Here is a 288,358-nt window from a genome sequence, read left to right on the forward strand (position 1 = left end):
CAGCCTCCTTGCCGCATACCTCTTATAATCCCCTCTTCCTCTTTTCTCCAGATTCTCCATTAGAAAGGCCAAGAACTGGTATGGCAAGTAGAACCCTGCTCCACAGTGTAGAAGACAACAAGTGGGAGTGTTCATACTATAATAGATGTATCTCATCACAGCAAGTAGTGTAGTGTTACGCAGTTTGGCCAATGGGTGGGGGCAGTAGCCATCTTGAATAGCAGTTCTTAGCACAGCAGAAACTATGGAACAGGAACGCTTACGTGTCACTTGGAGTTGCCTAGTTGAGAGAGTAGGGTTTCATGTTGCCCATCAACGTGATACTCACTTTCCACTTCCTTCTTGGACCGCAATTCAGGAGGGAGGACAGAGGGCTGTGGAAGTGATGGGAAGCAGGGAGGCTGAAGCAGGCTGGGGGTGCCCAGCAAAGCCACGCAGATGACTGCTTTGGTGGTAACTTACCCCTAGCTAGTGTGTTTATTGTGTCAATCCTCGAAAGTCTTTTTTCTTTTCCCTCTGCAGACAAAGAGGTTGGAATTTTAGTTTATTTCTGAGAACCATAATGGAAGAGGACTAACGGGTCTAGGCAGGGATGGGAGAGTAAGTCTTTTGAATAGTGGTCCTCCAAATAGGCGACACAAAATCGCGTATACAGCCACTTAAAATGGTGTTTTGAAGACTACTGAATGACATGGGGAAACAAACTAAGCAGGATGCAAATTGTCTAGAATGTGGCAGCATAATCCTGCTTGTTTAGAGAGAAAGAACATTCACCTGGAAAAAAAACTAGCCATGTTTATCTCTGGAGCCCAGTGATTTTTTAATTTTTATTTGTTCCTTTCTGTACTTCCTAACATATTACTATTTTGAGTAAAAGTTTCTAAAATTAAGAAAAAATCAGTAAAACATAACCCAGATAGTGAGCGGCCCTCCAGTGGCTCACAGGTACCCCAGGACATCACCATTCAGGCTCACCTGTGCCCTGAGCTGTTCCTTTGGTTCCTGAAACTTCACCGTGGGGTCCTCATGCATGAGGCCCATCCTCCTTTCTAGCCCACACCTGTTCCCACAGTTAACTCGGACTACACACTGCACCTGTGGTGAGGTGGTTGAGGTGAGCAGCGGCTATGTGGAGGACAAGGGAAGGAAAGTGAGAAAAAGCAAGTGACTGCATTCATTTTAGGTAGAAAATGACAGCAAGATGTTCTAGGTCACATCTCCCTCTTGAAGGAGGTGGAACAGAGCATCTGGAGAAGCCTCCTCAGACATAAACTCAAGGGCATCTCTGTACAAATCTAAATCTGGCCGCTGTATCTCCATGGGAACAAATATAGTCCTTATCTTAAAGCCTTTTTTAATGATGGGCAATTTGTGGGCAATGTGATCATCTTCAGTATGTCTGTGAAAGTTTTCAGAAAACAAGGCTGGTGGCCAGGAGAACTTGGTGACTCTAGTCTTACAGGTTTCCAGCGTGATTTTGTCAGCTCACCAGATAGCACCATCTCTCTGGTAGGAACTCATACAAGTAAGCTCATAAGAGACTGATAGCTAATGAGAATGTCAATTCATTCATTGAAAAGTAAAATGACATTAGAGATAGGACCATATGACCCAGCAATTCTACTCCTAGGTATATTACCCAAGAGGACTGGAAACATATGTCCACACTAAAATTTGTACATGAAATTTCATAGCAGCATTATTCAGAACAATCAGAAAGCAAACACAACTCAAATGTCCATCAACCAGTGAATGGATAAATAAATGTGATATGTCCATACAATGGGAAATTATTAGGCAATAAAAAAAAGAATGGAGTACTGATCTGTGCTACAGCATGGATGAACCTTGAAAACTTTATGCAAAGTGAAAGTAGCCAGACACAGAAGGCCACATATTGTATGACTGCATCTATGTGAAATGTCCAGAATAGACAAATTCATAGAGACAGAAAGTAGATGTGTGGTTGTCAGAGGCTGGGAGAAAGGAGGAGTTGGGTGTGGCAGCTAACAGGTACAAGGTGGCTTTGTGAGTTGATAGAAATGTGCTGGAATTAGTGGTGATGTCTGCACAGCCTTGTGAATAAAAACTCCTGAACTATACACTTTAAAATGGTGATTTTTTCTGTTATCTGAAAATTTATGCTCTGTGCATTTTATCACAATTTTTTTTTTCTTTTGCCACACGGCATGTGGGATCTTAGTTCCCCCAACCAGGGATCGAACGCGTGCCCCCTGCAGTGGAAGTGCGGAGTCCTTACCACTGGGCCGCCAGGGAAGGCCCTCCATTTTTTTTTTTTAATTTAAATGATGGCTGCTTAGTGGACAAGATCATTTGACCAGTTCACCCTCCAGATGTGACCTGAATCATAGCCAGAATAACTGACAAGCGTGGATTTTGAGCAAGGGGGAATTTGTATGGTTTAACTGTTTTGTGGTAACTGATCTGATGCCCGTCACGTGGAGAGAAGTACTTGGTGAGCGCAGAGGTGCCCATGGCTCCCCCCACCAGCCACCTGGATAGGTACCAGCTTGAGCAGAATGACCAGTTCTAGACCTTCCCTGCTTCTATTTGGTGAGGATTTAATGTGCTAGAGCGTGGGCTGGGGTTGTTCAGGCCTTGAGCATGGCAGAACCTGCAGGTAATGTCATTCTTCTCTGTATCAGACAGGAACGGGGGAGCAGGACTAAGAGAAAGGTAGTGGTAAAATATGGTCATTCTTACAGCCATCCAGCAGGAGACTGATGGCCGGTCTGTGGCCTGATAGTCCCAGCCAGTGTACTCAACATTCTGTGGACACCTGGGCCCCATCTGGAACTATTCCAAGCCCTGGAATGTCATCATGAACAGCCAGAACTTGTGAGTGAGCATCTGGCTGAGTCGGGGGCAGCCCTCGGGGGGAGGGGGAGTAAGGAAACAACCGTCCTGTTGCCTGGTGCACTCATTGCACAGCTGGCCCCAGTGAGCCATTTATTTGTTGACCTTGGACTAGTTGCTGAAGAATGATGGATGGAGAAGGATGCACTGGGGTGGCTAGGAAGGCAGTTTTCTCTCCTGAGTGATGATCTGTCCTTTCAACACAGCTGTGTGCTTTCAAGCCAGGTCTCTGACCCAAGTAGAAGCATCAGCAGCAATAAATACATTAAGAAGCTAAGCCAAGGCCAGGTGTGTGACCTTCTCCATGCGATATCCCTTCCCACTTGATGAAAGCCATCTTCTCATTTTTCTCTCCTTTTAAAAACTTTAATACTTATGGAAATGGTATCTGTCCATTTAGATGCCCCTCTTACAGAGTGCTTTCGTATTAATTTGGTTTATATCATCTGGCTTAATTCACGTTCCCCATCCTGTATCTGCACTCTCACCTGGCTGCAGCTCTCCATCTTCTCGACCTCTTCTAGGCCTCTTTCAACAAAGGATGCCTATAAGATTAACTGCATCTACATGGTCTTGAGGGCTTTTAAAATTTTCACTTTGTTTGCTTATCAAATAAGGAAATAGATTTCTTAAACTATAAGAAGAAATATTTTTAAATTCTTCATTTTAAAATATTGGTGAGGGACTTCCCTGGGGGCACAGTGGTTAAGAATCCACCTGCCAATGCAGGGGAGACAGGTTCAATGCCTGGTCCAGGAAGATTCCACATGCTGTGGAGCAACTAAGCCAGCACACCACAACTCCTGAGCATGTGCTCTAGAGCCCAAAAGCCACAACTACTGAGCCCGCATGACACAACTACTGAAGCCCACACACCTAGAGCCCGTGCTCCACAAGAGAAGCCACCACAGTGAGAAGCCCATGCACCACAACCAAGAGTAGCCCCCGCTCACCACAACTAGAGAAAGCCTGTGCACAGCAACGAAGACCCAGCTCAGCCAAAAAATAAAATAAAATAAATAATAAAAATAAACAAATAAATAAATAAAATATTGGTGAAACTTAATACTGCCTCCAGAGCCAATTGCAAGTAGAGATAAAAAAATTTTAAATATGTCATTGTTTTCCCCCACCCACTGCTATGCCTCTGTTTCCATCTCTGTTCAATGGTGATTTAAGTCAAGAAATTTTATTTTGCTCTACAAAAATCAACAGCCACCTTGGAGTAGTCATGGTGCCATTTTAGGCCAGTTATAGAGAATTAAAACATCGTATATATTTCATAATTGAATCCCTATCCACATTAAAGTATTTTCGGCAGTCCCTTCTTAATTCAGACACATCTTGCATCACTAGTAACAATTTATATCCCATAATAGTCAAAATCATTAGATGAATGACAGGAGAGGCCAGTTTCCCTTTTGGGGGATTGAGGGGTGAAGGGGGTGGAAATCAGTTAAATACATACCTTCTTCTCATTTCAAGACCCTCATCCTGCTCATTCAGGCTCAGAAATTTCAGAGCAATCTACCCATTCTCACCTTCCAGTCACTGACATGACACTTGAAGATCAAGTCCCCCTTATCCAATCACCTAGCATTTCTCCATCAAAGATCATGGAAGGGGTAACATTTCTTATTTTAATCAGCACAGCCTTCCCTGGCACTCTACATATGTTCTGACAGCAGCTTGAACATTTTTCTGTGTTCTACTTCACTATATTCTAATGATCTGTTTACTTAATTACCTCTCCTCCTAGACTGAAATACTGGGAGGACAGGAACCATATCTTATTTCTTGCTTTAGTCCCTGTGCTTAGAAGAGAGCAGGTGCACAATAAATAACTACTGCCTGGAACAGAGGAATTACTGGAGTTAGAAGGCATAAGTTCTTAGAGTATCAGAGGTAACTCAAGTTAAAAATAACTGTGAACTGGTCACATCCTTTGTTGTTTGTTTGTTTTTACTGAAGTATAGTTGATATATATTATATAAGTTACAGGTGTACAATACAATGATTCACAATTTTTAAAGTTTATACTCCATTTATAGTTACCATAAAATACTGGCTATATTCCCTGTGTTGAACAATATATTCCCCCTTTTTTTTTTTTTTTTTTAAGATACTGGCTAAGTCTTTTTTTTAAATAAATAAATAAATTTATTTATTTATTTATTTATTTATTTATTTATTTATGGCTGTGTTGGGTCTTCGTTTCTGTGCGAGGGCTTTCTCTAGTTGCGGCAAGTGGGGGCCACTCTTCATCGCGGTGCGCGGGCCTCTCATTATCGCGGCCTCTCTTGTTGCAGAGCACAGGCTCCAGACACGCAGGCTCAGTAATTGTGGCTCACGGACCCAGTTGCTCTGCGGCATGTGGGATCTTCCCAGACCAGGGCTCGAACCCGTGTCCCCTGCATTGGCAGGCAGATTCTCAACCACTGCGCCACCAGGGAAGCCCTGAACAATATATTCTTGTAGCTTATTTTGTACCTAATAGTTTGTACTTCTTAATCCCCTACCTCTATATTGCCCTTCCCCACTTCCCTCTCCTACTGATAACCAGTAGTTGGTTCTCTGTGAGTCTGTTTCTTTTTTGCTATATTCACTAGTTTGTTGCATGTTTTAGATTCCACATATACATCACACAGTATTTGTCTTTTTATCTCTGACTTATTTCACTTAGAATAGTACCCTCCAAGTCCATCCATGTTGTTGCAAAGGGCAAAATTTCATTCTTTTTTATGGCTGAGTAGTACTCTAGTGTGTGTGTGTGTGTGTGTGTGTGTGTGTGTGTGTGTGTGTATCACATTTTCTTATTCCATTCCTCTGTTGCTGGACACTTAGTTTGCTTCCATATCTTGGCAATTGTAAATAATGCTGCTATGAACACTGGGGAGCATGTATCTTTTCAAGTTAGTGTTTTTGGTTTTTTTGGATATATACCCAGGAGTAGAATTGCAGGATCGTATGGTAGTTCTATTTTTAGTTTTTTGAGAAACCTCTGTACTGTTTTCCATAGTGGCTGTACCAATTTTCATTCTCACTGACAGTTTTCTCCACATCCTTGCCAACATTTGTTATTTGTGTTCTTTTTGATGATAGCCATTCTGACAGGTGTAAGGTGATAGCTCGTACTTTTGATTTGCATTTCCCTGATGATTCGTGATGTTGAACATCTTTCCGTGTGCCTGTTTGGACACATTATTTGTAAAAATTAGGCACAGAGTACCTGTGCGTTGACTGGCTAACTGGCCCAAGCAATCCAAGGGCATGGCAGAGCAACAACAGTCATTTTTTTCCCTAAACCTTTTTATTATAAAAAAAATTCTTACATTAAGAAATCGTACACCAAAATAGTATAATGAACATCTGTATACCTATGAGCTAACAAAATGTTGACAGTTGTTAATATTTAGCCATATTTTCTTTATCTATATCTGTAAAGATTTGTAGACTTTTTAAATAGGTGTCATGTTTAATAAAAAAGACAATCTTTTATAAAGAGAGCATCTAAAGAAAGGCCATTAAAAGGTCATTCCATTGCCTAGGGAATGAAGACCAGATCCCTTATGGAAGCTTTCAAGGCCTTTCATGATCTGGATCTTGTTAACTTTCTTCCTGGATTCATCTATTGCTGCCCCTTGACTTCATCATCTTCTCCAGCCAGGCTGAACTGCTTTAAATTCAGCATCTAGCTTTCTCTATCCTTCCTCTAGGTCTTTTCACATGCTCTTGCCTTTGCCTGGTACATCTTACCTCCATCCACCTTCATCTGGCTAATTCTTACTTTGCCTCTAAACTTAAATGTCTTCTCCCTCCTCCTTCCCAACACATTCAGGCTGCCTAGGAGCTTCTGTCACATGCTTTCCTAGTACCCCTATCAGAGCTCTTAAAACATGGTGTGACATAATAAGAAATATATATTTGGCCTCTGTGCAACCCCCCGCCCCTTAACCTGGTGCACAGCTCCTAAAACCCTTGGAATCTCTGTAGTGACAAGTGTCTTTTTTGTATACAAATGAGATGGCTGTGATTGGGGCTCCTGTATGGAAGCTGGTTGCCAGGAAAATGGACCATGTCATTAGAGGATTGGAACTTTTAGCTTCACCCCCCAACCTCCAGGGTGGGGAGAAGGTCTGGGAGTTGTGTCAGTTACTGATGGCCAATGATGTAATCAGTCATGCCTCTGTAATGAAGCCTCCATAAAAAAACCCTAACTGAAGGGGTTCAGAATGCTTCCAGGGTTGAGGAACACATGAATGTGCTGGGAGGGTGGTGCGCCTAGAGAGAGTATGGAAGCTCCACACCCCTTTCCACGTCCCTTGCCCACTGCATCTCTTCCATCTGGCTGTTCCTGTTCCTTTTATAATAAACTGGTAATCTAGTAAGTAAACTGTTTTTCTGAGTTTTATGAGCTGTGCTAGCAAATTATCAAACCTGAGGGGGGGTCATGGGGACTTGCAATTTATAGCCAGTCGGTCAGAAGTACAGGTAAAACTTTAGGACTTGCAACTGGTGTCTGAAGTTGGGGGTGGGTTCGGGGGCACGGCCTTGTAGGACTGAGCCCTTAACCTGTGGGATCTAATGCTACCTACAGGGAGATAGTATCAGAATGGAGGTAAATTGTAGGACATGCAATCAGTGTCCACGGAGAACTGGAGAACTGCTTGGTGTGAAAAATCTGCACATCTGATGTCAGAGTGTTGAGAGTAGTAGAAGAAAACACTGTTTTCCTTTAGTTGGTGAATAGAAGAAACAAGGGAGTTTTTTCCTTTGTATGCCATATGTTTCTCTCCACCATTAGACCTGACCTAGATGATAAGGATCTTCTTTCATTTACCTCTGCAGCCTCCATTCTTAACCAGGTCTTTCCACATAGTAAGTGCTCAACGAATATTTATTGAAAGAATAAATTCGTGAAGAGGCACTAGACTAGGTAGGCATTATAGAACTTGAGGAACTGAATGTCCTTGGCCAACCTTTCCCTCTTTTGGCCTTAGTTTCCCCATTTGTGCTCAATGTGCTCCAGACCTCAAACTCCATTATTCCATTGTGCTGAAAGGAATAGCTTTTAGAGCTACTAAATGCCAAGCAGTTCCTATGGCAACCACAGGTTTTATTGGCCCAGACCTGCAGCATTTCAATCTGACTGCACCAGGCACTAGGAGACTCTGGAGGCCCTCCCTTCTCCCAGAGGGCACCCAGAGGCAGATTATCTGATCTGTCTTCTCTGTTTTTGCCAATTCCTCTAGCCCTGGCCTGTTTCTGAGGTCCCAGAGATTTAACAGATGGTTGCTATAGAAACAGCATCCTCCTGAAAGCCCTTTCCCTCTCTGTGCAGACTACTCCTGACTATGCAAGTTAACTCCCAGTGAATGCATGACAGGGTCCTAATAAAAGCTGACTTGAGGGGAAATCAGGAAATAACATTAAGTATAACATATGGCATTTGTAGTGAGATTTCACTTAAATACCAGCTCATCTAATTCTCATGTCAACTGGAGAAGTGATTGTTACTATCCCTATTTCATAGGTGGGGAAACTGAAGCTCTGCTCAGAGAATTAAGAGGCTTTCCTGTGGTCACAAAGTTAGAATGTGAAAGCAACTATTTAAAGCCAAGTCCGATTTCAAAGCCTGTGTTCTTAACCATTAGGTGTTATTGCCTGATAATTCAAGCAGGTGACGGTGAGACCTTAGCACTATGTTTGGAGAAAATGAGATCCCTGGAACTGACCAGGTACCAGGGCCTCACCAGCAGTCCAATCTCCCAAATCTGGAAGATAATTTAAGACTGTCTGGAGCTGGTGCCAATGTTCAGTTGGATGGATAAGGCAGGATATACCAGGCACTGGCAGAATTCAAGGTCACACGATTGTGAGGGAAGCCATACCCTCCCAAAGCCTTACTTCTCACCTTTCGTTTATTTAATTCTCATAAAAGACTCATGAAAAGCACGTTGTCATGCCCATTTTACAGATATGGACACTGAGGCTCAAAAAGGTGACTTGTCCAAAGCTAAGTAGCAAGTAAACAGCTGCAGAGGGGATATTCTAGATCTTCTGATTATAATTCCAGTGCTCCAAGTACTAAAAATTTAATCATCTCTTGTCACAGAAGGCATGGCCACAATAGATGATAATGATAATGGACAACATTTATTCAAACTTATGTGTCCAAGAGGCTGGAAAGTTAAGGGACTTGCCTAAGGTTTAATATTCTCTGCCATCCTCACAACAACCCCATAGAGTAGATATTACTATCCCATTTTATAGGTTAGGAAACTGAACTCAGACAGGTAAAGTGTGAAATATAATAAGAATTACATATTTGGTCTTCACCCTAGCTTCTGGCACAAAGCTAAAACAAGTTTCCTAAGAGATGATAATAATAATGGTGTTTTGTTATGTTAATGAGGTAACTTTTGGACTAGACCTAAAGGTGGGGGCCGGCTGCCAGGGGAGCCAACCATGTGCTTAGAGTTGGAACTTTCAGTTCCACCCCTGACCTCCAGGGAGGGCAGAGGGGCTTGAGATGGAGTTCAATCCCCAATGGTTTATGACTTAATCAGTTATGCCTATGTAATGAAGCCTCCTAAAAACCCAAAAGGAGAGGGTTCATGGACCTTCGAGGTTGGTGAACATGTGAAGATTTGGGAGAAGATGGTGTGCTTGGAGAGGGCTTGGAAGTTCCGGACCTCTTCCCATACCTTGCCCTATGTATCTCTTCATCTCCCTGTTGATTTGTATCCTTTAATATCCTCTATAATAAATCAGTAATCTGTGGAGTAAACCATCTTCCTGAGTTCTGTGAGCCACTCTAACAAATGAATCAAACTCAAGGAGGAGATGGTGGGAACTTGTGATTTATAGCTAGTTGGTCAGAAGTACAGGTAAAAACCTGAGCTTGTGACTGGCATCAGAAGTGCAGGGTGGTTGTCTGGGATTGAGTTCTCAACTTGTGGAATCTGATGCTATCTCCAGGTACATAGCATCAGAATTGAGGTGAATTGTAGGACACCCAATTGGTGTCAAAAAAATTGCTTGTTGGTGTGGGAAAACCTGCCCCCCACCCTGCCCCGCCAACACACACACATTAGCATGGGTGCACAGGACTTTTATGAAGGGACTTTCCCAAGTTCATCAAGTAAGTATCTTGGTAGAAGCTGAATTTCAGCTCAGGTATATCTGATTATAATCTCCTCCACAATTAAAGCAGATCTAGAAGGACCTGGCAAAAATTTAGTTTCTCTTTACCTTGCTCACATTCTGATAGATTCCTCAGCTTAGTAAGCCCTCACCTATCAAATCCAAGCTCTCCCATCTGTATCTGTGTTTTGGCTGCATGTAACCCAAAATAACAATAGTTTAATGATTGGACATTATTTTTCTTTCACATAAGAAAGCCCCAGAGGTAGGTAGCCTCAGGCTGGACTGGCGATTTCAGAATGATCAGGAAGCCAGGTCCCCACCAGCTCTCTCCTCTGCCATTCTTATGGTATGGCCCTCATCCTCAAGGTCCAAGTGGTTGCTAGAATTCCAGCCTTCATGCCCAACTTCCAAGCAACAAGATGGAGGAAGGGATAAAAAGTAATGTACTTCCTTCCATTAAGAGACTTCCTGGAGTTACTATATAACATGTTCATTTACATATCCCTGGCCAAACTTAGCCACATCTAGCTGCCACACCTAGCTGCAAGGGAGGCTGTAACCATATCATTCAAGAGGACATTCTGTTACTGAGGAGCAAGGGAAGAATGGATGATAGAGTGAGCAATCAACAGTGCTGGTCACACCATCCTTCAAGGCTCAGCTTTAGTTTCATCTCTTTCTTGAAGCACTGCTGACCACCAAAGTCCAATGTGATCTCCCTCCTCTGAACTCTTATCACATTTACCAATGTGGCTTTTGGCATGCACTGTACTAGCTTCTGTATGACTTATGTGGCAGATATGATAGGTAGACAGATAATGTGAGACAGATATATCTGAGACGTAAAAATGGATATAAGTATCTATACAATAGATGTAGATGTAAACAAAGATATAAACTTTCAGATGGATATAGCACAGTGGTTCAGAAAAAGTACAGAGTTTGGAGTTAAACAGATCCATGTTCAAGCCCTATCTCCAACCATAATTTCTGTGCAAATTTGTAGGTTAAGTAACCTAAGCCTCAATTTCTTAATCTGTAAAATGAAGACCATAATTGAACCCACCTAATAAGGTGTGGTGATAGCTAAATAAGATGATGTATGTAAAGGACTCAGCGTATTGCCAGGCATGTAGTAAGTGCTCATTAAATATTAGCCACTCTTATTTCTCTTTCATTCCTCACAATGGCCCTGTGAGATTGATGACATAATTCTCACTTTTAAAAAGAGGAAACTGAAACTCAAAGAAGTTAAAGAATTTGCCTAAGGTAACAATGCTAATGGTGGTACTACTGAGGCAGGAACTCAAACCTGTCCTCAAATCCTGAGCTTTTAGTTCAAGACTCCTGTCTCCTGTCTCTTTTCACCCCTGGCATGTCAAATACATAACCTGCTCTAACCAATTCAAATGAATCAGCTGTCACTCTGTCTTTTGCTTTAAGGCCTTCTAGGTGTTATCTCTACCGCACATTGAAATACAGGGGAAAATATTTTTAATTTTCAGGATAAGGATCATTTTCATATGAAATCCATATAGGGTGGAAAATCTGATTAGAAAGATTTTATTTAGAAAGAAATTAGCTCAAGGCAGCCTTTTTGACTAGCAGAGGAATAATGAGGAAAAGCAGATGCATATAAGTAAAACATGAAGCTGCTCTCCCTCGGAGATGAAATTTAGCATTCCAAGCTGTGTACTTCATTTGCTTCAAGTACGAAACCATTTGAGTCTCTTTCTCACTAAGAATCAAGATATTTTCATAAGCAATAACTCGATTTAGAGATAATTGTCCTTGGGAAGGGAGGATTTGGTACACTCATATACATTTCTAGAAACTAAGAGCTATGCATCGTGCATTGTAGCCGACAACCAAAGCAGAGGACATTCCTGCAGTATGTCTTAAGCTGTGATAGTGAGCAGATCAGCTTCTTTTTACAGTCCTCTGAGGTGAATCCTTCTTAACGTGAAGAGGCTCAGATTCAGTGTCAAAACTCCTGGGCTCTGGTTCTGGACACTACTGTGAGGTAGCTGCCTTTACACACAAGCACGCCTTCTCTCTGCCTTTGCATTTCAGCTTCAATAAAATAAGAGCGTTTGGCTATCTGACCCTTTAGGAACCATCTAGCTGAAACAATATTTTATAGGTCTGGGATTAATTCTGGACATTTGCACAGAATTAAGTAAAGCATATTAAATGTTACAGGCCTCATTCTAATTTGCTTTGTCTGCTGATTTTGTTTTTTATGAGGCACCTTTTCCTCTTCAGTTTTTGTTGTTGTTGTTGCCTTTGAGGTGGTGATCCGCCTTAGGATTTGAACTCTGTACAGAATGTTGCATATTGCTGACATGTTGATGAATAATTTTTAAGAATCTAACATCTGTATAGCATTTCACACACTCCAAAGCAATTTCGCTGTCATTATCTCACCCAGTTTTTTTACAATTAACCCCTGAGACTGGAAGAGTATTGTTGATGCACTGGCAAAAGCATGGATTTGGGTCTCAAAGAGCCTGAGTCTAAATTTCAGCTCAACCCTTTATAAGTCAAAAGAACTTGGGAAACTTTCTGAACTTTTCTGAACTTTTCAGTTTCCTTATCTTCGAAACTGGGAAGATGGTAACAATAAAATGAGGTTTTTGTGGAAAACACCTAGCAGCCTAATAGCTGGTCTCTCCTTTTATCTTGGGAAAGAAAGCTAGGAAGCTAGATTGTTGAGACTCTCCTAAGGTTAAGAGTTGCCCAAGGCAACATCTAACAAGAAGGAGTCAAGAGATTAACCAAATTTAAGACTCCTGCAAAAAGTGTACTTTGGTTTTCTCATATTTTGTTAGAAAGATAAGGAGTGGGTGAGTATAATAAGTGGGTATAATAAGTCTGAGGAAGTGTTGGTCTGCATTGGGAGTTCAGGCATTCTGGGACCTCCAGGCAGCCCAATCATTCATCCTTGCATCCAAGAAACATTGATTGAGCATTACTGTTTGCAAAAAGACCTCTCAAGTGGGAAAAAAGGAAGGGGTTTGGAGGTTAGTGTGAGACTCTGAAGGCACAGGGTTTTTTGGTTTTGTTTTTTGGTTTTGTACCTTATTGAGGTGATGGAATCCCAGGGCTGATGGTGGCCTCTGGGAGGGTTCTTAAGTCACTGGTTTATTCTAACACTAGGCTGGGTACTGGAGACCCCAGTGCTTCTCTTCTTCAAGTTGCTTATGGTCTAGTGGGGACACAGCAATGACCCCAGGAAAGGTATGAGCACTCAAATAGGTGTCACAGAAGGGAAGGTGCTTCTGTGTGGGAAGGTCATGTAGGCTTCCCAGAGAAGGTAGTTTTAGAGCTGAATATTTGAGGTAAGGCTTAAGAAGAGTTTACCAGACTGACTGACAAGAAGAAGAAATCTTTCCAGGCAGAGGTGAGACAAAGCCTAGAGCATTTTGGAAACCACAGATAGTTAGGGATTTATAGACGAGCAGAAGAGGCAAGACTAGAGAGATAGGTGGTCAGGGGAGACCCTAAAGCCTGTTAAGGAACAAAATTCAACTGAGTACATTTTCAAGATCTTATTGGCTTTATTCAGCAATTTATGAATCAGGGAGCATCCAATCTAGTTGACAGAAGGAGGGAGCTCGGAAGAGCGTTTTAAGGCAAGAGATTTTTATAGACCAAAGTGAGCAGGAAAAAGGAAGTTATACGAGGCATTTGCTGATTGGTTAAAGCAGGGTAACTTTCCTTATGTGGAGCACAGGGAAGTCTTGGAGTCTGGCTAGGTAACTTGTGCTGAGCAGGCAAGCATTGATTGGCTGACCTAGACCTTTCTTCCTTTTCTGGGAACACTGAGCATAGACACTTAAGTCTTGTTTGCTGGCATGGGGCTAAGTATGAGTGACACTATCTTGGGCCTAATGTGGTTACTTAACAAGGCTTTGACTAGAATCAAAAGTGACAAGATCCTATAGACAGTGAGAAACCAATAAGGATAAGTGTGCAAGTAATACCTCCACTTGGTCTCTGACAGATCCTGCAGGCCCACATTCAGAGATGCACTCAGGTGGGTGGAAGAGAGAGTAAGGTTGAGGTGGACTGACTGGAAGGAAAGTCATGGGAAATTCCTAGTCACCAGAATGGTGCCAAAACTTTAGTTATTTTCTGTAAAAATTTAGAGGAAAATTATTTACTTTTCAAAAATATTCTCATTTCAAGGCAGCTGTAGTTTAGTAGACTGGACTTAAAGCCAGTTTAAATTCTGTTTTATCACTTACTGTCTCTGTGACAATGGACAAGTTTCTTACACTCTTTGTTTCCATTTCATCATCTGTAAAACAGAAATCATATTTCCTATCCTGCGGGGTTATTGCAAGATTAGGATAACGTATACAAAGGATCTCAGTTTCAGTAGTTAACTTGATAAATGCAATCTATTATTATACAAATGTTTCTATTTTAATTTGCCGAAGAGTCAGCTCTCTGAGTATATTTAAATATGACTTACTTTAGAGTGTTCAATCTATAAAAATGGAATTACACATGATATACCAGGAACACATTTATTTTTTAAAAGGAGGTCTGCCAGCATCTTCTTTGTAGTTCTCCCTCTGTCCCTGAAGGTCAGATTCTTAAAATATTGGGTGGGAGAAGAGAATAGAGGGAAAATAGGCAGCAAACTGTTAAATCATTAAATTATATATGTTTCACCTAAATCTTTTGAATCCTATGATGACATAGGATTCATCCTATGTCAGTTTTCCGTTGGTTTTTTCTCTCTATAGCTTTAGTCACCTCAGACAAACCAGTTAAATTTCAGAAACCCTTGAAGGATTGTGTGTTCCCAGCTCAGCCTCACTTAGAATTTCAAATGAGATGCCACCTTCTCTGAGAACACTCAATTATTCTTTTATCAACTCCGGTGATTTCCTAATGTCAGTCATTCAGCCAGCCTTTTTTAGGTAATTTCTATTCTTGGTGGGTAGTACAAAAAAGAGAAAAAGACAAATCATTCCGATGCAGAATTAATGGTTTGGGCCTTCTGCAAAACTTGCAGCAAAAAGGGCTTTGTGTACTTTGCAGTTTACAAGGCACTTCATAGTTTTTAGGATACTCTCATGGGCACTATAGTTTTTAATCCTCCCAAGAACGTTCATGTGTATTATAATCAGCATTTTGCAAATGAGGACCTGTCGCTCAGAAAAGATTTGTAATCTACTCAGAAAATTCACAATTAGTCCGAGGGTAGCATTGGTGCTTCAACCCAGGTCTCTCTGACTCCAGGTCCAGGTCTGCTAAGACACAGAGCCCTGACAGGTAAGCCTGAGGAATCTTAATGAAAAGGTAAATTATCCTAAGCTTGGGTGATGCATGTATATTGTTCAGATTCTTTTCCCTTGTAGGTTATTCAAAATATTGAGCATAGTTCCCTCTGCTATACAGTAGTTCCTTGTTGGTTATCTATTTTATATATAGTAGTGTGTATATGTTAATCCCAAACTCCTAATTTATCCCTCCCTCCGCTCCACCTTTCCCCTTTGGCAGCCATAAATTTATTTTCTATGTCTGTGAGTCTATTTCTGTTTTATAAATAAGTTCATTTGTATTATTTTTTTAGATTCCACACATAAGTGATATCATATGATATTTGTCTTTTCTCTGTCTGCCTTACTTAGTATGACAACTTCTAGGTCCATCCATGTTGCTGCAAATGGCATTATTTCATTCTTTTTAATGGCTGAGTAGTATTCCTGTATCTACCACATCTTGGACATTTAGGATGCTTCCATGTCTTGGCTATTGTAAATAGTGCTGCAATAAACATTGCGGTGCATGTGTATTTTCCAATTATGGTTTTCTACGGGTATATGCCCAGGAGTGGGGTTACAGGATCATATGGTAGCTCTATTTTTAGGATTTTAAGGAACCTCCATACTGTTTTCCATAGTAGCTATACCAATTTACAGTCCCACCAACAGTGTAGGAGGGTTCCCTTTTCTCCACACACTCTCCAGCATTTATTATTTGTAGACTTTTTGAGGATGACCATTCTGACTGGTGTGAAGTGATACCTCATTGTAGTTTTGATTTGCATTTCTCTAATAATTAATGATGTTAAGCATCTTTTCATGTGCCTTTTGGCCATCGGTTTGTTTTCTCTGGAGAAATGTCTATTCAGATCTTCTGCCCATTTTTTGATTGGTTTTTTTTTTTTTATATTGAACTGTATGAGCTGTTTGTATATTTTGGAGATTAATCCCTTTAGAAATCAATTTTTCTTTCAAAAGTGCTTGATTCTCAAAACTAGTCTCCTCCTAAGGATTCATCAAAGAATTCCGGTCTGAAACTGAAAGCCAAATAATAGGTAATTTGCTCTAGGTGGTATCTGCCCTCTCAGTGCTTTTGCCCTGGGTCCCGGTGAGTGCAAGATCTTGTGTGCGCCCTCCAAGAGTGGAGTCTCTGTTTTCCCCCAGTGCTGTGGGGCTCCTGCAATCAAGCCCCTCTGGCCTTCAAAGCCAAATGCTCTGGGTCCTCCTCCTCCCAGACCCCAGAGCTCTCACTCCTGTAGGAGAACTTCTGCAATATAATTATTCTCCAGTTTGTGGGTGGTCCACCTGCGTGGTATGGGACTTGATTATATCTTGAGTATGGCCCTCCTACCATCTCATGGTTCTTTTCTTTATGTCTTTTAATGTAGAATGTCTATTTTTGGTAGATTCCAGTCTTTATCGATGGCTGTTAGGCAGTCAGTTGTGATTTTGGTGTGCTCATGAGATGAGGTGAGTTCAAGGTCATTTTGCTCTGCCATGTTGTCTCCTTCCTCCAAGAGCATAATTTTAACCCATTTTACTGTAGGTAAACTCCCTCTAACAGGTGAGTTTGAAATATCTTAAGAAGTCATTTATAGTGGGTGATGCTCACTGCAATGAAATTCAATGTCAGGAAAAAATGATTCTGCATTCAGAAAGAGACAGAAAACATGGGGGAAAGTCATTAGTAAGACATTAGCTAATAAAGCAAAGACTTTAAAATGCTAGTGATATTCCTTTATGATTTTATATTTTCTTTTCCATGTTTTAAAACATTAAATAAATTAAATCAATTAATTTATTTTAACTTTATTGCAGTATAGTTGATTTACAATGCTGTGTTAGTTTCAGGCATACAGCAAAGTGATTTAGTTATACATATACATATATTCATTCTTTTTCAGATTCTTTTCTCATATAGGTTATCCGAGATTACTGAGTAGAATTCCCTGTGCTATACAGTAGGTCCTTGCTGGTTATATATCTTATATATAGATTAGTGTGTGTATGTTAATCCAAAACTCCTGATTTATCCCTCCCCGCCATGTTTCCCCTTTGGTAACCATAAATTTGTTTTTGATAATCTGTAAGTCTGTTTCTGTTTTGTAAATAAGTTCATTTGTATCATTTTTAAAAATTAGATTCCACACATGAGTGATATCATATTTGTCTTTCTCTGACTTCACTTAGTATGATAATCTCTAAGTCCATCCATGTTGCTGCAAATGGCATTATTTCATTTTTTTATGGCTGAGTAATATTCCATTGTATATATGTACCACATCTTCTTTATCCATTCCTCTGTCGATGGACATTTGGTTGCTTCCATGTCTTGGCTATTGTAAAGAGTGCTGCAATGAACATTGGGGTGCGTGTATCTTTTTGAATCATGGTTTTCTCCAGATATAGGTCCAGCAGTGGGATTGCTGGATCATATGGTAGTTCTATTTTTAGTTTTGAATAGATCAGGTTTTTATCTTATATCCTTATCTCTTTCTTAGGGAAAAGACCCAGATCTCTGAAAGTAAAGACATTTCTTAGATTTGCTTAGCTTGAAATTTCCTCCATTTAAAAAATAGATACAATAGAATTGGGCAAAATAGATGGGGTTAACAAGAAAAAAACATGGAAAATTTAAAATAAAAGTCAAGTTGGTGCCATGGGCACTGGTGCTAGACCCTGGCTGCTAAGGCTGACACTGAGGTTGCTAAACACTATATAATTCGGATGCCCCTGCCTCCACCACCCCAGGCTGAACTCAACTACCTGCTTCTTTCTATCACTTACTTCAGACTGACAGTCCCCAGGCCACATCCTCTCTCTGGCTGCCAGGGAGCTGAGAGCAGAAAACCTGCCACTTCAGCTTCTAGTCTAGGGATTAAAGAAAGGAGGGTTTGGATGTGAGACAGCATAAATGTCAGAAATATGCACTGCAAGGACTTAACCTACACATTTTTAGCGATGGTCACAGGACCACAGACCACATATTGCTTCTCTAGGCACTCCACAAAGGAAGAAGAATGCCAGGTTTGATCTTGGTAAATGACACCAGGTAAGTTGCCGGAAATCAGCATGAACACGTGGGCTACAACCCTGAGAGGAGAATGTGATGTGGAGGCCAGTGTGCCTGTATATGGAATCTATATTCTCCAGTCTATACACCTATCTGATCTAACACTCCAGAAATGTTTGTTTTGGAAGCTATGTATAATACCATGAAAAGTGCAATTTGTCTTAAAGAAGCAGAAACTCATTCATCAATTGACAAGCATTTATTCAACGTGCAGTCTAGGCACCAGGAATAAAAATATCAGCATAACATAGCCTTTGATCAGGAATTGGCCACAGTCTGATGAGGGAGGGGACTGTGATTAGAGGTGAAGGTTACAGATGAGGTCCTGTGAAAGGGTGGAAAGGTCACCAGGGGGAGAGGACTTATGAGTGGCACGGGGTTACAGAAGGCGGTTACTGAACTGGTTCTGTCACTCTGGTATGTAGAGCGGACCCTTGAACAACAAGGGTTTGAACTGCCCATGGCCACTTACACACAGATTCTTTTCACGAAATACATCCTACGTTACTACACGATCTGTGGTTGGTTGTATCTGTGAATGTGGGACCAGGGTTATGGAGGGCTGACTGTAAAGTTACACGTGGATCTTTGCATGGGGGTCAGCACCGCTAACCCTCACATTGTTCAAGGGTCAACTGTACTGGCAAGAGGGCCAGTTTGCCTCTCTTCCTTCATGAAAATTTTTAGAATATTTCCCCTCACTCTTCTATGATACTTTGGACAGTGAATCATGGACTGTCGGTTCTCTGAAGGCTGGAAACAGATCTAACCCAAACACCTCCAAGCAGCTAGCACATAATTGGTGCTCAGAAAACATTTTTCCAACCAAATGAAACTACAGTTACAAGTTAAACCTCTTCCCAGCTTTGGAGCTCAGTTTTCTTCACTATAAAATACAAGGTAGGGGCTTCCCTGGTGGTTCAGCGGTTGAGAATCTGCCTGCCAATGCAGGGGACACGGGTTCGAGCCCTGGTCTGGGAAGATCCCACATGCCGCGGAGCAACTAGGCCCGTGAGCCACAACTACTGAGCCTACGTGTCTGGAGCCTGTTATCCGCAACAAGAGAGGCTGCGATAGTTAGAGGCCCACGCACTGTGATGAAGAGTGGCCCGCGCTTGCCGCAACTGGAGAAAGCCCTCACACAGAAACGAAGACCCAACACAGCCATAAATAAATAAATAAATAAATAATTTTTTAAAATATAAAATAAAATACAAGGTATAGACTAGACCAGGTGATTTCTGAGGTCCCTGCTAGTGTAAACGGTCTAGGACTCCACCTTGCATACTTCTTCAGAATATTCAATTTCCCAGTTCAATTCAAGCCATTATTATTTATTTATTTATTTATTTATATTTATTTTTGGCTGCGATGGGTCTTTGTTGCTGCATGCAGGCTTCCTCTAGTTGCGGCGAGCAGGGGCTACTCTTCGTTGTGGTGCGCAGGCTTTTCATTGCGGTGGCTTCTCTTGTTGCGGAGCACAGGCTCTAGGCGCGCAGGCTTCAGTAGTTGTGGCACATGGGCTCAGTAGTTGTGGCTAGCGGGCTCTAGAGCATAGGCTCAGTAGTTGTGGCGCACGGGCTTAGTTGCTCCGCAGCATGTGGGATCTTCCCGGCCCAGGGCTCGAACCCGTGTCCCCTGCATTGGCAGGAGTATTCTTAACCACTGCGCCACCAGGGAAGCCCAATTCAAGCCGTTTAAATCTTTGCAAATTAATTTATTAAAATCCTGTGGATCCCAGCTGTTGAGCATTTGGTAGATGGCTGACTTCCTTCTGTCTGCAGTGGCTGAGGCTGTGCCTATGAAATGTCAGAACAACCACTGAGCTCTGTCAGACAGCTCAACAGGGCTGATTGAAGAGAGGGCAGCCACTCCCCACTCTGAAGGGAGCAGTCAGTTCGGTTAAAATGTTCACTCCTATGACCTCAGGCAGATGCAAATCTCATTCACCAGATCCTGAGCGTCCTCAGTGGCTCAAGCTCAGCATCCACTCTAATCACAGGAAAAGGAAATTATGATACACATGTGTGCCTTGAGATCATTTCTGTAAATGGACTTTGCAGCGATAGCATGCTATCACAATGTGACTTACTACATTATTGTTAGTAGTGATGATGCTATTAAAAAGTCTGGAAAAATATATGGCAATCTGTCAGCAGCATTTGTATCTGAAAGGTGAGATTAAAAGATACGTTTTCAGATTTGTGTTTCTAACGAGTTTGAATTTAAAACAATCAACTCACATTAATTTTGTACCAGAAAAACCAATTAAGAGAAAAAGATAAATAATGTGACCTCCTCTGTGTGCAGTATTGTTTTGTAATAATTTTAACCCCGTGTCCCTGGGCAGGGAGTCACTTGGAATCCTGATGTTGCCATGTACTTACTAGCTGGGTGGCAATAGCCCAGCCCCCTAACATCTCAAAGCTAATTCCTTTATGTGTTAAATGGGGATAAAACTATCCTCCTCCCAGAATCAGTGAGAGGACTTCAGAGGTGAATCTTAAAAATACAACAGTGTAAATAAAATAAAGGAAGTATTATTATCTCACTGGATCTTTCCTGTAACCATGTTGTTTCGGCCAGATTTCTCATCTCCCAGTTTATGAAGGATGCAACAAAGGCCCAGACAGGTTAAGTAAATGGTTTTGGACAAGAAGGCTAGTTAGCTCTAAGGTTTATTTCCTATTTGCATATTTTTATGCATATGTTTTTAATGTATCTGTTTGTTTGCCTAGGGCTAGGGTATCACTTGCATATCATTTTCTTATACAACCCAAAAAGAATACAAGTATAAAAGAAGAATATCGCAGTTAACAAATCTACCGTTAACAAAATAGTTGTCGCCATCTTGGGCAGCCGTGAAGAAAGAAACACGAAACCAAGCCCAATTGAAGGCTGCCAAATGTAATTTTCTCCAGCTTTATTTATCTCTATAAAGCAATTAAACAAAAGGCAGAAAAGATGAGAGAGGAAAAAATAGCTCATTTCAAACTAAGGCAACCTAATATTCTTTGTGCTGTCTCTTTCCTTCCCCCAAGCCCCACTTCAGCTGCAGCCTCTAGAAACGCCTGTGAATTCTTAACACATTGAGGCTCTGTCTCATATTTCACAGTTCCTGAAACAACTGATAGGGCACAGGTGTCACTGTGAATGGCAGATCCAAAGACTGGGGGCTCAGCTGCCTCCATCGTTCAGAAGGGAATTGCTGAGAGTTACTTCTTTACCATTCCAGGCAGGCATGGTTGGCTCTGCCACCGGCCAGCGGTTTGACCTCAGACATAGCATTTAACTTTTTCAAGCCTCTATTTTTTTCATCTGTAGAATAGGTATATTTATATCTACTTCACAGAGTTGTTGCAATAATTAAATGTGACACACATAGGATTAAATGAAATTAATAGTAAAGTGCCTAGCATGGGGCTTGGCATTTGATCGGCGCTCAAAAACTGCTTACTATCTCTAAGAGGCATTGTGGTATAGGGGCTAAGTCCCTGGACCCTGATGCAGGCAGCCTGGGTTTGAATCCTGGCTCTGACATTTACTAGTGTGTACTGGACAGTCGTTTATCCTGTCTGCTCCTCCTCTATAGAATGGGGATAACGACAGTGCCTAGTATGAGGATTCTAAAATGCTTAGGACAGTAAGTGTTTGTCAAGTAAATTGCAAAGGGCTCATACATTACCTAAACTGCCACGTGGGAGGTAAGGAAGCAGAGGGAACCATCTCAGCCATAGGCACTCATGGCACCACAACTGTCCTAGCGATCCAAGGGCACCCGCTCACTTCTCCCTCAATCTGTTTCTGTTGCTCCTGACAACTTCTCGCTCTCCCCTCTCTCCTCCGTCAGTGGCTTCTGTCCTTGAGCTTCTCCACCTGCTGCACCCTGCATCCAGATTCCTCATTTGACCGGTGTAGTTACTCACCCACGATTCCCCTCCCCTAAGGCACAGATCTCAGGCCAGGCCACCTCAGAGGCCACTGGCCTCCTTCACATCCATCCAGCCTCCAGTCTTCAGTTGTGACCACAGTTGCAAAGTGATTCAAAGACCAGCAACTTCTGTTCTAGGAAGGCGGCTGTAAGAGGGGTGAACATTTTAAATGATGGTTTCATAACCATCACGGCAATTAACAAAATCCAATCCTCCTTTATACATGGGGAACTGAGCTTCAAACTGAGAAAGTGAGCTGTCCAATGGCACGCGCTAGGTTAAAAGGTAGAGCCGAAAGTGAGCTGTCCAATGGCATGCGCTAGGTTAAAAGGTAGAGCCGAAACAAGACTTCTGACTGCCAGTGCAGTGCTGATTCTACTCCTCCAAATTCCTGAATCTTCCTCAAACATTGCTGAGCCCCTACTAAAGACTCTGCACTTGGGTAAGTGCACATCGTGCACAACAATAAAGCACATGACGGCCCCCGAGGGGCTCTCATTCTGCTGGGGGAGACAGACAAGCAAATGAAACAGTAAGACAGGCAATATTCTAGAGGCATCTATAAAGTGCTAGGAAAACCCAAAGGCAAGAGAGGTTACCCCTGTGGGCAGAGTCAGGGGAACATGCCCAGAGGGAGGCTTATTTGAGCCGGACCTGGCAGGATGAGTAGAAGACAGTCAGCATGATAAGACGGGGAAAGCAATCTAGACAGGGGAACAAGGGTGGGCAGAGGCATGGAAAGTAAGGGAGCATGTCAGAAGACGGTGTGGCAAGGCTGTAAGGAAGCCAAACTGCACCTGGGGAAGGGGACAGGGGAGGAAGCAGGGGCCAGTGAGTGCTAACTTCCAAATTAGTGTTCGGCATGATCACAGCCATAATATTCCTTCATCTCACTGCCTCCTCATTCCCACCAGTCACCTAACTGACACCTCCAGGGAGTTTTCCCTAAAACCCTTATCCCCTTCGGTGTGTTCTTACAGGACTCTGTACACGCCCCTGCCATAGCACTTGCACAGCGCCCCTGAGCCCTGTCTCCCCGACTAGGCAGGGACACTGCGTCCCTTGCCTGTCACGGTTTCCTCAGTGCTGATGTCTTGCACAACAGTAAACATCTACGGACTAAATAAACAGATGCATGAAAGAAACAGTGAATGAACAAAGGCTGAATAGGACTTAGGCAGGGGGAGAGTATGGTGAGAGAGTCCCAAGAAAGTAAGTTATACTGTAAGTGTCCTCTTATTTGAGGATAGCTGGTCCAAGAATCTGTCAGTTACCCGCCCTCCCCCAAAAACAGATTGGTTAAGTCAGAGAATTATAGAAAAACAAAAGCCTTATATATACTGTGGCAGAGATTACCAGTTATCCCCAATAACCCTTCTCCTAATTTCTCTTGAAGTGCTAGAAACCCAGATTTTAGCTGGGTATGTGGCTTTCTAGAATAAAGACTACATTCCCCAACCTGCATCAGCCAGGCCTGGCCATGTGACCAAGTTCTGGCCAGTGACACGTGAGCAGAAGTGACATGTGCAATGACCATCACATCAACATCCAGTCATTTCACCTATACCTTTGACAGTATTTTTGTAAACTCCTTCAACTCTATGGAAGCTTTCCAAAAAAATACAACTCAGCTTTTATGGAAGTAAGTTCTATTTCATCAATCTATGAAATATTTTATTGAACCACAGCAGGTATAAACAGCTGAGGATCACACTGAACTGACTCTTGATAAGTAGGGACTAATAACCAGGAATTCAGTTAGTGGGAGTGAAAGTCTGCACGCAAACCAGAGAGTAGCCTCTTAGCTATAAGGACTCTTCCTCTCACGGGCATCCATCAGAACACTTACAGAGGAAACAGCCCCAGTTTACTGGGCAAGGCCATAACATGAAGGTAGTTAAGAGAGCTTCTGCTACAAAAGCCAAAGGCACAGGGATACTTGGGGTCTCTGGGGGGAAAGGTGAGTAGATTAGATGCAGCAGCGCTGCCAGAAGTGGCCAGGGCTGGACAAAGAAGTACTTCTGCGGGGGGTGGTTGGTCTCCTCTGGACACCTTCTTGGACCACTGGTGGTCAGTGGGCAGTCTCACTGCTTGTCACCACCAGTCTGGCCTTTCCCAGAAGCTCAAGTGTTCTTAAAGAGGCAGTTCCTCTGATCTCCTGCAGGCCTGCTTCCTGCCATCTGGCAGGAGCCACCAGGCTGAGCCAGTGCATAGCTCTTTATATACCTGGCAGATAGAAGGGAGCTTTGCAGTTCATGGTGGGAGAGGGAGAGATGAGATCTCTGGGCTCCTTTGCCATGCATGCCATGCCATCAACAATCATATATACGCAAAGAAGCATGTGAGGCTTGGAAGACCTCTGGTCCCTGAGGCCGTGTGCACACAAGAACAGCCTGTACTTCCTGGGAAGCTGGCCCTACTCCCTCTATGGGATGTTTGCCCAAGAAAGAACAGCAGACCTGGTCTGTTCTGTGGCTTGGAAAGAAGGGCATGCCAAAACAGTTCAGGCAACAGGAGACAGAGAGAACAATGACATAGGAGCCAGGAAGGCTCATGCCTGAACCAGGAGAGAGACACACATGTACTGAGCAGGAATTCTAGAAATGTTTGGTGACTGGATAAATGTATCAGTTTCCTGTTAGGTGTACGCATCAGTGTGTGTGTCGACCTGCCCTTGGGCACCACCAAGTCTTCTGTGTTCTCATAGTGTGGTAACCTGTAATTGCTGTTAGGATGAGTCACAGTAGCTTAATTATGTGCTTACTTGTTGATACCCACATCAAACTGAAAGCCCCACAAGGGCAGGGACTCTATCTTATCCTGATATTCTCAGGAACCAACACAGACATAGATGCTTATCATCAGTTGATGAATGAATGACGTGCTATACAGTTTATAGAACATTTTTACAGTCATTATCCCATTGATCTTCTCCCTAAAGCCCTGTGAGTTAGCAAGAGCAGCTGTATTATCCTCACTTTAGAGATGAGTGGACAGACTCAGAGAGGCCAAAGCAGCAGCTGCAGTAAGTGACAAAGCCTTTTCTCAAAGTAGATCTTCAATCTCAGATCTCCTTTCCAGGGAAAAATAAAATGAGAAAGCATCACCTCCCGATGTGAAAGAGGAAGCAGAGATCTCTGGTCTGACTGCCTGACTTTGGGGACAAGGACAGAGAGGCTTAGAGAGCCAGTCAGTGGGAGAACGGAGGCTTGAACGCAGGTCCCCCACCTCCCAGCCCAATGCACTCTCCTGCTCAGCAGGCGGAGCCCCTCTCTGCCTAGGGGCTGTCGGTCCAGTTGTTGTGGATGCTGGGATTGACAGAGTGACAGGGACGAAATTCTGATAAAAGACCGGAGAAGAGACAGCATGGCGCCTAAGTTGCTGTCAGCTGTGCCCTGAGCAGGGAGGCCAAGCACCACCCAGCCAGCTGTGCTGGTGAGCGTTTTGGCCCCGGCAGCAGAGGGATATACATCGAATCCAAAGGAACCAGATTCCTCCATCTTGCTTTTTCCTTTGGGGTCTTAGCAGCCTTTCCTTCCCTTAAGAAAGAGATTCAAGTTTATCCTCCCACCACCCAACCCATGTAATGGCAGCAGATACGTGTCTCAACAGTAGGAAAACCATGCCCGTCATCAGTGCTTTGGCAGGAGTAGCTCTCATCTCCTCTTTTCTAATGGGCTTCCCCATGGATATCCGTCCATCTGTACGGGACACCATTGCTTGACACGAAGTTGCCATTGGTGAAGGGCTCATCTCAGCTGGAAAGTTTCCTGCAGCCTGAAGCGCCCAGCTGGACACCTAGGGATGTGGACTGAGGAGCTCACACCCAGAACCGCTCACAGGCCTCACAGAGCAAGTGGGCTCTGGGCACAGGCATGGGGGGTGGGGGGAGCTGCTGTCAGCCCTGGCTCAAGAGCCACTGTCCAGAGTTTGGGGGGGGGGTCCCAATTCTAGTGGGAGGAAACTCACCCATTCCCTCATCACCCCTTCCAGTGCCTGAAGAGGCCACAGAAGCGCTGTGTATGGAAGCCAGATGCCCAATAGGACCTAGTCGCCCCGCCCGTGGAAGCAGATGAGGCTCCCCTCTGGGTCTGGCCTATTCCTGACGCCTGTGCTCTCATGATCCAGCGCCAGGGACTGTGCAACTGCCTCTGTTTTGCCCCGCGTCACCCCAGATGCATGCCTCAATCCCTTCACTTGTTTCTCCAAAAAGATTTTGTGAGTTTCAGAGAGGTGAGAGGGAGAGGGAGACAGCCCGACACAGAGTGCTGACTTCTGCCATCTCCCTGGCTCCAATATGGACCATGCCCGGTAACAGACCCCAGCCTGCATACCCTTCACCCACTTCTGAGTCCCCCGACAGCTACAGTACATCGTTTCCGCCACGCTGCAGCTTTCCACCTGTGTCTGCTCCTCCAGCTGTGGGCTTTCTCCAGCACCTAAAATTTATTCAACCCATCCAGGGCAGCCCCGAGGTGCCGGCCAGGAATAATCTTCAACCAAGGAGGGACAAGAGCCCGGAGAAATACTCCAGCCTCCTTGACCCCAGATGGGACCACTCTGAGGGACATTCAATCCAGTCCTTGAGTCTCTTTGGGACTGAGCCCCCGTTGCCCACATGGAACCTCCTCAGTAAAGTACCTCTCGGGCTCTCTTCCTTCCCTGCCCCTCCCCTCCTTCCCTCACCTGTGTTCCCTGGGATCACTTCTCAGATAAACAGCCTGCACCCTACCCCTTGTCTCAGGCTTGCGTTTGGGGGAACCCAAGTCAGACACTGCCTTTGGCGCTCCAGCAGTTCCCTTCTCGGCTACTCAGATGGTTCATCCCCCTTCTCTGCTCAGCACATACTCGTGAGGACTCAGCCCTCCTAAAGAGCCCAGTGCGGTTTCTTCCCACAACAGTTGCTCTCTCGCTGAGGGGAATTCTGTACCTACTTGTAGAAAAATTTTCTCTCTCTCTCTCTTCTCTCTCATACGTCTGGTTGCTTCATTTGTGTTTCCTCTGTGAGAAACATGTGCTTAAGCTAAACAGGGTAACAACAGGGCAGTAGAAAAGCCCATTTTGGCCTCACCCAGCTAATAATCAACTGCTGAAACTGGGAGCTAGAAGGCCTGGCCTCTGGTCCATTTATATCACTCACTTGTTGGCCTTGGGCAAGTCACATACCTTTCTGGCATCTCTTTCATTACCTCTTAAAAGAAGGAGGTGGTGTAACTTGAGATTATCATACTAAGTGAAGTAAGTCAGAAAGACAAAGACAAATACCATATGATATCACTTATATGTGGAATCTAAAATATGACACAAATGAACCTATCTATGAAACAGAAACAGAATCACAGACATAGAGAATAGGTGGTTGCCAAGGGGGAGAGGGGTGGAGAGGGATGGATTAGGAGTTTGGGATTAGCAGGTGAAAACTGGTATATATAGGATGGATAAACAACAAGGTCCTACTGTATAGAACAAGGAACTATATTCAGTATCCTGCAACAAACTATAATGAAAAGGAATATGAAAAAGAATGTATATATATGTATAACTGAGTCACTTTGCTATACAGCAGTAATTAACACGACGTTGTAAATAAATTGAACTTCAATTTAAAAAAAAGAACAAAGAGGTGGACTAGGAGAGTTACTGAACACAAGTTCCCATGCCCGACGCACAGTGAGGCCAAACAAACTGAAACATCAGAGTTGGGAGCAGAGAAAAGTCTATTGCAGGGCGGAGCAAGAAGAGGTGGCTTATGCTCAAAAAACCTTGAACTCCCTGAAGGGTTTCAGCAAAGCATTTTTTTTTAATGTATTTTCTTTTTTTTTTTTGATTATTAGCACCTTTAATTATTATTTATTTTATTATTATTATTTTTTTGGCTGTGTTGGGTCTTCGTTTCTGTGCTAGGGCTTTCTCTAGTTGTGGCAAGAGGGGGTCACTCTTCATCGCGGTGCGCTGGCCTCTCACTATCGTGGCCTCTCCTGTTGCAGAGCACAGGCTCCAGACTCGCAGGCTCAGTAGTTGTGGCTCACGGGCCTAGTTGCTCCGTGGCATGTGGGATCCTCCCAGACCAGGGCTCGAACCCGTGTCCCCTGCATTAGCAGGCAGATTCTCAACCACTGCGCCACCAGGGAAGCCCCAGCAAAGCATTTTTAAAGGCTCGGTGAGGGAGGGGCATCCCAGGGTATGTGATCAGCTCATGCACAATTCTCTGGTTGGTTGATGTTGAGGTAACAGGGTGGTAAACATTATCCCTCCTTAGGCCCCAGCAGGTCTGGGGGCTACGTGCTCATGGTCATCAAGTAGTTAATTTCTTCCATTTGGTGGTGGTTTTTAGCATCCAAAAAACTCAGGAAAAATGCATGAGATACTATTATCTGGGTACGTCAGAGAGGAGCTACATCAGAGGATACGGGGGTGGAGGTCTGTCCCGGGAAGGCCCAATAGGTTCCTGCTTGCGTACAGGAGAGCTGTGAGGTGTGTAGGTAGCAAAAAGAGAGCCAAGAGGTGACACTACTCACCAGAGGAGCAAATCATGTCATCTCCCGCAGTCCCTCAGTATCCCCAGTTTCCCCTCCAACAAAGGAGTTGGTCCAGATGGCCTCTGACCTCCTCCAGCTCTCTAAGCCACAGAATCAAGTCCCTGCTGCTGGTAACATTCAGAGATAATTAGCAAACTGCAGAAAGAGAAAAAAGTGAGTGATTGGGTCCACTTGATGTTGTTTTCAAATAGAGCAACCTGCCCTAGGATGAGTGGATATTTGAGAAGGAAAAGTACATTCCACCTCTGAGATTCCCACAAACCCCCCAGGCACACAGAAGGAAAGGCATCCGAGAGTGACCCCTGACTAGAAATGCTGGGATGGTTCTTGATGCCGCTAGCAGCACAATTCACACAAAGTCTGAACTTGTTAATGAGAAAAATGAAAGAGTCCCTGTTCCCCCAGATGACACGATCACAAGTGCCCTGGATGCCGCATCCTAAATACACGTTGCCCTCACGGCTCAGAGCTAACCACGGGAAACGCGAAGGAGGAAAAGCCACTTTCTCTGCTTCAGTACTGTTTTTATGGTCGTGAAAGAATACCTGTTCACCGCAAGGAAATTTTCAAATACACACAAAGGAGATGCTAAGCCTCGGTCCTGCGGTGGGTGCCAGGCCAGGCTCTGGACTCTACCCTGCTGGGCAAATGCCTTCATCTCCCCAAGTCACAGATCCCTCACTCGTAAAATGGTGGTGACAACACACGCCTCGTAGAACTACTGTGAGTCTCAAATGGGGCAGCGTGTGTGCGAGGACTTTACGCACCGCAGCCAGCTCTTCGGACTCCAGAAGGGCGGTGCTTAGCAGCTGAGCCCGCAGGTGCTGCAGGCTGAAGGCGCAGGGCCAGCTCCCAGATGCCACTGATGGATCCTAAAGCCTGAGGACGTTCTTTACGCCTGTGCCCGTCTTCTTGCCTGCGAAATGAAGATCATAATAATAATAGCTGCCTCCTAGAAGGTATTGGGGGAATTAAATGTGATCATTTACATGGCATTCTCAGATCAGTACCTGGCCAAGATAAGCCCTCAAAAAAAAAAGCAAGTTATTATAGTATTTCTCATTTAGCATAGGCTCCTTGAGGGCAAGAACGTAACTCTTTTCCCAGACCCTCATACAGTGCCTGACACGTATGAATAGGAAATCAATATTTATTTTCACCACCTCCTTCCTCATCCACCCATGTGTTCTCTTCTCCAGGCAAAACCTCCCTGGTATCAATTATATCTCAGCCAACATGGACTCAGATGTGTCCCCACTCTGTTGGTTTCTGTTCATTTGTGCCTCTCTTCAAACATGGTGCCCATCCCTGGAGAAGGACTGTGGGTTGAATGAAGGACCCCCAAATTATGGTCCTAATAGCTGAGCTTATTTTCTACGCCATAAATGTGGATGCAAGTTGAGTTGGATTAGCGGCGTGTCCAAAATGGTGTGAACTTGATGAGAGGCAGTGACAGCTGAGCCCTTTACCACTGTGTGGGTTATGAGGCACCAGCCCAGAAGCTCTGTCTACAACCTGGAAACAGCCAGAGTGGGCCTCAGCCCAGGAACATCTCAGTCAGACCTGCCTGTGCCTACAAAGGGCGGAGGAAAATGAAGACTGCCATTGAAGCTACTTGGCATCGCACAGAAAAACAAGCGAACAAAAGAATTATTAGCTGAATTCAACACTAATTATGCTTTCCTACTGAACGCAGGAGGCTGCCTTGTGTAATATAAGAGCATCCGACATGGCCTGGGAAGACTCAAGTTTTGCAACGTGTCTTTCTGAGCCTCAGTTTCCTTATCTGGGAGATGGGGATAATACCATCTGCACTGTTTCCTCTCTCTCTCATTGTGAAGATCAAAAAAAGGTAAGGAACCTGAAGAGCCTGGAAATGGTAACGGCTGTGTCAATTTAAGAAAGATCAAAATCTATTTTTGCATTTCTTCTTTAGCCACGAAGAAGAGCAGTAACAATAATGCCTTCAATCTTTGTAGGATGGTTAGTCACATGAATGTTCCCACTGTATTCCTACCTCCTAGCACAGGGTCGGCAACTGTAGGTGCTTAATAAATATCTGAAAAATGACAGAATTAATGACGACCACCAGCATTTCCATTTTCCTAACCGTTAGGACCCAAGGAATATTTTCTTTAAGTGAAGAAAGCATGACTTAGTGACTCCTACACATCTGGGTTCAAATCCAGATTGGACCACTTAATAGCTGTCTAAGGCTTATCAGCTAATGACTTTGAACCTCTGTGTCCTCTTCAGGAAAGTGTGGACGATGGGCCCTTATCGTAACAAGTTGCTGTGAAGAGAAAGAATGATATAACCTACGTAAAGCTCTTAGTTATCATTATTCTGCCTCTGATGTCCTTATCAATTCAAGAAAGATTAGGTTCATATTAACTCAGAACCATGAGAATTCTTAAAAATTCTTTATTCCAATTTCATCAGCGAAAACCTAAGGCCCAGGAGTTAAGGTGACTCCCAAGGTCACAAAGCTCTCGTATGTGCTCCTTTAAGTTGCCTTGCATCTGGGCACCTCGGTGTTTTAGGAGCACACACAGGGACCCTAGACAGTGCAAAGAGCCCCATCTTCCTGCTGCCTCCCTCTGTGAGGGCATAGAAAAGCATCATTTGGGATGATAGCTGAGGTTTTGGTGTAGTTTTTCTTACTTGAGCTCCTCTGATCTGTAAATTTCTACATAGATATTTGTATCTGATAAAAGAAATTTCAAAGGTTTAGGATTGAGCATAAAACCAGAAAGTATGACCATTGTCCTTGGTGTTTTTTTTTTTTTTTTGGCTTTGTTTTTTTAATGATTCTACATTTTAATTACCATAATCTCCATCTGCTTTTTTTTTTTTTTTTTTTTTTAATTAGAGAGACAGTACTGGAGCACATATCTTACAACACTTTTCTAAAGCCGCCAAGCACTCGGGTTCTGCATAGTTTATTCCGTTTTCCTTAGGAATGCACTAATTACGTTTACCCAAGCCATGTGCTCCCGTTCCAGTTGGGAACATCTATACTGTAAAGCTTCTGCTGCAGAGAAGAACAGATGGAGAAATGGCTGATAAAAGAAGCGTTCTTTTGGGGAAAGGAGCTTGGGTGCCAACCAGCAAAATGCCTTCTTTTCCTGTCACTGCAGAGAAATATGCCAATGACAGAATTTGAGATCAATCAAGGTGGCAACTTATCTAAATTATTGCACAAGCATCTCTGGGCAGGATGTATACAACTTCCTGATTCTGGGAGCTATGCGAGACATTTTAAGTGGTTCCTCATTTAAGTGGTTTTTCATCTCTGTAGGTCCAAGCAGAACCTAATGACTATTGGGGGAACATTGTAATCCTAATGATGTAATCCTATTATATGCCAGGTATTCTTCTGCATTTCACATCTCTAAGTCTCACAATAGCCCTGTAATAAAGATACTATCATTCTTCCATATTATAAATTGAAAACTGAGATTTGGAGAAGTTAAATTCACTTAAAATTAACTCGTCCAAGGTCCTGCAGCTGATAAGCAGTAGAGCCAGAATATAAACTTGTGTCTGCCTGGCTTTGAATGAAGTCTGTGTGTTCTGTCTCTTAGGGCCTAGATCATGTTCCTTCCCACTCTGCATTCCACAGAGAAAGGCAGGTGCAAATAGGAACAGGGAGTTCAGCTTCAATTAAAGAGTGTGGTCAGCAATGTCTAAGGATCCTTCCTATTCTGATGTTCAAAGACTACAAGAGGACATTTCCATGTATGTGCTTGCAACCATAAAAGTTCTCTACAGGGCTTCCCTGGTGGCGCAGTGGTTGAGAATCTGCCTGCTAATGCAGGGCACACGGGTTCGAGCCCTGGTCTGGGAAGATCCCACATGCCGCGGAGCAACTAGGCCCGTGAGCCACAATTACTGAGCCTGCGCATCTGGAGCCTGTGCTCCGCAACAGAGGCCACGATAGTGAGAGGCCCACGCACCGCGATGAAGAGTGGCCCCCGCTCGCCGCAACTGGAGAAAGCCCTTGCACAGAGACAAAGACCCAACACAGCCAAAAATAAATAAATTAAAAAAAAAAAGTCCTCTACAAAGACAACTTGCTATTAAACCTTGAAAGCTTCTCTGGTTCTCAGCTTGTAGTGGCCTCCGATAGTCTGTTCCTATATTTTTGCTCCCTCCTAACCCCTCTGTACCTAATCTCCAATGAAAAGAAGAGGCAAAATGTTCAATCATCATAAACTTTCTAAAAGAGGTGACTGGGTATTCTCTGCTTTGTTGGAGGAAGGGGAGGATAAAGCTTCCTAGCCTGGAGAAATGGAGCAATAGGTGATTCCTGCCTGGACCTGACTGTAGTAACATTTGCTTAAGAAAAGGTAATGTATGGGGGCTTCCCTGGTGGCGCAGTGGTTAAGAATCTGCCTGCCAATGCAGGGGACACGGGTTCGATCCCTGGTCTGGGAAGATCCCACATGCCGTGGATCAACTAAGCCCACGAGCCACAACTACTGAGCCCACATGCCACTGCTACTGAAGCCCGTGCGCCTAGAGCCCACGCTCTGCAGCAAGAGAAGCCACCGCAATGAGAAGCCTGCTCACCGCAACTGTAGAAAGGCTGTGTGCAGCAACAAAGACCCAACGCAGCCAAAAGTAAATAAATAAATTTCTTTCTTTTAAAAAGTTAATGTGGGGGCCTCGGGAAGATGGCGGAAGAGTAAGACGCGGAGATCACCTTCCTTCCCACAGATACAGTAGAAATATATCTACACGTGGAACTGCTCCTACAGAACACCCACTGAACGCTGGCAGAAAACGTCCGACCTCCAAAAAGGCAAGAAACTCCCCCCGTACTTGGGTAGGGCAAAAGAAAAAAGAAATAACAGAGACAAAAGAATAGGGACGGCACCTGCACTAGTGGGAGGGAGCCGTGAAGGAGGAAAGATTTCCACGCACTAGGAAGCCCCTTCGCGGGCAGAGACTGCGGGTGGCAGAGGGGGGAAGCTTCGGAGCCACGGAGGAGAGCGCAGCCACAGGGGTGCGGAGGGCAAAGCGGAGAGGTTCCCGCACGGAGGCTCGGCGCCGAGCAGCACTCACCAGCCCGAGAGGCTTGTCTGCTCCCCCGCCGGGGCGGGCGGGGCTGGGAGCTGAGGCTCGGGCTTCGGTCGGATCGCAGGGAGAGGACTGGGGTTGGCGGCGTGAACACAGCCTGAAGGGGTTAGTGCACCACAGCTAGCCGAGAGGGAGTCCGGGAAAAAGTCTGCAGCTGCCGAAGAGGCAAGAGACTTTTTCTTCCCTCTTTGTTTCCTGGTGCGCGAGGAGAGGGGATTCAGAGCGCTGCCTAAACGAACTTCAGAGACGGGCGCGAGCCGCAGCTACCAGCGCGGATCCCACAGCAACAGGGGCGCAGAGGGAAAAACGGAGAGATTCCCGCACAGAGGCTCGGCGCCGAGCAGCACTCTCCAGCCCGAGAGGCTTGTCTGCTCCCCCGCCGGGGCGGGCGGGGCTGGGAGCTGAGGCTCGGCTTCGGTCGGATCGCAGGGAGAGGACTGGGGCTGGCGGCGTGAACACAGCCTGAAGGGGTTAGCGCACCACAGCTGGCTGGGAGGGAGACCGGGAAAAAGTCTGCAGCTGCCGAAGAGGCAAGAGGCTTTTTCTTGCCTCTTTGTTTCGCTGAGCGCAAGGAGAGGGGATTCAGAGTGCCGCCTAAACGAACTCCAGAGAAAGGCGCGAGCCGCGGCGATCAGCACGGACCCCAGAGACGGGCGTGAGACGCTGGGGCTGCTGCTGCCGCCTCCAAAAAGCCTGTGTGTGAGCACAGGTCACTCTCCACATCGCCCCTCCGGGAGCCTGTGCAGCCCGCCACTGCCAGGGTCCCGTGATCCGGGGACAAGTTCCCCGGGAGAACGCACTGCCCGCCTCAGGCTGGTGCAACGTCACGCCGGCCTCGGCCGCCGCAGGCTCACCCCGCCTCCTCTGTACACCTCCCTCCCCGCGGCCTGAGGGAGCCAGAGCCCCCGAAGCAGCTGCTCCTTTAACCCCGTCCTGTCTGTGCGGGGAATAGACGCCCTCAGGCGACCTACACGCAGAGGCGGGTCCAAATCCAAAGCTGAACCCCAGGAGCTGTGCAAACAGGGAAGATAAGGGGAAATCTCTCCCAGCAGCCTTAGAAGCAGCAGATTAAAACTCCACAAACAACTTGATGTGCCTGCATCTGGTGAATACCTGAATAGACAACGAATCATCCCAAATTCAGGAGGTGGACTTTGGGAGCAGGATATATTAATTTTTCCCCTTTTCCTTTTATTTGTGAGTGTATATGTATATGCTTCTGGGTGCGATTTTGTCTGTATAGCTTTGCTTTACAATAGCTTTATTTTACTTCACTATATTATAGCCTCTTTCTTTCTTTCTTTCTTTCTTTCTATTTTTTCTCCCTTTTACTCTGAGCCGTGTGGACGAAAGGCTCTTGGTGCTCCAGCCAGGCATCAGGGCCGTGCCTCTGAGGTGGGAGAGCCAACTTCAGGACACTGGTCCACAAGAGACCTCCCAGCTCCACGTAATACCAAACGGCAAAAATCTCTCAGAGATCTCCATCTCAACATCAAGACCCAGCTTCACTCAACGACCAGCAAGCTACAGTGCTGGACACCCTATGCCAAACAACTAGCAAGACAGGAACACAGCCCCATCCATTAGCAGAGAGGCTGCCTAAAATCATAATAAGGCCACAGACACCCCAAAATACACCACCAGACGTGGACGTGCCCACCAGAAAGACAAGATCCAACCTCATCCACCAGAGCTCAGGCACTAGTTCCCTCCACCAGGAAGCCTACACAACCCACTGAACCAACCTTAGCCACTGGGGACAGATACCAAAAACAACAGGAACTACGAACCTGCAGCCTGTGAAAAGGAGACCCCAAACACAGTAAGATAAGCAAAATGAGACGACAGAAAAACACACAGCAGATGAAGGAGCAGGGTCAGAACATACCAGACTTAACAAATGAAGAGGAAATAGGTAGTCTACCTGAAAAAGAATTCAGAATAATGATAGTAAGGATGATCCAAAATCTTGGAAATAGAATAGACAAAATGCAAGAAACATTTAACAAGGACGTAGAAGAACTAAAGAGGAACCAAGCAATGATGAAAACCACAATAAATGAAATTAAAAATACTCTAGATGGGATCAATAGCAGAATAACTGAGGCAGAAGAAAGGATAAGTGACCTGGAAGATAAAATGGTGGAAATAACTACTGCAGAGCAGAATAAAGAAAAAAGAATGAAAAGAACTGAGGACAGTCTCAGAGACCTCTGGGACAACATTAAATGCGCCAACATTCGAATTATAGGGGTCCCAGAAGAAGAAGAGAAAAAGAAAGGGACTGAGAAGATATTTGAAGAGATTATAGTTGAAAACTTCCCTAATATGGGAAAGGAAATAGTTAATCAAGTCCTGGAAGCACAGAGAGTCCCATACAGGATAAACCCAAGGAGAAACACACCAAGACACATATTAATCAAACTGTCAAAAATTAAATATAAGGAAAACATATTAAAGGCAGCAAGGGAAAAAAAACAAATAACACACAAGGGAATCCCCATAAGGTTAACATCTGATCTTTCAGCAGAAACTCTGCAAGCCAGAAGGGAGTGGCAGGATATGCTTAAAGTGATGAAGGAGAAAAACCTGCAACCAAGATTACACTACCCAGCAAGGATCTCATTCAGATTCGATGGAGAAATTAAAACCTTTACAGACAAGCAAAAGCTGAGAGAGTTCAGCACCACCAAACCAGCTTTACAACAAATGCTAAAGGAACTTCTCTAGGCAAGAAACACAAGAGAAGGAAAACACCTACAATAACAAACCCAAAACATTTAAGAAAATGGGAATAGGAACATACATATCGATAATTACCTTGAATGTAAATGGATTAAATGCTCCCACCAAAAGACACAGGCTGGCTGAATGGATACAAAAACAAGACCCATATATATGCTGTCTACAAGAGACCCACTTCAGACCTAGAGACACATATAGACTGAAAGTGAGGGGATGGAAAAAGATATTCCATGCAAATGGAAATCAAAAGAAAGCTGGAGTAGCAATTCTCATATCAGACAAAATAGACTTTAAAATAAAGACTATTACAAGAGACAAAGAAGGACACTATATAATGATCAAGGGATCGATACAAGAGGAAGGTATAACAATTGTAAATATTTATGCACCCAACATAGGAGCACCTCAATACATAAGGCAAATACTAACAGCCATAAAAGGGGAAATCGACAGCAACACAATCATAGTAGGGGACTTTAACACCCCACTCTCACCAATGGACAGATCATCCAAAATGAAAATAAATAAGGAAACACAAGCTTTAAATGATACATTAAACAAGATGGACTTAATTGATATTTATAGGACATTTCATCCAAAAACAACAGAATACACATTTTTCTCAAGTGCTCATGGAACATTCTCCAGGATAGATCATATCTTGGGTCACAAATCAAGCCTTGGTAAATTTAAGAAAATTGAAATCGTATCAAGTATCTTTTCCGACCACAACGCTATGAGACTAGATATCAATTACAGGAAAAGATCTGTAAAAAATACAAACACATGGAGGCTACACAATACATTACTTAATAACGAAGTGATCACTGAAGAAATCAAAGGGGAAATCAAAAAATACCTAGAAACAAATGACAATGGAGATACGACGACCCAAAACCTATGGGACGCAGCAAAAGCAGTGCTAAGAGGGAAGTTTATAGCAATACAAGCCTACCTCAAGAAACAGGAAACATCTCGAATAAACAACCTAACCTTGCACCTAAAGCAATTAGAGAAAGAAGAACAAAAAAACCCCAAAGCCAGCAGAAGGAAAGAAATTATAAAGATCAGGTCAGAAATAAATGAAAAAGAAATGAAGGAAACAATAGCAAAAATCAATGAAACTAAAAGCTGATTCTTTGAGAAGATAAACAAAATTGATAAACCATTAGCCAGACTCATCAAGAGAAAAAGGGAGAAGACTCAGATCAATAGAATTAGAAATGAAAGAGGAGAAGTAACCACTGACACTGCAGAAATACAAAAGATCATGAGAGATTACTACAAGCAACTCTATGCCAATAAAATGGACAACCTGGAAGAAATGGACAGATTCTTAGAAATGCACAAACTGCCGAGACTGAACCAGGAAGAAATAGAAAATATGAACAGACCAATCACAAGCACTGAAATTGAAACTGTGATTAAAAACCTTCCAACAAACAAAAGTCCAGGACCAGATGGCTTCACAGGTGAATTCTATCAAACATTTAGAGAAGAGCTAACATCTATCCTTCTCAAACTCTTCCAAAATATTGCAGAGGGAGGGACACTCCCAAACTCATTCTACGAGGCCACCATCACCCTGATACCAAAACCAGACAAAGATGTCACAAAGAAAGAAAACTACAGGCCAATATCACTGATGAACATAGATGCAAAAATCCTCAACAAAATACTAGCAAACAGAATCCAACAGCACATTAAAAGGATCATACACCATGATCAAGTGGGGTTTATTCCAGGAATGCAAGGATTCTTCAATATATGCAAATCAATCAATGTGATACATCATATTAACAAACTGAAGGAGAAAAACCATATGATCATCTCAATAGATGCAGAGAAAGCTTTCGACAAAATTCAACACCCATTTATGATAAAAGCCCTGCAGAAAGTAGGCATAGAGGGAACTTTCCTCAACATAATAAAGGCCATATATGACAAACCCACAGCCAACATTGTCCTCAATGGTGAAAAACTGAAACCATTTCCACTAAGATCAGGAACAAGACAAGGTTGCCCACTCTCACCACTATTATTCAACATAGTTTTGGAAGTGTTAGCCACAGCAATCAGAGAAGACAAAGAAATAAAAGGAATCCAAATCGGAAAAGAAGAAGTAAAGCTGTCACTGTCTGCAGATGACATGATACTATACATAGAGAATCCTAAAGATGCTACCAGAAAACTCCTAGAGCTAATCAATGAATTTGGTAAAGTAGCAGGATACAAAATTAATGCACAGAAATCTCTTGCATTTCTATACACTAATGACGAAAAATCGGAAAGTGAAATTAAGAAAACACTCCCATTTACCATTGCAACAAAAAGAATAAAATATCTAGGAATAAACCTACCTAAGGAGACAAAAGACCTGTATGCAGAAAATTATAAGACACTGATGAAAGAAATTAAAGATGATACAAATAGATGGAGAGATATACCATGTTCCTGGATTGGAAGAATCAACATTGTGAAAATGACTCTACTACCCAAAGCAATCTACAGATTCAATGCAATCCCTATCAAACTACCACTGGCATTTTTCACAGAACTAGAACAAAAAATTTCACAATTTGTATGGAAACACAAAAGACCCCGAATAGCCAAAGCAATCTTGAGAACAAAAAATGGAGCTGGGGGAATCAGGCTCCCTGACTTCAGACTATATTACAAAGCTTCAGTAATCAAGACAGTTTGGTACTGGCACAAAAACAGAAATATAGATCAATGGAACAGGATAGAAAGCCCAGAGATAAACCCACACACATATGGGCACCTTATTTTTGATAAAGGAGGCAAGCATATACAGTGGAGAAAAGACAGCCTCTTCAATAAGTGGTGCTGGGAAAATTGGACAGGTACATGTAAAAGTATGAAAATAGAACACTCCCTGACACCATGCACAAAAATAAACTCAAAATGGATTAAAGACCTAAGTGTAAGGGCAGACACTATCAAACTCTTAGAGGAAAACATAGGCAGAACACTCTATGACATACATCACAGCAAGATTCTTTTTGACCCAGCTCCCAGAGAAATGGAAATAAGAACACAAATAAACAAATGGGACCTAATGAAACTTAAAAGCTTTTGCACAGCAAAGGAAACCATAAACAAGACCAAAAGACAACCCTCAGAATGGGAGAAAATATTTGCAAATGAAGCAACTGACAAAGGATTAATCTCCAAGATTTACAAGCAGCTCATGCAGCTCAATAACAAAAAAACGAACAACCCAATCCAAAAATGGGCCGAAGACCTAAATAGACATTTCTCCAAAGAAGATATACAGATGGCCTACAGACACATGAAAGAATGCTCAACATCATTAATCATTAGAGAAATGCAAATCAAAACTACAATGAGATATCATCTCACACCAGTCAGAATGGCCATCATCAAAAAATCTAGAAACAATAAATGCTGGAGAGGGTGTGGAGGAAAGGGAACACTCTTGCACTGTTGGTGGGAATGTAAATTGATACAGCCACTATGGAGAACAGTATGGAGGTTCCTTAAAAAACTACAAATAGAACTACCATACGACCCAGCAATCCCACTACTGGGCATATACCCTGAGAAAACCATAGGTCAAAAAGAGTCATGTACCAAAATGTTCATTGCAGCTCTATTTACAATAGCCAGGACATGGAAGCAATCTAAATGTCCATGGACAGATGAATGGATAAAGAAGATGTGGCACATATATACAATGGAATATTACTCAGCCATAAAAAGAAATGAAATGGAGGTATTTGTAATGAGGTGGATGGAGTTAGAGTCTGTCATACAGAGTGAAGTAAGTCAGAAAGAGAAAAACAAATACAGTATGCTAACACATATATACGGAATCTAAGGGAAAAAAAAAAAAAAAAAAAAGGCCATGAAGAACCTAGTGGCAAGATGGGAATAAAGACACAGACCTACTAGAGAATGGACTTGAGGATATGGGGAGGGGGTGGGGTGAGATGTGACAGGGTAAGAGAGTGTCATGGACATATATACACTACCAAATGTAAAATGGATAACTAGTGGGAAGCAGCCGCATAGCACAGGGAGATCAGCTCGGTGCTTTGTGACCACCTAGAGGGATGGGATGGGGAGGGTGGGAGGGAGGGAGATGCAAGAGGGAAGAGAAATGGGAACATATTGTATATGTATAACTGATTCACTTTGTTATAAAGCAGAAGCTAACACACCATTGTAAGGCAATTATACTTCAATAAAGATGTTAAAAAAAAAAAAAAAAAGTTAATGTATGTATTCCTCACAAAATCCTATAAGGAAAGTACTATTACTAACCCCCTTTTTACAAACCTCCATCTATAAATGAGGGAATATCAGGTACAAAGAGATGAAATAAATTGTCTGAGCTGGTAAGCTGGTGGAGAAAAAAATATATATATATACAGTCTTAGTCCATCTGGGCTGCTATAAAAAAATTACCATAGGCTGGGTGGTTTACAAACAACAGAAATTTATTTCTCATCGTTTTGGAGGCTGGGATGTGCAAGATCTATGCATCTGGTGAGAACCTGCTTCCTGGTTCATAAATGGTCGTCTTCTTACTGTATCCTCACATGGCAGGAGGGACAAGGGTCTTCTCTGGGGTCTCTCTTAAAAGGGCATTCATCCCATTCAGGAGGGTTCTACCCTCATAACTTAATCACATCCCAAAGGCCCACCTCCAAATATCATCACTTTGGGGATTAAGTTTCAACATACGAATTTTGGGAAACACAAACATTCAGTCTATAGCACATATATATATTATATTTATTTATAAAATACAGGAGAATGTCTTATTTTTATGACCTTGGGGTAGGGAAGGATTTCTCTTTTCTTTTAATTTATGTTATTGAAGTATAGTGGATTTATAATATTGTGTTAATTTCTGCTGTACAGCAAAGCGATTCAGTTATACATGTATATACATTCTTTTCCATATTCTTTTCCATTATGGTTTATTACAGGATACTGAATATACTGTAGTTCCCTGTGCTATACAGTAGGACTTTGTTGTTCATCCATTCTATATAAATATAATGGTTTACATCTTCTAATTCCAGACTCCCAATCCTTCCCTCTCCCACCATCCCTCCCCTTTGGCAACCACAAGTCTGTTCTCTATGTCTGTGAGTTTGTTTCTGTTTCATAGATAAGCTCATTTGTGTCATATTTTAGATTCCACATACAAATGATATCATATGGTACATGTCTTTCTCTTTCTGACTTACTTCACTGTATGATAATCTCTAGTTGCATCCATGTTGCTGCAAATGGCATTATTTCATTCTTTTTTATGGTGAGTGGTATTCCATTTTATATATACATACCACATCTTCTTCATCCATTCATCTGTCTGTCAATGGGCATTTAGGTTGTTTCTATGTCTTGGCTATTGTGAATAGTGCAGGGCAGGGAAGGATTTCTTAATCAAGACATACACACAAAGAAGAAAGACTGATAATTTCAACAACCTAAAATTTTTTCATGATTATTTCTCAAAAGTTACTATTTAAAAAAAAATTAAGATAAAGCCACAGACTTGGAGAACATGATTTGCGACACATATAATCTCTGTAGAATGGACAAATGTTTTCAGTTTAAGAGATGTAGTCATGATTTAGTAAACAGGAAAAGTCCCATTTTAATATCCCTTCCCATAATATCCATAAATAATAATATTCATAAACAATATCTGCATGCTTTAAAATTTATATAAATGGTATTATATTTATTATTCTAGCGCTTGCTTTTCTCATTATTTTTTTTTAAAGTATTTGTTTTTATTTATTTATTTATGGCTGTGTTGGGTCTTTGTTTCTGTGCGAGGGCTTTCTCCAGTTGTGGCAAGCGGGGGCCACTCCTCATCGCGGTGCGCGGGCCTCTCACCACTGCGGCCTCTCTTGTTGCGGCCTCTCTTGTTGCGGAGCACAGGCTCCAGACGCGCAGGCTCAGCAGCTGTGGCTCACGGGCCCAGCCGCTCCGCGGCACGTGGGATCCTCCCAGACCAGGGCCCGAACCCGTATCCCCTGCATTGGCAGGCAGACTCTCAACCACTGCACCACCAGGGAAGCCCTCATTAGTTTTTTGATCCATTTAAATTCACACCAGTTATTTTACCTGTTGTATAATATCCCATTGTATGACTATATCATAATTTTCCTTTTCTATCCATTCTTCTATTGATGGGCATTTAAGTTTTCCTAAAATCTTTTGCTACTACGAATTATGCTGTTAAAACAGAGTAGTGTGACAGTTCTGTTTAGGAGTACATTTCAAAATATATTTTTATACTCGTATTGTTTATTTCTAATTTAATTATATTGAGATCAGAGAAATAGTCATTGGTTATTGACTCTGAAATTTGATGAAGCTTTCTTTGTTTCTCTTGTATGATTATTTTTTTAAATGGCCCAGGGGTACTTGATTAAAATGTATATTCTTTATTGTTGGGTAAAAGACTTTATCAATTAGGTCAGAGAGTCTGGAAGTTATAGTCTTACGGCCAGATCTGGCCTGCACCCTGTTTTTGTAAAGTTTAATTTGAACATAGTCACCTTCTTTCATTTAGCTACTATCTATGGTTGCTTCTATGCTACAAAGGTGAGGGAACCATATGTGGCCATAAAATATTTACTATTATCTGATCCTTTACAGAAAAAGTTTGCCACTCTCGCATTAGGTAAAGCTTTTAATTGTGTTGTTCAAAATGTTCAGCTCCTACTAATTTTATATCCATTTAATCTGCTAGTTCCTGATAGTGGTGTGTTAAAATCTCCTACTATAATTGTAGATTTGTCAATTTCTTTTTGTAATTCTATCAGATTTTATTTTATGTTTTTGACACAGAGGAAAGCCCTGGAGGTCCAGGACCTTCACACTCTCCATCCTGCTGGCCCCCAGCCACACTCTTGCACTTAAAATTATTTTTGGACTTAAGTCAGGTATCAGCCTCTGTGGCCACAATCTCTATGAGACAAATGTTGTTTTCAGAAAGTTTCTCTTTTATTTGACTTGAGGAAGATGTTCAGTAAATGACAGCTGTCAAAGAAAGGCAAAATAGAACATTTCTATGTCCTGAGGGCAAGCTATTAATTTCACTCTGCAAGTCCAGCCTTTTTCTCTGGCCCCAAACAAAAATCTCCCTGTCCTCTAAAAAAATGTCTAGCAAAGCTAGTTGTAAGCACAGTTGTGGGGAGAGGCCCAAAGCCGAGAAATGTCAACAATGGGTCCCACAAGGTGTAGAGCAAGCACATTTGGAGAGGACTGACAGGATTTATTGGAGGGAAGATAATTTACCAGCCAGAGAGACTTACTGCCTTTGGTACACTGCTTGACTTTCCACAGCTGCCAGAGACAAACCAGAGATTAGGGGACAAGTCCTACCACAGATGTTGCAGCATTACTGAGGACATCAGCTGTGACCCAGATAACATGGTGAATAATATGACCTCTTGCCCAGCACTGCTCATGTAGAAAAGTATAGATTTGTATCTGAAAGAAGCAGGTTAAAATGGAATTTTTAAAATTTTAAATCAGGTCACCATGTGTGTATAATCTAATCACTATATGCCAGGCAATGAGCAAGGCTCTTACATACCTTACTTAATTTAAACCTTACAAAAGTTCCAATTTCCAGATGAGTAAACTGAGGCTACAGAGCTGGTAACTGAGTGCCATGATGTGAACCAGTTTTGTCCGGCTTCGAATCCCATGCTCTCTTCCCTTGGGAAGTAAGTACACTCATACCTGGTTGAGGGTCACACCAGGTCACATAGACCCATGATGCAAAACAGCGTGGGGCAAATGCCTCAGGAAGGGGGGGAGGGTAGCAATGCTGCTTGTACAAAGACTAGAGAGGAGAGAGCCAACACTCACTGCACGCTAACTCAGTGTTACTCAGGGTCGACTGTGTTCTACTAAGAGCCTCAGGGGTGCATCAGTGTTCTGATTCTACAGATAAGGAGACCAAGCCACCTAACTTGACTAGGTCACAAAGCTATTAAGGTTAGAACCAGGATTTGCGCTCAGCTCTTTCTAATTCTAATTCCTTCCCATTATGAAATGTTTTGAGCCATCATATCAGACTTAGGGAGGCAGGGAGGGACTTTCATAAATCTTCAGTGAGAATATGTTACTTAAGAGGGTCCATGGAGTATATATGTATAACTGAATCACTTTGCTGTATACCTGAAACTAACACACCACTGTAAATCAACTTCAATAAAAAATAAATTTAAAAAGGGAAAAAAAAAAGAGGATCCGTGGAAATATTGGTGGGATTTCAACTGGTGGAGCTAGAATGAGGGTCTGGAATGGCAGGGAGACTGCGGGAGCAAAAGTAAATTAGCTCTGGAGGTGGCCGTGGAACTTGAGCCATGGGGTCTGGCATGAGCTTGAGGCGTAGGTAGTGGAGAGGAGGAGGGGAACGTGGGCTAACTCTTCCCAGGGAAGGCCTGACCACGCAGGGTCCTGTCCACAGCAGCACAGCTTCTCCACTGAGGAGAGCAGCTACTGGGTTTGCGGAGAGAACTCCAGAAGCAACAAAGCTGTAGTTAGGTTAGCAGAATTTGGCTTTGCAATCTGTGTACAGGGGAAGGAGGACAGGAAATCTAGAGCCATGAGTCACTTGGAAGTTTAAGTAGGAAGAAACAAAGCTGTCAGTATCCACAGATGATATGTGTGTCTACATAAAAATCCCAAGAGAACCTAAAATCTAATCATTTGAATTATAGAAATGTTGGTAGGTAAAACAAATGTGAAATATACACACAATGAAATATTATTTAGCCTTAAAAAGTAAGAAAATTCTGCCACATGCTACAACATGGATGAAACTTGAAGACATTAGGCTAAGTGAAATAAGCCAGTCACAAAAGGTCAAATATCCACTTGTACACGGTACTAGAATAGTCAGAGTCACAAAGACAGAAAGTAGAGTGGTGGTTGCCAGGGGCTAGGGAGGGGTGAATGGGGAGTTAGTATTTAATGGCTATGAAGTTTCAGTTTGAGAAGATCAGTTCTGTAGATGGAGAGGGGCAAAGGTGGTACAGAATTGTGAATATAGTTAATTACACTTAAAATATGGCTAAAATGGTGTTTTATGTTATTCTATTTATTTTTAAAATAGGGTTAAAGAAAGTATGTGTATAGACAAGAAACCTGGAAACACTAAAACATTTGCTATCTTATTGGAATAGTAAGGTTGTGGGTGACTTTCTTCTATATGTTTGTTGCTACAAAGTGTTTACAAAGAATAAAAACTTTAAAGAAAAAAATGGATGTAGGACTTGAATAGATTTTTCTCCCAAAAAATGATATACAAATGCACATAAAAAGATGCTCAACATTATTGGTCATTAGGGAAATGCAAATCAAAATCACAGTGAGATACCAGTTCACGCTAACATAGCTATTATAAAAACAATTTTTTTATTTTTATTTTATTTTTTATAATTAATTAATTAATTAATTTTTGGCTGCACCAGGTCTTCATTGCTATTTGCAGGCTTTCTCTAGTTGCAGTGAGCAGGGGCTACTCTTCATTGTGGTGCACGGGCTTCTCATTACAGTGGTTTCTCCTGTTGTGGAGCATGGGCTCTAGGCATGCAGGCTTCAGTAGTTGTGGCTCATGGGCTCTAGAGCGCAGGCTCAGTAGTTGTGGCGCACAGGCTTCATTGCTCCATGGCATGTGGCATCTTCCTGGACCAGGGCTGGAACCCGTGTCCTCTGCATTGGCAGGAGAATTCTTAACCACTGTGCCACCAGGGAAGTCCCAAAACAATTTTTTTAAAACAGAAAATGACAAGTGTTACGAAGGGTATGAAAAATTGGAACTTTCATATACTGCTGGTGGGAGTATAATATGGTGCAACTGTTTTGGAAAACGGACTAACAGTTCCCCAAAAAGTTAAACATGAGTTACCATATAATCCAGCAATTTCCTTGCTAAGTACATACACAAGAGAAATGAAAACACATGTCCACACAAAAACTAGTACATGAATATTCGTAGCAGCATTATTCATAATAGCCACAGGTAGAAACAGCCCAAATGTCAATCAGCTGATGAATGGATAAACAAAACATGGTATATCCACATAATGGAACTTTTTTTTACCATAATGGAATGAAGGGAAGTATGTGGGAATACTCAATACTTTCCACTCAAGTTTGCTAAGAACCTAAAACAGCTCTAAAAAATAAAGTCTATTAATTTTTTTTTTAAAGAGTGAGGGAAGCAGGTGACTCTTCCTGCGGTGGTGCGGGTTTGAGGAGGAGGCTCGCGGGGGTGAGGCGTTTAGGTGTGAGGCTTCCCGACCCTCATTGGGTGACGTAACACAGACCTTGGAGCCAGATTTGCTGGGTTTGTACCCCAGCCCCAAAATTAAGTGCTCTATGGCTTTGGACAACTCAGGTAGCATGAATCTCAACAGCACAGAGAGAAAACTTCACTGAAAACTCATTGCAGAGTGCCGGGGGAAGCCAGATTCCACGACGGCAGCAGCAGGGGTCGTGGCAAGAATCATGGCTTGCAGACCGCCCTGGGCGTTCTCGTCTTCCTGCAGCTTGTAGACCCTCAGGCGTAGGAGTTGTTTCAAGCACACAATCTTGAGAGAGTAAGGTGTTCTTGAGACCATCTGTACCAAATCTGTGACTGAACCCAGTGAAGACGTCTATATAAACGTTCAAGATTCTGGCAGCACATATGGAGACCTACTCTTTCAGCCACGAGCTGCTGGAGATAGCTTTGTAGACAAATTGCTCCCAAGTCAACCTGTTCTAGCTGAACAGCTACTGTAGACCCTCATAATCTGACTTCAGAATGGAGACCACCACATTCACTGCCACGCGGCTGACAGGGTCTTGGTGCTCCGGCCGGGTATCAGGCCTGAGCCTCTGAGGTGGGAGAGCCAAGTTCAGGACATTGGACCACCAGAAACCTCCTGGCTCCACGTAATATCAGTCGGCGAGAGCTCTCACAGATCTCCATCTCAACACTAAGACCCAGCTCCACTCAACGACCAGCAAGCTCCAGTGCTGGACACCCCATGCCAAACAACCAGCAAGACAGGAACACAAACCCACCTGTTAGCAGAGAGGCTGCCTAAAATAATAATAAGTTCACAGACACCCCCAAAACACACCACCAGATGTGGTCCTGCCCACCAGAAAGACAAGATCCAGCCTCATCCACCAGAACACAGGCACCAGTCCCCTCCACCAGGAAGCGTACATAACTCACTGAACCAACCTTACCCACTGGGGGCAGACACCGAAAACAACGGGAACTACGAACATGCACCCTGCGAAAAGGAGACCCCAAACACAGTAAGTTAAGCAAAATGAGAAGACAAAGAAACACACAGTAGACGAAGGAGCAAGGTAAAAACCCACCAGACCTAACAAATGAAGAGGAAATAGGCAGTCTACCTGAAAAAGAATTCAGAGTAATGATAGTAAAGATGATCCAAAATCTTGGAAATAAAATGGAGAAAATACAAGAAACGTTTAACAAGGACCTAGAAGAACTAAAGAGCAAACAAACAATCATGAACAACACAATAAATGAAATTAAAAATTCTCTAGAAGGAGTCAATAGCAGAATAACTGAGGCAGAAGAACGGATAAGTGACCTGGAAGATAAAATAGTGGAAATAACTCCTGCAGAGCAGAATAAAGAAAAAAGAATGAAAAGAATTGAGGCCAGTCTCAGAGACCTCTGGGACGATATTAAATGCACCAACATTCGAATTATAGGGGTCCCAGAAGAAGAAGAGAAAAAGAAAGGGACTGAGAAAATATTTGAAGAGATTATAGTTGAAAACTTCCCTAATATGGGAAAGGAAATAATCAATCAAGTTCAGGAGGCACAGAGAGTCCCATACAGGAGAAACATGCCAAGACATATATTAATCAAACTATCAAAAATTAAATACAAAGAACAAATATTAAAAGCAGCAAGGGAAAAGCAACAAATAACGTAAAAGGGAACTCCCATAAGGTTAACAGCTGATCTTTCAGCAGAAACTCTGCAAGCCAGAAGGGAGTGGCAGGAAATATTTAAAGTAACAAAAGGGGAAAACCTACAACGAAGATTACTCTACCCAGCAAGGATCTCATTCAGATTCGATGGAGAAATTAAAACCTTTACAGACAAGCAAAAGCTAAGAGAATTCAGCACCACCAAACCAGCTTTACAACAAATGCTAAAGAAACTTCTCTAGGCAGGAAATGCAAGAGAAGGAAAATACCTACAATAACAAACCCAAAACAATTAAGAAAATGGTAATAGGAACATACATATCGATAATTACCTTAAATGTAAATGGATCAAATGCTCCAACCAAAAGACATACACTGGCTGAATGGATAGAAAAACAACACCCATATATATGCTGTCTACAAAAGACCCACTTCAGACCTAGGGACATATACAAACTGAAAGTGAGGGGATGGAAAAAGATATTCCATGCAAATGGAAATCAAAAGAAACCTGGAGTAGCAATTCTCATATCAGACAAAATAAACTTTAAAATAAAGACTATTACAAGGGACAAAGAAGGACACTACATAATGATCAAGGGATCAATCCAAGAAGAAGATATAACAATTGTAAATATTTATGCACCCAACATAGGAGTACCTCAAAACATAAGGCAAATGCTAACAGCCATAAAAGGGGAAATTGACAGTAACACAATCATGGTAGGGAACTTTAACACCCCCCTTTCATCAATGGGCAGATCAACCAAAATGAAAATATATAAGGAAACACAAGCTTTAAATGATACATTAAACAAGATGGACTTACTTGATATTTATAGGACATTCCATCCAAAAACAACAGAATACACTTTCTTCTCAAGTGCTCATGGAACATTCTCCAGGATAGGTCATATCTTGGGTCACAAATCAAGCCTTGGTAAATTTACAAAAATTGAAATCATATCAAGTATCTTTTCTGACCACAATGCTATGAGACTAGATATCCATTACAGGGAAAAAAATGTGAAAAATACAAACACACGGAGGCTAAACAATACACTACTAAGTAACCAAGAGATCACTGAAGAAATCAAAGAGGAAATCAAAAAGTACCTGGAAACAAATGACAATGAAAACACGACGACCCAAAACCTATGGGATTCAGCAAAAGCAGTTCTAAGAGAGACGTTTATAGCAATAAAATCCTACCTCAAGAAACAAGAAAAATCTCAAATAAACAACCTAACCTTACACCTAAAGGAATTAGAGAAAGAGGAACAAAAAAACCCGGCAAAGTTAACAGAAGGAAAGAAGTCATAAAGATCGGATCAGAAATAAATGAAAAAGACATGAAGGAAACAATACCAAAGATCAATAACACTAAAAGCTGGTTCTTTGAGAAGGTAAACAAAATTGAAAAACCATTAGCCATACTCATCAAGAAAAAAAGGGAGAAGATTCAAATCAACAGAATTAGAGGGACTTCCCTGGTGGCACAGTGCTTAAAGAATCCGCCTGCCAGTGTGGGGGGACACAAGTTCAATCCCTGGTGCAGGAAGATCCCACATGCCATGGAGCAAATAAGCCCATGCGCCACAACTACTGAGCCTGCACTCTAGAGCCCGTGAGCCACAACTATGGAGCCCATATGCCACAGTTACTGAAGTCCACACACCTAGAGCCCGTTCTCCACAAGAAGAGAAGCCACTGCAATGAGAATCCTGTGCACAGCAACAAAGACTAGTCCTTGCTCGCTGCAATTAGAGAAACCCCACATGCAGCAACAAAGACCCAACGCAGCTAAAAATAAATAAATAAAATAATTAATTAAAAAATAATAATTTAAAAAATAAAATGGTAAATTAAAAACAAACAGAATTAGAAATGAAAAAGGAGAAGTAACAACTGACACTGCAGAAATACGAAGGATCATGAAAGATTACTACAAGCAACTATATGCCAATAAAATGGACAACCTGGGAGAAATTGACAAATTCTTAGAAAAGCACAAACTACCGAGACTGAACCAGGAAGAAATAGAAAATGTAAACAGACCAATCACAAGCACTGAAATTGAAATGGTGATGAAAAATCTTCCAACAAACAAAAACCCAGAACCAGATGGCTTCACAGGCAAGTTCTATCAAACATTTAGAGAAGAGCTAACACCTATCCTTCTCAAACTCTTCCAAAATATAGCAGAGGGAGGAACACTGCCAAACTCATTCTATGAGACCACCATCACCCTGATACCAAAACCAGACAAAGATGTCACAAAGAAAGAAAACTACAGGCCAATATCACTGATGAACATAGATGCAAAAATCCTCAACAAAATACTAGCAAACAGAATCCAACAGCACATTAAAAGGATCATACACCATGATCAAGTGGGGTTTATCCCAGGAATGCAAGGATTCTTCAATATACGCAAATCAATCAATGTGATACACCATATTTACAAACTGAAGGATAAAAACCATATGATCATCTCAATAGATGCAGAAAAAGCTTTCAGCAAAATTCAACACCCATTTATGATAAAAACCCTCCAGAAAATGTTGAGAACTTACCTCAACATAATAAAGGCCATATACAACAAACCCACAGCCAACATCGTACTCAATGGTGAAAAACTGAAACCATTTCCACTAAGATCAGGAACAAGACAGGGTTGCCCACTCTCACTGCTATTATTCAACATAGTTTTGGAAGTTTTAGCCACAGCAATCAGAGAAGAAAAAGAAATAAAAGAATCCAAATAGGAAAAGAAGAAATAAAGCTCTCAGTGTTTGCAGATGACATGATACTATACATAGAGAATCCTAAAGACTCCACCAGAAAACTACTAGAGCTAAACAATGAATTTGGTAAAGTATCAGGATAAAAAGTTAATGCACAGAAATCTTTTGCATTCCTATACACTAATGATGAAAAATCTGAAAGAGAAATTAAGGAAACACTCCCATTTACCACTGCAAGAAAAAGAATAAAATACCTAGGAATAAACCTACCTAAGGAGACAAAAGACCTGTATGCAGAAAACTATAAGACACTGATGAAAGAAATTAAAGAGATACAAACAGATGGAGAGATAGTCCATGTTCTTGGATTGGAAGAATCAATATTGTGAAAATGACTATACTACCCAAAGCAATCTACAGATTCAATGCAATCCCTGTCAAACTACCAATGACATTTTTCACAGAGCTAGAACAAAAAATTTCAAAATTTGTATGGAAACACAAAAATCCCTGAATAGCCAAAGCAATCTTGAGAAAGAAAAACAGAGCTGGAGGAATCAGGCTCCCTGGACTTCAGACTATACTACAAAACTACAGTAATCCAGACAGTGTGGTACTGGCACAAAACCAGAAATATAGATCAATGGAACAAGATAGAAGCCTTGAGATAAACCCACACACATATGGTCACCTTATCTTTGATAAAGGAGGCAAGAATATACAATGGAGAAAAGACAGCCTCTTCAATAAGTGGTGCTGGGAAAACTGGACAGCTACATGTAAAAGAATGAAATTAGAACACTCCCTAACACCATACACAAAAATAAACTCAAAATGGATAAAAGATCTAAATGTAAGGCCAGACACTATAAAACTCTTAGAGGAAAACATAGAACACTCTATGACATAAATCACAGCAATATCCTTTTTGACCCACCTCCTAGAGAAATGGAAATAAAAATGAAAATAAACAAATGGAACCTAATGAAACTTAAAAGCTTTTGCACAGCAAAGGAAACCCTAAACAAGACGAAAAGACAACCCTCAGAATGGGAGAAAATATTTGCAAAGGAAGCAACTGACAAAGGATTAATCTCCAAAATATACAAGCAGCTCAACATCAAAAAAACAAACAACCCAATCGAAAAATGGGCATAAGACCTAAATAGACATTTCTCCAAAGAAGATATACAGATTACCAACAAACACATGAAAGGATGCTCCACGTCACTAATCATTAGAGAAATGCAAATCAAAACTACAATGAGGTATCACCTCACACCAGTCAGAATGGCCATATCAAAAATCTACAAACAATAAATGCTGGAGAGGGTGTGGAGAAAAGGGAACCCTCTTGCACTGTTGGTGGGAATGTAAATTGATACAGCCACTATGGAGAACAGTATGGAGATTCCTCAAAAAACTAAAAATAGAACTACCATATGACCCAGCAATCCCACTACTGGGCATATACCCTGAGAAAACCATAATTCAAAAAGAGTCATGTATCACAATGTTCATTGCAGCACATGGAAGCAACCTAAGTGTTCATTGACAGATGAATGGATAAAGAAGATGTGGCACATATATACAATGGAATATTACTTAGCCAAAAAAAGAAACGAAATTGAGTTATTTGTAGTGAGGTGGACGGACCTAGAGTCTGTCATACAGAGTGAAGTAAGTCAGAAAGAGAAAAACAAAGCCAGTGTGCTAACACATATATATGGAACCAAAAAATATATATATATGGTTCTGAAGAACATAGGGGCAGGACAGGAATAAAGATGTAGACGTAGAGAATGGACTTGAGGACACAGGGAGAGGGAAGTGTAAGCTGGGGTGAAGTGAGAGAGTGGCATTGACATATATACACTACCAAATATCAAATAGATAGCTAGTGGAAGCAGCTGCATAGCACAGGAAGATCACCTTGGTGCTTTGTGACCACCTAGAGGGGTTGGATAGGGAGGGTGGGAGGGAGACGCAAGAGGGAAGGGATAAGGGGATATATGTATACGTATAGTTGATTCACTTTGTTATACAGCAACAACTAACACAACAATGTAAAGCAGTTATACCCCAATAAAGATGCTAAAAAAAAAATAAAACAAAAAAGAGTGACGGAAAAAAGGAATGAAGTATTACTACCACATTAGTTACTATCGTAGCTCAGGCTGCTATAACAAAATACCATAGGTTGGGTGGCTTAAACCTTGGGCATTTATTTCTCACAGTTCTGGATGCTGGGAAATCTGAGATCATCAAGGTGCTAGCAAATTTGACTCCTGGTGAGAGCCCTCTTTCTGTCTTGCAGATGGCCTCCTTTTTACTATATTCTAGAATGGTGGAGAGAGAAAGCTCTGGTATCTCTTTCTCTCCCTGTAAGGGCACTAATCCCATCATGGGGGCTCCACCCCCATGACTTCATCTAAACTGAATACCCAAAGGCCTCACCTTCTAATGCCATTACATTGGGGGTTAGAGTTTCAACATAACGAATTTTGGGGGGACAGAAACTTTCCATCCATAATAGTTACTACATTAGAAGTAACATGCTACAATATGATTGAGTCTTGAAAACATTATAAGTGAAAGAAGCCAGACACAAAAGGCTGCAATATTGTATGATTCCATTTCTATGAAATGTCCAGAATAGGCAAATCCAAAGAGACAGAAAGCAGATTAGTGATTGTCAGAGGCTGGAAAGAAATTAAGGGATACAGGGTTTTCTTTTGAGGTGATGAAAACATTCTTGAAATAGAGAGTGGAGATGATTGCACAACATTATGAGTGCATTAAACATCACTGGATTATATACTTTAAAATTGTTAAAATGGTAAATTTTATGCTATGTGTATTTTATCACAGTAAAAAATACTATTATTCATTTTTTAAAAGGTGACTATGTACTGTAGAGAAAATTTTTGCAAGCGTGCACAAGAGGACATGTTTATAATTGCAGACTTTAGTTAGCTGGGGGAAAGGGGAAATTTATGTGTCCCTCAGTAGTGTAATAGATAAACTGTCATTCATTCATATCCTGGAATACTAAGCAACAATACATGAAGGTTCGTAGCAGCATTATTCATAACAGGCGCAGGTGGAAACAGCTCAAACACCTATCAACTTATGACTGGATAAACAAAAAGTGGTCCACCCCTATATCCCTCCTGCTCCTGCTCCCACCACCAAGCCAACCCTCCTCATCTTCCCAACCCCAGCTCCAGTCAGCACTTTGAGGGGCTTCTCACAAGAGTATGGACATCTCCATTGCTTGTCCAAGCTCTGTGCATCCTCTACTCCCTGAAAACGGCCTGCCTTAGCCAGTCCTCAGGCCTGGGGGAGGACACAGTCTTGTGCGGTCCTCCAGAGAAAGGGTCTGGGAACACGCCTGCGCAGGCTCTGAAGACAGGAGTGGGGCCATTTGGACAGGAAATTCTGGGATCCTGGGTTTCCAAAAATGGGTCTAGAAAAATATTCTCCCTGTGAAGAGGGACTTGGCCAGAGGAGAACTAGAGTGGGGTACTCTAAATCATGGGGTCCAGGGCAGACCCTTGTAACCTTTGGTTACTCAGGTCTTTAGGTGATACTAGATTTAGATAGCCATGGTCCATTGCTTCCAGAATCTGACAATTAAGGCAATATTATAACACTTTGGAATCAGCATTTCAGCCCTGCAAACATTAGTGAACTTAACACACTCCCTCTGAAATACTTTGTAAGTTGATTTGGGGCACAAGAATGACAAAGATTTTTTTTTACTTGAAGTATAGTTGATTTACAATGTTATGTTAGTTTCAGGTGTACAGCAAAGTGATTCAGTTATATATATATATATATTCTTTTTCAGATTCTTTTCCATTATAGGTTATTATAAGATATTGAATATAGTTCCCTGTGCTATACAGTAAATCCTTGTTGTTTATCTATTTTATATATAGTAGTGTGTGTATGTTAATCCCATACTCCTAATTTATCCCTCCCCCACCCCTTCACCCTTTGGTAACTATAAGTTTGTTTTCTATGTCTGTGAGCCTGTTTCTGTTTTGTAAATTAAGTTCATTTGTATCACTTTTTTAGATTCCACATATAAGTGGTATCATGTAATATTTGTCTTTCTCTGTCTGACTTACTTCACTTAGTATGATTATTTCTAGGTCCATCCATGTTGCTGCAAATGGCATTATTTCATTCTTTTTTATGGCTGAGTAATATTCCATTGTATATATCAATATATACCACATCTTTATCCATTCATCTGGCGATGGACACTTAGGTTGCTTCCATGTTTGGCTATTGTAAATAGTGCTTCTATGGACATTGGGGTGCATATATCTTTTCGAATTAGAGTTTTCATCTTTTCCGGATACATGCCCGGGAGTGGAACTGCTGGATCATATGGTACAAAGATGGTTTTTTAACAGCTGCCAGCCAGTGCCACCAGTTGTTTTGCTGCTGCAGTGGCCCATGAGCAGAATTCTGAAAGCTGGACTTCCATGTGAGTCCTGGTGGGTAAAGTGGCTCTTTTTCTGGAAGCAGCCACACCACTTCTGCCACCACCCAGGCCACCAATCTGCTACCCTCTCATACTCCTGGATGAAGCCGACTTTGCAGGAACCATGATGTTATTTCTCAGCTCCTCAGCTTTCTGGGAGTCCTTTTCCTATTCACAGAATGGCTTTTGAGCTGCAGTTTTCCATCAACAAGGACTAGCCATGACCTTGTGCATCAAAAGAAGTTACAGTTGGTCAACTTTTCCATCAGCACTCAGCTCACCCCATTTCAAAAGAGAAGTTCCTAGAAAAGCACATTGCAAATATCCTCTTTTCATTGTTGATGTAATGAACTTTATTATCTCCTTTCTGTTAATGGTGTGGGGACCTAAACATTTAATCTGAGGTCCTCATTTTGAACTCTCTACCATTTCTAGTACATTGGGTTCCTGGGGCTTTTGTGAAAAGGCTGGGGATGAAAGGCAGTGTCTCCATCTGAATGGAAATTAAGCATGAGAAGGTATTACAGACCCAGGTGAACTGGAAATAAAATAAACAGTCACTATACCCCAAACAGGAAACCACTAATTAGATTTATTTTTTTTAATTTTTATTTATTTATTTATTTATTTTCTTATGGCTGTGTTGGGTCTTCGTTTCTGTGCGAGGGCTTTCTCTAGTTGTGGCAAGTGGGGGCCACTCTTCATCGCGGTGCGCGGGCCTCTCATTATCGCGGCCTCTCTTGTTGTGGAGCACAGGCTCCAGACGCGCAGGCTCAGTAATTGTGGCTCACGGGCCTAGTTGCTCCACGGCACGCGGGATCCTCCCAGACCAGGGCTCGAACCCGTGTCCCCTGCATTGGCAGGCAGACTCTCAACCACTGCGCCACCAGGGAAGCCCCACTAATTAGATTTTTGAGCTCAGCATAAATGCCTCCTAAGCTGCATGTTAATACAGGAACTCACTGTATATTGATTCAACTTGCTTGAATCAACGGAAGCACTGGCTGGATGTGTCTCCAGCGGTTTAATTGTGCTAAGCATCCCACAGCAACGGTTGTATTGAAATGTAAATAACACCATGAGCCATCATTTGTGTCTACAGTGTTTGGAAACTGGTCATTCTAAATTATTATGTTTATCTTTTTCTTGTCTTGGCCTTGGGAAAATGTCACAAATGGCCAGAACTTATTCCCAGGTCAGACAAACACATACATCTAACATTAATTATACACAAAGCAAGCCCATCAGGGACTTCCCTGGTGGCACAGTGGTTAAGAATCTGTCTGCCAATGCAGGGGACATGGGTTCAAGCCCTGGTCCTGGAAGATCCCAAGATCCCACATGCTGCGGAGCAACTAAGCCCGTGCATCACAACTACTGAGCCTGTGCTCTAGAGTCTGCGAGCCACAACTACTGAGCCAGTGCGCCTAGAGCCTGTGATCCGCAACAAGAGAAGCCACCGCAACAAGAAGCCCGCGCACCACGGCAAAGAGTAGCCCCTGCTCGCCGCAACTAGAGAAAGCCTGCACACAGCAACAAAAGACCCAACGCAGCCAAAAATAAATAAATTTATTTAAAAAAAAAGAAAAAGAAACTTCAGCCATCAAACAGTCCCCAGTAAAGATGTGGGGTTGACAAGCCTGAGGGATGGCGTCAGGTGACTGAAAGCTCTAAGAGTGTGACCTGCTTTTCACAATTGCATTATTTCAGGAGAGAAGCAGGAAGGAACAGAAGAGAGCTCAACAAGGGCGTGGATAAAGAAAAAGGGACAGAGGAAAGTAAATGCAAAGTGGGGAACTATTTGCTTGGTAGAATGCAACAGAGGACATTTATAGCCCTTGAAGACAGAAGCATAACTTTTCATTCTGACACAGGGGAACTCATTCCACCACCAGCATAAACTGAGAGCCAATTAGACATACACTCAGAGTTCAGAAGGCAGGGCAACTATTTATATACAGTTCTTCTTGGGTTAGCCTTCTCTCAGAACAGTCTGCCTCCCAGGATCTTCTGGGTTGGGAGAACAGTGGTGGCTGCCCGATTTTGACTTTCTTCCACCCTGCCTCCCCCCAAAAGAAAACAAAATCAACAATGAAAGCAAAATCAACAATGGAACAAGGAGGAGACCCTGAAATGAATAAGAGGCTGAGAGTAGGGAGAAGGAAGAAAGAAATCTACCCAAAATGAATGAAGTCAATCAAGCTTCTCCTCAATCAATGATTCTAAAGAGTGGTCCCTGGATCTCAGCATTAACATCACCTGGGAACTTGTTAGAGATGCAAATTCTCAGGCCCACCACAGATTTACTAAATTGAGAACTCTGGGGGTTGGTCCAGCAATCTGTTTTTACAAGCCTTCCAGGTGATTCTGAGGCAAGCCAGAGATGGAGAACCAAACTGTCTTAAATCATTATCTCCCCAAGGCCGTGCACCTTCCGTAGCCTAGCCAAGGAAGCCCCAGCAGCTTTCAAGTCAGCTGCTTCCATTTCTAACAGAATATTGTGAAAATAATGCTTATCTGACACTGAACACCACACCAGGAGCTTCAGGAAAGAAAATCAAATAGACATCCCCCAGCAACCCTCACCCTGTGACATCTACCCCTTTCCTCAGTTTGTTTGTGAGCCCTGTTCTTCCTCTAAGCTTGAGGTTTCTAATTTCATTTGTCTTCCTAATTTTATTGTCTTGCCTTAGAGCAAGGATCTGCAAAGGATCCTTCCAGGGAATAACCAGGTTAACTCCATGCAGATTTCAAGTTTGAATTAAGAAGCATATTGATGTGGCTGCCAGAAAATTAAATTATCACTGTGTCATCCCATATTCATAGCCATGGACACCATTCTTTCATAATTTATAAACATCATTTTCTTAAATCTCTTAAAATCTGCTTCTCATAACTATTTTTCCAGAGGATTCCTGGTAATGCATATATAATTTTATATGTATATAAATGTAACTTTTCCCCAGGATTCCTGGCTATTATAAAGACCCTTAGTTTCCTCACCTTTAAAACTAACCAGTAATACTAAACTTTCAAGGTCATTGTGAAGACCAGATACAATGTAGTGTTTGTCAGCAGTATATGCTTAATAAATGGCATCTAATTTTACTGATATTTTCTGCTTAGTCTATTGTATCTAAACTTCCTAAAGGGTCCAAAATAAAATTCTTCACTCTAATAAGACTATGAATAACCTGGGAGAATAATGGGAACTTAAATTTTTAATTTTAAGAAACTTTAAATTCTGGAGAGAATAAACACAGTAAAAGGAACTTTCTGTTTCTCTTTTTCTTATCCATAATACACCAAGTAGGAAGGTTCTTAAGGGCCTGTAGATTGTCACTACCTAAGTGGGCTTGGACGAGAGGAAATCGCTAACAGAATGGCCCAAGTAGATGGTGCTCATAGAGTGAGGGACTTGAGGAGTAATAGGAAGTGATTTCCACCTTACCTCTTCTCTACCAAGCAGATGGCGAAGAGCGTGTGTGGTCTGTGAGCTCAGGCTGCCTGCTTTGGAATCTGGCTCCATCATTTCCTAGCTGTGTGTTCGTGTGCAAGTCACTTAATATCTCTGCACCTCTGTTTCCTCATCTGTAAAATGGAGACAAAAATAGCACTCGAATTGCCTGGCATATAAGTCAAAAGTCAAAATGTTTTCAAGTGTTTAGTGTGAGCCCAGTACCACTCTACATTCTTTATAGGTACTAGTTGATTTGGTGCTTATAACAGTTCTAGGAACTATCATCACTTTACAGCTAAAGAAACCAAGGGAAAGAGAGGTTGAGTGATTCCTCCCACAGCTAGTCAATTGCAGGCCCAGCATACAAACCCAGGTAGTCAGGATCCAGAATTTTCTCTCCATCTACTACCCTGCATGGCCCCCTTACAACAAACCGGAGCAATTATTATTACCACCACAACTGCTTCTACAGATGAAGATGTAATTTACTTGTTCAAACTCTGCAGAGCTGACAACATTGATGAAGCACCCACTGTATTCAGAACACAACTTCTAATCTATTTGTGGAGACAAGATATACAGAATTTGCTCACTACTTATCATATGTGCAAAGGAAGAAGGGGAGGAAGGGAGGAGGGAGAGAGAAAAAAAACCTTAACTCTCATCTCCTATAACCTATCTCACCTTGCTTTCAAGCACTCGTCCTACTAAGGTAATGGGGAGATGTGGGAGAGAAAGAGTTGGAAAACTTAAAACCTAGGGGAAGCTATGCTTCTTCCCCTTGTTTCCTTCCATTTCCTGCTGCCTCTGCTGTTGATGGGTCTGTGACTGGCCTCCTCTGGGTCTTTCTCTCACTAAAGTTTAAGACTAATGTCTTGCTCACTAGTGTAGCCGTACCCTGGATCTCACTGGAACCACTGGTCCTCTAAGGCATCTGCAACTGCTTTGAGGTCCCCAGCGTGGGTGGCCTGCCCCACCCTCTGCCGTAGTATCTCTTCACTTCTATTATGAACAACCTCCTTGGCCTTCTGAGCTCAATAGCCAGCATCTTCCAAGTGCCCCAGTGCCTGAGGACCACATATAACAACTGCATCCCCTTAGTAGAGAACTAAGGACCATCTCTTAGGCAATTCTTTTAGCAATTCTTACCCTACCATCTGGATACCTCACAGGCCGAGGTGCCATGCCAAATTCTGGGCTGCTCCATGGGGTTTACAGTGTCTTTGTGGCATGTGTGAGGAAAGCAGGACACCGGCTCATGTATTTTCTATCTTTATGCTTCTATCATCCTGTCCACTGGTCCACGACCATCCTCAATATCTGATCCCAGAGAGAGGAAGGGAAAGTCATTTGCATCTGAACTCTCTCACCTCTTCTACCCGGTACCAGAAGGTCTTCCAATTTTCTCTTCCCTCCAGGAAGGGACATTCCTTAGGTCATAGCCTCCTCCTTTCTTCATTTTAGCCTTTTGGTCTTATCCTGTTAGAGAAAACATTATGGAAAAATACACAGGATTAACAAGAAGTGAAATTGCAACAGAAGTTATTTTTAAAATATCTATGTTATAGGCACAAAACATTAAGCTGTCTGAGTGGGTTGTATTAAACACTTGATAAGAGGCTACAGGAGTTCAGAGGAGTTCAAGGGAGCAGCAATCATCAAAGCTAAGATAGTGTAGGAAGGCTTCATGAAAACGATGGGATTCAGGCTGAGTTTGAAAGCTTTGTACTCCTTGGACAAGCAGAAAAAAACTGGAGTTGACATTGTGGGAAGGGAAAACCAAGTGAGCAGGACACGGCGTGTGTAAGATCTCCTGGGCACACCAGTTTAGATGGAGCAAAGGGTTTGTTTTGAGAAATGATGCAAGACAAGAGAGGCCACTAATGGTTGGATTATGATGGACTTTGAATGCCTCAAAACAACCCCATTAGGTAGACAATTCCTGTAACCCTGTTTTACAGATGAGGACCCAGAAGCCCCAAGAAATTAAGTGGCTTGTCTAAGACCAAACAGCCAGTTAGTTGCAAAACCTTCAGTCATCAAGTCTTAATCTTCACATGGATAAAATAAAGTTATATTTGATGATCTATACTTTCATCTTCCTCCATGATGCCTTGATGAGGAGAGGTTGGTATCCATATACCAGAGTCATTTTCAACCTCACCAGCACACACACAGTTACTCTAAGGTCAGCGTGGATTCTTTGTGCAGCTTGAGCTTTCAAATGTGCGCTGTGGGCATGATAGATACCGTGGGCGCTGACAACTGAAGGCAAATTGAATTTTCTCCTTGACATCTCCACAGGATGTAGTTTACCAAGTAAAGCCCTTTTCTATACGCCCTGGGCTCTGAAAACATGACCACAAAAGGTACAATCATGTAATGTTGCTGTTACAAGCTCCGTTCAATTTACTTCGAAATGTCATTAAAAATTGCTTCTGTCAGAGCGCAGGCCTTGGAAGGGAGAAAGGTCTGTTGGGGTGTTACTGGAGGTGATGGGCGATGACTGCTGTAGACCATGGATGGAAACCAGGCAAGGCAGAGAGTCCAGCACAGGGAGGGCCTTTGCACAGGGGATAAATATAAGGATTGGGGGGAGCTAACGGGAGCAGGAGTGGTGCATAAGGTGCTCAGAAGGGACCGTGCTAAGACAAAACACTCCTCCCAGGCTCTCAATTATCCTCATGATGAATAAGGCTCTCAAAGCAGCGCTCACTCTCTGCTTAACATCTCCACTTGGAAACTGATACAAGTCTAGGTATCCTTGAAATGCTTACACTCTAAACTTCCCTTAACCTAATTACAGTCACTGCATCACAACTGGGTTAAGTGACTCTACTTTCAATCCTAACCGAGCTCTAGCCTAGAGCTCTGGGTCTTCTGATTCGCATTTCTATCATTTCCTTCTCAGTATCTATTTTCAGCTTTTTCTCCTCAGCTTCCCTCAGAAAACGGGGCAGCATTGTCAACTGGCTCTATAGCTTAATAGTCTGCAGTTTCCCTCTCCTTTTCTTCTTTTTTTTTAAAGCCTATTTACTTACATTACATAATCACAGCTGGAAGAATAAGCCCTTGTTTCACTAAACCATGCACCAATGGCTTTGAGACAATGAGCAAAGTGTATTAAATGTCAGTGCTTCTTAACAAATATTCGCGGTGAGATTCTGCCCCAGAGTGTCACACAGAGAAGGCCACTCTAGTCATAGGTGCTTTTGGCAGGGCCACTGCGTATACTCATTGCTCCCTCCAGCTCTGGAATTCTATAAGGCGGGCCAGTTTCCTCTGGGTCTGACAGGAGTGATGTCTTGACATTTGTTTGCCTGGTTTTTGGCATGGGACTCTACTGCAGAGTGAGCTCCTTTCCCGTCCTTGTCCCCAAGGAGCATCTGTGTGTCCACAGATGTGCATAGGCATGTTAGTGCTTTTTCTTAACTTTTGAGCATTTTGCTCAGTTGCCACACCTTGGATTTCTATTTTGCACCACTTGCTCCAGCATAGACGGTCCTCAGAACACAGTGTTTTCCCACCCCTTTGGACTTTACATATTGATCTCTCTGTCTCAGATATTGCTCTCCTAGAAAATATCCACTAGAAAGCTTTCCCAAAGCATCCCTAGAGAAATGCAAACACTTCTTTGCCTGTACTCTCATTACTCTTTGTACATGCGACCAACCTTTAAGGCAGTCTTCACACCAGATTAGAATTACTTGTTTGCATGTCTGTTGCAAGAGACAGAGAGGTATTTAAGAACAGCTGCTGTGTTAGGGTCTCCAAAGGAACAGGACCAATAGTGTGTGCATACAGAGAGAGAAAGTGATTTATTTAAAGGAATTGGCTCATGTGATGGTGGAAGCTTGGTGAATCCAAATCTAATAGGGGAGGCTATAGGCTGGAGACTCAAGAAAGAGTTGCAGTTTGAGGCAGTCTGCTACAGAACCAGAAAGAGTCACTGTTGCAGATGAAGTCTGAAGGTGGTGTGCTAGCAAATTCCCCTTGCTTTGGGGAGGAGGTCAGTCTTTTTTTCAATTCAGGCCTTCAACTGATTGCATGAAGCCCACCCATATTATGGGGGGCAATCTGCTTCACTAAAAGTCCATTGATTTAAACATAAATCTCATTCAGAAACACTCTTATAAAAATATCTAGAATAATGTTTGACCAAATATCTGGGCACAGTGGCCCAGACTGGTTGACACAAAAAATTAACCATCACAGGGACTTGGTCTCATTTGTCTTTGACATTCTTAGCACCCAGCAAAAGCTTAATATACAGGGTGTTTGCTGAATAAATGATGTCCAATGAAGAGAGAACAAATGTTCTTGAAACACCCAGTTCAGTATGACCTGACATTTTCTTTTTGGCTTATCTGTATAATTACAAAACCCCTTAAAACAGTGTCAGTGTTCCATTTAGAGACTGATAGACAATCTGGCCTTATAGGCAAAAATGCTAGGAGCAAATCCTGGGAAGAGAAAAATAAGCCTGTGTCCAGAAATGAGAAAGGCTATGTCATGCCCATTCTTAAAGCTGAGACCATGTAATGTTTCCATTTATGGCTCTTCTCTTTTACTGGGCCCCTGAGTTGGAATGGAAATACATCCAACAAGGACTTTCAGACTAATCCCTGGGCACACCCTGCACCTTCTCTTCCATCCCTGTTGCTCTTAAGCCACATGAGTCACAGGTAGAGATTGTAATAGATGGAATGCAAGGTTTCATCTCATAAATTCAGAGAGACCACTTCCCTACTTTCCCATCCTTTGGTCTGTATTTGTCTCTTCAAACTTTCTATATGCCCCCTGAAGCCAGGGTGAGAAAAGAAGGGTGTTGGAGGTGCCATTATAAATTGTACTAAGATTATTTTTTAAAGTAATAGAATGTCCTTGAAAGACCTGTAACTATAATGATATAACAGAGAGACACATGAGGGCATTCTATCTAACCAGCAATAGAGGAAAATGAACCTGCAGTTGCCTGGGGATTTTATTTGTTTGATTTATTGCAGCCCGTTTTAAATGACACGGGTGAATTTAGCTCCTACCTTGGGACTCATTTTTGTGGTTTTGATAGGCTCCATAATTTTCAAGAAGAGCAAAGTGTCCGAGCACTTATTCATTCATTCAGAGCGCATTTATTGAGGCCTCGTGCTAAGTAAGCCATGAAGATGACTAAGACCCAGCCCCTGCCTCAAAGAGCCCAGTGGGGGAAGGCAGCCATATACAGACGGTTTAAGTAGCATTATTTTCTATGCTTTCTTTGATGGAGACATTTGGTTGGTTTCCAGTCTTTTGGGGATAAAAATAAAGGCTGGCGTTGTATGGGGACCTCTGATGAGAAAGGATGCAATTAAAAATCTCCAGTCAACAGGAAGTCAAGGTATAAGTGATTCATTCTAAATTTGCAATCCTGACTTTATGAGCATTTCAAACAATTTATGAGAATTGCTAATGAGAATACAAACCAACTTGATATTCAGAACGGTTATCCTCATTAAAAGCTAATCACAATTTTTACTCATGGTCCCCCTACCTCATCCTACTTTTGCACACAGAAGCTGCCTTATTGAATCTGACTGTGATGGGAGGAGCCTGAAGTCAGAATTGCAGAATTCTTAAGTGTCATAAATTTTACAGTCAGACGGCAGTGCCCTCAGTAGTACTTGGGGGAGATATAGACACAATTGGACAGTCAGTGGTGGGAAATTATATTTATCACATGGTCCTGATTGTAACTCAGTGCATATTTTCATGCATCCATCCATCCACTCACTCTTTCCTTAGACAGTGTTCTAAGTACTGTGCCAGACACTGGAGGTAGGAAGTTGAATATGGTCCATGCCCTTAAAAGAGCTCCCTGTTAGAAAGAGATACAGAAAAGAGAATAGGTGATTATAAGCAAGGTAATAAGTGTTGTTATAGAGTAAACACAAGGGTCACCCGTTGTTATTTATTTATAGAATAAAATTTCACTGCTACTCCCTAGAGATGTGCGTTAGGAAGACCTAGGAGGCTGCTGAAATACAAGAGCTAGGCAAGGACAGAAAAGGCTCCATTAGAAGGTGGTATTGGGCTTCCCTGGTGGCACAGTGGTTAAGAATCGCCTGCCAATGCAGGGGACACAGGTTCCAGCCCTGGTCTGGGAAGATCCCACATGCCTTGGGGCAACTAAGCCCATGCACCACAACTACTGAGCCTGTGCCCTAGAGCCCATGAGCCACAACTACTGAGCCCTCGCGCCACAACTACTGAAGCCTGCGCCCCTAAAGCCTGTGCTCCGCAACAAGAGAAGCCACCACAGTGAGAAGCTTGCACACCGCAATGAAGAGTAGCCCCCGCTCGCTGCAACTAGGGAAAGCCCACATGCAGCAACGAAGGCCCAGCACAGCAAAAATTAATTAATTAATTAATTAATTAAATTTTATAAAGAAGGTGGTATTGACCTGAGTCTTGAAGAATGAGTAGAAGCTGGCCATGTGAAAGAGGGAAAAGGGAGATATGCATGACGGTTCAGTTTTGTTCCTCATGAAATAAGATTTATTCTTCAGCTTGAATCATTTAACCATGAAGATGACATGTCTACTTCCTGTCAGGTCTGTTCATTCTTGAGAAATTTTTAGGTGTTGAGAATCTACTAATTCCATTTGGACAGGAGAAAATTCCACAAAGTCCAACAGATCAAGTACATGTAACTATCCTGGAGAATCTGGAATTTGAAAGCCTATGAGGGAACAAATAAATTTAAAGAATAATAAAAACAGTTTCTATTACTTGAGTGCAACTCTGCACCAGGCCCTGGACAGGGTACTTAGTAAATAACGTCTCAGTGAATCCTTGCAAAAACCATAAGTGGTATGTTTTATAGACATTGCAACTGAGGCTTGAAACAATAAATTTATCTGCCCAAAGTCACAAAGATAGTAAGTGGAGGACCTAGTTTTGTTTGAACCCAAAGCTTTGCTCTTGAGAAAATAAAATGAATTAAGAAATAGTAAAGATTTAAGAAGTCATATAAAGTTCTCCCTGTCCCAGATCTCTCCAATTATAGTTTTGTAGGAGAATCTAATCTACTCTCCCACCTCCCATAACCCACTGAAGGACCCACTTCTCCCCGCCAGAGAGGTAATAAGAGTAAAGTAATAGTCTTGAACTTGTATCCTTTTCGACACAATTCAAGTGATACACATTTTGGAGAAGCATTTCCAACCTTTTATTACAGATAAAAATCATCTGTATAACTTCCAAAGAAACCATCAGACAACTCTGGCTTCACTAAAATCATTAGAAGTTATTGTGTGTAGTGGATTTTATTACTGGTGAGAATTACATAAGTATATCCCACTTTCTCTAATATAAAACAGCCTAGAAGGAACATATTGTCCAACAACTCAAAGGAAGAAATAACAACATTGATATTGAACCATAATATCCCCTGGCAGAAACAACAAAAATAAGCATTTCACTTTCTCTTTCAAAAAGCCTGAACCATTGTTTCAGTAAAGCATTTCTGAGTCACAGACTTGCATAAAAAGACATCCTCCTGTATTAGTCAAGGTTCTCCAGAGAAATAGAACCAACAGGATGTATATATAGGGAAAGAGGGACTTATTTTAAGGAATTGGCTCATGAAGTTGTGGAGGCTGAAAGGCCAAAATCTGTAGGACAGGCTGGTGGGCTGGAGTCTGAGGGAAGTTTAGGTTGCAATCTTGAGTCTGAAGGCCATCTGGAGGTCTCCTTCCTCATGGGGTCTGTCTCCTTCCTTAAGGTCTTTAGTTGATTGAATGAGGCCCATCCACCTCAGTCATGGAGAGTAATCTTCTGTACTCAAAGTCTACTGATTTAAATGTTAATCATATCTAAAAAATACATTCACAGCAGCATCCAGATTGGTGTTTGACCAAAAAAATGAGTACCACAGCCTAGCCAAGTTGCCACATAAAATTAACCATCACATCTTCCATACTCCAAATCTCAGAAAATGGCAGCACCATGCACCTGACTGACCAAGTGAGAAGCATGGAATCATCTAGATTCTTTCTCTTCCTTCACCCCACAACCCAAGTCCTGAAAATACTAACTCCCAAATATTTCTAGACTTAGTGCCTTCCTCTTCAACCCCATGCCTACTGCCAAACCATTGTCTCTTATCTGATTTATTAAAATTGTCCACTAATCTCCTTGCCTCAAGTCCATCCTCCTCTTGCATTTCAAAACCATTAAACTCATGTTCCATCTTAAGATGCTTCAGTGATTCTTCATTGTGATCTAGATAAAATCCAAGCTCCCTAACACATGGCCTTCGGGGCCTTCATGACCTGGCCCCTGCCTCTCTGCTTTCATGTCCCTCCACTCATCCTTACCCCAAACCTGGACAGTTACTTGCAGGGGCCAAACACCCCATAAATTTTTCATATTGTGATAGTCCACACACTGCTCCCTCTGTAAATAATGTCTTGTCCATCTGGAAAATGCTTACTCATCCATCTTCACATCCCAAATTTCCCTTCTTCCCAATCAGGCTCACTTTTGCTACAGACGCTTTATACAATACAAGGTTACATTTTCCTTTTTCTGAGTTCCCATGGTATTCAGTTCATACTTCTGTCAATCACATTTCATATACACATGAAAAATATATCTATTTACATGCTTTTCATCACCATTAGTATGTGACCTGGTTAAAGGATTAGATTTTTGTCTTTATCCATCTTGGTAGCCTCAGTTCAAAAGACAAAACCCCGTTTAGTGCCCATCACTTAGCAAACATCCAGTAAATGTTTGCAATGGTCTTTTTACTTACTTGTAAACATCTCCTTCTAGATATATGCTCTTCAAGGAAAATAATTGCATGTTTGGTTTACCAGTGCCTGCCATAGTGCCTGGCATAGAGTAGACATCTAGTAAAGATTTGTCCAATGAATGAGTACTTTAGCCATTAAGTTTGATCATATCAACCTCAAATATTTTCTCTGTTTTTCTTGTCCTGAAGTCTTCAGCTAGGTAGCAAGGCTCTCGTTGGCATGGACTAGTCTTCTACATTTTTGTTGTCCTTTCTCCTCTCTGCCCCCACCCATCCTAGGGCCTAGCACAGGACCGGCTACATGATGGAGACTCAATATTTGCTGATTAAATAATGAATAGGTTTTACACCTGTGTATTCATTTCTCTGAATCAGAGCTTCCTCATATCAAAATTTATCCCTGAACCTGTTATAATGAACTGGGGAAAATCAGGCTGAGTATCAAAGGTCCACTCTGCCCAGGAGAGATGGAATGCATGTCTCTTGTGATTAATCTATACACACCTCAGGAAGGCACACACCCATACTCTCCAAGAGCATTGTATTTCATCCTGATGCTCAGATGAAGGATGAGGGAAGGAACAGTCACAGGGAGGAAAGCTGCTGACAGAAGAGAGCCCCATGTAGGTACCTTGGGACTAAAATGAAGCCAGAGCCAACTGGAGTCAGTTAAGTCAAGGGAAGTTGTGGCTTCATCTAGAACCAAAAAGCAACAAGCTCACCCTGAGCCAAGCAACTCACCTGTACCTCTTAGGCAAGCAGCATCTGGAAGGTGACAATCTCTTTATACACCAGTCTTTGATCACAGTTCTGGGCATCCTCCCAACCACATTCATAGCCAAAGCCCTGGACTCCAACATCTCATTCCCACCTTGACTCCTCACTTCTTCTCTGTTCCTTCTGACTGTGTCTTCTGTTTCTAGGTCTGAGGCCAAACCTCCAGGACCTAAAAACAAATATGACTTCTCCAACGTGACCCTCCTGAACATGGTTTTACAGGATAAGCAGTGTATCAGAATGGAAAGAGCAGGTGCTTTGGCATTATCAGACTTGGGGCGTTATCAGACTTGGATTTGAATCCCACTCACAAGCCGAGGTACCTTAACCCCCACCCCGAGCCTCTATTTCTTAATGGGTTAAAGCAGATTTAATAATACCTACCCTGTAGAGAGTGTCTTAGTCCATTTGGGCTGCTATAACAAAACACCATAAATGGAGTGGTTTATAAACAGCATTTATTTCTTATAGTTCTGGAGGTTAGGAAGTACAAGATCAAAGCACTGATAGATTCAATGTCTGGTGAAGGTCCACTTCCTGGTTCACAGACGGTGCCTCCCTTCTCTGTCCTCACATGGTAGAAGAGTTAGAGAGCTGTCTGAGGTCTCTATAAGTCAGAAGGGCTCCACCCTTATGACTTAAGCACCTCCCAAAGGCCTCACCTCCAAATACCGTCACACTGGGCATTAGGTTTCAACATATGAATTTTGGGGGACACAAACATTCAGACCATAACAGGGTAGTTTTGTATATTAAAGGAGATAAACAAGAGTAGCTATTATCACCACCATTCACCCACCCCCTTTCTCTATCTGCATCTGTTGGTCCTCCAACCTAGGGGCAGATGGACATATAACCAGACCCAGCCAATTGTTCCATTCTTTCCTTCTGGCCACGGTAATTACTTGACAAATGGGCATGTGGCCCAAACATAACGAATTAGCTCAATGTCTATGAGGTTTGAAAATGGAAGATGGGAGATGAGATCTCACTTTTCTTCAGAATCATAGCTCTAAGAATGACATAAGACTCTAAGAGCAAACTGTATTGCCATCTTTACCACCACATAGAAAGACCCTGCCTGAACAAATATCCAGAGAAAACTCTAATTTGAAAAGATACGTGCACCCCAATATTCATAGCAACACTGTTTACAATAGCCAAGACATGGAAGCAACCTAAATGTCCATTGACAGATGAATGTATAAAGAAGATGTGGTGTGTATGTATACACAATGGAATACTACTCAGCCATAAAAATAGAATGAAATAATGCCATTTGAGGCAACATGGATGGACCTAGAGATTATCATACTAAGTGAAGTAAGTCAGACAGAGAAAGACAAATGCCATATGACATGACTTATATGTGAAATCTAAAGTATGATACAAATGAACTTATTTACAAACTATAAACAGACTCAGACATGGAAAACAAACTTATGGTTATCAAAGGGGAAAAGGGGTGGGGAGGGATAAATTAGGAGTTTGGGATTAGCAGATACAAACTACTATATATAAAATAGACAAACATCAAAGTCCTACTGTATAGCACAGGGAACTATATTCAATATCTTGTAATAAACCATAATGGAAAAGAATATAAAATATATATATATAATTGAATCACTTTGCTGTGATTGAATCACACCGGAAACTAATACAATATTGTAAATCAACTATACTTGTAAACCAACTATACTTCATTTTAAAAAAAAGAAAAAGAAAGAAAGAAAGACCCTGACTAAAAATTAAGCCAATAGAGGAAATCTAACCCAGACATGCAAAAACTATGTCTTAATATGTCTGAATGCCAGAATCCAGCAGTACCTGGAACTAGCTCTGTTCTCAGATTTTCCAGTACATGAACAATACATTGCTCTTTTTTGCTTACTCTAATTTGAATTGGGTTTTCATTCACATGCAACAGAGTATAGAACTATATAGAAGGAACACATTCCCTCAGATTCCAGTGGCCAGATTCCAAAGGTGAGCAGTAAGGGAAAGGGGTCAATATCCCTCCTTATTACTGTTTTTTCTCAGACCAGGTACCATCTGGCCTTTCTGAAAAACTATATATTCTAAAAGTTACTAAATCATGTGTTATATATCAGAAGTGAGAGAAGGATAAGAAGTTTATCCAGAAGGATCACAGCACTTCTCAGCTATCTGATAAGAAGACCAGATCGTGTCTACAGATCCATTTTTACTTCAGTCTATGTATCTGTCAGGAAAACAGAAACCACTCTAAGCATTTCAACAGAGGGAACTCAATATAAGGAATTGGTTAGACAGATGTTGGGGGGTTGAAAGAGCAAAAAGGGAACTTTGAGGTACCCAGAGATTGTAACTGCAATTAGAAGCTACCACCCCTAAGGCTGAGGGAACAAAGAGAGAGACTAAAGGAGGCGCTTCATGGAGCTAGGTTCAGACCTCCGGGAGAGGTAAACCTGGCTGCTGCTGATAACACTGATGGAATAAGATGAGGTTAGGGCAGGGAGTTCCAAAAGAAGCTGGAGGCTAGAACCAACTACTCCCACTGGGGCAAAGAGCTGTGACTGGGATGACAGTTACAAAAGAACCACAAGCAAACGGAAGTCACTTCTCCTCTCCTCTTGCCTTCCAACTTCCTTCTAGTGCCCCCTAGTGGCGGAACCTAGAAAGATGCCAACCTACAAAGGAGAAAAATGTTTAGCCGAGATCCAGCCCCAGCATCACAAAGCAGAGGATAGAAATTTGGATTTGGAGCTGAGTGACAATAATTGAATAACCAACACAGCCCGCACTCTTAAATCATATTTCTGCTTGATGTATCTCCCTTCTCTTATCAAGGGAATCTTGATAAGACAGTAAGACAATTCTCTTATTAAGGGAAACTTCCCAGCTCCATTTGTCTTGGCTGTCAAAGATAGAGCTCAAATAATCCCTAAAAGTTTTTGCCTGTTTGTTTGTTTTTGTTTGTTTTTTAAGACTGAACTACATCTTTGCAAGTCATTTCTCAAGTAGAATTCCAAATAGAGATCCTGGGCTTGTTTAGCCTGACAGAATCTTATAAGGATAGTTATGAGTGTCCCAGGATCTTCTCTTCAGACAGTATCCCAGTAACCACTGTAAGATAGAGAGCAAGAGAATAAAAATCAATCCAAGGAAAACTGCTATGCCCACTTTGCTCTGTACAGGACAAGGAAGTAGGGTGTATTACTACTCACTCCTAAAAACTTGACACATCATTATAAACCCTTTAAGTCCAACTTTCAATGATGTATGCAGGTGTCATGGTACTTATTACAGTCCATATGTCCCTTCCAGCCAATGGACTGTTATGAATATTCATATTTTAATATCTTCATTCTTGTGCATTTATCCCACAGTGCACATAAATGTGACCTACAGATAGGGTCCTGACTACTCTGCTTAACTTGGCTAATTGCCAGAGTACAGTGAATCCAGAGAACAGTGGAATAGAAAATAAATGGGCCCCCAAAATTGACCTCTTACAATTGGAGTTCTGAAATTCCATGATAAAATGCCTGGGGTAAGGGTTTTTAAATTCATTTTTCTGAGCACTCATTGAATTATTTATATCTACAAACTCATCCTTCAATTTTAGAATTTTTATTTTATCTCTTGAATAATTTTCTTCCCTCTCCTTCTCATTTCTTACAGAAACATCAATTACTCAGCTATTGGACCTGTTGACTGATCCTCTAATTTCATCTCTTTTCTCCTCTACACTCCATCTTTGTCTGACAGTCTGCTTTCTAGTAGCCCAGTGGGAGTAAGAGGGTTTGTGCCTCATTTTCCAACATGTAGACTTTCACTTAATTCTACTGCTTTCAGTAAGATGCCTGTCCTCTACTGCCCTTGGTGTCTTGAGTGCAGAACCAGTATGATTCAACTTCTCCAAAGAATAAACTGCTTCCACTTGCCTGCTGGGATGTGAGAGGTGATTGCCTAGTTGATTAAGGTGCAGAAGAGAATATGGTGGTTTTCCTTGTTCTCATATAATCCTATCTTTAGCCTCATCCCTCACTTCTACCTTGTGAGGCCTCTGGTACTTCCAATTCCTGAGCCTTTCTGGAGTTATTGAAAGAGCTTTCCTTATTGTCATCTCCCTCTGCAGGATTCCAAAAGTTGTCTAAATAATATAGTAAAGCATTTAAGAGCACAGGACCTGTGTCCAGATTGCCAAGGTTTGAATCCTAACCCCTCCACCTACTAGCCATTTCACCATGGGCAAGTTAAAACCTGTGCTTTAGTATTCTCATTTATAAATGGAGATTGTAACAGTCCTACCTCTTTAGGGTGTTATAAAGATTAAGTAATACCTTTAAAATATTTAGACAGGTGAAAGAGTTGTACATTGAAAACAACAAAACATTGCTTAAACAAATTAAAAAGGACACAAATGAATTGAAAGACATCCTGTGTTCATGGATTGGAAGACTTAATGTTGTTAAGATGTGAATACTACAAAGTGAGCTACAGATTTAATGCAAACCCTATCAAAATCCCAATGGCATTTTTTTAAAGAAATAGAAAACTCCACCATAAAATTTATTTGATATATCAAGGGGCCCCAAATAGCCAAAGCAACCTTGAAAAAGAACAAAGTTGGAGGTCTCATACTTCCTGATTTCAAAACTTATTACAAAGTTACAGTAATCAAAACAGTGTGGTACTGACATAAAGACAGACATACAGGCCAATTGAACAGAATAGAGAGTCCAGAAATTTTCAACAAAGGTGCCAAACCATTCAGGTAGAGAAAGGGCAGATTTTTCAGTACATGGTAGTGGGATAACTGATACAAACATGCAAAAGAATGGCATTAATTCAAAATGGACCAAAGATCTAGACCTATAAAACTTTATGATATTGGGTTTGGCAATGATTTTTTTTTTTTTTGGATATGACACCAAAAGTATAGGCAACAAAAGTAAAAAGAGATAAATTGGACTATATTAGAATTAAAAATCTCCGTGCATCAAAGGACACAGTCAGCAGAGTAAAAAAGCAACCCATGAAATGGGAGAAAATATTTGCCAATCATATATCTGAAAAGTTGTTAATACCCAGAATATGTAAAGAACTCTTACAATTCAAAATAACCCAACTGAAAAATGGGGAAAACACTTAGACATTTCTCCAAAGAAGATATGCAAATGGCCTCTCCCCATCTGGCTCCAGTCCCAGAGAGTCAAACCTGCCCTCCCAAGGATCCCTAATGAGGAATAAATCACACAGGAAATTTCTCTGTTTGGGTCATTTTCAGTTCCTTAAACACACTCTCTAGCTCTCCACAAGAGAGTTTTGAAAACTTGAGCATTTGCTGTATACCTCAGTGAGCAGAGCCTAGGGCTCCTGGATGTAAGATGAGGCACCCTGCCCTCAGATGGTAGGAGAAGGAAATCTCCACATCCCCAGGTAGGAATGAAAACCCAGGACAGCCTGCAGGCCACACAGATTGACAGAGATCCAGCAGCTTCTCCCTCCCTACTGTTTAAATGACATCCTGGAGAGTCTGACCTTCCAGCTCCCCAGGTTTCTGGTACTAAATCACAGTCACTTAGAAAATCAGCACACTGAGAGGCATTAATCATTTCTCTTTCTCACAGATAAAATGTTTTTTCTACTGATCCTGAGTAGGAAGCTTGCTCAGAAATGGTGTGTATTCTAAAGTGATTCCTTTCAATCTTCCCATCTTAGGGAAAGATCTTTCCACCCAGGGTTCCAGCCTGCACCCCAGGCACTTCTCTTCATGATTCGCCCTGGTACTCAGAGAGCTTAGAAGTCATGTAATTCACCGTTAACTCTGTACAGAGAGAGAAACTGAGGTTCAGAGGGGAGATAGGCATGACCAAGAGGCCTGAGCTGTCAGAGCCAGATTCAAGTCTAGATGTCTGTCTAGCCTCCTGTCCCACCAGACAAAGGGCAACCATGTCTTTTCAATACTACCAATACCATACCTTCGAAGCCACCAGAGAGTGTTAAGAGACTAGGCTTTAAGGATTTCCTTCTTTTGTGCAATGTCATCATGAGCAGGTTACCTACCTTGCTCCTCAAGGTGTGGTCCCCTGACCAGCAACCTCGGCAATACCTGGGAGCTTTTTGAAAATGCAGAATCTCAAGCTGCAAGCCAGACCTACTGAATCAGAATCCGATTTTAACAAGATCCCCATGTGATTTATATATACATTGAAGTTTGAGAAACACTGACTTAAATTGCCTGACCCTCAATTTCTTTATCTGTTAAATGGGATAATAGTACCTACCTTGTGAGATTGTTCCAAAAATTAGCAGCAAGTTTATCTTGCAAGCAATAAGATTCCTTGATTTGAAAGCTCAGAGATTCTCTTCAGGGAGGTTTAAAACTCAGTCATCTGGCAGCATTAAAAGAAAGGAAATCTCCATACACTGCTTCAATTTAATTCAAATATCTTATAACTTACAGTGATGATTAGAGCAGGAGCTAGGATGTAATTCAAATTAAGAAACAACATATTTAGTTGTTGGCTCTTGGGTGAGACTGCCTGGGTTTGCTCGTTTCCTACAAGGGCATCCTTGAGCAACGTATTTACCTTCACTAACCTCAGTTTCTGAACCTGTAAAATGAGGCTAAGAATGCATCATGTGGTGATAAGAATTCAGTGAGTCCCTCCATGTGAAGCACTTAGCACAGGGCCTGGCACATGGTACATTTCCAGAGAAGGTCAGCTCCCATCACCACCATCATCGTCTGCGTCATTATCAATCACAACTGTGTTCTCTGTGATATCACTCAATGACTGTGACTTGGGAAGGTCTCAGCACCAATGCTCCTGATGAGAGAGACAAGACAGGAGCCTCTCCCTCTTTGATGTGAATAATCAATGGAAACCGGCAATAGACACGCTTTCTCATATTTAAGCATACTTCTCTAAGCTCTTACTAGTTCCCTTTGTCCTGAAGGATTAAGTAAAATTTTCCTTTTACCAAACATTTTGTGGGGAAAAGCTCAAGATGGTTATATGCAGCGTTTTAAAAGTCGTTTTTATGTCCTCCAACCGAGCACAAATGAGAGCATTTCAGCAGTTCAACAGTTATATTCAGTTCAGAATCACTAACTAGTTCTTTACCAAGTTTTTGTACTATCTGCAATGTGAATTCTCCAGAGGGGCTTTGCAGGGTACTAGGATTCTAGTTACCTAACTTATCTCCTACCCCACAATTAAATTAAACAAAAAGAGCTGCCACCATCTTTCATATCAGAACAAGTGTCTGAAAAGGAGATTCAATTCAGCCCACATTTTGGCCTTAGGAAGTAACTGAGGCCCAGAGACCCCTGGTAATTTAGTAAATGGCAACTTACCCAAAGTCACACAGTAGGTCAGAAGGGGAAATACCTAGGTCTTAGAAAGTTCGAAGGTTGCAGAGTCCAGTGTCTCCCAACCCTTAAAACCAGTTTATTTGTCCCAGTGTTTGAGCTAATCTCTCCTGCTATAGCTCAAGTGTAATTACTCTTATCCTGCCATCTACATAGAAATCTTGAGGGATTCCTTTTTAAGTCCCACTCAACTTGCCCTTCACACAGGTATCTTCTAGGGAGAAATTAATTCAACCCCATTAGCCTCAGATCTCACCATCTTTGAATGGGAGGAGGTGAACCAAAGTGTGGTATGTCCACTCCCTTGAGAGTTGGGGTAAAGAACGGGGCGGCCTGTGAATTGTGAGCCCCCTGCAGTAACAATCTAGGTCTCTGTCGCTGAGCAACAGAGAGCACAGGGAGTCATCACAGGCTTTTGCTTTTGTATCGCACTCAACAATTTTCAAAGCACATTCACATCCTACTAAGCCTTCCAACCATCCCATGAGGAGAGCAGAGCAGGAATTATGAAGCTTCATACTTTCAGGTAAATAAAATGAGCCTCAGAAAAGCTAAACGATTTTTCCAAAGTCACAAGGCTAATGAGCAGTCAGGCCGGGACCAGCCAGAACAAAGATTAGCTATTTTTCCCAAGGTTTCTCTCACACACATTGGAAAAGAAAGCTCAGGATGGATCCTGCCTTAAGCTATAATTAGAAATGCTCTGATCATCATTTGATGCACTAATGAGCACGAGCTGGCAGTCAACCAAGAACAAGGATGGTACAGACCCACCACCATGGGGAAGCCTGGGGCGGGGGGGGTTGGATGGAGAAAAGGAGAAGAGAGAAGGGTTCCCAGGACAAACATCTCAAACTCCATTGTCTTACTGAAGATGAGATCTGACCAGGCCAGACCAACCCATTCATAAGCACTTTGGGCTCTGGTCCTAGACCAAGTCCCTGGGGGACAGAGATTTTCTGTCTCCAATGGCCAGCACTCTACTGGGCACAGAGTAAATTCTTATACAGGTTGATAATGAATGAATGAGTCCATGTTAACTCCTGGTTTTGTCTTTCACAAGGTCATTGCCCTCACCTTTGGTTTTCTCCCCTTGCATCCTCTCCAATCTCTGTAGCCTGGGTCAGTGTCAGGGCTCGTAATCAAGAAGGGAATTATAGACCAATAAAGGCCTCACCTTGGCCCATCACAGAATGCAAGCAGCTCTGGGCCTGAGACAGCAGTTTTCAGTTGAACCAAGCTAGCAGTTTTATTGCTCATTCCACTCGGACACATCAGATTTGACATTTCTCCCAGCAGAGGGATTGCTTGCTGTAGAACAAAATGAAATCAATACAGTTTTATTAGCCATCCAGTGTAATAAATTTGCCCCAGATGACAGCCTCCAGGCCCAATTCTTACTAATCCAGGCTGAGTCTGAGATCGGAGGAATATGTCCAAACATTCGCCATTCCTCCTGCTCTCTCCTCTCTGTCCTGTGTTCAATCACCCTGATCCCCGCCTCAGTCAGTCTCAGTCTCTTAATCACTCTTTCTGACTCCAGGCTCTCTGCCCTCTAGCCTTTCTCCACCTGATCTGAACATTCTCTCCTTCCTGTGGCAACATGGCTCACCTCTCTCAATTGATTTCTCACTGCTGCTCCCAAACATCCCACAGGTCAATGGAACCATTCCCCAGTCAGCACATGAGCACCTTTGCTCATACTATTCCCTCTGCCTAGAATGCCCTTCCCTACTTCTGTACCAGGAGAACTCCTACTCATCTTTCAAGACCAACTTCCTCTGGGAAGCCTTCCCCAAAGGCCCTCCCAGAAAGAGGCAGTTACTCATTTCTCCACACTCTCTCAGTATTTATTCATATCCTGATACCTGGCACATTATCTTTTAATTTTCATTTACTTGTCTCTTCTCCTACTTGTAAAATCCTCTAAGATTGGTATGGAGTGTGATTCAATGTTCAGACAACGTTGAATACCCATGCCTATCATAGCACCCATACCAGGCACACAAAAAAGTGTGTTGACATGCACTGAAAGAGTTACTGAGAATTGTCCAAATCTCTGGAGAACTCAAGAGCTATTGATTCAGGCAATTCACAGATTGCATGCTGGTAAGAGCTGTTGAAAGTGAAGGAAGACCCTCTTAAAAGTATGCAAATTAATGAAATTTTTTAGAGTGCAATATCGTGATATAGTTCAACATTTTAAACATGTAAACTCTTTGACTTGGCCATCTCACTTCTAGGAATTCTTCCTATAGGTATTCTCACATATGTGCACTAAGAAATATCTACAGGAATGGTTGGTGCAGCTTTGTTTATCACAACAATAACAACAACAAAAGGATGCAACTCAAGTATCCATTAATAGGAACACCAGCTGAAAGGAGAATGTTTTACCTAAACTATGTAGTACTATTCAGTTATTAAGAAGAATGAAATAGACCTATATGTACTGATTTGGAAAGATGTCTGAGGTATAACCATAAGTGAGAAAAGCATTGCAGCACAATGAAAAAAAAATACACCAAACAGTTAACAGTGGTTATCTTCAGGACATGGCATTAGAGAATAATTTCATTCTGAACTCTAGAGATTCCCATACTTTTTTTTTTTTTTTAACTTTGGGTTTATTTTTTTATTTTTTTATTTATGGCTGTGTTGGGTCTTCGTTTCTGTGCGAGGGCTTTCTCCAGTTGCGGCAAGTGGGGGCCACTCTTCATCGCGGTGCGCGGGCCTCTCACTATCGTGGCCTCTCTTGTTGCGGAGCACAGACTCCAGACGCGCAGGCTCAGCGATTGTGGCTCACGGGCCCAGTTGCTCCGCGGCATGTGGGATCTTCCCAGACCAGGGCTCGAACCCGTGTCCCCTGCATTGGCAGGCAGATTCTCAACCACTGCGCCACCAGGGAAGCCCCTCCCATACTTTTTTATCTCCAAACAAGCAATGCATTTATAATAAAATGCATGCTTTTTTTTTTTTTTTAAACAGAAGGCTCCCCTCGTCTCCTCCCTAGCTTCCCAACTGAGTGCTCTAGAGAATAAGCCCAGCACTGTTCACAGGCTAGAAAAGCTAGAACCTGCTTCTCTGCAGGTGCTCCATGAGGGAGACACAGCTCTGAGTGCTGCTCCCTCCCAGCTGCCAATCACGCCCCCCTCTTCTTCTGCTTATGCTGGGGGTGTGGGGAGGGCTCAGCAGGATGGGTGGGGTGGGAGGCAGGTAGGTGGGAGAACTCTGACATCAAAAGCTGCCTCTGCCTCTCTCTCTTAGCCCTCAAAGCTGCCTTGTTGAGACCAAGAGAACAGAAATAAACTGCAGGTACATCAGTTAACTGCAGAAACAGCCCTCCACCTTGACTTCCAATGGCATCCTAGGTGCTGGGCAGGGTCTCCCACAGCAGGAAGTTCTGCAGACAGGAAGGCTGGCCTGCCCAGACACTGTCTGCAGAAGGCAGATGGGGACATATCTCATTGGAAAGGAAAAGGACAGAACAGTTGATGAATTCCATGAATTGGTAAATTGCCTAATCTAATCTTTCTCTTTGGGTGAGTGTCCTTTGTCTCTGCTTTAAAGGATGGAAAATGTCACAGGGGTGAGACTGCTGCCAGCTTTCTTCCTATTAAATGACAGGATCCAGGTCTGGCCTCACCAATATTCCAGAAGCCTAGGAAAGGCCATTAAGTCAAATGAGCCTCTCCCACCCTCCCTCTGTGTAAGCTCTAGGATCTGACCTGGGCTGGGAGGGCCCAAAAGATGCATATATAGTAAATAAAAATAATTCTAGTCATACTATATTATTAGTTCTAATAATGCTAGTATTATTATTATTAGCTATATAACAGCTCAATAAATATTACTTTTTTACTTTGTGTCAAGCACTGTGCAAATGCTTTATATGCATTTATTTCACTTTAAAACAGTCCTATAGAAAATACTATTATTATGCCCATTTTACAAAAAAGAACACTGATACTGTATTAAGTAACTTTCACAGCTAGGAAGTAGCAATACTAGGACTGGTTTAGCCCCATTCTCAACCACTATACTACAGTGGTTTGTACAGAAGAATCTTAGCACTCATGAGAGATACACCAAGATGAGCCCAAAATTTAAAACTAAGCACACATATTTACCTCCCCCTTAAAATTCTATAATACTGCAGGGGAAAAAAATAATAAACCAATTAACATGAGAGTCACTATAGCATCTTGGTCAGGCACACAAGCACTAGAGTCAGACTACCTAGGTTCATATCTCAGCTCTACCATCTATCAGCTGTGTGACCTTGGGCAAATAGTTTAACCTCTCTGAGCCTACTTATTATAAACCTTACCTTCTGTGTGAATGCATACCGTATATATTATCTCATGTAATTCACAAAACCCTGTATAAGAAATCTTCAGTTATAAGAAGTACTATTGATTTATGGACCACTAAGAAAGAAAAATCCCCACCATTTAATCTATACATCCCAATTTCAGAGCCGATAAAATTAAAAAGAAAATGTGTCTTAGAATCAATGAAGGATGGTATTATCCCCAAGGTAGAGATAAGAAAACTGAAGCTCACTCAGATGTAAACAACTTCTCAGTTAGTTTCCTCTGTGCTCTGCTTGGATTGTGTTTCTGCTCTCCGTCCCACACTTAGAGCTGGTTTTGTTTGTTCGTTTGTTTTTAATTAAGCATGGCATAAAAACCACACCACACTTTTCCTGCTAGAAGCATCCAATTTACTTGAACAACTCCAGAAAGGCCATGACAGTTTGGAGGATTGGGTTCTCTGTGTTTAAAGGCAATTCTGATGTTTCATATGACCTAAAGACAGGACCCCTCACTCAGACTATTTCATGTACAAAATAGGGCTTTCCCTTGTTCCCTTTTATGGCAAACGTCTCAGGGTTTGTAGGAAGCTGAATGGGAACACTTGAAAAGAAAAGCAGCATTTCTTAGTAGAAAGAGCATTTAAGGGGCTTCCCCGGTGGCACAGTGGTTAAGAATCCGCCTGCCAATGCAGGGGACACGGGTTCGAGCCCTGGTCCAGGAAGATCCCACATGTCGCAGAGCAACTAAGCCCGTGCGCCACAACTACTGAGCCCGCGTGCTACAACTACTGAAGCTCGCACACCTAGAGCCCGTGCTCTGCAACAAGAGAAGCCACCGCGATGAGAAGCCCGTGCACCGCAACAAAGAGTAGCCCCCGCTCGCCGCAACTAGAGAAATCCCGCACGCAGAAACAAAGACCCAATGCAGCCAAATAAATAAATAAAATAATAATAATTAAAAAAAGAAAGAGAGAGCATTTAATAGAAATCCAGACGCCTTGTTTCCTTAGTAGAAAGCACTTAAAAGAGATCTCGTTCTCTTTCTGACCTTCTCTTTGGTCCATCAGGATTGGGGAGAGCCGGTGAGGAGCAGCCGCTACAGACCCCCAGCATTTCCTCCTTCCCCAACTCAAGTTGGAAAGGATCCTGGAGGACATCTGCTCCAACCCTCATGTTATAATGAGGAAAGTGAGGCCCTCCTGGAGGAAGGGACCAGCCTCCATCACACAGTCCGTGGAAAGAGCATGGGCTCTGGGCTCCATCTCCGACCTGGACTCGAGCCCGGCTCTGCCACTGGTGTCCATATGACCTTGGGCAGGTCTCATAAGCTCCCTGGAAAAGAGCTGTACTAGTTCTTCCCTTAAAGTGGTGAGGATTAATGGATACCTGACACAAAGTCTGGCATAAGGAACACAGTCAATATCACTTATTATTTACTACCTACAACTTCCCATCATTTACTCTGCTTATACCTTCTCCAACTGTGCAGAGTAAGTTTGATTCCTCTTTAATACAGCAGCCCTTCACATAAGTGAAGAACGCGGTCCTGTTCCCCGGGTCTTATCCAAGTTATGCTACATAGTCTCCTCAATCCTATTTTTTGTGACATGATTTTTTGATACCTCATGGACCCAGCTATCCTTGTTGAAAAATTCCATTTGTAGTTGTTTCTTTTAAAATAATACACACTATTAAAGAGTCAACATGGAAAGAAAAAATGACAGATCATGAAAAACTATTCACAGCCTATATTAGAGGAAGGATTACTATTTCTCTAGTAGATAAATGAAAAAATCCTATACAATATACTACATACATAATTGTTTTTTTAATTTGAGCCCAGTTAATAATTGGACAAAGTGCATGAGCCCAAAATTCACAAAAAAAGATTTACAACTAGTAAACAAACACTTAGGAAAATAACCAACCTCATTAATAATCAAAGAAATAAAGACTAAAAATGATTGTGAGGTGCAATTTTACATGTAAAATTAGTGAAGAAGAAAAGGTTTTTGTCATGATAATATCTGGTGTATGTGAGGGTACAGAGAAACTGTGCTTTCAAAAGTACAACTGCCAAAATAAATTTATACAGCTTATTTATAAAACAATTTGGCAATATATCTAAAGAGTAATAATAAGTGTTTATACTCTCATCCAATAAAGTCAATTCTGGAAGTTTATCTTTAAAAAAATGAAAATATTTTATAGTGTTTATAAAACAAGACTCGAATGGCCAACAATAAGAAATTGGTTTAAACAATTCAGTCTACATTGTCTAACATAATGGTTTAAAAGTCTCGTACCCACATGAGAAAATGTTGATCATGAACCATTTATATTAAAGAGTTAATAAATAGTTAATATTACATTTTTTTAAAGTAGGCTATAAGATGGTATATACACTGTTATTTATGGCAACTATGCGTTAAAGAAAGACTTCATAAGAAAAAATTGCAAATAAGTACACCAAGATGTAAATAATTGTTTTCTTGAGATAGTGGAATTATTTTGACTTTTTTTTCACCTCAGCTGGGAAAATACATGGTGATTGTACTCTGAGAGGCTGCAACTGCAGAAATATCTAACACCTCTGCAGGAAAATTCAGTTAAGTAAATCTCTGACTAAGGACTTTTATCAAAAGGATTTTAAAAATAACAATAATGCATTTATTTCAAAAGCAAGTACTGCCAAAAACAATTTTCCTAAAACCACTTCACTCCAGTATCTGCAGGCTGGTAAAAACATATCAGTTCATGAGGGATGCATATATATTTGTATAAAAAGATGTCATGGCTATTTCCATTTGGGAACAGATCTTGCAGTTGAAATTATAAATCTGTGCTGTTTTTACCCGAAGAAGATAAAAATATTAAAAGGACAACCAGGGTAATATCTTGTTAGGAATAACTTCCCAACCAGCTCCTTGAAAACACTTTGCTTTACTTATTTCATTTGCTGGTTATGGTGGAGAGGGTCTGAGAAACCAGTTGGGACTCTGATTCTAACTATGACAGTAATTAGCTATAAAACCTTGAGCAAGTTATTTAACTTCATCATGCCTCAGTTCTCTCATCTGTAAAATGGGAATGAGAATACTTAGTTATAGAAGTATTATAAGGAATAAATGAAAAGGGGTGTGTATTTTCAACAACCTATCAAAGCAGATGGTTGGACATAGTATCCCATCCTCCTACCAGCCCACGAGGTTCCTGAGGGAAATACAAGTGTGGGTCAAGGTCTGGCTAAAGAACACCCTTTACTGCTATGAGGCCATGAACACTAATGCAGACTGGGCCATGCGGAGCACTCCTTTGTCTACGTGACCTGGATCCTGGGTTCAAAGTGAAACCAAGCAGGACCTCATGGAGCTTTCCCAGGGGCAGAACTCCCATGTTCCCGCCTCTTGTTTGTAGAAAAGCTTTAGCCTCCTAGGCCTTCCCCAAGTTCCAAAGAGCAAATTTAATCAGAGAAGTGAGAAAAAGCAGAAACAAAACAGTCAAGCAAGACAAAATAATAAGAGTTTAGCCATAAAGCAAAGTCAAGGACTTTTAGTTCCTCCTCAAGGGCTATAGATAATGTCCTGAGCCACATCCTTGAGTCGTTTTGCAGATACTAAAACCCCCACCAGGAGGAAGAAGTTAACTGCATGCAGACCACCAGCATGTAGACCCCAGACCCGTTGGAACCAGAAGATTGATGACGTTGACTACGGAAATATACCCAGTTACCTCACCACCAACCAATAAGAAGAATGTCCATGAGCTGATCAAGCACCCTGCATCCCTCTCCCTCACTTTGTCTTTAAAAACCCTTCCCTGAAAGCCATCAGGGAGTTTGGGTCTTTTGAGCCTGAGCTGCCTGTTCTCTTTGCTTGGACCCACGCTGAATGCCTTGCAATAAATACTGCACTTTCCTTTGCCACAACCTGGTATTGGTAGATTGGCTCTACTGCACATCAGGTGAGCAGACCCAAGTTTGGCTTGGTAACAAAAGCTGACTGAGTGGCCTCCTTTGCCCCTTCCTTGTCAGCCCAGCTGAGAATCCCAGATCTTACATCTCAGGTAGGGAGGAAAGACCAATGCAGAAAGAAGCCAGGCAAACAAAAGAGCCCACGTGCTCAGGAGCAGAGCAGGAGGGCCTCTGCAGGCCTGCCCATGGTAGAGCTGGTCTGGGCTTCACAGACGTGGGCAGTAAAAACAGCCCATGGCCTGTCTCACCTTTACACAGCAAGGAATAAGATGCTGAAGGAGCATAAGAGAGGAAGAGAGAGATGGCTGCAGTGTTCCCTTAACAAGAGAAACCCAACCCTGTGGAAGGAAGGCGATCTCAATAGACCAGCTGTCTGTCAGCTCTGACCCATAAATGGTTCAACCCAGTGGATTCTCCTCTCCCTGTCCAATGAAATGTGCTCAGACACCAGTGATCTGTAGCAGTGCTCTCCCTACATGAGGTGGAGAGAATGAGGCAGCCTCGACGAGTGGGTGAGTCTCCCCTGGGACTTACACAAAGGACCAGTGCATGATCCATCACACCAATGACATTTCCCTTCCCCTTCTGGGCTCCTGGCATTGTTGATGTGGAAGGGACAGTAGAGCTGATTCATTCCAGAAAGGAGGGCTGGGTTTCAGCTACTTAGGAATAGAGAGGGGATCAGAAGCTAGCCCTCACCAGCTGTCAGCTGGAACCAGCTCCTAACAGCCTGATAGCTAATCTCTCCCCCTGATCGTGTTCCCCTCATCATCATTGTCTACACTGTAGTCACAGAAATCTCTCCAAATCACTCATCTGACCAGGCAACTCCTCTGCTGAAAGTGCGTCAGCATCCTCACTGCGTACAGAATAAAGTTCAAGTTCCTTGGTATGGCATTCAAGGCCCTTGCCTTCCTTGTCATGCTGTGCTACTGACCAGCTCAGAGACCTTCAGTGAGTTCATTAACTATTCTGTTTTTGCTTCCTCTTTGTAAAATTAAAATAATGTAGTTCCTATCTTATAGGGATTTTGCAAGGATTAAATGACATAATACATGTGTAGTTCTCAGAACAAAGCCTGGTACATGGGAAGCCCTCAAGACATTTAGCTCCTATTACCATCATCATCATCATCACTGTCTATTATTTATACCTCTGTTCATGTTTTCCCCTTTGCCTAGAATACCCTGCCTGACCTTTTACACCTGCCAGCTCCTACTCATCCATCAAGATTCAGTCCATCATTGCCTTCCCCAGCAAGCCTTCTCTGAATCCCTAGGCTTTTCTGTGATGCAGAGCTCCCATTGCGTGGCTCCATCATAGCCCTTAGCACACTGTGCTTGTCTATGCTCTGTCTCCCTCTGCAGACTGAGAGCTCCTCAAGGACGGGGAGGAGAGCTCCAAGAGCACATAAATGATACTCAGTCAGTAGTCAGTAAATTGTTTACATTGAAATGACCCTGAAGGTATCATGCATCCAACATTACATGAGAAACTGTGAGGAAGACAAAAGGTGAAAGGGATAAATCCTTGGACTTGAGGAGTATATGTGCTGATTGACTAATTCCAAACAGTACGTGGATTGGGTTATATGTGAAAGAGCCCCAAGGGAGTTCTGATATGAGGTGAATTCTTGAGGTCCTTGGATACGCACTCTGGGTCAGACACCAGGTCAGCCCATCCAGCCCAGGTTCTGGCCTTTACAGCCAAAAACATTTCCAAGAGGGCCCTGAAATGGGCCAGCTGTAACCACACGAACTTGGAACCTTCTGGGAGGGCTGCGTGGATGTAAGTCTGGCCCTCATGCACTGCTGGTGGCTGTGCAGAGTTGGCACAGCGAGTGGACAAGTCCAGTTTACTGCAGCCAGTTCTGAGGGGAACTGCCCTGACCACACTCCCCACTGAGGGAAAAGGTCATGCTCTGAGCCGCCAGACCTGTCCTTCCTCCTCTGGCCAGAACTGTTTGGAAGCCAGGGTCCAAATACTCAAAGGCAGCCAACCCAAGGCTGGCCAGCAACCCACAGAAAAAAGTGTTACCCAAGCAGGGCCAACAGTAATTAACTGAGTCAGCCTCACTCTCTGGAACTTGGTTAGAGAGTTAAGGAAGGAATCGGATATCTGTTAGAGGAAGAAGCAGCAAGAACGCTGGGCTGGTTATTCTCTCCTTGCCCTCATCCCACCCTGGATGCATTCTCTACTCCTCTCTGCCCTGGTCTCCTGGGGGCTGATCTCCATGAGTACATTACCAGGTTCCTTTTCCCTCTGGCTTCTAGCTGGGTTCAAGTTCAGCCAATGGGGCAACTGGCAGGAGATTGGAGACTGGAGGAGAGAGAGGTCACAGTATTTAATCATCCAACTCCCTCCCTCCCACACCCCAGGTCTGGCGATGTCTGCCTTCGCTTGTGGCCACAGTTCCCACCAGGCAGTCCTTAGAAGGCAGCAACTTCTAACCAGGCTCCAAGACCACCATCTCCTCTCCTTGCTCCTGTGGCCCCGGGAGTGATAATGGCTTCCTGCTCTTGCTAGTTTCTGGGGTCTTCTTGTGGGTTCCTTATCTCTGCCCACATTTTTTTTTTTTTTTAATCAGGATTTTTTTGGTTTCAATTTTTTTGCTTTGAATCTCTTTTCGTTTCTCCTGCTCTCTCTCTCTTTTTTTTTAAACATCTTTATTGAAGTATAATTGCTTCACAATGGTGTGTTAGTTTCTGCTTTATAACAAAGTGAATCAGCTACACATATACACACGTTCCCATATCTCCTCCCTCCTGCATCTCCCTCCCTCCCACCCTCCCCATCCCACCCCCCCAGGCGGTCACAAAGCACTGAGCTGATCTCCCTGTGCTATGCGGCTGCTTCCCACTAGCTATCTATTTTACATTTGGTAGTGTATATATGTCCATGACACTCTCTCACCCTGTCACATCTCACCTCTCCCCCTCCCCATATCCTCAAGTCCATTCTCTAGTAGGTCTGTGTCTTTATTCCCGTCTTGCCACTAGGTTCTTCATGACCTTTTTTTTTTTTTCCCTTAGATTCCATATATACGTGTTAGCATACTGTATTTGCTTTTCTCTTTCTGACTTACTTCACTCTGTATGACAGACTCTAACTCCATCCACCTCATTACAAATACCTCCATTTCATTTCTTTTTATGGCTGAGTAATATTCCATTGTATATATGTGCCACATCTTCTTTATCCATTCATCCGATGATGGACACTTAGGTTGCTTCCATGTCCTGGCTATTGTAAATAGAGCTGCAATGAACATTTTGGTACATGACTCTTTATGAATTATGGTTTTCTCAGGGTATATGCCCAGTAGTGGGATTGCTGGGTCATATGGTAGTTCTATTTTTAGTTTTTTAAGGAACCTCCATACTGTTCTCCATAGTGGCTGTATCAATTTACATTCCCACCAACAGTGCAAGAGTGTTCCCTTTTCTCCACACCCTCTCCAGCATTTATTTTATTTTATTTTTTTTTAAAGTTAATTTATTTATTTATTTTTATATTTATTTTTGACTGTGTTGGGTCTTCGTTTCTGTGCGAGGGCTTTCTCTAGTTGCGGCAAGCGGGGGCCACTCTTCATTGCGGTGCGCGGGCCTCTCCCTATCGTGGCCTCTCTTGCTGCGGAGCACAGGCTCCAGACGCGCAGGCTCAGTAGTTGTGGCTCACGGGCCTAGTTGCTCCGTGGCATGTGGGATCTTCCCAGACCAGGGCTTGAACCCGTGTCCCCTGCATTGGCAGGCAGATTTTCAACCACTGCACCACCAGGGAAGCCCCCAGCATTTATTGTTTGTAGATTTTTTGATGATGGCCATTCTGACCGGTGTGAGATGATACCTCATTGTAGTTTTGATTTGCATTTCTCTAATGATTAATGATGTTGAGCATTCTTTCATGTGTCTGTTGGCCATCTGTATATCTTCTTTGGAGAAATGTCTATTTAGGTCTTCTGCCCATTTTTGGATTGGGTTGTTTGTTTTTTTGTTATTGAGCTGCATGAGCTGCTTGTAGATCTTGGAGATTAATCCTTTGTCAGTTGCTTCATTTGCAAATATTTTCTCCCATTCTGAGGGTTGTCTTTTGGTCTTGTTTATGGTTTCCTTTGCTGTGCAAAAGCTTTTAAGTTTCATTAGGTCCCATTTGTTTATTTGTGTTTTTATTTCCATTTCTCTAGGAGCTGGGTCAAAAAGGATCTTGCTGTGATTTATGTCATACAGTGTTCTGCCTATGTTTTCCTCTAAGAGTTTGATAGTGTCTGCCCTTACACTTAGGTCTTTAATCCATTTTGAGTTTATTTTTGTGTATGGTGTCAGGGAGTGTTCTAATTTCATACTTTTACATGTACCTGTCCAATTTTCCCAGCACCACTTATTGAAGAGGCTGTCTTTTCTCCACTGTATATGCTTGCCTCCTTTATCAAAGATAAGGTGACCATATGTGCGTGGGTTTATCTCTGGGCTTTCTATCCTGTTCCATTGATCTATATTTCTGTTTTTGTGCCAGTACCAAACTGTCTTGATTACTGTAGCTTTGTAATATAGTCTGAAGTCAGGGAGCCTGATTCCTCCAGCTCCATTTTTCGTTCTCAAGATTGCTTTGGCTATTCGGGGTCTTTTGTGTCTCCATACAAATTGTGAAATTTTTTGTTCTAGTTCTGTGAAAAATGCCAGTGGTAGTTTGATAGGGATTGCATTGAATCTGTAGATTGCTTTGGGTAGTAGAGTCATTTTCACAGTGTTGATTCTTCCAATCCAAGAACATGGTATATCTCTCCATCTATTTGTATCATCTTTAATTTCTTTCATCAGTGTCCTATAATTTTCTGCATACAGGTCTTTTGTCTCCTTAGGTAGGTTTATTCCTAGATATTTTATTCTCTTTGTTGCAATGGTAAACGGGAGTGTTTTCTTAATTTCACTTTCAGATTTTTCATCATTAGTGTATAGGAATGCAAGAGATTTCTGTGCATTAATTTTGTATCCTGCTACTTTACCAAATTCATTGATTAGCTCTAGTAGTTTTCTGGTGGCAGTTTTAGGATTCTCTATGTATAGTATCATGTCATCTGCAAACAGTGACAGCTTTACTCCTTCTTTTCCGATTTGGATTCCTTTTCTTTCTTTTTCTTCTCTGATTGCTGTGGCTAACACTTCCAAAACTATGTTGAATAATAGTGGTGAGAGTGGGCAACCTTGTCTTGTTTCTGATCTTAGTGGAAATGGTTTCAGTTTTTCACCATTGAGGACAATGTTGGCTGTGGGATTGTCATATATGGCCTTTATTATGTTGAGGAAAGTTCCCTCTATGCCTACTTTCTGCAGGGCTTTTATCATAAATGGGTGTTGAATTTTGTCGAAAGCTTTCTCTGCATCTATTGAGATGATCATATGGTTTTTCTCCTTCAATTTGTTAATATGATGTATCACGTTGATTGATTTGCGTATATTGAAGAATCCTTGCATTCCTGGAATAAACCCCACTTGATCATGGTGTATAATCCTTTTAATGTGCTGTTGGATTCTGTTTGCTAGTATTTTGTTGAGGATTTTTGCATCTATGTTCATCAGTGATATTTGCCTGTAGTTTTCTTTCTTTGTGACATCTTTGTCTGGTTTTGGTATCAGGGTGATGGTGGCCTCGTAGAATGAGTTGGGGAGTGTTCCTCCCTCTGCAATATTTTGGAAGACTTTGAGAAGGATAGGTGTTAGCTCTTCTCTAAATGTTTGATAGAATTCGCCTGTGAAGCCATCTGGTCCTGGGCTTTTGTTTGTTGGAAGATTTTTAATCACAGTTTCAATTTCAGTGCTTGTGATTGGTCTGTTCATATTTTCTATTTCTTCCTGGTTCAGTCTCGGTAGGTTGTGCATTTCTAAGAATCTGTCCATTTCTTCCAGGTTGTCCATTTTATTGGCATAGAGTTGCTTGTAGTAATCTCTCATGGTCCTTTGTATTTCTGCAGTGTCAGTGGTTACTTCTCCTTTTTCATTTCTAATTCTATTGATTTGAGTCTTCTCCCTTTTTCTCTTGATGAGTCTGGCTAATGGTTTATCAATTTTGTTTATCTTCTTGAAGAACCAGCTTTTAGTTTCATTGATTTTTGCTATTGTTTCCTTCATTTCTTTTTCATTTATTTCTGATCTGATCTTTATAATTTCTTTCCTTCTGCTAGCTTTGGGGTTTTTTTTGCTCTTCTTTCTCTAATTGCTTTAGGTGCAAGGTTAGGTTGTTTATTCGAGATGTTTCCTGTTTCTTGATGTAGGCTTGTATTGCTATAAACTTCCCTCTTAGCACTGCTTTTGCTGCATCCCATAGGTTTTGGGTCGTCGTATCTCCATTGTCATTTGTTTCTAGGTATTTTTTGATTTCCCCTTTGATTTCTTCAGTGATCACTTCGTTATTAAGTAGTGTATTGTGTAGCCTCCATGTGTTTGTATTTTTTACAGATCTTTTCCTGTAATTGATATCTAGTCTCATAGCGTTGTGGTCGGAAAAGATACTTGATACGATTTCAATTTTCTTAAATTTACCAAGGCTTGATTTGTGACCCAAGATATGATCTATCCTGGAGAATGTTCCATGAGCACTTGAGAAAAATGTGTATTCTGTTGTTTTTGGGTGGAATGTCCTATAAATATCAATTAAGTCCATCTTGTTTAATGTATCATTTAAAGCTTGTGTTTCCTTATTTATTCTCTGCCCACATTTTTGCAAAAAATTCCTTCATTTAAAAGTTGTTCAAAAATCCCAGCTGAGGAATGCCAGTCATTTCCTGCAGGGGCCTGAACTGATACAAAGAGAAACGGGATAGAGGGAGGACCTACAAACTCCTGCTCCTGAGGTCCTGGATTCTGAAGGCTCCCCCTTTTCAGCCTCCTTTATGCCCAACTACTAAGGATCCACCTCTTCTCCTGAGGTGTGGCCTTGTCTTTCAACTTTCCAGGGCTGGGCTCACGCATCTATTTTCCTTCTTACCACATGTCTCTACAATAAACGCCCTGTTCTCTTGTTCTTACACCACCGCCAATGCCTAGGTGGCTGGAGGGTGGGACCTCATGTACTGCTGGTGGCCCGTAGAGCTGGCACAGCATCTGAGAAAGTCCACCTGGCTGCAGCCACCATTAGCTTAGCTCTTGGATCCATCAGAAGGAGAAGAGGACCATGCAGAGCCTAGATGTGGACTCAGATTTGAACCCACGAACTCCTCACTGTTATCAAAGAGATAAAATAAATGAAGTAGGAGTAAGTTACTACAAAGGAATCTCGTGTACACACATTCTCTTCTGATTTTAACAGTATCCCCTTTGGCTTTTCTTTCCGTGATGATCACTTTCCCATCTTATGTCCTTCACAGAGAACCAAGCTCACAGCCTCAACTGTGACGCGTGAACTCAGCTGCGGTGGGAACCAAGCTCTTATGATTCCTTTGTGCCCTGATTTCATTAACATTTTCTTTTTCTTTTTCTTTTTTATTTATTTATTTATTTAATTTATTTATTTTGGGCTGTGTTTGGTCTTCATTGCTGCGTGCGGGCTTTCTCTAGTTGCAGCTAGCGAAGGCTACTCTTCGTTGCGGTGTGCGGGCTTCTCATTGCAGTGGCTTCTCTTGTTGCGGAGCACAGGCTCTAGGCATGCAGGCTTCGGTAGTTGTGGCACGCGGGCTCAGTAGTTGTGCCACGTGGGCTTAGTTGCTCCGTGGCATGTGGGATCTTCCCGGGCCAGGGCTCAAACCCGTGTCCCCTGCATTGGCAGGCAGATTCTTAACCACTGTGCCACCAGGGATGTCCCCCTTAACATTTTAAAACTCACTGTTACTTGATTTTCTATTCCCATATTTTATCTGGGAGGCAGCCTGCCACATACTGACCCATAAAATGCAAACCTGAAAACTAAAAAATAAACCAAGGGTCTGGATAAAACTAAAAATAATTGCAATCACTCTTAGAGACACTGGAGAGGAGGAAGTGTGTGTAACCACCGTTGGACTAGCTAACCTCCAATGCCCTTCCAGCTCGGAGAATCTTTGCAAGAGTAGCCTTTGTCTGGACGGTTAAGTTTCATGCTGGTAGGCCCAGCCTCGTTCATTGCCAGGATCTGTACCCCTTGTCCTCCAGTGGGTGAGGTCTGGGGATGCTACTTGACTCCTACCTGCAGCACCACCCTCACCCAGTCTCTGGAGCTGGTCCTGTCCAGAGGCAGGCATGAGAGTTTCCTCCTGACCATCTCTGCATTATTGCTTCCAATGGTCAGTACCCCAAGGGCAAGAACAGTACTTCTGCACGGCTCCTGGCTCAGGCCCTAAACACAGTAGTTTCTCAGAGAATGTTCACTGAATGAATGAGGGAGTGTTGTTCTCTGTGCGTAATCCCCAAGCTGGCAGCCTTTCCCGCAGCCCCGCTATGGCAGCCACGGTGAACTGGCTTGCGCAGCCCCTCTACCGTGCTCTTGACAGAGGCTGCATAACTAGAAACACAATTTCCCAACCTTCCTTTCGCCTATATTCTGAACGTGATTTAGTTTCTCTAATCAGAGGCACTGGTCTGAGACTAAAATGCATGGCGAAAGAGACAGAGCATGAAGCATCAGTTTGGAGGGTAGAACAGAGTCGAACTGGCTTGGGCCCAGCTGTGGCAGCAGCTTTCTGATTCTGCACTTCCTGATTTTGGCAAAGGCAGCAACTCTGCGGGGTGATTTTGGGGAGTCATTCCTGGAAGCTCAGTTTAGATTCTGTTTCTTCGACCCTCCCAGCAATTCTGTGAACCATAAATGCTTTTTCATAAACCCCTTTCTGCTAACCAGGTGAAGAGATTCTGTTATTTCTAACTATGAACCCTGACTGACCCCTTCCACCCTCTCAAACTGCTCCCGGCCTTCCACTTTCCAAAGCTGTTCCCCAAACTCAAACTCCCACACGCGTCATCACAGCTCAGTTTACCTAAGCTGTATTAAGAACTTGCTTTGCTCAGGGCCCTGGGCGAGATGCTGGAATTATTGACAAAAATGAGACCTAGTCCCTGCCCTCCTGGAGTTTATAGTCTAGTGAAGCAACTAATTGTGTCATCAAATAATTTATCCATCAGAGACAGGGAATCCGAGAAGGTCTTAAGTGCAAGGTACTTCTCTTCTGGGAAGCTCCCTTGTGAGGCAGCTCATCTTCCTTTCACAAGTGTTGACGGAGCCCTGCTCTGAGCATCTTCTAGAAAGTGAAACAAGGATGAGTAAACGTTTTGTGAGGTGAGGGATTTTTAAATCTACCGTGAGGTGACAATACTCACACACCACAGTCAGCTTGACTTCCACGAGGACAACACACACACATGTCCCACCAACTCTACCCTGTTTCTTCACAATAAAGGCTCCCTCTCATTGCTTATAACAGTGCAAGGGACACACAAAAACTTACCCACATGCAGCTGTCGGGGAAGAGAATGCTGCTTGTCTTGGAGATTCCAAGGACTTGGTGCCATTCCAGCCATACCTCCTATTAATCTCTCCATTCGCCCTGAGGCTCAGACACATCTAACTTTCACTGGCTCCAAAACATGACCTGCCCTGTCTCCCTGCACCTTCTCCCCTCTGACTGTCCACACTGCTCTCCTGCTGTGTCAAAATCAGCTGAATGCCACCTGCATCAAAAAACCTTCAATCAATGCCTGGAGACAGGATGAACTTCTCCACATCTGTACTGTAGACTCTTGTCATTTACAGATTTTAACACTCTCCATTTTGAACAGTTTCAAACTACCTTAAGTTCCAAGACAGGGCTAATTTGGAGTTTTGTTGAGGAAAGAATTTGAATCACAACTGCTATGAGGCTGGGGTACAGGAAAGTGTCACTGAACCAAGAAGGTGGTGAGAAGGTTTCATGTAAACAAGGTCCTGGAGGAGAAAGGGGACAGAGAATGGTGGTGCCTTCTGGTCCACTCTCACCTTTATCCCACTTTCTTAGAGAAGAAGGGGTTGGTAAAGGATTGGAACCTAGCCCCTGAATGCCAACAAAAGGGTCTGGGGGCATCAGGAGATGCAGGCCAGGTCCTCTAATAAGGGAAAGAGGAAGGCCGTGTAAGGGGGATGGCCAAGGACCAAGGGGGCAGGACTGAGCACTGATGACTAGAAACCAGGGCTCAGGTACCAGCTGTCAGGTAGGAACTAGAGACCTTAGGGCCAGAGAGCCAACCAGCCACCCAGGAGCCAAGCACCGTATTTCCATATTCCTTTGTCACATCTACCCATTGAGCCTGATATTTCTGTTGTATTTTTTCTGAATTCTGTGGGAGAGTATGAAGCTATAGAAGATTCCCCAAGTTCAGAGGTCCCAAAGGCCTTGGTATACGCCCTCTGAAATTAGAAAGTATACTGGACTTTGTAAGCGCCTCCATCACCGTACTGTCACCTGGGGGTCTTTTCCTCCACTAGACGGGCCAGAGACTTTGTCTTGGTAGTCCTTGTAGCTATCTATGGGACCACAGATCAAAGTGGAGCCATCAGGGCACTTGTCTACTGGACGAGGTTGATTGGTTCAGGAGTAAAATCATAGTCAAGCTGGCTCGTGTATCTCTCCCCTTCAATGTTTGGACTTGGAATCAGAGAAAACTCAGTCAGTCTCTTTCTGGTAGCCAAAGCCAGATGCAAAACTTTAGAGCCATCAGAGGCTGTTTTTTTCCCTTTTGAAAAAAGCCAGACTGCAACCAAATGATAGTAATAACAGCTAATACTTTTTAAGTCACTTCTATGTACCAGGCACTCTGCCAAGCCCTTTATGTGCATTTAGTCCATAATCCATTTAGTCCTCACAACAACCCCAGGAGGTAAATAATGTAATTATATTTGTTTACAAATAAGGAAACTGAGACAAAACAAGGTTAAGTAACTTGCTCAATATCATACAGCTAGTAAGTAACAAAGCCTAAGGTGATCTGGCTCCAGAGTCCATTATAACCTGTACTCCACCTTGCAGAGTTGGTCGGCAGAAGGAAGAAAAAATGAGATGGCCAGAGGGTTGGTTATGTTTAGGCCCCTGTTTCAGCAGTTCCAGACTACATCTGGAACCATCTGCCCTGTGTCTGTTAGAGAAGGATGTGTGTGCAACCAGCACACAGTTGGTTCTCTAGGTGAATTTCTGTCACTAGCAACCAAAAAATTCCTAGCGAAGGTAATATATGCCCAGAATGGAGCATGGTGTCCACCAACAACCTTCGTACTCTGCATCTTACTCTTCCCATCTCAACTGGGCAGCCAAAGTGAGATCCCAGTTCCAAATGAAATCATATCCTTAAAACCCTCCAATCTCCCCCTAGTGCCCTAGGAGAAAGTTGAGACCTCTCTGTGTAACATACAAGATCTTTCGAGGTCTTGCTCCTGCTTCATTTCTCACCATTCCCCTGCCCCCTTCCCATGATGATCTACAACCAGGGGGAGACAAATGAGTTCCTGGGCTCCCATGCACTGTCTCAACCCCACCCCATTTTATCTAAGCTCACCCCAGTTGCTCACAAGCAGTTCTCGGGATTGGTGTCTGATTTGGGTCTTGATCCCCCAACTGGTTTTTGCTACTCGCTTCTCCAGAGACAGAAAGCCAAAAACAGAACTCAAGACCTTAGCACTGCCAGATGAGGAGTGCTCAGCTGGCTGACTCCCAAACACTGTATCCACATCATTTCTGTCCACTGTATTTCACCTACCTGGGATTCTGCTGCCTAACTGAAATGACAGATGAGCAAGCACCCTGCACGGTGCCTGGAACACAGTAGTTGCTCAGTATGTGATATTTTCCTTCCTTCCTTCCTCTCTTCCTCTCTGGGGAACGCTATTATTGAAGTGCTATTGTCCTCATCCTGCCCCCATGAGAGCATTTCGGGACAGATGCCCCACTTCATCTGCTGTGCAGTATATTTGAGAACTATCAGGCCTACTATCCAAGTCCTAGGATCTGACAAGAATAGTTCAAGTCCTAATGCCTTAGGTCAATGTGGGTGCTACTCTGGGGGCTGGGTCTGTGGCTGCAGGTGGGTATCAAAGGGCTTAACTGTGAAGAGGAAAGAGCTTCAGAAGCTGACACTCCAGCAGCCCCGATGATGCTGGTCCCACAGCACCTTTCCCTGACCCTGGATTCACTATAAAAAGAACAAGCTCAAAGCAAGTTATTCTGAAAGCACCTTTCCTCTTCAGAGCAATTCTCTTTGTGTCAGCAGAAGAGGGCTGGAGCATCTCATTCTGGTACAATTGGAACAATTACCCCTTAAATGTGATAATTACAATTTGATCATTTGTAGGCAACAACAAGATTGATTCAAGATTTTCTCCTCCTTGTTGGAAATTTCTGTGAAGAAACTACTTATTTTCCAGAGCCACGGGCTTCGTATTTCTGATCCAGATGTGAATGCCTTCCAGTGCCTATCTTTCCAAGAGGACATAAATTCTGATATTTCTCTTTTGTGCTGTTCTGCTAAATTTAGGGGTGACCATGACAATTGCCTGGATAACTTAAACCGGAAGAGGACTAGACCTTTAGCATGTGCCCATGTACTTAAGAGCCAGCTGTCCTGTCAGATGCCATACTGACATCTTGGCAACCATTTGACCAAGGTGGCAACATAAATAGTGTTTCTCTCAAGGCCATGAGTGCAGAAAAAAGCTATATTCAGATTGCATTTTATATCTGGAAGCTGCATAATTGATCTGCCCATTCTGGACAGCAGAATCTTATCTGCATGATTCAAGGTTTGGAACATTATCATGGCTGAAAAAAGTTGAGAATAAACAAACCTAACCTATGAAATAAACTATATACAAATTATTATGCAAATTATTTAAGCATAAGTGTATATAAAATCAATTATAACCACCACCATGGGATGTGACTGTAACTTCAGGAATGGTGAAACATTTTGATGCTTAGCCAGGTATGTCTAAAGAACATTTCTGCCCTCTTCCTGTCTAGAAGGTCTTCATTTGTCATCCTGATCTGCATTATAATCCTTTTCTGGGCCCACAGGGCACATGTTCCACATATAAATCTCTGTAATGGCCACCTCCTAGTCTTGAGGTTTTGGGAATTCTCAGTCTGTCTCTTTTTTTGAGATGTTAAACTTTTTTTTTTTGCATTTTAATTTTTTAAATTGAAGTACAGTTGATGTGCAATATTATATAAGTTACAGGTATACAATATAGTGATTCACAATTTTTAAACGTTATACTCCATTTATAGTTATAAAATATTGGCTATTACCCATGTGTTGTACAATATATCCTTGTAGCTTATTTTATACGTCTCCCTTTTCTTTTTTTTTTTTTTTTAACATCTTTATTGGAGTATAATTGCTTTACAATGATGTGTTAGTTTCTGCTTTATAACAAAATGAATCAGCTATACATATACATATATCCCCATATATCCTCCCTCTTACGTCTCCCTCCCACCCTCCCTATCCCACCCTTCTAAGTGGTCACAAAGCTCTGAGCTGATCTCCCTGTGCTATGCAGCTGATTCCCACTAGCTATCTATTTTACATTTGGTAGTATATATAAGTCCATGCCACTTACTCACTTCGTCCCAGCTTACCCTTCCCTCTCCCCATGTCCTCAGGTCCATTCTCTACGTCTGCGTCTTTTTTCCTGTCCTGCCCCTAGGTTCTTCAGAAACTTTTTTTTTTTTTTAGATTCCATATATATATGTTAGCATACGGTATTTGTTTTTCTCTTTCTGACTTACTTCACTCTGTATGACAGACTCTAGGTCCATCCACCTCACTACAAATAACTCAATTTAGTTTCTTTTTATGGCTGAGTGATATTCCATTGTATATATGTGCCACATCTTCTTTATCCATTCATCTGTCGATGGACACTTAGGTTGCTTCCATGTCCTGGCTTTTGTAAGTAGAGCTGCAGTGAACATTGTGGTACATGACTCTTATTGAATTATGGTTTTCTCAGGGTATATGCCCAGTAATGGGATTGCTGGGTCGTATGGTAGTTCTATTTTTAGTTTCTTAGGGAACCTCCATACTGTTCTCCATAGTGGCTGTATCAATTTACATTCCCACCAACAGTGCAAGAGGGTTCCCTTTTCTCCACACCCTCTCCAGCATTTATTGTTTGTAGATTTTTTGATAATGGCCATTCTGACTGGTGTGAGGTGATATCTCATTGTAGTTTTGATTTGCATTTCTCTAATGATTAATGATGTTGAGCATTCTTTCATGTGTTTCTTGGCAATCTGTATATCTTCTTTGGAGATATTTCGATTTAGGTCTTCTGCCCATTTTTGGATGGGGTTGTTTTTTTTTTGATATTGAGCTGCATGAGCTGCTTGTAAATTTTGGAGATTAATCCTTTGTCAGTTGCTTCATCTGCAAGTATTTTCTCCCATTCTGAGGGTTGTCTTTTCGTCTTGTTTATGGTTTCCTTTGCTGTGCAAAAGCTTTTAAGTTTCATTATGTCCCATTTGTTTATTTTGGTTTTTATTTCCATTTCTCTAGGAGGTGGGTCAAAAAGGATTTTGCTGTGATTTGTGTCATAGAGTGTTCTGCCTATGTTTTCCTCTAAGAGTTTTATAGTGTCTGGCCTTACATTTAGGTCTTTAATCCATTTTGAGTTTATTTTTCTGTATGGTGTTAGGGAGTGTTCTAATTTCATACTTTTACATGTACCTGTCCAATTTTCCCAGCACCACTTATTGAAGAGGCTGTCCTTTCTCCATTGTATATTCTTGCTTTCTTTATCAAAGATAAGGTGCCCATATGTGCGTGGGTTTATCTCTGGGCATTCCATCTTGTACCATTGATCTATATTTCTGTTTTTGTGCCAGTACCATACTGTCTTGATTACTGTAGCTTTGTAGTAAAGTCTGAAGTCTGGGAGCCTGATTCCTCCAGCTCCGTTTCTCTTTCTCAAGATTGCTTTGGCTATTCGGGATCTTTTGTGTCTCCATACAAATTGTGAAATTTTTTGTTCTAGTTCTGTGAAAAGTGCCATTGATAGTTTGATAGGGGTTGCATTGAATCTGTAGATTGCTTTGGGTAGTATATTCATTTTCACAATGTTGATTCTTCCAATCCAAGAACATGGTATATCTCTCCATCTTTAATTTCTTTCATCAGTGTCTTATACTTTTCTGCATAGAGCTCTTTTGTCTCCTTAGGTAGGTTTATTCCTAGGTATTTTATTCTTTTAGTTGCAATGGTAAATGGAAGTGTTTCCTTAATTTCTCTTTCAGGTTTTTCATCCTTAGTGTATAGGAATGCAAGAGATTTCTGTGCATAATTTTGTATCCTGCTACTTTACCAAATTCATTGATTAGCTGTAGTAGTTTTCTGGTAGAGTGTTTAGGATTCTCTATGTATAGTATCATGCCATCTGCAAACAGTGACAGCTTTACTTCTTCTTTTCTGATTTGGATTTCTTTTATTTCTTTTTCTTCTCTGACTGTTGTGGCTAAAACTTCCAAAACTATGTTGAATAATAGTGGTGGGAGTTGACAACCTTGTCTTGCTCCTGATCTTAGTGGAAATGGTTTCAGTTTTTCACCATTGAGAACGATGTTGGCTGTGAGTTTGTCACATATCGCCTTTATTATGTTGAGGTAAGTTCCCAACATTTTCTGGAGGGTTTTTATCATAAATGGGTGTTGCATTTTGTCAAAAGCTTTTTCTGCATCTATTGAGATGATCATATGGTTTTTATCCTTCAATTTGTAAATATGGTGTATCACATTGATTGATTTGTGTGTATTGAAGAATCCTTGCATTCCTGGAATAAACCCCACTTAATCATGGTGTATGATCCTTTAATGTGCTGTTGTATTCTGCTTGCTGGTATTTTGTTTAGGATTTTTGCATCTATGTTCATCAGTGACATTGACCTGTAGTTTTCTTTCTTTGTGACATCTTTGTCTGGTTTTGGTATCAGGGTGATGGTGGTCTCGTAGAATGAGTTTGGCAGTGTTCCTCCCTCTGCTGTATTTTGGAAGAGTTTGAGAAGGATAGGTGTTAGCTCTTCACTAAATGTTTGATAGAATTCGCCTGTGCTTTTCTAAGAATTTGTCCATTTCTTCCAAGTTGTCCATTTTATTGGCATATAGTTGCTTGTAGTAATGTCTCATGATCCTTTGTATTTCTGCAGTGTCAGTTATTTCTCCTTTTTCATTTCTAATTTGAGTCTTCTCCCTTTTTTTCTTCATGAGTCTGGCTAATGGTTTATCAATTTTGTTTATCTTCCCAAAGGACCAGCTTTTAGTTTTATTGATTTTTGTTATTGTTTCCCTCATTTCTTTTTCATTTATTTCTGATCTGATCTTTATGATTTCTTTTCTTCTGCTAACTTTGCAGGGTTTTTTGTTCCGCTTTCTCTAATTGCTTTAGGTGCAAGGTTAGGTTGTTTATTTGAGATTTTTCTTCTTTCCTGAGGCAGGATTTTATTGCTATAAACTTCCCTCTTAGAGCTGCTTTTGCTGCATCCCATAGGTTTCGGGTCATCATGTTTTCACTGTCATTTGTTTCTAGATTTTTTTTTTTTAACTTTTATTTATTTATTTTTGGCTGTGTTGGGTCCTTGTTTCTGTGCGAGGGCTTTCTCTAGTTGCGGCGAGCGGGGGCCACTCTTCATCGCGGTGCGCGGGCCTCTCACTGTTGCGGCCTCTCCCGTTGCGGAGCACAGGCTCCAGACTCACAGGCTCAGTGGGTGTGGCTCACGGGCCCAGTTGCTCCGCGGCATGTGGGATCTTCCCGGTCCAGGGCTCGAACCCATGTCCCCTGCATTGGCAGGCAGATTCTCAACCACTGCGCCACCAGGGAAGCCCTCTAGATATTTTTTGATTACCTCTTTGATTTATTCAGTGATCTCTTGGTTATTTAGTACTGTATTGTTTAGCCTCTATGTGTTTGCATTTTTTACATATTTTTTCCTTTAATTGATATCTAGTCTCAATGTTGTGGTCAGAAAAGATACTTGATACGATTTCAATTTTCTTAAATTTAGCAAGGCTTGATTTGTGACCCAAGATATGATCTATCCTGGAGAATGTTTCATGAGCACTTGAGAAGAAAGAGTATTCTGTTGTTTTTGGATGGAATGTCCTATAAATATCAAGTAAGTCCATCTTGTGTAAAGCTTGTGTTTCCTTATTTTCATTTTGGATGATCTGTCCATTGGTGAAAGTGGGGTGTTAAAGTCCCCTTCTATGATTGTGTTACTGTTGATTTCCCCTTTTATGGCTGTTAGCATTTGCCTTATGCATTGAGGTGTTCTTATGTTGGGTGCATAAATATTTACAATTGTTATATCTTCCTCTTGGATTGATCCCTTGATCATTATGTAGTGTCCCTCTTTGTCTCTTGTAATAGTCTTTATTTTAAAGTCTATTTTGTCTGATATGAGAATTGCTACTCCAGCTTTCTTTTGATTTCCATTTGCATGGAATATCTTTTTCCATCCCCTCACTTTCAGTCTGTATGTGTTCCTAGGTCTGAAGTGGGTCTCTTGTAGACAGCATATATACAGGTGTTGTTTTTGTATCCATTCAACCAGTCTATGTCTTTTGGTTGGAACATTTAATCCATTTACATTTAAGGTAATTATCGATATGTATGTTCCTATTACCATTTCTTAATTGTTTTGGGTTTGTTATTGTAGGTATTTTCCTTCTCTTGTGTTTCCTGCCTAGAGAAGTTTCTTTAGCATTTGTTGTAAAGCTGGTTTGGTGGTGCTGAATTCTCTTAGCTTTTGCTTGTCTGTAAAGGTTTTAACTTCTCCATCGAGTCTGAATAAGATCCTTGCTGGGTGAAGTAATCTTGGTTGTAGGTTTTCCCCTTTCATTACTTTAAATATGTCCTTCCACTCCCTTCTGGCTTGCAGAGTTTCTGCTGAAAGATCAGCTCTTAACCTTATGGGAGTTCCCCTTTATGTCATTTGTTGCTTTTCCCTTGCTGCTTTTAATATTTTTTCTTTGTATTTAATTTTTGATTGTTTCATTAATATGTGTCTTGGCATGTTTCTCCTGTATGGGACTCTCTGTGCCTCCTGGACTTGATTGATTATTTCCTTTCCCATATTAGGGAAGTTTCCAACTATAATCTCTTCAAATATTTTCTCAGTCCCTTTCTTTTTCTCTTCTTCTTCTGGGACCCCTATAATTCACATGTTGGTGTATTTAATGTTGTCCCAGAGGTCTCTGAGACTGTCCTCAATTCTTTTCTTTCTTTTTTCTTTATTCTGCTCTGCGTTAGTTATTTCCACTATTTTATCTTCCAGATCACTTATGCGTTCTTCTGCTTCAGGTATTCTGCTCTTGATTCCTTCTAGAGAATTTTAAATTTCATTTATTGTGTTGTTCATCATCGTTTGTTTGCTCTTTAGTTCTTCTAGGTCCTTGTTAAACGTTTCTTGTATTTTCTCCATTTTATTTCCAAGATTTTGGATCATCTTTAGTATCATTACTCTGAATTCTTTTTCAGGTAGACTGCCTATTTCCTCTTCATTTGTTTGGTCTGGTGGGTTTTTACCCTGTCCTTCATCTGCTTTATGTTTCTCTGTCTTCTAATTTGGCTTAACTTACTGTTTTTGGGTCTCCTTTTCCCAGGCTGCAGGTTCGTAGTTCCTGTTGTTTTTGGTGTCTGCCCCCAGTGTCTAAGGTGGGTTCAGTGGGTTGTGTAGGCTTCCTGGTGGAGGGGACTAGTGCCTAGGTTCTGGTGGATGAGGTTGGATCTTGTCTTTCTGGTGGGCAGGACCATGTTCGGTGGTGTGTTTTGGGGTGTCTGTGACCTTATTATGATTTTAGGCAGCCTCTCTGCTAATGGGTGGGGTTGTGTTCCTGTCTTGCTAGTTGTTTGGCATAGGGTGTTCAGCATGGTAGCTTGCTGGTCATTGAGTGGAGCTGGGTCTTAGTGTTGAGATGGAGACCTCTGGGAGAGCTTTTGCCATTTGATATTATGTGGAGCCAGGAGGTGTCTGGTGGAACGATGTCCTGAACTCAGCTCTCCCACCTCAGTTGCACAGGTCTGACATCCGGCCAGAGTACCAAGACCCTGTCAGCCACACAGCTCAGAGGAAAAGGGAGAAAAAAAGACAGAAAGAGAGAAAAGTAATAAAATAAAGTTATTAGAATAAAAAATAATTATTACAAATAAAAAAATTAAAAAGTAATAAAAAAAGAAATTAAAAAAAAGAAAGATAGAAAGAAGAGAGCAACCAAACCAAAAACCAAATCCACCAATAATAAGTGCTAAAAACTATACTAAAAAAAAAAAAAAGGACAGAACCCTAGAACAAATGGTAAAAGCAAAGCTATACAGACAAAATTACACAAAGAAGCATACACATACACACTCACAAAAAGAGAAAAAGGAAAAAATATATATATATATCGTTGCTCCCAAAGTCGACTGCCTCAATTTGGGGATGATTCATTGTCTCTTCAGGTATTCCAGAGATGCAGGGTACATCAAGTTGACTGTAGAGATTTAATCCGCTGCTCCTGAGGCTGCTGGGAGAGATTTCCCTTTTTCTTTGTTCTCACAGCTCCTGGTGTTCAGCTTTGGATTTGGCCCCGCCTCTGCATGTAGGTTGCCTGAGGGCGTCTGTTCTTCCTCAGACAGGACGGGGTTAGAGGAGCAGCTGATTAGGGGGCTCTGGCTCTCTCAGGGTGGGGGGAGGGAGGGGTACAGAATGCGGGGTGAGCCTGCGGTGGCAGAGGTCGGTGTGAGGTTGCACCAGCCTGATGCGTGTCGTGTGTTCTCCTCGGGAAGTTGTCCCTGGATCACAGGAACCTGACACTGGAGGGCTGCACAGGCTCCCGGGAGGGGAGGTGTGGAGAGTGACCTGTGCTCGCACACAGGCTTCTTGGTGGCTGCAGCAGTAGCCTTAGCGTCTCATGCCCATCTCTGGGGTCTGTGCTGATAGCCACAGCTCACGCCTGTCTCTGGAGCTCGTTTAGGTCGTGCTCTGAATCCCCTCTCCTAGCGCTCCCTGAAACAATGGTCTCTTGCCTCTTAGGCAGTTCCAGACTTCTTCCCGGACTCCCTCCTGGCTAGCTGTGGTGCACTAGCCCCCTTCAGGCTGTGTTCACGCAGCCAACCCCAGTCCTCTCCCTGGGATCTGACCTCCGAAGCCTGAGCCTCACCTCCCAGCCCCCACCCGCCCCAGCGGGTGAGCAGACAAGCCTCTTGGGTTGGTGAGTGCTGGCCAGCACCGATCCTCTGTGTGGGAATCTCTCTGCTTTGCCCTCCACACCCCTGTTGCTGAGCTCTCCTCCGTGGCTCCGAAGCTTCCCCCCTCTGCCACCCGCAGTCTCTGCCCATGAAGGGGCTTCCTAGTGTGTGGAAACCTTTCCTCCTTCACAGCTCCCTCCCAGAGGTGCAGGTCCCATCCCTATTCTTCTGTCTCTGTTTTTTCTTTTTTCTTTTGCCCTACCCAGGTACGTGGGGAGTTTCTTGCCTTTTGGGAAGTCTGAGGTCTTCTGCCAGCGTTCAGTAGGTGTTCTGTAGGAGTTGTTCCACATGTAGATGTATTTCTGATGTATTTGTGGGGAGGAAGGCGATCTCCACGTCTTACTCTTCCGCCATCTTGAATGTCTATCACGTCTCCCTTTCTGTAGTTCCAAGTTCATGCCTTAAGTGCTGATAGAATCATGAAATCAATATTTTTATGGTTCTAGTGGCCATTATTCCGAATATATCAATGCAAATATCTACAAAATGCTCCAACTTAAAGAGGCTCACAATCCTGCTTGCCCTTCTGCAGCTGCTTGCAGCTGAGCAGTGTTACATGTGTGTCCCTCGGCCTTTCAAGGGAAGAGCACCACCTCCAAGTGAAGTGCCATCTTCAGGGGTCTCCCACCACCTAGAGGTCCTCTACTCCAGGCTACTTCTCATGTCTTACAAACGTTCCCTCCTGCCCATAGCAGTTTGGAGTGTTGCTGTTTCTCCATTTCAAATTCTTTCATATCCAACCTACACATATTCTGTTAATCTGTAGAGGATACCTTTGTCACCTCCGGTTCTTCCACAGGAAAACATCCACCCCATTCATATAGATATATGCCACAATTTGTTTATCCATTCACCCTTTGATAGACACATTTGGGCTGTTTCTATCTTTTGATTAATATGACTAGTGCTGCTATTAACATGTGTGTACATGTACTTACTTGAGTATCTGCTTTAATTCTTTGGATAGACATCTAGGAGTGGGATTGCAGGGTCATATGATAATTCTATGTTTAACCTTTTGAGGGAAGACCCATTTCTTTTTGAAGTGGATGGGGAATTCTTTGTGAAAGGGGATGGATGTTTTCCTGTGGAAGACCCAGAGATGACTAGGTATCCTCTACAGAGCGCAAGACTGTGTCTTATGTCTGGATTCTCATGGCTTAGCACTGTGCCTGGCACCATAAATACTGCTCAAGGATTTGTTGAAGGAATAAATGAAAACTCAATGAGAGACACTATCAAATACAGTGTAACATTGCAAGGTACATAATGTTTTAACAGTTCTTTTTTTCTTTTTCTTTTTCTTTTCTTTCAATCATTCTTTCCTTTGATTCCTTGTAACTAGCAAACTTGTAATGGGGTGTCATTGCCAGGCCCCTATTACAATCAGGAAAAATTTCTCCCCATATTTGTGGGGGACAGGGGTTGGTGGTCCCTTTCAAGCCATGAAAAATGTGATGTTAATATAAAATAACACAAAGCTTTTGTGACAATGGGCTCCTCTGACTCAAAGATTACAGAAAAACCGTAAAATTCGTTGCAGAAATAGAGCGAAGGATTGTCTTCTGTTCAGTCCACATACGCCCTCTAGTGTCAAAAACTTCAAGTAAGCTAAGGAAGGAAATGGAGTCCATTGGGTCCCACCGGTCTCTCTCTCAATGCCTCACTCACCTGCCTTAAAAAATACACTGGGATTCCTTCATATCACCTATTCTAAGAGAAAATAACTGACCGATGTGAGTGGCCCAGGCTGCATCCACTCTCCTTGAAGTCACCAGAGCTACATTCACAGAGCTGGAGGACATCTGGCCATCTCATGCAATTATGTCCAACCTGGGTCCCCAGACCTCTGGGCATCAGAGGAAAGAGTATTGGGGTCCTCGAGAGGGTCCTGGCATTTCAAAATGCCTAAGGAAATTGTACTGTAGCTGGAGATGAAACTGGAAACCACCAAAGAAATTGGCAAGTACCTTTTCCTTCAGCTGGAATTAATCAGCTTGGCGTTGGATCGTCACTGCTTATCTCCCACTTGCTAAGTGGTAGTTACCTATGCCTTGAATTAATTGCACATAGGAAAATAAGTAATGATTTTACATATGTGGTGGGTAAAGAGTACAAGATATGTTTAAATTGGGGACTCACAAGGGTAAAAACATAATAAAAGTGGTCCTTCACAGTGAAAACATCAGGACCCACTTCCCTGCTACCCTATTGGCTGGCCTCTGAGGTATGGATTAACTAGGTTGCTTTCAAGAGGGAGCATGTCTCATGGCCAGGTCCCCTCATCAGACATTGGGAGTGGCAAAGATTCTTCAGCCTGCACTAGTGAATGGCAGATAATGTTTTCTGGAAAGGTGCTCACACTGGCTTTTATCAGTTTGGGCTCAAAAACTTTTGAAATCTCCTGAGAGTCTACTCAAAATTCTACGCAAATTATTTAGTCTTTTTTCTTCTTCTTTTTTCAGTTTTATCTCCCCAAATTCCACCCAATCTTCCAAATAACTCCTATACCCCCATCTGTCAGGTCTTCTCACCAAACTATGACTATATTTTGAACGTTTATTCATTCATTCAACACGTTTGCCAAAGGCTCATTATGGGCCAGGCTTTATGCTAGGTGTTGGCGAAAACAGTGACAGACGTGCCTCTACCATCATGCAGGATACAAATAAGAAGTGCCGTGACATGGGAAAGTTGGGTTGCTACAGGAGTCCATAACAAATAGATGAAATCTACATGTGGGGAGAGGAGGGACCCCCCCCCAAACGGGTGTGATTTAAACTAAGATCTGAAGGATAGGAAGGAATGAACTAGGTAAAGAGGAGGAGAAAGGGCTCCAACTTGAGAGAACACCATGCACAGAGGACCCAAAGTGGGAAGGAGCATGGAGATTAATTTAATTAATTAATTAAATGTCCTTGTTTACTCCAATCCTCTCTCCTAGACCTTGTCCCTACAATCTCTGCCCACAAAATCCCCTAAAAACAGGGCTCAAATCTTATCTTCTCTTGCTAACCATGACCGAAAAGTATCATCCTCAACTGAACCGAAGGATTTTTTTTTTCTGTAACATTTAAATGACACCAACCCATTATTACTGCCTTGTGTGGAAGCTATTAGCACACTTGTTCTATCCTCCCAGTTATATTACAAGTTCTGGGAGAGCAGAAGTCTTTGCATATAGTAGGACCCAAATAGTTGTTGGACTGGGTTATGTTTCTTTACATTCCTCACAACATCTAGCCTTAAACTAACTAGCTGGCATGCAGATATTTCTGTGAGTGAAATTAAAAGAATGAAAAATGTTTTAAAGTCCAATGAAGGGCAATGATTGTTAAGAACTGTGAAGGGTCTGAGATCTTACCTATTTGCAAGATAACAAGTTAGCCTGCCACAGTTGCCTGGATGTTGGCAGAAGACATGAGGCTCCTGGGCCAGAGACAAAGGATGTGATTACAGCAGAGCAAGCCGCCTGAGCATCAGCATATTTGCATCAGTTCCCCTTCCCCTGAGTCCCATGTCGTGATGCAGATAGGCCCAGGTGTGTGCCTGAGTGTGCAGTGGATTGCCTCACAGAGAGGAACCCTGAGCTAGAAAAACCCAAATCTTTTATAATAGGCAGTAAGCATGAGGCTCCATTTGGCTCCAGAGGGAGACACTGTACTTCCCAAGGCTGTTCATTATACAAACTTCCTTAAAAAGAGAGTCCATAACAAAAGGCAGAGAGGGCCTCTGCTAACGAACCATGCAGAAGCATGAGAGACCCATGGAGGATTACTTCTGAACACTGGGCAAAGTCAACAGGCATTAGTAATAAAAATAGCCACTGCTTGTTAGGTGTTCATATGTGCCATGTACCGAGCTGAGTATTTTATATGCATTAGCTCCTTTATTCCTCTCAACACACGAGAAAATATTAACACATTTATGGGAAAATATTTTTATCAATGAAGACTTTCAGCATACAAATAATAGCAACAATGGAGAATTTGGAAACACAGGAGCCTTAGGAAGGTCTCAGGAAGTGGCTAAATCTATTAGCTGAATACCACCTGGACTCTCACTCCATCTGCTATCTCTGCTTCTGCCTTTCTGTACTTCTCTGGCAAAAATGTAACTGTGCCAGCTCCCAAATTCACTTGCTGTAGTTCCAGCGAACTTCAGAAGATGATTAAGAACCCCTGAATCCAATCGCCAATTCCGTATTCAATTCCAAAGAATATGATTGGCCCATCATCAACACTGTGTATTTGTGTTGGGGAGAGAATTTTACAATAATATAAATAATAAGAGGTATTTTAATATAAAAGAGGTACACTTTTTTTCATAATCATTACTGAACTTAAGGTAATTTGTGTTCCCACTTACTGATCTATATCTCCCAGGCTGTGAGCAGCTGGAGTTATTTTTATTAACAATGCCTGTTGACTTTACTCATATCGTTTAACAGAATTATAGTCATATTGGGTATATATGTGTATATATTCAATTTTTCGAGTTTTATATATATTATTAAAATTGTTTTCCAAATATGTTGTACTAACATAAATTCCTGCCAGCAGCTTGAGTGACCCTATCTGATGGCTTATTTGGTAGAATTGATCATTATTTTTCAGAAAATCTTTAACAGGTAAGAATGGTGTATCTTTAGGTTTTACTTTTTTTTTAACTGGTGAGATTAAACTTTTTTTTTTTTAGCCATTTATATTTCCTCTCCATTTATTTTCTGTTAAAGCCCTGGCAGGAATCAAGCGTTCTTTTAATATGCCTCAGTGCTTAGAATAGGGCTTGTCAAGAAGCTGACACTCACAAAGCTTTGAAAACAAACTCATAGATTGACCAACCCAGTGGTAACTGTTTTACATCCTTGTAAGAATAATTAAGCCACTAAAACCTAACAGTTGTTTACCATTTTAGAATTTACACAGAATATATTGGCATATTTGAACCCACAACTACTGTGTGTTGTTATTTTCAACATTTTACCATGTGGGGAAAAGTCTAGAGTACTGAGGTCTGATAGGGATAAGGGTTTAAAATCTGGTCTACCGTAGAAACGAAGGAATTCGGCTTCCCTGAAGAAAGCGACTAAACCAAATACATTTCATCCTCCTGTACACGAGAGGGCGAAGCAGCAGGATATGAAGCAGCAAGAATGAGGGGCCCGCGAGACTACACTTCCCAGAAGGTCTCTGCGCGATCCCCCGGGATGCTCAGCGGCCGAGGATTGCACTTCCCAGGTTGCCGTGGGGCTAGACGTGACTCCGTCGCCCACTGAGCCAAACTGGAAATGGGCACTGGCTCTCTGGTGGGAGTTGGCTGTTGAGCTGTACATCTCATTGCCTGGAAACGGGAGCCGGAAGGTTCTCAAACAAGATTCCGCTTTCTTAGGGCGGTAACGGCGTGCACGGGTTGGGGAAGGGAGGTGGGAGAAGCGGAGCCGCTCTGAACCATGCTAGGGAACTGTGGGTCAGTCTGTGAAGAGGCCCAGCTTTGCGGGACAGCGGTGCGAGCCTGCGCCGAGAGACGTTCGTGTGACCGGCGGAAAACTACATTTCCCAGCATCCTCTCGGTACCAGAACTACCTTACCCAAAAGCCTGAACGCGATTCATCCAGCTTTTCGCCCTTCCCCGCCAGCTGGAAAGCCGAAGACATGTCGGGTCGCTGGTTTGGGCGGCTTCTGCGTTCTGAAGGCAACGGGGGCCGCTGGGTTTCAGCTCCCCGCGGGCGTTTTTCCCCGGCCCTGAGAAGAGGTGAGAAAAGGCACCGCATCACCTATGCCTGCGTGCTCTGTAGAAAGTCGGTGCCCGTGGTTCGTGCCTGCTCGGGCGAGCGTGAGGCGAGGGTGCCACGCCTTCCAGCCCACTCCGGGTCCTGGCGACCCTGCTCCCGGGCTTCGCCCCGAGGGATTGAGGCGGGAGGGTCGAGGACGGAGAAGAGGACCGCCTTCCTCTTCGGAGGGCTTGCCTCTGAAGGCCTGGCTTCCCGCCTGTCCCCGCCACTAGAGCCCCGCCAGGCGTCTTTCTGAACCCTTCTCCTTATTATTATCAAATGGGGCCGATAATCCCCGCCCTCTCGTAGGTGTGTCGGGAGCAACTGTAAGGTAATCTGTGTTCGGAGAGGCCGGATATCTTTCGCGGCCTGTTCAGACTTAGACTGTGTTGCTTAGGTGCAGTCCTCGAACCCAGGTCTCTGGTAAACTACAGCGTACATTTCAGGTCAGGTGCGCTTTATTTTCGCTGATTTTCAGTACTCTGTAATCACCTAGTAGCCTTTCAAAAAAAAAGGAAAGAAAAGAAAACGGGAATGCCGTAACTACAAGTGTTGACTGGGAGGCGCAGCTGTTAGCAGTGTGTCCTGGACGTCTGACTTCATTGAGAGACGTTTCCAGAATCTTTTTTCCCCTAATTTTAAAACTCTTTAAGGTTGTCCGCAGAGTAGGCACTTCGTAATAACCATTGTCTATTCACCTTAAATCTTCAGTGCCGGGTGAACTGAGCCGCCCAGTACCACTACTTTGTGCTGTTTTGCTCATTGTTTCGTTTTACTCACCCAGCAAGACTGCAGTTGTAGATCCCCCATCTATAAGACCGCTGTTTAGTTCCCAGGGTCCTTGGCAAGGTATTTGTACATATTCAGGTGTTTAGTATACATGCACATTATGATGGGCTTTACAAAATGGACGTAGCATTTTTTTGAACCCTGGGAAATCACCGCAGTCTCAATCCTTTGTAAACTTTTAGAGCTAATATGATTTGTGTCCCTCTTCACTAAACAAATATTTATTGAGTGTTTACTGTGTACAAGTAGTTTAAGCTTGCCTCATAATGTCAGTGATCAAGGAATTTGAAAACCTTGACCTCTGACCAAGGGAAGGGTCTTAGTTAACTATCATCTAGTCCTATTCCCTATTTAAAGATAAAGGAAGGCACAGGAAGGTGATGTTATTTGTGTAAGTTTTGTGACCAGTAGTGCTGAATTCCTAGTTCATTACTACTTCCCAAACTTAGCAGAACATCAAAAACACCGGGGGTGCTTTCAAAAACACAGATTTTTTGGCCCTCCCGCAGAACTACTGAGTCAGTCTGGAGAGGTGGAGCCCATAGATCTCAGTGTTAGTTTATTATTTAATATATTAATCCTGATAATTTGATGCATCTAGCAAAGCGTACGTCTACATACCAGCATGTAAAAATATATATTAATGATTACCCACGTCACTGAAGTGTTGCAGCTCTGAAGTTAGCACTAAATTTTAAAAATTCTTTAAGTATAGTTGATTTACAATGTTGTGTTAGTTTCAGCAGAGTGACTCAGTGTTTTATATATATATATATATATATACACACACACACACATATATATATTCTTTTTCAGATTCTTTTCCATTATACTTTATTTTTTTCTTTTTAAAAACTTTTTATTGAAATATAGTTGATTTACAATGTTGTGTTAGTTCCAAATGTATAGGAGAGTGATTCGGTTATACATATATATATTCTTTTTTTACATTATCTCCCATTATAGGTTATTACAAGGTATTGAGTATATCCATTATACTTTATTACAAGATATTAAATATAGTTCCCTGTGCTGTATAGTAGGACCTTGTTTTTTGAATCTATTTTATTGATATATATAGTAGTTTGTATCTGCTAAACCCAAACCCCTAATTTATCCCTCCTCCCACCCTTTCCCCTTTGGTAACCATAAGTTTGTTTTCTATGTCTGTGAGCCTGTTTCTGTTTTGTAAATAAGTTCATTTGTATTAGATGCCACATGTAAGTGATATCATATGATATTTGTCATTCTGTCTCTGACTTCATTTAGTATGATAGTCTCTAGGTCCATCCATGTTGCTGCAAACAGCATTATTTCATTCTTTTTTATGGCTGAGTAATATTCCGTTGTACCACATCTTCTTTATCCATTCATCCATCAGTGTACATTTATGTTGCTTCCATGTCTTGGCTATTGTAAATAGTGCTTCAGTGAACATTGGGGTGCATGTATCTTTTCGAATTATGGCTTCCTCTGGATATATGCTCAGGAGTAGGATTGCTGGATCATATGGTAGCTCTGTTTTTATTTTTTTAAGGAAACTTCATACTGTTCTCCACAGTGGCTGTACCAATTGATATTCCCACCAACAGTGTAGGAAGGTTCCCTTCTCTCCACACCCTCTCTAGCATTTATTGTGTGTATATTTTTTTGATGATGGCCATTCTGACCGGTGTGAGGTGATACCTCACTGTAGTTTTGATTTGCATTTCTCTAATAATTAGTGATGTTGAGCATCTTTTTTTTTTTTTTTTTTTTTTTTTTTTACGACTGTGTTGAGTCTTCGTTTCTGTGCGAGGGCCTTCTCTAGTTGCGGCAAGCGGGGGCCACTCTTCATCACGGTGCGCGGGCCTCTCACCATCGCGGCCTCTCTTGTTGCGGAGCACAGGCTCCAGACGCGCAGGCTCAGTAATTGTGGCTCACGGGCCCAGTTGCTCCGTGGCATGTGGGATCTTCCCAGACCAGGGCTCGAACCCGTGTCCCCTGCATTGGCAGGCAGATTCTCAACCACTGCGCCACCAGGGAAGCCCCGAGCATCTTTTCATGTGCTTTTGGCCATCTGTATGTCTTCTTTGGAGAAATGTCTATTTAGATCTTCTGCCCATTTTTTGATTGGATTGTTTGTTTTTTTGATATTGAGCTGCATGAGCTGTTTGTATATTTTGGAGATTAATCCCTTGTCAGTCACTTCGTTTGCAAATATTTTCTCCCATTCTAAGGGTGGTCTTCGTTTTGTTTATGGTTTCCTTTGCTGTGCAGAAGCTTTTAAGTTTAATTAGGTCCCACTTATTTATTTTTACTTTTACTTCTATTGCCTTGGGAGACTGACCAAAGAAAACATTGATATGATTTATGGCAGAGAATGTTTTGTCTATGTTCTCTTCTAGGAGTTTTATGGTGTCACGTCTTACATTTAAGTCTTTAAGCCATTTTGAGTTTATTTTTGTGTATGGTGTGAGGGAGTGGGGTTTTTTTGTTTTTGGGGTTTTTTTTTTTTTTTTTGGTTGCGCCACGCAACATGCGGGGTCCTTAGTTCCCCAACCAGGGATGGAACCCATGCCCCCTGCAGTGGAAGTACAGAGTCTTAACCACTGGACCACCAGGGAAGTCCTGAGAGTGTCCTAACTTCATTGATTTACCTGCAGCTGTCCAGCTTTCCCAGCACCACTTGCTAAAGAGACTGCCTTTTCTCTGTTGTGTATTCTTGCCTCAGTTGTCAAAGATTAATTCATCATAGGTGTGTGGGTTTATTTCTGGGCTCTCTGTTCTGTTCCATTGATCCATATGTCTCTTTTTGTGCAATACCATGCTGTTAGGATTACTGTAAGCTTTATAGTATTGTCTGAAGTCTTGGAGGGTTATGCCTCCAGCTTTGTTCTTTTTCCTCAGGATTACTTTGGCAGTTCTGGGTGTGTTTTTTTTGTGTGTGTGGTTCCATATAAATTTTAGGATTATTTGTTCTAGTTCTGTGAAAAATGTCATGGGTAATTTGATAGGGATCACATTAAATCTGTAGATTGCTTTGGGTAGTATGGCCATTTTAACAATATTAATTCTTCCAATCCAAGAGCATGGAATATCTTTCCATTTCTTTGAATCACCTTCAGTTTCCTTTATCAGTGTTTTATAGTTCTCAGCATATAAGTCTTTCACCTCCTTGGTCAGGTTTATTCCTAAGTTTTTGTTTTGTTTTGTTTTGATGCAGTTTTAAAAGGGATTGTTGTCTTACTTTCCCTTTCTGATATTTCTTTGTTAGTGTAAAGAAGTGCAACCAATTTCTGTATGTTAATCTTGTATCCTGGTACCTTGCTGAGTTCGTTTATCAGTTCTGGTAGTTATTGTGTGGAGTCTTTAGGGTTTTATGTATATAGTGTCATGTCATGTGCATATAATGACAACTTTATTTCTTCTAATTTGGATACCTTTTCTTTTTCTTGTCTGATTGCTGTGGCTGGGACTTCCAGTACTATGTTGAATAGAAGTGGTGAGAGTGGGCATCCTTGTCTTATTCCAGATTTTAGTGGGAAGGCTTTTAGCTTTTCACCATTGAGTTATGTCGGTTGTGGGACTGTCATAAATAGCTTTTATTATGTTGAGACATGTTCCCTTTATACCCACTGTGGCAAGAGTTTTTATCATGAATGGATGTTGAATTTTATCAAGTGCATTTTCTGCATCTGTTGAGACACTCGTGGGTTTTTTTGTATTTTCTTTTGTTGGTGTGGTTTATCACATTGATTAATATGCATATGTTGAACCATCTTTATGATCCTGGGATGAATCCAACTTGATCATGGTGTATGATCCTTTTTATGTGTTGTTGGATTCGGTTTGCTATTATTTTGTTGAGAATTTTTTCATCTATATTCATCAAAGATATTTGGCCTATAATTTTTTTTTTTGGTAGTGTCTTTGTGTTGTTTTGGTATCAGGGTGATGGTGGCTTCATAGGATGACTTTGGAAGTGTTCCCTCCTCTTCAGTCTTTTGGAAGAGTTTGAGAAGGATCAGTATAAGTTCTTCTTTGTATGTTTGGTAGAATTCTCCAGTGAACCCATCCCAGTCCAGGACTTTTGTTTGCAGGGAGTTTTTAAATTATACATTCTAATTCACTTCTAGCAACTGGTTTGTTCGTATTCTCTCTTCTTGATTCAGTTTTGGTGTGCTCTATGTTTCTAGAAACTTGTCCATTTTGTTTAGGTTGACGAATTTATTGGCACATAATTATTCATAGTATTCTCTTACAGTTTTTTTTATTTCTGCAGTTTCAGTTGTTATTTCTCCTCTTTCATTTCTCATTTTGTTTATCTGGGTCCTCTCCCTTTTCTTCTTGGTGAGCCTGGCCAGATTTGTAGATATTGTTTATCCTTTCAAAAAACCAGCACTTGGTTTTTTGTTTGTTTGTTTTTAAGATTATTCTTTTTGTTTTGTTTTGGCCATGCCACGCAGCTTGCAAGATCTTAGTTCCCCGACCAGGGATCAAACCCTTGCCCTCTGCAGTGGAAGCGCGGAGCCCTAACCATTGGGCCATCAGGGAATTCCCCAGCTCTTGGTTTTATTGATTTTTTTTCCTACTTTCTTTTAATCTCTGTTTATTTTCTCTCTCTTTCTCCCTCTTTTTTTTTTTTTTTGCTCCATGCCGCATGGCTTGTGGGATATTAGTTCCCCAACCGGGGATCGAACCCAGGCCCTCGGCAGTGAAAGCACGGAGTCCTAACCACTGGATCAACAGGGAATCCCTTTTTTTTTAAATTAATCTTTATTTTGTTTACTAATTTATTTTGGCCATGCTGTGACTTGTGAGATCTTAGTTCCCTGACCAGAGATTGAACCCAGGCCAAGGCAATGAAAGTGCCAAGTCCTAACCACTGCACACTAGGGAACTCCTTATTTTCTCTCTGATCTTTATTATTTGCTTCCTCTGCTGACTTCAGGTTTTGTTCTTTTTCTAATTCTTATAGCTGGTAGGTTAGGTTATTTGAGATTTTTCTTGTTTTTTTGAAGAAGGCCTGTATCACTATTAACTTCCCTGTTAGAACTGCTTTTGCTGTATCTATAGATTTTTTATGGTTGTGTTTTCATTGTCATTTGTCTCAAGATATTTTTAAATTTCCTCTTTGATTTTGTCATTGACCCACTGGTTTTTTAGTAGCACGTTGTTTACCCACCATGTGATGTTTCTTTTTCTGTGGTTGATTTCTAATTTCTTGCCATTGTAGTCAAAAAAGATGCTTGAAATAATTTCTATTCTCTTAAATTTTTGGAGGTTTGTTTTGTGTCCTAGTGTACGGTCTGTCCTAGAGTATATTCCATGTGTGCTTGAAAAGAATGTGTATTCTGGGGGTTTTTTTGATGTAATGTCCTAAAGATATCAGTTAAGTCTATTTGTTCTATTGTGTCCTTTAGGATCTCTGTTGCCTCACTGATCTTCTGTCTGGATGATCTGTCCATTGAAGTCAGTGCAGTGTTAAAGTCTCCCACTATTATTGTATTTCCATCAGTTTCTCCCTTTATGACTATTAGTATTTGTTTTATGTATTTAGGTGCTCCTATATTGGGTGTGTATATGTTAACGAGTGTAATATCCTTTTCTTGTATTGATTCTTTTATCATTATACAGTGCCCTTCTTTATTTTCCTTTATGAGCTTTGTTTTACAGTCTATATTGTCTGATATGAGTATTGCTACCCCTGCTGTCTTTTCATTTCCATTTGTATGAAGTGTCTTTTTCCCCTCACTTTCAGTCTATGTGTGTCTTTGCCCTAAAGTGGGTTTCTTGTAGGCAGCATAAGGTAGGTTCTTGTTTTATTACCCAGTCTGCCACTCGTGATTGGAACATTTAGTTCATTGACATTTAAGGTAATTATTGAATAAATAAATATGTATTTATTGCCATTTTAAACCTTGTTTTCCAGTTGATTTTGTATTTCTTCTTTGTTTCTTTTGCTTTTTGTATTTCTTTTTGTGGCTTGATGGTTTTCTTTTGTATTATGCTTGAGTACCTTTCTTTTTGGTGTCTGTGAATTTATTGTGTGTTTTTGATTTGTGGTTACCCGGTTTCCAAATATGTTAACCCATTACTATGTCTACTTGCTTTAGACTGGTAGTTATATAAGCTCAAACACAGTCTAAAAGATCAACATTTTCGTACTCCCTTTGCCCACATTTTGTGATTTTGATGTCCTATTTTACATCTTCATGTTCATCCTTTTCTGTGCATTGTAGTTATAATCGCTTTCATAAAATTTTTTTCTTAATCTCTGTAGTGGTTTATTTAAGTGATTTACTTTCCTATTGTGATTTTCTCTTTCCTGTAGATTCTTGCTTCTCTATTTAGAGAACACTTTTCAATATTTCTTTTAGGATAGGTCTAGTATTACTGTATTCTTTTAGTTTTTGCTTGTCTGAGAAATTTTTTATCTCTCCTTCTATTCTAAATGGTAATATTGCTGGGTAGAGTATCCTAGGTTGCAGGGTTTTCCCTTACTTTGAATATATCTTGCCACTCACTTCAGGCCTGTAACGTTTCTGTAGAGAAATCAGCTGATAGCCTTATGGGGGTTCCCTTGTAACTAATTCTTTATTTTTCTCTTGCTGCCTTTAGAATCCTCTCTTTTTAACTTTTGCCATTTTAACTATAAAATATCTTGGTGTAGGTCTGTTTGGGTTTATCTTGTTTGGGACCCTCTTGCTTCCTGTACCTGGATATCTGTTTTCTTCTTTAGGCTTGGGAAGTTTTCAGCCATAATTTTTTCAAATACATTTTCAATCCCCTTTTCTGTTTCTTCTCCTTCTGGGATCCCTATTAAGCATAGATTGGCACACTTTATATTATCCCATAGGCCTTTTATGTTGCTTTCATCTTTTTTTTCATTTGTCTTTCTGTCTGCTGTTCTGATTGGGTGATTTCCATTACTCCGTCTTCCAGATCACTTCTTTATTCTTCTGCATTATTTAGTTTCCTGCTTATTGCCTTTAGTTTGGTTTTCATCTCAGCAAATGAGTTTTCTAGTTTAATTGGCTCCTCTTTTTAGTTTCTAGTTCCTTGTTGCAGTGATCTGTATTTCTATCAATATTCTTAATTCCTTCAGTATTTTTGTTACCTCCTTTTTGAACTTGGTGTTTAGTAGGCTGTACAGGTCTGTTTCATTGTTTCTTCTTTCAAGCTAGTTCTCTTGATCCTCTAATTGGGCGTGGTTCTGCTGCTGATGAATTTTACTTATATTTCTCTGACTGAATTTAGGAGAAACAGTTATCTACTGTGGTCTTGAAGGGCTGTTTTCATGTTGGTGTGTCCCTGCATAGCCTCCATGCGTCTAGTATTTTTGGTGTGAGGACACTTTTTAGTATGGATGCCTGCCACGTATCTCCTCAGTGCGTTCTGGTCGTTATCCCCTTGATAGGGGGGTGTGATTGGTGTTGTGGTAACCAGAGCCTGCACTGGATGTTGAGCATGGTCTCATCTTTGGTCTGGCTATCACAGCCCTGTCAGGGGCAGGGTTTGTTTGCTCGCCAGTTGTTGGAGTAGAAGCCCCTAGATCCATGTCTGAGCTGTAGTGTAAGGTAGGCAGGACTGGAGCACTTCTTCTGGTAGAGGAGCTACTGAATATGCCTCCGCAGGAGCTGTCCACCAGGAAGTGCACTCTGTCCTGTTGCCTGTCATCCATGTGTGCTCACAGAGTACACTGTTGTTGGCACTGCGCTTGGCCCAACCTCAGCTGTCGGAATGCAACAGTCAGCCCAAATGTCCCTCAGGCGCTATGCTCACAAAGCCACCAGCGCAGGTCCCTAGTGCATTTCCGTTGCAATCACACAGGCACCAGTACTGCTGTGGGAGCCACAGAATTAGCCCAGACCCCAGCCCCACCTCTGTGTGCGTGCTAATGCCAGACCTGCCCCAGCCATGGGAACACCCGTAGTCAGTAATCAGCTCCGATGACCCACAGGCACTGAGCTTACAAAGGCACCAGCATCATAAATCTGCCAAACTCTCACATCCTTGGAGACATGGCTCAGGTTTCAGCCCCACCTCTGGGTGTGGGCAACCTACTGGCACTTGCACGTTCCCAGAGCTAGTAGAGTCAGAACCCCACCAGCTGTGAGCATGCTGAGAATCAGGCTGCTATGGTGGGATATCTCCTCTCCCTTCACACATGCATTAACAGTGGTGGCAGACCCAGGCTCCGTCCTACACACACTCCCAGTTGCAGCCCGGACCACACTCCAGCCGCTTTATGCTATCTCTTCTCAGACAACATCAGTCCTCTCCCCGGGTCTGTCTGCTGAAGCTCGAGTTTCAGCACCCAGCCCCCAGGTGCACTAGCAGATGGGCGTCTCAGGATGGGGAGTGCAGTGAGGTGGCCAGGACTGGCTGTGCTGGTCTCTGTTCTGCATGCTGCAAGCCAGTTGCTGCACTATTCCCTGAGTCTCTGAAGCGCCCTATCTATTCGGCTGATCTCCCAGCCAGTGAAGGGGGTACCCAGAGTGAGAGAACCTTTTTTCTTTCACAGCTTCCTCCCAGGGGCATAGGTCCTGTCCCAATTCTTTTTTTTTTTTTTTTTCTTTAGTCCTATTGCGTTACATGGTGATCTTTCTTGAAGCTTTGATTGTATCAGATCTGTCAGTGTTCAGTGGGTATTCTGTGAGAATTGTTCCACATGTGGATGGATTTTTGATGTATTTGTGGGAGGAGGTGAGCTCCACGCCCTTCTATTTTGCCATCTTGATCTCTCCCCTGAGACAAATATTCTTCACTTGGGCCATCTGAGAAATGATTCTTAGTTTCTTTGCATGTGATTTACTTATAACTCACATGCCTACACAAAATATTACCAGCTGCCTCTGCAGTTTTCCTACTCAGGAAAGAAAGCAGACCACTGTCAGAGTGAGGGAGGTGAGGGATGAAGAGCAGCAGCTATGTGTGGACTCTACAGTTTGCTTCAGTTTTACATTTTTTCTCAACTTTGATTCTTTGAAGAGCTAAAAAAGGCACAGAGTACAAATGTTGAAGAATATATTTATTATTGTTATTGTTTTCGTAGAACTTTGACCTATAGTGGCTGCTTTGACTTAGAAATCTGACCATGCATCAGGTCTACCTGTTGATTTTAAAGCATTATAGGCTTGGACTGTACCTCAGAACTACTACACAAATAACTCTAAAAGTTATGTTTAGGTATATTTATTCTTCAAAATCCTTACAGTTGAGTCTGATATACAGATAGGGCTGAGAACCACTGGCCTACAGGATAAACTTTAAATACCATTGCATTGCAAGCCATGATCTTCACAGTCTGGGCCAGTCTTTCTTTCTAGTCCATTCTCCCTATTCCCTGTATCTACTCTCCTACCTTTGTAGCAGTATTATAGAACTTGTCATTCTCCAGACACCAGATTTTTTTTTAATCTTCCTGAATGTTTCATTTGTTTGTTTGTTTATCTTTAGCAGAATCTGACTTGTATTTCTTCTTTTGGGACACGGTATAAAAACCAGCCTGGTAGTTTTACTCTGCTTCTCTTTAGGAAGTCCAACCAGGATATATGTTATGTGAACTTTTTTTTTTTTTAATGCAGCAGGTTTACATTTCCCTCATCTTCTCTATTTCCAATGTTACTCATTTAGAATAAATCTTGTTTGAGACTCCATGAATTTACAGAAATCCCCAACCTATTGCTAAAATCACAAATCCAACTATTTTACAACTCATGAAGTGATTTTTATTGATTAATTTTACAGAAGCATAAATATCCTTGTTAAGAGTTGGGTACTGTGAAGAGTGCTGAAGAAATATCTGTATAAGGAAGGCTACCTAGTTTTTGGCTTCTTTCTAAGACGGATTTTCAGGCACCATATTTACCTTCTAAGGAAACTATTATTACCCTCGCTTGTTACCTTCCGTTTCTGGCTGTGGTTCAGGGAGGGGGAACTCAGAGAAAACCTAGTGATAGGGTGACAAATATGGTCTGATTTGCCCTGGACTATCCATCCCTCAGTTCCAGGCCAAGTAAGATGATTGGTTACTATACCTGGCACATTCTTAGAGTTGAAGAGATGGAACTGACAGTATGGGAGACTAAAATGACTTGAGTTCACAGAACAGATACCATAGAGGAGAATGTGCACAGAGAGAGAACTTCAGAGATTAGCAAAGGATCCACTTAGAATACTTAATGGAGTAGTGAACAGTGTGTACATATGAGAAGACTGCCTGAGACTAGAGAAAGAACCACCCTATATATATATATATATATGATATATATATATATATATATATCATATATATATACCATATATGTACGCACATGCACATATATGTATAGTTATATGTATTTAGGGAGAACAGTACCCCACACACCTACAGGACCAGGAACAATGTCTGTTTCCATCAGCCAGGTGGGAAAAAACTCATGATTCATGGGACATTGGGTAGGATATATTTAAGGGTTTTACCTCATTAGTTGGGGATAAATAACCCTAGACTGAGCACTACTCTGGGCCTGAATTATTAAAATCCAGACCTAAAAAAATCAAACCGTTTCTGAGTAATTTCAATGCATTCCAGAATGAAGCTCAAGAATACTTATTATAAATATATCCACCACCAAACAAGGTAACAAACTTATTATTTAGCATCCAATCAAAAATCACCAAGCATGAAAAAATCAGGAACACGCAACCCATAATGAAGAGAAAAAATCATTTGAAACCAAACTAGAACTGACAGATGTAAGAATTATCAGACATGAACATGTTTAAAAACTTAGAAGATATGGAAAAGGTAAGAAATCTATCAAGTTGAGTTTCTAGATATCAAAACTAGAAGGTTATATATGAAAACTGCATTAGATAGAATTCCCAACAAATTTGTCTTGCAATATAACTTGTCCTATGCATCTCTTCCATCTGGTTGTTCCTGAGTTTGGTAGTCTTGATGTTGTCACAAAATAATGTTTCTTTCCTATGAAGAAACTTTTTAAAAGTAAATAAAATTCTGCTGAGCTCAGAAAAAAAAATTAGTCTTGCAGAAGAGAAGATTGGAAAATTTGAAAATATAGCAATAACAACTATCCAAAGTGTAAAAGAATGTGGGAGGAGGAAGTAGAAAAAAGGTTCCAGTGAGCTCTGAGACATCTTCAGTTGGCCTAATATATGTGTAACTTGAGGCCCAAAAATAGAAGGTGGCAAAAACATTTTGAAGAAATGATGGGTGAAAGTTTTCAAATTTGAGGGAAACTATAAAATGACGAAGCTCAACAAACACTCAAGTACAAGGAACATGAAGAAAACTAAACCAAGACACATCATTATAAAATTTGTTTAAAGCAAAGATCAAAAGATAATAAAAACATCCAGGAAAAAAAATTAAATAGCCATACTAAATACAGAGCAACAAAGATAAGACTGACATCAGATTTCTTCTTGTAAAAAAGGCAATTGAGAAAACATTGAGGCACCATCTATAAATTACTAAAAGATAAAAAGCTGTCAAGCCAAGAATTTATTTAGGTCTTCTGCCCAAATTTTGATTGTATTATTTTTTGATATTTAGCTGTATAAACTGTATATTTTGGAAATTAATCCCTTGTCAGTTGCATCCTTTGCAGATATTTTCTCCCATTCCACAGTTTGTCTTTTTGTTTATGGTTTCCTTTGCTGTGAAAAGCTTTTACATTTAATTAGGTCTCATTTGGTTTTTTTTGTTTTTATTTCCATTACTCTAGGAGACAGATCCAAAAAGATATCGCTGTGATTTACGTCAAAGAGTGTTCTATGTTTTTCTCTAGGAGTTTTATAGTATCTGGTCTCACATTTAGGTCTTTAATCCATTTTGAGTTTATTTTTGTGTATGGTTTTAGAGAATGTTCTAATTTAATTCTTTTACATGTAGCTGTCCAGTTTTCCCAGCACCACTTATTGAAGAGACTATCACTTCTCCATTGTATATTCTTGCCTTCTTTGTCATAGATTAATTGATCATAAGTGCATGGGTTTATTTCTGGGCTTTGTATCCTGTTTCATTGATCGATGTGTTTGTTTTTGTGCCAGTACCATGCTGTTTTGATTGTTATAGCTCTGTAGTATAGTCTGAAGTCAGGGAGCATGATTCCTCCAGCTCTGTTTTTTCTCAAGATTGTTTTGGCTATTGTGTCGTTCTCAGTTTCTTTCATCAGTGTCTTATAATTTTCAGCGTACAGGTCTTCTTGCTTCCTTAGGTTTATTCCTAGGTATTTCATTCTTTTGGATGCGATGGTAAATGGGATTGTTTCCTTAAATTTCTCTTTCTGATTTTCGTTGTAGTGTGTAGAATTACAACAGATTTCTGTATATTAATATTGTATCCTGTAACTTTACCAAATTCATTGATGAGCTCTAATAGTCTCCTGGTGGCGTCTTTAGGATTTTCTATGTATAGTATCATGCTGTCTGTAAACAGTGACAGTTTTACTTCTTCCTTTCCAGTTTGGATTCCTTTTACAGTAAGTAAGTCCTCTACATACAAACGAGTTCCATTCCGAGAGTGCGTTCATGAGTCTGATTTGTTCGTAAAGTCCAACAAAGTTAGCCTAGGTACCCAGCCAACACAGTCGGCTATATAGTACTGTACTGTAATAGGTTTATAATACTCTTCACACAGATAATACTTGACAAACAGAAAAAATAAGGAAACATTTTTAATCTTACAGTACAGTATCTTGAAAAGTACAGTAATACAGCACAACACCTGGCATACAGGGGCTGGCATTGAGTGAACAAGCAAGAAGAGTTACTGACTGGAGAAGGGAGAGGAGGTGGGAGATGGTAGAGCTGAAGGATCATCAGCAACAGGAGACGGAGAGCAGGCTGCAATTTCAGTCATGCCTGACGTTGATGGAATACACATTTGCATCTTTGAAAGTTTGCAACTTTCAAAGGTTTGTGTGTAGGGGACTTACTGTATTTGTTTCTTTTCTCTGCTGTGGCTAGGACTTCCAAAACTATGTTGAATAAAAGTGGCAAGAGTGGGCATCTTTGTCTTGTTCCTGATCTCAGAGGGAATTCTTTCAGCTTTTCACTGTTGAGTATGATGTTACCTATGGCTTTGTCATATGTGGCCTTTATTATGTTGAGATATGTTCCCTCCATGCCCATTTTCTGGAGAGTTTTTATCATAAATGGATTTTGAATTTTGTCAAAAGCTTTTTCTACATCTATTGAGACAATCATATGTTTTTTATCTTTCAGTTTTTTAATGTGGTGTATCACACTGATTGATTTGTGGATACTGAAAAATCCTTGTATCCCTGGCCTAAATCCCACTTAATCATGGCATATCCTTTTACTGTATTGTTGGATTCCGTTTGCTAGTAATATGTTGAGGATTTTTGCATTTATGTTCATCAGTGATATTGGCCTGTAATTTTCTTTTTTTGTGATAGCTTTTTTTTTAATTTAATTTTATTTATTTTTTTATACACCAGGTTCTTATTAGTCATCCATTTTATACACATCAGTGTATACATGTCAATCCCAATCTCCCAATTCATCACACCACCACCCCCACCCCCTGCCGCTTTCCCCCCTTAATGTCCATACATTTGTTCTCTACATCTGTTTCTCACTTTCCGTCCTGCAGACCGGATCATCTGTACCATTTTTCTAGGTTCCACATATATGCGTTAATATACGACATTTGTTTTTCTCTTTCTGACTTACTTCACTCTGTATGACAGTCTCTAAATCCTTCCATGTCTCTACAAATGACCCAATTTCATTCCTTTTTATGGCTGAGTAATATTCCATTGTATATATGTGCCACATCTTCTTTATCCATTTGTCTGCCGATGGGCATTTAGGTTGCTTCCATGACCTGGTGATTGTAAATAGTGCTGCAATGAACATTGGGGTGTATGTGTCTTTTTGAATTATGGTTTTCTCTGGGTATATGCCTAGTAGTGGGATTGCTGGGTCATATGGTAGTTCTACTTTTAGTTTTTTAAGGAACCTCCATACTGTTCTCCATAGTGGCTGTATAAGTTTACATTCCCACCAACAGTGCAAGAGGGTTCCCTTTTCTCCACACCCTCTCCAGCATTTGTTGTTTGTAGATTTTCTGATGATGCCCATTCTAACAGGAGTGAGGTGATACCTCATTGTAGAATTGATTTGCATTTCTCTAATAATTAGTGATGTTGAGCAGCTTTTCATGTGCTTCTTGGCCATCAGTATGTCTTCTTTGGAGAAATGTCTATTTAGGTCTTCCACCCATTTTTGGATTGGGTTGTTTGTTTCTTTAATATTGAGCTGCATGAGCTGCTTATATATTTTGGACATTAATCCTTTGTCCGTTGATTCGTTTGCATATATTTTCTCCCATTTTTAGGGTTGTCTTTTCATCTTGTTTATGGTTTCCTTTGCTGTGCAAAAGCTTTTAAGTTTCATTAGGTCCCATTTGTTTATTTTCTTTTTATTTCCATTACTTTAGGAGGTGGATCAAAAAATACCTTGTGATTTATGTCAGAGGGTGTTCTTCCTATGTTTACCTCAAAGAGTTTTATAGTGTCCCGTCTTACATTTAGGTCTCTAATCCATTTTGAGTTTATTTTTGTGTATGGTGTTAGGAGTGTTCTAATTTCATTCTTTTACATGTAGCTGTCCAGTTTTCCCAGCACCACTTATTGAAGAGACTGTCTTTTCTCCACTGTATATCCTTGCCTCCTTTGTCATAGATTAGTTGACCATAGGTGCATGGGTTTATCTCTGGGCTTTCTATCCTGTTCCACTGATCTATATTTCTGTTTCTGTGTCAGTACCATATTGTCTTGATTACTGTAGCTTTGTAGTATAGTCTGAAGTCAGGGAGTCTGATTCCTCCAGCTCCATTTTTTTCCCTCAAGACTGCTTTGGCTATTCGGGGTCTTTTGTATCTCCATACAAATTTTAAGATGATTTGTTCTAGTTCTGTAAAAAATGCCATTGGTAATTTGATAGGGATTGCATTGAATCAGTAGATTGCTTTGGGTAGTATAGTCATTTTCACAATATTGATTCTTCCAATCCAAGAACATGGTATAACTCTCCATCTGTTGGTATCATCTTTAATTTCTTTCATCAGTGTCTTATAGTTTTCTGCATACAGGTCTTTTGTCTCCCTAGGTAGGTTTATTCCTAGGTATTTTATTCTTTTTGTTGCAATGGTAAATGGGAGTGTTTCCATAATTTCTCTTTCAGATTTTTCATCATTAGTGTATAGGAATGCAAGAGATTTCTGTGCATTAATTTTGTATCCTGCAACTTTACCAAATTCATTGATTAGCTCTAGTAGTTTTCTGGTGGCATCTTTAGGATTCTCTATGTATAGTGTCATGTCATCTGCAAACAGTGACAGTTTTACTTCTTCTTTTCCAATTTGTATTCCTTTTATTTCTTTTTCTTCTCTGATTGCCGTGGCTAGGACTTCCAAAACTATGTTGAATAATAGTGGTGAGAGTGGACATCCTTGTCTTGTTCCTGATCTTAGAGGAAATGCTTTCAGTTTTTCACCATCAAGAATGATGTTTGCTGTGGGTTTGTCATATATGGCTTTTATTATGTTGAGGTAGGTTCCTTCTGTGCCCACTTTCTGGAGAGTTTTTATCATAAATGGGTGTTGAATTTTGTCAAAAACTTTTTCTGCATCTATTGAGATGATCATATGGTTTTTATTCTTCAATTTGTTATTATGGTGTATCACATTGATTGATTTGCATATATTGAAGAATCCTTGCATTCCTGGGATAAATCCCACTTGATCATGGTGTATGATTCTTTTAATGTGTTGTTGGATTCTGTTTGCTCGTATTTTGTTGAGGACTTTTGCATCTATATTCATCAGTGATATTGGTCTGTAATTTTCTTTTTTTGTAGTGTCTTTGTCTGGTTTTGGTATCAGGGTGATGGTGGCCTCATAGAATGAGTTTGGGAGTGTTCCTTCCTCTGCAATTTTTTGGAAGAGTTTGAGAAGGATGGGTGTTAGCTCTTCTCTAAATGTTTGATAGAACTCACCCGTGAAGCCATCTAGTCCTGGACTTCTGTTTGTTGGAAGATTTTTAATCACAGTTTTAATTTCATTACTTGTGATTGGTCTGTTCATATTTTCTATTTCTTCCTGGCTCAGTCTTGGGAGGTTATACCTTTCTAAGAATTTGTCCATTTCTTCCAGGTTGCCCATTTTATTGGCATAGAGTTGCTTGTAGTAGTCTCTTAGGATGCTTTGTATTTCTGCGGTGTCTGTTGTAACTTCTCCTTTTTCATTTCTAATTTTATTGATTTGAGTCCTCTCCCTCTTTTTGTTGATGGATCTGGCCAGTGGTTTATCAATTTTGTTTATCTTCTCAAAGAACCAGCTTTTAGTTTTATTAATCTTTGCTATTGTTTTCTTTGTTTCTATTGCATTTATTTCTGCTCTGATCTTTATGGTTCCTTCCCTTCTGCTAACTTTGGGTTTTCTTTTTTCTTCTTTCTCTTGTTCCTTTAGGTGTAAGGTTAGATTGTTTATTTGAGATTTTTCTTGTTTCTTGAGGTAGGCTTGTATAGCTATAAACTTCCCTCTTCGAACTGCTTTTGCTGCATCCCATAGGTTTTGGATCCTCGTGTTTTCATTGTCATTTGCCTCTAGGTATTTTTTGATTTCCTCTTTGATTTCTTCAGTGATCGCTTGGTTATTTAGTAACGTATTGTTTAGCCTCCATGTGTTTGTGTTTTTTACATTTTTTCCCTGTAATTGATTTCTAATCTCATAGCGTTGTGGTCAGAAAAGATGCTTGATATGATTTCAGTTTTCTTAAATTTACTGAGGCTTGATTTGTGACCCAAGATGTGATCTATCCTGGAGAATGTTCTGTGCACACTTGAGAAGAAAGTGTAATCTGCTGTTTTTGGATGGAATGTCCTATAAATATCAATTAAACCTATTTGTTCATTGTGTCATTTAAAGCTTGTGTTTCCTTATTTATTTTCTGTTTGGATCTGTCCATTGGTGTAAGTGAGGTGTTAAAGTCCCCCACTATTATTGTGTCACTGTTGATTTCCTGTTTTATAGCTGTTAGCAGTTGCCTTATGTATTGAGGTGCTCCTATGTTGGGTGCATATATATTTATGATTGTTATATCTTTTTTGTTTGTTTGTTTGTTTGTTTTTTTATACTGCAGGTTCTTATTAGGCATCAATTTTATACACATCAGTGTATACATGTCAATCCCAATCGCCCAATTCAGCACACCACCATCCCAACCCCACCACAGTTTTCCCCCCTTGGTGTCCATATGTCCATTCTCTACATCTGTGTCTCAACTTCTGCCCTGCAAACCGGCTCATCTGTACCATTTTTCTAGGTTCCACATACATGCATTAATATACGATATTTGTTTTTCTTTTTCTGACTTACTTCACTCTGTATGACAGTCTCTAGATTCATCCACTTCTCAACAAATGACTCAATTTCGTTCCTTTTTATGGCTGAGTAATATTCCATTGTATATATGTACCACAACTTCTTTATCCATTCGTCTGTTGATGGGCATTTAGGTTGCTTGCATGACCTGGCTATTGTAAATAGTGCTGCAGTGAACATTCGGGTGCATGTGTCTTTTTGAATTAAAGTTTTCTCTGGGTATATGCCCAGTAGTGGGATTGCTGGGTCATATGGTAGTTCTATTTTTAGTTTTTTAAGGAACCCTCCATATTGTTCTCCATAGTGGCTGTATCAATTTACATTCCCACCAACAGTGCAAGAGGGTTTCCTTTTCTCCACACCCTCTCCAGCATTTGTTGTTTGTAGATTTTCTGATGATGCCCATTCTAACAGGAGTGAGGTGATACCTCATTGTAGTTTTGATTTACATTTCTCTAATAATTAGTGATGTTGAGCATCTTTTCATGTGCTTCGTGGCCGTCTGTATGTCTTCTTTGGAGAAATGTCTATTTAGGTCTTCTGCCCATTTTTGGATTGTGGTGTTTGTTTCTTTGATATTGAGCTGAATGAGCTGTTTATATATTTTGGAGATTAATCCTTTGTCCGTTGATTCGTTTGCAAATATTTTCTCCCATTCTGAGGGTTGTCTTTTCGTCTTGTTTATGGTTTCCTTTGCTGTGCAAAAGCTTTGAAGTTTCATTAGGTCCCATTTGTTTATTTTTGTTTTTATTTCCATTACTCTAGGAGGTGGATCAAAAAAGATCTTGCTGTGATTTATGTCAAAGAGTGTTCTTCCTATGTTTTCCTCTAAGAGTTTTATAGTGTCCAGTCTTACATTTAGGTCTCTAATCCATTTTGAGTTTATTTTTGTGTATGGTGTTAGGGAGTATTCTAATTTCATTCTTTTACATGTAGCTGTCCAGTTTTCCCAGCACCACTTATTGAAGAGACTGTCTTTTCTCCATTGTATATCTTTGCCTCCTTTGTCATAGATTAGTTGACCATAGGTGCGTGGGTTAATCTCTGGGCTTTCTATCTTGTTCCATTGATCTGTGTTTCTGTTTTTGTGCCAGTACCATATTGTCTTGATTACTGTAGCTTTGTAGTATAGTCTGAAGTCAGGGAGTCTGATTCCTCCAGCTCCATTTTTTTCCCTCAAGACTGCTTTGGCTATTCGGGGTCTTTTGTGTCTCCATACAAATTTTAAGATGATTTGTTCTAGCTCCGTAAAAAATGCCACTGGTAATTTGATAGGGATTGCATTGAATCTGTAGATTGCTTTGGGTAGTATACTCATTTTCACAATGTTGATTCTTCCAATCCAAGAACATGGTATATCTCTCCATCTGTTGTTATCATCTTTAATTTCTTTCATCAGTGTCTTATAGTTTTCTGCATACAGGTCTTTTGTCTCCCTAGGTAGGTTTATTCCTAGGTATTTTATTCTTTTTGTTGCAATGGTAAATGGGAGTGTTTCCATAATTTCTCTTTCAGATTTTTCATCATTAGTGTATAGGAATGCAAGAGATTTCTGTGCATTAATTTTGTATCCTGCAGCTTTACCATATTCATTAATTAGCTCTAGCAGTTTTCTGGTGGCAGTTTTAGGATTCTGTATGTATAATATAATGTCATCCGCAAACAGTGACAGTTTTACTTCTTCTTTTCCAATTTGTATTCCTTTTATTTCTTTTTCTTCTCTGATTGCCGTGGCTAGGACTTCCAAAACTATGTTGAATAATAGTGGTGAGAGTGGACATCCTTGTCTTGTTCCTGATCTTAGAGGAAATGCTTTCAGTTTTTCACCATTGAGAATGATGTTTGCTGTGGGTTTGTCATATATGGCCTTTATTATGTTGAGGTAGGTTCCCTCTATGCCCACTTTCTGGAGAGTTTTTATCATAAATGGGTGTTGAATTTTGTCAAAAGCTTTTTCTGCATCTATTGAGATGATCATATGGTTTTTATTCTTCAATTTGTTATTATGGTGTATCACATTGATTGATTTGCGTATATTGAAGAATCCTTGCATCCCTGGGATAAATCCCACTTGATCGTGGTGTATGATCCTTTTAATGTGTTGTTGGATTCTGTTTGCTAGTATTTTGTTGAGGATTTTTGCATCTATATTCATCAGTGATATTGGTCTGTAATTTTCTTTTTTTGTAGTGTCTTTGTCTGGTTTTGGTATCAGGGTGATGGTGGCCTCATAGAATGATTTTGGGAGTGTTCCTTCCTCTGCAATTTTTTGGAAGAGTTTGAGAAGGATGGGTGTTAGCTCTTCTCTAAATGTTTGATAGAATTCACCTGTGAAGCCGTCTGGTCCTGGACTTTTGTTTGTTGGAAGATTTTTGTTGTTGTTGTTGTTGTTGTTGGAAGATTTTTAATCACAGTTTCAATTTCATTACTTGTGATTGGTCTGTTCATATTTTCTGTTTCTTCCTGGTTCAGTCTTGGAAGGTTATACCTTTCTAAAAATTTGTCCATTTCTTCCAGGTTGTCCATTTTATTGGCATAAAGTTGCTTGTAGTAGTCTCTTAGGATGCTTTGTATTTCTGCGCTGTCTGTTGTAACTTCTCCTTTTTCATTTCTGATTTTATTGAATTGAGTCCTCTCCCTCTTTTTCTTGATGAGTCTCGCTAATGGCTTATCAATTTTGTTTACCTTCTCAAAGAATCAACTTTTAGTTTTATTGATCTTTGCTATTGTTTTCTTTGTTTCTATTTCATTTATTTCTGCTCTGATCTTTATGATTTCTTTCCTTCTGCTAACTTTGGGTTTTGTTTGTTCTTCTTTCTCTAGTTTCTTTAGGTGTAAGGTTAGATTGTTTACTTGAGATTTTTCTTGTTTCTTTAGGTAGGCTTGTATAGCTATAAACTTCCCTCTTAGAACTGCTTTTGCTGCATCCCATAGGGTTCGGGTCATCGTGTTTTCATTGTCATTTGTCTCTAGGTATTTTTTTATTTCCTCTTTGATTTCTTCAGTGATCTCTTGGTTATTTAGTAACGTATTCTTTAGCCTCCATGTGTTTGTCTTTTTTACGTTTTTTCCCCTGTAATTCATTTCTAATCTCATAGCATTGTGGTCAGAAAAGTTGCTTGATATGATTTCAATTTTCTTAAATTTACTGAGGCTTGATTTGTGACCCAAGATGTGATCTATCCTGGAGAATGTTCCATGCGCACTTGAGAAGAACGTGTAATCTGCTGTTTTTGGATGGAATGTCCTATATATATCAATTAAATCTATCTGGTCTATTGTGTCATTTAAAGCTTCTGTTTCCTTATTTATTTTCATTTTGGATGATCTGTCCATTGGTGTAAGTGAGGTGTTAAAATCCCCCACTATTATTGTGTTACTGTCGATTTCCTCCTTTATAGCTGTTAGCAGTTGCCTTATGTATTGTGGTGCTCCTATGTTGGGTGCATATATATTTATAATTGTTATATCTTCTTCTTGGATTGATCCCTTGATCATTATGTAGTGTCCTTCCTTGTCTCTTGTAACATTCTTTATTTTAAAGTCTATTTTATCTGATATGAGTATAGCTACTCCAGCTTTCTTTTGATTTCCATTTGCATGGAATATCTTTTTCCATCCCCTCACTTTCAGTCTGTATGTGTCCCTAGGTCTAAAGTGGGTCTCTTGTAGACAGCATATAGATGGGTCTTGTTTTTGTATCCATTCAGCCAGTCTATGTCTTTTGGTTGGGGCATTTAATCCATTCACGTTTAAGGTAATTATCGATATGTATGTTCCTATGACCATTTTCTTAATTGTTTTGGGTTTGTTTTTGTAGGTCCTTTTCTTCTCTTGTGTTTCCCACTTAGAGAAGTTCCTTTAGCATTTGTTGTAAAGCTGGTTTGGTGGTGCTCAATTCTCTTAGCTTTTGCTTGTCTGTAAAGCTTTTGATTTCTCCATCAAATCTAAATGAGATCCTTGCTGGGTAGAGTAATCTTGGTTGTAGGTTCTTCCCTTTCATCACTTTAAGTATATCATGCCACTCCCTTCTGGCTTGCAGAGTTTCTGCTGAGAAATCAGCTGTTAACCTTATGGGAGTTCCCTTGTATGTTATTTGTCATTTTTCCCTTGCTGCTTTCAATAATTTTTCTTTGTCTTTAATTTTTGCCACTTTGATTACTATGTGTCTCGGCGTGTTTCTCCTTGGGTTTATCCTGTATGGGACTCTCTGCGCTTCCTGGACTTGGGTGGCTATTTCCTTTCCCATGTTAGGGAAGTTTTCGACTATAATCTCTTCAAATATTTTCTCTGGTCCTTTCTCTCTCTCTTCTCCTTCTGGGACCCCTATAATGCGAATGTTGTTGCGTTTAATGTTGTCCCAGAGGTCTCTTAGGCTGTCTTCATTTCTTTTCATTCTTTTTTCTTTAGTCTGTTCCGCAGCAGTGAATTCCACCATTCTGTCTTCCAGGTCACTTATCCGTTCTTCTGCCTCAGTTATTCTGCTATTGATTCCTTCTAGTGTAGTTTTCATTTCAGTTATTGTATTGGTCATCTCTGTTTGTTTGTTCTTTAATTCTTCTAGGTCTTTGTTAATCATTTCTTGCATCCTCTCAATCTTTGCCTCCATTCTTATTCCGAGGTCCTGGATCATCTTCACTATCATTATTCTGAATTCTTTTTCTGGAGGGTTGCCTATCTCCACTTCATTTAGTTGTTTTTCTGGGGTTTTTTCTTGTTCCTTCATCTGGTACATAGCCCTCTGCCTTTTCATCTTGTCTATCTTTCTGTAACTGTGGTTTTTGGTCCACAGGCTGCAGGATTGTAGTTTTTCTTGCTTCTGCTGTCTGCCCTCTGGTGGTTGAGGCTATCTAAGAGGCTTGATGGGAGGCTCTCATGATTGTTATATCTTCTTCTTGGATTGATCCCTTGATCATTATGTAGTGTCCTTCCTTGTCTCTTGTAACATTCTGTATTTTAAAGTCTATTTTATCTGATATGAGTATTGCTACTCCAGCTTTCTTTTGACTTCCATTTGCATGGAATATCTTTTTCCATCCCCTCACTTTCAGTCTGTATATGTCCCTAGGTCTGAAGTGGGTCTCTTGTAGACAGTATATATATGGGTCTTGTTTTTGTATCCACTCAGCAAGCCTGTGTCTTTTGGTTGGAGCATTTAATTCATTCACATTTAAGGTAATTATTGATATGTATGTAACTATTACCATTTTCTTAATCGTTTTGGGTTTGTTTTTGTAGGTCCTTTTCTCTCTTGTGTTTCCCACTTAGAGAAGTTCCTTTAGCATTTGCTGTAGAGCTGGTTGGTGGTGCTGAATTCTCTTAGCTTTTGCTTGTCTGTAAAGCTTTTTATTTCTCCATTGAATCTGAATGAGATCCTTGCTGGGTAGAGTAATCTTGGTTGTAGGTTCTTCCCTTTCATCACTTTAAGTATATCATGCCACTCCCTTCTGGCTTGTAGAGTTTCTGCTGAGAAATCAGCTGTTAACCTTATGGGAGTTCTCTTGTATGTTATTTGTCATTTTTCCCTTGCTGCTTTCAATAATTTTTCCTTGCCTTTAATTTTTGCCAATTTGATTACTATTTGTTTTGGCGTGTTTCTCCTTGGGTTTATCCTTCCTGGGACTCTCTGTGCTTCCTGGACTTGGGTGGCTATTTCCTTTCCCATGTTAGGGAAGTTTTCGACTATAATATCTTCAAATATTTTCTCGGGTCCTTTCTCTCTCTTTTCTCCTTCTGGGACCCCTATAATGCAAACGTTGTTGCGTTTAATGTCCCAGAGGTCTCTTAGGCTGTCTTCATTTCTTTGCATTCTCTTTTCTTTATTGTCTTCTGCAGCAGTGAATTCCACCATTGTGTCTTCCAGGTCACTTATCTGTTCTTCTGCCTCAGTTATTCTGCTATTGATTCCTTCTAGTGTAGTTTTCATTTCAGTTATTGTATTGTTCATCTCTGTTTGTTCTTTAATTCTTCTAAGTCTTTGTTAAACATTTCTTGCATCTTCTCGATCTTTGCCTCCATTCTTTTTCTGAGGTCCTGGATCATCTTCACTATCATTATTCTGAATTCTTTTTCTGGAAGGTTGCCTATCTCCACTTCATTTAGTTGTTTTTCTGGGGTTTTATCTTGTTCCTTCATCTAGTACATAGGCTTCTGCGTTTTCATCTTGTTTATTTTTCTGTGAATGTGGTTTTTGTCTTTGTGATAGCTTTGTCTGATTTTGCTATCAGGGTGATGGTGGCCTCATAGAAGGAGTTCAGAAGTGTTCCTGCAATTTTTTGAAATAGTTTCAGAAGGGTAGGTGTTAACTCTTCTCCAAATGTTTGGTAGATTTCACGTGTAAAGCCATCTGGTCCTGGACTTTTGTTTGTTGGGAGTTTTTTAATTAATTATTTTCAGTACTGGTAATTCGTCTGTTCATATTTTCTATTTCTTCCTGGTTTAGTCTTGGGAGAGTGCCTTTCTAAGAATTTGTCCATTTCTTTCAGGTTGTCCACTTTATTGGTATATAGTTCCCTGCAGTAGTCTCTTATGGTCCTTTGTATCTCTGTGGTGTTGGTTGTAACTTCTAATTCATTTCTGATTTTATTGGTTTGGGCCCTCTCCCTTTTTTTCTTGATGAGTCTGGCTAAAGGTTTATCTATTTTGCTTATTTTTTCAAAGAACACCGTTTTAGTTTCATTGATCTTTTCTGTTGTTTACTTCATCTCTATTTTATTTTTTTCTGCTCTGTTCTTTATGATTTCTTTCCTCCTACTAACTTTGGGTTTTGTTTATTCTCTCTCTAGTTGCTTTAGACGTAAGGTTGTTTGAGATTTTTCTTGTTTCCTGAGGTAACCTTTTATCGCTTAGAATTGCTTTTGCTGCATCCATAGGTTTTGGATCATCATGTTGTCGTTTTCTTTTGTTTCAGGTATTTTTTTATTTCCTCTTTGATTTCTTTAGTGACTTATTGGTTGTTTAGTAGTGTATTGTTTAGCCTTGACGTATTTGTGTTTTTTTGCAGTTTTTTTCTTGTAGATGATTTCTAGTCTCATACTTTTGTGGTCAGAAAAAAATGCTTGATATGATTTCAATTTTTAAAATTTATCAAGGCTTGTTTTGTGGCCTAGCATGTGATCTCTCCTGGAGAATATTCCATGTGCATGAGAAAAGGATGTTTATTCTGCTTCTTTCAGGTGAAATGCTCAATAAATATCAATTAAGCCCATTTCATCCAATGTGTTATTTAAGGCCTGTGTTTCTTTATTGATTTTCTGTCTGTATGATCTGTCCGTTGATGTAACATGTAAGTTAAAGTCCCCCTGTTATTATTGTGTTACTGTCAATTTCTCCTTTGTCTGTTAATATTTTTCTTATATTTTGAGGTGCTCCTATGTTGCGTGTATATATATTTTCAGTTGTTATGTCTTCCTCTTGGATTGATCCTTTGATCATTTTGTAGTGTTTTTCTTTGTCTCTTGTGACAGTCATTATTTTAAAGTCTATTTTGTCTGATATAAGTATTGCTACTCCGGCTTTCTTTTGATTACCATTTGCATGGAATACCTTTTCCATCACTTTCAGTCTGTATGTTTCTCTAGATCTAAAGTGAGTCTCTTGTAGTTAACATACATGCGGGTCTTGTTTTTGTATCCATTCAGCCAGTCTGTGTCTTTTGGTTGGAGCATTTAGTCCATTTACATTTAAGATAATTAACTATATATATGTTCTTATTGCCATTTTGTTAACTGATTTGGATTTTTGTAAGTCTTTTATTTCCCCCTTCTTTTGTTCACTTGTCTTGTGATTTGATGACTATATTTAGTGTTGTGTTTGGATTCCTTTTTCTTTTCTTTTTTTAAAAAATAAATTTATTTATTTATTTTTGTCTGAGTTGGGTCTTCATTGCTGTGTGCGGCCTTTCTCTAGTTGTGGCTAGTGGGGGCTGCTCTTCATCTTGGTGTGTGGGCTTCTCATTGCGTTGGCTTCTCTTGTTGCAGAGCACAGGCTTTAGGCGCATGGGCCTAGTTGTGGCTTGTGCGCTTGTAGTTGTGGCTTGTGGGCTCTAGAGTGCAGGCTCAGTAGTTGTGGTGCACGGGCTTAGTTGCTTCACAGCATGTGGGATCTTCCCGGACCAGGGCTGGAACCTGTGTCCCCTACATTGGCAGGCGGATTTTTAACCACTGCACCACTAGGGAAGTCCCCTTTTTCTTTCTTGTGTGTAGATCCATTATAAGTTTTTGGTTTGCGGTTACCATGAGGTTTTTGTGTAGCAGTCTATGTATACAGATGATTGTTTTAAGTTGCTGCTCTCTTAATTTCAAATGCATTTTAAATACCCTTCATTTGTATTCTCTTCCCCTCACAATTACTGGGAGTTTTTTCGTTTGTTTTTGGGTTTTCTTTTGGGTTTTTTTGGCCGCACTGCACGGCATGCAGGATCTTAGTTCCCTAACCAGGGATCAACCCCATGCCCCCTGCATTGGGAGTGCAGTCTTAACCGCTAGACTGCCAGGGAAGTCCCCACAATTACTGCTTTTGATATCATATTTTACATTTAATTTTTTTGTGTATCCCTTAACTGCTTGTTGTGGATACACATGATTTTACCACTTTAGTCTTTTGAACTCCCTACTGGCTTTGTGTGTGGATGATTTCCTACCTTTACTGTATGATTGCCTTTACTGGTGAGCTTTTACATTTTGTAATTTTCTTGTTTCTAGTTGTTTTCTTGTTTCTAGTTTCTAGGTGGTCTTTTCTTTATCATCTAGAGAAGTTCCTTTATCATTTGTTGTAAAGCTGGTTTGGTGGTGCTCAATTCTTTTAGCTTTTGCTTGTCTGTAAAGCTTTTGATTTCTCCATCGAGTCTGAATGAGAGCCTTGCTGGGTAGAGTATTCTTGGTTGTAAGTTTTCCCCTTTCATCACTTTAAATATATTATGCCACTCCCTTCCGGCCTGCAGAGGTCTGCTGAAAAATCAGCTGATAGCCTTATGGGAGTTCCCTTGTATGTGTTTTGTTGATTTTCCCTTGCTGCTTTTAGTATTCTCTTTTTATCTTTAACTTTGTCATTATGATTACAATATGTCTTGGTGTGTTCCTCTTTGGGTTAATCCTCTATGGGAATCTCTGCGCTTCCTGGACTTGGATGACTGTTTCCTTTCCCAGGTTAGGGAGGTTTCCAGCTACTGTCTCTTCAAATATTTTCTCAGGCCCTCTCTGTCTCCTCCTTCTGGGACCCCTATAATGCAATATTATTGTGCTGATGTTTTCCCAGAGGTCTCTTAAACTGTTCGCATTTCTTTTCATTCTTTTTTCTGTTCAGCTATAGTGATTTACACTGTCTTCTAGCTCACTGATCTGTTCTTCTGAATCATTTAGTCTACTATTAATTCATTCTAGTGTAATTTTCATTTCAGTTATTGTATTCTTCATCTCTGATTGGTTGTCCTTTGTATTTTCTACCTCTTCATTAAAAACTTCTAACTTAAAAAAAAAAAAAAACTTCTAACTTCTCTGTTTATCCATTGTCCTCCCGAGTTCTTTGATTATCTTTACAATCATTACCCTGAACTCTTTCTTGCATAGATTGCCTATTTCCACATCAGTTACTTCTTCTGTGGTTTTATCTTGTTCCTTCAGCAGGCATGTATTCCTCTGCTATCTCATTTTGTCTGACTTGCTATTTGTATTTTTATGTATGTGGCAGGTTAGTTACCTTGGAGAAATGGCCCTCTGTCGGTGGTGTCCTGTGCATCCCAGCAGTGCACTCCTCTCTTGTCACCCAAGCTATATGCTCTAGGGGTCCTCCTAAGAGGGCTATGTGGGCAGTCTGGTAGGTTTGGTTGGCCCCTAATGTAGTTGGTTGCCACAGCCTGCCTTGTGTGGATGCTGCTAGCTGCTATTTAGTGGGGCCTGGTCACAACGTGGATGGTCGCAGAATCCTAAGGGGTCCCAAGGCTAGTGCTCACTCACTGGTAGGTGGAGTCAGGGTCCCAAAGTCTCCTGAGCTGTTGCCCACCCACTGGCAAATGAAGCCAGATCCTGGTGTTCGTGCCAGGCTACTGTCAGGCAGAGCTGGTTCTGGAGTCCGGCTGCAGGGCCCAGGGATCCCAGAGTTCATTTCAGATTGTTGGTGTGGGGCCAGTTCCTGACACTGTTGGATCTGGGGTCCAGGGTGTTCCAAAGTTTGCATTGGCCTGCTAGTGGGTAGGGCCAGGACCCAGCTGGCCCCAGGATAGGGTCTGGCCTCCACTGCAGGATTGTAGGTTTGTTGCTTCTAGTGTCTGCCTCCTGGTGTGTGAGTCTGGTCTAAGGGCTTGTGCAGGCTTCTTGGCAGGAGGGACCGGTGCCTGCCCACTGGTGGTTGGAGCTGGGAGTTAGCCCTCCTGTTGGCTGGGCTTTGTCTAGGGGTGTGTCCAGAGGTGGCTGTGGGCTTTTTAGTCTTTAGGCAGCTTCAGTGCTTATGGGTGGAGCCGTGTCCCTGCCCAGTTAGTTGTTTGTTCTGAGGCTTCCCAGCACTGGTGCCTGCAGGCTGTTGGGTGGTACTAGGTCTTGGCTAATGAGCCAAGATAGCAGCTGCCAGCAGCAGCAGTGCTCACACAGCTGAACGTTCCCCAATTTCTGCCACCTGTGTCTATGTCCCCAGGGTGAGCCGCAGCCACTCCCCTCACTGCCTCTCCAGTAGACTCTCCAAGACCAGCAGGTAGGTCTGGCCCATGCACCTGTCAAGTGACTGCTTTGCCCTGGGTCCTGGTGTGCATGAGATTTTTGTGTGGGCCTTTAAGAGTGAAGTCTCTTATTCCCCCAAGTCCTGTGGGGCTCCTGCAGTTAAGCCCCATTAGCCTTCAAAGTCAAACGCTCTGGGGGCTCATCTTACAGGTGTCAGACCCCTGGGCTGGAGAGCCTGACGTGGGGCTCAGAAATCTCACTCCTGCGAGATTACCTCTGCAATACAATTATTCTCCAGTTTGTGGAGATGGGATTTGATTATATCATGTGTTCACCCCTTCTCTCCATCTTGTTGTGGTTCCTTCTTTATGACTTTAGTTGTAGAAGATCTTTTCTGGTAGGTTCCAGTCTTTTTCATCAATGGTCGCTCTGCAGATAGTTGTGATTTTGCTATGCTCGTGAGAAGAGATGAGCTCAGGGTCTTTCTACTCCACCATCTTGGCCGCTCTCTCCCAAGATGGAGCTCTTTTTTTGTGTACACAGTTAAGTTAGAAAAAGCCAGCCTGATAAAAACGTCTTTTCAGAATTCTGACCTTAAACAAAAGCCCTTCTAGGGGGAGCTTGCATTTCTCTTCCTGTGTCTTTGAAATGTACATGTCCATGTGCATGTAATGTACATGTAAATGTATGTAATTTACATGTAAATGTACATAATGTACATTTACATGTACTACCTGATCTTCATCTGTGTGTGTGTGTGTTTTGAGAACTTGGTCTCTGCCATCCAAAAGGTGCACATATGGTATACATTTGGCAACCTATTGAACAGACTGGGTTTCTGAGCAGTCTTTTGTGTGATGGCTTTTTGCCATCTTAACCTTTGTTCAGTCAGCCTGTACAATGAAGTCTTTTACTTTCTTAACTGTTTTGGGGAGTAAACTTTCTGGATCTTGTTTAGGTGCCATCTTTTGCACTCTCTTGCAAGGAAGCCTCTTGCATCTTACTGGTTTGAGTCACTATTAAGATATATCTCATTAATGGCTAGATGATGGATCCTTCAAATTTGAGAAGTTTCTAAATTGGTAAATTTTTAGAGAACTCATTATAAACAGCTGTTTTATTGGTACCAATGGGGGGGAAAACAAATTAAAAGGTGGGAAATACATATAAATGGTGTTGACTGAAAAAAACATGCACAACATGAGAGTTGTGAATTAAGTTTTATTTGGGGCATAATGAGGACTATAGCCCAGGAGACAGCCTCTCAGCAGCTCTGAGGAACTGCTCCAAAGAGGTAGAGGGAAAGGTCAGTATATATATGTTTTTAGTGAAGGGGGATATGTGCAGTCAGGCACACATTTTTGCAGGTTACTGCTGGTCATGAGAAGCAGATGTCTCCCTTAATGATTTTAGTGCTTTTCTAAACATGAAAAGATACCATAATTTGGGCTCATAAAATCTTCTCCTGAAAATATCTAACTATTTGAAGGCCTGTTCTGCCAATTTTTCCCAAAGCACAGAGTGCCTCATTCCTGATCTCTGCCCTGAACTCCTTTCAGGGTGTGTTGAAGGTCAGTGACTGCAGTGGCTAGTGACTTAATCCTTAGAGAGGCAGATGGCAAATGCCAGTTTTTAGTTGGCAGTGGTTAACCTAAAAACTCCCTTAGTTTAAAACAAACCCAAAATACAAATGGTTTGGGAAGCCTTGTTTGTGGTCTCCACTTCCCCTCAGTGGGTCTTACAGATGCTACTAAAAACATTAGAATAATTCATGTTAACTAGGTTGATTAACAGGGGAAAAAAAAACTGAAGGGAAATTCTAGAGACTTTTTCCCAACCAGGTGGAAATTTTAAAGGGACGTGTCCCAAATTAATAAACTCTTTAGATGGTTATTTTTAAATGGAGTAAATAAAACAGAAATTAATGGGATTAAATCAGAGGTTTGATACAGCACTACCTGAGGTTGGATGGGCCAAAGGGATTCCCTTGCTGTCGCCAACATTACAGGGCCTCGGACAAGTCCACTCTGTTTACCTCAGTGTTTTATTTATTTGTTTGTTTATATTTATGTATTTATATATTTAAAAGGCTGGAAGAAAATTACACTCAGATACCTGACCAGTAGTTACTTGGGGCAACAGGCCTGTAAAGTTAAAAGATTGAGAAAAGGGCTTGAAACCCTTGGCTCAGCCCGCCCACTGGGGATCCCAGAGCCTTTTATACAAAAATAGATATAATGGTCAGGATAAAAAGAAAGGCTTCTAGGACTCCTCGTAAGACCTACACTTGTTGATTGGGTCCTAATGGAAACTAAAGTTAAAAGAACAAAAGTTGATAGAATTGAGATGAAAATTTATAAAAATGTACCCGTTTTAAGTGGGCTTTATATAAGATGGTTACATCTCTTTTGCTTAATTATATCATGGAATAGACATGTTTCACTGGCGAATGCTTCCCCTGCTTGGTATTGTAAGGCAGGGCATATGAATTTGCCCCTCAGGAAATATTAATTAAACATGCTAAAGGAAACCAGTAGCATTACCAGCATTACCTGAGCCCATACAGTATAAAGTAAAACTGAGAAAGAGGGCCTTTGTTGAATGCCTTATGCAAGCTTTTGAAGGCATGATAAATTAAGCCCTGAAATCCTAGAACATAGAACTCCTGAACTGCAGTTTAGTTGGAAATCTTCTCACTGATATAAAAAAGGAAATTAAAGAAAACATAGTTGGGCAAATTAATCTTTTAATATCATTTAGGTGACAGACCCGTTCTTTGTGGAAATAAAAGCAACATCTTTGTCTTGCAAATCTCTATAAACCAGAAATGTAAATACAGCTCACAATGATCTGAGACTGAACCTAATTAGCTCAGTCAGGTTTCAGAACCTGAAACCAACGGGGGAAAAAGGAAAAAAGTGGCCTTTTTAAACTCAAACCACTGGAAAGGCTCCCTCAGCCAGAATCTAATTCATAGCCTCCTTAAGGGTTTATCAAGGACAAATACAAATATTAAAAGTCTTTTCCACAAATAGTAAAGCCTTTGTCATCTGAGCAAAGAAATTTAACTTACCTCAACTGTTATAAATAACTAGTAAATTTATTTACATTGTAATACATGAATCATAATTAAGTTTTTAAAGTGAAGCTATGAGATCTCTAAATTTGTCTGTTTATGTGTCTGTGTAGACATTATACGTATGAAATATCTCTAGCTCTGGGAAATATTATCAAAATTAAATTTATAAAGAGCTCTATTTAATTGACTTAAAAGTAAGTACTTACAAATTAAATATTTCTAAATATGAAAGAAACTGGCCGGAAGGAATTTCAGGGTCACATGATCTAGGAAGTATTCAATATTAAACTAACGTCTGGTATTAAAGCTAGCTTAAGTTTGCTGGTTTAATCAATGTAGACATATCTTACTTTTATAATAAAAGTAAGTTTACCGAAGGTCAACATGTTCATGTTATTTCTGTTACAGAGTTTGTCAGCAAAAAAAAAAAAAAATGTGTTCACTTGGTATGGTAGTATTTTCATAAGTTATAAAATAAAGGGGAATGGGATGAGAGTTTTTAGGTGAACTCTTTAGGAATAATTATGTTTGGGGTATGTCTATTTAAAATAGTTTCTCCAGATTTTTGGTAAGTTGAGTTTTGCTAAGTTAAATTAAATGATGGCAGTTCACTGAATATCCAGGTCATTTCAAATAAAATAAAATACTGGAACAGTAATTGCTAAACAGATCTAAATTTACCTACTTTTGTCTCCTTACGAGAGAGACACTAAAGATGTTTGGGTTTATTAGACCCATATCTTATACCACATTGAGGAAAGAAATTATGTTATATGTTTCTAGAGGTTATAGGATATTCCAATAAGGAAATGCTGGTATGACAGTTTACAGTTACTTGCTGATTGTCGATTTTTGGTAGAGAGTAAGGTTTTTAAGGATTAAAGGTGTAATATGTAATTAAAGTTACTAAAAATAATAAGGGAAACATTTCAATATGCAAGGAAAGTAGGATGGGTGTTTTCAGCAAAAGAAGGTGTGAGGAATGAAATACATTTTGTTAAGGGGAAAAAATGATTGTCCTAAAACTGCTTATTTTTGGATGGAAAAATATAGGACAAACTAATACGTATACAAAAAGTCTTAGAAGGTATGTAGAAAGGGAGCCCTGAAAAAGGAGTTTTGTACATAGGAATTTTGTACAGTTTTGTACAGGCTGGGATTAGATTAAATTTAATTAGGTAAATGGATTTTTATTTTATTAAAATAAATGGATTTTTTTTTTTATTAAAAGTAGGCTGGTGCAAGACTGGATTTGGTTCCTCTCTTTGTTAAGAGAAAAAAGTTTTCTTGGAGTATTGCTATTGGTAACAGATTGTGTGAGTTTCTTTGCCTTTAAGTGATCTGTATTTGTTTTTTGAAGTATTGTTTCACAATGACCTATGATCCTATTTGACCAAGTGTTTTGGAACCTTTTTGATGTTTTTGACAAACTTCCCAAATATGAAATTCTTGTTTTTTTTTTAAATAGTTCCGCTAACATCTTTTTTTTTTTTTTTTTTTTTTTTGGCTGCGTTGGGTCTTCATTGCTGTGCGCAGGCTTCTCTAGTTGAGCAAGTGGGGGCTACTCTTCGTTGTGGTGTGCGGGCTTCTCATTGCAGTGGCTTCTCTTGCTGTGGAGCAGGGCTCTAGGCACACGGGCTTCAGTAGTTGTGGCACATGGGCTCAGTAGTTGTGGCTCACGGGCCTAGTTGCTCCACGGCATGTGGGATCTTCCCAGACCAGGGCTCGAACCCACGTCCCCTGCATTAGCAGGCAGATTCTCAACCACTGCTCCACCAGGGGAGCCCCAGGAAGCTTCTCTTTGTGGAAGGTATTCAAAGTTTGTTGACTGAAGTCAGAGAACTGTGTACTAATATGCCTTGCTCTGAGACCATAAGATCTCAGACAAATTACTTAGCTCCTCTGAGCCTCAGTTTTCCTCATCCACAACATGAGAATTTTAAGGATAAAGTAATAGGTGTGAAAATAGTAACATGTTGTATAAATATTATTACTGATTTTTTCCCCTAAACCCCAAATAAAAGACTGAACTTCTAATCAACTGAATCAACTTCTAATCAAGGATAGGTAACTAAGGGTACCAATCATTGTTCCTAATGCAGTTGTTATAGAAACCTGCCCCTCTTTTTCCTCTAATTTTCTTTTTCTCTCCCTCCTTAGGTTTAATATTGACCCACAGGCACAGTGCTTAACTCTTCTAGATGCCACTCAAAGCCAAAAAGATTGCTGACCTCTGTGCTAATGAGTGTGTGTGTGTTCAGAATTGATCCACTTTTACATCTGCTTCCTTTTATTTCTGGTTAACCAGAATTCATCTGAGTACTTGAATGAATTCATCTAAAGGACTGGACATTACTCTTTCATTATTTGAATTTAGAGTTTATGTTTAGATTTTTTTAAAAAAACATCTGTTTCCTGTTTATTAGTCTATAGAGTCAGTGAAGACATCTGTTAGGTCTGGTTTTGCTTATCATCCCCTGTGCCTAACACAGTGCCTGACACTCAGATGTTTCTTGACTAGAAAGTTATATAGGAAGGAATCACATTTGCCTTACACTATACTAGCAGAAAAGTAATACCTAAGGTTGCAGCTTTGTCTTTTAAGTACCTAGATGTCTTAAGTGGCTTAGGATAAAAAAGACAGCATGGGGTAAGAGAGCATGAGATTTGGAGTCAGAAGACCTGGATCTGAATCCTGATTCTGCCAGAGACTCTATGACCTTAGGCAAGACCTTAGGCAAAACCTTAGGCTTTATTTACCTTTCCTAGGCTTGATTTTCTTATCTAAAAAGGTGAATAATACCACGAGGACTTGGTAGTATATAAAGTATCTAGTATAGTACCTTGTGTTTGATTAGTAGTTTATACTAATTAGCAGTTATTTTACTTAATACATAGTAATGGCAATAAAGTTGTATATAGACAGAGTTCTCCCCCAAAGAAAATACTTTTTAATAAATTCATCAGCAGTAGATGGAAAAGAACCATTCTGTGTCTAGGTTAAAAATTGGGAATTTATTGAAATAGGCCATTTATTTCAAAAATGAGAACAACGTCCTAGGTCTTTTGTGTCGATACCACTAAATACTCCAGGATTTAAAATTCGATTCACTGATTGATGCAACAATAAAATATTGTGAGCCAACTATTTGCCAAGCACTGTTTTAGGTACTAAAGATACAGATGAAAAACACAGTCCAGGCCTCATGGAACTTACATTCTGGTTCAGAGAGACAAGCAGTAAACAAGATAATTTCGGATTAGAACTGAGAACTGTGTAGGAAATAAACTGTGGATATATAAGAGTGGGAGGACAGAAAGCTACTTTAGATGGGGGTATATGTATAAAAATTATCACAGCTCTATGAGAGACTTCTGAGCAAGGAGGAGAGTTGCTGGACAGTTTCTGCTCTCCAGTAATCAGAGGTGTGCCAGCAATACCCAAAGCTTTGATGTATATTATGTTATGATGTTAGACTGACTCTTAAAATTTTGGAATACTAAAAGACAGCAAACATTTACTGAATGTTTACTATGTACAGAATAATGTTAGAGACTTCTCAAATAAAAGAATTAGGGGAAGGGCTTCCCTGGTGGTGCAGTGGATAAGAATCTGCCTGCCAATGCAGGGGATACAGGTTCAATCCCTGGTCCAGGAAGATCCCACATGCCGCGGAGCAACTAAGCCCGTGCGCCATAACTACTGAGCCTGCGCTCTAGAGCCCGTAAGCCACAACTACTGAGCCCACGTGCCACAACTACTGAAGCCCACGCGCCTAGAGCCCGTGCTCTGCAACAAGAGAAGCCACCGCAATCAGAAGCCCGCACACCGCAACGAAGAGCAGCCCCCGCTTGCTGCAACTAGAGAAAGTCCGCACGCAGCAACGAAGACCCAACACAGCCAAAAATAAATAAATAAATAAATATTAAAAAAAAAAAAAAGAAAGAATCAGGGGCTCAGGGACTTCCCTGGCAGTCCAGTGGTTAAGACTGTGCTCCTAATGCAGCGGGTATGGGTTCGATCCCTGGTCGGGGAATTAAGATCCTTCATGCTGCATGGCGTGGCCAAAAAAAAAAAAAAAGAATCGGGCTCAGATAAGTCCTTTATCTTGCTTGAAATTACAGAATTCCCAAGTAGAAGAGCTGGAACTGTATTATAAATAGATGGGGGGAAATGCTTTAGAAGCTAAAATGTGATGCTTCTATTAGTTACTACAAAAGAAACTGCCTTCTCTTTTCAGATTTCTTCACCACCACAACCAAGGAAGGATATGATATGAGGCGAGTGGACATAACTCCTTTAGAACAAAGGAAATTAACGTTTGATACCCATGCATTGGTTCAGGACCTGGAAACTCATGGTGAGAAACATGGATCCCTTTTGAAAGGAGAATATCAACAGCACTCATAACAAATTACCTAGTCAAGACAACATCACCATTATGAACAATTAAGAGTCACTGTTTAGGTTGCTTCCATGTCCTGGCTATTGTAAATAGAGCTGCAATGAACATTGTGGTACATGACTCTTTTTGAATTATGGTTTTCTCAGGGTATATGCCCAGTAGTGGGATTACTGGGTCATATGGTAGTTCTATTTTTAGTTTTTTAAGGAACCTCCACACTGTTCTCCATAGTGGCTGTATCAATTTACATTCCCACCAACAGTGCAAGAGGGTTCCCTTTTCTCCACACCCTCTCCAGCATTTATTATTTGTAGATTTTTTGATGATGGCCATTCTGACCGGTGTGAGATGATATCTCATTGTAGTTTTGATTTGCATTTCTCTAATGATTAATGATGTTGAGCATTCTTTCATGTGTTTGTTGGCAATCTATATCTTCTTTGGAGAAATGTCTATTTAGGTCTTCTGCCCATTTTTGGATTGGGTTGTTTGTTTTTTTGATATTGAGCTGCATGAATGGATAAAGATGTGGCACATATATACAATGGAATATTACTCAGCCATAAAAAGACACGAAACTGAGTTATTTGTAGTGAGGTGGATGGACCTAGAGTCTGTCATACAGAGTGAAGTAAGTCAGAAAGAGAAAAGTAAATACCATATGCTAACACATATATATGGAATCTAAAAAAAAAAATGGTCATGAAGAACCTAGGGGCAAGACGGGAATAAAGACGCAGACCTACTAGAGAATGGACTTGAGGACACGGGGAGGGGGAAGGGTAAGCTGGGACGAAGTGAGAGAGTGGCATGGACATATATACACTACCAAATGTAAAACCGATAGCTAGTGGGAAGCAGCTGCATAGCACAGGGAGATCAGCTCCGTGCTTTGTGACCACCTAGAGGGGTGGGATAGGGAGGGTGGGAGGGAGGGAGATGCAAGAGGGAAGAGATATGGGGATATATGTATATGTATAACTGATTCACTTTGTTATAAAGTAGAAACTAACACACCATTGTAAAGCAATTATACTCCGATAAAGATGTTTAAAAAAAAGTCACTATTTAAATATGAGCCATCCATAAAATAGAATATTTTAGTCATGAAAATGGTATAGCTTGAAGAATATTTACTGATGTGAGAAATGCTCAAGATACATGTGCAGAGTGATTCCAATTATGTAAAAAAACAACTGTAGTTTCAAGGCTGATACTAAAGTTTATGTGGAAGTACAAGCACAATGTTTAAGAATAGAAAAAAAAGAAAATCAAAGAACAGTCACAAAAAATTACCAGATGTCAAAACAGTTATTTAAAGTATATGAAAAAATAAAAATTAAAAAAATAAAGTATATGAAACTATAGGAATAGAAGAGTTGATTTAATGGAATAGAATGGCATTCAGAAACGTGTGTGTGTCTTAGAAAGCAATAAAGAAGGCATTACAAATTAGGGAAAGGAAGGACTGTTTAATAAATGAGCTATGATAAATGACTAGCCATTGGAAAAAAATAGATTAGATTCCCTTACTGAAAAATAAATTCCAGATTGATTAAAAGCTAAATGTAAAATAAAGAAAGACTACAAAAAATATTATAATATAGAAATATTTTTTGACTTTTAAGAGTAAGGAAGCAAGACATAAAACTCAAAAGCAATGAAAGTAAAAGTAAAGACTGACAGATGTGACTACAGAAATATTTATTTAAATCTGTGTATCAAAGGATATGATCCGTAAGGTTAAAAATGTTAGCAACACATATGACAATGAGCCTATTGCTTTAATATACAAAGAATTCATATGAATCAATAAGAAAAGTTAAGCAGTTTTATAGAAAAATGGACAAAGGCCATAAACAGCTCACAGAAAAATAAATTACCAATAAATATATGTAAAGATGCTTAATCAAGGAAATGCAAATTTTAAGTATAAATTAAAATAATGTAATACCATTTTAATGCCAATTACATACTCAAAAAAGACTAGTAATACCCATGTTGATGTAAATGTGGGGAAATGGATCAGTGGAATTAAAATTGGAGAGTGCTTTTTAGAGAGTAATTTAGCATAATCTGTCGATTTTTAATTATAACCATTTTTTTAAAAGACTGCAGTTGACCCTTGAACAACACAGGGGTTGGGGCACCTACCACCTGTATAGTCAAAAATCTGCATGTAACTTTATAGTGGCCCTCTGTATCCGCAATTCCACATCCACAGCTTCAACCAACCACAGATTGTGTGGTATGGTAGTATTTACTATTGAGAAAAATCTGCATCTAAGTGGACCCACTCAGTTCAAATCCTTGTGTTCAAGAGTCAACTGCATGAAAATTTAAATGATAGAAGTTATTCTAGCTGTCTATTTTGAGAAGGATGTGCACTTTTTAAAAAATATAAATACCTATTTGCTGCTTGTAGGATTTGACAAAGCACAAGCAGAAACAATTGTATCAGCATTAACCATTTTATCAAATGTCAGCCTCGATACTATCTATAAGGAGATGGTCACTCAAGCTCAACAGGTAATCTTTTCATTTTTATCACTTCTGACAGTTTCATTAGGCAATCTTTTTCATAACTGCATCTCTGTTTACCCACTCACCTTCTAAACACACCTGCATCTTCCTTATTATTCTCTCTAAAGGAACCAAAAACAAAAAACGTGTAGTAAAGTCAGTATCCAGGGAGACTGAGGAGTTATAATAGTCATCACAAAATTATGGTAACACAAAGAGTAAAATTTTTTCAGATCTTTCATTGTGTAAGATAATTATATTATTTGAGTTATGGGATGGTGGTAGGTAGGTTGTTAGTGAAACAACTTTTTCCACATAGAAAGCCCACCACAGTAGAAGAGCTGACCACTTTACTGCAGTCATGTGTATATTCTACAAAGTTGGAAAGCTGGAAGGGACTTACGTGGCTGGGAAGGAGTTCATAAATCACCTGGCTAAGATGCTTTAATCTGACCAGATACCTGAATCCTTAAACGCCAAGTAATACCATTTACTAAGAACTTAAGAAGTGAGAGGCAGTGCTGGGGACTGCTCATATATGATCTTATTTAATCTCTCTAACAACCTTGAAAAGTAGGTAGAATTATTCTATTTTACCACTGAAGAAAGGATCAGAGAGGTTCAGTAATTTGCAAGAGTTGTCACTGTGGTGCTATGGACAAAAAGCAGTAATTTTTTTTTAAATTTATTTATTTATTTATTTTTGGCTATGTTGGGTCTTCGTTTCTGTGCAAAGGCTTTCTCTAGTTGCGGCAAGCGGGGGGCACTCTTCATCATGGTGCACGGGCCTCCCACTATCGCGGCCTCTCTTTTTGGGAGCACAGCCTCCAGACGCACAGGCTCAGTAGTTGTGGCTCACGGGCCTAGTTGCTCCGCGGCATGTGGGATCTTCCCGGATCAGGGCTCGAACCCGTGTCCCCTGCATTGGCAGGCAGATTCTCAACCACTGCGCCACCAGGGAAGCCCCAAAAAGCAATAATTTTATATGAAGGATAGAATAAGCTAAATGAACTTAACTGTAGAATAATAATTCATAATCTGTCAATCATGAATTAATTACTGTGTTTAAGAATCTGTTTTCTTTCTCTGGTTATATTTTTTTAATTTTAATTTTTTAAATTTAGGCTTTCTTCTTCAGATAAATATTTCACAGCAGAGAAATATTAGGATTTCTTTCTTACATAAAATTAGGAGCTCTTGCATAAAATGTCATTACTTTAAAGGTCATGAAAGAGTGAAATTTTTAAAAGATTTTTACTGTAATATCCAATTAATTATATATTTAGAATTAAAAGCATTCAGCCCCTAGATTTAACTTAACTTTAAATTTGTATGTGTATTATTTTAGCTAAATTTATTCAGGATCATAACAGACTATTAAATCCACCAAAGAAAAAGCCACTCATTTAATCCCCCCAAACCTTTGAGCTATCCTGAAAGAGCTAATGGTACTCTTAAATCAGATTTTTAAGTTTCTCTGTAATATAAGCAGTGAATTAAAACTGTTGTTTGAGGAATTTTTATGCTGCCAGGGCCATTTAATCTTACATTTAAAATGTAGGATTGGATGTAGGAACACTACTACTGAACTTTTGGGTTTTTTATTACTGGTGTATGAAATCAAAATCCCATTCCATCCTTGAGCCATAGGCTATGAGGCAAACAAGCTTCATGCTTGATCACTTCAGAAAGAGCCATGCTAAGTCAAGTGTGCTCAGTCTGAGAATTCGGTTATATTCTGAATTTGCTTATAGTCTGAAGAACATTCATATTCTCTGGTGGCTCCACAATAGTTACAATGATCACACTTTTAATAGATTTGACTGGATTATAGTTTTCCACTTAAAGTTTTTGAAGATGGACATACGTGCTATCTTATAGGCTTTTTGAGTCCCAAACTATTTAAAGGCGGAAAGGGAGATAGAAAGAGTTTAGAGTCACAGTACAGTAATTCCTTATTCTCAAGTTCAGAGTCTGTAAGAAGTATGTAGTTGCATTTTCTACTCTTCTCTATGTAGTTCTGGTAATAAAATAACATTTTATTAAAGACAAACAAAAATAATATTATAGTTAATATCTTAGAACTCCTTCATAATGTTACTCCTTCATAATGTTATTTTGGGGGAACAAGACCAACAACCCCTAGAGGCCACTTCTGTATGACTTCTGAGGTAATTCTCATGAATATTTCAAGCAGAACTGCATAAAAGAAAATGAACCTCCTCCCCAGTAATATAGATGAGGGTTAGGGAAGGCATTGGAGTCAGGGATGTCTATTGTACACAGTAAAAAATACTTTTTAATTTTATGATAGGAATAATATTTAAAGCAAAACTCCCTCCACATCAAAACATTGGAGTCACACTGTCCTGCTTCAGCCATTAGACACCTGTCTCATCACATTCATCGAATGCTAACTGTGCACCAAGTATTACTGTAAGCATTTTACATGCATTATATCATTTAATCCTCAAAGCAACTCTATAAGGTATAGGTAGTTATTATTCCCATTTCAGCAAAGAGGAGGGAAGCTAAATAACATGCCCAGAGGCTCATAGTAAATGGCAGCGTTTGGATTCAAACCCAGGCAGCCTGACTCCAGAACTCACATTTTTAACCTCCAGTCTATGTGGCTTTGCCATCTGAGAGCTGTTTTTGGAGAAGATGTGTGCATTCCAGACCCTTTGAGGACTGAGTCATTCCGTAGCCATGCATCTGGAACTATTGTAGCCTCTGTTTTCTAAACATCAAGGCAGTTTTGAAATAGCCTTTCTCAGCCATACTGTGGTCAGTGGAGCACTGTAACCCCAACAGTGTACTCCTAGCCACAAACTATGACAAAATGGGGGTTCCACTAGGCATTCTGTTCTTGTTTGGGGTTTTCTGTTTTGTTTATAGACCCTGTTATAGACGGTCTTTTTCAAGGTTACACCTTCATCTACTTTTTCTTTTGATTAAAAAGGGATTAAAAAAAAAGATGAGTCAGCAAGCTACACGATTTTGAGAAGTTTAGTGGTGAAAGTTATATTTTCCTTGTAAGACTGCTTTAAATCATTTCTACAAAAATGTCCCTCCCTAGCAAAGTAAAAGTTTATAAGTCTATCAGATAGGGCTTCCCTGGTGGTGCAGTGGTTAAGAATCCGCCTGCCAATGCAGGGGACCCAGGTTCGATCCCTGGTCTGGGAAGATCCCACATGCCACGGAGCAACTAAGCCCATGCACCACAACTACTGAGCCTGCACTCTAGAGCCCGCTAACTCCTGAAGCCCGTGCACCACAACTCCTGAAGCCTGCTCACCTAGAGCCCGTGCTCCACAACAAGAGAAGCCACTGCAATGAGAAGCCCATGCACCACAACAAAGGGTAGCCCCCGCTCGCTGCAACTAGAGAAAGCCCACACGCAGCAATGAAGACCCAACACAGCCAAAAATAAATAAAATAAATTTTAAAAAAAGAAAGAACTTGTGTGGTGACAGAGGTGTTAACTAAAAACTTAAAAAAAAAGAATCTATCAGGGACCACCTTTTCTTTCACAAATTCTTTGTAGTGCCAAATATAGGAAAGATACTCAGGAATTTAAACCAAACTATGTTATACAGACAATTATTTAAACCATACTTCTATTTTATTACCTGACTTCTAAGTCTTATTCAGTATCCTAGAAATTTCTGATGGCAGAAGATCCTTCAAAATCAACTTCCCTGGCGGTCCAGTGGTTAAGACTCTGTGCTTCCACTGCCTGGGGTGCAGGTTCGATCCCTGATCGGGAGCCAAGATCCCGCATGCCATGCAGCCAAAAAATAAAAATAAAAAAAAAAAAAAAAGCAAAGCAATGAAAGATAAAAACTTTCCCATGAGGTATTTTAAAAATAAATAAACAAAAAAAGAGTATTTGCTGAGGAACTCTTGGAGGTTAAGTAAGCATTTAATTGGGATTCTTTCATTGAAAAGACCTAGACATTTGTTTCTCTTCACGGGGAAATACTTTTTCTTCCTTGAATCTCCTACTTGTTTTCATTTTGATATTTCAGATACATAGGTTTCACATGTTTTGTTTTGTTTTTTACTTAGCCAAGCAACATTATACCTTGTAGCAAGACAATAATTTTTTTAAAGTTTCATGAACAATTCCATGCAAGGGGATGGCATCACTAGGTTATTTTAATTTTGCATTTTAGGAAATAACAGTACAACAGTTAATGGCTCATTTGGACTCCATCAGGAAAGACATGGTCATCCTAGAGAAAAGTGAATTTGCAAATCTGCGAGCAGAGAACCAGGTGATACACGTCTCAATTTATTACTATTAAAATAACTGATTTCATAAGTATCCTACTTGGTGAAGAATAGGACCCCAAAACAATTTCATATGGTTATTAAATAATTATTAGCAAGTTTTTAGATAAAAGTATACATGTTTAACCATACCTAATCTATGTATACATCATAGTTTCTTGCATACTGAAGAATAACACTTGTATCTTATACAGGTCACATAAAAGAGGAAATCTTTGAGCTACATATATTTTATTAAATTTCTAGTGTAGTTCAGAATAATGTTCTCAGAACTGATAGTAATGTGGCATTTTCCATTTTTTTGGTTCTGTAATAATTATTTTGTCACTTAAGAGAAAAATGTTTCTGTAATTCAGTCAGAACTTTGTTGTTACCCACTAGCTTAAAATATTTTAAAATTTAGAATATCAATCTTTTTTTTTTTTTAATAGAATACAGTAGGTCCCCCCTTATCTGCATATTTGCTTTCCACAGTTTTAGTTACTTGTGGTCAACTGCAGTCTGAAAATATTAAGTGGAAAATTCCAGAAATAAACAATTCATATGTTTATGTCACACTGTTCTGAGTAGCATGATGAAATCTTTCACCGTCTCACTCCATTCCGCCCAGGACATGAATCATCTCTTTGTCCAGTGTATCCACACTGTATATGCTACCCACCCATTAGTATAAGAAAAAACATAGTATGTACAGGGTTCAGTACTATTCGAGGTTTCATCCACTTGGGGTCTTGGAACATACCCCCAGTGGATCAGGGGGGACTACTATATTGAAACATAAATACATTGTCTAATGTTATGTTCCTAATTATTTTCTGAATACGATGAACTATTAGTTCTTTAGATGAACTATTAGTTCTTTTTTTGTCTTTATTCTTAATCAGATAATGTATTAGAAATCCACAGAATGTCCATCTTTTGCTTATGCAGGGTTTTTGCTTATGCAGGCCCCTGATAGATTTTTTTTAATAAATCATAATATGGACTTTTGGTTTAACACCAATTGTGTGTGATCTTTCTTTATACCTAGAAAATGAAAATTGAATTAGAACAAGTTAAGCAACAACTGATAGTAAGTGAAACTTTTTTCCCCACTTCAGAATAGTTCATTAATTTCAGAACAAATATTCATTACAAGATCACTTTTTTAATATTTTTATTTTCTTTAAAGAATGAAACCAGTCGAATCAGAGCAGATAATAAACTGGATATCAACCTAGAAAGGAGCAGAGTAACAGATATGGTAATGTGCTTTTAAATGTACTTTTTTGCACTTACTCCTTTTTAATTCCTTTTAGTCTTCTTTTTTTTTAACCTCTTGATAAACCATATCGTTTAGTTTACAGATCAAGAAAAGAAACTTATGGAGGCAACCACAGAATTTACCAAAAATGTAAGCTGCTATGTAAAAGTTTCTCTTCTGTATAGCTCTCATGCCTTATGTAACTGCCTTTATGTATATCATTTTATAAGTTTGGACTTTAACAAGCTAGCCCTATAGAATCCATGATTTCCTCATAGCTATTATAGTTAACCAGTACTTTGGGGGAAGCTGCTACCAGGTGGATGGTAGTACCTGAGCTGTGACTTCTGAGTCAGAATCAAGCTTTCCAGGTAGCATACTTTTTTTTAACTAAATTATTTTTATATGGAAGAGAACTATTTTTTAAAAAAGACAAGGATTCACAATTAGTATTTCATTGAATGCCTAGGTTCAGTCAAATAAAAAATTTTTATGTTAGATACTGTTTTACTTACCTTTTTTGTCTATTAATTTATTTAATCCTCATATCAGCCTCTGTGTGAGATAGGCACTCTATTCCCATTCTGCCAATTTGGAAAGTGAGGCAGAAGGAAGTTAAGGTCACACAACTAAAAAGTGGTAGAGCCAGATGTCAACCTGGATTCTAAACTCCATACTCATAACTACTGTTTACCTCAGTAATCCTAAATTGTGATCATTATTTAATCTCTGTGGCTGAGTAAAACCTAGCTTTCTGACTCAGCCTAGTCCTTTTCTTAAAAGTTAAAAGTCACTCGGTCTGCAGTCTAACATAAGAGACATCACTCTTGATTATAATTCAGTAGATGTGAAGGTCCCATTTGCCGTTCTAAGCAGCCTATTCCCTTCTCTAACTTCTTGGCCAGATAAAGGAGATAAACAAGGAAATCAACAAATTCTCTCCCAGCTAATTTCTGAGCTCTAAATATCATCTTATTTCTCTTTCTACCCCTTAGTCCGTATGCACATAGCATTCAGTGTTACCCAACAAGCATTTCTGCCATCTCCTTTAATATTGGTGCCAGTTCATATTATAAACCCAGTTGGTTTTTCCTTTTGCAAAACATATTTAAAGTTTTAACCATGATATCCTAAGGACTTTATACACATAAGGTGATAGTTCTGTGACTAACATTTTTCCTTCTTAGCTTATCCTCATATATTTAGGTCTCAAATACAGGCATACCTCAGAGGTATTGCAGGTCCATTTCCAGACAACAGCAATAAAGCAAATACTGAAATAAAGTGAGTCACACAAATTTTTTGGTTTCCCAGTGCATATAAAAGTTATGTTTACAATATACTGTAGTTTATTAAGTGTGCAGTAGCACTGTCTAAATAAACAACATCCATACCTTAATTTAAAAATAAGAACTGCTACAAGATGCTAACCATCTTCTGAGCTGTCAGTGCGTGGTAATCTTTTGCAATAGTAACGTCAGAGATCACTGATCACAGATCACCATAATATAGTAATAATGAAAAAGTTTGAAGTATTGCAAGAATCACCAAAATGTGACACAGAGACATGAAGTGAGCAAATGCTCATGGAAGAATGGCGCCGATACACTTGTTTGACTCAGGGTTGCCACAAAGCTTCAATTTGTTTAAAAAAAGCATGCAGCATCTTCGAAGCACAATAAAATGAGGTATGCCTGTATCTTCCTGTGAGGTTTTTAGTAGAATGTGCCCAGAATGTGATAATCCTAAGAAATAGTCTCCAAATATCAAAGTAGAAGGAATACTTTTTGTCAATTTGTAATATTCATGTAGTGTTATTTTTTCTTTTTAATATCACTGTGCTTTTTTACTGTGTTTCCCCACTTAAAACTTTTGTTACACAAAATTAGCCCATAAGTGAGGATTTCTAAAGTAAACATTTTTCTCCATGATACACAGGGACAAAATTTAATTGTCTTATTCTTAATTACTACAGGATACCAAAACCAGAGGTATTATTTCAGAGACCGGTAACAAAATTGACACTGAAATTGCCTCCTTAAAAACCCTAATGGAGTCTAACAAGCTTGAGACAATTCGTTACCTTGCAGGTAAGGCTGTGTTTGTCAGAGAAAGGAATTACTGTCATTTGATTTTTGGACTTATTAGCTCCTACCTCCTAAGGGAGCCATGGGGCACAGAAGAAAAAAAGGAGGAGCTGTAACAGATCTCCTTTATTGTTTGGTTCCCTGGAGTACTTGGAAAATGTAAGTTTAATAGGCAATAAATTTAGGATATAAGTTTAACAGGCAACTCTGCATCCTCCTAATAGGAAAAAGCATATGGATGTCAAAGATAAACACAAGTACAAAACGATGCAAAGATACACTGGGTATTCCACAATGAAAAAAATGAAAATCTTTAGATAAAGATCACCAAAATAGATACAGACCATTAAAAACCACAGCAAGCAAAGGGGCAAAAACTACCCTCTATCTTGAATCCAACTGACAGAGCAGGGATACTACCCAAAATTAGATTATTTGTCACATACTGAGTTCCTCAAGTACCATGTGACCTTACCAATTTACAGAGCCCCAAGGAGTTAGAAAGAATGCCCTAGTCGAGTAGTACTTTTTTCTTTGTATAAAAAAGTAATATATTTTCATCCTAAATTGTTCATATAATTCAAAAGCAATATAGTAAAAGTGAAAGCCTTCTCCCTCCCCATATGTATTTACTATTAGTAGTATATATCTTTCTAGGCTTTTCCTTCTATATGTGAACATTGCAGATTTTTTAAATAGTAATTAAATGATACTGTACAGAGTACAACGTCTAAAAATTTAACCACATGTCTTGATTATCTTTCCACATGAATACATATACAGACTTTTTTTTTTTTTTTTTACTAGAAAACATACTATTCCATTGTATGAAAATACCATAATTTATTTATCCAAACCTCTATTAACAGACATTCTGCTCCCAATTGTTTTTATTAAAAACAATATTGCGGGCTTCCCTGGTGGCGCCAGTGGTTAAGAATCCACCTGCCAATGCGGAGGACACGGGTTCGAGCCCTGGTCCGGGAAGATCCCACATGCCGCAGAGCAACAAAGCCTGTGTGCCGCAACTACTGAGCCTGCACTCTAAAGCCCATGCTACAACTACTGAAGCCCATGTGCCTAGAGCCCGTGCTCCGCAACAAGAGAAGCCCCTGCTCGCCACAACTAGAGAAAGCCCACATGCAGCAACGAAGACCCAATGCAGCCAAAAATAAAATAAATAAGTTTATAAAAAAAAAATATTGGACCGAATAGCCATATATATGTGTGAGTAAATATACACATACCCCTTTATGCCCTCATGCTAGTATTTCTATATAATAAATTGCTTATGCACATGTAAAAATTGGGGTCAAAAAGATAGGCACATTTAAAAATTTATGTTATTGTCCAAAATAAAATTGCTGCTTTATACCATCCGTGATTTTCTGGGTAGGCACTAATCATGTTGAAGCAGCAGCAGGAGTAGAGATGGAGCCCCTAGCCCTCAGCTGATGCACACCCCCACTCCCCCTTCCTCTCTTCAACTTGAATGACTTAGCGTCTAAGATCCATTTGAAGAAAGGGTTCTAAGGCTAAAACAAGTTTTGAAAACCCCTATTCTAGCAAAGTCTCTGGAACCAGAGATCTTCTGTCCAATAGGAATGCTAATGGGAAATGCCAAATCAGCGCAGTTTGCAGTGTTCATTCCCACTTTCAAAATAGACCTCAAAGCACCCCAGGTTAGGAAGAGCTTCGTATTCCACTCAGCTTCTTCTAGTGTATTTACCTAAAGAGTTATCTTCCTTTCCTTTTTTCACTGAGGATTTACAACTAACAGTTCTGAAGGCACCACCCTCTATTTTTAAGAGTAACAGCAACTTCCTTGGAGACAGGTACACATAGTGTTGAGTCCTGCTTCCACCACTTGCTAGCAGTAAAACTTTGGGCTTGTTGCCTCATCTGTATGATGGGAATACTATCAGCAACCTCATAGGGTTTTAATTATGGCTAAATAAGATGATACATGAAATTCTTTAGCACACTATCTGGAACATGGTAAGTAGTAGCAGGATCAAATGAGAGAATGTATAATTGACCAGTGGCAACAAGACAAGAAACTGTTAAGTATTATTCTTTTTTTTTTTTTAATTTATTTATTTATTCATTATTTATTTTTGTCTGTGTTGGGTCTTCGTTTCTGTGCGAGGGCTTTCTCTAGTTGAGGCAAGCGGGGGCCACTCTTCATCACGGTGCGTGGGCCTCTCACTATCGCGGCCTCTCTTGTTGCGGAGCACAGGCTCCAGACGCACAGGCTCAGTAGTTGTGGCTCACGGGCCCAGTTGCTCCACAGCATGTGGAATCTTCCCAGACCAGGGCTCGAACCCGTGTCCCCTGCATTGGCAGGCAGATTCTCAACCACTGCGCCACCAGGGAAGCCCCTTAAGTGTTATTCTTTCTCCTCAACTGTCCAGCTTCCCCCTGTGTCTCAGAGAGACCTAATCCCATTTCTTAAAATTAAGGAAATGATCTTGTCATTAATCAAGTTTCAGTAAGTAGTGTGATCAAATGGGATAATGTATAGATTTACACATTAAAAATAGGATAGGCTTAACTATGAAAGGCTGTTTCTCATGTCCTTTTTTTTTTTTTTTAATTGTTTGGCTGCGTTGGGTCTTCTTTGGCTGTGTTGGGTCTTCTTTGGCTGCGTGCGGGCTTTCTCTAGTTGCGGCGAGCGGGGGCTACTCTTCGTTGCAGTGCGCGGGCTTCTCATTGCAGTAGCTTGTCTTGCTGCGGAGCACGGGCTCTAGGTGCACAGGCTCAGTAGTTGTGGCACGGGGGCTCTAGAGCACAGGCTCAGTAGTTGTGGTGCACGGGCTTAGTTGCTCCGCAGCATGTGGGATCTTGCCGGACCAGGCCTCGAACCCGTGTCCCCTGCATTGGCAGGCGGATTCTTAACCACTGTGCCACTAGGGAAGTCCCTTTTGTGTCTTTAATCATAGAAGATTGCTCTTCATCTCAGAGTCTCTATTTTAATATCATGGCTGTTTAAACAGACTAGAATCTAGGGAGTCCCTAAAAGCCTCACCCAAATTCACCTTCTTAAGGAGAACAGAAAGGTTTTATATCCAGAATGATGTAACATAGAGAGCAGGTGGTATATTAACTAAAAAAGCCTGATGTGGGCCTTCCCTGGTGGCAGAGTGGTTAAAAATCCGCCTGCCAATGCGGGAGACACGGGTTCTAGCCCTGGTCCGGGAAGATCCCACATGCCACGGAGCAACTAAGCCCGGGCGCCACAACTACTGAGCCTGCACTCTAGAGCCCGCAAGCCACAACTACTGAGCCCACATGCCACAACTACTGAAGCCTGTGCTCCTAGAGCCCATGCTCCGCAACAAGAAGCCACCACAATGAGAAGCCCACGCACTGCAATGAAAAGTAGCCCCCCGCTTGCCACAACTAGAGAAAGCCCACAGGCAGCAACAAAGACCCAACACAGCCAAACACAAATAAATAAATTAATTAAAAATAAATAAAAAGCCTGATGCTTTCTCTGCCTTTTTTTCTACCTCATTGAGTTTTTTTTAAAGGGTTTCCATTAAAATTTCATTTTTTATTTATAAATTTTTAATAATTATGAAATCATATTTTCTTTTTGCCATTAAATTTTTTTTATTTAATAATTGCTTCACCATACTGTGTTAGTTTCTGTTCCACAATAAAGCAAATCAGCCATATGCATACACATGTCCCCATATCCCCTCCCTCTTGAGCCTCCCTCCCATCCTCCCTATCCCACCCCTCTAGGTCATCGCAAACCACCAAGCCGATCTCCCTGTACTATGCTGCTGCTTCCCACCAGCCAACTATTTTACATTCAGTAGTGTATATATGTCGATGCTACTCTCACTTTGTCCCAGCTTTGCCCTCCCACCCCATGTCCTCAAGTCCATTCTCTATGCCTGCCTCTTTATTCCTGCCCTGCAACTAGGTTCATCAGTACCATTTTTTTTTTTTTAGATTCCATATATATGTGTTAGCATACTGTATTAGTTTTTCTCTTTCTGACTTACTTCACTCTGTATGACAGACTCTAGGTCCACCTCACTACAAATAACTCAGTTCCATTTCTTTTTATGGCTGAGTAATATTCCATTGTATATATGTGCCACATCATCTTTATCCATTCATCTGTTGATGGACATTTAGGTTGGTTCCGTATCCTGGCTATTGTAAATAGTGCTGCAGTGAACATTGTGGTGCATGTCTCTTTTTGAATTATTGTCTTCTCAGGGTATATGCCCAGTAGTGGGATTGCTGGGTCATATGGTAGTTCTGTTTTTAGTTTTTTAAGGAACCTCCATACTGTTTTCCATAGTGGTTGTATCAATTTACATTCCCACCAACAGTGTACGAGGGTTCCCTTTTCACCACACCCTTTCCAGCATTTATTGTTTCTAACTTTTTTGATACTGGCCATTCTGACTGGCATGAGCTGATATACCTCACTGTAGTTTTGATTTTCATTTCTCTAATAATTAGTGATGTTGAGCATCTTTTCATGTGCCTCTTGGCCATCTGTATGTCTTCCTTGGTGAAATGTCTGTTTAGGTCTTCTGCCCATTTTTTAACTGGATTGTTTGTTTTTTTGATATTGAGCTCCATGAGCTGTTTGTATAGTTTGGAGATTATTCCTTGGTCTGTTGTTTCATTTGCAAATATTTTCTCCCATTCTGAGGGTTGTCTTTTGGTCTTGTTTATGGTTTCCTTTGCTGTGCAAAAGCTTTTAAGTTTAATTAAGTCCCATTTGTTTGTTTTTATTTCTGTTACTCTAGGAGGTGGGTCAAAAAAGATCTTGCTGTGGTTTATGTCAAAGAGTGTTTTTCCTATGTTTTCCTCTAAAAGTTTTATAGTGTCTGGTCTTAACATTTAAGTCTTTAATCCATTTGGAGTTTATTTTTGTGTACGGTGTTAAGTAATGTTCTAATTTCATTCTTTTACATGTAGCTGTCCAGTTTTCCCAGCACCACTTACTGAAGAGGCTGTCTTTTCTCCATTGTATGTTCTTGCCTCCTTTGTCAAAAATTAGGTGCCCATATGTGCGTGGGTTTATCTCTGGGCATTCTATCCTGTACCATTGATCTATATTTCTGTTTTTGTGCCAGTACCATACTGTCTTGATTACTGTAGCTTTGTGGTATAGTTTGAAGTCAGGGAGCCTGATTCCTCCAACTCCGTTTTTCTTTCTCAAGATAGCTTTGGCTATTCGGGGTCTTTTGTGTTTCCATACGAATTGTAAGATTTTTTGTTCTAATTCTGTGAAGAATGCCATTGGTAGTTTGCTAGGGATTGCACTGAATCTGTAGATTGCTTTGGGTAGTATAGTCATTTTCACAATATTGAGTCTTCCAATCAGAGAACATGGTATATTTCTCCGTCTGTTTATGTCATCTTTGATTTCTTTCATCAGTATTTTATAGTTTTCTGAGTACAAGTCTTTCATCTCCTTAAGCAGATTTATTCCTAGGTATTTTATTCTTTTTGTTGCAATGGTAAATGGGAGTGTTTCCTTAATTTCTCTTTCTGATTTTTCATTGTTGGTGTATAGGAATGCCAGAGATTTCTGTGCATTTTGTATCCTGCAACCTTAGCAAATTCATTAATTAGTTCTAGTAGTTTTCTGGTGGCATCTTTAGGATTTTCTATGTATAGTATCATGTCATTGGCAAATAGTGACAGTTTTACTTCTTCTTTTCCAATTTGTATTCCTTTTATTTCTTTTTCTTCTCTGATTGCTGTGGCTAGGACTTGCAAAACTGTGTTGAATAGGAGTGGCGAGAGTGGACATCCTTGTCTTGTTCCTGATCTTAGAGGAAATGCTTTCAGTTTTTCACCATTGAATATGATGCTTGCTGTGGGTTTGTCATATATGGCCTTTATTATGTTGAGGTAGGTTCCCTCTGTGCCCATTTTCTGGAGAGTTTTTATCATAAATGGGTGTTGAATTTTGTCAAAAGCTTTTTCTGCATCTATTGAGATGATCATATGGTTTTTATTCCTTAATTTGTTAATGTGGTATATCACATTGATTGATTTGCATATATTGAAGAATCCTTGCATCCCTGGGATAAATCTCACTTGATCATGGTGTATGATCCTTTTAATGTGCTGTTGGATTCTGTTTGCTAGTATTTTGTTCAGGATTTTTGCATGTATGTTCATCAGTGATACTGGTCTGCAATTTTCTTTTTTTGTGGTATCTTCTTCTAGTTTTGGTATCAGGGTGATGGTGGCTTCATAGAATGAATTTGGGAGTGTTTTTCCCTCTGCAATTTTTTGGAAGAGTTTGAGAAGGATTGGTGTTAGCTCTTCTCTAAATGTTTGATAGAATTCGCCTGTGAAGCTCTCTGGTCCTGGACTTCTGTTTGTTGGAAGATTTTTAATTACGGTTTCAATTTCATTACTTGTGATACGTCTGTTTATATTTTCTAATTCTTCCTGGTTCAGTCTTGTAAAATTGTACCTTTCCAAGAATTTGTCCATTTCTTCATGGTTGTCCATTTTATTGGCATATAGTTGTTTGTAGTAGTCTCTTATAATCCTTTGTATTTCTGCAGTGTCCATTGTGATTTCTCCTTTTTCATTCCTAATTTTATTGATTTGCATCCTTTCCCTTTTTATCTTGATGAGTCTGGCTAAGGGTTTATCAATTTTGTTTATCTTTTCAAAGAACTAGCTTTTAGTTTTATTGATCTTTGCTATTGTTTTCATTTCTATTTCATTTATTTCTGCTTTGATCTTTATGATTTCTTTCCTTCTACTGAATTTGGGTTTTCCTTGGTCATCTTTCTCTAGTTGTTTTAAGTGTAGGGTTAGATTGTTTATTTGAGATTTTTCTTGTTTCTTGAGGTGAGACTGAATTGCTGTAAACTTCCCTCTTAGAACTGCTTTTGCTGCGTCCCATAGGTTTTGGGTCGTCGTGTTTTGTTGTCATTTGTTTCTATGTATTTTTTTATTTCTTCTTTGATTTCTTCAGTGATCTCTTGGTTATTAAGTAGTGCACTGTTTAGCCTCCATGTGTTTGTGTTTTTCAGTTTTTTTCCTCTAATTGATTTCCAGTCTCATGGCATTGTGGTCAGAAAAGATGCTTGATATGCTTTCAATTTTCTTAAATTTTCCGAGGCTTGATTTGCAACCCAAGGTGTGATCTGTTCTGGAGAATGTTCCATGTGCACCTGAGGAGAAAGTGTATTCTGCCACTTTTGGGTGGAATGTTCTATAAATATCAATTAGATCTATCTAGTCTATTGTGTCATTTAAAGCTTGTGTTTCCTTATTTACTTTCTGTTTGGATGATCTGTCCTTTGGTGTAAGTGGGGTGTTAAAGTCCCCTACTATTATTGTTACTGTCAATTTCTCCTTTCATGGTTGTTAGCATTTGCCTTATGTATTGAGGTACTCCTATGTTGGGTGCATAAACATTTATAATTGTTATATCTTCTTCTTGGATTGATCCTTTGATCATTATGTAGTGTCCCTCCTTATCTTTTTTTTTTTTTGCCTGTGTTGGGTCTTCGTTTCTGTGCAAGGGCTTTCTCTAGTTGTGGCAAGTGGGGGCCACTCTTCATCGCAGTGCACGGGCCTCTCACTGTCGTGGCCTCTCGTTACGGAGCACAAGCTCCAGACGCACAGGCTCAGTAGTGGTGGCTCACGGGCCTAGTTGCTCCGCGGCATGTGGGATCTTCCCAGACCAGGGCTCGAACCCGTGTCCCCTGCATTGGCAGGCAGATTCTCAACCACTGCGCCACCAGGGAAGCCCCCTCCTTATCTCTTGTAACAGTCTTTATTTTAAAGTCTGTTTTATCTGATATAAGTATTGGTACTCCAGCTTTCTTTTGATTTCCATTTGCATGGAATATCTTTTTCCATCCCTTCACTTTCAGTCTGTATGTGTTCCTAGGTCTGAAGTGGGTCTCCTGTAGAGAGCGTATATATGGGTCTTGTTTTTGTATCCATTCAGCCAGTCTGTGTCTTTTGGTTGGGGCATTTAATCCATTTACATTCAAGGTTATTATTGGTATGTACCTATTACCATTTTCTTAATTGTTTTGGGTTTGTTTTTGCGGGTCTTTTTCTTCTCTTGTGTTTCCCACTTAGAGAAGTTTCTTTAGCATTTGTTGTTACTGAATTCTCTTAGCTTTTGTTTCTCTGAAAAGCTTTTGACTTCTCCATCGAATCTGAATGAGATCCTTGCTGGTACAGTAATCTTGGTTGTAGGTTTTTCTCTTTCATCACTTTTAAGTATATCCTGCCACTCCCTTCTGGCCTGCAGAGTTTCCACTGAAAACTCAGCTGATAACCTTATGAGGATTCCTTTGTATGTTATTTTTTGTTTTTCCCTTGCTGCTTTTAATATTTTTCCTTTGAATTTAATTTTTGTTAGTTTGATTAATATGTGTCTTCGTGTGTTTTTCCTAGGGTTTATCCTGTATGGGACTCTCTGTGCTTCCTGGAGTTGGGTGACTATTTCCTTTCCCACATTAGGGAAGTTTCCACTATAATCTCTTCACATATTTTCTCAGAACCTTTCTTTTTCTCTTCTTCTTCTGGGACCCCTGTAATTCAAATGTTGGTGCATTTAATGTTGTCCCAGAGGTCTCTGAGATTGTCTTCAATTCTTTTCATTCTTTTTTCTTTATTCTGCTCCTCAGCAGTTATTTCCACCATTGTCTTCCAGCTCACTTATTTGTTCTTCTGCCTCCATTATTCTGTTATTGATTCCTTCTAGTGTATTTTTCATATCAGTTATTGTGTTGTTCATCTGTTTGTTTGTTCTTTAGTTCTTCTAGATCTTTGTTAAACATTTCTTGTATTTTCTCAACCCGCGCTTCCATTCTGTTTCCGAGATTCTGGATCATCTTTACTATCATTACTCTGAATTCTTTTTCAGGTAGATTGCCTATTTCCTCTTCATTTATTTGGTCTTGTAGGTTTTTACCTTGCTCCTTCATCTGTGACATATTTTTTTGCCATCTCATTTTTTTTTTTTCTTTTATGAGTGGGATTGTGTTCCTGTTTTACTGGTTGTTTGGCCTGAGGCTTCCAACATGAGTTTGTAGGCTACTGGGTAGAGCTGGGTCTTCGTGCTGAGATGAGGAACTCTGTGAGACCTCACTCTGATAAATATTCCCTGAGGTCTGAGGTTCTCTATTAGTCCAGTGGTTTGGACTCGGAGCTTCCTCCTAACCCCGGGCTCACAAATCAAGATCCTGCAAGCTGCATGGGGTGGCAAAAAAAAAAGAACAATAACAAAGTAAAAAATAAAATTAGACTAGGAAACTAACAGATATGTTAGAAATAATGTAAAAATAAAAATATAGATGAATCAACAACCGGAAGGTACATCAGTACCACAATAGTAAAAAAGAGGAGGAGGGGGAAAAAAAAAAAAAAGATGGGGAGGGTGTTGGGTGTGGAGAGCGGGACCTAAGCACGGCAAGGTTTGGGCAGTGGGCAGGGCCAATGCTCAGGACCCACAGGGCTGGAAAAGGCCCCGGGGGCTCTGGGGGTGAGGCTTAGGCTCAAGGAATGGAAGGGACCCAGGTGTGCCTCCTACCCCTCGTTTCAGAGGGCAGGGGACCTCACCTGGGAGCCCAGCAGGCTTCCTGGGCTTGAGTGGGCAGGGCAAACGCCCTCCTCTCCTCTCCTGCTCCTCCAGTCTGGGGTCTGGGTGGGCCCCTCCTGCCTGCCTCTCCTGATCTCCCCAGCCTCCCTCCTATGCCCCCAGTACCAATGTAGCCGGGTAGGGGGGGAAGGGGCAGCCTTGGAGGGCAGGGGACCAGCCTGGGAGCTCAGAAGGCATGAAATCATTTTTAAATGTACTGAAAAGGCAATTAAAATTTTCTTATGGATGATATGGATGTCTATTTTACTGGCTTAACTATGTAATTTTTTAGTACATGTAAGAAAGGTGGTTTTTCACTTATAAATTATTTCTAAAATTAGAGTTTGTAATTATTTAAAGTAGTCATTGTTAATAATGCTAATGCTAATAATGACTTTAAACAGTTTATAGATTCTAACTGACATAATCTACACTTTTAAATTACTGTCATCCTTATTCTGGTTTAAAATACAGGAAGCTTTTAAGAAGAATTGGTATTAATCCAGCCCTAATGGATATCCTTTATCCTTAGCTTAATTTTCTAGAGAATGAAAAACCTGAAGTAGAAAATTGGTTGGATTGGGAATTCCCTGGTGGCCCAGTGGTTAAGACTCCATGCTTCCAATGCAGGAGGCGTGGGTTTGATCCCTCGTTGGGAAACTAAGATCCCACATGCTGCGCAACACAGGCAAAGAAAAAAAGAAAAGAAAATTGGTTGGATTTCCTGATTTTGCTTTCAATTTAAATTGAAGATGACATTATTCTCTTTGTCTCTGCAAGACAATCACAAATGCATGACCTATAACATGTTTTCTTCTTTTCACAGCCTCAGTGTTTACTTGCCTGGCAATAGCATTGGGATTTTATAGACTCTGGAAATAACAGTGAAACTACTATATTACGCTCCTACTCCTGCCACTGTTGACTTCTTAGAACAAACACTGTGCCAGGATGGATTTACTCTGAACATTGAAAGTTGAAGTAGAATCATAATACAACATTATTTAAAGTACATATGGACTAAAGGAAATATTTTAGAATGGGAAGGTGTATTTTGTCTTTGTTTTTTATATATGTCTTTATTTCATTATGTTGAAAAGATGCTCTTCAAAACCTGATTGATTTGAGATAAACAGGCCTTTTGTCTTTATCCTTTTGATAGCTCACAGAAACTGAACCAGAGTTTTCTTGTTTGCTTGAACAACTGTAAATCATACAGGATTTCTTTGGTATGTGTTGCAAATTTGTTTAGCTATAAATAGGGAATCTAAAGTATAGAGCAGTCAAAAGACTGACCTTGTATGGTCCAGCGAGTGAGAATCAGAGGCTCTCCAACTAAATTTTTTTCAAAGAGCTAACAGCTGGGTTGTTTTCAAAACAAAACTTTCTGTATTTTGATTCAAAATATCTCAGAATCCTCTTGCCTAAGAAAAATCTTGGCACACTGTAGATAAATTTGTGTTGGATTAATAAATAAAGACCATATAGGTTCCATTGTAATAAACTCTACAGTACATTTGCTCACTCAGTAAATAAGAATGCCTTCTATGGGCCAGACAACATGCTGGTACCCATGTGCACAGAGCTGAACATGGCTTCCTTATCATGGAACTGACAATCTTAGTTGGAGAAGACAGACAGTAAACACGTAAATTATTCATTTGTTACAGTTTAAATATGCTAAAATATTGAGGGGGAGTATTTCTTTTCTCCATGTGAAGGAAGCTCCAATAGCATAACATTGTAATCACTCTTCCTTCAACCACCCTGCCCTAGGTGATTAAGTAAGGTGAAAGGAGAAACAAGGCCCAAATAGCCCAGCCACTTCTCCCCATTCCTGTTTGGGACCAGCCTGTCTACAGAGAGCATTCATTCTGTAGGATCAAGTTCACCTCTGCAGGGTGAGGCCTGCTCTAGTACAGTGATACTTGGGACAAGGTAAGTCTGTCTGTCTGATTCGGGGGTCAGTGATAAGTTTACTGGACTGAAGATATTAACCACATTCTCCAGTATCAGTTTTATCAGTAAGTAAAGGTATTATTTAGGTCCTTATATCAGTTCATTTTTTTGAGTTTATTTTTGTATATGGGGTTAGAGAATATTCTCATTTCATTCTTTTACATGTAGCTGTCCAGTTTTCCCAGCACCACTTATTGAAGAGATTGTCTTTTCTCCGTGATATATTCTTGCCGCCTTTGTTGAAGATTAATTGGCTGTAGGTGTGTGAGTTTCTCAGCTCTCTATTCTGTCCCATTGATCCAGATGTCTGTTTTTGTGCTAATACAACACTGTATTGATTACTGTAGCTTTGTAGTAATGTCTGAAGTCTGGGAGGGTCATGCCTCTAGCTGTTTTTTTTCCTCAGAATTGCTTTGGCAATTATGGGTCTTTTGTGGTTCCGTATAAATTTTAGCATTATTTGTTCTAGTTCTGTGAAAAATGTCATGGGTTGTGGTCAGAAAAGATGCTTGAAATAATTTCTATCCTCTGAAATTTGTTGAGGCTTGTTTTGTGTCCTAGTATGTGGTCTATCCTAGAGAATGTCCCATGTGCACTTGAAAAGAATGTGTATACTGGTTTTTTGGGGTGCTATGTCCTGAAGACATCAATTAAGTCTAACTGTTCAATTGTGCCATTTAGGATCTCTGTTGCCTTATTGATTTTCTGTCTGGAAGATCTGTCCATTGATGACAGTGCAGTGTTGAAGTCTCCTACTCTTATCGTATTCCTGTCAATTTCTCCCTTTATGTTTGGTAGTATTTGTTTTATGTATTTAGGTGCTCCTATATTAAGTGCATATATGTTAATGAGTGTACTACCCTCTTCTTGTATTGATCCTTTTATCATTATACAGTGTCCTTCTTTATGTTTCTTTATGGCCTTTGCTTTTTAAAGTCTATTTTGTCTTATATGAGTATTGCTACCCCCACTTTCTTGTCATTTCCATTTCTATGAAATATCTTTTTCCATCCCCTCATTTTCAATCTATGTGTGTCCTTCACCCTAAAGTGGGTCTCCTGTAGGCAGTATATTGTAGGTTCTTGTTTTATTATCCAATCTGCCATTCTGTGTCTTTTGATCAGAGCATTTAGTGCATTGACATTTAAAGTAATTATTGGTAAGTATATATTTATTGCCATTTTAAACCTTGTTTTCCAGTTGATTTTGTACGTCTTCTTTGTTCCTTTCTTCTTTTTGTGTTTCCTTTTGTGGTTTGATAGTTTTCTTTTGTATTATGCCTGAGTAACTTTCTTTTGGGTTTTTGGGAATCTGTGTTTTTTTGATTTGTGGTTACCCTGGTTTTCAACTATGTTAAACTGTCACTATATCTACTTGCTTTAGACTGGTAGTCATATGAGCTCAAACACATTCTAAAAGATCTACATTTGTTACTCCCCTTCCCTACATTTTGTGATTTTCATGTCCTATTTTACATCTTCATGTTTATCCTTTTCTGTTCAATCATTTTCACAGAATTTTTTGGATTGTTTTTTAACTGTGTACTGTCTTATTTTTTTTTAATTTATTAATTTATTAGTTATATTTGGTTGCATTGGGTCTTCGTTGCTGCGCGCGGGCTTTCTCTAGTTGTGGTGAGCGGGGGCTACTCTTCGTTGCAGTGCGCAGGCTTCTCATTGCGGTGACTTCTCTTGTTGCTGAGCACGGGCTCTAGGCCGTGCGGGCTTCAGTAGTTGCAGCACGTGGGCTCAGTAGTTGTGGCTCGCAGGCTCCAGAGCGCAGGCTCAGTAGTTGTGGTGCACGGGCTTAGTTGCTCCATGGCATGTGGGATCCCCCCGGACCAGGGCTCGAACCCGTGTTCCCTGCATTGGCAGGCAGGTTCTTAACCACTGCGCCATCAGGGAAGCCCTGTACTGTCTTATTTAAATGGTCTTCAATCCTTTTATATATTTACCTTTTCTATTGTGAGTTTCCCTCTCCTATAGATTGTTGCTTCTTTTCAATTTAGAGAAGAGCTTTCAATATTTCTTTTAAGGTAGGTTTAGTATTGCTGTTTACTCAGTTTTTGCTTGTCTGAGAAATTCTTTTTGTCTCCTTCTATTCTAAATGATAATCTTGCTGGGTAGAATGGTCCTAGGTTGCAGGTTTTTCCCTTTCAGGACTTTGAATATATCTTGCCATTTCCTTCTGGCCAGCAAAGTTTCTGTAGAGAAATCAGCTGGTAGCCCTATGGGGGTTCCCTTGTAACTGTTTTTCTCTTGCTGCCTTTAGAATCCTCTCTTTAACTTTTACCATTTTAATTATGATATATCTTGGAGTAGGTCTGTTTGAGTTCATCTTGTTTGGGACCGTCTGTGCTTCCTGGACCTGGATATCTAATACCTTCTTTAGATTTGGGAACTTTTCAGCCATAATTTATTCGAATACATTTTCAATCCCCTTTTCTCTTTCTTCTTCTTCTGGGAACCCTATTAGACGTAGTAGATTGGTGTGCTTTATATTATCCCATAGATAGCATATGTTCTGTCTGCTGTTTTGATTGGGTGATCTCCATTATTCTATCTTCCAGATCACTTATTTGTTCTTCTGCATTATTTACTTTGCTGTTTATTGCCTTTAGCTTTGGTTTTCATCTCGGCAATTGAGTTGTCTAATTTTGATTGGCTCCTCTTTACAGTTTCTAGTTCCTTGTTACAGTGATCTACATTTCTATCAATAGCCTTTCTTAATTCCTTCAGCATTTTTATTACCTCCTTTTTGAACTCAGGGTCTGGTAGACTGTAGAGGTTTCTTTCACTGTTTGTCCTTTCAGGGGATTTCTCTTGTTCTTTTAATTGGGAGTAATTCCTTTGCTTCTTTTTTCTTATATTATTTCTCTATGAATTTAGGAGAAGCAGTTATCTACTGTGGTCTGGAAGGGCTGTTTTTATGTGGGAGCATCCCAGTGTAGCCTGCTTGCATCCAGTATCTTTGGTGCAAGGGCTGTTTTTGGTATCGATGCTTGCCATGTCTTTCCTCAGTGTGTGCTGGCCATTATCCCCTTGATAGGGGAGTGTGATTAGTGTCATGGTGACCAGAGCCCACACTGGATGTTGGGCAAGGCCTCCTCTTTGCTCTGTGGGTGTCACAGCCCTGTCAGGGGCAGGGTCTGCTCCCCAGTTGTTGTAGTGGAAATCCCCAGATCTGGTTCTAAGCTGTGGTGTGAAGTAGGCAGGACTGGAGCGCTCCCTCTGGGAGAGGAGCCATTGCGTGTTCCTCCCCAGGAGCTGCCTGCCAGGACGTGGGATTCTGTGATGCCACCTGCCACCCGGTGTGTGCACCCACAAAGATCAGTGTTGCTGGCACTGCCCTTTGGGCCCACCTCCTCTTGGGGACCCTGGTAATAAGTTCAGAGCATACGCGCTCACCAAGCCACCGGCGCATAAACCCACTGGAGCTGCATCCCCTGAACCCGCAGACAGTCGGCCCAGGGCGCCCTCAGGCACACGTGTGCAGCTCCAGTGAAAAGTCCGCCAGAGCAGGAACCTGCAGCCCAGCAACCACAGTGGGATGGCCAGCTATCAGGTCAGCTTGCAGCCCCACCACCACATGCACACACCCCCCGTTATGGTCCAGACCACACTCCAGACCCTTTGGTCTGTCTCCGTGCAACCAAACCGAGTCCTCTCCTCGGGTCTGTCTGCTGAAGCCCGAGTTTCAGCACCCAGTCGCCGTGCACACCAGCAGGCGCACATCTTGGCCTGGGAAGTGTGGTGACGTGGTCAGGACCTTCTGTGTTGGTCTCTCCGTACCCTGCAGTGCCTCAGGCCAACTCTCATACCCTCCTCTCCAGCCTCTGAAGCTCCCTATCTGACCTGGCATACCTCCCAGCTGGTGAAGGAGGTTCCCAGGGTGAGGTTAGCATTCTTCTTTCACAGCTCCCTCCCAAGGGTGCAGGTCCCATCCCAATTCCTCCTCTTCTCCCTTTTCCCTTCATCCTACCCAGTTACATGGGGATCTTTCTTGAAGCTTTGGTTGTATGAGATTTGGAAGCATTCAGTGGGTGTTCTGTGAGAACTGTTCCACATGTGGATGGATTTTTTGATGTATTTGTGGGAGGAGGTGAGCTCCACATCCCTCTACTTATAAAGGGGAAAAAATATGAGGCAGTGGAAAACACTATGGTCATCACCAACACTAAAATTAGTGATGGTCATTTGTAGAATAGCTACATTGACTATATATATAACAGTGAATATACTAAATGATATATATCAACTCACCTATTTTTCATCGCAGTCCTCTTAAGTAGGTGGTATTATCCTCTTTTACAGCTAAAGAAACCAGCTAAGTGAAGTTAAGGTCACACAGTTATAACTTCACACAGGTGAAGTTGCCAAGATGACACCGCAGATAAGTCACAAGACTTTAACTCAAGATTTTATGCTCTTAATAGTAAGAGTAATCTCCAAGTTGAGTTCTCTGAGAACTCACTGTAGTTGTGATTTGCATTTTGCTAATACTTAGCAATGCTGTCCGGGCTCTTCTTTCCATGTGTCCTGGCTCCTTTTTGTCTTATGCTCCATCACCCCTGGTACTGCTCTCATTTGCAAAGTTCAGTGACTCACTACCACCCCACATTCCAGAAGAAGAAAGGGGAAGGTGTGGGAAAGCCCTTTCCCTTTAGGGACATGACCCCTGAGGTTTTACACACCATTTTCGTTCACACTCTATTGGCCACACTTGGTATCTTAGCTGCAAAGAAGACTGGGAAGTCAGTCCTTATCCTGAGCAGGCACAAGCCCAGGTAAATCCTAATACTATAGAAAAAGGGGAGAAGAGGTATTGGGAGACATCCAGGGAACCTCTGCCACAAGGGTGCATGCTTCTGTTACAACACTCTTCTGGTATTTCCTACCTCACTTGTACAGAGACTAGAGATGTGGCCTTGAGAAAACAGGAGGAAGTGTAACAAGCTATTTCCAGGGTTGGGATTACTTTAGAGTCATCAGGCTAGAAGGAAAAAGTAAGGCTGTGTGTAGTCCCAGAAGGTGAGAGAAATGTTGGCTTTGGGAATTCCAGAATGCAGACTCCGAAATTCCCCTCCTAAGGTTAGAATCCCAGCTCCACATTGCTGTGTGACTCTGGGGGACTTTCTTAATCTCCATGTATGAAATGCTGTGCCTCTCTTCATACAGCTGTGGTGAAAATTAAGTGGTAATACATGTAAAGGACTTGGTACAGATCACACACATAGTAAGTGCCCAATAAATGTTGACAACTGTTTTTACTACAGATTGAAAGCCTGTTGGAAACCAGAGAAACTAACAATAATGACTAAAGGTTTTGAAAAGGATAGGTAAGCCATTTTTGAACACTTGCTTACAGGCCTTTGACCAGCCTAAACTGGTCTTAGCAATCAAATGCACTCGTGTCAGGGCAAACTGGTCCTGATGATACTGGGCCAAAATGGCCCGTCCATGTAAGGTACTTGCCAGGGCCTAGAGGTGGACAGTCTGGGGTATGGTGGGAAGGCTGATGCCAGTGAAGCAAGCTCAAAGCCAGCAATCAGATCTTCAGAGGGAGGCAGAAACTAGACAAGTGCCCCAAGAGAGTCACACGTCTTTGCTAGCTCAAGGAAGAAAAGGGTGGGGTAGGAAAAGTGAGGGAATTGAAGTCCGAACTGAAATGAAATGCCATGGTGGTTTTTTGGTCAGCGAAGTCAAGGGAAAAGAGAAAAAAGAGAAGAATAATAAAGCCACATATTTTTCATCCTGTCCAGTCAACCTCATCTCTGTTATTCCTTTCTTATAAGGCTTGCAAGACAAAACAATGGTTGAATTCTAAAGCAGATTATTTAAATGTATATTTTTAGCAAACATGCATTATGGTTTTTTTTCTTTTTACAAGAGCTGATTTTCATTTTATGTAAACTTCCCTGGAGATATTTGGTTGTTATTGTAAAAAGTTGTCCTTTTGTAAAACTTACTTGTCTTTTTCTCCTAAGTTCAGATGCTGTTGTTTAAAAATCAAGTCATTTGACATACACATGGCCAATAGGCACATGAAAAGATGCTCAACATCACTAATTATTAGAGAAATTCAAATCAAAACTACAATGAGGTACCACCTCACACCAGTCAGAATGGCATAACATTTGTAGTGAGGTGGATGGACCTAGAGACTGTCATACAGAGTAAAGTAAGTAAGAAAGAGAAAAACAAATAACTGTATGCTAACACATATATATAGAATCTAAAAAAAAAAAAAAATGGGGCTTCCCTGGTGGTGCAGTGGTTGAGAATCTACCTGCTAATGCAGGGGACACAGGTTCGAGCCCTGGCCTGGGAAGATCCCACATGCCGCGGAGCAACTAGGCCCGTGAGCCACAACTACTGAGCCTGCGCGTCTGGAGCCTGTGCTCCACAACAAGAGAGGCCACGACAGTGAGAGGCCCGCGCACCGCGATGAAGAGTGGCCCCCGCTTGCTGCAACTAGAGAAAGCCCTCGCACAGAAACGAAGACCCAACACAGCCATAAATTAATTAATTATTTTTTTTAAAAAATGGTCATGAAGAACCTAGGGGCAGGACGGGAATAAAGATGCAGACCTACTAGAGAATGGACTTGAGGGCACGGGGAGGGGGAAGGGTAAGCTGGGACGAAGTGAGAGAGTGGCATGGACTTATATACACTACCAAACGTAAAATAGATGATAGCTAGTGGGAATCAGCCACATAGCACAGGGAGATCAGCTTGGTGCTTTGTGACCACCTAGAAGGGTGGGATAGGGAGGGTGGGAGGGAGACACGAGAGGGAGGAGATATGGGGATATATGTATATGTATAGCTGATTCACTTTGTTATACAGCAGAAACTAACACAACACTGTAAAGCAATTATACTCCAATAAAGATGTTAAAAAAAATGTAAACACAATAAAAAAATCTACAAATAACAAATGCTGGCGAGGGTCTGGAAAAAAGTGAACTGTCCTACACTGTTGGTTGGAATGTAAATTGGTGCAGCCACTGTGGAAAACAGTATGGAGATGCCTTCAAAAAACTACAAATAGAGCTACCATAGAATCCAGCAGTCCCACTCCTGGGCATATTCCCAGACAAAACTATAATTCAAAAAGATACATGCACCCCTGTGTTCATAGCACTATTCACAATAGCCAAGACATGGAAACAACCTAAGTGTCCATCAAGAACTGAATGGATAAAGAAGATATGGTATAGATACACAATGGAATACTACTCAGCCATAAAAAAGAATGAAATAATGCCATTCGCAGCAACGTTTACTTCATACTAAATGAAGTAAATCAGAGAAAGACAGATATATGATACCACTTATATGTGGAATCTAAAATATGACACAAATGAACTTATCTACCAAGCAGATACAGACTCACTAACACAGAACAAACTTGTGGTTGCCAAGGGAGAGGAAAGGTGGAGGAGGGATGGATTGGGAGTTCGGGATTAGCAGATGCAAACTATTATATATAGAATGGATAAGCAAATAAGATACTAGTGTATAGCACAGGGAACTATATTCAATATCCTGTGATAAACCATAATGGAAAAGAATGTGTGTGTGTGTGTATAGCTGAATCACTTTGCTGTACAGCAGAAATTAACATTATGTATCTATACTTCAATAAAATAAATTTTTTTAAAACAAGTCATTTGAAAAGTTGGCAGAAAAGCTATACCTACACTAGTAAAATGGTTCTAGAGAAAGTAAAAGAAATATAATTCTATTATGAAGCCATAATAGAACTTCTAATAATCCTTAGACCTTTTGATTACTGTGTTATATTTTAAAGTTTATGTCAGTACTTGCAAAATTAACTACTCATAAATCTAGAGTTTTGACTTGCCTACATAAATACATAAAAAGTATATTGGGAGGGGGAATACAACTGAGTCCATGTAATTTTAATCCCTCTGACATTATACGTTTCTGCCTTCAGAATTGGAATAAAAGCATGTCAGAGTAATTCTGAGAAGAATTTATAGATTTACATTTATATCAATTTAAAAATAAAAGAAAATTCAAGCAAGTTTATATAAAGTTATTTCACTGATCAGTACCTTTTCACAAAAACTCCCCCAGAAGACACCTTTTTCTTCACCCGCCTCTTCTCTTTGCTTGACTCACAGGAAGAGTCATCTTCCTACAAAGGAAAAGAGAGCCAAATAAGATTTCTATGCTAGACACATTTTTGTCTTTCTATGTTACTGTTCCAAAAGAAAAAATTTAACCATGATAATATTTTCAACTCTGGTTTACATTTCTTTTAGAATTTTGTGTAAATACTTACATCAGAAGCACCAGTTCATATTGTGCTGATTCATCAGACTGGAAGGCACCTTGAGAAATCATCCAGTCCTACCTTTACCTCATACATCCCCCACACAGAACACCTTGTTGTTTCTGCTTCTATTTTAGACCAACATATTACTAAACAAAATAACACAGAGCATTAGCATGGCATCCTCTGGATTCTTTGCAAGCCCCGTTCTGTTAGGAATCACATTTCCTGGATCCTGTATTTCCTTCTCTGTTCACAAAACATCCCTCAGCTGCTCTTGTCTCTTCCACTTTGCCCTGCCACACGCTGTTTCTGAGTATTTCTCACCCGTTGTGGTACTCTCAGTACCTAGCACAGAAGATTCTTAATAAATGCTCTGGGAAGGAGTAAGAGAGGACTAGAAACACAGTGGATACTCACTAGATGTCAGTCATCTTTGAATAATTCTTCTAGTCAGAAAAGTGCTCTGCGCCCAGTTGGGCAGGACAGATCTGAATGCAGGAGTTTCAGGAACATCACAAGGCACGTGTCCATCAGGAGAGCCCCTGGCTAGAGGTAGGATTCCCCAAGGTGTTCCTACCTACACCTTTGCTAATGAGGTCAGTCAGCTTAACTCATAGTAGTGTGTGACACAGAAGCAAACTGCTGTTATTCCACCACCACCCAGGAAAACAGAACCATGGGGAATCTGCTGGCCCTCCCTTATAGTGGCCAGGCACTGGTGGGCATAGAGCAATATGATGGTCCCTTCTCTTGAAAAAGCTTGCCAACCAGTCTGAAGACCAGTAACAACAAACCTTTTTACTGGGGCTTAGCATATGGTACCACTGTATTTCATACTTTACATATATAACAAGGTGAAGTAGGCTGTATTACCAACATTTTATAGATACAAGGACAGAAGTCAAAGAGGTTAATCAACTTTTCCCAAGGTCACAAAGCTAAGTAAATGGCAGGATTCAAATCCAAATTTTGTCCAACACCAAAGTTCATGCTGTAACCATTCCTCCATCCTGTCTTCCAGCAAAAAATTTGCTCATTCAGTTCCTAAAACTGCACTGTATACTGTGTATACTGTGCTACAGGTATACAAAAAGGAATGAGATCTGGTTCCCACTCAGGAGTCTGTGGTGGAATAGCAGATATAAAAGAGGTGCTCAGTTCACTCCCCAGCTTTCAAGAGGTCCTCAAGATCATTAGGGGATGAATGCAAAAATTTCTATGAAAGAAAAACACTGATGTAGAGCAGGAGTTTTAACCTCATCCAACTAGATAGAATTAGAGAAAGAATATAGAAAATGTAGGAAAAGAAAGGAAGCTACTTGTCAGAGGTAGCCAATTTTCTAGTGCTTAATAGGGTTACCAGACTTTCAGAAACAGTTAATATTTATTTTCCTTTACTTTTCATATATGCTAACTCCTAAAGGAGGTTTAAACAATCCCAAATACTCTAGAAATAGTGGTCAAATACCAAAGCATCTACTAACATCAAATATGTAAGTTGTTCTATCAAACCAAGCAAGCCTTACTGTAAACTAGTTCAAAAGAAAATATGTGCTTGGCACTCTACAGGCCTCCAGTAAGTGTTCGTTGAAAATTCCAAACTTTCAAATTCCAGAAGTTTCTGCATTTGGGGAACATTCTTCACCAAGATTACTCATTCCCTCATCATAAATTATAGCCAGAAACATATATCTCCCTAATATGTGTTTTCTCCCAAACTCAGGAAAAGAGAACTGCAATACTGAGATATTAAACGCATGAATGAATCATGGTGCTTAGGCACCTAAAGCAATTCTAAGTGTAAATTAAACAACCACCCCTGTGTAAAAATATATATATTTTAAATATTAACCAGTTTCCATCTGAAAGAATTTACAGGTTTGTTGAAGAGATTAATAATACTGCGTGAAACTGTTGACAGGTTATGTGTCTACAAATTATTGCCTGGGTATATGGAATTTTTGTTTTTAAAACAACTTCAGGGCTTCCCTGGTGGCACAGTGTTTGAGAATCTGCCTGCCAATGCAGGGGACACGGGTTTGAGCCCTGGTCTGGGAAGATCCCACATGCCGCGGAGCAACTGGGCCCGTGAGCCACAATTACTGAGCCTGCGCGTCTGGATCCTGTGCTCCGCAACAAGAGAGGCCGCGATAGTAAGAGGCCTGCGCACTGCGATGAAGAGTGGCCCCCGCTTGCCGCAACTAGAGAAAGCCCTTGCACAGAAACGAAGACCCAACACAGCCAAAAATAAATATAAAAATAAATTAAAAAAAAAAAAAGAAACAACTTCATGCAATCTGATAAGTTTTGGGAAGCATACACAACTAAAAGGAGATAAATCCCATTTTGATTACCAGAACAGTCTCTTATCAGAGTGTCAAAACAGTATAACCAATAAAGAGAGAGAGAGAAATCACAAACTTCTAGAACTTCCTTAGACTAACAGCTCAGCTTGGATAAACTCACTTAAGCCCTCAGATTGCTCCAAGGGCCCTTACAGGCTCACAGGCTAGGATGTCAGAGGACAGGGAGAAGCCCAGCAGAGACCATATCAAAGCCCAACCCGGTTCCACATCCTTGTAGGTAGAAAACAAGGGTAAGTTAAACACAGAAGTATTCATAGAATATTACCAGTTCCAGGTTGGCCGTTCTTGATTAGCAAGCATGGCCCAAAGCTTTAGACCAACAACTTCTCGAATGATACTGGTTTTGGAGATGGAAGCTATGAGGAGTTCAGTGCTGCATCAATCTGTGGACAGACATCTCTACCAAAGCTATTATAGTTCCCATCTAGTTTAGGTTTTTTAAGTAAACATTTTTATTTAAGTACAATACACATATCAAAAAGCACCCCAAAAAGTGTACAGCGTGATGAATTTTTACAAAGTGAAAACACCCAATGTGACCACAACTGAAATCAAGAAACTGAACATTACCTGTATCCCAGAAGCATCCATTTGCCTCCTCCCAGGCACTATTAACTTGATTTCTTTTACAAATTTTGGGACTGCATGGCATCATACTGTAGTTTTCTTTTGCTCAGCATTATGTTTGTGAAATTGACCCACAGTGATGTGCAGAGCAGTAATTCATGCATTTCCATTGCTTCATAATATTCCATCGTGTGATTATACCAAAATGTATTTATTCTTACTGCTGATGGAGTTTTTTATCTAGTTTGGGGGATATTTATAATAATGCTAATATGAATATTCTTGTTCATGTCTTTTGGTGCCCATCTGTGTACATCAAGAGACATGTACTCACTGCACTGGGAACTGAGTCAAAGTTATGTATATGTTCAGCTTTACTCAATATGGCCAAACAATTGTCCAAAGTGATTAAAATCAATTTACACTCCACCAGTGGTGTATAAGAGTTCCACTTGCTCCACATCCCCATCAATACTTGGTAATGTCTGTTTTGTATTGTTTTAATTTTAGCCATTTTGGTGGTATATTGGCATCTTATTGGGTGTTAATTTATATTTGTGATAACTAATAATTCTGGTAACACTTCTGAGTACATTTTCATGGTTATTGGCCACTTGGATGTCTTCTTTTGTGAAGTGCCTGATCATGTCTTGCCCGGTTTTTTACTGGGTTGTCTGTCTTTTTCATACTGGTTTGTGTAAGTTCTTTGTGCTTTTGGATACAAAGAAGGAAAATAAGAAGGAAGGAGATATATTTTCCTACTCTTTGGCTTGCCTTTTCAATCTATTAATGTTGTCCTTGATAAAGTGAAGTCTTATTTTAATAAAGTCGAATCTATCAATTTTTTTTCTACCCCAAAGTCACAAAGATATCCCACTGTGTTATCTTTTGGAAGCTTCATCACCTCAACTTTGGATTTAAGACATATCTTGAAATAAATGTTTGAATTACTGTGTATAATTCCAGTATAAGTAACATTTTATCAAATTACTATAAATTTTATATTTAAATTTTCATAAATAAATTCACTTATTTGAAGAGCTAACATCAAAAATTTTAAAGACCAATTTTTCAAACTAAATTTTCTCATAAGCATAGTGAGTGAGCTGGAAGGGCAAGGGGGCTATACTGGCAGTAACAAGTGTCATTAAAAGGGGGTTAGGCAGTTAGGTTCAAATCATGGCTGCCCATCTAACAAGCTCTGTGACTTTACGCGAATTCCTTATTTTCTCTGATATTTGGTTTCTTATTTGTAAAGTGAAGATAATAACGTGTGCCAGATATAAAGTTCCTGGCACTGAGTGCAACACATAGCAAGTACTCAGTAACTGTTGATGATGATGATGCTATTAATCAAGGCAAGTTAGATGATCTCACAGAACTTAAATTTTCAGTGCTGTGTGTAAAGTAGCCAATTAAACTATAATACAAATGATGAGGTGCCCTCAGAGCAGTACAAAGTGCTTGCTGAAAGGAGGAAAGATCGTTTGTGGTCAGGGGGGTTAGGACAAGGTTGACGAACAAGATGGTTCCTAAAGAGGATTTTGAGAGGCAGAGTTAACAGAAAGGTTTCAAGGTATATGGACAAAATGAGCAAAGGCTTGGGGGTGGGAAAGTGTGGGGCAAGTTCAGAAAAGGTAGGCCACGTGTAGGAGACTAGAAAACAATAAGGCTGGTGAGGTGGGTTAATGCAGGCTGAGACAATATGTGAGAAAACACTATAAAAATTTATTATTATTATCAAAACCAGTTGTTATTATAAAAAACCTATTTAAGTGCATTATCTCAAACTATCCTAGGAATTTTTTTTCTGGCTAAAAATTATACTCTTGCAGATTCTTTCACAGGGGAAAAAGTCATATGCAATCATAGGTCCTTACCAGAAGGTGGCAGGAGAGATTTAGTCAGAGCTTCTTGAAGCCTCTATATAAATGAGCACTGAATCAAAAGTTCGTTTTATTTATACTTTACATATTTAGACTCCACAATAAACTAATTCCTCCTACTTTCAGATGCAAAGGGCTATACACATTTATTTATCCACTGACTGTTTATACAACTCAAATGTAGAAAATTGAAAGAAAGGAAAAAAGAGAAAAGGATATGAGGAAGGTAGAATACCATGAATACTAGTAGACAGAAAATACCTCAGAAGTTCTACACAGTATTTCATCTAACATCAATACCATCCCATGAGGTAGGTGTTATCCTCGTTTTAAAGATGAGGAAATTGAGACCCAGAAGCTTTTGCAGAACAGAAAATAAGCAGCTGCCATGAGAGGTCAGTGATGTTTGCTCATTTACAAAAACTCGTGTAACCTACAGCAGGACTGCAAAAAACGATGGACCCAGAGTACAGGGACCTCGAGTCAGCGCTCCTGAAAGCTACACATTGTTGGTAGAGAGCAAGGTCTTAGGAAGGATGTGCTCTATTAGTGTGTGACATCAAACCACCCTGGGAACAGACATTTCTGGGCAAGAAAAGCATAATTTTAAATAGCTAAAAACCAAAAATTTTCTATGTAGACCATCAATCTGGATTGACTCAAAAGGTGTGCAGTGGGTGATCTCCAAAAGATCTAGGCAGCTAGCTAGCGAAGAAAAATGTATGTTCTTGCCTCTGAGGAGACTGGAACTGGCAGAGTTCCTGCCGCAAGGTGGAGAGGGAGCGGACCTGGAGTGTCAGTGGTAGTTTATAAAAGGTGTGTGTCTGCTAGCCAACACCACATGACTGCCCCAGCCAGCCTCTCCAGACTAAAGTGTCCCCAGAGGCTAAACGTGGTATAAGATGGTCACTGCAAAAATGAAGATAATGGATTAATTATGATGATTATTTCTATCCCTTGGAAAATTAAGCACTGGTGAGATACCAAAACCCAGAGAAAGTGAATTTGTATACAGAAATACACACATGTTTGCAGATGAACAGAATGTTGTCTAATATGAGACCAAACCATTAACAGCGGCTTCCTCTGGAGAGTGGAACTTGGTATGGGGAGGAGCATCTGCCCTGTTTTTAACATTTTACAACAAGCACATATATTAATATTTTTTAAGTGGTTATTAAAGAGACTAATGATCAGTTTGAACAAAATAAAAAGAAGCCAGGAAGTTTTTATATCATATTTGAGGTGATGTAGATCTGGAACAAAATTAACTTACCCACGAGGACTGAAGAAAAAAATTCCCTATGGAAGGAAAATATGAAACGTACCTGAATCCCTACACTATGTCACATGAACTGTCCACGAAGGCCACATCTTCAGAGCAGAGGAGAGTGAGGGTCAAAGTTTCCCTGGTGAGCTTTCTGCCTGCTCTACTGAGACTAGATGGCCTGAAATACAAGCATCACTGGGGGTTTCTTGCTGTCACTTTCACTCTATTTTCTATACTCCACCTGCTTTTCTTCATTTGTTCTTTGTTATCTGTTTCTCATGTCAGTTTCTTTTTAGAGCAGTTTATTTGGGATATTTAGAATTAAAACATACATACTCCATAGCTGTCTCAGAATTCTTATTGATTACTCTGCTTATAAAATTTTTTTCCTTACATGATACAGTAATAAGAATAAAACTTACTGCACACATATGAACCAGGTTGCTATTCCAACTGATAGATAGGTAGATAGATAGACACATATGTATGTGTATGTATATATAGTTTTATAGAGTAATGTGTGTGTGTGTATATATATGTATGTGAATATGTATATTCCTTTACTCCTTATAACACTCTAGAAAATATAAGTTATTAACTCCAATTTACAAATAAGGCAAAGAGAGGTTAAATGACTTGTCCAAACCAAAAAGGGCTGCAGCCAGGATTCAAACCCAAATAGCCCCCTCCAAAGCTGGTACTCTTAGCTACTCTTGTATACTACTTCTTGAGAAAGCTAAATGTGTTAAGAAGGATACCAACCACAGCCGCAAAGTTGGGAACCTGAGTTTTCTCCAGCATCTCCCTGAGTTGATCCACCTCTGCTCGATACTCATCCAGCTGACATTCTAATTTTTCTCTGCGTAGTCGTTCATACTCCAGGTGGCCCTGCAGCTCTTTGATAGTCCTGTCAAAAAAAATTTGGTTTCAATCAATCTCCAATATCAACTAGCAATTATTTTTGGTAATAGTGAAAAGTATCCATACATTATATACATTATATTTAAGGCAAATAAAACAAAGAAAGCATTTTTTCAACAAATATATATTGAGGGTATACTATGAGCCAGCACTGATCTACATACTGGATATAAAAGTAGTGAACAAAACAGGCCAAATCTGCCCTTGTGGGGCCTACCTTGGCAGCAGTGGTGGAAGACAGTAAAGAAAATAAATAAGTAAATATATGTATTTAAATATAAGTAAGTACATATAAGTATGTTGGAAGGTGATAAATGCTAAGGGAGAAAAAAATAAAGCAAGAAAGTAATAGAAATGTTGTTGAGGAGGGGGTTAATACCTCATACACAATGACCAGGGAAGGCCTTACTGAGAAGGGGGCTTGTGAGCCAAGTCCCAAAGGAAATAAGAGATAATCAAGTAGACATCTGGGGGACGAGCATCCCACACAGAGAGAATAGCAAGTGCAAAGGCCTTAAGGCAGAAGAACACCTGGTGAACTTGAAGAAAGAAGCCAATGTGGCTGGAGTAGAGTCAGAGAGGTAAAAGGGAGCCAGAACAAGCAGGGCCTGGTAAGTGGCAACAAGGACCAGGCTTTTACTGTGAGTGAAACGGGAAGCCATTAGAGGATCTCAACAGAGAAACGGCATGATCTAACTTAAATGTCTTTTGCTTTGTTTAGCTTTGTTTTTTTACTGATGTACTTTGAGTGAATTACACAAATATCAAGTAAACAACTTAATGAGTTTCCACTAATGCATCCACCATGACTACCAAGATACAAAATACTTCCATCATCTCAGAAAGTTCCCTCGTGCCCTTCCCAGGCAACCCTCACTTCACAGAGGCAACCACACTTCTGAATACCTATCGTGTTAGATTCGTTTTGTCTCTGCTTGTAAATGAAATTGTACATTATATTCATTTGTGTGCCTGGCTTCTTTCAGTCAACAATATGTGAGATTTATCTGACTTAGGTTTTAACATGATGAACAGACTGCAGGGGATGAGGGAGCAGGGACCGGAAGTTGGGAGACATATCAGGAAGATGTTAAAATATATCCAGACAAGCAATGCTAGGACTGGAACCAGGGTTTCTTTCTGCCTTATTGCTGGATGGTGAGGGCACCAGAACTCCCAAGGCATGCTGAGTTGGATGTCAGGTCTGAAGGAGGGCAATCTAAGAGTATACAGTAGTAGCTCTGGTATGGAAGTGAGTGGGGTTGAGGTTGGAGATAGGAAAGAAGAACATTAACTGTGGAAACCTAGAATTCAGCAAATGAGAAAAGAAAATCAGCCAGGACAGAATAACACAACCATGTTTTGCTGTATTCTGAGTTTCATCTAACCAATCAATAACAACAAAGGCAAAAGGACATCCCTCAAACTAATACTTATCCAGGTTTCCTTTACAATTAGATATAAGATCAGGAGTTTGTACCCAAAGAATAAATGTCTTAAGATGTACTCAACACAAAGTGAGAAACACATACTAGAGAAGAAGTAAAGCTTACTCAGAGGAAACACTGCAGTCTCAGCTAATAAGAAACTACAATCTGGCACAAAGGCTAAAGCAATCTTTATAAGAAAAAAAAAATCCTGCTCAAATGACTTACATCAATATAATAACCATTTCACAGTGAAATGTGAACATAAGAATTAAAAGTTCCATTAAAGACTATTATTAAAATTGTAATGACCTTGGATAATAAGTTTGGAGTCATACAGACTCAGACACAAATCCTGGCTCCACCCCGCACCCTTAGTCCTCCCTTTGTGACTTCATGCGAGTTACTTAACTTGTAAGTTCAGTCTTGGTTTCCTAATCCACGTAGTGAGATAATAGCTAATGGAGCTGTGAAGATTGCAGGAAACAATACACACAAGAGGCTTATACAGTGCCTACCATACAGTAGTGCTCAGAAGTACTGCAAGCATCCCTAGCAGTAGTACAGTAATAAGCCTTGGAAGAGAAGTAAAGGAACAAAATTTAAAGCTCATTATCTAGGAAATAATTGCTCTACTGTGAAGTACTTTTCTAGACTACAAGGGAGCTAAGAACTTTCGGCTAGGTTCTTAGGCAGAGGCCAATACTAAAAATATTCTACATCTCAAACACTTTAATCAATACAGAAGCAGTCAGGAATTCCCTGGTGGTCCAGTGGTTAGGACTCCATGCTTCCATTGCAGGAGGCACGGGTTCAATCCCTGGTCAAGGAACTAAGATCCCGCATGCTGTGCGATGCAGCCAAAATATACATACCTACATACATATATATAGAGAGAGAGGCAGTGGACAGCTACTTATGTGATGTGATTTATGAGATACCAAGAAGGCCCCTGATTAAAAAAAAGAAAATTTCTTTTTGGTCTACCACAACTTCCTAGTGCCTAAAATCCCATTAAGAGACAGAGTATTTTGGCTTAAGATTTTGTCTTCTGTTCAAACTCCCAAGTACCCATCTTATCAAAGATTTAGATGTTACTCTGAATACATTTACCAGACCTCTTACTGAGATTAAATTCAGCAGAGGGTGAATGCAAGAGAAACAGGAGGTTCTAAGAGTATGAGGGAAAGAGGCCCAACCAAAGGAGAGGGCAGGGGAAGCGGGGAATCCACGTGCACTGCTCTTTACAGACCCGTGTTCTGACTAAACTGGAAGTCTCCCCTCCTGTCTCCCTGTGTTCCCTGGCCACTGTGGAAAGCAGAGAGACAAGCAAAGAGGCAGTGGGAGGAAATAAACACTTGGCATCCTCTATCCCAGCAGCCATTAATTAACTAGAGAGGTACCATATGTACCGAGAGCCAATTTCAGGTGCAGGAAGTGAAAGGTGAGGGAATACGCAAGCGTTCTGAGGGGTGCCACTGTCCGTGAACATAGGACTAGGTTGGTGACTTGTGAGCAAGCAGTCCAATTCGATAGGGATGGCTAGAGACTGTGTTGGTTGAAAAGCTCAAAGTAGCTGTGGTCTCAAAAAAACGAAAACAAAAAACAGGAACTCTTCTTAGCGTTTTAGTTTTGCGAGACAAAAAGTTCTGGAGGATGGCTGTACAAAAATGTGGAATGTACTTAACACTACTGAATTCTGCCTTAAAAGTGGTTAAGATTAATTTTATGCTATGTATATTTTACCACAATTTTTTTTAATTTTTAAAAAATTTAAAAAAATTTTTTTTAAAAATTGGTGCACAATTTTTTTGCACCACAACTAAGACCTGTGTTGGGTCTGTTGCTGCGCGCGGGCTTTCTCTAGTTGCGGCGAGCGGGGGCTACTCTTTGTTGCAGTGCACAGGCTTCTCACTGCGGTGGCTTCTCTTGTTGCAGAGCACGGGCTCTAGGTGTGCGGGCTTCAGCAGTTGTGGCACACGGGCTTAGTTGCTCCGCGGCATGTGGGATCTTCCTGTCCCAGGGCTCGAACCCGTGTCCCCTGCACTAGCAGGTGGATTCTTAACCACTGTGCCACCAGGAAAGTCCCTTACTACAATTTTTTTAAAATCTTAATACCTCCTCCATCTGGGGGCTTAGGAGGAAAACAGGTTGGAAACTCACACCCTTTGGTGGGGATGAAACAATAAGTTGTTGATCAACAAACCCTCACGTGGCATTTAGAAAGGTAAGTAAAAACAAACCATCAAAGTTTTGAGGACATTACTTTTCAGACTCAAGCTGTTCTTTCTTCTGCTTTAGATCTTCTTCTGTTATGCCTCCCAAGTGTTTATAGTTGCTCTCAGCAATTTCCAGGAGGTGTCTCAATTCTACAATTTTCTTATAAGCTCTCACTGCAAGACAGAGTTGAACAGGAAGCTAGTTTAGACAGGTAACAGCTCATGTGCTCACAGGATGCTGGTCCTGGAGCATACTCTTCCTCTAAAGCCAGTGTCTGCATGGTCAGTGTCTGTGTGGTTCGGGGAAGGAGATGGAGGGAGGGTGGTGTCTACATAGAAGGATACGTATCAGTAGCAGAGTATTAGGGTGAACAAGCAGTGAGATATCTAAATGGAGGATTCTGTTCCTGCTGTTGGAGGATGTATCATTGTTATGACTGTTAATACCAGGGAAGGGGAGGGGAGGGGAGGGGAGGGGAGGGGAGGGAGGCTGGCTAGCAGTGTTTTAGGACTAGTTGTATATTACAGGACCAGGCACAATCTATTTATGTCGGAAAATTAGAAAAACTGAAATATGCTTGATTTATTTATGATAAATCAGAACTAATCCAGCCCCCAAATTTTATGATTAGTCACTTGTAAGATCTAGGCAAGAGGATATTGAGAAGGAAGTGTGTTGAGAGCTACCTTGAGCTATTCTCCAGCTGTGAAAACCATGATTTTTTCTATCCTTTGTGGTACAAGTTCTCAACCTGGGGTGATTTTCTCCTCCAAGGAACACTTGGAAATATCTGGAGACCTTTTACTTGTTAAACCTCGGGGGATGGAGGGAAACAGACTATTGGCATGTAGAGGCTCAGGATGCTACTAAATATCTTAAAATGCACAGGTGGGCCCCCCCCTCAACAAATAAGTATCTGGCCTAAAATGTCAATAACACAGAAGCTGAGAAACTCTGCTTTACAACCAGGTTAGCAAATCACAGCCTCTTCTCCCTGACACTCACCACTCTGATTTATCTCTCAATAGGTTAGAGCTGCAGGTTCCAAACTACATACATCAGAATCAACTGGGGTACTTTTTAAAAATGTATATGTTTGAGCCCCATAGCAGTCCTACAAATTCAGGTATCAGTAGTTAGTAAAAGCTCCTCAGACAATTCTGACGTGCAGACAGGTTTGGGATCCACCATAACTAATAGCAAACAAGTAGAGGGGATTTTTTTTTAATGTTACATAGAATGGAAAGAATTGTGATGGTTTATTTAATTCTTTAATATTTGAAGGCTATGTTTTGAGAGAGCTGTTCTATGGGATCATCGGAAGTAAGAGCTAGGATTAATTGGGATTAGTTCCAGGAAGAAAGATCTTAACAAAGGCGAAACTTTTCAACAAAAACAGTTAAGAGGGTGGGAGGGAGGGAGACGCAAGATGGAAGAGATATGGGAACATATGTATATATGTAACTGATTCACTTTGTTATAAAGCAGAAACTAACACACCATTGTAAAGCAATTATACTCCAATAAAGATGTTAAAAAAAAAAAAAAAAACAGTTAAGAGCTATCATGTATTTGTGGAGTACCTGTGATGGGAAGGACACTACGATAAGTGCCTTATACATTTACCCCTGTCAAAAGGTAGAAATGGGCCACATGGGCGATAGTGGGGGCCTTGTCACTGAAGGTGATTGGATGCTGGATGACATGTGACAGGAATGTTGAGCCAGGAGTCAAACCTCAAATGGGGTTCTATGATGCCATGACCCTAAACCTAATTCACTAAAGAATGCTCTGAACTGAGGCTCAGTTCCAAGAAGTCTGCGATGACAAGAAATCCAATCAGTCCCCTGTAGGCACTCTGGGAAAACCTAGTGTTCCAAGAAGAGACTGGCCAGTCCTTTGGATTTTGCCCTGGAATAAAATTAAATAGGCACAAGAAAATAGCACATGACTTCATATATAGTACCTTCACTAGCTGCAAGCACCCCAGCTGGGCACCAGCCAGAGCCTCACTATATGGCAAGGGTGTAAGAGTGCATTTGTGTCAAACACACCACAGAAGGAAACTGTTCTAGCCTCGTTCTTGGTCTTTCCTGAAACATCTTTTAAAATTTTTGTGATTCACTGACAATGATCACTTCACAAAAATCTCCTACCCAACTAATTTCAGAAGACACTGAAATTCTACAAATCGACTGTTCATCTTCTGCAGTCCTAATAAGTCCTTGCTAATTCTCAGTACAATCAACAAAAAAGAAATTTAAGCACAAACAAAATTTTAAAATAGATAAAATGGATTTCATCAAAATTAAAAACTTGCACTGGCAAGGACATCATTAAGAAAGTTAAAAGACAACCCACAGAATAGGAGAAAGTATCTGCAAATACTTATACTTGCAGATATAAGGGACTTATATCTGCAAGTACTCTTACAACTCAACAGTAAAAAGATAAACAACTCAGGTGAAAAATAGGCAAAGGATTTGAATAGACATTTCTCCAAAAGATATACAAATGATCAATGGGCACATGAAAAGATACTCAACATCATTATTCATTAGGGAAACACCAATCATATCTACACTGAGATACCACTACACACTCACTAAAACAGTTTTAGTTATCAACAAGACAAACAATAACGAGTATTGGCAAGGATGGGGAGAAACTGGAACACTCAGGCATTGTTGGTGGGAATATAAAATGGTGCAGCTACTTTGCATAACAGTTTGAAAGTTCCTCAAAATGTTAGACATATTTTTACCAGATGATGCAGCAATTCCAACTGCTAGGTGTATATCCAAGAGAAATGAAATACATTTCCATTTTCAAAAAAGCACGTATACAAATGTTCATAGCAGCATTATTCTTTTTTTTTATATTTATTTATTTATTTAGGCTGTGCCAGGTCTTAGTTGTGGCACGCGGGATCTTCGTTGCGGCATGCGGGATCTTTAGTTGCAACATGCAGACTTCTTAGTTGCGGCATGCAGGATCTAGTTCCCCAAGCAGGGACCGAACCCGGGCCCCCTGCACTGGGAGCGTGGAGTCTTACCCACTGGACCACCAGGGAAGTCCCAGCAGCATTATTCTTAATAGCCAAAATGTGGAAACAACTCAAATGTCCAACAACTGACGAACAGATATATGAAATGTGGTATAGGGACTTCCCTGGTGGTCCAGTGGCTAAGACTCCACATTCCCAATGCAGGGGGGCCGGGTGTGATCTCTGGTCAGGGAACTAGATCTCACATGCTGCAACTAAAAGCTCGCATGCTGCAACAAAGATCCTGCATGCCGCAACTAAGACCCAGTGCAGCCAAATAAATTTAGGAAAAAATAAATAAAAAATAAAAATTTAAAATAAAATGTGGTATATCCATACAAAAATATTATTTGGCAATACAAAGCACTAAAGTATGAAGTAATGATCCACGTTACAATGTGCATAAACCTTGAAGACATTGTGCTAAGTGAAAGAAGCCGGTCACAAAAGACCATAAATGGTATCATCCCATTCATATGAAATGCCCCAAATAGGCAAACCTATAGAGACAGACAGTAGATTAGCAGTTGCCTAATTGGGGGGTGGTTTGAGGGGCAGGGAGAAGAAAGTAGAGGTTAGGGGGATTGACTACTAATGGGTATGAGGTTTCTTTTGGGGGGTGATGGAAATGTTACAAATTTTATTGTAATAATGGTTGCACAAATCTGAATATACTAAAAACCATTAAATTGTACACCTTAAATGGGTAAATTGAATGGTATGTGAATTATATCTCAGTGAAGCTATTTAAAATAAAGCTGTCAGGAAATTCTGAAGGGATCATTGACTCTGAGCCTCACTGTGGGGTGATCCAGGTGGGCTGAGTGTTGGGAGCCCCTAATAGCATCTTTTAGGTTGCATTCACCAGGAAAGAGGCTTCTACCATCACCTGGAGAGTGAGGTTCTGCCTGACGATGTTCTGGGAGCTCTTACAAAAAAATTTTTTTTTAATTTAGACATGAATTAGAAGTTTTTCTCAGAGAATACAGTTTTGGTACAACTAGTTTTTCCTGCCACAATAACTGAAAATACTTTCCAGAGATCACGAGGAAGGGAATTGACATTTACTAAGCCTCTAGGCACTTCCCATTCTCTAGTGCAGTCTGTGGGATGACATTACGTTAATATTCTCATTTTTACAGAAGAGGAAACCGAGGTTCAGAGAGTAACACAGCTAGAAAGAGGTGAAGCTCTGATGTCTGAATCCAGTGCCCAAGCTCTGCTCACTTTACTACAGCTGCCTTTGCTTTGGTTAGCCTCCGTTCAAAAAGATCCTTCTCACCTTTCTTCTATGAAAGAGTGCCATTGAAACTCCATTCATATGAACCATGGCTCTCTGACAAATATCATGAGAAGTGAAATCAGGGTTATATGGCAGGAAAATACCCCTTTCCTCTTTGAGGGACAAAGATCATGTCTCACATTCTTTATATGTTCAACAACCCCTAGTACAAAAATTTGTACTAGTTCTGGTTCCCCAAAAAATATCAAAGTATTTTACTTTGTAGATGGTAGTTGTCTTTAAAATAATTCCCAAATCTGTGGTATTTTTTAAAGGAAAAATCATGGAAGAGTTGGCACACTTACCTCTGGCATCTGTTTTATCCGACTCACTGAGACCTATATCATCCTTGGCATCAGTGCTTCCCTCAACACCATGTCTTATGAAAAACTTAATATCATTTTCATCAATTTCACTCTCATCATCTATATCATATTTCTGTAGTCCTTCCAATAGCTTTACTGCTGCTAAATGGGCAAACCTGTAGAAAAGAATTAGTAATTACAAGATACACAATCCTTTTCAAATTGAAATAGCAGTTTGCATTTAATTTAGGGAATTACACTCTACATTATCCCACCAACTCACGCACCAGTGAAGAACGAAAACTGTATCTGAAGGTCAGTGACAATTTGATGCATATCCAGCAATGTGGGGAATTCAAACAGTTAGTGGAAACTAAGGACAAGCAGTCATATTAAAGACTGATCCCAGATTTTTTTTTTTGGCCACGCCGCGGGGCTTATGGGATCTTAGTTGCCTGACCAGGGATTGAACCCGGGCCCTCGGCAGTGAAAGCGAGGAGTCCTAACTACTGGACCACCTGGGAATTCCCAGATTCCATTTTTTAGTGGCAAAAATCCAACTGAAAGAAGTGACCCAATATCAAAAGAATACTTGGTGTGTCCCCAAACGGAGCTGCTCAACTGAGTAGAAAGCCCGGAACCACCCTACTTGATTTACCTATATTTACTACCTTTTCCTGATGGCCTAATTTAGATCATAGAATTAGTTCTGGTTCATTTTAGGGAAAACTATAGCTCTAGCCCCCTTAATCTTCATCCTTCCTCAACCCTCAAAGCACCCAGCATGGCTTTGAAATTTAATGGAAAAATAATGACTTTTATATCCACATTTCTTATTTTCTTTGATCCTTCCCACATCTCTATGAAGCTTCTAATAATATACCCTTGGTTTTCAAGTTGTTGTTGTGATTGTATGTAATCTGTATATTTTTCCCACAGTTTTGTTAATTAAAATGTTCAATGCTTTCTCTTAGGACATGGAGAATTACTCGCTAAACATAAAAACCTCAAATTTTATTTTGTTCACACACTTCCATAACCACGTGCACATGCACACATATATCTTTACCTTTCACCAGGTACTGCAAATCATTAACAATATAGTAATAAACACAGGAAGTTGTAAGGTTAATAGAATTCATTATCTCTATTACTAGATTGTCACTTCACAGCTATCATTTACTGAGTACTTGTTTTATGCCAGATTCAAGGTTATTTCTATAACACTACACTCACACTAGCACTTTGGTGCATGAATGACAAAGAAATGTGGGCCAGAAATTATGAATAGCTTCAGATACAGTACTAAATCACCCATGTGATACTGATACAAAGACAGACAAATAGATCAATGGATAAAATACAGACTACAGAAATAAGCCCACGCATACATGGACACCTGACTTGGACAAAGACACAAAGGCAATAGAAGAAAAAGGACAGCTTTTTCAACAAATGGTGCTAGAACAATTAGATATCCATATGCAAAAAAAAGAACTTGGATACATATACCTCATACCACATACAAAAATTAACTCAAAATGGATCACAGACCTTAATGTAAAACCTAAAACTGTACCTATAACAATGTCTAAAAGAAAACATAAAAGAAAATCTTTGTGACTTGGTGTAAATCAAAGATTTCTTAGATATGATACCAAAAGCATAACCCATAAAAGAGCAAATTGACAAAAAATTTTTGCTCTTCATTGTTAAGAGAATGAAAAAACAAACCACAACTGGGAGAAAATCTTCACAAAACAAAAATCTGAGAAAGAACTAGTATCCAGAATATAGAAAGAGCTCTAAAAACTCAACAATAAGAAAACCACCCAAGTTTTAAAAGTGGCTAAAAGATCTGAACAGTCACTTCACCAAAGGAAAACATACAAATGGCAAATATGTATACGAAAAGATGCCCCAAATCATTTTCCATTAGGAAAAAACAAAAAACACAATGAGACACCACTACACACCTACTGGAATTATGAAAATAAAAAAATCTGACAATATCAAATGCTGGCAAGATAAGAAGCAACAGAAACACTCATCCACTGCTGATGGAATGCAAATTGGTGTGGTCACTTTGGAAGGCACTGTGGCAGTTTCTTATAAAGATAAACACACCCTTAGCATCTGACTCAGCAATCCTACTAAGTATTACTCAAGTGAACTGAAAACTTATGTTCACACAAAAATCTGTATGTGAATGTTTATAGCAGCTTTATTCATAATCACCAAAAAGTAGATACAAACAAGATATCCTTCAACAGGTTAGGGGATAAGCAAACTATGGAATAGTATGGAATTCCACAGTCAATGGAATACTACTCAGCAATAAGAGATGAACCACTAATACACATGAATGATTTTCAAAATAATTATGCTGAGTGAAAAAAGCCAGATATATAAGAGTACATACTGTATGATTCCATTTATATAAAATTCTAGCAAATGCAAACTAATCTATAGCGACAGAAAGCAAATTAGTGTCTGCTTGGGGATGGGGCAGTGGAAAGCAGTAGGAGGGAGAGAGATTACAAAGGTGCACAAGGAGATTTTAGGAGCTGATGGATATGTTCACTATCTTGATTGTGGTGATGATTTCACAGGTATATACATATATCAGAATTCATCAGTTTGTGCTGTACAAATATGTGTACTTTACTATATGCCAATTATACCTTGATAAAGCTATTTTAAAAAATAAAAAATAGTGGGCCTGAGTTGATAATGATGCTACTATGTGGTAAAACAAAACCACATTCCATGGTTTCAAAGAGATCCCACAGACAAAATTTTAAGGAACATGAACTCACAAACAAAAATTGCATGGCAATTTAATGAATAATTGGGCCCTTGCATCCCATCAAGCCTCATGTGCAACTTTTAGCCCACACTCCTACTTTAGATTCAAGCAGTTCTGAACCACATGCGTTCCTCAGACACACAAGGTGTTATCTTACAACTCTTCCTCCTTCAACTGTCAGCATAAATGTTGCTTTCTCCAAAAAAAAGTTTTCCCAGACTTCTATATAAATTCTGTCCCCCACAGTTGCCTTCATAACTCTTACCATCATCTGTATTAACATTTCTCCCCCACAACTTTAGAATAGGAATACTTGGGCACTTTTTCTTCTGCGCTCTTACTGCACCTTATACATGACATGTAATACGACATACTGATTATAATCAATAAAAGTTATGTTTGCACATTTATCTCTCCATAAGACTGTAAGTTTCTTGAGGGCAAGGACTATTTTTTTTCATCTTGGTAATCTTAATGCTAACCACAGCACTTGGAGCATGGTAAGTATACAGGAAGTTAAATGAAAAAACAACCAAATGAACAAATGGATGAACTAAATATTCCGTGAGGGCCTGACCTGAATGAGTTGGAGGTGTTCAATAATAGGTGTTACATTTAATTCAAATATAAATATTAAAATTTGTTTCAAAATCCATGTAACTCCTTTTGATTACTCCTTTTTATCACACAGCATTTCTCAACGGGTACCAGCATTTGGGTGGGACAATTCTTTGTTGTACACTACTGTTCTGAGCACTGTAGAATGTCTGACATTCCTGGACCTGACCTCATGAAACATTAGTGATGGTCTCCATCACTGTGACAACCCCCTCCCCACATTTCCAAATGCACACCCCCCGAGAAGGGGGACTACTACCTTCCAGCTGAGAATCACTGCTTTAGAGAGAAGAGCTGATATGCTGTCAAATGTCAATTCAGCTTGAAAATTATCATTCCATCAGCATTTGACTGAGTCCTATAATCCAGAAGAAATCTTCAGAGATTTCTAAGTATAGGAGAGTAAATGCAAAACTTTAAAAACAAAAGAAAGAAGCAAAGCAGATAGGGATACCTCTTAGCCACATCACTGGGTTTCTCCCTTGCTTTGTTGGTAATCTTACTGTCTGCTCCCATTTTAATTAGCCACTGCAAACACTCTATGTGGCCTTGCCCAGCAGCTGTAAAAACAAAACAAAATGTACACACAAAAAAGTTATTGTTATTAGAACAATTTTCTAAAATTTTGGACAGTACCACTGCAGAGTACTTTTGTAAATACTAATCCTAACAATAACCAACAGAAGTAGGTTGGCCAGATGTTATTTTCTCTATTTCATTTATTCATTCATTAGACAAATATTTAATCAAGTATCTGCTGTACTCAGCCCCTATGCAGAGAGCTTTGCATACAGATATAGACATTGAAGCTCAAAGAGGCTATTTAACATCACACAGCCAGTAAGTAATGGATTTGAAACTATAATCTAGGTTTTTTTCTAATCCTTATCCAGTGCTCATCTACTGTATTCATAGCGCCTGACCAATCTTGTATCAGGCCAAATGTAAGTGCAATCTGTGTGAATGTGAAAGACTTTGAAAATCTTTTGCCATCTTGTATAAATAGCTTATTCCTCTGACCCTCATAACTCAAAATGTTCACGGCCTCTCACTGATTACCTAAACTGTTCACCACCTTTCCTTAAAACACATGCACTCAATATTAATTTTCACCTCCACAACTCTGCTTATTTGTCTTCTCACCTAGTGCCCATCACTCAATCATATGATCATCTAATTTCTCCCCTCCTTCTAGGTCCATCTCAAAATGCAGGGAAACTGTTGGGGGGAAACTCAGTCTAAAAAGATCTGAGTTTAGGTGCACTAAACAACAGACTGGAGGACAGGACAGAACTTAGCAAGTGGCTGGCATATACAGACACTCAATAAATGTCTATAGAGTTGATGAATAAATGAATGGAATAAATGAATGGAAAAAATGAATGAAATCTCAGCTTTGCTCTTACTAGCTGTGTAACCTCAGTCAAGAAACCTGAGGGGGCACTTCCCTGGTGGCGCAGTGGTTAAGAATCCGCCTGCCAATGCAAGGGACACGGGTCCAAGCCCTGGTCCGGGAAGATCCCACATGCCATGGAGCAACTAAGCCCATGTGCCACAATTACTGAGCCTGCACTCTAGAGCCCATAAGCCACAACTACTGAGCCCATGTGCCACAACTACTGAAGCCCGTGTGCTTAGAGCCCGTGCTCCGCAACAAGAGAAGCCACTGCAATGAGAAGCCCGCACACTGCAACAAAGAGTAGCCCCTGCTCGCCTCAACTAGAAAAAGCCAGCGCGCAGCAGCAAAGACCCAACACAGCCAAAAATAAATAATAAATTTTTTAAAAAATAAATAAATAAAAAATAAAAGCTAAATAACTCAACAGCAATTGTGTCAGAACTGAAGATGAAGCAGGAATCATAACTTACCTTTATGCATAAGAGTTGATCCATTATTATCACGTTCATTAATATTGATTACTCCATCTTCTATTAATTTCTTAAGCATTTCCAAATCACCCTTAAAGGCAGCCACATGACCTGGAAATGCTAAAGCTATGAATAAAAAATTCAGCATTTCAGGAAACAAAGGAATTCATTCCTTTTCCCTGCCTTAATCAGTCACACATTTCAGGTTTCAGTATTAACGCAAGTATGAGAATGTTATATTGGAATTAGTTCAGTTGATGCAATGACAAGTAATAAAAAGAGAATCATAAAATAAGATTATTATTAATTGTGTAGCCTTTCCATCCCTCAGGATCTCAAACATGCCAGGAATATATGGTACCAGAACTATTCTTGCCATCTTCCCTGTTTCTCTCAGGCCACCACAAAACACAAGGAGATGGTCATTTTCAACCCTTTGTATAAAGATATACTTGGTCTCAAGTCCTACATTTGCACAGACCACTCCCTCTCTGTTTACAAGTGAAGAAAGCAAAAGAAACTGAAAGGAGATAAAGTATATGTGTGTATCTATACATAAACATAGACATAGACAGGTGTGAATGCACCTGACCTAGTGCCTAGCACATAGTAAATACTTAATAAAATGTTTTTAATGATAACAACTATATACTGAACCCTTACTGAATGACAAGCATGGTAGTAAGCACTTGTAAGGATTGCCTCATTTAACCCTCTTAACGACCCTGAGGTAGCTATCCTCATTTTTATATATGGAAAGGAAACAACCTAGAATACCCAAGGAGTATTTTAAAAAGAACAAAGCTGGAGACTTACAATACCTGACTGTAAGTCTTACTATAAAGCTACAGTAATCAAAATTGTGTAGTACTGGGCTTCCCTGGTGGCGCAGTGGTTAAGAATCCGCCTGCCAATGCAGGGGACATGGGTTCGAGCCCTGGTCCGGGACGATCCCACACGCCGCGGAGCAACTAAGCCCATGCACCACAACTGCTGAGCCTGCACTCTAGAACCCGCAAGCCACAACTACTGAAGCCTGTGCACCTAGAGCCTGTGCTCCGCAACAAGAGAAGCCACTGCAATGAGAAGCCCGCGCACCGCAACGAAGAGTAGACCCCGCTCACCGCAACTAGAGAAAGCCCGCGCGCAGCAACGAAGACCCAATGCAGCCAAAAATAAAATAAATAAATTTATTAAAAAAAAAAAAGAGAGACACAAGAGAGCTTGCTTCCTCTCTTTCAAAAAAAAAAAACTGTGTAGTACTGGCAAATAAACAGACATACCAATAAGACAGAATGCATAAACAAAATATGCATCCATACAATGGAATACTATTCAGCAATAAAGAGTAACGAACTACTAATATACACAACACAAATGAATCTCAAAAGATTAGAGAAACCCATTAGAAGTCCATTTCCATTAGAAAACCCAAACTAATCTATAGTGACAGAAAACAAATCAGTGGCTGTGTGCCGCCAGGGTGAAAAGAGGGATGAACTGCAAGAGGGTATGAAAAAACATTTGAGATGAACTGCATACTTTAAATAAATACAGTTTATTTTATGTAAATCATACTTTAATAAAGTTGTTTTTAAATAAGGATATCATTTGTGAAAAAACAAGTCACAGTGTGAGAGAAAATATCTATATCAGATAAAATTAATAAATGATTGGTATCAGAACTATATAAAAGAGCTCAAATTATTTAGAAAAGGACAAAGAACACAATTCTACAGGCAATTCAATAGAAGAGAAAACGAGAATAGCCAATAACTTTACCAAACAATGTTCAGCGTCATTAGTAATCAAAAAAATGCAAATCAAAATACAAATTAGGGCTTCCCTGGTGGCGCAGCGGTTAAGAATCTGCCTGCCAATGCAAGGGACACGGGTTCGATCCCTGGTCCGGGAAGATCCCACATGCCGCGGAGCAACTAAGCCCGTGCGCCACAATTATTGAGCCTGAGCTCTAGAGCCCGCAAGCCACAACTACTGAGCCCACGTGCCACAACTACTGAAGCCTGCGCGCCTAGAGCCCGTGCTCCGCAACAAGAGAAGCCACGACAATGAGAAGCCTCCACTGGCCACAACTAGAGAAAGCCCGCGCTCAGCAATGAAGACCCAACACAGCCATAAATAAATAAATAAATAAATAAATAAATAAATTTATTAAAAAAAATACAAATTAAACCTCTTCATACCCAACTAAGTGGCAAAAATTTTTACATCTGACAATACTGATTATTGTTTCTCTAAATTCTCACCAAACATTGCTGATGAGAGTGTAAATTACTATAACCACTCTGATAAAGAATGCAGCATTTATAACTATTTATACTGAAAATGGGTATATCCCACCAAACAAAACCTAAAGTAGAGTTTCCCAGCTATTTACCAAGGCAGAGCTCTTAACTCTCAATCTTCAGAGAAGATAGGCAGTACCTCAGGAAGCCTCATCCAACAGTACCAGTGTGCCATACAAATATCATTTTCTATGTGGGCAAAGTGTGAAAAAGGTAGGGAAGCACTTCTCTAAAGAACATCCTGTGCATGTAAACAAGGACACATACAAGAATATCCGTTACCACCTTGATTGTAATTCTGAAAACTGTAAACAATCTAAATGTCAAATTGGAGAACGGATAAACAGTGTTTTTTATTAAATGCAATACCACAAACAATTTAAAAGAATAAACTAGAATACATCTATCTGTCTAATAAACCTCAAAAATCATAACATTTTGTGAAAAAAGAAAGAGAGAAGGATACATTACTGTTTTATGCCATTTTTATAAAGTTTTAAAAGAAGTTTCAAAGACTTCTAGTTGTCCACTAAAATCCCCTTCCTTCCGCAATAACAAGAGTTGCACCTGAGCTGAGGTCTCTCAGCTGGGTACTGAATTATCCAGGCTTTCTTGCAGCTGGGTGTGGCCATGTGACTAAACTCTTGCCAATAGAATGTTAGCAAAAGTGATGACTGCAAATTAGACCTTGAAAATCCTAGCTTATACTCGTTCTCTCCCCAGCTCCTGCTGGATTAGCAACAACTAGAGAGAGCTAGTTAGGAAGAAAACAGGTCCCTGAATGACTACATAGAACAGATGCACTCTCCAACCAGGGTTATCATATAAAAGAAATAAACTTCTATATAATTTAAGCTGCTGAATTTTAGGATTTCTTATTAGATATAACAGTTTAGTCACTTACTCTAAAAATACACAAAATGATACTGCATATTTTTGTAAGTACATACATACTAAATATAAAACCAGAGAATGGAATTATAAACCCAAAATAATGGTTACCTCTGAGGAAGGAGAAAAGGGAATGAATGGTATTAAGGAGAGAGAACCAGGAAGCTTCAAGTGTATCTTATCTATAATATTTTATTCTTAAATCTAGTGGTATAAAGAGTTCATTGAAGACCCTCAAGATGGCAGAGGAGTAAGACGTGGAGATCACCTTACTCCCCACAAATACATCAAAAATACATCTACATGTGGAACAACTCCTACAGAACACCTACTGACCGATGGCAGAAGACCTCAGACCTCCCAAAAGGCAAGAAACTCCCCACATACCTGGGTAGGGCAAAAGAAAAAAGAAGAAACAGAGACAAAAGAATAGGGACAGGACCAGCACCAGTGGGAGGGAGCTGTGAAGGAGGAAAGGTTTCCACACACTAGGAAGGCCCTTCGCGGGCAGAGACTGTGGGTGGCGGAAGGGGGGAGCTTCGGGGTCACGGAGGAGAGCACAGCAACAGGGGTGCGGAGGGCAAAGCAGAGAGACTCCTGCACAGAGGATCGGTGCCAACCAGCACTCATCAGCCCGAGAGGCTTGTCTGCTCACCCGCCAGGATGGGTGGGGGCTGGGAGCTGAGGCTCAGGCTTCGGAGGTCAGATCCCAGGAAGAGGACTGGGGTTGGCAGCGTTAACACGGCCTGAAGGAGGCTAGTGCACCACAGCTAGCCGGAAGGGAGTCCGGGAAAAAGTCTGGAGCTGCCGAAAGGCAAGAGAATTTTTCTTGCCTCTTTGTATCCTGGTACACAAGGAGAGGGGATTAACAGCGCCGCTTAAAGGAGCTCCAGAGACGGGCGCGAGCCACGGCTATCAGCGCGGACCCCAGAGATGGGCATGAGACGCTAAGGCTGCTGCTGCAGCCACCAAGAAGCCTGTGTGCGAGCACAGGTCACTCTCCACACCGCCCCTCCCGGGAGCCTGTGCAGCCCGCCATTGCCAGGGTTCTCTGATCCAGGGACAACTTCCCTGAGAGAACACACGGCGCGCCTCAGGCTGGAGCAAAGTCATGCCAGGCTCTGCTGCCGCAGGCTCGCCCCACACTCCGTACCCCTCCCTCCCCCGGCCTGAGTGAGCCAGAGCCCCCTAATCAGCGGCTCCTTTAACCCCCTCCTGTCTGGGTGGGGAACAGACGCCCTCAGGCGACCTACACAGAGGCAGGGCCAAATCCAAAGCTGAACCCCAGGAGCTGTATGAACAAAGAAGAGAAAGGGAAATCTCTCCCAGCAGCCTCAGGAGCAGTGGATTAAATCTCCACAATCAACTTGATGTACCCTGCATCTGTGGAATATCTGAATAAACAACGAATTATCCCAAAATTGAGGAGGTGGACTTTGGGAGCAACTGTAGACTTGGCGTTTGCTTTCTGCAACTAATTTCTTTCTGGTTTTATGTTTATCTTAGTTTAGTATTTAGAGCTTATTATTATTGGTAGATTTGTTTATTGATTTGGTTGCTCTCTTCTTTTTTTTAATATATATATATGTTATTTTTCCTTTTTCTCTCTTTGTGAGTTCGTATGTGTATGCTTCTTCATGTGATTTTGTCTGTATAGCTTTGCTTCTGCCATTTTTCCTAGGGTTCTGTCTATTTTTTGTTTTTTTTTTTTTGTATAGTTTTTAGCACTTCTTATCATTGGTGGATTTGTTTTTTGGTTTGGTTGCTCTCTTCTTTCTTACTTCCTTTCTTTTTTATTTATTTTTTATTATTAATAATATTTTATATTTTATTTTAATAAATTTTTTATTTATTTACTTATCTTTCTTTCTTTCTTTTTCTCCCTTTTCTTCTGAGCTGTGTGGCTGACAGGGTCTTGGTGCTCCGGCCGGGTGTCAGGCCTGAGCCTCTGAGGTGGGAGAGCCGAGTTCAGGACACTGGTCCACCAGAGACCTCCCGGCCCCAAGTAATATCAAACAGCAAAAGCTCTCCCAGAGATCTCCATCTCAATGCTAAGACTCAGCTCCACTCAACAACCAGCAAGCTACAGTGGTGGACACCCTATGCCAAACAACTAGCAAGACAGGAACACAACCCCACCGATTAGCAGAGAGGCTGCCTAAAATCATAATAAGGTCACAGACACCCCAAAACACACCACCGGAAGCGGTCCTGCCCACTAGAAAGACAAGATCCAGTCCCACCCATCAGAACACAGGCACTAGTCCCCTCAACCAGGAAGCCTACACAACCCACTGAACCAACCTCACCCACTGGGGGCAGACACCATAAACAACAGGAACTACGAACCTGCAGCCTGTGAAAAGGAGACCCCAAAAACAGTAAGTTAAACAAAATGAGAAGACAGAGAAATATGCAGCAGATGAAGGAGCAAGGTAAAAACCCACCAGACCAAACAAATGAAGAGGAAATAGGCAGTCTACCTGAAAAAGAATTCAGAGTAATGATAGTAAAGATGATTCAAAATCTTGGAAATAGAATGGAGAAAATACAAGAAACATTTAACAAGGACCTAGAAGAACTAAAGAGCAAACAAACAATGATGAACAACACAATTAATGAAATTAAAAATTCTCTAGAAGGAATCAATAGCAGAATAACTGAGGCAGAAGAACGGGTAAGTGACCTGGAAGATAAAATAATGGAAATAACTACCGCAGAGCAGAATAAAGAAGAAAGAATGAAAAGAATTGAGGACAGTCTCAGAGACCTCTGGGACAACATTAAACGCATCAACATTCGAATTATAGGCGTCCCAGAAGAAGAAGAGAAAAAGAAAGGGAGTGAGAAAATATTTGAGGAGATTATAGTTGAAAACTTCCCTAATATGGGAAAGGAAATAGTCAATGAAGTCCAGGAAGCACAGAGAGTCCCATACAGGATAAATCCAAGGAGAAACACGCCAAGACACATATCGCCAAGACACATATTAATCAAACTATCAAAAATTAAATACAAAGAAAAAATATTAAAAGCAGCAAGGGAAAAGCAACAAATAACATATAAGGGAAACCCCAGAAAGTTAACAGCTGATCTTTCAGCAGAAACTCTGCAAGCCAGAAGGGAGTGACAGGACATAGTTGAAGTGATGAAAGGGAAAAATATCCAGCAAGGATCTCATTCAGATTCGACGGAGAAATTAAAACCTTTACAGACAAGCAAAAGCTAAGAGAATTCAGCACCACCAAACCAGCTTTACAACAAATGCTACAGGAACTTCTCTAGGCAGGAAACACAAGAGAAGGAAAAGACTTACAATAACAAACCCCAAACAATTAAGAAAATGGTAACAGGAACATACATATTGATAACTACCATAAATGTAAATGGATTATATGCTCCAACCTAAAGACATAGACTGGCTGAATGGATACAAAAACAAGACCCATATATATGGTGTCTACAAGAGACCCACTTCAGACCTAGGGACACATACAGACTGAAAGTGAGGGGATGGAAAAAGATATTCTATGCAAATGGAAATCAAAAGAAACCTGGAGTAGCAACTCTCATATCAGACAAAATAGACTTTAAAATAAAGACTATTAAAAGAGACAAAGAAGGACACTACATAATGATCAAGGGATCAATCCAAGAAGAAGATATAACAACTGTAAATATTTATGCACCCAACATAGGAGCACCTCAATACATAAGGCAAATGCTAAAAGCCATAAAAGGGGAAACTGACAGTAACACAATCATAATAGGGGACTTTAACACCCCACTTTCACCAATGGACAGATCATCCAAAATGAAAATAAATAAGGAAACACAAGCTTTAAATGATACATTAAACAAGATGGACTTAATTGATATTTATAGGACATTCCATCCAAAAATAACAGAATACACTTTCTTCTCAAGTGCTGATGCACACTGTCCAGGAATGATCATATCTTGGGTCACAAATCAAGCCTTGCTAAATTTAAGAAAATTGAAATTGTAACAAGTATCTTTTCCGACCACAATGCTACGAGACTAGATATCAATTACAGGAAAAAATCTGTAAAAAATATAAACACCTGGAGGCTAAACAATACACTACTTAAAAACCAAGAGATCAGTGAAGAAATGAAAGAGGAAATCAAAAAATACTTAGAAACAAATGACAATGAAAACACGAAGACCCAAAACCTATGGGATGTAGCAAAAGCAGTTTAAGAGGGAAGTTTATGCAATACAATCCTACCTCAAGAAACAAGAAACATCTCAAACAAACAACCTAACCTTACACCTAAAGCAATTAGAGAAAGAAGAACAAAAAAACCCCAAAGTTAGCAGAAGGAAAGAAATCATAAAGATCAGATCAGAAATAAACGAAAAAGAAATGAAGGAAACAACAGAAAAGATCAATAAAACTAAAAGCTGGTTCTTTGAGAAGATAAAGAAAATTGATAAACCATTAGCCAGACTCATCAAGAAAAAAAGGGAGAAGACTCAAATTAGAAATGAAAAAGGAGAAATAACTGACACTGCAGAAATACAAAGAATCATGAGAGATTACTACAACCAACTATATGCCAATAAAATGGACAACCTGGAAGAAATGGACAAATTCTTAGAAAAGCACAACCTTCCGAGACTGAACCAGGAAGAAATAGAAAATATAAACAGACCAATCACAAGCACTAAAATCGAAACTGTGATAAAAAATCTTCCAACAAACAAAAGCCCAGGACCAGATGGTGTCACAGGAGAATTCTATCAAACATTTAGAGAATAGCTACCACCTATCCTTCTCAAACTCTTCCAAAATATACCACAGGGAGGAACACTCCCAAACTCATTCAATGAGACCACCATCACCCTGATACCAAAACCAGAAAAAGATGTCACAAAGAAAGAAAACTACAGGCCAATATCACTGATGAACATAGATGCAAAAATCCTCAACAAAATACTAGCCAACAGAATCCAACAGCACATTAAAAGGATCATACATCATGATCAAGTGGGGTTTATCCCAGGAATGCAAGGATTCTTCAATATACGCAAATCAATCAATGTGATACACCATACTAACAAATTGAAGGATAGAAACCATATCATAGTCTCAATAGATGCAGAAAAAGCTTTCAACAAAATTCAACACCCATTTATGATAAAAACTCTCCAGAAAGTAGGCATAAAGGGAACCTACCTCAACATAATAAAGGCCATATATGACTAATCCACAGCCGACATCATTCTCAATGGTGAAAAACTGAAACCACTACCTCTAAGATCAGGAACAAGACAAGGTTGCCCACTCTCACCACTATTATTCAACATAGTTTTGGAAGTTTTAGCCACAGCAATCAGAGAAGAAAAAGAAATACAAGGAATCCAAATCGGAAAAGAAGTAAAACTGTCACTGTTTGCAGATGACACGATACTATACGTAGAGAATCCTAAAGATGCTACCAGAAAACTACTAGAGCTAATCAATGAATTTGGTAAAGTAGCAGGATACAAAATTAAAGCACAGAAATCTCTTGCATTCCTATACACTAACGACAAAAAATCTGAAAGAGAAATTAAGGAAACACTCCCATTTACCACTACAACAAAAAGAATAAAATACCTAGGAATAAACCTACCTAAGGAGATAAAAGACGTGTATGCAGAAAACTATAAGACAATGATGAAAAAAAAATTAAAGATGATACAAACAGATGGAGAGATATACCATGTTTTTGGATTGGAAGAATCAACACTGTCAAATGACTAAACTACCCAAAGCAATCTACAGATTCAATGCAATTCCTATCAAACTACCAATGGCATTTTTCACAGAACTAGAACAAAAAATTTCACAATTTGTATGGAAACACAAAAGACCCCGAATAGCCAAAGCAATCTTCAGAAAGAAAAATGGAGCTGAAGGAATCAGGCTCCCGGCCTTCAGACTATAATACAAAGCTCCAGTAATCAAGACAGCATGGTACTGGCACAAAAAGAAAAGTATATATCAGTGGAACAGGATAGAAAGCCCAGAGATAAACCCACGCATATATGGTCACCTTATCATTGATAAAGGAGGCAAGAATATACAATGGAGAAAAGACAGCCTCTTCAATAAGTGGTGCTGGGAAAACTCCGACAGCTACATGCAAAAGAATGAAATTAGAACACTCCCTAACACCATACACAAAAATAAACTCAAAATGGATTAAAGACCTAAATATAGGCCAGATACTATAAAACTCTTAGTGGAAAACATAGGCAGAATACTCTATGATGTAAATCACAGCAAGATCCTTTTTGACCCACCTCCTAGAGAAATGGAAATAAAAACGAAACTAAACAAATGAGACCTAATGAAACGTAAAAGCTTTTTCACAGCAAAGGAAACCATAAACAAGACAAAAGACAACCCTCAAAATGGGAGAAAATATTTGCAAATGAAGCAACTGACAAAAGATTAATCTCCAAAATTTACAAGCAGCTCATGCAGCTCAATGTCAAAAAAACAAACAACCCAATCCAAAAATGGGCAGAAGACCTAAATAGACATTTCTCTAAAGAAGATACACAAATTGCCAACGAACACATGAAAGGATGCTCAACATCACTAGTCATCAGAGAAATGCAAACCAAAACTACAGTGAGGTATCACCTCACACCAGTCAGAACGGGCATCATCAAAAAATCTACAAACAATAAATGCTGGAGAGGGTGTGGAGAAAAGGGAACCCTCTTGCACTGTTGGTAGGAATGTAAATTGGTACAGCCACTATGGAGAACAGTATGGAGGTTCCTTAAAAAACTAAAAATAGAACTACCATATGACCCAGTAATCCCACTACTGGGCATATTCCCTGAGAAAACCATAATTCAAAAAGAGTCATGTAGGGCTTCCCTGGTCGCGCAGTGGTTGAGAATCTGCCTGCCAATGCAGGGGACACGGGTTCGAGCCGTGGTCTGGGAAGATCCCACAGGCTGCAGAGCAACTAGGCCCATGAACCGCAACTACTGAGCCTGTGCATCTGGAGCTTGTGCTCCGCAACAAGCAAGGCCGCGATAGTGAGAGGCCCGCGCACCGCGATGAAGAATGGCCCCCGCTTGCCACAACTAGAGAAAGCCCTCGCACAGAAACGAAGACCCAACACAGCCAAAAATAAAATAAATATTTAAAAAAAAGAAAAAAAAGAGTCATGTACCACAATGTTCATTGCAGCTCTATTTACAATAGACAGGACATGGAAGCAACCTAAGTGTCCATCGACAGATGAATGGATAAAGAAGATGTGGCACATGTATACAACAGAATATTACTCAGCCATAAAAAGAAATGAAATTGAGTTATTTGTAGTAAGGTGGATGGACCTAGAGACTGTCATACAGAGTGAAGTAAGTCAGAAAGAGAAAAACAAATACCATATGCTAACACATATATATGGAATCTAAAAAAAAAAAAAAAATGGTTCTGAAGAATCTAGGGGCAGGAAAGGAATAAAGACACAGACATAGAGAATGGCCTTGAGGACACAGGGAGGGGTAAGGGTAAGCTGGGACGAAGTGAGAGAGTGGCATGGCCATATATACACTGCCAAATGTAAAACAGATAGCTAGTGGGAATCAGCCCCATAGCACAGGGAGATCAGTGCTTTGTGTCCACCTAGAGGGGTGGGATGGGGAGGGTGGGAGGGAGATGCAAAAGGGAGGGGATATGGGGATATATGTATATGTATAACTGATTCAATTTGTTATAATGCAGAAACTAACACACCATTGTAAAGCAATTATACTCCAATAAAGATGTTAAAAAAAGTGTTCATTATATTACATTAATCTCTCTATATTTCTGCTTAAAATATTTCATATAAAGAACAGAATCTGGATGAATGTGTAGACAATGGTACATAACATATTTTAATACAACATTTGTCTTATAACTCCTTTCTTTTCCTTCTCCATTTATTCTACTTATTAAATGCTAAAACACTTCAGGTTTATTACTTACTTTCTTGATCTTTTGGATCATTTCCTTCATACTCAGCCCCCTGGATAAACTGTAAAATGTTCTGCTTAAAGAACCTCTGGGCTAGGTCCAATACATTTTCTCCATTATCATTGAAGGCTTTCAAAGCTTGGGAGGCACTGCTCATTCTACTGAGTAGGAATTTAAAACAGTGAAGGTGGCCTTCCATGGCTGCTAAGTGAACTATAGGTGAGAGAAAAAATAATAATTTAATTTTAAATTGACAATAAAATATCTTGAAAAAAGAAACAACACATTAACTCTAATCCTCCTAGGGAGACAACTATCCCTATCCTATATAACAGGGATGTACTCTGGATGCAAGAATAACAGACCATTTTTCCAGCTTACATGTCCTTACTCAGTCAGCCTTCTAGTCAAGCCACAGCAGTAGATTAAATGGTTGAATAGCTACACCTACTGTGAATGTAGAGAGGCCAAGTGAGGGTCACCAAAGAGCAGGTCTCAGAAAATTTTCTTGGAAAGTGAAATCCCAACTGTGCAGCTTATAATTATATGAAAAAAAAAATGCCTTCTATGTAATACAGGTGCTAGATAGATAAATTTATCTTAATATTTTGGAAAAAAGTGGAAGAAATAAACCAAAATAGTCACTATGCAAATAGGGGTAATGTTATTTTTATCACTATGTATTTTATCACTTTTTCATAAACATTATTTTTTTTATAAACAAGAAGACTAGATCAAAACTGCAGACTAAGCACACACACTATCTCACCATTTCTTCTCTTAAATTCTTGAAAATAATAGGAAAGATATTTTTTAAAGCCATAAAGGACAAGAAAAACAGACAAGAACACCACGAACAGACAAGAAATGTTAAGGAATCCCTGAAAGAAAATATCAATATAATCAATCAGATTGAGGGACAGCCATAACCCAAAAGCTGCAAAAAACAGGAACGGTTCTGGGGTATTACAAGCTTAGAGGCAATGACTACAAAGAACAAGAGAGCCTTTACACCTCTTGAGAAGTGACTATTTGGGAAAGACTCCAATTTGTATACAAATCTTGGCTCTGGAAAAGTAGGGCAGTGCCCAAGTGACCAGTAAAACTCAGGAGAATCAATTAAGTAACAATGTCCACAAGGTAAGTAGTTGGCACATGCCACTGTACACTTTCTCAGCTGAACCTTCCACTAAAAAACTCCCCCTGAAAGTTCAGACTCCTCTAACTGCTTACTCATCATATACATGAAATGTGTCATAGGCGTTTCGAACTTAGCAGGTCAAAAACTGAACTCCTTACCCTTTTTGCATACATATTCCTTACACAGCTTTCCCCATCTCAGTTAATGGAAATGCTCTCCTTTCCATGAAGGTCAGGCCAAAACCCCTGGAGCCATCCTTGACTCCCATTTGTCACTCCCCACATCTAATCAATCAGCAAATCTTACTGGCTCTATCTGTAAAAGATACACAGACCCCAATTACTTCTCACTATCTAGTCCAACCAAACAGTAACCTAAATTATTGCAACAAGCTCCTAACCGCTCACGCCCACACCCTCACTACAATCTAGTATTAGAAACACAATAGCCAAAATGATGGTTTTAAACATAGATCATGTCACTCCCACGCTCAAAATCCTTCAATGGCTCTTGTTACCTCTCTGACCTCATCATCTATTACCCCCTCACTTCTGTTCCAACCACACTGACTTGCTGTTACTCAAATAACCCAAGGCACAACCCTGCCTCAGGAGCTTTACACATTGCTGTTACATCTTCCTAAAATGTTCTTCCCCCAGGACATCAAGACTTGCTCCCTCAACTCCAAGTCTTCACCCAACTGTCACCTCTTCAGTGAAGGCTTCCCTGACTACCCTATTTCAAACTTCATCCCCTGTAACACTCTATTCCCCTTTGCTATTTAATCCAAACACATATCCCTATTTCATATAATATATATTCTGTTCATTCATTTTTATTATTGTCTGGCTCCCCCCTCACCACACACAAAGGCAGAGACTTTTGTCTGTTTTATTTGCAGTGATATCCCCAGCACCTAGGGACTGACACACAGATGCTTAATAAATTTTGAATTAATAGTTTTTAAGACAGAGGTCTGAATATAAGCAGTCTAGTCCTGAGGCCACATTCTTAACCTCTACCTTATACTATTAAAAAATATACTACACATGGTTATAAAATAATTATACATGTTTAAGGAAATAAAAGTTGAATTTTTTTTCAATGAGCAGGCAACAAGAGACTAACAAAGTGATCAGGCAAATTCAATAAAGAACTAAATAAAAGTGAAATTCCCCCCTACCTTGTATTACAGAAAAGTCAATTCCAGGTGGAAATGTGAAAGTAAAATATAAAATTCCTAGAAGATAATATAAAAGAGTGTCTTCATGAAATGAAGACTTTCTGAATCCTGTTAAAGTAAGTCTTTCCTTACTTTTTTTTAACAGGATTCAGAAAGTACTAACCATAAAGGAAGAGCTTATTAAACTGGACTACAGTAAAATGAAAACTTCTATTCATCAAAAGATATCTTAAAAGAATGAAAAGGCAAGACAATAGAATGGAAAAGATACTTAAATGGAAAAGATAGTTGCAACACATGTAAGTGACAAAGAGCTTGTAGCTAGAATATATAAAGAACCCCTACAATTCAATTAGAAAAAAAGAGGAACAACTCAATAAAAAAAAAAATGCAGAAGCTTCAAACTGGTATTTCACAGAAGAAAATAACTAAACAGCCATTAATCATATGAAATGATGTTCTACATCTCTAGTCATCAGGGAAAATTCAAATTAAAACCACAATGAGATATTACTATACACTCAAAAGAATGACTAAAACTAAAAAAACTGAGTGTCAAGTGCTGATGAGAAGGTGGAGTAACTGAAAGCCTTAAACACTGCTTGTGGATGTATAAATTGATAACAACCACTTTGGAAAGTCAAAAGAAGCCACACACAAAAGGACACCAGTGTATTATTTTATTCCATGGAGTTCAGAAAAAAAACAATACTAATTTTTATGTTGGAAGTCAAGGTAGTGATTAACTTTGGAAGTTGGCAGTAACTAGAAAGAGGACACGAAGGAGACTACCGTTTCTTGATTTAGCTGATGGTCACAGAGAAGTGTTCACTTGTGAAAATTTAGTGAGCTGTGCATTTGAATTGGGCGTTTTTCTGTATGTATGTTATACGTCAAATATAAAAATTTTTTTTAAAAGACTGAGAGTAAAATAGTTGCTTCCAGATACACAAAAATTGAGAGAGTTCATACCAACAAACCTTCACTAAATGAACACTAAAGGATGTCCTTCGGAAAGAAGCAAAATGATCCAAGATAGCAGTGTCAAGGGATGGAAGATGAGGGCAGGGAGGAAGGTCAGAGCCAAATTATGAAGGCCCAGCATGCCAAGCTAAGGAATCAGAGATCCACTGGGATCTAGGGAGTTTTTAATAATCAAAGTGATTATTTGTTTGCTACCTAAGATTCCTTTAAGACATAGTTCAAGTATTGTTTCAGTAACCAATCTCACTGTGGTCTAACTCTCTTCTGAACTTCTACAGCACCTCTTAGAAGAAGACAGGGTACTTAGAGTATAGGTCTCAACTGGCTAGTTGACCACAGGCTAGACAACTGCAATTAGCAAATTAACTCAAATACACTAGTGTCCACTATCTGTACTATTACTTTTTTAAGTAGTCTGTGGGGAAGAGACATATGAAGTTAAAAAACAATAACACTAGACAGTAGATGAGGGAAACAGCTGGTGGGAAGAGTAAATCCAAGTTTAATTTTGGATATTTCTCTTTTGCTGATATGGTTCCAGAAAAAAAAATCAGTCACATGATGGGTACATAACACAGACATAATATAAGATAAAAAATGTTCATGTCTACATATTTACTACTTCAGTTTTGTTAGGAAATATTAGAATGACGACAGTTCAAATTTCTTAAACATGATCAAACATTGTTAAAGTTTACATTAATAGAAAAACAAAATATTAGCTTTTGTGAATACCTGGAAGGTTTCCATTGTAGTCCACATCTTCTATGCTACATCCCCATTTAATGAGAAGTTGCAAACAGCCAAGCCGCCCATGAAAAGCTGCATAATGCACAGGTTTCCACTCTCTCTTATCAGTCACGCTGGGATCCTAGAGGTAACATTCACAAGGACTCAGTTTTTTTACGTTTTGCAGGCGAAACACTAAGTCTAGCAGCTTAATTCTGCAAATGAGAATTGGAGGCTGTTCTTAAAACTATAAGGCAAACACTAAATATCATAGAAATATTTACTGCAACCACTGATTTGAACATATGAGCTAATAATATACAAACGAAATTATAAAGTCTTTCAAAAAAGAACTAGCCACATAAAAGTCGTTTCTAAAAAGGAACTTAACTAGTCATTTTACTGGTCACAAGTTCCTGACCAATAAAATGAAAGAGATGGATTCAAATGATCAAATCTTATCCTTGGGAGAATAACCAAAGAGTTAATGAAAAAATATTTAACTCTTATAAGAAGTTATTTTTTACAACCCCTGGGTAATATTAAAAATAAATATCACAATAAATGAAATTTCTGGAGATATAAATCACTTTCTAAATTAGTGTATGAAATAACAGTTACAAAAGAAACAGGTAAACACACAGCAATTCAGAAAGATTTATAATCCCTGGTTAAGATGTGTCTGGAAGCTTCAGAATCTTCCCTGTTAAACTCTGAACTGACATGAAGAATCCATAGCCTCTGAAATATTTTGTGCCACTAAGCTGTTTTTTTTGTTGTTGTTGATGATTTATCTAAATTATTGCTCCCATGTTTAAAGATAGAAAAGCTAAAGAGAGAGATCAAATTACTTCCTCAAAGTCACATACGGGATTTACGAAGTCAGGAAGAGATAACCAGACTACCACATGTCAGTCCATATGATATGGACTGTATGGACTATATAGTCCATATCATTATACATTCTCACTTATTAGCAGGAATCCCTCACCACTCCACTTCGCAGCATTATTTGTAAAGTGAAAGAATGTCCGTGTGTTGTAGCAAGGTGTAAAGGAGTGCATCCACGATCATCCTGAGCTGCCAGATTGGCTCCATTAATTATAAGAGCCTGAAAGTAGAGAAATAAGAATGAGTTCATATGAATATAGATGTTAAATCATAAATGCAGATGCAGATTATTTAAAGGCAAGGAATTTGTTAACCTATAGCTAAGCTATTATGTAAGTTCTTACATGTGTGCTACACACAAAGTGCGAGAAATTCTTAGCTACTCCTAAGAAAATGCTTGAGATCCTTTTTAACATTGCCTAGGAGACATGTATACCTGATTTCACATTCTGATTTGAGCATGTACATACAATTTATAAAACAAACTTTTCATGAGCACAGATTAACAACCACTAACTTAAATAATTTAATGCTAAGCTAATAAAATTGAAATTTAAAATTCCTCTATTTCAAAAGCAGAATCTTTTATTAACTGGGTTTTGAATACAATAAAAGGATTTCATTATTAAAGTAACCAGTCCTAAGCTCCAAGTCAAACTTCTCATGGCATCTGAGGAGATTCCATCTGAATTTACAATTGGCCCAGTTTCTGTATATGGGTTGTATCATATACACAACACACCCCTTTATATAATATACAGAGTAATTGGTTTAAAAAATTATTAGCAAATATTTTTCAGTGTTATCTCCCTCAGACTTTTTTTCCTTTTTAACCAGCCTATATTTACCAGCATCTCAGCAAAAGTTTACTTAGTCATAATTCCTACCAAGAGTTTTAGGAAGAACAGTATCCATGATTTTGCCTGACTCCCACTAACAAACTAGTCAATAATCATCACAAACCATATACTGAGTGCTTAGTATGTCACTACAAAGAATATGAAGATATATCCACTTAGGGGATTAGGACACATGTAGAGACAAAGACAATCAACTATACAAAGCAGCCCTTGGTAAGTAACAACTACACAGTATAGTACCCCAAAACATCACAAAAGCTCTAAGAATGAAGAGATCACTTTGGGGAACAGAAGGACAATCAAGGGAGAGGGAGTGGGTTAAACTAATGCTTAGAGGAAGGAAAGCATCAAGTAAAGCTTCATTTGACCCTGATATCCCCTTAAGTTACTATTGTATTTGCTCCTTCCTTTCACTGCCTACTTTTCAAATACCTCAATGCCTCAACTTCAAATCCACCTGCAAATTGGGTGCTGTCCCTATCACTGCATAGAAATATAGCCAACCTCCCCCCATAGAGAGTTCTCTAGTTCAATGGCATTTCCTTAAGTGCTATTCCCCTTAGTTTTATTCTGTAAGTGATACTCTGCCTGACTTCAACTTCTTCCTTCACTTGCACAGCGCTAATGGGTCCTGGCTCTCTATCTCTCTTTCTCCTCTGAATTCCTTACTCATTTTGCTGCTTCCTCCCATCCCTACTAGTAACATTCTTCAACATTCAATCCTCAGTACTCTGTACTCTTCTCTAAGTTTTATTACTCCTGAAATCTTTGTCACCAGTGTCCTTTTCAACTGCCCTGTCCTTCTGCACCCGAATGACCTATCGGCACCTTAAACTCAACATGGGCCAAAGTTGAACTCAACATCTTTCCTCCCAAACCTCCCCTGCCTTTCAGATGTCCCTATCTATAGTGCCATAATTATCTGTCGTTCTGACTCAAAACCTTACAGTCTCACTACACTTTGCCAATGCCTGCTATGCAAGATGTTTTAAATAATTTTCTTTGTTTCCCACTGCCACCAACTAATCTCACCCTCTATGGTTAGTGATAATACCAAAAGTCTCTGATTATCTTGCTTCCAAACTCTCTCTTCATCCTACATAATCCTGGATACATCTTGCTAGAATAATTTCCTGAAATACTGTTTTCATTACCACGTTCCCCTGTTAATGTCCATGTGCATGTGTGTGTATGTGTATGTGTGTACATACATATATATATACACACATACACATGTGCATAGTATACATATAAAATTCTCTTTCCTATACAAATGAATCTTTATTCCTAAGACATTTTACAAATCTGGCTTTATTTAAACTTAGTTCAGAACAAATCATCTACACTCAGTCAAACTCATATAATGGTATATTCCTTGAACTCACCTCATTTTTCCAATTCAAAATTTCACATAGAATTATAGCATAGAGGTTAATGGGACAAAGTCTAGGTTCAAACCCTGGCTTTGTCACTAACTTAAGCAACGAACTTAACTCTCTGAAGCTGTTTCCTAACCTACATGAAGGGAAACTCATGAGATTATTGTATTAAATGAAGTGATGCATGGGAGACGGTGATTGACACATAAAAAGTGTTCAATAAATAAAAATCATTATTTTTATTTGCTCCTGACACCATCCCTACCTACAATGCTTCTTCACTACTTATCTTTTAAAAATCAACCCATTCTTTTAGAATTAGCTGAAATTTCATTTCCTCCATTTATGATCCCCCTACCTTCTCTTAAGTTCTACAGTTCTTCTCATCTATACTTTTCATGAGAACCTTACTCAGAGACTGTGATTTGTACTGTTTTGTAACTCACTGAGTAAAGCTACTGTCATTCCCAATAGAATCTCAGGCTTCTTATAGGCAGGGACTGTTTGCTTATATGATTTTGTATTCCTCGAAGTTCCAGCCCATTTCACGACATTGATTAAGTCTATTTACTCTAATAAACTAGATCCTGCCACATATTTATGTATAACTCTGGCCAGGAAATACATTAAATGAGGAATTTTAGGCATGGCAAGCTATAAAGAAGATAATCTGGGCATGACTATGACATCCCTTAAAACAACCCAAACAGATAGCCAACTACTTTAGAGAGAATATAATTTCCAATCTTATACAATCTGTTTGAGTGACAGTTGGTACCAAAATATCTGAGTCCTGGAATCCAGTAAGTTTTTGTTTAGAACATAGAACTACTAAGTCTATGGGATCAAATGATTAGAATAAAGGCAACAGCCCAACAGAACTATGCTAAAGTAATTAAACTTATTGAATTTTTTTAGAAAGTAACCAAAGTTATTATTACCTGCATGCAAGCATCCTGTCCCCTGATTGCAGCTATGTGAGCTGCTGTCCAACCTCTCACCGTTACTTGTGAGACATCAGCTCCATGCCAGAGGAGCCAATGAAGACACTATGTTAAGAAAATACCCATGTTAACCATGTTAGCAGATATTTTTAACATTTTTATATCTTTAAAGTTAGTCTATCATCATGAAATACTACAGCCTGAGAAGCATCATAAGTGAATGAGGGGGCCAGGTATAAGAAAAACAAAAGCACAAGCACAATGATATCGTAACCCACATTTGGCCTTACTGTTGGGTAAACACTATGGAGTGGTAGGAGCTGTGGCAAACTGGAGACCACATTCCTTGTCCACAAGGTGAAATACTACTTAATCCCAGCCAGTTTTTGCAGTGAGTGAAATGCTGGTCCATATCTTATGTTTGACCAATACTCTACAAGACAAACAAAACACATCTGTGGTCAAATTCACTCAATGGCTGCCAATTTACAATCTCTGCCATAGATCTTTAAATGGGTCCAGAAACTTCTCGTTATCACAGAAGACACTGTAATTCTGATGATACTTTCAAAGAAAATAAGTGGCATATTAAACAAAGTGGGGGAGTAAAATACATCTTCATTTAAGATTTTTTAAAATTAACTTAAGTCTCAATATAGTTCAGTACTAGAGGTCTGTGCCACATATAGTGTTACTGTCTTTATATGTTCAAGTTTGTAGATTCTACCTTAAAGAAGTTTCTTTCTTTATAAAAGAATTGATTGTATCATTGGGATACACTGTCACATCGATCATTGCGATATCATTTTTTGAAAAGGCTAATCATTTAGGTATCATTTGCCTGTCATGGAGATTAATGGCCAATAAAATATGGGGGGTGGAGGTGAACCTCACTAATAATCACAGTAAGTCATTCATTTACTCAACAAATATTTATGGAGAACCAACTATATGCTAACACTGTACAGGTACTGGAGAATAAAACCACTGTAAACATTCATGTACAAGTTATTTATCTCTCCGGGGTAAATATGCAGAAGTGAGATTTCTGGGACACAGGTAAGTATATGTTGTTTAACTTTGTAAGAAACTGCCAAACTGTTTTCCAAAGTGACTGTACCATCTTACATTTCTACCAGCAGTGTATGAGAGTTCTAGTCGCTCCATATCCTTGTCAATATTTGCTATTATCATTTCTCTGGGTTATGTTTTTGTTTTTGTTTTGCCATACTAATAGGTGTGTAGTGACACCTAATTGTGGTTTTAATTTGCATTTCCCTAATGGCTAATGATGTTGAACACTTTTTTCATGTGCTCATTATCATCCACATGTCCTCTTTGAGAAAGTGTCTATTGAAGTCATTTGCCCGTTTTTAATTGGGCTGTTTTCTTACTATTGAATTGTGAGAGTCTCATATATTCTGGCTATAAGTTCTTAGTCATATTTATGATTTGCAAAGATTTGTAACTCACTGAGCAAAGATTTGTAACTCACTGAGTACTCCTATGTTTTCTTCTAGAAGTTCTATAAGGTTAAGTTTTACATTTGTTTATCAGCGCTTTCAGTACATTTTTACATATGGTACCAAGTATGAGTTGAGGCTCACTTTCTTACGTATGACTGTCCAACTGTGCCAGCACCATTTAGTAAAAATACTATCTGTTCTCCATTAGATTGCCTTTGCATCTTTGTCAAAAATCAACTGACCAATCAGCAGGACTTCAGAAATGGCTAAGTGAGGAGCTTGGTAAATCCTCCCCAAGAAGCAATGACAAAGCTAGACAAAGTTGTCAAAAACAACCATTTAGGGAATTCCTTGGCGGTCCAGTGGTTAGGCCTCCGAGCTTCCACTGCAGGGGGCACGGGTTTGATCCCTGGTTGGGGAACTAAGATCACACATGCTACGTGGTGCGGCCAAAAAAAAAACCATTTAAAGACTCTGGAAGGCATACAACAAAATGAGAAGCATTTATTCAAGAAAAATCTACTGATTCTCAGAACAGGGAGAGCCCGTGGCATAGTAGCCTGGGACTACAAGGATCCTTACCCCCAGCGTCATGATGCGTAAGTTCTACCCAGGTGGGCAGCTCCACTGCCCTGCTGGAGGGACTGGAAAGTCCAGGCCCAGGCACATTTTCAAAAACAATTCTAATCCTCAGTGGCAACAATTTAGGGAAGCCAACATCAGAGCTAGCCTGAAGTCATGATACTTGTTGGGGCAAACAACAAAACTAAAAACCACCTAGAAAATTAACAGAAAAATACAAGAAATGAGACAGCCAAAGTGGGCCTTGCTAAGATTCCGCTTATCCCTTGTGATCTAAAAAGCTGTGTACATATACAAAGTCACTCATACTCAGGAAAGACTGAAGAGGTCCCAAGTTGGCTAGACATTCTTGGCTAGACATAAGGCCTTGAAAACACAGGCGGAAAAAAAAAAAAAAAAAAAAAGCCAGGCTGACTTGTATACTGCTTGGACTTTGAGAACATTCCCCAAACCATACACAGATCTATCAGCAAAAGATGGACTCCTTACTGGCTCAAGGTATTTAGGCACAACCTCTGATTAATCACTGGCTGATCACTAAGCTATGCTGACCCAGGGGTGACCCCTATGAAGCCAGGCTTAAAAATAAAAACAAGAGGGGAATTCCCTGGCAGTCCAGTGGTTAGGACGCCACGCTTCCACTACAGGGGGCAAGGGTTCGATCCCTAGTCTGGGAAGATCCCACATGCCGTGGAGCAACTAAGCCCCTGTGCCACAACTACTGAAGCCCCCATGCCTAGAGCCCATGCTCCGCAACAAGAGAAGCCACCGCAATGAGAAGCCCGCGCACCGCAACGAAGAATAGCCCCCACTCGCCACACCTAGAGAAAGCCCGTGCGCAGCAACGAAGACCCAACACAGCCTAGAATAAATAAATAAATAAATATTAAATAAAAAGGATATATATATATATATATGTATAACTGAGTCACTTTGCTGTACAGCAGAAATTAACACATTGTAGATCAACTATACTTCAACAAAATTTTTTTAAAAAAGAATTCTAATATCAAAGTTATTGTGAGGAATAGACAATATACTTTGTCAATACATACCAAAACTCAAGGCACCTAATAAATACTAAGCACTGCAAAAAATAAAAATTAAATGTCCAGTTTTCAAAATGTCCAAACTAAAAAATTATGAGACATACAAAGAAAACAAGAATGTATAACACATACACAGGAAAAAAAAGGAATCGATAGAAACCATCTCTGAGGTACTTCCCTGGCGGTCCAGTGGTTAAGACTCCGCAATTCCAATGCAGGGGGCACGGGTCCCATCCCTGGTCAGGGAACTAAGATCCCACATGCCATGAGGTGTGGACAAAAAAAAAAAAAAAAAGAAAAAAAAAAGAAACCATCTCTGAGAGGGCCCAGATGCTCAACTCAGAAAGACTTCAAAGCAGGGGCTTCCCTGGTGGCGCAATGGTTGAGAATCTGCCTGCCAATGCAGGGGACACGGGTTCAAGCTCTGGTCTGGGAAGATCCCACATGCCGCGGAGCAGCTGGGCCCGTGAGTCACAATTACTGAGCCTGCGCGTCTGGAGCCTGTGCTCCGCAACAAGAGAGGCCGCGATAGTGAGAGGCCCGCGCACCACAATGAAGAGTGGCCCCCGCTTGCCACAACTGGAGGAAGCCCTCACACAGAAACGAAGACCCAACACAGCCATAAATAAATAAATAAATAAAGACTTCAAAGCAGCTATTACATATAGCTTTAGAGAACTAAAAGAGATTATTTTTTAAAGAACTTATGTTGGGACTTCCCTGTTAGCACAGTGGTTAAAAACACCCCTGCCAATGCAGGGGGTACCGGTTGGAGCCCTGGTCCAGGAAGATCCCACATGCCATGGAGCAACTAAACCTGTGCACCACAACTACTGAGCCCACGTGCCACAACTACTGAAGCCCGCATACCTAGAGCCTGGGCTCCGCAACAAGAGAAGTCACCTCAATGAGAAGCCTGCACACTGCAACGAAAAGTAGCCCCCGCTCGCTGCAACTAGAGAAAGCCTGCACGCAGCAATGAAGACCCAATGCAGCCAAATAAATTAATTAATTTTAAAAAATTTATGTTTAATGAATTAAACAAAAATATGATGACAATGATTCATCAACTAGAAAATAAAGAGACAGAAGTTTTCTTAAAAAAAGAAAATTCTGAAGGTGCAAAGTATATCTGAAATAAGTTTCCTACAGGGGCTCAAAAGCTGATTTCATCTGACAGGAGAAAAAAAAGGAAGTATAACAAAGCACAGTTTTCACCAGCTGTTAATTTAGTGATCATTTTATACTACCAACATAAGTACCATGAGTCTTAAGAAATTTCAGAAAGGATAATAAAATGTAAAGGTATTAATGCAGTACTCAAGTAGAGAATTAGGAGATGATCCTCAAATGGGAAAGTAGAAAGGCGCCAAAACCTTTTGATTTAGATTTATTTTTGTTAAAATTTAACAAACATTTCTTGAACAGCTGCTATGCACTATGCTAGACAGTAAAAATATAAATTTAATTCAACAAATTCATCAATACAACAAACACTTATTGGGAACCCGCAATGTGACTCCAATATGCCAGACACTATGCTAGATGCTGTGGAAAAAAAGATAAATAAAACCCAAATGGTACCTTCAAAGAGCTCAAAATCTAACAGAGAGGGACTTCCCTGGCGGTCCAGTGGTTAAGACTCCGTGCTCCCAATTCAGGGGGCCCGGGTTCGATCCCTGGACAGGGAACTACATCTCGCATGCCGCAACTAAGACCCGGCACAGCCAAATAAATAAAAAATAAATAAATAAATATTTTTTTTTAAAAATATTAAAGGGCTTCCCTATTAAAGGGCTTCCCTGCTGGCGCAGTGGTTGAGAATCTGCCTGCTAATGCAGGGGACACGGGTTCGAGCCCTGGTCTGGGAAGATCCCACATGCCGCAGAGTAACTAGGCCCGTGAGCCACTATTCCAGGCCTGCGCGTCTGGAGCCTGTGCTCCGCAACAGGAGAGGCCGCGATAGTGGGGGGCCCATGCACCACGATGAAGAGTGGCCCCTGCTTGCCGCAACTAGAGAAAGCCCTCGCACAGAAACGAAGACCCAACACAGCCAAAAATAAATAAATAAATAAATAACGGAGTTCCTTTAAAACAATTAAAAAATATTAAAAAATATCTAACAGAGAATGCAATTCAATGTGATAAATACAATTTTTTAAATGTGTATAAAATTGAGGGAAAAGTTGCTAGTTGGAGGACACTGAGCGGGGAAAACAGAAGGCCCTGCCAAGTGGGTGCTACCTGACCTGGATTTCAACAAGCTAACCACTGGGAAGAGGTGAGACCAGGCAGACGAAACGGCATGTACACAGTCTATGATAATATGAAACACTGGACTAGTTTGGGAAACGACAGTAGTCACCAGTACTGCAGCATAAAACAAGTCTGATGGGAGATGAGGTTGGAGAGGCAATTCTACCATATTAAATAGCTTAAACTTTATCCTACAGGGTATAGAGAGTCACTACAGGGACTTAAGGAAGGTTTTAAGTAATAGCAGATTTTTGTTTTAGAGCAATAATTTTGTATGCCAGTTATGAACTAGAAGTAGACAAGACAGGAAAGAAGGAAATCAAGTAGCTCTAAGGCAGTGGCTATGAAGGTGGAAAGGACAAATTTGAGAGACAAAGACGGAACAGAATCAACTGACTTAGGGATCAGTTCTCACTACATCAATGTGCATCATGAAGCACTTGACCTAGACAAATGTTGATACTGTGTTTTGCTTCTGTAAAATCCTGAGACAACTCAATGTGATGCAAAGGACATTAGCCTGGAAAACTAAGAAAGGGAGGGGAAAGAATAACAGTTTAGTTTTAGACCAACTAAATTTAAGATGCCAGTCAGATATGCATGAGCTGTTGATAAGCGCCGGATGCAGAAACCAGAATTCAAATTCTGGAGAGAAAGCGAATCAATGAATTATTATGTAGAAGTGATTAAGCCAAGAAAGTCTAAAAATGGCCTGGAGAGAGAGTGTAAAGTTGAAGAGAGACACCCATTGGCAAGAGCATAAAGAAAACCACTAATTTTAGAGGAGGCAGGGTAGGTTAATCAGAGGAGCTGAAAAGATCCCAGGAAAGAGATGAAATAAATGGTATAGCAACAAGTGCTATCCTATTTGAAATATGACAGAGCAAAATCAGTATTTCCTCCTCTCTTCAAAATCATTTAAAAAATAAAAAAAGAGCAAGAAAACCCCATCTTTGATGAAGCTAGGAGATATCTGAAACCACAAAACAGATGGGAAAGCTGCCAAAGTATAGATCAAACAGGGATGTGGGAGGAAACAGCAGAGAAAATCCCCACGCAGGGCTGCAAGCACAGAAAGACCCGTCAAGGCACATTTCTCCCAGGTGAGAGGAAGCCACTAAAAGGCCAAAGCAAAAACCCCTACAGTTCAAGTGGGGCACACAAACTGGTGGAGAGAGATTCTTTGGACCAGATTTGGTTCCAAAAAGCAGAAAAGCCCAAACAAAGAAATCACACAGAGAAGCCATATTCATGGAAAGCAGACTCTGTTTGTGTGGCAGGGAAAAAAGAGAGTTGCACAGTGAATAGACCTACTACAGCCTACAGACTGGGGAAATGTAATAGCTAAAATAAGCTCCCCACACACAACCATGAATCATGAGAAAAATTCCAGTTGGCTTTGCACACAGCCCAAGAATAAGAAGTTGTGCATACAAATGAACTTATCTCTGAAACAGAAACAGACTCACAGCCATAGAGAACAGACTTGTAGTTGCCAAGGGGGAGGGGGGTGGCAGAGGGGTGGATTGGGAGTTTGGGATTAGCAGATGCAAGCTATTATATACAGAATGGATAAACAACAAGGTCCTACTGTACAGCACAGGGAACTATAGTCAATATCCTGTGATACACTATAATGGAAAAGAATATGAAAAAGAATGTATATACATACGTATAACTGAATCACTTTGCCGTACAGCGGAAATTAAGACAACACTGTAAATCAACTATGCTTCAATAAAATAAATTAATAAAAAAAAGAAATTGTGCATAAAAATATTCACTAAGCACTGCTTGTACTAGTGAAAAATTGAAACCAATGAAATATCCATAAATCAAAAAAATCAATAAATTCTGATATTCATCTAAGAATAGACTATTACAACATGGCTGAAAGGAATGAACTAGAGTACATATATGTAACCATGTCGTTAAAATGCAAAAACACATTGTTGAACAAAAAAAGCAAGCTGCAGAATGATACAAATAATATGATGACATTTATATAAAACATGCCCTTTAAAACAGTGATATAATCACATGTAATAACAGCATAAAACATATACGGTAATAATAAACACCAAATTCGGGGTAACAGTTATCTCTGCAGTTGGAAGGAGAGAAATGACACCTGGGGGGGGGGGTGCTCAGGGACTTCAAATGTATCTGTGATACTCCATTTCTTTTCCAAAAATCTGAAGCAACTACAGCAAAAATATTAGGATTTGATAGAGCCAGGTATGCATTACGTTATCCTCTGCAAGTTACCCTCTATGCTTGCCTTAGGAACCCAGCCGCCACCCTGTGAGGAAGCACAGACTAACCCACGTGTGGGGACCTCACAAAAAGACCCCCGTGGAGAGGGGTCAAGGGGCCCAGCCTACAGCCAGCATCTACTACCAGATGTCTGCGTGAATAAGCCTTCAGAAGATTCCAGCCCTGGCTTTTAAATCTTCTAGGTGGAGCCCCAAACATCATGGAGTAGAGACAAGCTGTCCCTGAAATCCAAATTCCCGGTTCACTCCTGAGCATAAATAAATGGTTATTTTATACCACCAAGTTTTAGGATAACTTACTACAAAGGTAACCAGAACACCCAAATGTCAGACTGAACTGAAAAGAAAAATATTTGTATATAAATGTATAACTGAATCACTCTGCTGCACAGCAGAAATTAACAAAACATTGTAAATCAACTATACTTCAATAAAATAAATTTTTAAAAAAAAAAGAAAAGAAAAATGTTTTCAGTGCCTAGCATAAGGCCTCAGTCCTGTTTGCTAAATTTACAAAACTGTCAACAGCGCTAAACTTACCCCAGTTTAATAATTTATAATAGTTTCTTACCTCCAAACTGCCAGAATGTGCTGCCCAATGTAAAGGGGTAAATTTATGGAGAACGTCAACTTCATTAATGCTGGCACCACGTTCTACTATTTCTGAAAGCTGCTTTACATCTCCAGCGCGTACTGCATCATGTATGCTACCAAAATGCACTTTCTTCCTGGCACCTACTGAAAAACAAAATTGCTTAAAATATATTACAAAACTAAAAAAAGACTAAAGCAACGATCAAACTGAAAGTACAAAATCACTTTGGCTTTCCAAATAATTTACTACAAAGATGTTTGTGATTAACATCTTAATCTGACTTCAATTTCAGCTCTAATATGTAAAGAGCATGGACGTTTCACCCCCATCCATACAGGAAAAAAGCAGAACAAACTGAAAATCAACAACTTTTCTTGCACTCATCAAAGAATTGAGGTCTCAGGACAAACGGCCACCCTGAATTTGGAGAGACAGGCAAATACAGAGAAACACGGTCAAGTTCAGCTTACCTGGATCAGAAGCCACTAGAACCATAAGCTTCTAAAAGCACTTAAATAGTAATTTTGAAAAATTGCTGGGGGCTGGGTATGTAGTAGCCTAACAGTGAGAAACTCCTCAGGGCCATAGTCTTAGAGGAGGTCCCCTCATTTTCATAGATTTTACCTTCAAAACTCCACCAGGTTATCACTGTGAAAAACCAAGAAAAATCACCTCATGTCTTTGGTAAAGGAGGAGAGAGGTAACCACTTTGAAATCTGCCCAGCTATTCTCTGTAACAAAGGCCTACTCTCCAGTGAAAAAGACTTTACCAGAACCTTATCTCACATAGGCAGATATATTTTACTAATATTTTTCATATCTTTCTCATATGTCCTACACTAAGAAAGGAATGGCAGGTCACAATTTTTACTTCGTATATTCTAGCGTCTTATATTTTATAATATAATGTTCCAAACATCAAGACTGGATTGTCAGCCTTATTGTACCATGAAATATTTTAATGTGCATTGTGAACCAGAAGTAATAAAAGTATCTAAGCACGAACAGACAGTTGTTGGAGAAGGAAGAAGTAAATAGTTCAATCAAAGCATTTCCTAAACCAAACAAACAGGCACAATTCCTGACCTCAAATTGTTTTGAAAAGAACTCACCAACACCTCTGGCAGACAATCTATGCAGCCTTGTATTACTATTTATCTATGTATATGTCCTCTCTCCACAATTAGCATGTTAATTTCTTGACGGCTGAAATCATATCTTACACCAACCCTTAGCAAAATGCTATGCATTTTACTCAAAAGTCCTTTCTGAGCATTTACCGTATGCCAGGCACTACGATAACACAATGAATAGACATGGATTTAAGACATTTTCTTTCCACTGACACTTTAAAATCTATTGGGATAAATTCAATGAAATCGAAAACCTGACAGTAACATCCTAAGAGATTACAGGTAAAATAAAGGAGGAGGAGGAAACACTCGAGCAAGTCTTTGAAGAACAATTAAGGTCTATGCATACGGGAAAGAGAGTAAGGAAGCACCCCGAGAAAACCAAACCACTTGGTAAATGTTTAATGATGTTAATCCCCTAGGTCAGACCTTCATTACACTCCTTTATGTTTGTTTTTTTTATATTTTGGCCATGCCGTAAGGCATGTGGGGTCTTAGTTCCCCGACCAGGGATCGAACCCATGCCCCATGCAGTGGAAGCACGGAGTCTTAACCACTGGACCTCCAGGGACTTCCATTATTCTCCTTTAAACTAGTACTGCAAGATCTACAAATGATGTTCTACCCACTCTAATACATTTTATACAGGGACACTCTAATCCATCGTATACAAGGACACTATTCTGATCACTTCATCCTCCACTCTGAACTGCTTCTGGTTATCCACTGCTAGTCTAGAGAACCAAATCCAAACCCTCAGTATGACAGTCTATGCCCTCCCATAACTTGGCTCCATCTAATTTGACAGCCTTTTTTCTCACCACATTTCGTTCCAATTTATTCATTCATCCACCCATCCATCCACTCAACATTAATCTGGTATCTACCATAAGGATAAAAAGATAAAGAAGACATGGTCTCTATCCTCAAGGAACTCACAGAGATATACAAACACAAATTACAAAATAATGTAGTAAGAGCAATGACAGAAATATTCATAAGAAGTCATGAAAGCACAGAAGACTTCTAACTCAGCTAGGGTAGGAGGGAAGGAGAGCAGAAAAAGATTTTTAGAGAAGGTAACACCTAAGATGAATCTTCAAGGATTAGCAGTAATTTGCCAGGTGAAATGGATGCGGGGAAAGGCATCCTGGACAGGTCAAGAAACTATAAAAATACCCACCCTATTGTTGAAGCATAAAGTGGAAGGAAAAGAGGCTAGAATTAGACAAGAGGCAGGCTGTGCTGGAACTTGTTGAACTTGAGCAGAGAGTGGGGAGTCATTGAGGGATTTTAAGCAGAAGAATAAGAATGATCAGATTTGTAATGCTGAGTCTATATGGCTGGCTGCAGTGAGGCGAATTCATTGAGCAAAGGGCAAGAGTAGAGACTCAGGGAGACCATGTAGGAAGATACCTACAGTAGTCTACACCAGAGAGGTTGAGACCCTCAACCAAGTGAATGGCAGTAGGAACAGAAAAGGAGACAGATTCAACATGTATTAAGGAAACAGGATGAATTGAACTTGGATGGATATAGTGGGTGAAATAAGGGAAAAGTAACAGGACAACTCCAAGGTGTCTGGCTTAGTTACATAAGTGGTGTACTGCCACTGAGACAGCGAACACTAAAGGACAGAGAGGGCATATGAATACAAAATTATATTTTGAATGTGTTGATCTTGAGGTGCCCATGGAAGAGTTGCAGAAAGGAGTTGTACATATGAGTCTGCAGCTCCAGTGAGAGGTCTGGAGTTGAGTTCTCAGTGTTAGCTGTGTCTCAGTATTAGGCAGCTTTTTCTGATCCCCAACCTCACCCTATACTGGAGCCAATGGCCCTCTACTCTTCTTTATAGCATTCATCACACCAGTAATTACTTGCTGAGTATTCATCTTCCCCACTAGGAGGAAGGAATGTGCCTGTCTTCTCTGCTTACATATCCTTAAGACAAAGCACATAATAGCCACTCAATAAATATTTACTGGATGACTGAATGAATTCTGGGGTCGTCAGTAGGGTTGAAGCCATAGTACATGACAAGGAAAAAAGCACTAATGATGGCACTATCCAAGGAAAAAAGCAACGTTTTAAGAAGAGGATAGAAGAAAATTCAGGGTAGATAAGTAGATAGGTAGGTAGGTAGGTAGATAGATAGATAGATAGATACGAGTCAGTAGAGTGGAAGGATAGGTAGATAGATAGATAGATAGATAGATAGATAGATAGATAGATAGATAGATAGACAGACAGATAGATGGATAGATAGATGGAGTCAGTAGAGTGGAAGGAAGAAAATGAGATAAGTCTAATATTATCTCCACAGAGTCAAACGCTGCAGAGACGGTAAGAATTTAAAAGGGTCCATACATTTTAACAAGAGTTGATGTCAGCTGGGAACGAAGTCTCAGGAACGCGCGCAGATATTAAAATAAAAAAGGAAGTAAAGCTGAAATGAGGAAGGATGGGGGCCAGGTGAGCAGCTTTGGGACCTACTGAAAACAGGTCAATTAAGGGAAATGATGAGTAACAGGTGAGAAAGGGAACTGCCAGAAGGGGCGAAGCTCCTGTGAGCTGAAGTGAGAAAAGGAGTGTGGCAGAGACGAGGGCCAGCGAAGTAATCTGACTCACACGGGGTCGCAGTCTCCGTGGAGGAGGTGGAGGGGCCTGAACCGGACACCCCGGGCATGGTGCGACCCGTCGGACTCCGGGGAGGAGTCGAGTCCAGGCCCCTGCTGCTGCGGCGGTCTTCGCTCGCTGTCACCCACGAGCCAGTGCAGCAGCGGCTGTCTTTCTCGTCGTCGCTAGGCCCGGGGACGCCGTCCTCCGTCGTTCTCTCCCAGAAGCCCCGGCAGCGGGAACCTTCGTCTTCGCTTTCTCTCTCCCAGAAGCGGCGGCGGCTGGCGTCTTCGCTGACGCTCACCACGGAGGAGTCGCTGGCCACGTAGCCGCGGTCTTCACTCACCCCCTCCTCCCAGGAACCGCTGAGGCTGCGGCCGCCATCCACACTTCCGCCCTCCCAAGAGCCACTGAGGCGGCGGCTGTGGTCGTCACTGCCTCTCTCCCCGGAGTCGCTGGTTCGGGGACCCCGGACCTCCCTGACTCCCTCCCAAGTCCCACCGAGACGGAGGCCGCGGTCTCCTCTGACCGTTCCCCCGGAGTCACTAGTGGGGTGGCTTCCGACTTCACTTAAACTCACGTCGCTGCTGCAGTCTCCCCTTACTCTCTCCCAAGAGTTGCTGGGACGGTGGCCACCGTCTCCCCTGACTCCCTCCTGAGAGACACTGCGACGGTGGCCCAGGTCTTCACTGACCCTTCTCGAGTCATTGCGGGAGAAGCCGACATCTTCACTTGCTCTTCCCGTCGGTACCCTGCAGCGGTGGTCGCTGCCTTCACGGATTCTTTCCCTGTCTTCGCTACGACTAAAGCCCTGGCCTTCGCTAACTCTTTCCCTGGATTGGTCGCCGCGATGGCCGTGCCGGCCGTTTATCCTCCACACGCGATGGCTGGTGCGGCGGCCGCCGTCTTTGGTTGCTACTCCCCGCGATTCGCTGTGGCGGCGGCCGCCGTCTGCGAGTACCCTCTCCTCCGAGTCGCTTTCCAGCGTCCCGACTCCAGCCACCTGGTTGCAGCGGTGGTGGAGCCGTCGCCTTGGAAATGAGTAAACTTCCGGCGTGCTGCGGTCATTTCCGGTTCCTCGAGGTCGTGCGTCACTTCCGGCTTCCCTGCAATTTTTTTTTTTTTTTTTTTTTTTTTTTTTTTTTTCCCCCAAGGCTTCTCCTCTAGACATGGTGGAGTGGACTGGTTTTCGGTGAAATTCCGCTCGGTCTCACATTCAGCCTGTCTAGGCCCCGCCTCTATAACGGCCTGGCATAGGTCGCGCCCGCCGTGGCTCGGCGACGCACGTGGAGACTCCAGGACTGCAGTCGGCGTAGGTGACCTGCGTGTGTGCCTCGGGCCAGACGGGGCCTTTTATCCTCGGCAAACCGAGTGTCATTTTTCAGTGCTGGTTGGAGCACTGGAGAAAATATATTCTTACCCAATCATTTCATAAGTATGGACAAAAGACCTAACGAAGGAGTTAGCAGCTGCAGCGCTATCATTGTTGCGTGTTACTACTGCCAGGCTCTTTGATAATCGCTTGGTACTAATTCTCACACTAATTTTGTAAGGTAGGTGTTATCCCCATTTTACAGGTGAGGAGATTCAGGGTATCAGTAATTTGCTAAGATCTAACAGCAGATAAGTTGTGAAGCCAGTATAAAAACACAGGTCGGGCTTCCCTGGTGGCGCAGTGGTTGAGAGTCTGCCTGCTAATGCAGGGGACACGGGTTCGAGCCCTGGTCTGGGAGGATCCCACATGCCGCGGAGCAATTGGGCCCGTGAGCCAGAAATACTGAGCCTGCGCGTCTGGAGCCTGTGCTCCGCAACAAGAGAGGCCACGATAGTGAGAGGCCCGCGCGCCGCGATGAAGAGGGGCCCCCGCTTGCCGTAACTGGAGGAAGCCCTCGCACAGAAACGAAGACCCAACACAGCCAAAAAATAAATAAATAAATAAATAATAATTAAAGGTGCTAATAATTAAAAAAAAAAAAAAAAAAAAACACAGGTCATTAGTCAAAAGACTGCACCAGGTCTCCTGACTCCAAGGTTCCTTTCACTGTAAAATGTTTACTTTCAACAGTTTGGCGCAGATCTTTTTCTGCAACCCTATTGCATAACGTGTATTCTTCCATTCATATTTATAGCAAATATATCGGTCAGGTCTTGTGCTAGCAGCTGAAAACACAGAAATTAGAATTCTCTGCCCTCCAAGGGCATCACCCACCTTGATTCTCCTCTTACCCTGTTTTTTCCCATGCTTTTGCCACAGGTTTTGTTTAGTGAACACAGCTGGCAAATTCCCGTGACCCTACCTTTCCTCTCTTCAAATACAGTAAATGCCTTTAACTTCCATGGCCTTTTGTAACATTAATAACTTCCATTTGTTGAGTTCTTATGATGAGTCTGGCACTGTACTGAGCGCTTTATATTAGTTTTTCTGTTTAATCCTTAACATAACCTACCAGGATAGTATTACCGTTCCTTTCTACAGTTAGAGAAGTATAGCACCAAAGTTAATTGGCCTGAGGGTACACAGCTAGTAAGTATTAAGTCCCTGCATTAGTTTCCAACCTAGATCTTTGATTTTGCTGTGCATACTCCTCGAAGTCTCTGAATTCCCACAGCCTTTATTAGACGACTTATCATACTGTATTACAATTACCTATTTAACAGTTGGTGCTCACCCCTACCCCCCACGGACTCTGACCTTCTGGAAGGTAGAAACTATCATTATTCATCATGACATCATCTAGAATACTTAGTTGAAGGGAAGGGTTTACTAACTGTTGTGTGGGTGAGTGAGTGGGTTGATGGTTGGTTGATTGTCTGGTGGATGAACTGATAGATTGAAAGTAAAATTTTTCAGGGACTTCGCTGGCAGTCCAATGGTTAAGACTCTGCGCTTCCACTGCAGGGGGCATGGGTTTGATCCCTGGTCGGGGAACTAGGATGCTGCATGCTGCTCAGCGTGGCCAAAAGAAAAGTAAGAAAAAAAAGTAAAATTTTTCAGTTGGAAAGGAATTTGGGATTAGTCAGCCCAATCCTCTCATTTTTGGAAATGGGGCAACTGAGGCCTATTGTCTTACCAGACATCTATTGAGTTATTAATATGGGCCAGTTTTTATGCTAAATGATTTGCAAATAGTCTTAAACTTACTCTGTATTATTATTTCTGTTTTTACAGGTGAAGAAATCAAGATTTGGCCAAGATCACATAACTAGGTGGTGGGGAGTTGGAACCCACTATGACTGAACTCCAAATTAATACAGTGTTTGTAGCCAGTTATATAATAATGGTAAAGGCATTACTTTTTTGCTCTGTTGTATGGATAAACACACTGAGGGATAGTGAAGAAAAACTTAACACCTCAGTCTCACTTATGAATATACATGCAAAAATCCTAAGGAAACTATGAAGGCAGCACACTCTTAAAGGATACACACTTGGTTGAAAGGATCAGAAAAGGAAACAGAAACACAGAGAAGCAGAAAAAGTAAAATCTCCCAAAATAAACTTGAAAGGAATTAAAAATAAAAGCAGAAGTTAATGAAATAGAAAATAAAATTGATCATAATAGTAGCTGGTGTTCAAAAAGAACAATAAATAGACAGCAAATCTGAGGAAGAAGAGGAGAGAAAACAATATCAGAAGCAAAGGGAACACATTACAGATATGAGGGACTTTGAAAACAAGTGAATTATGTAGTGTAAACTTATACTAATAATCTTGAAAATTGACTTGGACAATTTTTTGGGAAAATATAAATTTAAAAAAATTGGCTCAAGAGTTAGAAAACGTTAATAAACTGATAATTATAAAAGAATGCCTGGGCTTCCCTGGTGGCGCAGTGGTTAAGAATCAGCCTGCCAATGCAGGGGACACGGGTTCGAGCCCTGGTCCGGGAAGATCCCACATGCCGCGGAGCAACTAAGCCCATGCGCCACAACAACTGAGCCTGCGCTCTAGAGCCCGTGAGCCACAACTACTGAGCCCACCTGCCACAACTACTGAAGCCTTCATGCCTTAGAGCCAGTGCTCCACAACAAGAGAAGCCACCTCAATGAGAAGCTCACGCACCGCAGCAAAGAGTAGCCCCCACTCACTGCAACTAGAGAAAGCCCACACACAGCAACAAAGACACAACGCAGCCAAAAATAAAAATAAATGAAAATTGTAAAAAAAATAAGAATGCCTTACGTATCCCAGACAAAAGTCACTAGGAACAAGGCATAGAGGAAAATGGAGTACTTTCCAACTTTGAAGGTAGCATAACCCCAACAGAATCTAAACAAGGATAGTGAAGAAAAACTTAACACCTCAGTCTCACTTATGAATATACATGCAAAAATCCTAAGGAAACTATGAAGCCAGCAGTACATTTAGAGAATAATGTCATAACCAAGCTGGGTTTATCCTACTAGTACAGGATGGGTCAACATTAGACAATATAGTAATGAAAATTTCCTACATTAATAGATAAAAACTATGATCTTAATTGATACTGAAAAAGCACTTGAAAAATTAGCATCTATTACTGATTTTAAAAGAAGAAAATAAAATTCATATTAAGCAAGTAATAAAAGGAAGTTTGCTTAACTGGATGAAGGGTATCAACCAGAAATAAACAGCATGCTAATGTCATAGTCCAGGTTATCTGCTATCATTCCTATAATTCTGCCTTGTTCTGAGAATTTTGGACACAGTATAATAAGCAAGATAAAATATGAAATTGGAAAGGAAATTAAGACAAATGATAATTGTATGCCTGGAAAATCTAAGACAACTGTAAAATACCATTAAATATTAGAATAAAGAGTTTATTAAAATAAGCTATCAGAGCAACCTACAGAATTAAGATTACCTATATACTAGATATAATAAAATTTTAAATGTAAAGGAAGATCTTGTTCACAATAGCAGCAATGATGGCAAAATATCCTAGAAATTAACCTATCAAGAAGTGAACAAAGGGACTTCCCTCGTGGTCCAGTGGTTAAGAATCCACCTTCCGATGCAGGGGATGCGGGTTTGAGCCCTGGTCAGGGAACTAAGATCCCACATGCCACGGGGCAACTAAGCCTGTGCACTCTAGAGCCTGCACATCACAACTAGAGAGCCCACGTGCCACAACTACTGAGCCCGCGCACTCTGTAGCCCACGCCACAAATAGAAAGAAGGCCGTGCACCATGACAAAAGAGCCCATGTGCTGCAACTAAAGACCCGAAGCAGCCAAATAAATATTTTAAAAGTAAATTATTAAAATGAACAAAACCTATGTGACAAAAATCATAAAACTTCATTTATGGATGTTACAGAAGATCCAAATAAATGGAAAGATAACCTGTGTTCCCTACATGAGTAGGCTCAGTACTGTAAAGATAACGATTCTCTTCAAACTGTAAATTTGTTGCATTTCAAGTACAAATTCTAATGTAATTTTTAGTGGAGATGGGCAAGATGTTTTTAAAATTTATCTGGAAGAATAAATGTGCAGTATTAACCAAAACATTTTTGAAAAAGAGGAACTACTGAGGACTTACCCAAATACATATCAGAACTGTAAGGCTAGAGTATTTAGAACATGATAGTATTGGAACAGGACTGGACAAATAGATTAGTGGAACAAACTAAAATCCTGAAATAACCCCCTTTTTATTTATGTTTGTGTTTATTATAGAGGTGGCATTTCAAATAGAGAAATGAGGGCTCTTCAGAATTTCCATATACAAAAATTTCAGAAGAATTAAAAGATATTAAAGTGTTAGAAGGAAATACAGAAAATTTCTTTTATAAATCTTAGGAAGGCCTTCTTAAGCAAAACAAGCCCCACAGAAAAAAAGTTTATAAACTTAAATGTTTATGCCACAAGATACATTACCATAAAGTTGAGACCAGAGATAGGCTTAATGTTTATTATCTTCTAACAATTTAACTCAGTGTTAAAGAGTAAGTCGATAGGGGCTTCCCTGGTGGCACAGTGGTTAAGATTCCACCTGCCAATGCAGGGGACATGGGTTCGAGCCCTGGTCCGGGGAGATCCCACATGCCGTGGAGCAACTAGGCCCGTGTGTCACAACTACTGAGCCTGCGCTCTAGAGCCTGCGAGCCACAACTACTGAGCCTGCGAGCCACAACTACTGAAGCCCATGCACCTAGAGCCCATGCTCCACAACAAGAGAAGCCACCGCAATGAGAAGCCTGCACGCCTCAACGAAGAGTAGCCCCCACTCACCGCAACTAGAGAAAGCCCATGCACAACAACAAAGACCCAATGCAGCCAAAAATAAATAATAAATTAATTTTTTTTTAAAAAAAGGGTAAGTCGATTGAAAAATTAATGAGCAAAAAACAAAAATACCAAGAGCATATTACAAAAGAAAGGATATTCACAATAGAGAAAGACTGCTGTTTGTGCATCACAATGATAAAAACTAAAAGATTATGGATAATGAGTTTTGGAAGAGGTTGGCTAAACAAAGCACTGAAGATCCTGCTGGTGAAAGGCTAAATTGGCGTGACCCATGAAGGACAATTTGGCAGTATCTGTCAGAATTCTAAGTACACATTAACTTTGAACCAGCAACTATTCAGTTGTAAAATCTTCAAAAATAACTTGCTCAGCTGTATGTACTAGGATAGTCATTGCAACATTTTGTAAATAATTAGGAACTTGAATATACATCAGGGAAAGAATGGCTAAATAAATTATGCTATATTCATATGATGAAATATTACACGGGGAGAAATGCAGATCTACGTGCATTAATCAAAATGGAAAGAGTTGTAAGATAGAGTAAATGAAAAAAGAGGCAGAAGAATACATACGTGGTGTCATCTGATTTCAAAAAACTACTTTTTAAAAATTTTTTTCAAAATTTGGTAAAGATCTATACTAACTTGTTAACTCAGTGGTTACTATAGAAAAAGATATGAAAGGAGACTATTTTCTATACTTCTGGTATTTTTTAATTTTTAAAAAATTCCTAAGTAAAACTATAAAAGCACAGGAAAACATGCACTGTCACATAAAGCAAAAAAAGATTAAGAAGTATAGGGCTTCCCTGGTGGTGCAGTTGTTAAGAATCCGTGTGCCAATGCAGGGGACACGGGTTTGAGCCCTGGTCCACGAAGATCCCACATGCCACGGAGCAGCTAAGCCTGTGCATCACAACTACTGATCCTGTGCTCTAGAGCCCATGAGCCAAAACTACTGAGCCTGTGTGCCACAACTACTGAAGCCCACGCCCCTAGAGCCTGTGCTCCGCAATGAGAGAAGCCACAATGAGAAGCTCGTGCACCGCAACGAAGAGTAGCCCCCACTCGCTGCAACTAGAGAAAGCCCGTGAGCAGCAACAAAGACCCAACGCAGCCAAAAATAAATAAAATTTTTAAAAAAGAAAATTCAATTGAAAAAAGAAGAAGAAGAAGTATATGGGCCAAGAGCGATTAAGAGGCTAAGAAAAGCACACTGGTTTTGGCAAGGAGTCGTTGATAATATTCAGGACAGCAATTTTAATGAAATAGGCAAGATGCTAAAACCAGATTGCAGGGCTTCCCTGGTGGCGCAGTGGTTGAGAGTCTGCCTGCCAATGCAGGGGACACGGGTTCGAGCCCTGGTCTGGGAAGATCCCACATGCCGCAGAGCGGCTAGGCCCATGAGCCACGACTACTGAGCCTGCGCGTCTGGAGCCCGTGCTCCGCAACAAGAGAGGCCGCGACAGTGAGAGGCCCGCGCACCGCAATGAAGAGTGGACCCCGCTCGCTGGAACTGGAGAAAGCCCTCGCACAGAAACGAAGACCCAACACACCCAAAAATAAATAAATTAATTAATTAAAAGGAAAGGAGGGGGGAAATTGATAAATGAAGATTAGTGTTACTATACGTATACAAATACATATAAAAAAAAAAAACCAGATTGCACAGGATTTCAAGGTAAGTGAGGGACTGACTATGAAGGAAGTTTCTCAAGTGAAACAGGTTTCAGAACACACTGAAGTGGGCATCTCAGCATTCCAGAGACTCAAAACCCTTTTAAGTAGGAAGCTTATTCTTACAATGAGCAAAATTGGCTAGTCCTCCATCTCTACCTCAATTTTTCCGAAGTGAGGTGATGTCAGGTTGTTCCTCTGATCCCCTGTAAACCAGCTCTTTCCATCTAGTTCTAGAGGAGGGAGTAGGTCCAACTCCAGGACAAGAATTAAGTGGATTTTGGTAACCGTCTCTACTCTTTTCTGCCTATATACCCTCTTGCTTCCTAAGCATTCTTTCTTTCCCTTTGATGCTCACCTCTAATCCCACACTGGGGCACCCCATGGGTGCTTTTTTGCTCTTATTCTTTAACTTGCTCTTCCCCACCTGCCCAACAAAGTGTCCATTATTACAGAGAGCTGACCCCATATAGGAGTAGGAGGAAACTTCCTACTCCTATAGTAGAAGTTCAGGTCTTTCTTGACACTAGTATGATTTTCCATTTCTACCTCCAGATTACCTCTTCAGTCAGCTAAATCTTTCCATTTGTAGACATGCTTAGATGCCTCCTTATATCTTCCTGAATGTTTTGTATAAACCCCTCAAAGCATTCGTTAGATGTTAAATAGGCTGTAAAGAAAGACAGCCAGGAAAATGTAACTAGAATCTAGAATTGTCTATTTTAGGTTAAACTATTCTGTGAGAATCTTTAAGTTTTTTTCTTTTTTTAATATTGAAATATAGTGGAAATATATGTAAGTCTCAGGTGTACCACAGTGATTCACAATTTTTAAGGGCTATATTCCATTTATAGTTATTATAAAATATGGGCTAGATTCCCTGTGCTGTACAATATATCCTTATAGCTTATTTATTTTCTACATAGTAGTTTGTACCTCTTGATCACCTACTCCTATCTTGCCCCTCCCCCTTCACTCTCTGGTAACTGCTAGTTTGTTCTCTATATTTGTGAGTCGTTTTCTTTTTTGTTATATTCACTAGTTTGTTTTATTTTTTAGATTCCACATATAGTGATATCATACAGTATTTATTAAATTTTTAATATATATAATAATTAGGTCCTTATTTTTCTCCCCAAAGCTTATTTTGAGCTGAATAACAAATTACTTTGTAGTATTTAATGGAACCTAAAAGTTGGAAGTTTAAAAGTAGGTAAATTATGTTGAAATCCGAGAACATTGTAAAGAGGGTATGAACAATGAAATTTGTAGATTTTAATACAATATTCCTTTTATTTCTTCTCACAAACTTCAACTCTTATTTCAAAAGACAGTATTCCAGGGACTTCCCTGGCGATCCAGTGGTTAAGACTCTGCGCTTCCACTGCAGGGGGCGTGAGTTCGATCCCTGGTCAGGGAACTAACATCCACATGCTGCACGGTGTGGCCCAAAAAAACAAGACAATATTCCAGCTTCCCTGAGGCTTCCTTTAGCTTTCTTTGCTATACTCTCTTGTGTAAAATAATGGTTCTAGTTCCTAATAGTATGTGTTGACTACTACTTTTCTGTTTTTTTAAGGGGCTAAAATTAGGTGTTGCTGATTTCTAGGTCAGTTGTCAGATCTGGCTGTTTATTATAATAGAATTAACTATGGAGTTTTTTTTAAATGGGATGTAATTGACATAAAACATTAGTTTTGGTGTTTAAAAAGCTATGGAGCTAAATATTAGAGGTGTCTCTGAATGAGAATCTACTAAATAAGACTCTCGAGATAAGCAATCTCTTCTTAGCATTCACCATGATTCTAATGCACAGCCAAGTTGGGGGGCACACTTCTAAATCAATACCCGACATCTACATCAAACAAAAACTAGGAATTCTCAATTTCAACTGCAACTACCTATGAACATGTCAGAGAAATACTGTCCCTCCGCCATTCCAACTAAATCCTCTTGTGCTATTGATAGTATCTCCTTCTAGCTCTGAGACTGACCTATCAGTCATCTGTCTTCAATCTGTTTCTCCAACAAGTTCCTTTTAACGTTAAGTGCTAACATCTCTATTTGTCCAACTACAATTAAATCTCTCCAGTTAAATTTCATAGATGAGCAGATTTTATTATTTTGTCACCTCTCACCCATACTCAACTGTTCTTCAGTCAGTAGGCGATACTTCTCAATTTTTCCGTATTTCGTAACTTTGTTGACTACCTATTTGAAAAAAAAATTTTTTTCCCATTGCTGGTTTTATTTTACTTCTTTAATTGTGCTTATTTCTCACGTTCCCACCTATGAGTCTTTAAATGTTTGTTTCCCAAATACCCTTGGTACACTTGTAGGTTTCAATGTCGCCTTCCTCTTGATTGTGACATACTTTTAAGCATTTTAAGCATTTGGTAAAAAGTTATGGTCTTCCCCAAAAAAGGCACAACAGGAAGTTTTGCCTACATTTTTAGATGCAGACCCCAGCATTTCTTCCATGACATTGTTCATATATATTCATATGTTGGGGTATCACATGTGTTTCTCTCTCTCAAATTCAGTGGACACGTTTTCTCACTGGACCTCTCTGTAGCATTTGCTAATCTCTTTAAATTTTTATTCACTTGATTCTTTAAAAACAAAGGCCAACCTTAGATGCAGATAGGATATCACCTCTGTTTAAAATTTCTAGTGTCTGCTGTGGTCATCAGTGTAATACAAACTCCTTAGCATGACCAAGAAGACTCGTTCTATTCAACATTACTGGGTTTTAACCATATAAAAACACATGAAGTGTTTTCGAGCCTTCAATTTTGCTGCTCATTCTTCACAGATACCCTTGCCTCCTACCAATGTGGACTCCACTTCAATTTATCCTCCAAGACTCAAATACCACCACCTCTATAAAGTCTTCCTTAATCAATCTCCAGGTAGTTTGGTGTGCCTATTATCTTAGGGCATTTTTGTAAACTGCAGAAATACTATGTAATGAAATGAAGCAAAGCCAGGTTCTCATCCTTGTTCTACAATTTTGTAAGTGAATGATTCAATTTCATCTGTAAACTGGGGATACCATCTACCATTTAGAATTATTTGTAAGTATCAGAGGAAACATATGTAAAGAGTTTGCGAATGCCTACCATATAGTAAGTGCTCAACACATTTCATTGTTTTATATGCCTATCTCCTCCAACAGATGGCAGAAAAGATTAATCTTGCATCTGAGAGTGCCTGGCTCATAGCAGGTGCCTCATTCATGTTTTAAAGAACAGAGTGATGAAAGACATAGGAAAAAGAAGTCACTTTCTAAAGGCACTTAAGAAATAAAGAGATACAAACTGGAGTTTCTTCATCATTCTATTTATTACATGTATGAATATTAACATCTCATGGCATCCATCTAATTCAGTCAAAACCAACAAAGGAAAAAAGGTTAACCATGTTTCAAATTAACATTCTTACAGATTCCCCTGTAACTTAAAATAGAAATATGTTCATCTGCATTAAGTTATCTGACAAATTTGAAAAATGTCATTTAAAAAAAAAATCACCTTTAGTACTTAAATATAGTTGTTAATCATTTGATGGCATCAGTGTCCAAGTTCAAGAATAAAAGTTGCTTCATTAGATACTTTTCAAAAATGGACATCTGGATGGTTCTCTATAGCTGGAGATATATATATATGCAAATATGTCCTATTTCATTTAAAAATTTTTTTCAAATCTGGCTTTTCAATTTGAGAAAAGTCCTGCAGTGCTCTCACAACCCCCCTCTGAAGGATAAAACTAACTCAGACTTTGCTTCTTTAATCATGGGAAGCTGCTGGAAAAAAATCTCATGTTGAAATTGCTGTTTAATTCCATTTTCACCCAATAAAAAGTACAGAAACACTGTCTTTATTTGATGGTGTGCATAAATATTACACTCCATGGATAGCAAAAATATTTTTTATTTATAATTTACAGTTTCACAAGTGAAAATCATACATTTTTACACATACAATTTCATTTTGTTAAATTTGCACACATCTACAGAACTTTCACACAACAAGCACCTGAAACTGTGCAGGCAGTAGGAAATGCAAATACTAAAATGTATTTATTAACCAAATGATAGCTGAAGGCCCCGCCTCAGCTAGACAATTTATATAGATATGTCTATATATACATAAAAAATTCTTCACCTTCTAGATTTCAACAGCAGCTTTTTTTTTTTTTTTTAAAAAAAAAAGAAAAACATACCTTTCTCATTTTACTTAAACTGACTCGACTGTGTCATTTTCTGTTTTAATTTCAGTGGCTGTTGCTATGCTTTCCTCTGTACAAGCTGGTGGAGTATCAATCCGTTCTTCCTTAACTTTGGGACTTTCACAGGGTTCCTGCAATTCGTTTTTGACAATGTTCAACATAATGTTCAAGGGATTTTCAACTGGTGTCTTGCTGGGAGATGGTGTACAATCAAATGAAGATGTCTACAAAATGAAAAACCCTTTAAGTACTGATTGAAGTTCACAAATATCACATTAAATGACATTTAGTTTTATAAGACCCTTGTATGGGCAAAGAAATAAATATATACCAAATGCAATTGAAAACCCTGCTTTCCCACAAAACATGCCATAATGGCAGCCAATTAATAAAATGTATATTGAGGGACTTCCCTGGTGGCGCAGTGGTTAAGACTCCGCACTCCCAGTGCAGGGGTCCCGGGTTCGATCCCTGGTCAGGGAACTAGATCCCACACGCATGCCGCAACTAAGAGTTCGCATGCCACAACTAAGGAGCCAGCGAGCTGCAACTAAGGAGCCTGCTGGCTCAATGAAGGAGCACACATGCCACAATGAAGGAGCACACATGCTGCAACGAAGGAGACCGCCTGCCTCAACTAAGACCTAGCACAACCAAATAAATAAAATAAATATAAATAAATAAAATGTATATTGAGCATTTGATATGTGCTCAGCAATGAGCTATGGTAAGAAAAGCAGTAACAAATTTAATGACAAAAGAAGCTGATTCAATGATTAGACACGTTTCTATATTTTAATCCCAATATAACCCCCTACATATATCCTGGGATTTGTTGCTCCTAATTTCAAATACCCTAAGGATTTTTTAAAAATACCTCAAAACCATCAAAACATCCTACAAAGTCTAGTCTTTTGATGACCTAAGTATATCTTCCAAACTGCCCCTTGAACTTGTGAAACAAATATTATTTGAAAGTTAAGATGTTCCACTGTTTGGTTTAAAAAAAATGGTCACTCTACAAATATGAAAATTTGAATTTCCAAGGTCAAGAGACTGATTTTTTTTTGTATTTCATGTATGATAATTTAAAAATTATTCCTATATTACATGGCCGAGTGGAGTAAGCAGTAAATGCTACCCATAACTTTTAGAAAATTATTCCCATCGTGAACCTTCTCATTCTCTAGGCCTAGTACTCTAGTAGAAGACATCATCAAGATTCAAATGAAGAGAATACAAGGAATGATACAAAAATTTCAAAATTTAAATCAGACCCTATCAATCTAGCACCAATATTTAATGAACAACCTAAATGCTACATCAAAACTAAGACAGCTCAACACATCAAGATTAAAATTAAAATGTTGCCCAGATGCAAAAAGTAACTGAAAATAAAATTTATCAATGTAAAGGAGAACAAACAGTAACCAAAAAGAACTTACATTTTGATAATCTTCATAACATGATGGATGATAAATCTAAAGCAAAAACAAAAAAGTAAGTAAGTATTCACATTCATATTCATTTCTAATGGACTATTCTGGTATGATTTTCTTTTTAAATTTAAACCAGAGATAAACTATCTTTGAAAAGGCAACGAAAATCATTTGGTCACAAAAACGGATAAAAACAAAATTTTCATCCTGATTTCCCTTAAAACTTCCTTTATATATTTAAGTAGATAACATGGTATGTTAAGACAGAAACAGTTTTGATGATGAAATATAAATTCAGAATCAAAATAGTGTGGTTAGGCAGAAAGAAGACTAACTAGACTCAGAAGATCTAGTCCTGGATTTATCATTAACTAGTTATGCAACCTTTTTTATAAAATGAGTACAGGACCAGATGATTGCTAAAATGCCTTCCAACTCACACACTCTCTCTAAAGTCCAATACCTTAGAAATACCATTTTTATTAAAAACCAAAATAAAAATACAATTAACACTTTTCTTTCAAAGTAGTAAGCTACCCCTATAAAAATTAAAAAAAAAAAATCTTAATACTTCCTTTTAAAGTACTTCATAAAGAGCTGAAAATTACCTTTCCATCTACTCGAATAGCATTTTTTAAATGCCACTCCTCCTCTTCTTCATCCCAGTACTGTTCAAATTGTTCTTGACAAATTTCACAACTCTAAAATAGAACCATATAAAAATGAAGTTTACATAATAGAACACACTTAATGCCATTAAGTGAAAATACAGAAACATTTTGTTAAGTGGAGAAAGGAATTTAAGAGTTTTGTGAAAATTTAAACAATGTTCAAATATATAATACAAAGTAAGATCTAAGGATTTCGCATTCTTCCATGCAAAAATAGTTAACATTTCACAGATCTTGGTCACAGATAAATATGTAATAACTACAGTGGTTATGAAACCCGAAGCCAGATCACAAGAATAACATTGAAGAGTAAAGCTAACGAGAAGTCTCAAAATCATTAAAAGAGGGATGTAAATAAAGTTCTATTTATGATTATTTACTTAAAGGAAGTGAAAGGCATGACCAGAGGTAGAAAATTGAACATTTTTCTTTTACCTCAACTGCTCCTGCTGGTCCAGCAGGTACACTTTGGAACTCCTTTTCTTTAGCAGCCTCCTGAGTTTTGAGCACGACTTCTTCGTGCACCTTTTCAAAAAACTGGCTCTTTGCACGTTCTTCCAGATCAGCTATTTCCTCAAATTCTATCCAGTCCTTAAAAAGAGTTAATTTAAAAAGAGTATATTCATTTGTTTCTAGACTCTTACTGAACACCTTCAATATAATGCCATTTAAACGTTAAGGGTACTTTCTTCTACAATATGCTTTAATATTGATTATTTAGAATTATACCATCTCTTTGAGCCCCATAACTAATAGACAACATAAAGCAACTAATGAATAATTAAGATCTTAACGTTAACATTCCTTTAACTCTAGAGTTACAACTACTAATGTAAATAAGATAAATTTCATGCACAATATCTTACCAAAAAAAATCAGTCATAGAACCTTGGAATTTTAGAACTAGAAGAAACCTGTGTTCTACTCTTAATTTCAACAAAAAGCAAATACATACTCTTCAAATTTTTTTTAATTAAAAAAAACCTTTTATATTCTAAGGGTCAAATTTTATTCAAAAAATTCACTAGTTAGTGCTCAGCAATTACTTAAACTAATATACTTTTGAATGATATAATTTAAAGGCTAAAAGATAGTTCAGAGGCACATGAATTACTTACTGTTAAACTGTAGTACCAACGTCTATGAGTGACTTTTCTGCTTACATCTTTTTCAGTTCTATTTTGTCGATAATGCCAGTCCAAGTGATCTGCATATACATCTGTCTGTGATGTTGTAAACCTCATTCCACAAGAGTAACACTGAATACCAGTATACAGTCGATTTATAACACTATCATAACGTCTGTTTTGTAAAATACAGAAATAATCTTTAGTTTTGATACTGTGGCTGACTTAATGGCCTTAAAAAAAAAAAGGCAATTATAAGTACTTCGGTTTTCTGTATTTTGGTAATGGTGAAGCCATTATTATGTGACAAAATAATGTTTCAGCCAACAGTTGGCTGGAAGAATTAATATTCAAAGATCAATAATATTCTCTAGTGTCAGTGACTCTCTTTACCTTAACTTTGGTTAATTTTGGAACATGGTGTCTACCCTCTTATCAATAGGCCTGGCCCAGTTACTTATTTCCTTCTAGCTAATAATGGAATGATCATCTGCTATCTAATAAGGCAATAGTTGGCCTGTTCTTAGATTAATGTCAATATCAGGGTGGAGATGGCAGAACAATTAGATTTCACCTCTCCAGATCTTCGCGGTTTTAAATAACTCAACTGTCCCACCCTGGTCTAAAGAACAGTGAAAGAGGTACAGAAGAAATAATAATAGTATGGGTAACTAAAAAGAAAAAGTAGAAGACTAGTGGGAAACTGAAGTCAGCAATAATCAGTTTTTTTAAATTCTGGGCTCCCTATCTGGAAAGAAATAGGTATGCAGAATAAGTAAGTGAACAAACAGGGCAGTTATTAACTCCAGAAATTTTTTTAAAATAGTAGAATAAAGCAAAGCACAGTACATAGTACTTTGTATACCAGAAAACAAAATATTTAGAGTCAAAATATTAATACTGAATAAAAATTTAATGAGAAATGGCTTTATAACTAAGAGTTGGGAGGACAGTAAAAGAGCTACCTAAATCTTCACTTTCAGGAAGTCAATAAATTGTCTAAATGGGATAAATCAAGAAATGTAATAAATCAGAAAACTACGTATCTTTTAAGAAATAAAGAAGTAAATGCCAAGAACCATAGATAAAAGAGTTAAGAAATGGTTGCCTTCAGGTAAAAAGTAGTACTAGGAAAAAGGCATGCCATCTTTTATTATAAGCCTTTACTGTAAGACTTTCATTATAAAGTTTTAACTATGTGAAAAGTATCACTTTGAAAAAAATTGCCTTTAAAAGGGTGAAACCCGTATAGCACAGGGGACTACACTCAGTGTTTTATAATAAAAGAATCTGAAAAAGTATATATTTATATATATTATATATATATATATAAAACAATCACTTTGCTGTATACCTGAAACTAACACACTGTAAATAAATTATGCTTCAATTAAAAAAAAAAAGATGAAACCCATTAGCTGTTCTATTATTTTTAAAAGTACTCATAACAATATAATGGATCCATAAAGCAACTGTAAATGTTTTTTATATAATAAAGGCAATAAAAATTTATGAAAATATATGCACCAAATGTTAACACTGGTTATCAGTAAAGTGGAAATTGTAGGTAATTTTATTTTCTTGACTTTATTCATTTGTATTTTCTATAAAATGAAAAAATTTTTAATTTTTTAAATACTAGACTACAAAAACCTCATTTTCTTAACTTCAAAAGCATGAGAATATCAATACAGAAAAAACAGTGATGATTAAGAGAAAATAGAGATAAAAAGGAAGACATGAGTGATTACTAACACCTAATCCTTAAACTCCCTATACTTGCTATACTAAACAGAGATAATAAAAAACAGAAATTTGGGGATAGACTTTTGGCCTAAATACTTGTGCAGCAAACATATTTGAAAAGAAGATTAACAGGCTTCCTTAAGTTTATGTTATGTATATTTTACCATATTAAAAAAGGGAAAACAGGCTTCCTAAATTTTAAAAACAGTGAGAGGGGTAAGACGAATAGCACTAGTGATAATATCCACTGTTATTAAAGTCACCGTCCCTTTTACCTTAGAAAATTAGATTACATACTGTTTCAATTCTTCAATTGTAAAATTGGTAAGATCTGGAACGTCTTGATCTTCACTTTGATCTTCTTCCTCCTCAGCAGGGGGCTGAGCAGCAACTTCATTTACTTCTTCAATTGAAAAGAAACACAACAAATATCTAAAAACCAGTTTCCATGTATTCTTTACAGGGGAACACTATAGTGTTAGAAGCATATGGAGAGCCCCATCTTGCCTATTCAGTGCTCCTGATCTTAGGTTTACTGGCCAAGGAACCTAATACAATTCTTTATTTTGATAAGTGATATAAGGTCTGGTCTCTTAAAAGTCAATCTTCATGAAATTCATCAACATTCTAATTATTTTTTATAAGCTAAAATAATACAGAATAACTAGAAAAAGTCTGCACATGGTGTTTGCAGGAATGTTAGTTAACTGAAACAATGTCCACTATAAAGGTAACAGTTCCTTGTTAGAAAATTTTTTTTTATTTCATTATAAACCAGTTATATAAGTATACCTAAGAATTCAATCACTGTAAGAACTTTTATCATAGAATGCATCATTGTATCATATCATACATCTTTATAACTTAATAAAGCTTTGTGTAGATGAATTACAGAACCATACTTACGTGCTGTAGCTGAATCAGGCTGGGACAATTTGAGAATTCCTGTTTTTAGCAGTTTTGAAAACAATTCATTTACATCCACCTGACTGAGATGATTATCAGGATATGCCTTAGGAAGGGCACCTTTAAAAAAATAACACTCTTAAAAGTAGAACTTAAAGATGCAAATTATACTAAGGATTTTTAAAGTTTTCTTCAAGATATCCTATCAACATTAAACTTAATAAAATCTTGTTAAGATCAGTGTAACTACCAAAAGCTCCCAAAAGTGAACTCTGCATTTATGTCAGCAAACCATGACCTCTTAAAAATATATTCTAAGACGAATACTGAAACCACTAATACTTTATACGCACATACATGTTATCTTAAAAAACCAGTATTACCCACTGTTGCCCAATTAAATCCATGCCAAAGAAAAGCAGAATACTGAGGGCAGAGAGCTTCATGCTCCCTTCTATGCAATGCAGCACCACACACCTCTAGGTCCAACTTTTCACCCTTCCAATTCTCTATTCTTCACCTAACCATATTGGGAAAGGTCGTTTTGCATAGATGAAGTAGGCTACCATCTCTCAGCACAGATTTCTAGGGGAAAAAAATACCTGGAGCCTAAATGGAAGTACTCTTGCCCAGCCCCCCAGCTCCCCCACCTTCTCATAACTACCCAGGGGAACTAACACAGGGAGGTGAGCCCTGTGGCTCAGAATATACCTGCCCCTCTGACCTTTGCTGAATTACTGCCCTTGCAACGCAGTTCAGGCTATTGCTGAAAAGGTGTCATGCTTACTAAGGCTTCAAAAATCTGAATAAATGAAACAAGGATAACAATCTTCTCCTTAAGCTCACTGGTGAGGAATCAATCCAATTCCATATTTTGCTAAGCGCTAATTTAAAAATTACAATTCTTTAACTCAACTATAAAAACAGTATTTTAATATATTTGTATGTCACTACTATGCATCTTACTTACCACACCTCTAGAAAAAAGTTCTGAATCACTAAAAATTCCTCTTAATAGCAGAAATTCAATTTGCATCCACAATACAATACATAATCTCTGCACTTAACCATTGCATACTCTTTACACTTAGCACAGTGCCTTGTATACAATAGGCTAATTAATGTCTGTTGAAATGAAATGTTTGACTACATGAATGAATAAATCAACCTCAACGGTCAATTACAACAGCCACTTCACACAATAGTTTAACATTTACCTTTCATTAGAATTAGCTATTTATATGTCTAAGAATCCTAACTAGTTAATCACATGTCTTCCAGCAGCCAAGTTTAGTGATCAAGAGCATGAACTATGAAAAAAAAAAAAAAAAAGAGCATGAACTATGGAACCAGACTCCTGGGATTCTAACTAGAAATTCCACTTTCTAGTTGTGTGACATGATCAAGTTACTTATCTGTGTCTGTTCTCTTTACCTGTAAAAGGGTAATAATAATTGTTCCTACCTAAGGTTGTTATGAGGATTAAATGAATTAATATTTGTAAAGCACTGAGGTGTTTGGCAGTATATATAATATTTGTTTAAAGAAAAACAGTCAAAGTGAAATAAGACAGAGAAAGACAAATACTGTACGATATCACTTAGACGTGGAATCTAAAAAATACAACAAACTAGCGAATATTACAAAAAAGAGGTAGACACACAGAGAACAAGAACATACTAGTGGTTACCAGTGGGAAGAGGGAAGAAGGTAGGAGCAATATAAATATAGGGGTAAGGGATTAAGAGGTACAAACTATTAGGTATAAAATAAACTCAATGATATACTGTGTAACACAGGGAATATAGTCAATATTTTATAGTAACTATAAACGGAGCAAAAGCTTTAAAAATTGTGAATCACTGTATTGTACACTTATAACTTATATAATTTTAAAAAACCACACAGAGAAAAAAATGAAAAAAAAAAAGCCTCCTAGAATAATGGAAATAAAAACAAAAATAAACAAATGGGACCTAATGACACTTAAAAGCTTTTGCACAGCAAAGGAAACCATAAACAAGATGAAAAGACAACCCTCAGAATGGGAGAAAATATCTGCAAACAAAGCAACTGACAAAGGATTAAACTCCAAAATACAGAAGCAGCTCAAGCAGCTCAGTATCAAAAAACAAACAACCCAATCCAAAAATGGTTGGAAGACCTAAATAGACATTTCTCCAAAGAAGACATACAGATTGCCAACAAACACATGAAAAGATGCTCAACATCACTAATCATTAGAGAAGCACAAATCAAAATCACAATGAGGTATCACCTCACACCAGTCAGAATAGCCATCACCAAAAAAATCTACAAACAATAAATGCTGGAGAGGGTGTGGTGAAAAGGGAACCCTCTTGCACTGTTGGTGGGAATGTAAATTGATACAGCCACTATGGAGGACAGTATGGAGGTTCCTTAAAAAACTAAAAATAGAATTACCATATGACCCAGCAATCCCACTACTGGGCATATACCCTGAGAAAACCATAATTCAAAAAGAGACATGTACCACAATGTTCATTGCAGCACTATTTACAATAGCCAGGACATGGAAGCAACCTAAATGTCCATCGACAGATGAATGGATAAAGAAGATGTGGCACATATATACAATGGAATATTACTCAGCCATAAGAGGGAACAAAACTGAGTTATTTGTAACAAGATGGATGGACTTAGAGCCTGTCATACAGAGTGAAGTAAGTCAGAAAGAGAAAAGTAAATACCATATGCTAACACATATAGATGGAATCTAAAAAAACAGTACTGATGAACCTAGTGGAGTTGGAATGAAGACAGGAATGAAGACACAGACGTAGAGAATGGACTTGAAGACAGGGTGGGAAGGGGAAGCTGGGACGAAGTGAGAGAGTAGCAGTGACATATATACACTACCAAATGTAAAATGGCTGGCTAGTGAGAAGCTGCTGCATAGCACAGGGAGATCAGCTTGATGCGTTGTGAAGACCTAGAGGGGTGAGATAGGGAGGGTGGGGAGGGAGGCTCAAGAGGGAGGGGTTATGGGGATATACACATACATATAGCTGATTGACTTTGTTGTACAGCAGAAACTAACACATCATTGCAAAGCAATTATACTCCAATAAAGACTTAAAAAATAAATAAATAAAATAATACTCTGAGCTGCATGAAACACAAAAAAAGCTTAAGACACTTTCAGATTGTATTTGATTTTCTATGCATTTAGAAACAGGAATAAGAGGTGATTCTCAGAACAGGTTTGGAATTTCATACTCAGGTACCCAATGATGGTGTCTAACTTATCAACCAAGTGAACAGCTGTTTAATTTTTTTCTTTCTTTTAATTTATTTGGCTGTGCCAGCTCTTAGATGTGGCATGCAGGATCTAGTTCCCTGACCAGGGATCGAAGCTGGGCCCCCTGCACTGGGAGCACAGAGTCTTAACCACTGGACCACTAGGGAAGTCTGAACAGCTATTTAGAGAAAAAAAAAAAAAAAAGTCCATAGATCCTGCTACATTATAAAGCCCTTAGAAGGATAAACCTTATTAAAGTCATCCTAGCACAATGCCTAGAATATAGCAAATGATCAGTATTTGTTTGGATGAATAAATGAACATGAGTATATTTACTACTAGGAAAAGAGTGTTTTTACTTTAAATTTTGAGAAAAAACCTTACAGAAGCCAAATACTGAACACTAAATACTTTTCATATCTCTTTAAGTAAAACTTGAAGAAGGAAGGCGTATCTAACATCTCATTTAATAACCTCCAACCCAGGAAATAAGATGTGATTTCCTCTGTGACATTGCTATGCCTTGTATACATAAGCACCCCAAGGTTGTAAAAGCAAAAGAAAACATGCAGGTTTTGTATATTATCTCATACAAAAAAGAGCAAAATTTGCAGCTGCTGCACGCTATCTCAAGCTACCAACTCCAATACAACAAATCCTCTACTCTACAAGAAAAACTGAGTTCTAAAGGAGAACACACCAATATAGCACTTCACAAGTTACATGGTACTTTTGCATATACTATCTCATTTGATTCTCTGGGAAAAAAAAAAATTCCCCGGCAAATCCTGACTTTTATCATATGCTATCTGCAGAGGAAAAAACTGAACCCCAGAGAGGATATTTGCTTATACTCCACCTACCTGTAAAGTAGCAGAGTGGAGATTCTAACCCTGGTCTTCTGACTTTAGACCCCAAATATTCAGTACTTTCCTTCCCTTTTCATTATAGTGAAAACAAAAAATAAGAAGAATACTAATCCTAATTGTCAATCTAGCAATTAAAAACAAAACGTTTTCAAATTAATTGAGTGAGCTTCCTGTGATGATACAGTTTAATACTTAATGCTAGGACTTCCCTAGTTACTTCAGAACTTTTGGAAAACTCTAAATTTGTAAACTTAATAGAGCCATGCTACAGCATGTTTCTGAAGATGGCTGTTTTAATGATTCAGAAATAAAGCAAGTACCACAACAATTTGGTTGAGTTAGCTCTCAATATATTGACTTTCCGGTAATTATAATTTATATACTTCTCATTTTTCACATATTAAAACTAAAACTTTTTTTTTTTTGCCTGCACAGCACGGCTTGAGGGATCTTAGTTCCCCAACCAGGGATTGAACCCGGGCCCTTCAGCAGTGAAAGCATGCAGTCCTAACCACTGGACCACAAGGGAATTCCCTAAAACTTATTTTTAAAGCCCACGTATCTACTATTGTTACTGTATCCATAACAATATTGTTAAGCCTCACCCCACAGATGCTTATCATGGGCATCTAGCTAGGAAATCCTTTTAACATGTTGTGTACAATTATTACTTGCGTGCCCATAAAGACATATGAATGAATCAGCTTATAAGGTGATGTCTGCAGTATTCACTTAATGTTTATTGGATCATCACACACACACAAAACAAAACTTCAAAGTATCAAGTAACTGATATTTCTGAGGTTTGTCACTGACTTCATTTTACCTCAACACAAATGTCACATTCCTACCCTACCCTCTAGCTTCCACCTACTATGTCTCCTTCCCTCTTTTTTGTGGTCTACAAGTCCTGGCTAACCATCTCTAGTTGTAAAGGGGATTAGTATGAATATACATCAACAATGTAAACAAACTCAGAAAGAAAACAAAACATTCCAGTCAGATTAAATTTCTCTAAATTGCGTATGTCCTCTCAAAATTGTCATTTTCTAAAATTGACAAGGTAGCTACTCAATCAAACAATAATTGTCTTTCGAAAAACACGAAGTTCAGAAAGTACATACCTGAAGGATTCTGAACAAATGCTCCAGGATTTTGTGGATGAACTGGCAAAAATTGTTGTCCTTGGCCAAATGCTACTGGCTGAGCAACACCAGTCAGAACCTTTAAAAGAAATCTTGGTTTTAAGAACATCTTTTCTATATTTTTAAGTAAAACTTTAACATTCAAATTACGTTAATATATTCACAGATATCATGAGGCCTGTTTATGATAATAAAGATTTACAAGTGTAACCTGACTAGGTCACTTCACTTCTAGGCTTTCTATAAAAAGGAACAATAAGACCTTCCCTTATATTTTTCACAGAATTATAAGATAATGGATGTGAAGGTTCTTTGAAAAGTTTAAGATACCATGCAAACATAAGGTAGCCAAAAACTAGCTGTATGACCTTACACAAATCACTTTACCTTGCCAGTGTTTTCTCTTATTTTACAAATAGAAATCTGACATCCAGCCATGTGATCTATACACAATCATAATGGCCAGTAAACAGCAAAGCTGAGGCCAGAACTCGTGACCTAACTCCTTTACACAGATGTCAAAAGCCTGCTTTAATTAGCAATCTGAACTCCTTTATGATCATTCTGTTAGCCATCAAACTGAGTTACAAAGTAGACTGTAAAAGATGTTAAGGGAATGTTAAAAAATAAAAGTCATGAAACAAGTACAGTACAGGCATACAATTATTGTATTTGTAGTCAAGAATGAGGTAGGACTTCTACATATTGCTACTATGTAAACAAATGTCCATTTATAAGCCTTCTTCAGTATCCTGTGTGAACCTTCAGTGGTATGTATGCGTAATAAAAACCCCATCAATTCTGTATAATGTAGGAACAAGACTAATTCAAGTCCCATTCTAGAGTATCTTGTCAATTAAGAGTATCATTTCTCTTAAAAACATACAATAGAGTATAAGTCTAACTAAGGAGGCCAATTGTTTTCCCAAACCACTGGATATGGACAGAAGGCTGCTTTCTATCAATAATGCTTCTAACATGCTTTTAAAACCTTTCTTCTTGTTTTACACTTTCTTCCATGCAATGTTACTGTCATAAAATAAATCTGTCCTAGTAAGAAAGTGTCACTACCTGGAAAAAAGTAAATTTAGCCCAGGAGAATTTCAGCAGGCAAGTAAAAGTAGTCATTAATATCAACTGAATTAATCACAAATTATAAGCATATTGCTTTAACACTATTTCAATAAGCATTTTAAAATGTATGCAGAACAAGTTAACATCAAACAACTGCAGTTGACTGGAATGACGGAAAGGTGGTGAAAAGTAGGAAGAGAGGAAGAAAAAGAATTACAGACTGTAAAAGCATAGGCAATTTGATTTTCTTGTTTGTTTGTTAACTCAGGCTAAGGAAGTTCTTAATCAAAGAACAGTCTATAAAATCAGCTCTATGATTACTATAAAGCTCATCAAGACTCAAAAGTTGTACAATGTAGCAGAGGTCTGTGAAACACACACAACTGTATTATACTTTAATACCTTTGAAGCCAAAAACAAAACAAAACAAAAAAACCCACAAAACAAAAAACCATAAGAGGAGGCTATGCATATGTGAAGGCAAGGGGTATATGGGAAATCCCTATACCTCATAGCTCAATTTTGCTGTGAGCCTAAACTACTCTAAAAAATAAAGTCTATTAAAAAAGAAAAGATTTGTTGGGGGGGGGGGTGGAGATTGAGATTGAGAGGGTTCTCTACATCCTGGAAGAACTAAGATCAATTTTGGATTTAAACTGCAAATTTCAGCCCCAGAAGACTCTCATCTCACTTTCCTAGCAGGTGGGGTTTTGAAGTACATTAAAAACTGCCCCCCACAAAAACTTACTAAAAAAATTAAATTTTAAAAAATCCTTTCCAACCTATAGAATAAACTATATCCTGAAAACCTTCCTCAAACACTAGAAACATTAAAAATGGTTCATATCTGCATACAATATACTTTTAGAATAACTATAACAGACTTACCTGTTGAGATGCCTGAATATTTCCTACTGTTATTGGAGCAGGTAAATTGCCAAAGTTTCCAAATTGAGAGCTCTGAAGATTCTTCTCATCAAAATAGTGTCCAGAAGCTCTGTTAAGGGGATTCGAGAAACTCTGGTTTCCAGGGCCATGTGGTCCATTAAAATTTGGTCCTTGAGGTGAATCAAATATTTGTTCATGTCTTTGGAACGGCAGTCCTTGGGATGGGGCATTAAAAGCATTGCCAGGTGGATCATTATATGGGCCAGTCTGATTGAAAGATACTGATTCAAGCCTTTGTGAAGGATGATTGTCAAATCGTGTGCCTTGAAGACCAAGAGGAATATCAAACCTTGATGCTTGCTGGTGTTGTGGACCATCAAATCTTTGAGGTACACCATCAAATCTTGGTTGAACCTGCTGTCCAGGTGGTCCATCAAATCTCTGTGGGCCTGGCTGACCAGTTCTTTCAAATCTAGGACCTGGCTGACCATGTAATCCATCAAATCTTGGCAAGAGTGATGGCTGACCTGGCTGCCCATCAAACCTTAAAGCATGACAACCTTCAAATCTTGGACCACCTTGACCCAGAGGTCCTTCGATTCTCAGGCCGCCTCCTGGTACAGAAGGACCCTCAAACCTCATTCCACCTCCTTGTTGGACTAAAGGTCCTTCAAACCTGATCCCAACCCCTGGCTGACCATGTGGACCCTCGAACCTAAGGTTCCCACCAAGTTGATTATGTTGTCCTTCAAATCTCATACCAGCTACTGACTGACCATGGGGGCCCTCAAACCTCATCCCAACTCCTTGCTGTAGCAATGGGCCCTCAAATCTGATCCCACCTGATGGCTGACCATGAGGTCCATCAAACCTAATTGCAGCCCCTGATGGACCATGACCTCCCTCAAATCTAAGTCCACCTACAGGCTGACCTCGGGGATTATCAAATCTAAGTCCACCCACAGGCTGACCATGAGGTCCCTCAAACCTCAGACCACCCACAGGTTGACCCCGGTGGCCCTCAAACCTGAGACTACCCACAGGCTGGGCCCCTGGTCCTTCAAATCGCAAACCACCTGCAGATCCCTCAAACCTCAGACCAGGGGAACCTTCAAACCGAAAACCACCTCCTCCTGCTTGACCAATAGGCCCCTCAAACCGCAGAGGTGTCCCTACTGGTCCCGGAGGACCTTCAAATCTCAAAGGACACCCACCTCCTAACTGGCCTTGTGGTCCTTCAAATCTCAAAGGGCCACCTCCCCCCATCTGTGCTGGTGACCCATCAAACCGAAGAGAACCTGGTGTAGGAGGTCCATCAATTCTAGGGCTTAATTTATTAGGTCCTTCAAAAATCATCTTGGTTGGGCCATCTCTCGCTACTGATGGCCTACTAGGTCCATCGTATAATGGTCTATCTTCAGCTAAAGCCGTAAGTCGCTGATTTGTATCAAGGCCGGCGAATCGTGATGCTGGGCTATCTACAAATGGTTTATCTGAATCTTCATATCTAGGTCGCTTAAGTGGAAAACGATCATTGAATGGTGATCTCTGTTCTTCTCGTACACCTTTTAAAAAGAAAAAAAATTTATTTTCCCTGAATCTGATAATTTATATCAAATTATCCTAAAATATTCTTCGTATATTCTTGTAAATGTTTATTCAAAAACATCCATAACTATCTCACTTTATGAGAGGGGAGGGAAAAAGACAGCAACAAGCAGCAGGTAAGAGAATGCCCTCTAGAGTCAGATACACCTGGGTAAAAAAAACACCCATTCAGTCAATTTACTAATTATTTGACTTTGAGAGCAAGTTATTTAACCTCTCTGGTCTTGTTTCCTATCTGTAAAATGGGGATAATATATATTTCATTAGGTCATTGTGAGGATTAAATCAGATTACATATATAAAGAACCTAGTAAAGTACCTAACACACAGTTGGCCTTATAAATATCAGCTCCCTTCCCTTCCCTTTGAGGGAAAAAACCGAAACAAAACAAACAACGACAAAACAGAAGTCTGAACAGTCACAAAAATCCATCCCCACTTAGCTTGTTCATTTTCCCTTCACTGCTGTGTGATTCAATAGGCATAATCTGATTTAACTTTTTCTACCTTTAGCAGAGACTTGCTCGTCATGTCTTCTCCGGCCCTCATGGGGTGAAAGATTCTCAGCATAAGTACGACTCCCAGATATAGGAGAAAGACGTCTTGCTCTTTCACTAAATTGTTCTTTTCTGTCAAACTGTGCTCCACTATTCCTACTTGCATGTTTACTTTTGGATGGCTCACATTCTATTCCAGACAACAAGGCATCAGTCAAAGGGTAGTCAAAAATATCAGGATCTAAGAGATCAAGTCTTGGAAATGAATGCTGAACCTGTGTCCTTTTCAGTTTTGCTTTATGTTCATAGTAGGTTAATTCAGCATCAGTTAAGAGAGGTTTCTTTTTTAATCCACCTTTATTTTCTTCTGTAGGACTATCCCGTACATTGCATCTATGTTTACCTTCTTGATACTGAAATAGCTGTCGAATTTGATGCACAACAACAAGGAACTCATCCTGTGTAATTTCACCAGATGCTAAACGTTCACTCGTCTGCATAGGGGTGATAAAAGGAAATCAATATTTTAAATATAAAAAGTACTTACAAAAAAACTTATAGACAAAAGGAGAATAATGACTACATGGGAGCACAGTAGCTACCTTTTGAAGTAATTCTCTTTTGCTTGCAAGAGTTAACTCTTTAGGAATCTGAAGATTGGCATCTACGCTTAATCGATGCTGCTGTTTTGGAGCTCGAGGTGACAAGATTCCTTTAGTGCTTGACCAGCTCTCCCTATGCCTTAGATGAGGAGCTTTACTATGTTCATCACCCTGTTGTAAACTGAAACCATAAAAGCAATTATGTTACATCATAAAAAATTTTTAAATACTCAGGACCATATTTAAAGATCCTTAATAGGATCTGGCTAAAATGAATATATGTAACCATAAAAGTTAATCTAAAGATTAAGAGCACAAGATTTGAAGTCAGGAAAATCAGATATGAATTCTGATTCTTGCATGTCCTGGATGTGCCACCTTAGGCAGATTAGTTAACCTTTCTAAACTTCAGTTTCCTTATATGTAAAACAGCAATAATAATGGTACTTAACCCACAGGGTTTCAAGAATTAAACGGGGGAAAAAAGTACTAATTATATCACCCAATAAACATTATCCAATTTTTAAATCAACACTGTATTTTTAAATGTACACATTATTCTACTCGATTAAAAATGTTAACAACCTACCTTTTATTTTCTTCCCAACCAGATTTCCATCTTTTGGTAGACTTGGAACTTTGCCAATTTTCTACATTTTCCTTTGGTTCAGTGCCTGACTTGGTAGAATGTTGATTTGCAGTTTCTTGTGGTCGTTCCTCTTCAGTCTTTTTTATTCGCCTTGGATCTCGAACATCCTGTTTAGTACTTCTCTTCGCATTTCTTTCTTCCCTGGAAGGTGGTGTAAACTCTTCCATATGTGACTGCTTAACTCCTGACTGGCGAATCTTCCCAGCTTTGGGTGTTGAGGTTGGAGACATACTCCTTTGCCTTCGTTTGGGTGACCGCCTGTCTCTTCTCTTGGGAGAATGTATAATCGGTGATCGAGACTTGGGTGATCGTGATCTTGATCGCTTTCTAGTACTCGATCTCCCTGGTTTTGTCCCCGGTTTTTCTGATTCTTCCGTTACTGTATCCTGTTTTTGTACAATGCCATTTATGATTTTATTTCTACTTCCCACCAGTCTGTGTTCAGATGATTTCATGTGTTCATCTTTATCCTTTTTTTCTGCAGTTTTTCTCTTCTCTTTTAGATCATCATCTTTGCTATCAGTCTTATCCTGAATATGTTTTTTTAATCTTGGATCTCTCTTGCTCATATCAGACACCCTTGCACTTTCAGATTCTTGACTTTTCAAGTCTTTCGTGTGGGATAATTTGTTTTTCAAAGGTGACGGTGATTTAGATTTAGATTTGGATTTAGAATCTAATTGGTCAAGTTCTTTCTTGGTTATTTTTTCACCTGATTTACTTTTTTCTTGCTTGGATGAATTTAGTTTTTCAGAGGGTACAGTTTTACTTGTCTTAATATCAGACTGGTTCAATGTGTTCATTAGGAATTCCTTCCTGTGACTCTGATCTTTTCCATGAGAAGAATGTTGACTCAACCTATTAAGACGGGGATCCCGGTTAGTTCCTTTCATATCTTGAATTTGTAAGGATGGACCTGGACGACTTTTCTCAGGTTGCACAGGAACCTGATGGGGAGCTTTAACTGCCATAGGGGGAATTTGTGAAACATGTAATTTGGATGGTGCAGTTCCAGGACCTAAGTTGGATGTCTCCTGCTGAACACTAAGAGAAACTGCCTGAAATACAAGATAAACGTTCATGTTACAACTGTAAAACATTCAGATTATTTGTCAAGAAACCGAAAACTAAGGAATATAATGCTTTATTCAATAAATCCATTTATTCAATACCATATTTATAGTGTATACTTCTAGTATTTAAGTGGAGATTAAAATGAAAGGAGAAAGGTCATATACAATATTTATGTGGCCTGTTATTTCTTACTAATCCTCTACTTTGGGGTTTTATAACTTCTAGGTAGAATGAAAAAAAAAATCCTCCCTCTTCCTAATTATTCAGAATTCTGGGCCACACTGATATTAAGAAACTACTAAATAAATCACTGCACTCCAGCTGCACAAGCATCCAAGTCTTTCCAGGTAAATTCTAAGTCATAAAATTTAGTTCCTCTCAAAGTGGCACTGATAATGCACTCATAAAATTCTGCCTTCCTGTACTTCCTCACTCTCAAATAAGGTCAAGTGCTAAGTAATTAAGTAAAATAGCTTAATATAAGGTTATTCATGCACAGAAATACATAATCTTCCTGGTCTCCTTAATTTTGTGATGGCTTTTTTATAGCCTTCTAAGGAAACTGCTAAGGATTTCTGCTCATGAAACATAAGCTCATTAAATATTAAAGACTAGGCAAAAACATCTGCCACAACACACCTACCATCTTGGAACTGACAGTACATCCACATGATATAATTTTTAACAGAACTAAGGGACTATCTTATAAGACAGCAATCTAATAAAAAGTATTTGAAAGAAAATAGTGCAGTTTATATTAAAGTGACTTTTACAATAAGGATATACAAATTTGGTCTAATAAATACACCATAATTTGCAAAATAAAAGTGGAAAAATTACACTATTAATAAAAGTAACATGTGAATACAATTCAAATGCAAAGTAATTCCATATCCATCAGAAAACAGGTTTAAAAATACTCAAAATGCCAAATCTCCTCTACTTACCAGTTGTGCCTTAGCTTGCTCTAGCTCAAGCTCCAGCTTTTTCTGCTGAAGTTCTAACAACTGCTTTTGTTTTGCCAGTAACTGCTGCCTTATTAGTTGCTCTTGGGTAAGATTCTTTTGTATATCCGGAACAATTGGAGGAGTGGAGATGCTAGGGGAACTGACCACTGTGCCAGGTGTTGAAGACTCTTCAGGCTATAAGAAAAAATAATTTGTTTACAAAAAAAAAATCACATCTAAAAAGGAAGCAGCTAAGGGGGGAGCTAAAAATTATCAGCTTCTCTCTTAATAAACACTATCCATAATCTTAAATGGCCAATCATGTTTAAAAGCACACAGAAAATTTTCAGGAATTTAAAAACCAAAATAAATGTTATGTAAAACCTAAACAAGGAGAACATTTACTTTAAATGTACTGTGAACCTGAAGGTGGAAATTTTTTTTTTTTAATTAAACTGATTCAGCACAGGGTATTCTTGTTACTTTTATCTGGCAAGAAATTTTAGAGAAGTCAAAATGTGACAGTTAAAAATATTAGTTATATACCATTCATGTTAAAACTTACCGATTTATTTAAAAATTTAGGATTCACATGGATGCTAGATGTATTCACATTGGGGGGCAGAGGTTTAATAGGCCAAGCAGGATCTAACGAATTGACTCTGACATCCAGGGCATAAAGTTTCTTCAAAGGGAATATTTCATCCCAGGTGGAACGTAATTTAAATAAACTTTTTCTAGTATTTTCATCCACCTAGAACAACAGAACAATTCTATGGCTTGTTAAGTTACTATAGGATGTTTTATATATTAAGTATAATGCTACATAAATCTCTGTTCTACTTCACATATAGCACACATACTACTAATTCGTAAATATATACAACAGTAATCATTTATTAAAAGTACATTTGTTTGCAGATGTAAAGTTAATAAAGAAATTTCTGTCAAAAAAATTAGAAAAATTAAAGTCATTATCACCTAGCCTTCATGAAAGCAAACAATTAGACGAGTCTGAATTTTTAGAAGTACAAAATGTTCCCAAATATTAGGGTTTGACACAGTATTCCTACTGTTACTTTCACTCTGGACAAAAATATAATAACAACTAGAAAATAGTTTATCTGATGACTTAAATATTTTAAGTTATTTACATTTAGTACAAAGTTAAACAAAACTATCTAACTAATCTCCTGCAATACTATATGGCTGGTACCTATGAACAAGCTATTTGTGGTGTGAAAGGCACCTGAATAATTGAAATTCACAAAATCTTACCTACTGATGAGCTTTAGTTTTATATCTTATCTGCTCATGCTTGTGATGGGCATAGTAACAAAAATCATACTTCTTAAATTAGCCATCAGAGAAAACTAACACTTGGGAAAACTGAGTTAGAGTTCTAACTTTAGAATAATAAAGCCTTGACTATATTCGAGTCTTTAGATAATATTTACTACAAGGTCATTTTCATCACCTTCAGTGTTAAGGCCCAGTAAGAGTCAGTTAACACTTTCTACCAAACACCCAAATGAATTTGAACATACTGAAACTGAAACCAAGAAATTGGTTTAGTGCCCCAATTTCTATAATGCAAAGTTGACTTCTCCTTAGATTAGAGTCTCAGGTAAGCAGTATTTAGCAAAAGTCTACAATACACTATTAACAAGCTCCATAATTCAGTTTGAAATACAGCTTTACAAATTTCTTCTGCATATACTTACTTAGCAGTATTTCTTTTCTCTAAGAACTTAACGGGAAAAAAATTCCTCAAGTAGCCACTACCCATTTTCTGTTCTAACAAACAAGTAAAATCTGATAGTGAGGAGTTCTTTCAAAATAATCCCAATTCTCCAAGCCTGACAACTGTAAGAGTTCTCGAGACACAACAGGTGCATCTACTAAAATATAAGAACCACCAATTTTTTGTTAGGAAACAATCTTTAAACCCAAATATCTTATAAATGCCCCTTTTATCAGTGTGAAAGATGAAGGCTGACAGGAAAGAGAATTACTTCAGCAAATCCTTTGTCTTCCTCAACATAATACTGTATTAACCAAACTACCAGATACAATGTTATGAAAGGAATTTACAATCTCTAGGTATAGAAACTAACAAGCCTTTCTTCTAAACACTAAGAGGGGCCAGAGGTGGGGGGAAGTATTTCCAAAATAACCTAAAGCAATTCACTGATCCACCATTCATACATACCTAGAACATTCACATAAAATATACTTGAACAAAGTTAACAAGAGGAAACATTTCCAGAAAAAAAAAAAAAAAATCACAAGTTTCAGGCATCCATCACAGGTTGACACACACTAGGATTATGCTTTTTCTTTTTCTTTTTTTTAAGACAGAAATAGTCAACATCCTAACACCAGAAACCTAAACAATGAAATTTGAAGTACTCTTGATAGCTTCAGATCTTTTTGCCCGTATTCTAGTGACGAAACAGATCTTCAAGTGAACAAAGTCAATCAAAAAAATGAACTTCTAAAAGCAAACACATCTATTTTTGAATGGATAATGTAAAACACCTAGAACCCACTTTAAATACGAAACACTAACTTTAGCATGTTAAATGCCCAAAAGAATAAAACATTTCACCACCCAAGAAAACCCAACACAAAGGCAAGTATTTATTTAATCAGGAACATGTTTTAAAAATTCAAATGTTTCTAAATGTATATATACCTTTTCAAACACACAAATAAATGTTGCAACTAGATTTTTAGTAAAGGCAGTGAGATACTCTCTTCCAACATTTTTCACGATAGAATCCATAAGGTACATAACAGGAAGCTTCTCTGAGGAGGGAGCCTGAAGTAATAAAAAGAAACTGAAAAGTTTAGTACAATGAATTGCCAACAAAGAACTACTTTTAAAAGTGAGCATTTAACGTACAATACAGACCTCAATATTTTGTTGATATTAAATACTTCTGAATCAATATTAACCTTTATGAAATTTAAGTGTTCAAGGTCTCACCTCTTACAATGATCTTTAGCTGAGCATACAAAATAAGCTCAGAATTACTGGAAAGAAAAAACATAGTCTCTAGTACCCTCATTTAACACTCAATGGAATTTCAGGTTCGTATAGTTAAAAAACAAAACAAAACAAAACTGTGTTTTAAGTGGCAAAAAAAGGGGGAGGATATTTTCTGTAATCCAAGTGTAAGCTTTGTGACCCACATTAACTTATGATGATGTACCTAGACTCTATGAAAAAAAGTTTTCAGACTTCTGGCAGAAACCCTAATTTCCATAGGCATATTTTATATGTTAAAGTCTATGAACCTTTTGTTACCTGTAAAATCATTAGGATTACTTCTCTATAATCCAATGAACAAAAGAAATTAAGTACACTTCACATATGAAGTTAATGGCAAAAAAAACACTTTTAAACTTGCACATGAACATGCAGGAAAGTGCAAGCTGTTACTGATACAAGGAAAACTGGATGGAGCAGCCGCTGAGTCATGTAAATCAGGTTGAACTTGACTCTGGAAACCAGGATTTGTCCTGAAGATTTTCTTCACAGCAGACTCTCCGTCGAAATATTTTTCCTCTGACACGCAAAAACCAGGAGTTCTAAATTTGTGCAGGGCCAGTGTGATGATGCCGATACAGGCGGCCCTTTCCAAAGCAAAGAAATGTTGCCCCAGCTCAACTGTAACGCCTACCCATCACTGGCTTTTAGAAGGCACAGCAAGTTTCCAGAAAGCATCAGCAGGTTCACAGACTTGTTGAGGAGCATTAAGACACACCACATAAACTAAGTGTTAACTCCCACTCCACAGGAGTACCCACGATTTAAAAACGAAAAGAAAAAGTAACCCCATTTACCCTTCCCACGTGTATAGGAATCTTAACCCTGAACAACACTTACCCACAGCTACCTGTAGCCAGGGTAAGCTCAGAGTTCTGCAGTACACAATGCCACCATTATTTCACAAAACCAATTGCCCATACAAGTGTGTGGAAGTGCTCTTGCTTCTGATAACAACCAAAGTTGACTAAGGAAAGCTTTGAGTAACTCTGTATGAAAGTTTTCTTTTACAGTACTAATAAAAGGGTTTCACAAGGCTATTGCATGTGGGTAAACTATTAAGTACCAACACGTCAACTGCTTTATTGCTGTGTCTTTATCTTACCATGTCATGTTTTATACCATTTTAGTCATTGTTGTACTTATGAAGATAAACAGGCTCTCTTTAAAACCAAAATCTGTTCAGTAGGCTAACTTTTTATTGTACAAGTGAATTCTTATATGTAGTATTTTTTTGCTACTACTGCCTCATGGAAGGAGTCAAGTAAGTGTGAATCCTTAAGTTTAGTAATGCTGAAACGCTAGAGGATAAGGACACAAACATTCACCTCCAGAAACACAAAACCAAGCCAGTTTGCTACGAAATGACAGAAAAGCCCTCCCCTCACCCTCAACCCCAACCCCATTAAATTATTTCCCCAAAGTGACTGTTACATCTTTTCCTCAATCTGGCTTTACAAAAATAACCAGGAAACGTGTGCCAAAAAAATTTCAGCCGTCTTTCATCAGCAAATAGTCCATCTATTTTCACCACTCTGTGTAGCCACACACAAATACAAATTTTAATGTGGGCACTATATTCAGCATTTAATTTTCACTTCTGAAAGTCTTCTGGATCCATTAAAAACCAGCAAGGAAATGGTTCTTTGAGTGACAACCTGAGCTGCTAAATATTAGGCTCTGTGGAATATTAGTAACCCCAAAAATACTAGGTAGAATTTTTAAAAATCAATGTTATTTTTTTAAAAAACGCAAGTGCATTTTTGTTTTTTTTTAAAAAGGCATTTAATGTTAAGCCTTCGACAAGGCAAAACTAAGATTTCATGTCCAACATGTTTGTTGTATCAATAAAAAGGATGTTGAGTATGAGGAATGCTTCCTTTTAAAATCTCATACTTTAAAAAAAGAACAATAGCTGTTTCACACAGACATTCACAGGAAAAGGTGAATAAGGACTTGTATTTTAGCTGTCAGACTGAGCATGACAAATTTGTTGGGCCCTAAAAAAAAAAAAAGAAAAACCTTACTTTTTGTCCTCTTTAAGGTATGAAAGGACCACCTGAAACCGTGTATCTTGTGAACAGATTTACCCAAAAGAGTGGATGGAACCTAAAGAAGAATGAACCCAAGTCACTTAAAGACTTTTGTTTAAAACACACAACCACGTAGATAAAAATAAGTCTTGGAAACAAATTCTACACCTTACAAAGGTAAATAAAAAAGACAAATACATATTTTATATGTTTTATTCACAAATTTTATACCAGTCACACATTTCAAAACCATTTATTAAAGTCAGACCACTCAGTTTTACACTAGACAGAAAGTGCCTCTAAACAATATATTGGTGGTTGTTGTTAAAGTGGCCTTTTAAAAGGGGTTCACTCTGCTAAAAGGAGGCTCATCCTGATCATTTCAATCACTAACAACTAGAAAAAAGCTAAACCATAAGTACAAGCTTCAAAAATAACTTAAAACGTAGTACTGGGAAGCTATTAAAACTCATTACGATAACTAAGTTTAACAGTAACTTTACTTAAATGACAAATCGCTCCCACATGAATCCACAGAAGAGGAGGACTACAGGGAAATATAGGGTGGCAGAGGACCACTGCTGTCAAGGGGTGAAGCAAAGCACGTCTTCACTTTCAGGGAAGGAAGGGAGGAAAAAAAGAGAAAAGGAAGAGGAGGAGGAACTGAACTTTTCAAAAAAAAAACTACAAGTACTTGTTACCCAGTGGGCCAGTTCTCCACCTACAGGTTGGATAAGATCTCCTCCCCACCCCCTCCAACCCCACCCTCAACCCCAATTTCCCGTATCTGGGGGCAAATGAGACCCTCCGATAGGAGAATACAAATTATATCTAGCCGCCCCCACCCCAAAATGGGGCTGACGGGTGTGAGCAGCTGCCTGGCTGGCAGGGAATGGATTCTCCTCTCTTCCCTTTCGCATCATGTGCTTTTCAGGCGCCATGTTGGACTCCTAACAGGCGGCTGCTCCACTCGGGGCCAAGGCCCTACTCCCACCCCCCAACAGCTCGCTCCCAGGTCCCCCTTCACCTCCTTCCAACCCCCAGAGCACAGTTACCCAAAAGAGTTCGGGGCGGGGGTACGGGGGGAGAACCACTCCCCACCATCCCAGGGGGTTCAAATGGTTTTAACTCTTACTTCCCCACACCACGAACTGCCTTTAATTCTACCCCCCCCCCCAAGAAGGGCTCTATTCAAAGCGTGTGCGGCGGGATACACGATGCGGTGGCCTAAATAGGGAGCTGGTAAGCGGAAGTGGGACTCCACCCTTTATCCTCCCCACTCCCTCCCCCCAAGAGAGGCCCACGCTCGAAGCCTGGGCCAGAGACCGAGCCTGAGTTGGAGGGGGTAGGGTTGGAGAGGAGGAACACCGTCCCCCTTTGGATAGAAGCGAGACCTGGGATGAGGCTGACACTAAAATCAGGGAGTATTAGAAGAATAGGAGGCTGCGGGGTGTAATAAAAACCTTGGCGGTTTGGGCCTCGATGAGAGAGACGATCTCCTTGGCGAAGGGCAGGTTCTCCTCGGCTAGAATGGTCAGCATATTGATGTGCGGTTTGCTATTGAAGGTCAGGTCTTCGAGTGATGACTGATAATCCCGACAGGCGTCCTCCCGGGCCCCCGCAGTACCGGCCTCGGCCGGCGTCTGCTCTGACATTGCGCCGCGGCCCCCCTCCGAGGTCCGCCGCAGCTGAAGCTGAAGCCGCTCTCGATACCCCGCCTCCCTTCCGACTCCTCTTCCTCTCCCCGGGTCTCGCGGCTCCGGCTTCACCACATGCTGACCGCGGAGGGGGGTTGGGGGACGACACGGGGGGAACCTCGGGTATGAAACGCCGCCCTCTCACGGGTGATCTCCGTCCACTTCCAGCCGCCACCGAATCTTCTTTCTCCACAGACACAAAATGGCGGCGGTAGTGGCAGCTCCAGCTCCGAAAATGTCTGTGCTCCCAACCGCTGCGTCGTGCGAAATGAGCTAGGGGAGGGGAAATGTGCGGTAAAGGGGCGGGGCCGTTGATAAAGCCAGGCGTGATTGGCTCGCCCTGCCAGGTCGCCAGCCCCGCCCCCGGCCCTTCCGCTGAACGTTCTGACACCACCTTCTTCTCGGGATCCTACCCGGGCTTTCGCAACACCTACTGCTCAGAAGTGGGGTGGAAAAGACGGCCCGTCTCATTGGCCGATTCATAAGGCACCAGTCTGTCATTTGTTACCATAACAACCCGTTCAGGGCGGCCAATAGGCCTGGGGAAGGCTGTTTCCCGAGGCCCAACCCAACCAGTTTAAGGGGAAAGCTCAGTCGTCCCCTCTTCTACCCTCTCTCTGCGACGCCCTAGCCGCGGAGCCGCTCAGTCAATCATCTTCCCTTCCGCCTGCTGGGCCGCCGCCACGAGGGGTGGGGGCTGAGCCAAGCGGAGGGTTTCGACCCGACCCGCCCCCCCCCGTCGCCACTCACGACTCAGGTGCTCTCGAGAGCCTGGGCGGGTCCAGCTGCTGCGGCCGACTGTCCTTCCCGGAACTGAGGCCCGGAGGGAGGCGCCGGGTTCACCCGGAACCTCGGGAAGGGCCCCTAGAGTTGGCTCCAGCACACTGCTTCCCAATTCCACAAACAAAAACACCTAGGCTGGCGCTCTGGTGTTGAACCCCGAGGAAAATGCCTTTATTTAGAGGGTGTGTGTGTGTGTGTGTGTGTGTGTGTGTGTGTGAGAGAGAGAGAGAAAGGCTTTTCCATAAGGGATATGGAGATCTTTGGGAAGCCTACTCCGAGCTCTAGGAAAGGTTTCTCACAACAGCCAGCCACACCCAGCCCCGAGCCGATAGTTCCTCGATCTTCTGCACTTCGAAACACACCTAGGATACGCAGTTTGGGTCACGTAGATAATATTATATATTTTACTTGTAAGGATTCTAAAATCCTGTTTGGAGGCTGGAAATGATGCAAAACACAAAGCATTCAAGTAGTTCTGCCGTGGAGCTGCAGCATAACACAATAAACTAAAAGGGTATTTTTTTCGTTGAGTAGAGATAGTAAGGTAGATGTAGGCTAAAAAAAAAATTAGGTATTAATTACATAAAATGTGCTTCACCATTGTCCTCAGGCTACTAGGCTCTGCGGAGGTACTTTGTTGTTCACCAGAAGAAACCGCTCTTAAGAAATAAATGAAGTAATTCCTTTATTTGTCCCATATAAAGTAACATTTTTGTTACTTTTTGTTTTGTTTAGGGGTTTTTCAGCAGCTTTATTGAGGTGTTATTGATATATAGTAAACTGCACATATTTAAAGTATACAGGATTGGTTTGACATGTGTTTTTCATTTCTTCCTAACGTGATATCGCATATAAATGAGAAACCTGGGGAGGTGAGCTTTTGTCTTTTGAAACTAAGAAATATTGTTGAATAGGTACTTATGGATCTCAGCTGCATACCATTGTTAATGATGACACTTAGATATAACAGACAGTTAAAATTAAGGAACTGTCAACGTTCTTGTTTTCTGGAGGGGACATGTCAGCAGTAAAATAGTCCTTCTAATAGTTTTCCTTGTAATTTTAAAGCTCAACTTAGTTACTAAACTTTGAGTTACAGAAAATATCTGCCTTTCCTTATTCTTTTATATCACCTTAACAACCAAGTGAACTTTTAAAAAATAAGTTTTTGAAGATCTGATTTGGCTTCTATTGTATCCCTCCGAAGCTACACAAAGAGTAAACAATATATGCTTAGCATATAAATCAGCAAATCTATGTACCCACAAAGGACGTGGAAAACTCAAGAGCGACGTAGCAACTGTATTTGAGTCATGTGCTATACTACAGGAATACTTTTACTTTATATCCTCCGGACAGACCACGAACTAGATAATCAGTATTTTTAAACATACAAATGAATGCATGAAACCTCCCGTGATAGTTTCAATGCCGGTTCTTTCATCAAAATATGCAGCTAATGCACTCTGCACCAACATTAAACCCATCTCTATGCTAGGTGCGGTGGTGACCATAATAGGTCCTTGGCCTGGCCTTCACGAAATTTATAGCCCAATTATAATCTCATGGGATAATATGAAAAAGTACTACACCTGACCAGGAAACAGTGGGTATCCCAGAGCTATTTCAAAAAATCAAACCCTCTGGTTATATTTCTTTTTTTTTTTTTTTTTTGAGGAAAATAACTACACTCCTCCCTTGGTTCACAGATTGCTTACAAGAGGACTTAACACCCCCCCCCAAAAAAACCTCTGTTCTAGGAAATCAAGTACTTTTTTTTCTTTTTTAAATTTTATTTATTTTTGGCTGCGCTGGGTCTTTGTTGCTGCGCGGGGGCTTTCTCTAGTTGCCGCGAGCAGGGGCTACTCTTCATTGTGGTGCATGGGCTTCTCATTGCGTGGCTTCTCTTGTTGCGCAGCACAGGCTCTAGGCGCAGGGGCTTCAGTAGTAGCGGCACGCGGGCTCAGTAGTTGTGGCTTGCGGGCTCTAGAGCGCAGGCTCAGTTGTTGTAGTGCACGGGCTTAGTTGCTCCGCGGCATGTGGGATCTTCCCAGACCAGGGATCCAACCGTGTCCCCTGCATCGGCAGGTGGATTCTCAACCACTGTGCCGCCAGGGAAGTCCTCAAGTACCTTTTTGATGTAAAAATGTTTGATGCCATCAGAAAGACTAAAATGTGTATACTAAACACATTGAGCATATAAATCAGCAAATCTATAGAAAGTAAAAAGGAAATAAGGGAATAAGAATTAAAAAGCAATCCCTTTAAAAACATATAGTTAACTAACACTGCCAGGAGGTGGAATATTGCCTTTAACATGTGAATCCAGTGTGTATTAATAATATGCAGGAATAATATTTACAGTATACATATTATATGTATACATGTAAAATATTTACACATTATATATAGTATATATATTCTTGCTCAAAACATGAACAAAACTTGTATCCATTTAAACATTCTTTGTTATTTGCACATTTTATAATTTACAAAAGTAATGCATGCTTATTGTTAAGAATTCAAATACAAGTATCTAAATAAAAAATTAAAGCTCCCACTCTCTGCCCTTGGCCACAAGGTAACCACTGTTCACAGTTTACTGCGTATTCTTCCATGCCTTTTTCAGTAAACATACACATAAACATGACGTGTACAGCTTTTTATTTTTGATCTTTACAAAAATGGGTTCATTACTTGTTTTTTAAACTGGAAGTATAATGGACATCCTTTCATGAGCAGATCTAAAGCTGTATAATTCAAAGCATTTGTTTTTAAAGTTTTTTGCTTAGAAAAAATAGCTATCAAGAATAAAGCAGTTCTAGTGTTAGCTCTAAAGGAAGTTCTAAAATTGGCATGTAGTATATATTCAATGAATACTTGTTGATTACTTGTTGACTGATCCAGAACTTCTGATTTCAGTTTCACCTAGCTTGTCCACTGTTGTATTCCACTAGCTCAAATAGGCAAATACAGGGTCAGTTGAGTTATAGAGTTTAGAGATAGAGATTATCAGTGGGGAGAGGCTGACTGACAATTCAAATGATGTGATCACCATGTTCAAAAAACCAGTTCATAGTTTTCCGGGCCTTAGAAATTTTGCCAGCAACCCTACTTTTAGCAATCTTTTCACTTATTTGTAGAAAAATATGACTTGATACAATTTCTCAATTTGTTTTGCTCCCATATATTTATCTTAAGCATTTGGCATTTCCTTCCAATTGTGCATGAAAAAAGCAAAAGAATATGCAGCAAATGTATACTAATAGAAAACGTCTGAAATATTATTTCATAACAAATTATAGGTAGATAGATTTTCTTGCTAAAAAGTTGTTCAGTTTTTCATTTGCCTATTCAACATGGCCCCTGCTTTTGTGGAGATAGTTGCACTGTATATATGTAGTCTTTATTCTATATATGTATGGAGAGAGAGAGAGAGAGAGAGAGTCATAGTCTGCTGGGTGAGATAAGCAATTAAACCAACAATTACCATACAGTGTGACAAGATAGCAGGATAGACCATGAGTATGAAAGAAGCGTCTAAATCAGACTGGAGTGGTCAGGTAAGCCCTCCCTGAATTGTTAACAGTTGTCAGGTTTCAAAGGAGTGAATTGGAGTAATTAGATTAAGGGAGAAAAGGGCATTCCTGGTAAAAAGACAGGTAGATCCAGGTTTTGTGGGTCCCAAAGCATACACAACTTGGAAGACCTTCTTGGAGAAAAATAACACAATATTACACATATAAAATTTTATGGCCCATGTTAAGTGAGTTTTTGCTGGTTTCACTATATGTCCACCTATTTGAAGAGACCTCTTCAAAGAAGGAAATAGATCTCTGAGATGTGCAAGTATTTCAAAACAGATCAAAAATATGTGTGTAGGAGAATTTATGAGATAAGAGCCAACCACAAATGATCTCTTATGAGCTTTGTAGTACAAGAAATGGGAGTCCACTGAAGGATTTTTATGAGGGAGTTGGCTAGATTTTTGTATCAAAAAGATAATTCTGGCAGTGCCAGGTTTGGTTAAAAAATTATTACATTTCTTTTAAAACACTTAGGGTTGTCTTTTTTTGTATTTAAGTAAAAAAATGATGTTGCTTAAACAAAGGGAACTACAGTGTAAGTTTCATGGGGGGAAAAGTGGTTATACATAATGTTATTTTGATGTATAGGTTTGGTTATAAAGTTTACTCGGAGAATTATGTGGATTAGTTTTAACTGCATCACATTCTAAAATTCATTTCCCAGATTATTTGGTGGTTGAAATTCTTGTGATTCAAAATAAAAAGCCCTGTTCTTCTTATCACTTAAGTCATTTTCTGGTACTGACTTTTGCTCTGAGAGGCCCAGTTCATCTAATTCCAGGACTGTTCTGTGCCAGGAAATAAACTGGGCCAAGGCAAGAATAGAGCCTGTTATCAGGTAAGTGAATTAAACTGAAGGAGTGTACACATGTACTGCATGGAGAAACCATAAGTCAGAAGAGTGGTTCAAAGCATGGAGGATGATAAAATTGTTTCACTCCTTTCCCTGTAGCAGCTTCTTAGCCCAATGTCTCTAAGAAAGGTATCTACCGTCTTTAAGCTTCTGGTTTCTCATATGTAAAAAGTAATTAATGACGTCTTACCTCATAAGGTAATTACAAGGATGGAATGAGATGATAGATATTACTGTGGCCTTTGTCCTGGTACATTGACCCAGCAATTCTACTTCTAAGAACACAAGACAGATTTACTCACGTGTGGGAAATAAAGTGTGTAAAAGGTTATTCATCTTAGCATGGCTTGAAGTAGCAACACACTGAAAACAACTGAAATGTCCATTGGCAGGGGACAGACTAAATTATGGTACACCTGTGCAATAGAAGAGCAGTTCTCAAACTTTTTAGTCTCAAGACCATGTTACACTCTCAAAAATTATTAAGGACCCCCAATAGCTTTAGTTTATATGGATTACATCTATTAATGTTTATCATTTTAAAAATAGAACTTAGACATAAAAATATTTATCCATTTAAAATAGCAATAATAAACGCTTTACATGTTAATATAAAAACATTATTTTTTATTTTTTGGCCGCACCGCACGGCTTGCAGGATCTCAGTTCCCCCACCAGGGATCAAACCCAGGGGTTCCCCCTGCAGTGGAAGCGTGGAGTTTCAAGTCATGGACTACCAGGGAATTCCCTAGAAACATCATTTTTTCTTTTTTTTTAAATTTATTTTTATTGAAGTATAGTTGATTTACAATGATGTGTTAGTTTCAGGGGACAGCAAAGTGATTCAGTTATACATTTACATATATCCACTCCTTTTCAAATTCTTTTCCCATTTAGGTTGTCACATAATATTGAGCAAAGTTCCCTGTGCTATACAGTAGGTCCTTGTTGGTTATCCATTTTAAATATAGCAGTGTGTACACGTCAGCCCCAAACACCCTAACTATCCCTTCCCCCCACCCCCTCACCCCAGTAACCATAAGTTCGTTCTCTAAGTCTGTGAGACTGCTAAAAACATATTTTCTTTAAAAAAAAATTACGTTTTCCAAACACACACAAAAAATCAGAAACAAAGGTAGCATGGTTTATATTTTTGCAAATCTCTTTAATGTCTGACTTAATACAAGACAGCTGGATTTTTAGGTTTGCTTCTGCATTCATTCTGTTACAACAGCACAGGACATGTAGACACTGGAAGACTCCACTGTACTCTAGTGAAAGATACTGAAAAAGGAAAATAACATCTTAGTGTTATGAAAATAATTTTGATCACAAGACTCCTGTCAGTTTGAGAACCAGTGCATTGGAATATTACGTGGCTTTTTTAAAAGAATGAGAAAGCTCTTCATGTGTTGCTACAGAATATTCTCTAAGATACATTGTTAAGTGAAAAAATAAATAAATAAAAGCAATATACAGAATGCTGTAATAGTATGTTAACACTACATTGATTTCAAAAAATCAGGGAAACACAATATACACATATAATTATGTATATGTTTGTATGTGCAGGTAATATCATTAGAAGAATATACCAAAAACCTGGTAACATTAATTGCCCTTGGACAGGGCAGCCTGGGAAGCAGGGTAAGAAGAAATCTTTTCCCGTCATTCTCTTTTTTGCCTTTTGAACTTTCTACCTTATGAAAGTATTAACTAATGAAAAAAATTAAATTTGTTTTTAAGGAAAAAGATGATATACATACTTTCCACAGTGCCTGGCAGATGCTCAATGATTTATATATAGTGCCTTTTTATTCTGAGATAAAGCCATTATTTTAAAAGCTTTTTATTCTTCTGCAATTTTTTTTTTTTTTTGGCTGCGTCATGTGGGATGTTAGTTCCCCAACCAGGGATCGAACCTGCACCCCCTGCAGTAGAAGCGTGGAGCCTTAACCACTGGACCACCAGGGAAGCCCCTAAATGTTTTTTTTAACACTAGGAAAAATGTAAAGCAATTAAAAATCTTTTATTCAAATGCACACACTCTTATTAATCTGCCTCACAATTAAATACACAAAATCTAAACATCCTGATAATTGCAGTTACTTTACCTCTATTATTAGAATGATCATAACAATCATGGAGATAGACAAGCAAAAATCTGAAAATAACATCAATTCAATCAGGTAGCAAATAAATGAGCTACCTGGCTAATCAAATGAGGAAACCTGGACTTCCCTGGTGGCGCAGTGGTTAAGAATCTGACTACCAATGCAGGGGACACGGGTTCGATCCCTGGTCCAGGAAGATCCCACATGCCGCAGAGCAACTAAGCCCATGCACCACAACTACTGAGCCTGTGCACCACAACTACTGAAGCCCACGCGCCTAGAGCCCATGCTCTGCAACAAGAGAAGCCACAGCAATGAGAAGCCCACGCACTGCAACGAAGAGTAGCCCCCGCTCACCACAACTAGAGAAAGCCCGTGCGCAGCAACAAAGACCCAATGCAGCCAAAAATAAATTAAAAAAATAAAAATAAAAATAAAAAACCCTAAGACAAATTAGAAAATTTCACAGAGCCAAAACAGCATAAACTTTTTAAAAAAAATGTTTACTACTAACCATTGGTTTGAAATAGTTTTTGCTGCGTATCAGTCAACTTTAAACTTTCAGGGGCTTTTAGCTGCAAATATTTATTTCCTCTCTCACTGGTCTGTAGGTTGGATGTGGCTCTGCCAGGCTTGACTGGAATCAGTTAGGCTTGACTCCAGGCTGCTGGTTGGATTCAAGCCTGTGCCACATATTTCCTCATTCTCCTTGGACCAGTGGCTACCTGGGACATGTTCTTCTCATGGAGGGTCACTGGAGTCCAAGAGAGTAAGCAGAAACATAAGATGCCTCTTGAGGTCTTGGCCTGTAACTAGCACACTTGTCATTTTGGCCCACATCTCATTGACCAAAACAAGTTACAAGGCCAAGTACATCATCGGTTGGGGTGAGGGGAGATGTCCTCTGCCTCCTCTAATAGAAGACACTAAAAGATTATATGATAAGTATGTGGGTGTAGAATTGCATACAGGAAGTTCATGAAGCATTGGGAGCAATGATTCGATCTATCATATCATTTTAAAAGAGCTCAGTGTGCTCCTTAAGGGCTTAAGAATAATGACTCTGGGTATATGCAGCCCAAGATACAAAACCTCCGCTTCATAAACAACCTCATCCTGTTGAACTGGTAACCCCGGTTTTGCTGGGTTGGTAAACATAGAGACAATGAAGTAAATCAAACCAATATTGGAATAATCTGTATATATTTGGTATTTGTTTGAGGGACAAGGGAGCAAGATAGCAGCAGTAGTATGAGTTTGCAGCCAGTATGAGCCACCACCTTCCTCTGGCCCCAGGCTGCCTCCTCAGCTTTCAACCTTGCTGAGTACAGCAGCTCAAGGTGCCTTTGCTACCACACACTGGATCATGAAAGACAGGAAGACCCAGCAGCAGGACTTTTGCTGAGTGTGTGGCAAAGTATGAAACTGAAGACTGCGCTAGATGACAAAGACAGGGTCTTGTGGTACATAGGTCAAAACATACTACTAGAAAAGAGGCATCTAATATACATAGAATCTATCTTTCCCTCAAGACATTTGAAAACAGAAATGAAACAAAACTAATTAAAGATGCAACCCATCCTTGACCACCTCAACTATTGATTGGACCAAAGTGAACAGCTCCTTATCCTAGATGCCTAACAGAAGAAAGGGCATGTCCTCTGAGGGGAGAGGAGGTAATATGTACTCTAGTATCTATGGTCTTTTAAAACATTGTCTGGCTGACATCAATTAAAAATTAAAAGACTTGAAAAGAAACTAGGCAATGTGACCCAAAATCAAGAGGAAAAAAGCCAATAGAAAATAGAAGCAGATCTACAGATGACCCAGATGTTGAATTAAGATGGAAAAACTTTAATATAATTACTATAAATATATTAAAAGAATTTGAGGAAAAGATGAACAAAATGAATGAAATATAATTTAAACAAAGAAATGAATCTCTAAAAAGAAATAACCAAATGGAAATTACAGAAATAAAAGAAAACATGAAGTTATAAATGTAGCTCAGTAAATATATGGCCATTATTTCCCAATCACCTTGATTCGATATGTGAAATATTTTGATATAGCTGATAGAGACTTTTGAAACACCTTGATCTCATCAGCAACATATTAACATTCTAGCTCTAAAGTAAATCATTTCCTCAGAGGATTTGTTTCATTTTCTTTCTGTTGAAGAATATTAACCTTTTGCAAAAAGTCTGTGAATGCATTCTATTTTGGACTCATGACCTCCTATATACCTTCATCATCTAGAACATTTCAGAGAAAGTCCTATTACAAATAAACAAATAACTGTGTTTATGTTTTAAATTGTTTTGACATTGACAGATTAATCCAGGAAAACCAACTGCCCTATGATCTTGGAGGAGCCAAGGTTTTCATATGCTTCTATTTATTCATTTCATTTTAAATCAAAGAAAAATTCTGATTGTAAGACATTTTACATGGTCTTATTCTTACCATCCTTGAAATGTCTTACTCTCCCTGATACAAATCAAAGGGCTTAACAACCTCAGCCTTCTCTAAAAACCTCTGCCTCTGAACAAGAATTGTAACACTCTGCCTCAGATAATAGACTTTACACCTTTTATGATATGCTCAAAGAACTCTCATTGTTTTGAAATGAGTGGTTTTATTTAAATAAATTGACTATTATATCAGTTTAGGTAATTCACTTTTAAAAAGGAGTATGTGCAATTTTAGAGAATTTAACATTTTAGAGAATATGATACATAACCTTACAATTTTCAAACAAAAATGTGTAATTGAGTAACTGATTTTTGACTTATAAAATAATCTTACTGTTCATAAATATTATTGCAATATTTAAGAGACCTAAGAACTTGGAAAGTTTTGCTTATGAGGGCAAGCATTTAAATTGTTTAAAATAAATAGAATGTACTAAATTTATAAACTCAGTTTAAATGTTTAAAGAAACATGATTAAGTATAATTGTTTGATGAAGATTTGTTTACTCAAGTGAAGCTGATTGACCATTCATCAGGCAATTTTTGACATTTTCTAGGTATATAAATAAAATAATTGAATATATTAAGTTCAAAGACAATGAAAACTAAGTCTTTTCAATTGTCATCTTAATATATTGAATATTAATTTTTAATAACTCCAATACCTATGAAGTTTTTTCTATGTGCAAAGCTCTTGGACAGTTAAAAATTTACATTAACAAAGTCCTTTGTTAAATCAAGTTAGGTAGTAAAAATGGAAAGTATCTCTGATTACCTGAAATGAATATATCATTCTTTTGTTTAAATACAACAATAATCAGCCTGTTAGAGACCTTGGAATATATTCTTGACAGCCTCAGATTCTTCATTTAGCCAAAGAAATTAGAGGCCAAGCAGTGTAGTGTAGTTTCCCACTTTCTCTATTCTGCGGCGGAGCCATCATGCTAAACATCTGCTGCAAAAACTTAAACCCTTCCATGGCTTCCCAGTACCCCAGCATCAAGTCCCTAATCCTACAAGGTCCCACCGACTCTGGCCCTTGCCTCCCCCTGAGCCTCAGAAAGCCAGTCGGCCTTGGTTCTCTAATTTGCCCCCCACTTAGGCAGAGCTCCAAAGATCTTCTTTTCTCAGGGCTTTAACAATGTCATTTCCTCTGCTTGAATTTTTCCCCTCAGCGTTCCCTCCCTACAACATACACATGGTTACTCCACTTTCCTAAAGAGGCCTTCTCTGACCCTCCAGACTAGGTTAAGGACTCCCAGTTTCAAGTCTTGGAAAAAGCTTAACAGAAATTATATCTCTTTGACATAAGGTTATTCAGAAAACTTTAGCCAATTCCCTGTAAAGTATATTTAGGGGGCTTCCCTGGTGGCACAGTGGTTAAGAATACGCCTGCCAATGCAGGGGATACGGGTTCGAGTCCTGGTCCGGGAAGATCCCACATGCCGCGGAGCAACTAAGCCCGTGCGCCACAACTACTGAGCCTGCACTCTAGAACCCGCGAGCCACAACTACTGAGCCCGTGTGCCACAACCACTGGAGCCCACGTGCCCAGAGCCTGTGCTCACCACAATGAGAAGCCCATGCACCAAAACAAAGAGTAACCCCCCATCTCCACAACTACAGAAAGCCTGCATGCAGCAACGAAGACCCAACCCAGCCAAAAATAAATAAATAAATAAATATATTTTTTTAAAAATAGTATATTTTGGTTGTATACTAAATATACACTAAATATACTACACTAAAAATAGTTGTACACTAAATATACTACACCATTGTAGAGTATTAATATACTGCAACAGAGCTGTCAGTGCCCCACAGATATTCCCTAGGCCCTCAATGCTTTTTTTACACTAGGGGATCTCTTTCTGCTTCAGGCACCTGTGACTTGGCCTTAGACTTTCTGAGCGGGAGGAGAGAGCCTGGATCATGCATGGGTCGGGCATTAACAACCAGCTGCTCACCATCCAATGATGGATGGGAATTTGTGGATAACTACCTCAACTTTCTTGGGTAAGACACCTCTGAGGCAAATTCTGTATAGTTCCCCTGAGTAGGACTGAACCCCAGTTGCCCACAGTAGTGATCTGTTAATTAATCTTGCACCTACCCTTCCCTCTCTCATTTCCCCGCTCCCTCACAAGTGATTCTGGGGTCACTATCCAAATAAATCACTTACACTCAAATCCTTGTCTCAAGGACTGTTTCAGGAAGAACTCAGCCTAAAATGTTATCATATATTTGCTTGCTTGGATTCATTTGATAATTACTAAAGCAGAATTCCTGGCACAAGTGTTCAGCATTTCAAATTTTGATCAATAGTCTCCAAAAAAGTTGGCACAGGGACTTCCCTGGAAGTGATGAATAAATGAATGAAAAAAATGAATGAAGCCTCAGCTTTGCTCTTACTAGCTGTGTAACCTCAGTCAAGAAACCTGAGGGGGGACTTCCCTGGTGGCGCAGTGGTTTAGAATCCACCTGCCAATGCAGGGGACACAGGTTCGAGCCCTGGTCTGGGACGATCCCACATGCCATGGAGCAACTAAGCCCGTGTGCCACAGCTACTGAGCCTGCGCTCTAGAGCCCGCAAGCCACAACTACTGAGCCTGTGTGCCACAACTACTGAAGCCCGCATGCCTAAAAGCCTGTGCCCCGCAACGAGAGAGGCCACTGCAATGGGAGGCCTGTGCACCGCAATGAAGAGTAGCCCCCGCTCGACGCAACTAGAGAAAGCCTGTGTGCAGCAACTAAGACCCAACGCAACCAAAACTAAATTAAAAAAAAAAAAAAGTTGGCATAAGGAATGCCTATTTAACGAGAACCATTTAACATTTTTAATTTTTAAATTACTATATCCTATTTTATTTCACATAGGACTTGAGACCCATTTCTAGCAGTGAGCAACTGTTAGTCAAATTATTTACTAGGATTTTTTGGTAGCTTGTTCAGAGAACAGGATCTTTGGAGTCAGGTAAACTCAGGTTAGAATCCCATATCTTACTTATTAATTTACTTGTCAGTCTTACTTGTTAACTGTGTGACCGTGACAAGTTATTAACATCTCTAAGCATCATTTTCTTTATGTCTAAAACAAATAATAATAATAATACCAATTTCACAGGTTATTTGAGGATTAAATGAGATGATACATTTCAAAAAATAACTTAGGATAGTGCCTGGCAAGTAGTAAGAACCCAAAAATTGATAATTATTATCATTACTGGAAAGAAAAAACAATGACTTATCCAGATTTATGTCTTATAGTAATAAGCACGGTACCTGGGACCTAGAAAGTGCTCAAATGTTTATTGAATTGCCTAATTCACACAGTTGTTGTAGAGATCAAATGACAGTATGTGTATAAAAGTGTTTTGAAAGCTAGAAAATATCATAGAAACCTGGTGTTATCCCCTTAACTGGTCGAAAGTTTCACTTTTTTCCAGACAATAGTTGGCTAGATGATATTCTTCCTGTTCATCTCAAAATTGATATTTTGAGGCATTTTCAGACTTTACTGTGTGAGAAACTGCCCTTCTGTGCCTATTCTGCCTGCAGCTACAGAGCTGTCAGGAACAACTTCTTCACTATGAAATCCTATTGCCAATCGTCCTGAATCAAACTCTATTAGACCCATGGGTTTGTGCCACAGGCAGTCATACTGGGGTCAGAAGTATAAAGATTTGATCTGGATTTTCTGAGACAGTCCAAATTTCAAATATTCCAGATATTCTAAACTAATTTTTGTGAATTGCTATATTTCTTTTATATAAATTTATTATTATCAATTTATTCATCCCTTCCTTTGATTTTTATTGAATACCTAGTATGAGATAAGCAAGTCACAATATTGAACAAGACAGACATGATCCTTGCCGTTGTGAAGCTTACCATCTTGTAATTACATGAGTCACTAGATGTGGTTTAATTTTTATGCTTTTGCAAGACTTTTCATAAGTTGGAAAAAAGTTTGTAAAGTCTATGTCCGTATTTTTCATTTTTAAAAATATGGTTACATTGGCTGTGAAGAGGTAGGTGCAAAGGAGCATCCCTTTTCCAATAGTCCTATCAGAAAGAGGAGGAGGAAGAAGAAAGAATTCTACTTTAAATCCAAACATTTCACTTATCTAATAAAATCATAACAACTTGAGAGGAAGGTGTTCTCATCTCCATTTTAAGAAGAAGAACTGAGACTCAGAGAGGCTAAATGCCTTGCCAAAGTCTACCACTAACAAATGCTACTGCTAAAATTAGAACTCAGCGCTGCCGGATTCCCCAATCCAAGCTCTTTCTTCAACTCCATTCTTCTCCAAATCAAGCAACCAACTATTAAACCAAATAAATATTATTGAGTGTTATGTGCCATTGGTGGGATTAAAAAAAAAACATGGTTCTTAAACTCAAGGGGCTTAAATCTGATTGTGACACAAAAATAACATCAACTAAACTGACTCTGAGTATAATGAGTTTCTAGTAAATATACATAAGTGTGAGTTTGAATGGTTCAAAACAGTTTCATAGAAGATATATGAGTTGCCCCAAACCCTTTCAGGCATGTGTATTTCCCATGCGGCTAAAAGTGATATCTCTGATCACATTTTATTCAATGAGTTTTCCTGCTTTCCTTCCCTCCAAGAATGTGAGTGCCATGAGGTCAGGAACCACATTCTCATTTCCTTAAACTTTGCCTCTCCACAATCTAACACACTGCTTACTACACAATACATAATAGTTTGAGTAAAGCTGGATTAAATTGAGACGGCTTTTGAGACTTGGGTATGGAAGGATGTTTTGTTTTGTTTTGTTTTGTTTGGCATCACGGCATACAGGATCTTAGTTCTCTGACCAGGGATCGAACCCGTGCCCCCTGCAGTGGGAGCACAGAGTCTTAACCACTGGATCCCCAGAGAAGTTCCTAGGATGATTTAAGATTAACAAGGGAGGAGCATTCTGGGTGGGGGCAATAATGGGGGCAAAGGTGAGGAATTAACATATAAGATTGAATATGGCCAATGTGGCAGAAATCGTCTGAATGGAGCAGGTTTGAAAAACTGAATCTTAGAGTTGTTCCTGTGTTCGTGGGGACACATATGGCCTGGAAAGGAAATCTTTAAAGTCCAAAAACCTAATCTGAGATTAGAGGCACCATAAAGGAAAAAGGTCCTTTCTCCCATAAAGGGGAAAAGGTAGTTACAACTATCATGAAAACAGAAGCAGTAGGAACACTGGAGAAATTTGCAAAATGCTCACAGCTCCCAACAACAACCAGAGCCTCCGTGAGCAGCCAGCCCTGAGGAATCAGACGGTAGCAATCATGTCATCAGTGCTGCCAGACTGCATTCCAGGGCAGAGTTAATGATCCCGTCTTTCCATTTGATCCTAAGTGTAGCCCTAGGTGACGCCCATGAAAACATCCCTAAGGGTAACCAATTAGAAGGCACTTCTTTCATTTGTAATCTTCCCCGTGCCCCCTCTTCTACCCTTCCCAAAAGTCTTGAAATCCTAAGGACTCCCTCTCATTGACTTAGTGGCTAAATTCTTTAGCCTGCTAGAGCAAATCAAGGTGAGGCTCAAAGAACAGGAGAAAAACGACATGAGTGTTACATTCTTTCTCACGGTACTAAGAGGCCCAGTTTTCAGAGGCTGAGGGGAGGGGTATTCCATGTGCTGGAGCCATTTAGCCCAGGTTTCAAGCACAAGGAGGCCTCAGCTTTTGGCCACTCTTTAGTATTGAATCTGCAGGGAGCAAGGAAAGACCTTCTCACAAATGTTAATCCTAAATGAAATTTAGATATCCCTAATACTAGCTGCATCAGAGGGAGAAGACTGATTCAAGAGGAGGGGCCTCAAAATGTGAAAGCTGCCTCAGTTCACAGAGGTTCTAGGAGTAAGAAGAGACCTGAACTATAGAATAGTTATCTTTGTGCCCAGAGGATTGGGAAGAGAATTTTCTGGGGATTATTGCTGCCTTAAAAAGGACAAACTCAGAACTTGAGCAGTTTTAAATTTGTTCTTGCCTGAAGCTTACTAGCTCATTTACAAAAAGCTTTTACCCACAATCTGCTGACTTGATACTCATTACAGCCCTGTGAGATCATCATATCCCAGTTTATAGATGAGGGTATAGATGTTCAAAGAGGTGAAAAATATTCAAAAATATACTTCACTGGGTAGGAAGTTCTGGGATTGGGACTTAGCACCCAGGTTGTCCTTCACCTGGTCCAATACACTATTTTTTTTTTTCCCATAAAACAAGTAATCCAGAGTATCTTTATGGTTTTTATTGCTACTAATGGAAGCAAATCACAGCATCAGACCTGTCATCTTGCTAATAACTCAGTAAACATGTACTGAGCCTGGCCATGAACCAGGAATTAGGCTAAATGCTGGGAATACAGAGATAAACAGTCACAGACTTTACCCTCAAGGTCTCTTGTTGCGGAGCAGGGGCTCTAGGCGTGCAGGCTTCAGTAGCTGCAGCATGCGAGCTCAGTAGTTGCAGCACATGGGCCCTAGAGCATGCGGGCTTCAGTAGTTGCAGCACACAGGCTCAGTACTTGTGGCACATGGCTACACGGCATGTGGGATCTTCCCGGACCAGCGACTGAACCCGTGTCCCCTGCAATGGCAGGCGATTCTTAAGAACTGTGCCACCAGGGAAGTCCCCGGCCTACTCCCTTTTATATTATTCCCAATCAATTGACAGGTTTGATGTTATTTTCTGGATGTTGCAAGCCAATATCAAGATTCAGACCCCCAGGAGGTCATTCACCATCAATCTATTCAGTTATATATAACTGAATCATTTTGCTGTACACCTGAAACTAACACAACATTGTAAATCAACTATATTCCAATACAAAATAAAAATTTTTTAAAGAATAACACATAAATGTGTATACATTAGTGTTCTCTAAAATACTTGCTTAGAAATCATGATCTGATTTTTAAATTACAAAACCTATATGTAGTTACAATTAAAAATTAATGCACACTCATTAAATACAATCCAAAAAATACAGAAAACAAGAAAATGATTAATTGCCTACAGATTATAAACCAAAAACAACCACTGTTACATTTCAGTTATTCCCATTTGATTTTTCGGGTAATATACATAAAAGTATACTACATTTTACACATCCCTCTGTGGTCTTGCTGATTTTATTAATTTATACTCTAGGACAGTAATTCCCAAACTTTTCACCATCAAGGACTTTTTTTTTTGTACACATAGACCCCACCCCCTAACATCATGTATCCCAAATTTTGAAAAATGTTGTTAACCAAACTACAGTAATTCATGATAATTATTTGTTTCATTATTTTTTAAAATAGTTAAGATTATCTGTGACTGCCCATTGGAGCTGATCTGTCACACTGAGTAGATCATTACAACACCAAAGTTAACATGAGAGTTAGCCTGATAGGTCCCACTTGAGGTTGGAAATTGTTCTGAAACCTCCATAACCACTTTCACAGATCCATTAAGTATCCAGGAACCCCGCATTGTGAGTTAGTCTTAAGAAGAAAGGGTTTGCTAAGCTAAGATTAATTTACCCTAAACACAGTCAAAATTATCACCAAGTCTAAATAGGTGATATTTAGGTTAATGAGGGTTCAGAATCCATTTGTTCTTATGCTTAGCTTGATCTTCACCTTAGAACTAGATAATTTTCTCATTAAAAACATGTCTTGACATATATCCGGAGAAAACAATAATTAGAAAAGATACATGCACGCCAGTGTTCACTGTGGCACAATAGCAAAGACATGGAAACAACCTAAATGTCCATTGACAGATGAATGGATAAAGATGTGGTACATATATACAATGGAATATTACTCAGCCATAAAAAAGAATGAAATAGTGCCATTTGCAGCAACACGGTTGGACCTAGAGATTATCATACTAAGTGAAGTAAGTCAGACAGAGAAGACAGATACCATATGATATCACTTATATGTGGAATCCAAAATATGACACAAATGAACTTATCTACGAAACAGAAACAGACATAGAGAACAGACTTGTGGTTGCCAAGGGGAAGGGGGGTGAGAGAGGGATGGATTGGGAGTTTGGGATTAGCAGATGCAAATTATTATTGAATATATATAGAATGGATAAACAACAAGGTCCTCCATATAGCACAGGGAACTATATACAATATCCTGTGATAAATCATACTGGAAAAGAATATGAAAAAGAATGTATATATATGTATAACTGAATCACTTTGCTGTACAGTAGAAATTAATACATTATAAATCAACTATACTTCAATACAGTTAACTTAAAGAAAACATGCCTTGAGATGGAATAATTTCAGAATTTCTTTTTGAATAGAGCTGAGGTTCTGCTTAAAAACATAAATTTGTGGAACTTCTAGTGGTTGCATTGTTTACTTCAAGAAAAGTCAGTGTCAACAGATGAATGGATAAAGAAGATGTGGTAGACATATACAATGGAATACTACTCAGCCATAAAAAAGAATGTAATAATGCCATTTGCAGCAACATAGATGGACTTGGAGGGCATTATGCTAAGTGAAATAAGTCAGTCAGAGAAGGACAAATGCTGTATGGTATCACTTATATGTAGAATGTAAAAAATAAAGTAGGGACTTCCCTGGTGGTGCAGTGGTTAAGAATCCACCTGCCAATGCAGGAGACACGGGTTCGATCCCTGGTCCAGGAAGATCCCACATGCCGCGGAACAACTAAGCCCACAAGCCACAACTACTGAGCCTGCGCACCACAACTACTGAAGCCTGCAGGCCTAGATCCCATGCTCCGCAATAAGGGAAGCCACTGCAATGAGAAGCCCACGCACCTCAACGAAGAGTGGCCTCCGCTCGCCGCAACTAGAGAAAGCCCACGTGCAGCAATGGTGACCCAGTGCAGCCAAAAAATAAATAAATAAATAAATAAATAAATAAATAAACTAGTGAATATAACAAAAAAGAAACAGATTCACAGATATAGAGAACAAGCTAGTGGTTACCAGTGGGGAGAGGGATAGAGGAGGGGCAAGTTAGGGATACGGTTTTAGGAGGTACAAACTACTATGCATAAAACAAATAAGCTACGAGGATATATTGTACAACACAGGGAATATAGCCAATATTCTATACTAACTATAAACGGAGTATATCTTAAAAATTGTGTCACTACGTTGTATACCTGAAACTCATATAATATTGTGCATCAACTATACTTCAATAAAAAAAATTTTAAGTTGGTGTCCATAATGATTTCAATAGGAAATACCAACACCGGAGGTGTCAACCATATTCCTAGCCACATGCTCAAATGTCTTAAAGAGGCACTCACAACAAAACCTACCCAGCAAGGCAAGCAGTTAATATTATTGAATCAGGGTTAAATACAATCAAAGTCCAGGGCTTTTCCAATTAGTCTTTCTAAAGCAGTCTGAACCTTCAAAGTCTTTTGGAATCATTAATTTGACAGATAAGAGTCACAGACTGGCTAGAACAAAATGTTCTCTACCCCTTATCATGGCTTTAAATTGCAGCTACTACTTTGGTGTCCTGAAGACTTACTCTAAATGCTCTGTTTTAAGAGAAAATGTTATTGCCAGAGTTACTCCTTCATTGTTGATTGAGAACAGAGAGTGCTTCCAAATGTGCACACAAGTAGTCAGAACTCTGAGTCCACAGGTGAGGCATCTGGGCCCAGTGATGATAAGGGCAGCCTTATAGATATTGCCATTTCTAAGAGTAGGATAATGGAAACTTCAGTGACTTTGGACAGTCCAAAGTTCAAATCCTAAATACTTCTTGGCTAGGGTGAACTTGGGGAACTGAACATTCATGAGCCCCAGTTTCTCTGTCAGTATAAATTAGGTCTATAAATGATACTTTATAAGGTAGTTGTGAGAATTAAATGAGAAAACAAATATAAAAGGGGCTTACCAAATGATATCTCTCTGAAAGAATCTGTGGAGTCCAAAGGGACCTTTAAAAAAGGTCAACCTCTTCACAACCTAGGGTATTTATTATTACAGAGTCACTGGCCCTAGGGGAACTAGCCTATTGACAGTAAAAAAAATACCCCAGTTTGGTTCCTTCCCGCCAGACTGGGTTGGAGTTTTAGCCTGTCTGCAAAGTAGTCAATTGTTTTGATCAAAGACTAGGTAAGGCGTGCTTTTCCAGGAATGCGTGGTCATTACTCTTTGATTTGGTCAAAAAGGTTAGGAAAGACTTGAAGATAATTCTTCGGTTCCTACTATGTGCAAGGCATGAGTTAGAAAAGTACGATGCAGTGGTTATGAACATGGACACCGGTACCAGATTGCTTGGGCTCCACCTCTTACTAACTGTGGGACCTGTGGGATGTTAGTTTCCTCATCTTAAAACAGAGATATAATAGTACTTGTTGTGAAGATTAAATTAGGTAATGTTTGCAAAGTGCTTTTAGTAGAGTGCTTGGCACATGGTATACGCTATGTGTTTGATAAATTCATTTTGACTGTGTTTAGTGTTTACTTCATCTATGCAGGTCTTGGTTTTTTTCTATTGGATTATAAATCCCCATGGAATGAATGAATTTGGAAAGGGAGGGGGAAATTCACATTTCTCTTTATGTTAGAGTGTCCCTACTCCTACTCTGTGTTAGATTGTCTCTTACATGCTTTACATACATTTAATTCTCACCTTTTGAGATAGATGTTATCATTTTCAAAAAAAGTATCATCTTTTTTTTATAGATGAAGAAGCTAAAGCTCAGAGAGGATGGGTGAATTGCCTGTTGTTGTAGAGTATTGGAGACAGAATTCAAATCTGGTCTAATGACACATCCCATAATCACATACTTTAACAGTTATGAGGTTATGAGGGAAAGAATCCAGAGCTTGTTGCAGCATCACATCCTGCTGTTGTTATTATCGCTTATCAGTTGCCCTGAAGTATTTAGTGTATGTTTCTGAAATATCAATATAATACAAGGACATATAGTCAATATTGTGCCTATGGGTCATAGGCACAAAAGCATTAATCCTACTTTCCCAAAGCAAATACAAATTTATGTCAGAGAAAAAAAAATTAATAATTATATTTTCAGTAGGAGAGGGTGAAGGAGTGGAAGGGATGAAGGGGGGAAGACAAGAAAGGGAAGGGGGATATTTTGCTGACTAGTAAATGCTGTAAACAATTTACAAGACTGATGAACACGAACATGCAGGAAGCACCATAAGAAACATAGAATTCTGGGCTTCCCTGGTGGCACAGTGGTTGAGAATCTGCCTGCCAATGCAGGGGACACAGGTTCGAGCCCTGGTCTGGGAAGATCCCACATGCCGTGGAGCAACTAGGCCCGTGAGCCACAACTACTGAGCCTGCGCGTCTGGAGCCTGTGCTCCGCAACAAGAGAGGCCACGATAGTGAGAGGCCTGCGCACCGCGATGAAGAGTGGCAACTAGAGAAAGCCCTCGCACAGAAACGAAGACCCAACACAGCCAAAAATAAAAATAATTAATTAATTAATTAATTAAAAAAAAAAAAAAGAATGAGCAGCTTGTGCCTGCAAACCCGGAACTCCCCCATGGTTTAAAAAAAAAAAAAAAAAAAGAAGCATAGAATTAGCTTCAGCCTGGAGGAAAGAAAAGGCCAGCAGACAGACATTTCACAAGCCACCAGGAAGCACTCATGTGAGCAGACTCAGGTACAGTCAAGAAAAGGAGGCATCCCGAGGACAGGTGAGTTTCAGGTCAGGTATTAGTAAAAGAGTGAAGAGAAGACTGGCAACCTTTGTCATTGCTGCTGACCTTCAGGTAAGGCTGACAAGTCAGTGGCTTTTGGATTTGGATTTTGAAAAATGCTGTTCAGAGTACTTGGGAAAGATTGTTCCATAAGACATGGAGTGTAATGAGAAGGAGAAAGGGGACGGCTAGACAGATGTGGAGGAGGCAGGAGGAAAGGAAAAGGGGAAAGAGAGTCTGGGGTCAGTAGAGAAAAATATTAAAGGTCCAGATAAAATCACATCATCAGTCAGATATTTTAATTTAGCACCTACTATACGCAGAACACTGAAACTCTATGCTGAGGATACAACAGAATAATAATAGATGCAACCATTTTTTGAATGTTTACAAAATGCCAGGTACTGTGGCAACAGGTTACACACCATTTTTTGCTTTCATCTTAAAAACAGCTCTCTGAGGTGAGGACTCTAGACTTGAGAGGTTAATCACAGCCAGTTACTGGCCATCAGGGATTCCCAAACCGTGTCTTTCAGAGTTAAGATAATGTACTTTCCTT

The 288,358-nt window shown here is 39.9% G+C and overlaps 3 protein-coding genes and 1 long non-coding RNA gene across 18 annotated transcripts; 2 read left to right on the top strand and 2 right to left on the bottom strand.

The window, feature by feature from the left end:
• Positions 1–104,898: 104,898 nt before the first annotated feature.
• CCDC90B (coiled-coil domain containing 90B) lies at positions 104,899–176,313 on the top strand. 5 transcript variants are annotated; one of them, XM_082410271.1, is made up of 9 exons: positions 104,899–110,579; positions 146,764–146,883; positions 149,354–149,457; positions 153,630–153,731; positions 154,778–154,819; positions 154,919–154,990; positions 155,087–155,140; positions 156,178–156,274; positions 156,966–157,079. In XM_082410271.1, the coding sequence occupies exons 1-8, from the start codon at positions 110,480–110,482 to the stop codon at positions 156,271–156,273; spliced, it is 690 nt and encodes a 229-aa protein (XP_082266397.1). In that variant the 5' UTR covers positions 104,899–110,479; the 3' UTR covers position 156,274; positions 156,966–157,079. The 5 variants fall into 5 exon arrangements, with proteins under 5 accessions (XP_082266397.1, XP_082266399.1, XP_082266396.1 ...); XM_082410269.1 differs by lacking the exon at positions 156,178–156,274 and adding an exon at positions 167,511–176,313 and having other exon boundaries at positions 104,923–110,579; positions 156,966–157,080; XM_082410272.1 differs by lacking the exons at positions 104,899–110,579; positions 156,178–156,274 and adding exons at positions 110,912–111,044; positions 167,511–176,313 and having other exon boundaries at positions 156,966–157,080.
• On the bottom strand, positions 111,008–230,338 carry ANKRD42 (ankyrin repeat domain 42). Of its 8 annotated transcripts, none has more exons than XM_082410143.1 (13): positions 228,826–230,334; positions 225,041–225,207; positions 216,838–216,945; positions 213,758–213,877; positions 212,773–212,908; positions 208,742–208,942; positions 197,537–197,662; positions 196,122–196,227; positions 192,241–192,416; positions 187,654–187,780; positions 183,802–183,946; positions 176,727–176,809; positions 111,008–111,098 (listed from the first exon to the last, which is right to left on the bottom strand). In XM_082410143.1, the coding sequence occupies exons 1-13, from the start codon at positions 229,982–229,984 to the stop codon at positions 111,041–111,043; spliced, it is 2,712 nt and encodes a 903-aa protein (XP_082266269.1). In that variant the 5' UTR covers positions 229,985–230,334; the 3' UTR covers positions 111,008–111,040. The 8 variants fall into 8 exon arrangements, 6 of the variants coding, with proteins under 6 accessions (XP_082266269.1, XP_082266271.1, XP_082266272.1 ...); XM_082410145.1 differs by lacking the exon at positions 111,008–111,098 and adding an exon at positions 133,676–140,863; XM_082410146.1 differs by lacking the exon at positions 111,008–111,098 and adding an exon at positions 149,472–149,573 and having other exon boundaries at positions 228,826–230,333.
• LOC309636778 lies at positions 230,229–232,148 on the top strand. The gene is made up of 3 exons (XR_014250218.1): positions 230,229–230,366; positions 231,665–231,781; positions 231,983–232,148. It is a non-coding gene; the product is annotated as an uncharacterized lncRNA (long non-coding RNA).
• A 7,907-nt stretch (positions 232,149–240,055) lies between these two features.
• Positions 240,056–267,129, bottom strand: PCF11 (PCF11 cleavage and polyadenylation factor subunit). 4 transcript variants are annotated; one of them, XM_082410112.1, is made up of 17 exons: positions 267,020–267,129; positions 266,036–266,542; positions 262,183–262,308; positions 260,050–260,238; positions 259,485–259,679; positions 257,404–258,521; positions 256,815–256,995; positions 256,616–256,706; positions 254,108–255,672; positions 252,125–252,224; positions 246,849–246,968; positions 246,240–246,345; positions 244,188–244,371; positions 243,505–243,660; positions 243,007–243,099; positions 242,405–242,440; positions 240,056–241,183 (listed from the first exon to the last, which is right to left on the bottom strand). In XM_082410112.1, the coding sequence occupies exons 2-17, from the start codon at positions 266,225–266,227 to the stop codon at positions 240,968–240,970; spliced, it is 4,668 nt and encodes a 1,555-aa protein (XP_082266238.1). In that variant the 5' UTR covers positions 266,228–266,542; positions 267,020–267,129; the 3' UTR covers positions 240,056–240,967. The 4 variants fall into 4 exon arrangements, with proteins under 4 accessions (XP_082266238.1, XP_082266235.1, XP_082266237.1 ...); XM_082410109.1 differs by having other exon boundaries at positions 256,223–256,706; XM_082410111.1 differs by lacking the exon at positions 260,050–260,238 and having other exon boundaries at positions 256,223–256,706.
• Positions 267,130–288,358: the final 21,229 nt, after the last annotated feature.

The sequence above is a fragment of the Balaenoptera physalus genome, assembly GCF_965194825.1.
Source record: "Balaenoptera physalus genome assembly, chromosome: 10".
Lineage (NCBI taxonomy): Eukaryota > Metazoa > Chordata > Mammalia > Artiodactyla > Balaenopteridae > Balaenoptera > Balaenoptera physalus.

Coding starts and splice junctions, on each gene's coding strand:
- CCDC90B (XM_082410269.1), top strand. CDS start 110,480: ATGTCGGGTCGCTGGTTTGGGCGGCTTCTGCGTTCTGAAGGCAACGGG. Junction 110,580..146,763: donor TTCCCCGGCCCTGAGAAGAG/GTGAGAAAAGGC, acceptor TTCTCTTTTCAG/ATTTCTTCACCACCACAACC. Junction 146,884..149,353: donor TCAGGACCTGGAAACTCATG/GTGAGAAACATG, acceptor TGCTGCTTGTAG/GATTTGACAAAGCACAAGCA.
- PCF11 (XM_082410109.1), bottom strand. CDS start 266,227: ATGTCAGAGCAGACGCCGGCCGAGGCCGGTACTGCGGGGGCCCGGGAG. Junction 255,673..256,222: donor CGAGCAAGTCTCTGCTAAAG/GTAGAAAAAGTT, acceptor TCTTTTTAAAAG/GTGTACGAGAAGAACAGAGA. Junction 252,225..254,107: donor ATATTCAGGCATCTCAACAG/GTAAGTCTGTTA, acceptor TTTCTTTTAAAG/GTTCTGACTGGTGTTGCTCA.
- ANKRD42 (XM_082410143.1), bottom strand. CDS start 229,984: ATGTCTAGAGGAGAAGCCTTGGGGGAAAAAAAAAAAAAAAAAAAAAAA. Junction 196,228..197,536: donor ATCAACTCTTATGCATAAAG/GTAAGTTATGAT, acceptor TTGTTTTTACAG/CTGCTGGGCAAGGCCACATA. Junction 187,781..192,240: donor GGATAAAACAGATGCCAGAG/GTAAGTGTGCCA, acceptor TCTGTCTTGCAG/TGAGAGCTTATAAGAAAATT.